Source organism: Bombina bombina, chromosome 1 (genome assembly GCF_027579735.1).
Source record: "Bombina bombina isolate aBomBom1 chromosome 1, aBomBom1.pri, whole genome shotgun sequence".
In the NCBI taxonomy this organism is placed as follows: Eukaryota; Metazoa; Chordata; class Amphibia; order Anura; family Bombinatoridae; genus Bombina; species Bombina bombina.
Genome location: NC_069499.1, coordinates 342,614,198 through 342,891,147, shown reverse-complemented (window position 1 = coordinate 342,891,147; position 276,950 = coordinate 342,614,198). Strand labels below are relative to the sequence as shown.

Below are 276,950 nucleotides of genomic sequence, written 5' to 3'. Positions count from 1 at the left end.
ACCAGATTAGGGGTTAATAGCTATAATGTAGGCGGCGATATCGGGTCGGCAGATTAGGGGTTAATACTTGTAGTTAGATTGCGGCGACGTTGGGGGGGCAGATTAGGGGTTAATAACTATAATGTAAGGGTCGGCGGTGTTAGGGACAGCAGATTAGGGGTTAATAGCTATAATGTAGGCGGCGATATCGGGTCGGCAGATTAGGGGTTAATACTTGTAGTTAGATTGCGGCGACGTTGGGGGGGGCAGATTAGGGGTTAATAACTATAATGTAGGGGTCGGCGGTGATAGGGACAGCAGATTAAGGGTTAATAGCTATAATGTAGGTGGCGGCGATATTCGGTCGGCAAATTAGGGGTTAATAAAATAATGCAGGTGTCAGCGATAGCGGGGGCGGCAGATTAGGGGTTAATAAGTGTTAGATTAGGGGTGTTTAGAGACTCGGGGTACATGTTAGGGTGTTAGGTGCAGACTTAGTGTTTCCCCATAGGAAACAATGGGGCTGCGGTGTTAGTTTTTTTTCAGCCGAAACTCCCATTGTTTCCTATGGGGAAATGCCGAATTTTACAGAGCTAATTCGGATTTATTCGGAGATACGGCAGCTATTTCGGATTCATTCGGTAGATTCGGAAGTATTTTAATTCGGAAATCCGAATCGATCCGAATCTCCGAATTTACCGAATTTCCGAATTAATCCGAAACGAACCGCACATGTCTAATTATAGCCTGCAGCATCCTTCATAATATAGCCCGACCGGCAGGGATGCTGCAGGACATCCAAGTGCCCCCAGTCCCCCAAAGAGAGGAGGAGGAGGGACTCAATGTCAGAGACAAGATCATTAACAATCATTTCAGAAGGAAAATACTATAAGTTATATATGAGCATTGCGAAAATTACAGTTTTAGTTCAATGAAAGTATAATCATGTGAACATGTTAGGATTGTTCAAGAAATTACTATACCCCCACCTAATTTTTAAAGACACCATCAGGTGGTAAGTAAACACAATGTATGGACCCAGATGGGGGTGGGGATACTGATCCATCATAGTTTTCATTATTCATTTTAGATATTGTTAGATTTTAGATAGTCTGCAAGGGATTAATATGACAGATAGCAGATAAAGGGATACTTTGAAGCACATCGAATTGTCAAAGTCATGACTCAGAGGTTGAGTATGCACAATGTATGACTCATTTTCACACATGGGGCAAGATTACATATGCAGCGACGCCGGTTTTTACACAGTTTTGGTATCACATATACGGCATAGCATACAAGTTACGAGCCTATATTTACCCGTTGTCTGCATTTTTTACTCCCATAAAGATAGAACTGGCGTCGCCATTCGGTATCACATATTCAGCGCAAGGACTTGCACGTGCAGAATTGAGAAAACCGACTCCATTTTCATCTTGCCACACATAGTGTCAATAATTGGCGACCGCTCGGGTATTAGAACTTGTCATGTCCATTAAGGTATAAGATCCTGCATGTATGTTTATATACATATCATGAGGCTTTTAGATGTATTGGCCTGTTTCAGTCATCACCAATAACAGAATCATAGCATATTCTGCTTATTGTTCTAATAGTAAGTTATATCTTTTTGGAACGATTACTTCTATTCAAAGAATCCTCACAGATTAAATTTGGTTATAATATTTATTTTATTTTAATATTTATTTGGGTTTAAATATACATATATATATATGTTTATGCAATAGTCACACATTTGTGCAGAATAAAATTCTAGTCATTTTACTTGTAAGCTGCACATGTTGCTTTGATATAGAAATATCTAGTCCCAGACTATAGAAATATTGTATTGTGGCCCCTCAAATTAAAACAATAAGCCAGCATTTATATACTTATATCATGCATGGTCATGTATATACTTCTGGATTAATTAGTATTGAATTGTTAATTTATCCAATGAGCCACAGGAAGCTATGTAAATAAATAGTTAAAATCTTGTGGACATAGCTAAAACAATTACTATTGCATTAATATATACGCCTAAAGTATTGTATATTATGTGATTTGCTGTTTTGAAACTGTTCTAATAAATAATTGTGTCTGTGAGAAATTCAGTATAATTTTGAACAACGCCTATCTCTGTCAAGGAAGAAAACCTAACGGGGATAGGATATTAGGTGATGGAAAGGATTTAAAATCTACCCCACGCTAACAAAATCACGATATAGTTCTTTGTTTAAAAAGTGTTTGATTAGAGTAACCCTTATGACTAGTGAACATAAGGGAGAGGATCTACACTGAAAATTTAAATTTCCCAAATAATATTTTAAAGCATATAAGTATATTAGAAGAACCTGTAAGTGCCGGCCAACTTACTGGGGAGGATATACAAACAAAGAAAAAGGGAATCAATTTTATTTTAAGTTTTTTTTACTCAAGATGGCTACATTATCTGCTTTGGAAAGCTTTGTAGCTACATACATCACAAGCCATAAAAGTAATGATTATGCTTGTAATGTTTATGACAAAGAGAATCCCTGGAAATATGTCCAGGATGTATTTGAAAAAGAGATTAATATCTCACAAAAGTCCAAAAAAGACAAAAGGAAAAGCAGTTGCAAGTATCTTTGCAGCATGCTTGGCAATGAATGCCAAAATAGAAACATTGAAAAATGAACTGCAAAGTTCCAAAAATATAATAAACAAAAAAGAAAATGAATGACAAATTAGAAATTCAAGTGCAATCTCTAACATCCCTCAATTGTGAAATTAACAAATCCAAACAGTAGAGTGATAAAAACTGCTTAAATGCAGAAAAAGAATTAGAGATTTGCAAAGAAAAATTATGTGAAACAGAAAAAGAAAAAGGATCAAATATGTAATGCATAGTCTGTGGTACAAAATTAATTGGAAAATATTAAATTGGGGAATTCTGCTGAAAATTCCAAGTGCTTTAATGTGCTGCAGCAAAGCACTTCAGTTATTTGTGCTAACAATAATGATGATTCCTCCACCTTCACATTTGCATGTTTAACAGACAATAATGATACAGTAAGGAGTGGTGGGGAATGCATTTCATCTAGCCAATTCAGATATGATTTACCTCTTGCCACAAGTAAAGCTAATAGCAAACTCACAGGGGACTGTTCCATTATTATGGATACAGTATATAGTGGCAATGGAGAATTTAAAAACATAAATAAATCCACTGCTGTTGTAATATCTGTGTGTCCTCCTACTGGTGGTCAGAATACACAGTTAGAAAATATAAGTGTGAGAAATCTAACAGCATGCCTGACTAATTTTCAAACCTTTGACACACAATCCCCTAAAACACTCATGGTTGTGGGTAATTCAGTGGAATCTATACATATTCTTAGTGCTAACATGTCAAAATCAGCCACTGTTCTGGGAGCCAAATTCCCAACCAACAATTCTGCAAATTTAAAAAATGCAAATAATCCACCAGAAAAAGGCCTAGAAATGCCAAATCCTCTAGAGCTAAGTGCTTTAAAAAATGATTTACAGAGCAACAAATGGGTAAACATAATGGACACAGTCAATGGTTTTACACTGATGCTGTGTAAACACTATCCACACTGTGAATGTATTTTTCTACATTCTTTGGATAAACAAAATTACACTTGGAGCTTGGATGCATCACATGGTCACCCAGAATTAAAGATCATTCTGACTAAACTGTCTGCCCTAGAAAGTATGTTTCAGGCTTCACAGGAAAACCACTCAGGAAATGAAATGAAACAGCAGCAAAGGCACCGCAAACACTCATCTATGGACATAAAAGAGATAAGAAGTATGCCTTCAACCATGGTGAGTGCATTGATATTGGTGTCATTCCTGATAGTAATATACCATTTGGTCCCAAATATATTTAGCTATCCCCATTTCTTTAAAAAAAAATTGTTTTAAGCAACAATCGTGCCCAAGGGGGGGAGAAGGTCACTTGCTTGAAACAGAGTGTTCCCATTTGGGCACTCTTATTTGCTAAACATTAAGAACAAAATAGTCTGTACATGAATTGAGTATTGTAAAACTTAGGCCATTCAAACACCATTTTATTCTGTGAGACAGATTCAGGACAGACCAACACCCAAGTTAGTTTTAATGTATATATTATATGTAGATTTACATTTTATATTTTTGTTTAACAGGTATTACAAAAAAGGAATGACTGATACCAAAAGCAAAAAGCAGAGCCATGACTGACATCAGATACCAGAGGCACAATTGCATCTAGAGAATCTCCATCTTAAAATAACAGAACTAAAGCTGATTGCTATAATTTAGTTTGTAATAGAACATACCCATATAAAGGTTACTAAAAAGTACCTTTACAATGAGTCAATTAATCCTTGTCCCAGCATTTACTGAAAACTCTCACATATCTATGAAGATTAAACTACTGTTCCTATATGTAAATATATATTTTTACAAAATGTATATGGTACCATAGTATACCCCTGCAGGTTTTCATTTTTCATCATACTATTCCATGTAAAATCACAATAGGTGCTAACAGGACTCAGGTAAACTAAGCAGACTGATATACCCTATAGTTTAATAGTCTAAATTTGCAGATTATTATTTTATCTTTAGAATTTCTAGGTGTTAAGATAAAATAATTAAACAACAGTTTTAAAATTGGTAATTATTTCTTGCTTATTTAATTCAAGAGGGGTATCCTTTTAAATCATCATTGCTACAGTCCTGTTAAATATTATGTTAAGCTATTTACCTGGTATTTCTCAGTAACTGCTGAATATATATGGCAATCATATGTAATGGAAATCAGTCAGTGTTAAAGATGCAATAATTCCCACTTTAGAAAAATAATATATATGTAGATGTAGGGATATTAGTGTAGGTATTAAATAGCCTCTATTGTAGCTATTAACTGCTGTCTATTTAGGTACAGGATATATGTATGATTGTATGTGGTTGATTTATACAGTTTATTTACAGTACCAAATGGTGTTCTGTTCAATCCTAAATTAGGAATGAGGTGAATGTGACTAGGAAATTCTCAGGAGATAAATTTAGGGTTTTTCTACCCTAACATTGGCCACATAGACAATGATACCACAATCAAATATAATCCTCAGTCTTTTGCTGATAAAAATATTTCTCACAAGTTTTCCACTATTATGACATTAGATGCTCATCCATCAGCCTTCAAAATGGTGACAACAAGAAACCCACAGACCAGCTCCAGACCAGAGAGAAGTGTACTGCCAGCAGCGACAACAAGAAATGCAAAGACCAGCTCCATATAAGAGAGTAGTGTACTGCCAGTAGTGACAACAAGAAACCACAGACCAGAGAGAAGTCTACTGCCAGCAACAAGTAATAAGATGACTGCAAAGCCAAAAGTAAGAGAGTGTTTCAAAAGGATGCTGCCTACAAATCAAAGTCCTCACCATCTGCACAAGAGGGAAGCACATTAGCTGGGAAAAGACTTAGAAGAAAAGCCCAGACCAACTGTAGGTGAGAGAAGTTTCCAATATAATTGCTGTATCAACAAGAGCCTCTGTGAAACTACAGAAGTCATTAAGGAGAAAAGCTTTCTGAAAAGTAAAAGGACATTCCCACTTTATGCTTTATTAATTGGGAAAATAAGGGTTACAGAAGTTTATTTGTTGCTGCCAACCCCAACAGTGAGAAAAAGCCTCTGTGACATGGGTGATTACAGACATCATCAAGAAGAAAAGCCTTGCAAAAAGAAAAGGAAGAAAAGAACATTACCATTTTCCAGGTGCCATGGTCAATGACTTATGAGAAGAAGTATTACAGAAGCTCAAGTGTTTTTGCCAAACATGAGAAAGAGGCCTATATGGGTCTGTCGTGTCCAGTTTCCATGCTAAATTATTGCTTCGCCTCACATGAACACATTACCATTGGATTATATATAAAAAATAGATCATTGTTAGTTTTGTAATTTTCTTTTAATAATTTAGATAGCGAAACTCATAAATAATAATGTAGGATGTTAACAGATAAGATACAAGCAATTACTCTCATAATGTGTGGCCAATCCAAAATTTATCATGGCCACATGGGAGTGACTGTTACAGTATGAGCAATTTGCTGAATATGATCAAATTATATATATGTATTTGTGTGTATGTTTGTGTATATATATATATATATATATATATATATATATATATATATATATATATGTATGTGTGTGTGTGATGTAACTACTGGATGTCCAGCTTGCTAAAAGTCTCTCCAGGACATACCTGTTTATGTACAGAGATAGGGCAATAAATTCCTTTAGTTAAAATAGTTTAGTGAAAAAGTCCAGAAGTCAGAAGCCATGTAAGCAGCTGTCCAACCATCAGAAATAGCATACAGAGATAGGTAAAATGAGATACAAATTACTTTAGAAACAAAAATATACATTCAGCTCTTATGAACCAATCACACTATTAGCCAACTCAAAGCATCCACCATTATCCATTTTTGGGTTGTATTAGCTGAAGAGGCCTGTCATTATAGGTATATAAGGTATAGGGAGAAGGGAGAGAAGAGGAGAAGAAAGGAAAGGAATATGAGAGAGGTTACAACCTCTTACTGGGCCTCAGAAGTAATTATATTATGCACTTACTTACTTTATAGCTATAAGGTTGTTTTTATGTCTGTTTGCATTTGATGTAAGAAATTGTATGCAGTTATGTCAATGTGTTTTATGTAATGTATTTAATGTAACTCATATTAATGGTACCATATAAAGAAGCATAGAATATTATATCGTGTGATCTAAGATTTTGGGTGCTGTGACTAATAAAAGTTGTTATATTAGGCTGTCTTTCTCACAAGCAAATTCTTTCATTAATTATTATTATTATTATTATTAATATAAATATTATATTCCAAAATTAATAATTAATCTTCAATAATAGGCAGGAGCAGCAACCCTTGCGCAGCATTAAAAAGCACCGTAACTCCCTGGAAACGCATGCGCAATCACATACATATCAGCCGCAAATCTCAAACAGTTAAACCTTTTCTATGCACTTTATTATTACAAACAGTATCCTCCCTCTGCAAGTGTGTCAAACCAATCACAAACAGCACAACCTCTCTCCTGCAGTCTTAAAACATCTGACAATGCACACCCTCATTAGCCACCATGTTTCCCCTGCTTTTCCTGCAATATCTGAACAGACAGCATCGTGGGGCACAAGGGGTGCTGGAAGGCCTACAAGCCCCTGCTGCTGCTGCACTACCTGCTGTGGAGGCTCTCCCTGCTGTTGAAAGACTTGCTGCAGCTAATCTACTTGATGCTGATGTCCCTGGTCATGGTGCTGCGGCCATCCCTGCTCCTGCTGCTGCTGTCCCTGTACCTGGTGCTGCCCCTGCTGCAGCTGGCCATAGGCCGGCAGGGCCTATAAAAATCCGGCATAATCAGAGGAGAAGAGCAAGGGCACCAAGGATCCACAGGGTTAGGGTCACCCTGTTCAGAATGACAGAGGAGATGGTCATGGAGAAGTATTGCTTGACTTCTGCAAGCCTCATTAACCTATATGAGGTCTTGAAGGATGATATTGACCCTCAAGCGAATAGGAACCGAGCTCTGACTGGTATGCAGAAGCTGTTGTGTGTTGTGCACTTCCTGGCATCCAGCTCATTGCAGTCAACAGAGGGATTTGTGTCTGGCCTAGCACAGTCCACCTTCTCCAGGCCTTAGGGGAGGTTTGGACTGCTCTAGATAACCAGACACAGTGATACATTCATTTCCCCCGTACCCCCCAGGAATGGAGGTTTGGACTGCTCTAGATAACCAGACACAATGATACATTCATTTCCCCCGTACCCCCCAGGAATGGAACAGTCTTAAATAAGGTTTCTATTGACTGGGGGGGTATTCCCAATTTTATATTGACATTTCTTTGTTTATAAATTATCTTAATATATAAGTGATTTGGGTTACATAAGCAGGAATTGGCTCATAACGCCTCTTCGTAAGCCCACCAGCAAGGCATAGAAGCGCTACAATCAGGCGCACAAGCGAACCAGGGCTGTAGTGGAACATATGTTTGGGCTCCTAAAAATGAGATTTAGATGTCTGGATTGGTCTGGAGGAGCCTTTTCGATACAGCCCGAAGAAGGTGGCATAGATCTATATAGCCTGCAGCATCATTTCCCCCGTACCCCCCAGGAATGGAGGTTTGGACTGCTCTAGATAACCAGACACAGTGATACATTCATTTCCCCCGTACCCCCCAGGAATGGAACAGTCTTAAATAAGGCTTCTATTGACTGGGGGGGGGGTATTCCCAATTTTACATTGACATTTCTTTGTTTATAAATTATCTTAATATATATAGGTGATTCGGGTTACATAAGCAGGAATTGGCTCATAACACCTCTTCGTAAGCCCACCAGCAAGGCACAGAAGCGCTACAATCAGGCGCACAAGCGAACCAGGGCTGTAGTGGAACATATGTTTGGGCTCCTAAAAATGAGATTTAGATGTCTGGATTGGTCTGGAGGAGCCCTCCAATACAGCCAGAAGAAGGTGGCATAGACCATTATAGCCTGCAGCATCATTTCCCCCGTACCCCCCAGGAATGGAACAGTCTTAAATAAGGCTTCTATTGACTGGGGGGGGTATTCCCAATTTTACATTGACATTTCTTTGTTTATAAATTATCTTAATATATATAGGTGATTCGGGTTACATAAGCAGGAATTGGCTCATAACGCCTCTTCGTAAGCCCACCAGCAAGGCATAGAAGCGCTACAATCAGGCGCACAAGCGAACCAGGGCTGTAGTGGAATATATGTTTGGGCTCCTAAAAATGAGATTTAGATGTCTGGATTGGTCTGGAGGAGCCCTCCAATACAGCTAGAAGAAGGAGGCATAGATCATTATAGCCTGCAGCATCATTTCCCCCGTACCCCCCAGGAATGGAGGTTTAGACTGCTCTAGATAACCAGACACAGTGATACATTCATTTCCCCCGTACCCCCCAGGAATGGCATTTCTTTAGATATCCTTTGTTGAAGAAATAGCAATGCACATAGATGAGTCAATCACATGAGGCATCTATGTGCAGCCACAAATTAGCAGTTACTGAGTCTATCTAGATATGCTTTTCAGCAAATGAAGCAAATTAGATAGTTTTAAATTAGAAAGTTGATTAAAATTGCATGCTCTTTCTAAATCATGAAAGAAAAATTAGTATATCATGTCTTTTTAGGTTATTTTTTAATTTAAAGGGACATTTTCTTAAAATGGCATGTTCTATCTGAATCAGGAAAATAGAATTTTGTCTAGATTAATCCTATCAAAGTATATTGCTTACAATGTACCAATTTAATGTTCTAGAAAAATCTATCTTTTAAATTAAATTCCTGTTATGTCCCTTTAAGCACATGATGAACCTGTATCAATCAGAATACATGTTACATGACAGGTGATGCAGGGTACGGCTGCAGACCATGGCTGTTGACCCCCTTAGCACACCCCCTTACAGAGCCACAACTCAGGTACCAGGAGGCCCGCATTAGGACAAGATGTGACAGAAAGGAGCTTTGGCCTACTCAAAACCAGATTCAGGTTTCTCGATTTGATGGGTGGAGCTTCACAGTATAACCCCAACAAAGTGTGTTCCATTGTCAATGCATGTTGTATTCTACATAACATTGCTGTGGACACACGTACATTGGAGGACATTGAACCAGAGCAAGATTAGCAGCTGGTTCCTGTACCTGAGGGTGTGGACAGGGGGACACTGAGGGGGAATGACGTGAGGGACTTTGTCGTCTGTGAATACTTCACCTGTAAGTTACTTGTTCATAAGCACAGTAAACCATAACATTCACACGTATTATGTTTGACTGTACCTCACCAACCACTGCATGTGTATAGATCATGTCTTGAAGAATTACATACTGCAGATTTCCATTGCATGTAAGTGGAACTACTACATCCCACCCCCTTCCCTTAACCACCCTAATTACTTAAAATGTCTTAATGTTTAATTCATGTTTAGGTCACAATGATTTTTGGAATATCATTCTGGAGAAGAATGGAAATGGATGTTTCTACCTTATGTTCACACCTTCTGTAAATACATAATTATTATATATACCCATGTGTCAATTTATATTGGATGTGAGAAACATTTATTTACATCTTATAAGTGAATATTACTATATGTACTCTTCATACACAACTATGTGATGTCAGTTATAGTACATAATTAGGTCATAAACATGATAATCTTACCTGTTTTTATTTCTATTTCAACACAGGTCATCTCATGTTTTAACAATATTAGTGTAATAAAACACACCTTACATTGATGTGTATGACAATTACATGGTAAAAAACGAAGGACAATGTTTATGGTGAATTATAATAAAAAAAAATATTTGGCTTTTTGGATGAAGGGGCTGAGGTGCCTGTAGTGGACTGCCTTGTTCTCCTTGTTCCAGCAAATTCTGGTGTTTCTGCTGGTGTGCTGGAGGCAGTGTCCTGCTGCTGTCTAAAGTGCTCAACCAACACACCCAATAGTTGATTTTGTTCTCTCCATCTATTGTCCATCTGCATGTCAGACAGAATTTGCATCATCTGTGACTGGTTTTGAACAGTTGCACTTAACAATGCTGCAATGTCCCTCTGCAGCTCTATGCTACGTCTGTGTACTCTCTCTTGGTCTCTGAAGAACCTCTCTTGTCCTCTTTGTAAGTGCTTTTGATGAGCCTCCTCTGGAGTGTAATGTATTCCTCACCCAGGAAAAAATACAATGCATCCACAGACTGTTGACCAACAGAGATGGCAGTTGTTTGATGGCCACGATGTTGGAGAAGAGGTAATGCTGGGGTATGTTCTTCTAGTGCTTGAGGTGGAGGTGCAGCTGTAGCTTCTGGTGGTGGAGGTGGAGCTGCAGCTTCTGGTGCTTGAGGGGCAGAGGCAGCTGCAGCTTCTGGTGCTTGAGGGGCAGAGGCAGCTGCAGCTTCTGGTGCTTGAGGGGCAGGGGCAGCTGCAGCTTCTGGTGCTTGAGGGGCAGGGGCAGCTGCAGCTTCTGGTGCTTGAGGGGCAGGGGCAGCTGCAGCTTCTGGTGCTTGAGGGGCAGGGGCAGCTGCAGCTTCTGGTGCTTGAGGGGCAGGGGCAGCTGCAGCTTCTGGTGCTTGAGGGGCAGGGGCAGCTGCAGCTTCTGGTGCTTGAGGGGCAGGGGCAGCTTCTGGTGCTTGAGGGGCAGGGGCAGCTTCTGGTGCTTGAGGGGCAGGGGCAGCTTCTGGTGCTTGAGGGGCAGGGGCAGCTTCTGGTGCTTGAGGGGCAGGGGCAGCTTCTGGTGCTTGAGGGGCAGGGGAAGCTTCTGGTGCTTGAGGGGCAGGGGAAGCTTCTGGTGCTTGAGGGGCAGGGGAAGCTTCTGGTGCTTGAGGGGCAGGGGAAGCTTCTGGTGCTTGAGGGGCAGGGGCAGCTTCTGGTGCTTGAGGGGCAGGGGCAGCTTCTGGTGCTTGAGGGGCAGGGGCAGCTTCTGGTGCCTGAGGGGCAGGGGCAGCTTCTGGTGCCTGAGGGGCAGGGGCAGCTTCTGGTGCCTGAGGGGCAGGGGCAGCTTCTGGTGCCTGAGGGGCAGCTTCTGGTGCCTGAGGGGCAGCTTCTGGTGCCTGAGGGGCAGCTTCTGGTGCCTGAGGGGCAGCTTCTGGTGCCTGAGGGGCAGCTTCTGGTTCCTGAGGGGCAGCTTCTGGTTCCTGAGGGGCAGCTTCTGGTTCCTGAGGGGCAGCTTCTGGTTCCTGAGGGGCAGCTTCTGGTTCCTGAGGGGCAGCTTCTGGTGCCTGAGGGGCAGCTGTAGCGTCTGGTGCCTGAGGGGCAGCTGTAGCGTCTGGTGCCTGAGGGGCAGCTGTAGCGTCTGGTGCCTGAGGGGCAGCTGTAGCTTCTGGTGCCTGAGGGGCAGCTGTAGCGTCTGGTGCCTGAGGGGCAGCTGTAGCGTCTGGTGCCTGAGGGGCAGCTGTAGCGTCTGGTGCCTGAGGGGCAGCTGTAGCGTCTGGTGCCTGAGGGGCAGCTGTAGCGTCTGGTGCCTGAGGGGCAGCTGTAGCGTCTGGTGCCTGAGGGGCAGCTGTAGCGTCTGGTGCCTGAGGGGCAGCTGTAGCTTCTGGTGCCTGAGGGGCAGCTGTAGCTTCTGGTGCCTGAGGGGCAGCTGTAGCTTCTGGTGCCTGAGGGGCAGGGGCAGCTGTAGCATCTGGTGCCTGAGGGGCAGGGGCAGCTGTAGCATCTGGTGCCTGAGGGGCAGGGGCAGCTGTAGCATCTGGTGCCTGAGGGGCAGCTGTAGCATCTGGTGCCTGAGGGGCAGCTGTAGCTTCTGGTGCCTGAGGGGCAGCTGTAGCTTCTGGTGCCTGAGGGGCAGGGGCAGCTGTAGCTTCTGGTGCCTGAGGGGCAGGGGCAGCTGTAGCTTCTGGTGCCTGAGGGGCAGGGGCAGCTGTAGCATCTGGTGCCTGAGGGGCAGGGGCAGCTGTAGCATCTGGTGCCTGAGGGGCAGCTGTAGCTTCTGGTGCCTGAGGGGCAGCTGTAGCTTCTGGTGCCTGAGGGGCAGCTGTAGCTTCTGGTGCCTGAGGGGCAGCTGTAGCTTCTGGTGCCTGAGGGGCAGCTGTAGCTTCTGGTGCCTGAGGGGCAGGGGCAGCTGTAGCTTCTGGTGCCTGAGGGGCAGGGGCAGCTGTAGCTTCTGGTGTATTTTCATCTGCAGATGGTGTAGCTCGTCCCAGGGAAGAAGATGGTGGAGCTCGTCCCAGGGAAGAAGATGGTGGAGCTCGTCCCAGGGAAGAAGATGGTGGAGCTCGTCCCAGGGAAGAAGATGGTGGAGCTTGTCCCAGGGAAGAAGATGGTGGAGCTCGTCCCAGGGAAGAAGATGGTGGAGCTCGTCCCAGGGAAGAAGATGGTGGAGCTCGTCCCAGGGAAGAAGACGGTGGAGCTCTCAAAGATGTTTGGTATTCCCACTGATGACCAGTGTGCGACCACTCAGCCTCTTCAATAGGCACATCCTGTAACATTGTCTGTGGGTAATATCCATGACTGACATGAGAATGTGATTGTGATGTGGGGGATGTAAATACATCAACCCTTTGTGTCGGTCTTGGCTCCCCCTCAAAACCTAAAGGGAGGATATTCCTCTGGCCATGAATGTCGGTGGTATCACACCCAGGTCTTCAACTGAAGCCATCCAACCATGCACATGCCTGGGTGCACACTGTTCCTGGGTGCAAATACGTTAACGCATACTCTCCACCTAGACGCCATACATATTTTAATCTTTTAAATGTTTTTTTGCATATATGCAGACACACGATCTGTGGTCTATTATTTTTTAGTGCACTAAAATATATATTTGTATAAACCTTTATACACTCGTCTATACTTTTTAAACGTATATAGGTTTTTTGGCATACAAGTTTTTTGATATACGATTTTTGATATACGTTTTTAATCTTTAATTTTTATTTTACTCTGTACCCCTCTGGAAGTCCAGATAGTTTAACGCATTAACATTTGTGCTTTGTGTTTTACTACACGTATCTGTCATATCTACATATGTAATTTATTGATATTTTATTATCATTAATTAAAGAATTTATATTACTGTAATCTGCTTTATCGAGCTAATCCTTAGTATATATTTGAATTAGAGATTTTAATTCTATATCACCTCCCTCGCTTTGTATACACTCTATTTTCTATTAGATTAGGGTAACATAACTTTAGTATATATTCTAAAACTAGAGATTTTCATTCTATATAACCTCCCTTACTTTGTATACACTCAATCTTCTATTAGATTAGGGTAAAAACCTACCCATAGCTTAGAGCGCCAATACTTTTATATTCCCTTGTTATATATTAGACTTGTCTAATTTTGGAACTAATGTGAGGTAGTTCCTTGTATTTGGCATTAGGGGAGTCCTAGCGCTAGCCCTAACCTCCTTTTGACTGACTACGTTTCCTCATATTTTGGGTGGGCTGCTTAGACTTTACTTGGTAGATATATGATCTACCTTATATACCTTATATCTCTTATATCTCTAATATTGAACCAATATTATACAACTATCATTAACTACTATGGACCTCTTAACCACTAGAGATAACCTTATGATAGAAATTGAGAGAGATACCATTAATGTTGAATCAGGGACTGATAATAGTAGCAATACTAACACTATTGATTTGATGAACGAATTAGAGAAGAAAATGATTAAGGAACTTAAACAAAAAATGGAAATGAAATATCTGGAGAAATATATAATTCTTAATATGATCCCCAGAGGCCTTAGATTAGAGAAAACGTGTATGTTCCAACTAAATGAAACCCTCCAAGATGAGTGGTTTACAGCCCTAGAGAAGGCATCATTCACTCTGATTAATATTATTAAAAAAGCGAGGCGCAGCAGCTTAAAAGAAATAGATAAAAGGATAAATGAGATCAAGGGTATCTTAGAAAACAGAAGGGATCTAGACACTTTTAAAGAGAGACAAGGAGATATTATTTGCACATTGAACAACACAAATATAGAGTTACAAAGGATCAAAAAGAGAAAACTAAAAAGAGACCAAGAGGATTATACAAGTGAGATTGACCAACCGGTAATCATACAACCAAAAATACCAAATATACTACCCACGCCAGTAATTTCTAAACAAAATATTAAAACCCACAATCATACACCCCATAGGAGTAATCGACAGATTGCACCACATAGGTCATATACTAATACAATTAACGAGTCCCGATACAGAGAATTACCTTATAATACACAGGATAACTGGAAAAGGAATGAGGCCAACAGATGGATAGAAAGACTGAATACTCACAAAACTCCCACTAGAAATACTGAGTTTATAAATGATAGACACTTCTATAAATGACAGAGAGGAGAAAATAGGCCCAAACAGACATAACCAACCCAATAGGGAATAATATATTGATAGATATACTACCTATAGAAGACAAGATGATGAGTTTGGAAATAGATTTGAAAATAGATACAAACACGGAGAGAGAGAGACAACTGGGAATATAATAGGGTGGGTAGGGAATGAAGAATTAACACCAACTACAACCAGTATCCATCCTATAGACCACAGAAAAGAGAAAATAAAAATTGGAGAATACCTCTTAGGAATAGATTTATACAATTAGCTGAGGCTAATTCTTATGAATCCAATATGGAGAATAGATCACAGAACCATACTACCAATACATCACATTTTTTAGGGGAAACCCCAACTGCAGAAACTTCAAGAGGGGAGGTTACAGAGAGGGTACTTCTGGCACCCCTAATGAACTTAAGAAAAAGAACACTAGAGGAAAAAGAGGAGGAATGAGCTGAAAACCCCAAAAAATTGAGGGAGAGGAGGGAAAAGAGGCAGTAAGCACCACAAATGTGGTATTCAATATCAGTAAATATCCACTGAAATAAGTAGAAACTAGAGTTTTAAGATTAGGCTCATCTTTTGCCACAACATCAAAACTTAATAAATTTGAGACACGCATAAATGTTCACCAATTTGTAAGGAAACTCATCACTTTGAAAAGATATTTTATGAAGAATCCAATTCAACACAATATGAATTCTGCTGATACCCAAGTAAGTCAAACACACAAATACATACATACATACAGACTTAAGACCAAAGTCCAGATTTTATCCCACACATGAAAAAGGTAAGAACCAAGAGTTATTTGAGAAACTGGTTTTAAAAGATATAGAAAACTTACGAAAGTAAGAGGACACCTATAAATTTGAAAAAAGTAGAGTTTGAAGGACAATGATAATATCATAATAAAACCCACTGACAAAGGAGGAGGTGTCATCATGGACAAATCCTACTACCTCAAAGAAGCTGAGAGACTCCTGGGCGACACCACCACATATAAGGAACTAAAGAAAGACCCTACAAGAGTAGACAGCATTCTGCTCCATACTCTCTTAGACAAAGCACATTCTCTAGGTATCCTGAATAATAAGGAATTCAACTATTTAAGCCCAGATTTTACAAAAATGCCAATATTCTATTTTCTTCAAAAAATTCATAAAAATCTCCAGCAACCACCAGGACGCCCCATAATATCTGGTATTAATTCAGTGACCTCTAACCTCTCACAATACATCAACAGGTATTTACAGAAATACGTCAGAACACTACCCTCCTTTCTCAAATATTCTACCCAAGGTTTACAGATTTTAGAGTATGAAACTCGAGGGAGAAATAATTTTGGCAACATGGGATGTAACATCGCTCTACACAAATATCGACAATGAGTTAGGAATCAGGACAGTGTCTAAATTCCTAGGACAAGACCCTGAAATTAATCCTGAACAGATATTATATATTATTAGATAGTATTAGATTTATATAACAACATCTTCTCATTTAATGGGCGATTGTTTGTTCAGATGAAAGGCACAGCGATGGGCACCAGGTTTGCACCAAGCTATGCTAACCTTTTCATGGGAGACTGGGAGAGTTAGTTCCTTAGATCTTGTAACTTGGCGTAAAACCTAGTGACCTACAGAAGATATATTGATGATATTCTTATAATTTTGAAAGGAAACAAGGGAACTTTATTATAATTCTTTGAAGCCATGAACAGTAATAATAAAGGACTAACATTTACCCATGAAATTAGCAAGGAGAGACTAGCGCTTCTAGACTTAGATATAGAAATTGATTCTAATCATTTTAAAACCAAGACTTTCTTTAAGAAAGTTGATTCTAATAATTTTATCCACGCCAACAGTTGCCATCTTACAAGATGGAAAGAAAATATCCCCAGATAGAGGTAGAGGAAAAATTGCTCTACCTTAGTGGATTACGAGGAGCAAGCAATAATCCTAAGTATGAGATTCTCTGATAGAGGGTATGATAAAAAGATTATATCTCTAGAAATCTAGAGGAAGTAAAAGGAATAGGAAGAGACACATTGTTACAATACAAAAATAAGAATATAAGAAGAGAGCTCTGTGAGACTGAAACTACAGATATGACAGTTCCATTTATAACCAATTATAATGGTGAACACGAAAAAAATTGAAAAAATTATAAACAAACATTGGCATGTGGTGAGAGGAGATCCCATTATTGGAGATAAACTATTAATGAAACCTCGGAAGATATGCTTCATTCTGATCGTTTGCTGTCTTGGAATCATGGCTCACCTGTTCATGATTAAACTTTGGGTAACATGGTCATACAGGGGACTAGTGGGGAAAACCGCTCTCTATGCACGGAACCTTCATAGGTTAGGTGTGGGCTAAATACTAACTTACATTGTCAGCTCCTCATATAATAGGCCTCCATGCGTATGTTATATTAGTTATTGCTTCCTGCTGTTTGAGTATTTATATAAAATTATTATCTGATGTTTTGTTTTGTTTATCGCAAGACTATTGTCCGCTTTAGGAGAGGAGTGGGTTAAAGACCTTAGGTGCCTCTTTTTGGGGAACCGCTGCAGTCACAACTGTCTCATAGCCATCTGCTCAGCCACACTTGCTAAGCTCATGCTAAAGATTTGCAGCCCAAATCTCCACGTATTCTCAATATATTTGAGGTCACCGGTCACAAAGAAATTACCTTGTAGATAAGTACTGGTCATTAACGTTTCTCCTTTATCCTTATGCATTTAGCAACCTGTCAGGGAATGGACATTCCTAATAAAAATAACGCGCCACAACCATGGGAGTCATTTACAGCCCCACCACACAAACTGATGCTGCCCCTCCTCATGTAGCTCTAGATTAAAGTATGTGTAGAACTATGCTCTAACAAACCTAATAGAACGGGGCTTGAGTAATCATATGTCATGCAACCTATATTATATAGCTACCCAGAGCAGTCTCAACCTAAGCAAGCTTCTATATAACACTATAGATTAATTTCAGAGGGTTTTGTCATCTTATGATGCCCACTAGCGGCCTGAGAAATGCCTATATGTACACTGCACCTTGTAACTAGAGCCCCAGTTTTAACTGCTGAGATTAATGGCAATTAACATTTTATTCCATAAGTGTTGTTTACATTTTCAATTGCCATGTCGTTAGGGGTATGGGGAGTCTTGGGTACACAGTCCAGATTTTTTCATTCCCATTAAAATAGTACTTCCCCCTATCCAGCCTACAAGGGTCCTACCATTCATAAGAGGAGACATGTTCACAACTTGCTTCTAAAACCCATCATCTATCCTTATATTAATCACTTTCCCTGACTTCCTTAGCTCCATAGTGACACATAGGGGATTCACTACCTTTAGTATGGGCTTAAAATACCTCCTACCCCAGCCCCAAGTAATTATGTCTTTTTTGGGGGGGAATCCTACCATTACCTTTTGTAGCCGCCTAGGGACAAATATTCTAAAATATAGGGTACAACTACTCACACTACGTTAGCTGATGCTATATACCACCATCTCGTGGTGTTATGGGTAGCTACTTATGTATATCTTGGGGTTTCATGGAGCCCTATTCACTTATAGCCAGCCTACAGTGCCGACCCTGCCATAAGAAGCCCGAATATATGTACATGGAAGAGTTGATGTTTATAATATTGAGTTGAATTTGTTTCACGCTTAGGCACCTACATTAAGTAATATATTTTCTACATTACCCTACATCTATTATATCCTTGTTTGAGTGTCTACACCAAGTAACATACAGTATATATTTACACATAACTCCCCTAGAGACCCAAAAGTTTTCCCAGACTGATACTCTAACTCCGTCCCCCCCTCCCCTATCTCTCATATAGAGCGGCTCTGGCCCGCTGAATTTCCCTCCCCCCAAAATACCACCTTGATCCTAACCCCCCACTTTGCACCAATTTGTCCTGAATAGATAAATCATTTTGTGGCTTCCACAGCAATCTGGGGTCTATTATTATCCTCTTTCAGCTAAAGGTTATAAAATGAGGTCTCATTGTCATATGTTCCAGCTACCCATATCTACCACACTTGAATTTCTTTTTACTTTTAACTTTATATATCATACGTTTTATGATCCACATTTCAGACATACCGCTATAACCCCTTTTAGAAATCATTTTCTTATTATGCTACAATGTATACTAAAAGCCTTCATTTGCCTGTATTCAACATTGATGTGGTAAGGACTCAGTAATTATAATGGTAATATTGACATCTTTATGTTTTGGATCAATTACACTCTCTGGACGGGAATTGTATGGATATTCTTCTCAAGTTTGTTTTGTATCTGGACATATTTTTCTGTTTTGTTGTTGTTGCTTTTTGCCTCAATAAAAAATTATTTAAAAAAAAACAACTAAATTTGTATATAAGAAATTCAATCATCTTAAAAGCATTTTAGCACCAAGCAAATACAAAAAGGATAGTTCCACCTTTATCCAAAAAGACTTACTGGGAAATAAAACTAATGGTTTCTACCCATGTCACTGTTGCAAATCCTGCCACATTTTTGTTCTAAAATTAAAGAATTTGCATCTAGCCAAACAAGAGATAGATTCTTAGATTTCTTCACAGGTGGACACCATTATATTTATCATCTTGTTTCTACCCCACACTCTACGTTGGGAGTCTGCCTCAACCTCAGGAGTACATTTGACTGTATTGGTTTACATTTATAACTTTGAAGAACTGTTTTATGACACTCTGCTATTTCACTTGCACATCATTGTTAGACTTTTGGATTTACATTTATTGCTGTTTTTGCCTTCCTTCTTGGAGCAGTATTTTGTTTTAGATCTACATTTGGAATTTTTTTTTGCAACAACTTTTTGTACACTTTTTTGAGCATTTTGAGCACCATATTGCTCTACACCACACATTCACCTAATTTGTGACAAGTTGTTTTATTTATTTTTGCACACCAGGCACTTTGTATTTTTTCAAACATATATCATACTTGAGATCACGCAGCTCAGTGCACCTAGAGATCAGCACCGCTCCTACCTCTGCAGGTCTGACAATCTATTCGCGACTTTCAGCTTCCAAGTCATCTCCTTGGGGCTTAGCAGAGACTCATGCTGCTACTCCCCAGTGAGTGTCACCATATCTAGTTATTCCAGGATATATTTTCACACTTTTAACTGTGCTATTATTTTATTTTTTTATTATTTTTATCCTGCATCTGGCTATTGCATATATAAGTTTTTATCCAGTTTTACTTGTACACATCATCTGTGTCTAGTTTTTATCTATTTTCAATTTATTTGTATTGTGCATAGATCCATGATTATTGTTTTGTATTATTAAAATGTAATTCTATATAGTCTTAAGTCTGTTTGGTCAGCTCCTTTGCCTCCGTCTGGTAAGGCGCCTGAGGGTACTATTCTCTTCTTCTATGTCACATTACACACACATCTTTAAAAAAGCCCCCTGGGGTGAAACGCGTTGATTGTGGGTACCAGCTTTCATATTTTGGATTATCTCTCTCCTGTCACTGACTATCTAAGAGAGAACACAAACCATTTAATCTCTGATGAACTTTATGCTACTTTTACTCTTTTGAGTCACTGATTATCCTGAACACGTCAACTGCTGAAGACTTTGACTGCTAATATTGACCGAAGTGCGAAACCAGGAACTCGAGGTTGAACAACTGAAGGTTTAACAGCTGATCTTGTATCAGACATGCTGTAAGCCCAGTGACGTCAGACGCCAACAACACATGTAAGAAACAAGAGCGGAAGTGCTCCGCTACTCAGACACGTTGAGCCTGTCTTACAGTTTATACCACAGGAGCATTTAATGAAGATATCCGGACCACACTAAACAGATCATTGACCATAACAACGGATTATTTATCATAGTGACTAGAGTCACTACTTCTGAGAGACGATCCATTCTGCAATTAAATAACGCCTCCCTTTCAACGGAGAGTGAGTGGTGATCAGGTATCTTCTTACTAATTTTTTATATTTTATAAAAATGCTGCTGATTTTTCTTTTTTAATAAAGAGGGCTAAGATATATGAGTATGCCAAGTGTATGTGACAGAAGACAGATGGGCGATAACTAAAAAGATTGACATTTGGAAACATACTGTTTACTTCAAAGAGACAAATGCTATACCTACTTAACAAAGTTGGATACAATGTACATCAATTAAGCTTCCAACCAATCACACACAGATACATCGTTTATAAGGTACTTTGCTGCATGCCATGAACATCTTGATAAAGCCCAGAGGAGGGTGAAACGCGTCACTTGTTTGTGTGGCATTGCAACACCTCATTGTCTACTATATACATCTTTCTTATGAAGTTTTGCTATTTAACCCGGGTTAATAATTTCACAAGTTTTTCTCAACAACTTTGACTTTATTTGTAGTGTGGAAGGAATTAGATACCCCACTACAGTACTGGCCTGTGTGTATGACACTGGGTGCAGGTAAAAGATCCTTTTGTCACTACTGTGGATTGTACTGACAGTTTGCTCTATACGCACTGTCACTCTACTAACAAGAGCCGACGGAGGAGGCGTGACGTCAGACGCCATCCAACACGTGGTTGCAGTTTGGAGCACAGCTCGGTAAAGGAGCTGCAGTGTTTTCAGCATCCCACGTTGGGACCGGACAACATATCTGCCAAAAGGATAAGGGTAAAAGTACCGAACTACACACTTACCAAGTATTAACATTTATGTAAACACCGCCCACGAAAAGGGTATGATTCACAACCCTCACGTAAAACTACATTTAACATCTTGTTTGTGAATTCAATATTGGGAATGTGTACATCCATTCTCCTAGATTTAACTTTTTTAAAAACGCAGCTTTATTTTGGTAATTGTCACATACCGGACATATATTAGCAAGCCATACTCATTGGTATAATACCTGCATAAAACGGACAATATGGCTGACTTTTACATAACGGTCCTCACTATTTGCTATGTATATGCCATCTCTCTGGGTATGCTATTTTTAGATACAATATACTATTCATATTTTGTGCTATAATTGTTACAGGGAGACATCCCTTATAGTATGTATTTTAACTTATATTTTTAATAAATTTCTGTTATATTTTTTATATATTAGTGTTTGATACTTTTGGCCTCTGGCGCCCTCTCTTGCAACAAGTCTAATAGCTTTACCTCGATAATTCTAACTCCTGACACATTTTAGGGATAGTGTCAACTAGAGAGGTGCTTAGTATCTTATTTCCTAGCGCAAATCTCACAGTTTCTCATTATCTCTCTAGATTATCCCTTCTAGGTTGTGCTGCTTGGGACACTTTTATAAACCATTGTTTAATTCATATATAACACTATAATTGTGTATATATATATATATATATATAAAATCTATACCTTATTGACTAATAGGGCTAACATTAACTTACATTAACTTACACTATGGAAGATATTTTCAATTTCAGAGACAAGATTTATTTAGATATGAATAATGAGAATACTCTTGACCTGACTAGCCGAAGTTCCTCTAATAATTTATCAGACCTTATGACTGATTTAGAATCAGCCATGACCAAAGAACTGAAACAAAATATTTAACTAGTGTTCCTTAATAGATATACTAACAAAGGCATTATTCCTAGAGGACTACAGTTTAATAAAAATTGTACCTTTACTCTTAGTGAAAAATTACAGCTAGAATGGACTAACACTTTGAAAACAGCCTCTAATGGACTGATTGAAATCTACAAGAAGTCACGTAAAGAGACTAATAGTTATAGAAAATAATATTACTGATTTAAAAGAGAAACTAAAATGAATGAAAGGTGAGACAGAATTTAAGGAAAAACAAAGGGTAATTATCAATAAATTAGACAATTTGAATAAAGACCTTTTAAGATCTAAATGGGGGAAAATGGAAAGAGACATTAAGGATAGCACAGAACAAGAGACTACTAATGAACAGCAAAAGAATAAAGACATAACAAAACCTCACAGTGTAAATAATGGAAGAACTGACAATCTGTTAAGAAATAGCAATAAGCAATACCTTTTCCAGCACGCTAATCACACATAGGGTAAATTACAATGGCCAAAATAGGAGTTATCACAACTCTAATTCACAGAATTATCACAACTACTACGATCACCACAACCGTTATCCCACATATTAATCGTGCCAAAAAACAGTGATTTGGAATATCCAAGGTATAGAAACAACTATAGATGGAGTCAATATAGACAGGAACAAAGAGATGTGATAACACCCACACAGAATAGATTTTTACCTTTGAGAAATGATTCAATAACTAATGATAGCTTAATCACTGAAGAAAAGTCATTTTTAGACCACAGCCCTCTAAAAGAGGGCACCTCAAAAAATCTACAAAAAAATGGAATTAGAACAGTTGCAAAGACGAAAGAGAGGTTTAGAGGAAAGAGAGGAGGAGGAAACACTAAACAAACCAAAAAGATGGAGATAAATCAGACAAATAGTGGTATCTTTAATCTAAGCAAAATAGAATTAAATAAAGAGCAAGAGAAACTACTAAATTTAGGTTTGTCATATGCTCCCACAGTCAGAATGAACAAATTCAATACCCACATACACATTAAAAAAATTGTTAGGAACTTGACCCTCAAAAGGTTTTTTATGAAAAGCCCCTTAGAAAAACAGGGTATATCACAAAATGTGAAATCTAACTCTTTCCAACACACAAACCTCAAACCCAAATCAAGATTTTATCCAACATATGCCAAAGGCAATTATTTAGATAATTTTGAAAAAATAGTACTAAATGAAGTAAAAAAATGTAATCTCCCAGAATTTAGGAAACAGAATATAAATAAAAAAGAAAGAGAAACACTAAGCAAACTACAAAAAGATTTTCAAATAACCATTAAGCCGGCGGATAAGGGTGGGGGGATAGTGATAATGGACACTGAAAATTATATGGCTGAAGCCTATAGGCTTCTGAAAGATGAAAAAAACCTATAAAATATTACAAATGAAACCTACTGAAAAATTTACCAATATATTAAATAAAATTTTAATTGAAGGAAAAAATAAGGGGGTACTGAACGAGAAAGAATTCAATTATCTAACACCTAAATTTCCCAGAATACCTATTTTTTACTTCCTGCCCAAGGTCCATAAATGTTTTTAAACAATCCACCGGGGAGGCCGATTATATCGGGCATAAATTCCATTTCAGCAAACTTATCCCAATATGTAGATAGATTTTTGCAACCATATGTGTCGAACTTAAAGTCAATACGAAAACAAAAGAAGCGGGTCTCAGGCATTGCAAACCAAATAAGCACATTTATTGCTGGCGTCACAAGGAAAGATTACATTGACATAAAAACAAGCTACATGTAGCAGGGAATGGTGAGACGCGTTTCGGCTCACGCCTTCATCCGTGACCTGACTTAAAGTCACACCTAAATTATTCATCTCAAGTCTTGAACATTCTGAACTCTTTAAAATGGGAGGAAAATATGATAATAGCTACATGTGATGTATCTTCCTTATACACTGTAATAAACCACGAACAAGGGATACAAGCAGTGAAATACTTCTTAGACAAAGATACAAATATGAAGTTTGAGCATAGAGATTTTATTCTTGCTAGTATAAAATATATATTTTCATCACTTCTCACTCCTACATATGGAGAAGGCTTAAGGCTCATTTTGGGCCGATGGCTCTCTGATCTAAGTAGCTCTCTGTTACAAGTAGCAAGAGTTAGCACACTGGACCAATATTCACGATTCTAATCCTATTTCATCTCATCTCTCTACAGGTTTCTTCCTGCTTCTGCCTAACTGACTGCTTTCAAACGCCCCTTTAATCTGTGCTAGACTCCTCTGGTATGTCTTCCTGCTTCTGCCTAACTGACTGCTTTTAAACGCCCCTTTAATCTGTGCTAGACTCCTCTGGTATGTCTTCCTGCTTCTGCCTAACTGACTGCTTTTAAATGCCCCTTTAATCTGTGCTAGACTCCTCTGGTAACCATTTCCTCTGTCTCCATTTTGTCTACCTGTAATCATTTTATCAGATATTGTCTAAAACTTATTCACCCTTTCACCCCCTCTCTAATTTGCAAGTGTGTAATTCCTGCTAGCTAAAACTGCCTGTAACAGCTGCCTAGAATCATTTCATCACTTCTCACTCCTACATATGGAGAAGGCTTAAGGCTCATTTTGGGCCGATGGCTCTCTGATCTAAGTAGCTCTCTGTTACAAGTAGCAAGAGTTAGCACACTGGACCAATATTCACGATTCTAATCCTATTTCATCTCATCTCTCTACAGGTATGTCTTCCTGCTTCTGCCTAACTGACTGCTTTCAAACGCCCCTTTAATCTGTGCTAGACTCCTCTGGTATGTCTTCCTGCTTCTGCCTAACTGACTGCTTTTAAACGCCCCTTTAATCTGTGCTAGACTCCTCTGGTATGTCTTCCTGCTTCTGCCTGACTGCTTTTAAACGCCCCTTTAATCTGTGCTAGACTCCTCTGGTATGTCTTCCTGCTTCTGCCTAACTGACTGCTTTTAAACGCCCCTTTAATCTTTGCTAGACTCCTCTGGTAACCATTTCCTCTGTCTCCATTTTGTCTACCTGTAATCATTTTATCAGATATTGTCTAAAACTTATTCACCCTTTCACCCCACCCCCTCTCTAATTTGAAAGTGTGTAATTCCTGCTAGTTAAAACTGCCTGTAACAGCTGCCTAGAATCATTTCATCACTTCTCACTCCTACATATGGAGAAGGCTTAAGGCTCATTTTGGGCCGATGGCTCTCTGATCTAAGTAGCTCTCTTTTACAAGTAGCAAGAGTTAGCACACTGGACCAATATTCACGATTCTAATCCTATTTCATCTCATCTCTCTACAGGTATGTCTTCCTGCTTCTGCCTAACTGACTGCTTTTAAACGCCCCTTTAATCTGTGCTAGACTCCTCTGGTATGTCTTCCTGCTTCTGCCTGACTGCTTTTAAACGCCCCTTTAATCTGTGCTAGACTCCTCTGGTATGTCTTCCTGCTTCTGCCTAACTGACTGCTTTTAAATGCCCCTTTAATCTGTGCTAGACTCCTCTGGTAACCATTTCCTCTGTCTCCATTTTGTCTACCTGTAATCATTTTATCAGATATTGTCTAAAACTTATTCACCCTTTCACCCCACCCCCTCTCTAATTTGCAAGTGTGTAATTCCTGCTAGCTAAAACTGCCTGTAACAGCTGCCTAGAATCATTTCATCACTTCTCACTCCTACATATGGAGAAGGCTTAAGGCTCATTTTGGGCCGATGGCTCTCTGATCTAAGTAGCTCTCTGTTACAAGTAGCAAGAGTTAGCACACTGGAGTTAGAAACTGCAGACCAACTAACAGGTAAACTTAATAACTATACTAATACACAATGCTTTCTATGCCTTTTCTGCTCTCTCTGTCTTCCCTTCTCCTAAAAATCACTGCATGTCCCTATAACAACAATCCCCACACTATCCATATCTCCCCCTCCCTTCTCTCATCCCCTATGCTGTCCTCTCATGAACTACTTTGTTTCCTTAGAAACTATTCCCCCTCTAACTCTCCTGTATCTAATCATTCCCGCTCCTACAAATCTCACTCTCACCTTCTGTCTCTCTCACTGCTACTACTGCTTGCTGCTGGGGATGTCTCTCCTAACCCTGGCCCTGCAACAATCGCCACACTTTTAGACTCTCGCTCCATCTCCCACTGCAAAAATCCTAGGTCACGCAATACCAACAATCTCATCTCAATTAACACACAGAGCCTAACCCCTCCCTTTTCTTGTGCCCTCTGGAATGCTCGCTCCGTCTGTAACAAGCTTACAATTGTTCACGACCTGTTTGTTTCCAACGCTTTCAACCTCTTAGCTATTACTGAAACCTGGCTATCTTCCTCTGACACTGCTTCCATTGCTGCTCTCACACATGGTGGTCTTCACTTTAGCCACACACCTAGGCCAGGTGAGAGACACGGTGGCGGTGTTGGCATCTTACTCTCCCCCTCCTGCTCCTATCAGTACCCATCCCCATTTCCATCTCTCTCCTTTTCTTCCTTTGAAGTCCACTGCATTCGCCTGTTCTCCCCTCTCTCTCTCAGAGTGGCAGTTATCTATCGCCCCCCTGGACCAACTTCCCAATTCCTTGACAACTTTGCTGCCTGGCTTCCTTACTTTCTCTCCACAAATACACCTGTTCTAATTCTAGGGGACTTCAACATCCCCATTGACAACCCATCTGCCCCTGCTGCCTCTAAACTTCTCTCACTCACTAACTCCTTCGGCCTCTCACAATCCACCCTATTCCCTACCCACCGTGATGGACACTCTATTGATCTGGTATTCTCCTATCTCTGCTCTCTCTCTAATGTTGCATGTCGCCCATTTCCCATCTCAGACCACCATCTGCTCTCCTTTAATCCTAATATAGATACTAAACCTACTTCCCCCTCTCGCCCCGCACCAGCAGAAATCTGCACACTGTGGACGCTCCCCAACTCTCCAATCTCATTCAACAACGCCTCCCCCACACTTCCACGATATCCTGCCCTGACCTTGCTATAACCCACTATAACAATACTCTCTCTGCTGCACTTGACACTCTCGCTCCACCCCAACCTCGCAAAGCCCCACGTCGTCAGCTCCAAACCTGGCACTCCCAACAAACGCATCACCTACAAAAATGCTCCCGCACTGCTGAGCGTGCCTGGAGGAAATCCCGCTCTGAACATGATTTCATGCACTATAAGTTCATTCTCTACTCTTACACCTCTGCCCTTTGCTTAGCTAAGCAAACCTACTTCTCCTCTCTTATATCCACTCACTCCTCAAACCCTAAAAGACTCTTCTCTATTTTCAACTCTCTCCTCTACCCACCTGCACCACCCCCCTCATCTGCATTCAGTGCTCAAGACCTCGCTGACTATTTTCTCAATAAAACACTTGCAATCCGAGGAAACATCCCAACACAAACCTGCAATCTCCCAACTCCGCTCCCAGTCACCCCCTCTGCCACTCTCTGCACCCTCCTCCTAACCACTGAGAGTGAAGTGGCTTCCCTTTTGTCTTCCTCACACCTCACTACCTGCCCACTTGACCCTATTCCTTCACATCTAATCCCTCCTCTGTCTACTACCCTCATTCCGGCTCTTAGTCACATATTTAACCTATCCCTTTCTACCGGCTCATTCCCTGCCTCCTTCAAACATGCGAAGGTCACCCCCATCCTCAAAAAACCCTCCCTCGACCCTAACTCCCCTGCAAACTACCGCCCCATATCACTGCTCCCACTAGCTTCAAAACTCCTTGAAAAACTAGTTTTCAATCGCCTAACCCACTTCCTGTCCTCCAACTCATTGCTCGACCCCCTGCAATCTGGCTTCCGTCCCCAACACTCAACTGAAACTGCCCTCACCAAGGTTACTAACGATCTCCTTTCTGCTAAAAACAAAGGCTACTACTCTATACTCATCTTACTTGACCTATCTGCTGCCTTTGACACTGTTGACCATCCCATTCTCCTACAGTCTCTCAGTTCTCTTGGTCTCTGTGACACTGCCCTCTCCTGGATTCACTCTTATCTCTCTAACAGATCCTTCTCAGTCTCTTTTGCTGGTGACTCCTCCTCTCTATTGCCCCTGTCTATTGGAGTACCTCAAGGCTCTGTCCTGGGTCCTCTACTCTTCTCTATTTACACTTCTTCACTGGGTAAACTTGTCAACAGCTATGGCTTCAGCTATCACCTCTATACTGATGATACCCAGATCTACCTTTCCACCCCTGCACTCTCTCCTTCTGTCAACTCTCACATCAGCGACTGCTTATCTGGCATTTCCTCCTGGATGGCCTCTCACCACCTAAAAATAAATATTTCCAAGACCGAACTACTTCTAATTCCCCCCTCTAGCTCCACTCCAGTCTCTAATTTTTCTATCACTGTTGGCAGCACCACTATCTCCCCATCACCCCAAGTCCGCTGCCTCGGAGTCACGCTTGACTCAAATCTGTCCTTCATTCCCCACATCCAACTGCTCTCTTCATCCTGCCGCAACCACCTACGCAATATCTCCAAAATTCACCCGTTTCTGAGTGCTGAAACTACCAAACAGCTCATCCACTCCCTGGTAATTTCCAGACTTGACTACTGTAACAACTTACTAACTGGCCTCCTTCTCTCCCGCCTCTCTCCCCTCCAATCCGTTCTAAATGCATCTGCCAGACTAATCCACCTCTCTCGACGCTCTGTTTCTGCTACGCCTCTCTGTGAGTCCCTTCACTGGCTCCCCATTCACAACAGAGTTAAATTCAAAATTCTCACCCTGACCTACAAAGCCTCACCAATGCTGCCCCACCCTACCTGTCCTCACTCATCAACAAATATACTCTTGCCCGTCCCCTAAGATCCAACAACGACCTCTATCTCCTCACTAATATCATTCTCACCTCTGCAGTCCCCACCTCCTGTTTCCAATCCTCCTACCCATCTAGATTGTAAGTTCCCACGGGAACAGGGACCTCAATTCCCCCTGTATTTGTCTGTAAAATTTTGTGTCTTATCGTATTGTTTCTCCACTGTACTGTTATCCTTGTACCCATTTGCAGCGCTGCGGAATCTGTTGGTGCTTTATAAATAAAAAATAATAATAACACAATTTTTTTTCCTTTGACAATAAGTTTTTTAGACAAGTGGAAGGAACTGCTATGGATACGAGGTTCGCACAGAGTTACGCCAATCTCTTTATGGGAGTTTGGGAGGAAAATTTCTTTGTAGATGGTTTTTTCGGTGCGAACCTCGTACTCTATAAACGATATATAGATGATCTCTTGATAGTGTGGAGGGGTCCTGAAAAAGATTTAATAGAGCTATTTGAGAAAATGAATATTAACAATTGTGGATTAAAATTTGTTTGCAATTTTAGTAAAGTCAAAGTAAATTTTCTTGATCTTGAAATTATGGTTATTGATAATAAACTAGAAACAAAGACTCACTTCAAAAAAGTTGATTGTAACAACCTAATACATGCTGACAGCTGTCACCTAAGAGCATGGAAGGAGAATATCCCATATGGTCAGAGCCTTCGTATCAAAAAGAATTGCTCCAGGATTGAAGATTTTGAAAATCAAATAATCATATTAGCAGATAAATTTAACACCAGTGGTTATCAAGAAGGAAACATAAATAAAGCAATTGAAAAAGCAAGATTAACCAGTAGGGGAAATTTATTAAAATATAAAACTAAAAGTAGAGAAATTGATGATATAATTAAAGTCCCTTTCATAACGGACTATAATGCTGATCATAATCTCATTAAAAAAATAATAAGAAAACATTGGCATCTATTAAAGGAAGATAATGTAATAGGTGAAAAATTAGCAGAGAAACCAACTTTTATTTTTAAAAAAGCAAAATAAAAACTCAGGTAGATATGGAGGGAGAAAAACCAACCGTGTTTTTTTCCATGTTACACATGCAAAGCCTGTAAACATAGCTCAAAAATAAAGAATCTTAAGAAAAACAATTCTGTTAATAATTTTACTATAAAAGAAATAATAAGATGTACACATAAGAATATAATTTATGCATTAAAATGCTAATGCAATTTATTCTACTTTGGTGAGACTACAAGGTGTCTCAAAGAGAGGATAAGGGAGCATCTGCTAAGCATAGAAGATACATCACTTTGTAAGCACTTTAAGGAGATAAATCACGGCAACACCAGAGAATTATGCTATTGGGGCATTCACAGAATTAAAGGGCACTGGAGAGGAGGTAATAAAAGAAGCGGAATTTATTTATAAATTTGACACTCTATTTCCAAAAGGTCTTTATTCCGAATTGGACCTTTCACCTTTTTTATTTGAATAAATAATACCACAGAGCAACACTAATATTTAGAAATAAGATTATAGAATGAAAAAAATCTTTTTTTTTTTGTAAATATTTTTTTATTGAGGTTTTGTATAATATACATAAAAGATAAAACATAAACCGCCTTTCGAACCTAGAGAATGTTACAAATACAATTGTACAACATATTTCAACACTGATACAAATCACATTAGATAGGCAGATGAAACCTCGATTTTATAATAGATTAGTATAAGTGTCTGACCTATTAGACTCTTAAATTTAAGGCCTGATGGCTTGTAAAAATAGCAACCAACTAAAGGTCAGATAGATATCTCCTTGTGAGCTGCACAAAGAGAAGAGATAAGCGTATGTTATGGGGGGGGGATATTCAGCGGGTAAGCACCGCTATGAGAATGAGTGGGGGGGTTGGAGGGCGGAGCCATAAGAATGAACACATATAGATATATCTATAGTGTGACGTCATAAAAGATATATAATTTAGTGGGGCCTCTGTAAAAAAGTTATCGGAGAATTGGCTATATGAAATACTGTCAGTGAAGGCTATTCTTCTATTAGTATCTTAGTGTGACTAGGGAGCCATAAGGGGATACGTGACTAGGGGATAGTAATATATACATATGTTAATGGCTAATATGATAACAATAGTATATTAAGGAGAATTCAGAACCAATGGGTTTGCAATAGAACTAGTAGGCTTTATGCTGTAATGATATTTCTAATCATGTACCTTAGTATTTTTTTTTTTTTTTTTTAAATAAATTAATAATGACCATAACTATACCCAACTGGGGTTTCAAAAATAGCAATATAGAATTTTCTCTGAATTAAACCTTAATAGGGATAGTTACTTTAGACAATAATACATTTTAATTAGTTCGGGAGACCCACATGCAAGCCATTTGACCAATGTTTCACAGGTTTTCATAAGGCAGAATAATATGATGCTAGTACTAAACAGAGAGCTGAGCTGCTGCATTTGAGTGAGACTGTTAGTATAGGATCCTGAGTTATAACCGCCTTTTATACACATGTTTCATCAAAGCGGCCTAGTTGTCTAAGCTTGGTATAGATATGGAATACCTCTAGTATACTAGTACAAGGGAAGTTGTTGCAAAGTGAAATATCCAGACATTTCCCTCTGTCAAGCAAGCCTATAGTAGACCATAACGTTAACATAGAGTATATAACAATGATTAAAGTAAAGTAATGAACATGTTGTAACACTAAAACATTTACCTTATACAGAAGTTAATAATAATCAGGGATATAGCGTATTCAGGAAGAAATAAACCAGGCCTCCTGCTATAGTAAAATAACTTGCATTGAAAATATTAAAGGGCATGGTGTATATGAGGGCCTATAAACTGGACTTTAGAACCAAGATACCAGGGGCTAGAAAGTATGAGGCAGGCAGAGTGTTCAAAAATAGACCGCTGTAAATGTTCCTATGTCTTCTGCAGATTACCCCACACCACGTCTTGTAGAGATCAATCCACATGTAGTCTCACACCTAGCTACTGAGTAGTGACATGGCTCTTTAAAATTTAGGCAATCTAGGGCTTGTAGATAGTAGCATTTCTTTATAATGTCGTTGCAAACCTATTCTGGGAAGCTACATACAGTAGACATATACTGGGGTCCATAGACAGTAAAATACTCATGTTGCAAACATATCTAAGGGCAAAAGGAAAATACCATAGGCAACAGACCTCAAATAGTCAATGCAAAATGTACAAACATTACTTATAACATTTGAAGCATATAATAAGTAGATAAGAGCGGGTGCTTCCAGGGAGCGAGTGTAAACAGTCAGAGTTCTTGACATAACTATCTGATGCCATAAGTCCTGAAGCTATAGGCCCGAACTGATCTTACTACCGGACACATACGGTAGGAAAAAAAAGATTATAGAAGAAGAGGGATCAGAGTTGAGAGTTAAGCCGTTGGTAGAAGGCATTTGTATAGTCTATTTCAAAAGTTCCTGAAATGTCCGTGAGTCTAATATTTCAGCCCGTATAGTCGTGATAAGGTCCAGCAATGTGTGGGGTTGATAGGGGAGCTAGACGAGGAACTAATTGTGTAAACTTACACGATCCCTCCTGAACAAAGTTAGGCAATCTACCCCACTCCGGTCGGCCTAATATTTACAACAGCACCCCAATGATACCTGTGCAGCCTGGCGATATGATTTTGGGGCCGGAATAGATCGGTCTTAACAGGATCAGCCACCTTCAAGCTCAATGTGGGGTCCATCAATTGCTGTGTAGGCAGTAACTTGGACAGACTCATGATGCCAGCATATTGCCCAGCCGCACCCTGTAACAGCTGACGCCGGGACTCCCGGCCGTAACTTCGCGGGCTCTGGAAATCTCCTGCGTCACTATCTCCCTGACTCTCAGTAGGAGCAATGATGGTGCTAACAGCATATAGGTCCCGGCCAGAAACCTCCGATGTATCCGCTCCACGAAGCGGCCGAAGCACGCCGGCTCTCGGTCCGTAGGAGAGCCTGGGAACAATTGTGTTCTCAGATGAGGCAGGAGTAAGTGAGTGGTTATCTGGAGGGTTGCAGGGATCCCTGTGTGTGCCAAAGCATTCAGCAATATCCTTAGAGAGCTGGGTATAGTGTTCATCCATTGTTTTACTCAGCCTTGAGATCAGCTCAAGCAGGATAGTTTCTGAGTCTTGCATGTCTGGATGAGTTGTAGAACTTTGCCGCGCTTTTTCCGTTGTGGTCTCTTCGATTTCAGGCTATCTATATACACCCCTGTATAGCCCAGAAGTTTAATTAAACAAGGTTAAGGTTAGAATATAAGTTTCCAAGCTTCCTAGCTCATAAATTATACTTTGAAGATGTTCTAGGTACAGAGCTCTAGCTTTCTACGTCCATTCAGTTAGGCATTTGGCTCCGCCCCCCGAAAAAAAATCTTTTAACATTTAAATAACATTATTAACTACACTAGATTGCTTTAAATTATTATCACTTTTTTATTTATTTATAATCTTATTCTGTGCCCTCTCTTTAAATTATAAACTCTATGTATTGTACCCAATCTCAATCTTTCTATTAACTGCCATAACATCGGCAAAATAGTTTATTCAATGAGTTATGGTTTATACGCTTATAAATGAGTAGGTTTGAATACCAGAATATACCCAGTGTTTGTATTAAACGTTATAGGAATATTCAGAAACGAATGGCAAATGTGATAAATTTGGAACATAAATGAAAAATCCTATACCACCTTAATTAAGTTGGATATATCTTATACAAACTAACCTCTCCATAATTATCTATAGGGTTAACATCTATTTTTTATATTTTATAAAAATGCTGCTGATTTTTCTTTTTTAATAAAGAGGGCTAAGATATATGAGTATGCCAAGTGTATGTGACAGAAGACAGATGGGCGATAACTAAAAAGATTGACATTTGGAAACATACTGTTTACTTCAAAGAGACAAATGCTATACCTCCTTAACAAAGTTGGATACAATGTACATCAATTAAGCTTGCAACCAATCACACACAGATACATAGTTTATAAGGTACTTTGCTGCATGCCATGGACATCTTGATAAAGCCCAGAGGAGGGTGAAACGCGTCGCTTGTTTGTGTGGCATTGCAACACCTCATTATCTACTATATGCATCATTCTTATGAAGTTTTGCTATTTAACCCGGGTTACTAATTTCACAAGTTTTTCTCAACAACTTTGACTTTATTTGTAGTGTGGAAGGAATTGGATACCCCACTACAGTACTGGCCTGTGTGTATGACACTGGGTGCAGGTAAAAGATCCTTTTGTCACAACTGTGGATTGTACTGACAGTTTGCTCTATACGCACTGTCACTCTGCTAAACAAGAGCCGACGGACGAGGCGTGACGTCAGATGCCATCCAACATGTGGTTGCAGTTTGGAGCACAGCTCGGTAAAGGAACTGCAGTGTTTTCAGCGTCCCACATTGGGACCTGACAACATATCTGCCAAAAGGAGAAGGGTAAAGTACCGAACTACACACTTACCAAGTATTAACATTTATGTAAACACCGCCCACGGAAAGAGTATGATTCACAACCCTCATGTAAAACTACATTTAACATCTTGTTTGTGAATTCAATATTGGGAATGTGTACATCCATTCTCCTAGGATTAACTTTTTTTAAAACGCAGCTTTATTTTGGTAATTGTCACATACCGGACATATATTAGCAAGCCATACTCATTGGTATAATACCTCCATAAAACGGACAATATTGCTGACTTTTATATAACGGTCATCACTATTTGCTATGTATATGCCATCTCTCTGGGTATGCTATTTTTAGATACTATATACACTATTCATATTTTGTGCCATAATTGTTACAGGGAGATGTCCCTTATAGTATGTATTTTATCTTATATTTTTAATAAATTTGTTATATTTTTTATATATTAGTGTTTGATACTTTTGGCCTCTGCCGCCCTCTCTTGCAACAAGTCTAATAGCTTTACCTCGATAATCTTCTAGGTCTATAAGGCTAGTATACTCCTTAAAGAACTAATAGAATCCTTATTGTTGTGACATACACATCTAAATATTTGAGACTTACATGTCTTCCCCCCAAAGACGTTAACGCATACTCTCCACCTAGACGCCATACATATTTTAATATTTTAGATGTTTTTGCATATATGCAGACACACGATCTGTGGTCTACAATTTTTTAGTGCACTAAAATATATATTTGTATAAACCTTTATACACTCTTCTATACTTTTTTGATATACGTTTTTAATCTTTAATTTTTCTATTTTTGTATCTATTTTTGTATTTTACTCTGTACCCCTATGGACGTCCAGATAGTTTATTTAACGCATTAACATTTGTGCTTTGTGTTTTACTACACGTATCTATGTCATATCTACATTTGTAATTCATTGATATTTTATTATTATCATTTATTAAAGAATTAATATTACTGTAATCTGCTTTATCAAGCTAATACTTAGTATATATTCAAATTAGAGATTTTAATTCTATATCACCCTTCTCGCATTGTATACACTATCTAATCTTCTATTAGATTAGGGTAACTTAACTTTAGTATATATTCTAAAACTAGAGATGTTTATTCTCTATAACCTCCCTTACTTGTATACACTCAATCTTCTATTAGATTAGGGTAAAAACCTACCGCTATCTTAGAGCGCCAATACTTTTATATTCCCTGCGGTTGCATGAAGACTGGTGGTGGTGGTGGTGGTGGCGGCATGGCAGTTTGTATCCTTGTGACAGGAGGTTCTGTGGAGGAGTTAAAGGATGAGAGGGATTAGTACAGTCAGATATATGTCCATGTGGGCATACAATGTACATTGATATATGTCCATGTGGGCATACAATGTACATTGATACATGCTAGGGCCTACACTGATTCACATGTCAAACTATAACATGCATGTGCACATTGCGAGTTGGTCTATAAGTGATTTAAATAGGAGCAGTATACAGGGATGCGTTTCTTGCAATAGTTTTGTGTACATGTCAATGATGAAATGTGTTCTTTAAGTGACACTATGGTCACACAATTTACTTTAGCTTGATCTAGGCACATACCTGCTTTATTGAGCTAAATGTATTGTGATGGCTATAGTGTCCATTTAATGAACACTCTACATGTTGCTTGTGGCCTGCGTTACTCTGAGACATGTTAGTATTGCACTATTCCACCTCACATCCTGAATTGCATTGTGTTATGTGGCAGTAATGTCAAGTATATTTGTAGATGTTTTTGTTATTACTCCAAATACCATGCTCCTCTTCATGTCCATGAAAGCGTGATATTAAAGTATGTTGTATTGCAATTTCATATAATACAGGTGTGTGGGATGTTACTCACCAGCATGATGTGCTGTGGTTGCAACCCCTGAGTCACGAGCCCCTGGAAGTCCACAGACTGCTGTGATACTCAGGGACCTGTGTATCATCTCTTGCCAGGTGTTGTACTCGATTTCCAGGGAAGGCCCACCGCCTGTTCGCTTCTGGTGGACAGCTTCCTGCCCCATCTTCTCTTTGACCCTCCTCTTACAATCATTCAACCTCTTTCAGTCGTCCTCTGCGGGGCCACACTGTTGACGGCATCCTCTACCGTCATCCATGCAGTCCTTTTTTGGCACTGCCTTTGCCCTTCTCATGCCCGAAGAGGTAACTGTAGTTGTCCATGATGGCCTGGACTAGGGCAACATTTTCAGCAAATGAGAAGTTGGGACATCTTCAGCCTCTCATACCCCATGGTCATTTGGCTTCCTCCCTATGATGTCCCTGGCAGTGTGTATTTTCGCACATTCCTGAAGATCACCAGTTTATCCTACTTACGCCAGTCTAGCATCTGACGGCGCATTATATGTGATACCCCGATGTGCGAGATGAAATTACGGGCGGTGCGGGTTTTAGAAGTTACGCTGAAGTCTGCGCCATATATGTAATCTTGCTCCTTGATTGTTATAATAAATAACACAAAAGTTGTCAGCTTTCTATAGGATTCCCTCAAAATGAGGACAATTGGAGAAACCTCAAGAGTGAATTATATAATATAGCTAATATGCCTGTTTTGGGAGCAATAGATTGCACAGATGTTGTTCTTTGGGCTCCAGTAGCAGCGGAGATTCATTACTGAAATCTTAAACACTTTCATTCTTTGAACATGCAGTTCATTAACGATGCACAAATGCGAATTATGAATGTGTTTGTGAATTTTGGGGGCACCAGTCATGAAGCCAAGATCCTCAGGCAGTCATCAGTCTAGTGACAATTTGAAGAAGAGGCGTAAGCCCCTGGGTATTACATTGTCAGTATAAAAATGATACATGCCAATGTTCCACTGTCTCTATTTGTTTTTTTCTAAATTTTTTGAGATTTTTAAGAGACTTCAACGCTTCCCCAGCACAAAGCTCTGAACAAAGACAGACTCGAACTTTTAAATTCCCAAAAAGGTCACTAATACTAACCCCCTAAGATTCATATCGACTTTTTCCAGCCACAGTACACAAATTTCCAGTATATTACAGAAACTCTGGCATGTCTTACATGCAGATGAACAGCTACACACGATAATACCTAGTAAACCATTCTTTACCTATAGAAGAGCTAATAATCTCAATGATAGGTTAACCACTAGCCATTTTGACAGGAATGCCAAAAAAACACCCTTATATAAAAGTGATCAATAGCATGTGGTAACTCTAAAGTATGTCAATATATGGTTAAAAAGAAAACCATCATTGATAGATTTAACAAGACATGGTATATTAATAGTCATATCATATGTAAAAGTACCAATGTGACATATTGTATATCATGCAGCTGCAATATGGTATACAATCTCATCTCCATTAACCCACAGCGCCTATCCCCTCTCTTTTCTTGTGCCCTCTGGAATGCTCGCTCTGTCTGCAACAAACTTACAACTGTTCACGACCTGTTTGTTTCCAATGCTTTTAACCTTTAAGCAATTATTAAAACCTGGCTATCTTCCTCTGACACTGCTTCCATTGCTGCTTTCACTCATGGTGGTCTTCACTTTAGCCATACACCTAGGCCAGGTGAGAGACATGGTGGCAGTGTTGGCATCTTACTCTCCCCCTCCTGCTCCTATCAGTACCTATCTCCATTTCCATCTCTCTCCTTTTCTTCCTTTGAAGTCCACTGCATCCGCCTGTTCTCCCCCTCTCTCTCAGAGTGGCAGTTATCTATCGCCCCCCTGGACCAACCTCCCAATTCCTTGACAACTTTGCTGCCTGGCTTCCTCACTTTCTCTCTACAAATACACCTACCCTAATTCTGGGGGACTTCAACATCCCTATTGACAACCCATCTGCCCCTGCTGCCTCTAAACTTCTCTCACTCACTACCTCCTTTGCCCTCTCACAATCCACCCTATTCCCTACCCACCATGATGGACACTCTATTGATCTGGTATTCTCCTATCTCTGCTCTCTCTCTGATGTTGCCTGTCGACCATTTCCCATCTCTGACCACCATCTGCTCACCTTTAATCCCAATATAGATGCTAAACCTACTTCCCCCTCTCGCCCCCGCACCAGTAGAAATCTGCACACTGTGGACCCTCCCCAACTCTCCAATCTTATTCATATACCCCTCTCCCACAATATCCTGCCCTGACCTTGCTATAACCCACTATAACAATACTCACTCCGCCCCAACTTTGCAAAAGCCCCATGTCGTCAGCTCCAGCCCTGGCACTCCCAACAAACACGCTACCTACAAAAATGCTCGCGCACTGCTGAACGTACCTGGAGGAAATCCCACTCTGAACCTGATTTCCTGCACTATAAGTTCACCCTTTACTCTTACACCTCTGCCCTTCGCTTAGCTAAGCAAACATACTTCTCCTCTCTTATATCCACTCACTCTTCAAACCCTAAAATATTCTTCTCCATTTTCAACTCTCTCCTCTACCCACCTGCACCACCCCCCTTATCTGCATTCAGTGCTCAAGACCTTGCTGACTATTTTTTCAATAAAACACTTGCCATCCAAAGAAACATCCCAACACAAACCTGCAATCTCCCAACTTCACTCCCAGTCACCCCCTCTGCCACTCTCTGCACCCTCCTCCCAACCACTGAGAGCGAAGTGGCTTCCCTTTTGTTTTCCTATCACCTCACTACCTGCCCACTTGACCCTATTCCTTCACATCTAATTCCCCCCCTGTCTCCCACCCTCACTCCGGCTCTTACATATTCAACCTATCCCTTTCTACCGGCTCATTCCCTGCCTCCTTCAAACATGCAAAGGTCACCCCCATCCTCAAAAAACCCTCCCTTGACCCTAACTCCCCAGCAAACTACCACCCCATATCACTGCTCCCGCTAGCTTCAAAATTACTTGAAAAACTAGTGTTCAATCGCCTAACCCAATTCCTGTCCTCCAACTCATTGCTCGACCCCCTGCAATCTGGCTTCCGTCCCCAACACTCAACTGAGACTGCCCTCACCAAGGTTACTAACGATCTCCTTTCTGCTAAAAACAAAGGCTACTACTCTATACTCATCTTACTGGACCTCTCTGCTGCCTTCAACACTGTTGACCAGCCCCTTCTCCTACAGACTCTCAGCTCTCATGGGGTCTGTGACACTGCCCTCTCCTGGATTCACTCTTATCTCTCTAACAGATCCTTCTCCGTCTCTTCTGCTGGTGACTCCTCTCTTTTGCCTCTGTCTGTTGGAGTACCTCAAGGCTCTGTCCTGGGTCCTCTACTCTTCTCTATTTACACTTCTTCACTGGGTAAACTTATCAACAGCTATGGCTTCAGCCATCATCTCTATGCTGACGATACCCAGATCTACCTTTCCACCTCTGCACTCTCTCCTTCTGTCAATTCTCACATCAGCAACTGCTTATCTGGCAAGTATAAACTAATTCTAATTCCCCTCCTCTAACTCTACTCCAGTTTCTAATTTTTCCATCACTGTTGACAGCACCACTATCTCCCCATCACCCCAAGTCCGTTGCCTTGAAGTCACGCTTGACTCAAATCTGTCCTTCATTTCCCACATCCAATTGCTCTCTTCATCCTGCCGTAACCACCTACGCAATGTCTCCAAAAGTTGTCCGTTTCTAAGTGCTGAAACTACTAAACAGCTAATCCACTCCCTGGTAATTTCCCGACTTGACTACTGTAACAACTTACTAACTGGCCTCCCTCTCTCCCCTCCAATTCATCCTTAATGCATCTGCCAGACTAATTCACCTCTCTCGACGCTCTGTTTCTGCTGCACCTCTCTGTGGGTCCCTTCACTGGCTCCCCATTCACAACAGAGTTAAATTCAAAATTCTCACCCTGACCTACAAAGCCCTCACCAATGCTGCCCCACCCTACCTGTCCTCACTTAACAAATACACTCCTGCCCGCCCCCTAAGATCCAACAATGACCTGCTTCTTGCGTCCTCTATCATCACCTCCTCTCATTCTAGACTACAGGACTTCTCTTGTGCGGCACCAACCCTCTGGAACGCACTTCCTTGTGCTGTCAGACTTGCCCCTAACCTCTCCTCCTTTAAACGTTCCCTAAAGACCTTTCTGTTCAGGGAAGCTTATCACCCGACTTATTAACATACTAACTTCACTTAACTAACAGCTGCCCTCTATCTCCTCACTAATATTCTCACCTTTGCAGTCCCCACCTCCTGCTTCTGATCCTACCCATCTAGATTGTAAGTTCCCACAGGAATAGGGCCCTCAATTCCCCCTGTTTTTGTCTGTAAAATTTTGTCTTATCGTATTGTTTCTCCATTGTACTGTTATCCTTGTACCCATGGGCAGCGCTGTGGAATCTGTTGGCGCTTTATAAATAAAGAATAATAATAATAATAATACATAGGTATGACTACTAGGTGCATGGGAACAAGGATGACAGAACACCTTAGTAACATCAGAACTGCACTCAAAGATGTAGAAGAAAGAAAGAAAAAAAAATCACCAGTGTAGCAAGACACCATCTGCAATATTACAATGGTAACACCAGTGTTTTTAAATTCTGGTGCTTGGAATCATATAGACCAGGCATCAGAGGGGGAGACACAGAACAAGTATTACTTAAAGAAGCAAGATGGATTTTCAGATTACAAACCGTCATGGAATTCGGTGAGTCTATCGCAACTCCTCCCCAGGAAAAGCACAGTGACTCTTGTAGTAAAAGTAGAAAAGTCTTTATTGGTAGTAGAACGTAGATAAAAACAGGGATGTGAGATACAACTCACAAATTCAAAATTGGTGTTCCAGTATTGCAAGACACGGCAAACCGTCATGCCTCATGGCATGAACGAAAATAATAACTTCTGGGTTTTTCTTTAAAACTTAAAAATAAACTATGATGTGCATTGACAATGAGCCTTTAATGTTAATATTTTTCTTATGTTATCCGTGAATAAGGTATTCTAGTACCTACATACGGATGTGTGTCATGGATACTATTCTTAGCCTTAATTAACTTAATTGTGATGTAACTATATCTAATATACTAATAATGACTTGCAAGTACCAAGCCATAGATATCAATATTAATATGATCTTTGGATTATAAACGCATTGATAATAGCACACAGCAATAAGTGTAACGAATGGATAGAATTTGTAACACTCAGCATAGCAGCATAAAATTATCTAAATATAAGATACAAAAGTAATACTTTAATAATTCATAAGTGCAATAATAAATGGGAATTTGATATCATCCACATTACAATTTAAAACATAGGATATTTCATAAGAAAGAAATGTATTAATTGTGTTGATATACATTGTAATGTCATATTTTACTTCTTTGTAGGAATGTCACCTAAGATAGCACTCATTTCAGTAACTCTTACTATGAAAGATTAATGAATAATGTGATATAGCATATGCAGTGTTTACGGAATTTTAACATCTGAACCATAAGCAATGCTGTGGCAAGAAACATTGTTAGTGTGTTTTATTAGCTGAGATGATGTTTACACATCACATCATATGCTTAGTATAAAAACTATCATATGTAGAATGGCAGGTTTAAATAAGACAAACTGTCAATCAATACACTGAGGCATTGGGACCATGCAATGACCTCTTGTATTTGTATCTTTAGGAATAGTCTATAAATCTTAAGGTGAGAAATAAATAAATCCTTGCCAATGATTGAATATTTAGATAAGCTTGAATTGTTTTTTCCTCATTTATTAAGAAGAAATAATCCTTTCAAAATTATGATGTGCACCCAGACAGTGGAAAACTAAGGAATTCATGCTTTCAACCATACACCGTAACGCAGACATACATAGTTATAATGCATATACTGTTAGTATTGATTATCCTCGCATGATCCATAATTAATGTATTCCCTGTAGTGATAATGACCCATTGAATATAAGGGTATTTGTCCTAACTTGTGTTACCAGTATTGCACCCATAGTACAGATAACTAATTATATAATAATTAGTGCATGTAAAATTATTTTATTAGCAGTGCGGTTTAGCTTGCAATTCAGCCAATATCTCTAACGGGCCATATTTTCCAATCATCGCATAACAATAACAGTTAAGTTCACGCCCTTAATGTGAGAATCGTTACCGTCTATGTAGGAGGAGTTGGGGGGAGGTGTACGTTCATTGTAGATTGGCTCATGTTAGAGAGACGTATGAGAACCAATACAAGAGCATTTGACCCATAAAACGCCCAGTTCCATATAATAGCAATCGTGCTATAGGTCGGTTTATGGGCGTGTATCAATGTAGTACTCCTATTGGCCAAATATTTGGCAATAATGGGTTTAAAAGCCCGGAGCTCCCAGCACTCTGTCTAATTCGTGTTATGAACAACCACATTAAAAAAGGCCCGTAAAAGCGGCCGAAACAAGTTTGTGTTTTAACACCAATTATTTGGATCACTGCTCTAGCTACCCCTGGCACCTGAAGCCGACGATTCCAGCTATCAGCCAGGAATACGGGGGGGGGGGGGGTAGCTATCATCTTGTTGGACTATAGGTTGTGTACCTATCCCATTTTTTTTTTTAAACTAATAATATTAAAGTTTGGAATTTTAAACTTATATTTACCTCTACATGGAGCTGATTATTTCAGTCCATATACTTAGTAAGAGTGCTATTTAGCCCCCTTGTCCCTTCTTTTCCCCTTCCCTAGTTATGTATAGTTATATCATAAGGGGTAGCACCGAGATTATTTGATAAATCTCTTTAGTTCTAACTATTTACCTTTCACAGTGCCAATATTTCCGCCTTTCTATTGTACCAAGAAAAGAATAGTCCCATAACTGGTAGTTAAATTATCTATTTTAAAAGCACATGCCTGCTTTTAAATGTTATACAGTTAACTTGTTTAAAATTTATTTTAATAGATCAACACAGCTCCAGCAGATAATGACTGTTAAAGTCTTGTATTATTCCAAAGTTAAGGTGGAGATAGATACAGCAATATAATGAATTGTGGGGGGGATTTAGAGCTGTACAATTCAGAAAATTTAAATAAAGGGTTAATGACGAGGCTATGTATTATAAATTTGCAGTTAAATTAATTACAGTACATATTATATTTTGTCTCTCTAACAACTTGTTTTACGTCCTTTTAAGAAATGTGTAGGGGGGGAATTGCTAGATTAAAATAAGTATCTTAATTTCTCAATTTAATTATAATATCTATCATTCTAATTTGGAGAGAATTGTAAAAATAATTATTTCTTTAAAATAGTTCTTATGCTATTGTTAGTTGCAAGATAACATTAAAATATCTTTACATTCAACATTATAGCTGTTTCTTTCCACATTTTGAGAGAGCTAGTTTTTGTATGCCATATTGATGGAGTGTTCACTCCCGTGGAGTCATATAAGAATCTGTACTGATTCATTAAAAAGGTCCGTCAAAGGACAGAGATAAGTGGCCAGTTTACAGAGGCTTTACATACAAGGTCCTCACACAGGTCAAATGTATATTCATATAACAGGGTTGAGTATGCCAAAATGTGGAATAGGTAATAAAGTTAATATCTATTTTTTGGAAACAAATATTTTGTGGAGACTGTCCCTTTAAATGTTTATAACTGCTGACGGTGTCTAGACTAATATATTTAAATGTATTCCTATATTTAGACATGACTGCATCTAAATCTTATTTTCTTCAAACATTACATATGCATATTTACTTTTAGAATAGTGTGTATTACATGCATTCATCAATGATACGAACACTATTATAAATGTAAATATGTTAACTATTTAGTTAATCCCTTGTGATGGCTATTTTATTTTTATTGAAAGGGACATGCAACATAAAGTTCATCTTCAATGATTCAGACAGAACATTTTTTTTAAAAAAATGGTACATTTAGCTTTGATAATCAAAATTGCTTAATTCTCTTGGTATCCTTAGTTGAAAAACCGATCTACATAGGCTTATGAGCAGCAAAGCATTACTTGGAGCTATCTGCCTATTTGTGGGTGACCAACAATGCATAGTTTCAATGGTTAGCAAGATGTCTTCAGATACTTCCCAGTATTACATAGCTGCTCCTTTAAATAAATAAAAAAAAGAATGATTTTTATAAATTAAGTTTATGTGAATATTTAATAGAAATACATGCCCTATTTGATTTATGTGAAATGACAATTATTTGTTAAAATGTCCCTTAAATTGATAAAAGTAACGTATATTTTAAATACAAATAACGCATTTCACCATTAATGAAATATAGTGTGGTAAATATATCTTTCAACACGAGATTCGGATTTCTGAAATGTAAAATAAATATAACTTCACACACTGTCACTTAGCACACAATCGATGTGCATTGTTGGGATTGTAAATAAAATTAAAAAAAGAAGCACTGTCAATACTTGACAATGAGTCACAATTTATTTAAAGGACCAGTCAACACTGCAGGTTCCAATTATAAATGTATTCCTTATAAAAGATTATGTATTTCTAACTTTACCTTAGCCATTCTAATGATGTAATCTCCTAAAACTAACTTTTTTCATTTCTTGCCATTTTCCCTGTCCTAAGTCATGTGGGTACGATCTCCGAATGAAAAATGCATATATGTATATGCATTTTTCATTCACTGCGAAGCCGCAGCCGGAAGTGGTGACGTAATTCGTGACATCACCGGCATCGCGCTTCTTTGGTGGAGCAGTGCACATAAAAGGATGTGCACTGTCCACCGAAGCAGAGCGCCTGCGTGTCAAGAGAATACACAGTGCCGTCCTGCGTGTCAAGAGAGGACACAGTGCCTGCCTGAGTGCTTGTCAATGTGGCAGGTATGTTGGAACGTATTTTGGGGCACTTTTCACTCCATAAAATACATAATTACCTAGCAAATAGGTATATTGAGCAATATTTTATAAGTAAATATTTTAACAGGATTTTAAAGTGTGGTTCACTTTTAATAAAACATCTCCTGGTATATTGTTTATTCTTACAAAACTAAAAGAAGCTGAACGTTTTTATAGTGAAATATAAATAATGAATACATTTACCAGGTTATCTGTTTCTGCTTAATGGAACTATAATAGTTTGGGTCAGTAATTATTTAGAAGTTTTATTTATCAAAAGATATCTAATACCTTTTATTTAATTCAGTAAGATAAATTATAGTGATCAGTATGTTATAGTTGAACAGGTTTTTTGATTACTGAATTTTTAGACTGTTCCATAAAATATCATAATATATTTACTATTAAATAATATGTATTAAAAATAGTTTGTGTATTCTGAGATCATCAAATCATGTGGTAATATATTGTTGCTGGAGAGCAGGGCATGAGTTATGCATCTCAGTTAGAATTTGTCCCTCTGTAGTTGCTGCTTGGTATCTGCTTGTACACAGAATGGGGCTTGCCAGAAATTCCTGGGTATTTGCTCCAGGCTAACCTTATGTCAAGTGTGCACAGCACAGACCACCTCTGTTATTTGAAGCTCTGTCATCTGATGCCTTTCTGTCCATGATTCTTGTTATAGAGTGCAGAGAAATTTACAAAGTGGCTGAAATGTACAAATCCTCACCAATGTGCCAATCTCCAAAAAGTTTACAACCTAAGTAGACTGAATATTTGATTTGTGAAAAGGCTGATGGCAGGAAGAAGCATGGTTGCAGGTGACCCTTTGCCTATTGACAAATCTTGTATAGCAAGGAGAATATATATTAGTATAGTTACTTTCCTATCTCAGGATCTCCTCTCCCACAGACCAGACCCTTTATCTTACTATGCTTAGCGTCTATCTGAAAGGAACCATACCTCTGACCTAAATATGTATAGCTTAGAGGAGAGAAGGGAAAGAGGTGATATGATAGCAACTTTCAAGTACATTAAAGGGTTTAGTAAAACTGAGGCTGTGGGTATTTTACATAAAATGGAAAATTCAAGAACAAGGGGTCATGAGCTCAAGCTAAAAAGGGTAGTAGATTCAGGAGTAATTTGAGGAAGCACTTCTTTACAGAAAGAGTGATTGATTTATGGAATAAACTTCCTCAAGAGGTAGTAGCAACAAACACTGTGGGGGACTTTAAAAATGCATGGGACAAGCATAGGGCTATCCTACGAACTAGATAAGTTTATACTGTTAGGTAAGGTCGGGCAGACTTGCTGGGCCTATGGCTCTTATCTGCCATCAATATCTATGTTTCTATGTTACCTGTAAATATGATTTTAACTACACAGTGGGCTATGTACAATAAAAGCGAGCTAAGCTCATCTGGCCACGTTGAGTGTCCAGTTTGGCATTACTCTGAGATAAAAGAGTGTGTCTAAAGCTCAAAGTGATGACATATTGTAAGGTCAGTCCCATGTAAAGTAATGAGATATGTATCCTTTAAAGGGACATAAAAGTGAAATGTATTTTGGGTCTATGCAACCACAGAAAACTGTTTTAATGCATTTTGCAATAAACATGTATTAAAAAAGAAGTGCTTTATCTTTTTTCTCTGAGATCAGTGCATTGTGTATATGAGTGGTGGTTATCTGAGCACCTAGGCAGCCATTGATTGGTGCATTCTACACAGCACTTGCATATCAATCACTTGCCAAGATCATTTAGCAGCTACGTATTATCACTGAGGGTATGCAAGTGGTGCCTATCTCAGAGATTGCTGTTATGTACTTTTTCAGGACTCACAGTTGGTTGCAGGCTTTATTCTGATAACATACAGTACAGCTTTAAAAATTAATTAAAAATAATTAGTGGTTTTAAAAAGTTATTATTTTTGCCTATATTTTTTAAATAATTAATTTTTTTATGATTACAATAATTATAAATATCTACTTAAAGAGACAGTCTACATCAGAAGTGTTATTGTTTAAAAAGATAGTCCCTTTATTACCCATTCCCTAGTTTTGCACAGCCAACATGGTTATATTAATACATTTTTTACCTCAGTAATTATCTTGTATTTAAGCCTCTGTAGACTGCTCCCTTATCTCAGTGCTTTTGACAGACATGCGGTTTAGCCAAGCAATGCAGACTCCTAAATAACTCCTCAGGAGTGAGCACAATGTTATCTATATGACACACATGACCTAGTACTGTAACTGTGAAAAACTTTCAAAATACTCTGCGCTAAGAGGCGCTTTTCAACAGTTTAGAAATCAGTTTGAGCTTACATAGGTTTAGCGTTTAAAAAATACCACCAAGGGAACAAAGCAAATTTATTGATAAAAGTCAATTGGAAAATTGTTTAAAATTACATTCCCTATGTGAATCATGAAAGTTTAAATTTGACTAGACCATCCCTTTAAGCCAACCTTTAAAGAGATCAATTTAAAGAGAGAACAAACATTTTGAGAATGTATTCATAAATGTTAAATCATGTATCATAAAACAACTTTGCAATAATGTTTGATTATTTTGCCCTATCTGCCCTATATATATATATATATATATATATATATATATATATATATATATATATATACACACACACACTATACACAGTTATCTTTGTAATGTTACTTGATGTTCTTTCACAAGTAACTTTATATTTTTAAAGCTATCACCCTACGGAAAGTTTCATTTCACACAAAATCTAGGATTATACCATTGTTGTATATAATGAATATGTAGATGTGTGTGTATATGTATGTAAACTATTAAATTTATCACTTGCCAAAAGTTTTGAAAGGTGTATAAAGAAACCCCCAAGAATGTCACACCTATTAGTAGTTATAATTTCAAAAGCTATTGCATAGCTGAAAGTTTCATATCACACATATATTGGAAGCTTATTTTATACTATTGTGTGTGTAGATGTGTCTACCTATGTTTGTGTGAATTGATGTGTTATATATGTGTTTGTGTATATGTATGTGTGTATATATATAATATATATATATATATATATATATATATATATATATATATGTGTGTATATATATCATATAAGTATGTGTGTATATATATATATATATATATATATATGTGTGTGTATGTATAAATGAGGCCCCGGTCGAACGCCTGTGAGAGGAGGGGCCAGTGACCTCACTCTAGGCATAGAGGCGTGTCCTTGTGAGCCGTTGCTCACTTTCCCATCAGCGTCGTCAGAAGAGGACCTGTGAAGAAGCGTTCCTGATACTTACCATGGCGGATCTTCAATCAATACTCGGCACAGTCCAGGAGCTGTTGAAGACGAAGGGCGTCGACTGGATCCAAAGGAGGCTGGTTCCTGAAGAGGTCATCGGTTCCGGAGGAGCGGCGACGGCGGGTGGAGGAGCATCTAGGCCTGTTCGCAGGTCCTGCCCGCCTGAGAGACTCAGTCCGTCGGGAACGAAGAGGCAGGATTCCGGAAGCAGGAGAAGAAGAGCTGTGAGGTCGTCAACAGCTGGAGGCAGTTCCGTTCAACTGGCGGTGCAGGCCGGCACCATCGCGAGCAAGTCTGGAGATGGCGGCAAACGTCAGAGCAGGATTGGAGTCGGCAGCGTTCAGGAGGAGTCACGGTTGCCGGTTTCGGAGCCTGGGCCAGGTAATTTTCTTTCCTTTGCAGGTGATTACGGGGTGTCTGGTGGCTTACAGGAGGGTGATGAGGCCGCAATGGGGGCAGTTGAAGAGGATTCGGAAGAAGAGGCCCTCACAATTTTGGCGCCAAATCAGGAGAAGTTAACGGCCGTTGCAGGCCCAGCTGGCTCGATTATCCGGAGGGGTGATACGGCCTCAGGGCCTGGGTTTGTGCAGCCTCAGGAGTTTACGGCCCTCAATGAAGGTGCCAGGGATACGTTGGCAGGGTCTTCAGCGAGAGGGACTTTAGCGGGCTCTAGGGCAGATGTTGGGGTGCTCGAGAGGACTGTGACTGCTACAGCTAGGAGAGCTTTAACTTTTTAAGACCCTAGCAATAAAGGGTCTGGCAAAAAAGCATTAAGAAAAACCAAACACTGATATTTTACCTGGACCTGTTTACACTGTGGCGCAGGATGTTAGTTTAGAAGTAGGGGATGAGGAGGAAAGAGTTTTAGAAAACTATGATGTAGGTAAGGGAGGTAGGCAGGTTATCAGAGGTAAGGGTAGTGTAGTTAATCAGGGCATCAAGGATTTTAGGGGGGCTGCCGTTAGGCAGGGTAATGTGTCTTTTTCTCCAGTTGTTTTTCAGAATAGGTGCAGCGCATCAGGACAGAGTGACATCGCTCATCGGAGTGGACACGAGGATGGCGATTCCTTAAGGATAGAAGAGCAGTATAGTGACTTTGGAGATGAGGAGGAACAGTCTCCATCTTGTTCAGGACCAGTTTCAACGGATCAGGTAGGGGGTATTGAAATGTTAACTCAATTAGGGCATTAGTTCCTGAAAAAGGGGGGGGGGGGGTTAAAAGTAGTTCTGTGGATAGGAGTTTTCCTTTAGTTAAGAGTAGGGAAGATTTAGTTAGGCCTAGCTTTGATAGGGGTCATAGGGATGATAATATATCTGTTAGTGGTAGAAGCATAGCTAATAGGGATTATGCATCCTCTCGGTCACAGGACATTTCAGGCGAGAGGAAAAAAGACAGGAAGGAAGGTCCAGGATCCCAGTAGCACGGCATCGGGTAAGATCCCGGTCGCCAATTAGTGTCAGAAAGAATCAGGATTCAAAAAGGTCTGTCTGGGGTACACTGGACAGTCAGTCAAGGGAGAGAGTGAGATACAGGAGATCTAGATCGCCTGAAAGAAGGAGTCACAAAGAAAGAGTTGGTCCGAGGAATGGAAGCGAATCTATACGCCTGGACGCAAGGAAGGAAGCAGGTACATCAAAGGAGACATCTAAAATTTCATGTGATGCAGGTGTGAGTAGTAGTGTGATTCCTGTGCAGAATGTGAGTGTTTCTGATGATAGGTGTGAAGTGTTATTGAAAGGTTTGAAGGATTTAGTCTCTCAGATGGAAAACAGTTCGCAGTCTAATGTTAGTGTTCCCTCGGGTCCGGTGAGTGCGTGGGGTGCTCAGAATGTAGCATCTGGGGGAAGTCTCTTGGATCAGGCTTGTTCTGTAGCATCTGGTACTCCTTCTGTTGTTAGTCAAGTTAGAATATCTGATCAAAAAATTGAGGCGACCTTGCTTGTGTTCGGTGGGGCCTTTGGGCATTCACCTTTCTAAGGATATTAAAGAGAAGATTTGGAGACGAGAGTTCGTTGAAATTTTTTCTCTTCTTCCTGTGGATCAAAGTTTTGACAGTAAGGATGATCCTAAGAGTGATTCGGGAAAGAAGGAAGAAGATGAGCGTAGAAGAAAATTTAGGAAGATTCCTAAGACTTTGTCTAATTGTATTTTTTGTATTTTGGCTAGTGTGATTGGGGAGAAGAACTCAGAATTGTGTTCTTCCCTTTTCTGTTACCTAGACGAGATAGCTAGTGCTTGTCGTACTTATGGTGGTTTAGCTTGGTGGAAGTATGATGAGCAGTTCCGTCAGTGTTTGGCAGTTCGGCCGGAGATGCTTTGGGATGATAGGGATATGGGCATTTGGTTGGAGCTTATTACTCTGCGCAGCCCTTTCGGGGTTCGGGAGTTGTTTCCAGTGCCTCCTCTTCTGCTTCATCAGCAGTGGCCTTTAGGAAAGGTCTCTGTTTTCAGTTCAATGAAGGAGTTTTTAAATTTGGAGCAGTTTGTAAGTACAAGCATGAATGTTCCTTTTGTGGAGGAATTCATTTCAGCGTCAAGTGTTTCAAGAGCGTTAAATCTTCCTCAAAGGTCGATAGTGTCATTCAAGGCCAAGACTCCGGTGAAGGTAGAAAGGATGGAGCCTTGGATAAGGTTGTACGGTAGGAGAAGGGGTATGGCTTCTGATGCGGAGATTCTGTTCAAAGGTTTCAATGATGGCTTCTTTATCCCATTTGTCGAGGGTATTGAGTCTGTTTTTGCTGGTAATCTTAAGTCTGCTAGGGATTTCCCGGGTGTGGTGTTGGAAAAAATTTAGAAAGAGGTTTCTTTAGGCAGAATGGTGGGCCCCTTTTCTGCTCCTCCTTTTGATAATCTAAGGGTGTCCCCCTTGGGTGTTGTTCCAAAAAAGGTTCCGAATCAATATAGACTTATCCACCATTTGTCTTTTCCGAAAGGTTTTTTGGTTAATGATGGAATTGAACCTGAATTGTCTATGGTAAGATATGCTTCTTTTCATAAGGCTTTGTCTTCAGTCAGAGAAGCGGGTTCTAACGCCTTGTTGGCTAAGGTGGATATTGAATCGGCTTTTAGGTTGTTGCCTGTCCATCCGTCGTGCCATCATTTATTGGGCTGTTTTGTGGATGGTTCTTATTTTGTGGACTTATGTTTGCCTATGGGCTGCTCCATTTCTTGTTCCTTGTTTTAAAAATGTAGCTGTTTTTTGGAATGGGTGGTTAAACAGACTTCTGGGTTGTCATCAGTTATCCATTATTTGGATGATTTCCTTTTTGTGGGCCCTTCTGGGCAGAATTCGTGTCAGGTTCTTATGGATTCTTTTGTTGCTATGGCTGGGGATTTTGGTATCCCAATAGCCTCTGATAAAACAGAAGGGCCTTCTTCTGTGATTAGTTTTCTGGGTATTTGCATTGATACAGTGGTTATGGAATGCAGGCTTCCTGAGGACAAGGTGAAGGATTTGGTATTCTCTATCGATTCAGCTCTCAAGAAAAAGAAGCTTTCTTTGAGGGAAATTCAATCTTTAGTTGGTAAGCTGAATTTTGCTTGTAAGATTATCCCTGTTGGCAGGATTTTCTGCAGGAGATTGTCTTTGTCAACGGTTGGGGTTAAGATTCCCCATTTTAGGATTCGTTTGTCTGCTCAGGTTATGGAAGATTTACGTGTTTGGAAGGCCTTTTTAAAGGACTTCAATAGTAATTCTTTGATTCAGTCTGCGGAAGTGGTGAACAGCGAACTGCATCTATTTACTGATGCTTCTGGTGCGCATGGTTTCGGTGCTTTGTTTGGTAGTAAATGGTGTTCGGGTGCTTGGCCTGGAGTTTGGGCTGCAGCTGGCCTTACCAAAAACCTTGTTTTTCTGGAGTTATTCCCGTTAGTGGTGGCTTTGAAGATTTGGGGTTGTGAGTTTGAATGGGTGAGTATGGGTGTGGTTTTTGCCATCAACCGTTTATCTTCTAGCTCTAAACCGGTGATTGGTTTGATCAGAATGTTTGTTTTCGAATGTCTGAAGCATAATGTGTATTTTAGAGCTGTTCATGTTCCTGGAAAGGAGAATATAGGGGCTGATGCTCTTTCTCATTTTCAGTGGCAGAGGTTTCGAGAAGCAGTTCCCTTGTCCCTTCTTTTCCCCTTCCCTAGTTATGTATAGTTATATCATAAGGGGTAGCACCGAGATTATTTGATAAATCTCTTTAGTTCTAACTATTTACCTTTCACAGTGCCAATATTTCCGCCTTTCTATTGTACCAAGAAAAGAATAGTCCCATAACTGGTAGTTAAATTATCTATTTTAAAAGCACATGCCTGCTTTTAAATGTTATACAGTTAACTTGTTTAAAATTTATTTTAATAGATCAACACAGCTCCAGCAGATAATGACTGTTAAAGTCTTGTATTATTCCAAAGTTAAGGTGGAGATAGATACAGCAATATAATGAATTGTGGGGGGGATTTAGAGCTGTACAATTCAGAAAATTTAAATAAAGGGTTAATGACGAGGCTATGTATTATAAATTTGCAGTTAAATTAATTACAGTACATATTATATTTTGTCTCTCTAACAACTTGTTTTACGTCCTTTTAAGAAATGTGTAGGGGGGGAATTGCTAGATTAAAATAAGTATCTTAATTTCTCAATTTAATTATAATATCTATCATTCTAATTTGGAGAGAATTGTAAAAATAATTATTTCTTTAAAATAGTTCTTATGCTATTGTTAGTTGCAAGATAACATTAAAATATCTTTACATTCAACATTATAGCTGTTTCTTTCCACATTTTGAGAGAGCTAGTTTTTGTATGCCATATTGATGGAGTGTTCACTCCCGTGGAGTCATATAAGAATCTGTACTGATTCATTAAAAAGGTCCGTCAAAGGACAGAGATAAGTGGCCAGTTTACAGAGGCTTTACATACAAGGTCCTCACACAGGTCAAATGTATATTCATATAACAGGGTTGAGTATGCCAAAATGTGGAATAGGTAATAAAGTTAATATCTATTTTTTGGAAACAAATATTTTGTGGAGACTGTCCCTTTAAATGTTTATAACTGCTGACGGTGTCTAGACTAATATATTTAAATGTATTCCTATATTTAGACATGACTGCATCTAAATCTTATTTTCTTCAAACATTACATATGCATATTTACTTTTAGAATAGTGTGTATTACATGCATTCATCAATGATACGAACACTATTATAAATGTAAATATGTTAACTATTTAGTTAATCCCTTGTGATGGCTATTTTATTTTTATTGAAAGGGACATGCAACATAAAGTTCATCTTCAATGATTCAGACAGAACATTTTTTTAAAAAAAATGGTACATTTAGCTTTGATAATCAAAATTGCTTAATTCTCTTGGTATCCTTAGTTGAAAAACCGATCTACATAGGCTTATGAGCAGCAAAGCATTACTTGGAGCTATCTGCCTATTTGTGGGTGACCAACAATGCATAGTTTCAATGGTTAGCAAGATGTCTTCAGATACTTCCCAGTATTACATAGCTGCTCCTTTAAATAAATAAAAAAAAGAATGATTTTTATAAATTAAGTTTATGTGAATATTTAATAGAAATACATGCCCTATTTGATTTATGTGAAATGACAATTATTTGTTAAAATGTCCCTTAAATTGATAAAAGTAACGTATATTTTAAATACAAATAACGCATTTCACCATTAATGAAATATAGTGTGGTAAATATATCTTTCAACACGAGATTCGGATTTCTGAAATGTAAAATAAATATAACTTCACACACTGTCACTTAGCACACAATCGATGTGCATTGTTGGGATTGTAAATAAAATTAAAAAAAGAAGCACTGTCAATACTTGACAATGAGTCACAATTTATTTAAAGGACCAGTCAACACTGCAGGTTCCAATTATAAATGTATTCCTTATAAAAGATTATGTATTTCTAACTTTACCTTAGCCATTCTAATGATGTAATCTCCTAAAACTAACTTTTTTCATTTCTTGCCATTTTCCCTGTCCTAAGTCATGTGGGTACGATCTCCGAATGAAAAATGCATATATGTATATGCATTTTTCATTCACTGCGAAGCCGCAGCCGGAAGGGGTGACGTAATTCGTGACATCACCGGCATCGCGCTTCTTTGGTGGAGCAGTGCACATAAAAGGATGTGCACTGTCCACCGAAGCAGAGCGCCTGCGTGTCAAGAGAATACACAGTGCCGTCCTGCGTGTCAAGAGAGGACACAGTGCCTGCCTGAGTGCTTGTCAATGTGGCAGGTATGTTGGGACGTATTTTGGGGCACTTTTCACTCCATAAAATACATAATTACCTAGCAAATAGGTATATTGAGCAATATTTTATAAGTAAATATTTTAACAGGATTTTAAAGTGTGGTTCACTTTTAATAAAACATCTCCTGGTATATTGTTTATTCTTACAAAACTAAAAGAAGCTGAACGTTTTTATAGTGAAATATAAATAATGAATACATTTACCAGGTTATCTGTTTCTGCTTAATGGAACTATAATAGTTTGGGTCAGTAATTATTTAGAAGTTTTATTTATCAAAAGATATCTAATACCTTTTATTTAATTCAGTAAGATAAATTATAGTGATCAGTATGTTATAGTTGAACAGGTTTTTTGATTACTGAATTTTTAGACTGTTCCATAAAATATCATAATATATTTACTATTAAATAATATGTATTAAAAATAGTTTGTGTATTCTGAGATCATCAAATCATGTGGTAATATATTGTTGCTGGAGAGCAGGGCATGAGTTATGCATCTCAGTTAGAATTTGTCCCTCTGTAGTTGCTGCTTGGTATCTGCTTGTACACAGAATGGGGCTTGCCAGAAATTCCTGGGTATTTGCTCCAGGCTAACCTTATGTCAAGTGTGCACAGCACAGACCACCTCTGTTATTTGAAGCTCTGTCATCTGATGCCTTTCTGTCCATGATTCTTGTTATAGAGTGCAGAGAAATTTACAAAGTGGCTGAAATGTACAAATCCTCACCAATGTGCCAATCTCCAAAAAGTTTACAACCTAAGTAGACTGAATATTTGATTTGTGAAAAGGCTGATGGCAGGAAGAAGCATGGTTGCAGGTGACCCTTTGCCTATTGACAAATCTTGTATAGCAAGGAGAATATATATTAGTATAGTTACTTTCCTATCTCAGGATCTCCTCTCCCACAGACCAGACCCTTTATCTTACTATGCTTAGCGTCTATCTGAAAGGAACCATACCTCTGACCTAAATATGTATAGCTTAGAGGAGAGAAGGGAAAGAGGTGATATGATAGCAACTTTCAAGTACATTAAAGGGTTTAGTAAAACTGAGGCTGTGGGTATTTTACATAAAATGGAAAATTCAAGAACAAGGGGTCATGAGCTCAAGCTAAAAAGGGTAGTAGATTCAGGAGTAATTTGAGGAAGCACTTCTTTACAGAAAGAGTGATTGATTTATGGAATAAACTTCCTCAAGAGGTAGTAGCAACAAACACTGTGGGGGACTTTAAAAATGCATGGGACAAGCATAGGGCTATCCTACGAACTAGATAAGTTTATACTGTTAGGTAAGGTCGGGCAGACTTGCTGGGCCTATGGCTCTTATCTGCCATCAATATCTATGTTTCTATGCTTCTATGTTACCTGTAAATATGATTTTAACTACACAGTGGGCTATGTACAATAAAAGCGAGCTAAGCTCATCTGGCCACGTTGAGTGTCCAGTTTGGCATTACTCTAAAGCTCAAAGTGATGACATATTGTAAGGTCAGTCCCATGTAAAGTAATGAGATATGTATCCTTTAAAGGGACATAAAAGTGAAATGTATTTTGGGTCTATGCAACCACAGAAAACTGTTTTAATGCATTTTGCAATAAACATGTATTAAAAAAGAAGTGCTTTATCTTTTTTCTCTGAGATCAGTGCATTGTGTATATGAGTGGTGGTTATCTGAGCACCTAGGCAGCCATTGATTGGTGCATTCTACACAGCACTTGCATATCAATCACTTGCCAAGATCATTTAGCAGCTACGTATTATCACTGAGGGTATGCAAGTGGTGCCTATCTCAGAGATTGCTGTTATGTACTTTTTCAGGACTCACAGTTGGTTGCAGGCTTTATTCTGATAACATACAGTACAGCTTTAAAAATTAATTAAAAATAATTAGTGGTTTTAAAAAGTTATTATTTTTGCCTATATTTTTTAAATAATTAATTTTTTTATGATTACAATAATTATAAATATCTACTTAAAGAGACAGTCTACATCAGAAGTGTTATTGTTTAAAAAGATAGTCCCTTTATTACCCATTCCCTAGTTTTGCACAGCCAACATGGTTATATTAATACATTTTTTACCTCAGTAATTATCTTGTATTTAAGCCTCTGTAGACTGCTCCCTTATCTCAGTGCTTTTGACAGACATGCGGTTTAGCCAAGCAATGCAGACTCCTAAATAACTCCTCAGGAGTGAGCACAATGTTATCTATATGACACACATGACCTAGTACTGTAACTGTGAAAAACTTTCAAAATACTCTGCGCTAAGAGGCGCTTTTCAACAGTTTAGAAATCAGTTTGAGCTTACATAGGTTTAGCGTTTAAAAAATACCACCAAGGGAACAAAGCAAATTTATTGATAAAAGTCAATTGGAAAATTGTTTAAAATTACATTCCCTATGTGAATCATGAAAGTTTAAATTTGACTAGACCGTCCCTTTAAGCCAACCTTTAAGGAGATCAATTTAAAGAGAGAACAAACATTTTGAGAATGTATTCATAAATGTTAAATCATGTATCATAAAACAACTTTGCAATAATGTTTGATTATTTTGCCCTATCTGCCCTATATATATATATATATATATATATATATATATATATATATATATATATATATATATATATATATATATACACACACACTATACACAGTTATCTTTGTAATGTTACTTGATGTTCTTTCACAAGTAACTTTATATTTTTAAAGCTATCACCCTACGGAAAGTTTCATTTCACACAAAATCTAGGATTATACCATTGTTGTATATAATGAATATGTAGATGTGTGTGTATATGTATGTAAACTATTAAATTTATCACTTGCCAAAAGTTTTGAAAGGTGTATAAAGAAACCCCCAAGAATGTCACACCTATTAGTAGTTATAATTTCAAAAGCTATTGCATAGCTGAAAGTTTCATATCACACATATATTGGAAGCTTATTTTATACTATTGTGTGTGTAGATGTGTCTACCTATGTTTGTGTGAATTGATGTGTTATATATGTGTTTGTGTATATGTATGTGTGTATATATATAATATATATATATATATATATATATATATGTGTGTATATATATCATATAAGTATGTGTGTATATATATATATATATATATATATATATGTGTGTGTATGTATAAATGAGGCCCCGGTCGAACGCCTGTGAGAGGAGGGGCCAGTGACCTCACTCTAGGCATAGAGGCGTGTCCTTGTGAGCCGTTGCTCACTTTCCCATCAGCGTCGTCAGAAGAGGACCTGTGAAGAAGCGTTCCTGATACTTACCATGGCGGATCTTCAATCGATACTCGGCACAGTCCAGGAGCTGTTGAAGACGAAGGGCGTCGACTGGATCCAAAGGAGGCTGGTTCCTGAAGAGGTCATCGGTTCCGGAGGAGCGGCGACGGCGGGTGGAGGAGCATCTAGGCCTGTTCGCAGGTCCTGCCCGCCTGAGAGACTCAGTCCGTCGGGAACGAAGAGGCAGGATTCCGGAAGCAGGAGAAGAAGAGCTGTGAGGTCGTCAACAGCTGGAGGCAGTTCCGTTCAACTGGCGGTGCAGGCCGGCACCATCGCGAGCAAGTCTGGAGATGGCGGCAAACGTCAGAGCAGGATTGGAGTCGGCAGCGTTCAGGAGGAGTCACGGTTGCCGGTTTCGGAGCCTGGGCCAGGTAATTTTCTTTCCTTTGCAGGTGATTACGGGGTGTCTGGTGGCTTACAGGAGGGTGATGAGGCCGCAATGGGGGCAGTTGAAGAGGATTCGGAAGAAGAGGCCCTCACAATTTTGGCGCCAAATCAGGAGAAGTTAACGGCCGTTGCAGGCCCAGCTGGCTCGATTATCCGGAGGGGTGATACGGCCTCAGGGCCTGGGTTTGTGCAGCCTCAGGAGTTTACGGCCCTCAATGAAGGTGCCAGGGATACGTTGGCAGGGTCTTCAGCGAGAGGGACTTTAGCGGGCTCTAGGGCAGATGTTGGGGTGCTCGAGAGGACTGTGACTGCTACAGCTAGGAGAGCTTTAACTTTTCAAGACCCTAGCAATAAAGGGTCTGGCAAAAAAGCATTAAGAAAAACCAAACACTGATATTTTACCTGGACCTGTTTACACTGTGGCGCAGGATGTTAGTTTAGAAGTAGGGGATGAGGAGGAAAGAGTTTTAGAAAACTATGATGTAGGTAAGGGAGGTAGGCAGGTTATCAGAGGTAAGGGTAGTGTAGTTAATCAGGGCATCAAGGATTTTAGGGGGGCTGCCGTTAGGCAGGGTAATGTGTCTTTTTCTCCAGTTGTTTTTCAGAATAGGTGCAGCGCATCAGGACAGAGTGACATCGCTCATCGGAGTGGACACGAGGATGGCGATTCCTTAAGGATAGAAGAGCAGTATAGTGACTTTGGAGATGAGGAGGAACAGTCTCCATCTTGTTCAGGACCAGTTTCAACGGATCAGGTAGGGGGTATTGAAATGTTAACTCAATTAGGGCATTAGTTCCTGAAAAAGGGGGGGGGGGTTAAAAGTAGTTCTGTGGATAGGAGTTTTCCTTTAGTTAAGAGTAGGGAAGATTTAGTTAGGCCTAGCTTTGATAGGGGTCATAGGGATGATAATATATCTGTTAGTGGTAGAAGCATAGCTAATAGGGATTATGCATCCTCTCGGTCACAGGACATTTCAGGCGAGAGGAAAAAAGACAGGAAGGAAGGTCCAGGATCCCAGTAGCACGGCATCGGGTAAGATCCCGGTCGCCAATTAGTGTCAGAAAGAATCAGGATTCAGAAACGTCTGTCTGGGGTACACTGGACAGTCAGTCAAGGGAGAGAGTGAGATACAGGAGATCTAGATCGCCTGAAAGAAGGAGTCACAAAGAAAGAGTTGGTCCGAGGAATGGAAGCGAATCTATACGCCTGGACGCAAGGAAGGAAGCAGGTACATCAAAGGAGACATCTAAAATTTCATGTGATGCAGGTGTGAGTAGTAGTGTGATTCCTGTGCAGAATGTGAGTGTTTCTGATGATAGGTGTGAAGTGTTATTGAAAGGTTTGAAGGATTTAGTCTCTCAGATGGAAAACAGTTCGCAGTCTAATGTTAGTGTTCCCTCGGGTCCGGTGAGTGCGTGGGGTGCTCAGAATGTAGCATCTGGGGGAAGTCTCTTGGATCAGGCTTGTTCTGTAGCATCTGGTACTCCTTCTGTTGTTAGTCAAGTTAGAATATCTGATCAAAAAATTGAGGCGACCTTGCTTGTGTTCGGTGGGGCCTTTGGGCATTCACCTTTCTAAGGATATTAAAGAGAAGATTTGGAGACGAGAGTTCGTTGAAATTTTTTCTCTTCTTCCTGTGGATCAAAGTTTTGACAGTAAGGATGATCCTAAGAGTGATTCGGGAAAGAAGGAAGAAGATGAGCGTAGAAGAAAATTTAGGAAGATTCCTAAGACTTTGTCTAATTGTATTTTTTGTATTTTGGCTAGTGTGATTGGGGAGAAGAACTCAGAATTGTGTTCTTCCCTTTTCTGTTACCTAGACGAGATAGCTAGTGCTTGTCGTACTTATGGTGGTTTAGCTTGGTGGAAGTATGATGAGCAGTTCCGTCAGTGTTTGGCAGTTCGGCCGGAGATGCTTTGGGATGATAGGGATATGGGCATTTGGTTGGAGCTTATTACTCTGCGCAGCCCTTTCGGGGTTCGGGAGTTGTTTCCAGTGCCTCCTCTTCTGCTTCATCAGCAGTGGCCTTTAGGAAAGGTCTCTGTTTTCAGTTCAATGAAGGAGTTTGTAAATTTGGAGCAGTTTGTAAGTACAAGCATGAATGTTCCTTTTGTGGAGGAATTCATTTCAGCGTCAAGTGTTTCAAGAGCGTTAAATCTTCCTCAAAGGTCGATAGTGTCATTCAAGGCCAAGACTCCGGTGAAGGTAGAAAGGATGGAGCCTTGGTTAAGGTTGTACGGTAGGAGAAGGGGTATGGCTTCTGATGCGGAGATTCTGTTCAAAGGTTTCAATGATGGCTTCTTTATCCCATTTGTCGAGGGTATTGAGTCTGTTTTTGCTGGTAATCTTAAGTCTGCTAGGGATTTCCCGGGTGTGGTGTTGGAAAAAATTTAGAAAGAGGTTTCTTTAGGCAGAATGGTGGGCCCCTTTTCTGCTCCTCCTTTTGATAATCTAAGGGTGTCCCCCTTGGGTGTTGTTCCAAAAAAGGTTCCGAATCAATATAGACTTATCCACCATTTGTCTTTTCCGAAAGGTTTTTTGGTTAATGATGGAATTGAACCTGAATTGTCTATGGTAAGATATGCTTCTTTTCATAAGGCTTTGTCTTCAGTCAGAGAAGCGGGTTCTAACGCCTTGTTGGCTAAGGTGGATATTGAATCGGCTTTTAGGTTGTTGCCTGTCCATCCGTCGTGCCATCATTTATTGGGCTGTTTTGTGGATGGTTCTTATTTTGTGGACTTATGTTTGCCTATGGGCTGCTCCATTTCTTGTTCCTTGTTTTAAAAATGTAGCTGTTTTTTGGAATGGGTGGTTAAACAGACTTCTGGGTTGTCATCAGTTATCCATTATTTGGATGATTTCCTTTTTGTGGGCCCTTCTGGGCAGAATTCGTGTCAGGTTCTTATGGATTCTTTTGTTGCTATGGCTGGGGATTTTGGTATCCCAATAGCCTCTGATAAAACAGAAGGGCCTTCTTCTGTGATTAGTTTTCTGGGTATTTGCATTGATACAGTGGTTATGGAATGCAGGCTTCCTGAGGACAAGGTGAAGGATTTGGTATTCTCTATCGATTCAGCTCTCAAGAAAAAGAAGCTTTCTTTGAGGGAAATTCAATCTTTAGTTGGTAAGCTGAATTTTGCTTGTAAGATTATCCCTGTTGGCAGGATTTTCTGCAGGAGATTGTCTTTGTCAACGGTTGGGGTTAAGATTCCCCATTTTAGGATTCGTTTGTCTGCTCAGGTTATGGAAGATTTACGTGTTTGGAAGGCCTTTTTAAAGGACTTCAATAGTAATTCTTTGATTCAGTCTGCGGAAGTGGTGAACAGCGAACTGCATCTATTTACTGATGCTTCTGGTGCGCATGGTTTCGGTGCTTTGTTTGGTAGTAAATGGTGTTCGGGTGCTTGGCCTGGAGTTTGGGCTGCAGCTGGCCTTACCAAAAACCTTGTTTTTCTGGAGTTATTCCCGTTAGTGGTGGCTTTGAAGATTTGGGGTTGTGAGTTTGAATGGGTGAGTATGGGTGTGGTTTTTGCCATCAACCGTTTATCTTCTAGCTCTAAACCGGTGATTGGTTTGATCAGAATGTTTGTTTTCGAATGTCTGAAGCATAATGTGTATTTTAGAGCTGTTCATGTTCCTGGAAAGGAGAATATAGGGGCTGATGCTCTTTCTCATTTTCAGTGGCAGAGGTTTCGAGAAGCAGTTCCGGATGCAGACATGTTGGGTGCTACGTGCCCGGAGGAAATGTGGTACCTGAATTTTCTAGAGTGTTGAATATGGTGAGGGGAGCCTTAGCTCCTAGGACATGGAATGCTTATGTGTCAGTATGGGTCCAGTGGCTCAATAAACTAGTGGGGAAGGATTGGTATGTGGATGAAGTGAGCTTGCTTTTGGATTGGGTTGAGGATTGGAGAGATAAGAGATTTTCTAAGTCAGTGATAAAACGGAACATGGCTGCCTTATCCTTTTTGTTTAAAACTTTAGGTTGGGTGGATTTGTCCAAAAAATTTTGTATCCGTATGGCGGTGAGAGGTTTGTTAAGGAAAAAAAGTGGTTTTGGATAAGAGACGTCCCTTGGTTTTTTCTATATTGGAAAAAATGGTTTTGGTTTTACCTAAGGTTTGTTTTTCCAGTTTTGAGGTGTTATTATTTAAGGTAGCTTTTTTGTTAGCATTTTTTGGAGCTTTTAGAGTGTCAGAGTTGGTTTCCGCGAATCGTTGGAGTCAAGGTGGCTTTGATTTGAATGACGTTGTTTTGAATTCGCAGGAGGTTCTGTTATGGTTAAAGAAATCGAAAACTGATCAAGAGGGTAAGGGTTGTTGGATTATTTTAAAAGAAATTGGAGGGATGTGCTGCCCGGTTACGGCAGTTAGGGAATTTTTACAATTTAGGAGTTGTTTAGTGGGTAGAGCTTTGTTAATTCATGAAGATGGGACCTTTTTATCTCGCTTTCAATTTGAAGCTGTGATGAAGAAAGCGTTAATGGAGATTGGAATTGATAGTAAGGATTTTGGTTGCCATTCTTTTAGAATTGGGGCAGCTACAGAAGCGAGCATTATGGGCTTGAATGAAGGTGTGGTGAAAAGGATTGGAAGGTGGAAATCTGGATGTTTCAGGTTATATGTTAGGCCAGACTTAGTGTGATAGTTTTTTGTTTCAGCAGGTCCCCCGCATTGTTGGATCGTGGGCCACTCCTATATTTACTGGTCGAGAAAAGCGGCTTCATGTAAAGATACAGGGTCTCAGCTTAGTTGCTCATATGAGAAAGTGTTTATTAAATGGTTTGGCATTAGGGGTATGAGGTGGGACCAATTGGTAGGACAAGTTATTAGTTGGGCTAGACTTTTTCATCCTCCAGATATTCTAGTCATTCATGCAGGGGGCAACGACCTTGGTTTTATGGCTCAGAAAATGTTAATAGATATGATTAAGTGGGACATTATTAGACTGAAGGAGTTATTTCCTCGAATCACGATAGTTTGGTCGGATATAGAATGTAGACTTTGCTGGAGATCAGCATGGGATACTAGGAGATTGGATGGTTCTAGAAAGAAAGTCAACAGGACTATATCTAGCTTTGTGGCAAATTTGGGTGGTTGTGCAATTCGTCATGTAGAATTTGAAGGTGAAGCGGGCAGATGTTTCTTTTTAAATGACAGTGTTCACCTTAACGAGATTGGGCTCCATCTGTTTAACTTTAATTTAAGCGAAGGCGTGAAAAAGGCCTTAGCCCTGTGGGTTGGTGCACGATTGTAATTCGTGTAGTGGCGGGATGCTAGCCTAAAAATTTAAATAATTATTGTGGGTACCTCCTCAGATATGGGGAGAGGTTATAGCTGGGGGAGAGGTTATAGCTGGGGGCGTGCCTGGCTGAGAGCCAGTGGAAGGCACGTCTTTTGTTTTAGGGCAAGCACCTTTAAATGAAGTTTGTGTATTTTAATAAAGTTTTTGATCTTCATTTAATTTTTAATTAATGCGGGCTGCGGCCTTTTTCACCCATGGTTCCGTGTCTGTGTGTTATTTCTTATCTATAATCATTTAGCAATGCCTAGATGTGTGGTCAATGAGGCCCCGGTCGAACGCCTGTGAGAGGAGGGGCCAGTGACCTCACTCTAGGCATAGGGGCATGTCCTTGTGAGCCGTTGCTCACTTTCCCATCAGCGTCGTCAGAAGAGGACCTGTGAAGAAGCGTCCCTCCCCCCCCTTTTTATTTGGTAAGTGGTTGTCGCAGCTGTTGAGGGGTGCTAGCCTAAAAATTTAAATAATTATTGTGGGTACCTCCTCAGATATGGGGAGAGGTTAAAGCTGGGGGCGTGCCTGGCTGAGAGCCAGTGGAAGGCACGTCTTTTGTTTTAGGGCAAGCACTTTTTCACCCATGGTTCTGTGTCTGTGTGTTATTTCTTATCTATAATCATTTAGCAATGCCTAGATGTGTGGTCACTATGTGTGTGTGTTTTGTTTATATATATATATATATATATATATATACACATAAACAACAATTTGTTATTATAACAATAATATGTTTATGGAGGTTTATGTATATAATTACATATGAAAAGAAGGGTTTATGTATGTGATATTTTTTTGTTTCTTTGGGCAAACATTACGTAAAGGTCTGAAGATTGCTTTCAATTGAATAAAATAAGCAATTTGAGTTTCATAACATCTCATTCAAGGTATTATTTTAATTTTTTTAAATTGTTTTACTATTTATTATGTTTTCAAATAAAAAAAAAAAAATAAAAAAAAAAAAAAAATATATATATATATATATATATATATATATATATATGTATTTTATTTCTCTCCTTAGAATCATCTATATTCAGATAGGATTTTGTTTCCTGGCCTTGGTCTAAGCAGGTAGTATGTGTTGATTTTACTTATTACCCAATTCTAACCTTTTCTTTTTTTCTACACAGGTTAAATTCCTTTCAATTGATACAAAAAAGCAAAAAAAAAAGTTCAAAGTAAGCATTGTATTTATATAATATTTTTTTTCTTTTTCACACACATTCATATATACTGTATATATAGATAGATAGTGATAAATATAAATATTCATAATTTAAATGTATAAGTAATTTTACACAATGTAATTGTAAGGCCACTACTTCTTTCTCTCTTTCTTGTGATATCAAGTTTTTCTTTTTTTTTTTTCTTTATAGGAGCTTTATGTGTATGCCATAGCAGTTCAAGCCAGTGGAATTCAGTTTTTGAAAGGTATTTACATACTCTCTATTATTTTCTCTCACTCGTTTCATTTTCACACACACACATATATATATATATATTTCCTGTACAAATGACAGCACTCAGGTCTTTTTTCAAAATGAGATCAACAAAAGTCTCTTTTTTAATGGAACGTTAATGGAACGTTTTTTAATGGAACGTTTTCGAGGAGCTTGTCCCCATCATCAGCATCTGATGCTGATGATGGGGACAAGCTCCTCGAAAACGTTCCATTAAAAAAGAGACTTTTGTTGATCTCATTTTGAAAAAAGACCTGAGAGTGCTGTCATTTGTACAGGAAATATTTAAAGCATCATAGCACCCAGGCAGACGACCACTGGAGGGTATATCGTGTGTGGTATGGACGGTAGTATATATATATATATATATATATATATATATATATATATATATATATAAATGTTACATATATATATATATATATATCTATGCATTGTTGATGGATGTGAAACCAGGCAAGTACGATGCAAAAGAACAGATACTACTTTGCATGTTTTCCCTAAATCACCCAAAAATTATTTACCTTGGTTGGCCAATATTAGCATTGTGATGTTGAAGGGCTTGTGGAAAAACTGGCCAATAGCAAATCACGTAAAAATGTGCGCATTTGTTCTTTGCACTTTACTAAAGACTGTTATGAAACGATTGGTCTTCAAATGTTCTTAAAAAAGGATGCTACCCCAACCCTTTTTCTTTTGATAAAGATGTTGCTGTCCCAAGGGGGAAGAGGAAAGGGAAACTTTATGCCTACCAACCAGTTAGAACATTTCAAACACTGCAACAGACAACAACTGTCACCTCTCCAATGTCTACTGACGAGGAAGATTGTGAAGACTTTATTCTGAGAACTTACACCCCTAAAAGTTCATGTGAACATAATTATTCTCAAATAATACCAAATACACCTACATTAAATACACCTACAATACCACCAACTACAGTACAGCCTTTGAGGAAAAAAAAGTCACAGTGTTGGCCCATGGACCGGACCTTATGACTTCTTTTGCGAACAAGTTTCCTCACAGACATGTTTATTTAGTAAACACGAGTTATGCTTGTGTCCAAAACCTGTCAAAGACACTGACTTCTACACCACAGACTTCTCAGACTGTAAAAGCAAAAGCTACTACTTCAATCGTGGCTGAGGAACCTCCTTCTGAATTTTGTAGTTCTTTTCTCAATGATACACCCTCTGTGTTTAATGTTTCAGATGTTAGCAGTATCCAACGCGAGACACTGGATAGTACCTATGTTCCAGATTCTTCTGATTCATCATCTGTATCCATTGAGGAATTAAATACTACTGTATATGAGGGCTCAGAAAAAATTGAAAGAGAGCGCAAGTTTATTGTTTGTGAAAGTTGTCTGGATTCCCTACTGAAAATGCTTACATGTAGCCATGAAGATGGATGTTCCAGTAAAGTGTACGAATTAAGTACATGTTTAACTGGAACTTCAGTGACTGTATATGGTTACTGTGTTAAAGGTCACAGGAGTCTGTTGTGGAGAAGTCAGCCAATGATTAAAAGAGTACCGGCTGGAAATGCACTAGCTAGTGCTTCTCTTTTGTGCTATGGTAATAATTTCTACAAACTGAAAGCGTTTTTCAAATTATTCAATATTCCTTTCATCTCACATCAGACATTCACTATATATCAAAGGAAATACTTATTTCCTGTCATTGACTACTTTTGGAAAAAAGACAGAGAAGAAATATTGCAATCATTGGCTGGAAATGCACTATGTGTCTCTGGAGATGGACAGTGTGACAGTCCAGGATTCAGTGCAAAGTATTGCACTTACACCATGATTGAGGAAACATCAGAGAAGATAGCAGGATTCCACACCGTGCAAGTGTCTGAGACAACTTCCTCAGTGGCCATGGAAAGTATGGCCTTTAAGAAATGTATAACAAACCTTTCAAATGCTGGACATATCATAGCTACAATAGCTACTGACAGACATGTGGGAATAAGGAAAATTCTAAGGGAGGAATACCCCCTTATTAACCACCAGTTTGATATGTGGCATTTTACAAAAAGTATTCGCAAAAAACTTTTTGCTATATCCAAGAAATCTTGCAATTCAGAATTAAAACCATGGGTAGGCACCATCATTACCCATTTCTGGTACATTTGCATGTACTGTCATGGAAATGTGGACTTGCTACGTGAATTGTGGACCTCTATTCTGTACCACGTAAGTAATAAACATACATGGGACCATGGATCTGTAATAAACAGCTGCCTGCATGGTGATCTAAAAGACAGTACAGATCCCAAGTCATGGATAAATGAACGCTCACCTGCACTCTCTGCCCTTTCCAGTTTCGTTCACTATCCAAAAATAATAAAAGACTTGATACATTTAAAAGAATGTTGCCACACTGGAAGCATTGAGGTTTTTCACAACATGGTGTTGAAATATCGGCCAAAGAGAGTTCATTTCCCCATAGATGCCATGGAAGCACAGACTAAACTGGCAATACTGGATCACAACAGCAATGTAGGATGATTACAAGCAACTGTTGTGCACCCCCAAACAAAAAGTCTTAAAAAAGGACAATTGCACTTCAAATCTTTTTTTTCTAAAGCAAGGAAGAAATGGGAGATAAAGAAATTGTATGAAAATACAAAAAGTGACCACTTAAACCCTCTTATCCATGAAGTGATAAATATGGTTGCAGGGGAGGTTACGCATGAGTGGCAATCCAGAAAAATGTTTATGCCTCCAAACATTGCCTCCACTCCACGGCCAAGCACTGCACTTCTAGTACAGGCACATAGGTCTCGAATGAAACCCAAGACTATGCATGCCTAAGTGAAATGATTGCTTGCAATAAGTATTCATTTGGAAACAACTCTCAAATTGCACTTTTGATCTTATTGCTTTTTTAAGTTTAGATTATGTAAATAGTTCCATATTTTTAAATGTGTTCACAATGTTCGATATAAAAATAGTTTTAGTAGTGTTATTTGGCACTTTTTGCTTAACTTTTAATTTTAGATAAATATTATGTGTTATGTTTTAATGTTGCTTTTAAAAAAAATAATGTATATTTAGCTAAAACAAAAACACTCTTGAACGTTGCTCTTACTGATGTTTTGTACGTCCGTCCAGTTTATTGCTTTTGGATTATTACAGTTTTTAAGTGAATGTTTTTAAGTTATTTTTAAATAAAGAAATATAAAATAATTTTTGTCTAGGTTAATATTTACTTCATCCAACAGTATGGTTTCAGATAGCATTGGCGGTGCCAATCGTTGGTGGCGTTTGAGGGTTAGGAGGGTGGGCGTCCCATTGCTGGAGGTGAGGGAACAGGTGGGACCACTACTCTACAGAAAAAATGTATGCTAAGAGCGACAGGGAGGTGGAAGGAGAGGGGAGAGGATGGAGAAGGTGGCACAAGGGGATCCTAGAGTGGAGGGTGGTATAAAGGCCAGGGAAAGGATCTTGGAGGGGGTAATTTTGGCCCGTGTGCACATGCTTCAACACTAGAATAGGTATAATTGTATTATGTATTTGTAGGTGTCCATCAAACACACAAATTAAAGTCAAATGCTTTTAAAAAAAAAATTTTATTCATGTTTATATTTTTTTTCTCTCTTTCTTTCTTTACAGGAGCTATCAACTGAGAGGGTGAATTTTTTTTTTTTTATTGTCGTGTATTATGTAGTTCAATTTTATGTCACTATATTGCACTAATAAACATTTATTGAAAATATTAAATCTCATTTCATTTTTTTTTAATTTCACCTTCCATATAAACCTGTGTCAAAAAAGTGTGTACGAAAAGTAATGAGTGACTAACAAGTGTCATTTTTTTGCATTTTGCAAGCAGTCCCTTTTCGTGTTCATATACATATACACATATACATATACACACATATATATATATATATATACACCCACACACACACGTTTATGTATGTGTGTGTGTGTATATATATATATATATATATATATATATACATATATATATTATAAAAATGGCTCCTACATCTATCAGTTGCACATAAATCCCCAATATACAATTAAATAGAAAGAAAAAGTGAAAAAAATAAAAACATTGAAACAAATTGTAGTAGAAATATAGTTTTTTGAATAAATTACAAACATTCTATTTCTAAAGTACACACGTCCTCAGCAAAACCATAACACTCTACTTTGCGATAACCAACATATATGTCTCTCTCTTGTAACTCATTCACAGGACATACGTTTATTATTTACCCCCTTTGCATGTAAGGCTTTGCCTGGGGAAGGTTTAGCTTTGAAAAGGCAGTAGGGTGCTTGTAAAGGATTTTGCACAGATAAAAATACCTTACATGCAAAGGTGGAAATAACAAATGGAAAATATCTCCATGAAATTGAGTTCTAATTATTTTTTACATACAGATATGCAACATGGTTAGTCTTGAAACAAAACAAAAAATATGAACATTATAAATTATAAATGCAAGACGGGGGGTGCTTTCTAACATCTTTCTAATGGTGCAAAATGACATGCTGGGTAACAAAGGATTGTAATATTCAAAAGAAAAGTACAAATGTATGTAGCAGGGTTAGCCAATAAAAGTCATAAAGGATAGATAGATAGATAGATAGATAGATAGATAAATACATTTCATAGCTTTTTGTATTTTAGATCTATTCTTTTAGGCTAACCCTGTTGCATAGCTGTATGTTTACTATTAGAAGACCGCAATTGCATGCAGAGATTTTGCGTTTATTATTTACCCCCTTTGCATGTAAGAATTTGCCTGGGGAAGGTTTAGCTTTGAAAAGGCAGTAGGGTGCTTGTAAAGGATTTTGCACAGATAAAAATACCTTACATGCAAAGGTGAAAATAACAAATGGAAAAACATAATTTATGCTTACCTGATAAATTTATTTCTCTTGTAGTGTATCCAGTCCACGGATCATCCATTACTTATGGAATATATTCTCCTTCCCAACAGGAAGCTGCAAGAGTCCACCCACAGCAAAGCTGCTATATAGCTCCTCCCCTAACTGCCATATTCAGTCATTCGACCGAAAACATGCAGAGAAAGGAAAAAACATAGGGTGCAGTGGTGACTGTAGTTCAAATGAAAAAATTACCTGCCCTAAAGTGACAGGGCGGGCCGTGGACTGGATACACTACAAGAGAAATAAATTTATCAGGTAAGCATAAATTATGTTTTCTCTTGTTAAGTGTATCCAGTCCACGGATCATCCATTACTTATGGAATACCAATACCAAAGCTAAAGTACACGGATGATGGGAGGGACAAGGCAGGTACTTAAACGGAAGTTACCACTGCCTGTAAAAAACCCTTTCTCCCAAAAATAGCCTCCGAAGAAGCAAGGTATCAAATTTGTTAAATTTGAAAAGTATGAAGCGCAGACCAAGACTCCGTCTTGTAAATCTGTTCAACAGAAGCCACATTTAAAAAAGGCCCAAGTGAAAACCACAGCTCTAGTAGAATGAGCTGTAATCCCTTCAGGAGGCTGCTGTCCAGCAGTCTCATAAGCTAAATGAATTATGCTTTTTAACCAAAAAGACAGAGAGGCTGCTGAAGTCTTTTGACCTCTCCTCTGTCCAGAATAGACAACAAACAAGGTGAACGTTTGATGAAAACTGTAGTAGCTTGTAAGTAAAACTTTAAAGCACAAACCACGTCCAATATTGTGTAATAGACGTTCCTTCTTTGAGGAAGGATTAGGATACAAGCATGGAACAACTATCTCTTGAGTGATGTACTTGTTAGATACCACCTTAGGAAAAAACCCAGGTTGGTACGCAGGACTACCTTATCCGTACGAAGGACCAGATAAGGAGAATCACATTGTAACACAGATAACTTGGAGACTCTACGAGTCGAGGAATTAGCTACCCAAAAGGAGCTTTCCAAGATAAAGATTGATATCTATGGAACAAAAAAGGTTCAAACGGAACTTCTTGAAGAACCTTAAGAATCAGGTTTAAGCTCCATGGCGGAGCAACAGTTTTAAACACAGGCTTGGATCTAACCAAAGCCTGACCAAATGCCTGAACGTCTAGAATACCTGCCAGACGCTTGTGCAAAAAAATAGACAGAGTAAAAATCTGTCCCCTTTTAAGGAATTAGCTGACAACCCTTTTCTCAAAAACATCTTGGAGAAAAGATAATATCCTGGGAATCCAGACTTTACTCCATGAGTAACCCTTGGATTCATAACAATCAGATATTTACACCATATCTATGTTCAATTTTCCTAGAGACAGGCTTTCATGTCTGTATTAAGGTATCAATGACTGACTCGGAGAAGCCATGCTTTGATAACATCAAGCGTTCAGTCTCCAGGCAGTCCATCTCAGATTGATTCTATTTAGATGGTTGAAAGGACCCTGAGGTAGAGGGACCTGTCTCTGAAGCAGAGACCGTGATGGAAAGGATGACATGTCCACCAGATCTGCATACCAGGTCCTGCGTGGCTACGCAGGCGCTGTCAAAAACACCAAAGCCCTCTCCTGCTTGTTCTTGACCTCCGGAGGAAATCCCACTCCCCCGGAAGAAAAGTCTGACGACTTAGAAAATCCACCTCCCAGTTCTCAACACCTGGGATATGGATAGCTGATAGACAAGAGTGAGTCTCTGTCCAGTGAATTATTGTAAGACTTCTAACATCGCTAGGGAACTTCTGTTCCCCCTTGATGGCTGATGTAAGCCACAGTCGTGTATATTGTCCGACTGAGTATGATGTACCTCAGAGTTGCTAACTGAGGCCAAGTCTGAAGAGCATGGAATATCACTCCCAGTTCCAGAATATTTATTAGAAGGAGGGTCTCCTCCTAAGTCCACTATCCCTGAGCCTTCAGGGAGTTCCAGACTGCATCCCAACCTAAAAGGCTGGCATCTATTGTAACAATTGTCCCATCTGACCTGCGGAAGGTCATACCCTTGGACAGATGGACCCGACATAGTCACCAGAGAAGAGAATCTCTGGTCTCTTGGTCCAGGTTTAACAGGGGGACAAATCTGTGTAATCCCCGTTCCTCTGACTGAGCATGCATAGTTGCAGCGGTCTGAAATGTAGACGTGCAAACGGTACTATGTCCCTTGCCGCTACCATTAAGCCGATTTCATTCATGTACTGAGCCACCGAAGGGCGCGGATGGGATGAAAAAAACACGGCAGAAATTTAGAAACTTTGACAACCTGGACTCCGTCAGGTAAATTTTCATTTCTACAGAATCTATCAGAGTCCCTAGGAGGGAAACCCTTGAGATTGGGGATAGAGAACTCTTTCCTTGTTCACTTTCCACCCATGTGATCTCAGAAATGCCAGTACTACGTCCGTATGAGACTGGGCAATTTGGATGTTTGACGCCTGTATCAGGATGTCGTCTAAATAAGGAGCCACTTCTATGCCCCGCGGTCTAAGGACCGCCAAAGCGACCCCAGAACCTCCATAAAGATTCTTGGGGCTGTAGATATCCCAAAGGAAAGAGCTACAAACTGGTAATGCCTGTCTAGAAAGGCAAACCTGAAAAAACGATGGTGATCTTTATGCATCACAATGTGAGGATAAGCATCCTTCAAATCCATTGTAGTCCTCTATTGACTCTCCTGGATCATAGTTAAGATGGTACGAATAGTTTCCATCTTAAATGACGGAATTCTGAGGAATTTGTTTAAGATCTTTAGATCCAAAATAGGTCTGAAGGTTCCCTCTCCTTGGGAACCACAAACAGATTTGAGTAAAAACTCTGTCCCTGTTCCTCTCTTGGAACTGGATGGATCTCGTACACAATGTAAGAATGCCTCCTTCTTTATCTGGTTTGCAGATAATTGTGAAAGGCGAAATCTCCCCTTTTTTTGGGGGGGAATCTTTGAAATCCAGAAGATATCTCTGGGATATAAATTCCAATGCCTAGGGATCCTGGGCATCTCTTGCCCACGCCTGGGCGAAGAATGAAAGTCTGCCCCCTATAGGATCCGTTACCGGATAGGGGTCCGTTCCATCATGCTGCCTTAGAGGCAGCAGCAGGCTCCTTGGCCTGCTTATCTTTGTTCCAGGTCCGATTGTCTCCAGACCGCCTTGGACTGAGCAAAAATTCCCTCGTTTTGCCTTAGAGGAAGAGGATGCCACACCTGCCCTGAAGTTTTTAAAAGGTACGAAAATTAGACTTTTTTTTTTTTTTTTTTTTTTTGTTGCCCTTGATTTAGACCTATCCTGAGGAAGGGCATGACCTTTTCCTCCAGTGATATAAGCAATAATCTCCTTCAAACCAGGCCCGAATAGGGTCTGCCCCTTGAAGGGAAGTTAAGTAGCTTATTTATTAAAGTCACGACAGCTGACCATGATATAAGCCATAGCGCTCTGCGCGCCAGTATAGTAAAAAACAGAATTCTTAGCCGTTAGTCTAGTCAAATGAACAAGGCATCAGAAAACAAAGGAATTGGCTAGCATAAGCTTGTCAAATATATTCATCCAATGGAGTCGCTTAACTGTAAAGCCTCATCAAGAGACTCAACCCAGAACGCCGCAGCAGCAGTGACAGAAGCAATGTATGCAAGGGGCTGCAGGATAAAACCCTGTTGAATAAACATTTTTTATCCATTGGATCTAAAAAGCACAACTGTCCTCGTCAGAGGTAGTGGTACGCTTAGCTAGAGTAGAAACTCTTCTCTCCACCTTAGGAACTGTCTGCCAGAAGTCCTGTGTGGTGGTAACTATTAGAAAACATTCTTCTAAAAAATAGGAGGGAAAGAGAACGGCACACCTGGTCTATCCCATTCCTTATTAAAAAAAAAATTTAGTAAACCTCTTTAGGTATTGGAAAAACATCAGTACACACCGGCACTGCATATTATTTATCCAGTCTACACAATTTCTCTGGCCCTGCGATTGTACACATTCATTCAGAGCAGCCAAAGCCTCCCTGAGCAACAAGTGGAGGTTCTCAAGCATAAATTTTAAATGTAGAAATATCAGAATCAGGTTAAATCATCTTCCCTGAGTCAAAAAAAAAAAATCACCCACAGACTAAGCATATTGTGAGGTAGTATCATACATGGTTCTTAAAGCGTCTGTATGCTCTGTATCTACCCCCAGAGCTAACTGCTTTCCTTTAATTTCAGGTAGTCTGACTAATACTGCTGCCAGAATATTATTCACCACCTTTGCCATGTCTTGTAAAATAAACGCTATGGGCGCCCTTGATGTACTTGGCGCCATTTGCGCGTGAGTCCCTGAAGCGGGAGTCGAAGGGTCTGACACGTGGGGAGAGTTAGTCGGCATAACTTTCCCCTCGACAGAATCCCCTGGTAAAGAAACGCTATGGGTGCCCTTGATGTACTTGGCGCCATTTGAGCGTGAGTCCCTAAAGCGGGAGTCAAAAGGTCTGACACGTGTGGAGAGTTAGTCGGCATAACTACCCCCACGACAGAATCCTCTGGTGATAATGTTTTTAAAGACAAAAAATGATCTTTATTGTTTAACATGAAATCAGTACATCTGGTACACATTCTAAGATGGGGTTCCACCATGGCTTTAAAACATAATGAACACAGAGCTTCCTCTATGTCAGACATGTTAGAACAGACTAATAATGAGACTAGTAAGCTTGGAAAACACTTTAAATCAAGTTAACAAGCAAATATATAAAACGTTACTGTGCCTTTAAGAGAAACAAATTTAGCCAAAATTTGAAATAGCAGTGAAAAAAGGCAGTTAAACTAACAAAATTTTTACAGTGTATGTAACAAGTTAGCAGAGCATTGCACCCACTTGCAAATGGATGATTAACCCCTTAATACAAAAAACAGATTAACAAAACGAAAAATATGTTTTAAACAGTCATAACAGCTCCTACTTTTGAAGCCCTTTTGAGCCCTTCAGAGATGTCCTATAGCATGCAGGGGACTGCTGAGGGAAGCTGAATGTCACTGTTTGTAATTTTAACTGCACCAACTGTAACTTTTATACTATAACAGTGGAAAGCCTCAGGAAACTGTTTCTATGCAAAATTTAAGCCAGCCATGTGGAAAAAACTTAGGCCCCAATAAGTTTTATCACCAAACATATGTTAAAAAACGATTAAACATGCCAGCAAACGTTTTAAAACACATTTTTACAAGAGTATGTATCTCTATTAATAAGCCTGATACCAGTCGCTATCGCTGCATTTAAGGCTTTACTTACATTACTTCGGTATCAGCAGTATTTTCTTAGTCAATTCCATTCCTAGAAAAATATTTTACTGCACATACCTTATCTGCAGGAAAACCTGCACGCCATTCCCCCTCTGAAGTACCTCACTCCTCAGAATGTGTGAGAACAGCAAATGGATCTTAGTTACGTCTGCTAAGATCATAGAAAAACGCAGGCAGATTCTTCTTCCAAATACTGCCTGAGATAAACAGCACACTCCGGTGCCATTTAAAAATAACAAACTTTTGATTGAAGAATAAACTAAGTAGAAAGCACCACAGACTCTCACAACCTCCTATCTATGTTGAGGCTTGCAAGAGAATGACTGAATATGGCAGTTAGGGGAGGAGCTATATAGCAGCTTTGCTGTGGGTGGACTCTTGCAGTTTCCTGTTGGGAAGGAGAATATATTCCATAAGTAATCGATGATCCGTGGACTGGATACACTTAACAAGAGAAATATCTCCATGAAATTGAGTTCTAATTATTTTTTACATACAGATATGCAACATGGTTAGCCTTGAAACAAAACAAAAAAAATATGAACATTATAAATTATAAAAGCAAGTAGGGTGCTTTCTAACATCATCTTTCTAATGGTGCAAAATGACATGCTGGGTAACAAAGGATTGTAATATACAAAAGAAAAGTACAAATGTATGTAGCAGGGTTAGCCAATAAAAGTAATAAAGGATAGATAAATACATACAAGTAGGGTGCTTTCTAACTTCATCTTTCTAAGGGTGCAAAATTACATCATGGGTAACAAAGGATTGTCATATACAAAAGAAAAGTACAAATGTATGTAGCAGGGTTAGCCTTAAAGAGACTAGAGTGTTTTTGTAGGTACGATAAGTAAAAATTCTCGTATTTCAAGATCCAAATTGCCTGCAGAGTATCAGTGAAAGACTTTATGAAAAATAAATGTTAAAAAGAGAAGTAGCAGGGTTAGCCTATAAAGTAAAAATAAATTGCTAATTATAAAAGCAAGTAGGGTGCTTTCTAAGGTATAAAAAATATAAATTCCATTATTGCCTGCAGAGGATCAATGGAAGACAATATAAAATATACATTTATAAATAGATATGTAGCATGGGTAGCCTATAATTTAAAACTAGGGATGATAATTATAAAATAAGTAATTGTAAGTGCAAAATTACACAGACTTACTATAAAATGTGAACATTATAATTTAAAAAATATATGTATATATTTTTTTATAGTGAAAATGTTCATGCAAGGGGAGCAAAATAAATATTTATGCTGCAATTATGTGGGTGCACTAAAATATATTAGACAGAGAAGCACTATAAAGTGGCACCAATCCAACTGACATGAAAGGGAACAGCTCCTTCTCTAAATGCTTTTCAGTAGAGCTGTTCCCTTTCATGCTGTGCCTGCTTGTAATTTATAAAGACAATGGTGCACATCTGAGGGGGGGTCACGTGCACACTCACATGCACACACAATGCGGGGGAAAAATGCAAATAGGCTAATCTTGGATTGGAAGATAAAATTTGTCACTCACAGTGAGCCCATTGTCAAGGTTACCTATGACCTACTTACAGCAAAATCCAAAGGCCACTTCTCTCTGCTTATCCTCCTTGACCTGTCTGCAGCCTTTGACCACCCTCTTCTGCTCCAAACCCTCCAATCCTTCGGCATCTGTGACACAGCTCTCTTGTGGTTCTCTTCCTATCTGACTAACTGTACATTTAGTGTAGCCTTCTCCGGAGCATCCTCTGCCCCGTTACCACTTTCTGTTGGGGTACTTCAAGGCTCTGTCCTTGGTCCCCTTCTCTTTTAAATCTACACGTCGTCACTAGGTTCCTTAATAAAGTCCCATGGGTTTCAATACCATTTGTATGCCGATGACTAGTGATGTCTCGAATTGTTCGCCGGCGAATAGTTCCCGGCGAACATAGCTTGTTCGTGTTCGCAATGGCGGGCGAACATATGAGATGTTCGATCCGCCCCCTATTCGTCATCATTGAGTAAACTTTGACCCTGTATCTCACAGTCTGCAGACACATTCCAGCCAATCAGCAGCAGACCCTCCCTCCCAGACCCTCCCAGCTCCTGGACAGCAGCCATTTTAGATTCATTCGGAAGCTGCTTTCTTAGTGAGAGGAGGGACAGTGTAGTTGATTTAATAGGGAAATTGATAGCTAGGCTAGTGTATTCAGTGTTTAGGGCTAGAACATCAGTCTGTTTTGTTTTTTTTCCTGTGTAATCTAATTGTAGTTGCCTGCCTGCCAGGCCCACTTGCCCAGTGCCACCACTCATATCTGTTGTAACAGTAGTGTACATTTAAAAAAAAAAAAAAAAACTTTTTTGACTGTGAAACATCAGTCTGCTAGTGTAATCTAATTGCAGTTGCCTGCCTGCCAGCGTGTGTGCCAGGCTCACAGCGTATACTGTGCCCACTTGCCCAGTGCCACCACTCATATCTGGTGTAACAGTAGTGTAACTTTAAAAAAAAAACTTTTTTGACTGTGAAACATCAGTCTGCTTGTGTAATCTAATTGCAGTTGCCTGCCTGCCAGGCCCACTTGCCCAGTGCCACCACTCATATCTGGTGTAACAGTAGTGTAAATTTAAAAAAAAAACTTTTTTGACTGTGAAACATCAGTCTGCTTGTGTAATCTAATTGCAGTTGCCTGCCAGCGTGTGTGCCAGGCCCAGTGCCACCACTCATATCTGTTGTAACAGTAGTGTAAATTTAAAAAAAAAACTTTTTTGACTGTGAAACATCAGTCTGCTAGTGTAATCTAATTGCGGTTGCCTGCCTGCCAGCGTGTGTGCCAGGCTCACAGCGTATACTGTGCCCACTTGCCCAGTGCCACCACTCATATCTGTTGTAACAGTAGTGTAAATTTAAAAAAAAAAACTTTTTGGACTGTGAAACATCAGTCTGCTTTTTTGTGTCAGGCTCACAGCGTATACTGTGCCCAGTGGCACCACTCATATCTTGTTTAATAGTAGTGTAAGTGTACATTTAAAAAAAAATGACAGGCAGAGGCAGGCCACCCCACAGGTGCCGTCGTGGTCGTGGTGCTGTGATTCCTTTTGGCCCTAGAATAATGCCCAGTGTTCAGAGGCCACGTACCATGAACTCGAAAAGTTCTGAGGACATAGTTGACTTTTTAACACAGGACACCCAATCTTCTATAGCTTCCGCTCCGAACCTTGACGCACCATCCTCCTCCAGCTTAGCTTCGGGCACCTCTCAAGTTACCACTCGCCCGCCTCCCGCCACCACCAACACTAGCACCACAGCTGCTTCACTTGATCTGTCAGAGGAGTTATTTACACATCATTTGGAAGAAATGAGTGATGCGTAAGCATCATTGACAGAGGATGTAGATAACAGTGATATGTCTCAGTCAGGCAGCATTACAGACATGGACGTACGGTGTGATGATGATGATGTTGTACCCGCTGCTGCTTCCTTTGTTGATTTGTCAGATACAAGTGAAGCGGTTGATGATGACGATGCGTCCGTGGATGCCCGCTAGAAGAGAAGAAGAACGGGGGGAAAATTCAGATGGGGAGACAGAGAGGAGGAGGAGGAGACGAGTTGGAAGCAGGGGGAGGTGGTCGCAAGGCGCTAGTGGCACAGTCAGACAGCATGCATCGCACCCGGGGTCAGCCAGACAGCACACCAATCAACGCATGCTGTTGCCACCACCAGAATGCCGTCATCGCAGAGCTCAGCAGTGTGGCATTTTTTTTGTGTGTCTGCCTCTGACAACAGTGATGCCATTTGCAACCTGTGCCAAAAGAAACTGAGTCGTGGGAAGTCCAACACCCACCTAGGTACAACTGCTTTGCGAAGGCACATTATCGCACATCACAAACGCCTATGGGATCAACACATGAGTAGAAGCAGCACACAAACTCAAAGCCGCCATCCTCCTCCTGGTCCAGCATCTTCAGCCACGTCAACCACTGCTGTCCTCCTTGCCCCCTCTCAACTATCCACCACTCCGTCTCTCTTCCGGAGCATTTCCTGCTCATCTGCCCACAGTCAGGTGTCTGTCAAGGACATGTTTGAGCGTAAGAAGCCAATGTCACAAAGTCACCCCCTTGCCCGGCGTCTGACAGCTGGCTTGTCTGAACTCTTAGCCCGCCATCTTTTACCATACAAGCTGGTGGAGTCTGAGGCATTCCAAAAATTTGTAGCTATTGGGACACCGCAGTGGAAGGTACCCGGCCGAAATTTCTTTTCACAAAAGGCAATCCCCAACCTGTACTCGATTGTGCGAAAGGAAGTAATGGCATGTCTGGCACACAGTGTTGGGGCAAGGGTCCATCTGACCACTGATAGCTGGTCTGCAAGGCATGGTCAGGGCAGGTATATCACCTACACTGCGCATTGGGTAAACCTGATGACGGCTGACAAGCATGGAATGCGTGGCTCTGCAGAGGAGTTGGAGACACCGCCACGACTTGCAGGCAGGCCTGCTGCCACCTCCTCCTCCTACTCCATCCTCTTCCATAACCTCCTCGGCTGAGTCCTCTTCTGCTGCTGCGTCTTGCTCCCCAGCTCCCCAGGTACTATTCCACATCCCGGATACGTCAGTGTCACGCCTTCTTGGGGTTGACTTGCCTGAAAGCAGAGAGTCACACCGGACCAGCACTCCTGTCCGCCCTGAATGCACAGGTGGATCAGTGGCCGACTCTGCACCAACTGGAGATCGGCAAAGTGGTTTCTGACAACGGAAGTAATTTGGTGGCGGCATTGAAATTGGGCAAGTTGACACATGTGCCGTGCATGGCACATGTGTGTAATCTGATTGTACAACACTTTGTGCATAAGTACCCAGGCTTACAGGAGGTCCTGAAGCAGGCCAGGAAGGTGTGTGGCCATTTGAGGCGTTCTTACACGGCCATGGCGCACTTTTCAGATATCCAGCGTCGAAACAACATACCAGTGAGGTGCTTGATTTGCGACAGCCCGACATGTTGGAATTCAACACTCCTAATGTTCGACCGCCTGCTCCAACAAGAAAAAGCCGTTAACGAGTATTTGTATGACCGGGGTGCTAGGACAGCCTCTGCGGAGCTGGGGATTTTTTTGCCACGTTACTGGACGCTCATGCGCAATGCCTGTAGGCTCATGTGTCCTTTTTAAAGAGGTGACAAATCTAGTCAGTCGCACCGAAGGCACCATCAGCTACATCATACCATTTGTTTTCTTCCTGGAGCGTGCCCTGCGAAGAGTGCTGGATCAGGCCGTAGATGAGCGTGAAGAGGAAGAGTTGTGGTCACCATTACCACCAGAAACAGCCTTATCAGCATCGCTTGCTGGACCAGCGGCAACGCTGGAAGAGGATTGTGAGGAAGAGGAGTCAGAGGAGGAATGTGGCTTTGAGGAGGAGGAGGAATACCAACCACAACAGGCATCCCAGGGTGCTCGTTGTCACCTATCTGGTACCCGTGGTGTTGTACGTGGCTGGGGGGAAGAAGATACCTTCAGTGAGATCACTAAGGACGAGGAATGGGACATGAGTAGCTCGGCATCAAACCTTGTGCAAATGGGGTCTTTCATGCTGTTGTGCCTGTTGAGGGACCCTCGTTTAAAAAAGCTGAAGGAGAACGACCTGTACTGGGTGTCCACGCTACTAGACCCCCGGTATAAGCATAAAGTGCCTGAAATGTTACCGAATTACCGCAAGTCGGAAAGGATGCAGCAGTTCCAAAATAAATTAAAAAGTATGGGGCGGAGCTAGCCACTGGAAAGAACAGACGTGTTTGTCTGCAGCTCTCCTTAGCAAACCAACTAACCTGTATAATTTAACAGTTTAAGCAGTTAAAGTTTACCTTTTTTCTGCCCATATTGCTTCCCCCACTGACTCTCAACTCCCTGGACTTGGCTGAAGACATTTGCGGGCTTTTTACACACAGCCCTTAACAACCACCACTGTCGGGCCTGCGGGAGATCCTAAGAGCGCCAGAGGGGGGACCTGCTCTCCGGAGGGTCGGGGCTCTGCTCCGGAGGGCTAATTACCTAACTACCAACTCCAGCAGAAGAGTGAGGGAGAGCGCCTGTCCCTCAACAACCCGACCGGAAAATAGTTTCTGACCCCCAGACACTGAACGCTGCAAGGTACAGCCTGCTCTCAGTGCTTCTGTCCCGCCTCCAGCTTTGCCCTCTAACTTGCTCCGGAGGGTCGGGGATCCGCTCCGGAGCACTTCTCAGCAGTGTGGCCTCTCCTGCATGTCGGACAGCCTATACCTGATTGACTGGCTGAAATTGAAGTGCCGACACACGCGGGAGCGCAGGTAGCCTGATCTGCGGCCTGAGAGCTGGGAGTGTGCAGACCGCCGACGAGACCTTCTTCTGTGAGGTGGCAGGAGAATAGGACGATACAGCAAGTGAGACGCTGGGAGACCAATTCCATCCCTGCAGGTAATCAGTCAGACGCTAAGAGGGGTTCTGGGACAAATTACAATTGACACGCAGCCGGGTCCTCTGCCTGTGGTGGCGCGAAACGCCATTTTCAGCTCCTTCAGCCTCAAACACGCAGCACTGCACTAAGAGCCTAAACTACTTTATGCACATTTCTTTTATCAGCTCTATAAATAACAAGAGCTCCCTACAACGCTACTGCTTGCTGTGCCCTCACACATAGGTGTACCCCCTGTACCTAATTACCCACTCGTTGCTTAGTTGTATATACTTTCTTTAAACAAGTGGACTTTATGCTTGTCCTGCACTTGTTGTGGATGCCTATTAAAACCCCACCAACTCCTGCAATGTAAATAAGGAACACTTGTGAATCTACATGAACTGTGGGGTGAAAAGATAACAAGAAAATAAAGTTTACATAAGCCAATACTTGTGTTAAGTGAGAACAGATCACTTCCCTATCACCTTCATAAACACTCTTGCCTATCATACATTCACAATATAGGGCCATTATCTTGCTGCTACATACGTGGAAACTCTGGGTACTTCTGGTGGGTTACTACAGTCTGTAAAAGAAGTGGTACTGCAGTCTATAGGGGACATTTATCCAAGCACTGACTTACTACTTTATATTCATCACGCCACACCCACGGCCCATGCCGGACCCCGCAAAGACATTAACCCCTTTATGACTGCACCCATTACATCCTTGGCAAGTTCTGCCTTCTCAGAGTGTATTGACCTTTCCAAGCTGCAGCCAACTATACAGATCCTTTGCTATAGGAGGGACCTATAATCTCTGTGCACAAACGGATTACAGTTTATGGAAAGCCCTATACACCTTGCACAAATTGTTGTTTTTTGCCCATACTAACTGCCACTGGTGAACTTCTGTTCGGTTCCTCATAATCCCACTGTCAGTGCCAGTAGGCAGTGGTATCTGTGGAACTGACTCTTCATGATACACTAAGCACGGTCTTTGTGTTATTTAGCGTATATCTCCAGCTGCTGCGTCAGCTCAGGTGTCTCTGTAAACTCACAATACAGAGTGTAGTGTTTATTTCCTAACTTGTGCTTCTCTCTGCAGGTATTTTGGCATATGCTATTTCACTGTACAGTATATAATGTCTGCCGCTTAACCTAAGGGGAGTGCTTCATTGTTTTATTGTTTATCTAACCCCCTATTTATTCTTAGCAGGCTTTCTCTACAATAACGGTTACGGTTATCATCTAGTCCAGTGTATACTTAAGTGTTAACCCCTCAAGACTCCCCCTTTCCGGCCTAGCGAGTCTAGGCTGGTCACTTCCACCTCCCCTTTCCCCTTCCTCCGGGTCGTATCCCTTCTCCCTGAGTCGAGAGGAGGTTTGGTAAGCCCAGGGGTAGCCAGTCAGGTAGTGCCATCCTTAGGGTACTGTGGTTGCTATCCAAAGCGCGCAGACTTGTCATATGCATGTTTTGCCTGCCTGGCCTCTCACCCTTATTTCTACGTACAAGCTTCCCCCTATATTTTGTTCTACTTACCTCCTACCGCGGGATAGTGTATAGTTTAGGCCCCCCCCCCCCCGCAGCACTACCACTCACTCATTTATTTTGTGCCCTGCATTGAATAGGTAATCGCAAACTGTAGAGTCATATTTTGAGGGTCATCTCAGTTCAATTGGATTGGTATTTACCGTATTTCTAGGCTGTTTATCTGACCTCACTACCACTATTTGTCTCTCCCTCACCTCTCCGCTCCCACTCGGCCTGTCCGGGTGGGTCACTTCCAATTCCCCTCCCCCTTCCTTCGGGTCGTATCCCCAACATCCCTGAGGTGAGGGACCAGAGTTGAGTTACTGTATGCAAGTGTATGTTCCTAATAAGTGAATGCTATAATTTATATAGTATTTAGCCCCGCTCTGCAGTATCTAAAGTAATGATTAACTTTTCTTAATGATATGATTTACTAACCCCCTTTCTTTTCAGCAGAAGAATACAGCCCTTTGCAAACATATTCTGAGTTTAATGGGCTTAGGGTGTCTTGCCTTTACATATTCTTTACAATATGCCGCACTTGGGCAGGAAGCCTCTTAATTCAGCATCAAAGTCTAAGAAAACTGTCTACGACCACTTCTCGCAGCAATCTAAGGGCCCAGATATGGAACCCCAAGGAGAGCTAAGTGACCCTGACTCACAAGATGAAGAGTCCCAATCTAGTATCCAATCCGCGTCTGCCTCACAACACTACATTACTGAGAAATCTCTAAAGAAATTGCTAGCCTCACAGACTAAATTCATCACACAGGAAATTCAGCGAAGCTCAGCAGAGCTTAAAAAAGAGATCTCGGAGATTGGGGAGAGAGTAGATGCCTTAGAAAGGAAACAAGATGATGTGGTGGTGGATCAATCTAATCTTTTAGCCTACTCAGAAAGTCTGGCTGACCAAATCACTCAACTGGAACTCAAAGTGGCAGAGGACCGATCCAGGCGCAATAACATCAGATTCCGTGGGATTCCGGAATCGGTAGCGCCATCCGACTTGCAAGACTTCTTGAGGGAACTGTTTCAATCGTTGATTGGTAGCCCCGAGGGCTTGACCACCACCATGGAGCGGGCACACAGGGCACTGCGCTCTAGAAACATGGCTCAAGATAAACCGCGGGACGTAATAGTATGCTTTCACAGTTTTCTTTTTAAGGATAGACTGATGCAGGCTGCCTTCAAGAAACCATCTATGAACGAGAAATTCAAAGATGTTCAGCTCCTTCCTGACCTCTCGGCTTATACCCTACAACAGAGACGTCACTATCAATCTGTCACTATCACTCTACGAAAAAACAACATTAAGTACAGATGGGGATTCCCAACTCGCCTCATCATCACCAAGGACAATCAAACCTTTGTGGCCGCAACTCTGTCCCAGGGCCTAACCCTTCTCACCAACTGGGGTCTTCGACCAGAGCCACCTCCCCAACGGGACCCGCCCTATCCTAAGTTACGGGCTTCCGCTCCAGAGTGGACTGTCAATGACCAAAGAGCCAAGAGAGCAAAAATACCCCAGGCCACAGCCATTTCTTAATTCCTGGGGCTAGCCCTCTTCAGACATCTTATGGGACAAATGTTACTACTAAATTATAGCCACCCGGTGGCTCTCTGTTTCTTAGGTTCACTTGTATGTGTTTGCAACACCTGTTGTTTATGTCTTGTTCAAATTTCTTCTGCTGGTTATTATATTATTGTTCTACTGCAAATTATGTAGTTCATCTTTAATGTTAGTTCATATCTTAATGCTTATTTATCGCAGAGCGGGGCTGTTGTTGTTGATAATGCTCCTAACTTTGTGTAAACTGGTTTAATTTTCCTAATTGCTCCGCCCCCACATAGAAGTCCACTCTAGGACTCCTTGAGGTGGACTATTTCCACCACACTTTTGAGCACTACTCTTAGTGCTCTTTCTTCCCCACCCCTCCCTCCCGTTCTTATCCCCTGTCCTCCCCCCACCCCACAACACAATCTAGTCTCCCCATTGCGCTCTGCATTCCCACCCTTCCCATCGGCTATGTCCACTATTAGGCTTTCGACACATAATGTTAGAGGTCTCAACTCGCCTCATAAACGTAGCCAGTTACTTAGGACGTTGAAATACCATAACCCAGATGTGGTATTCCTTCAGGAGACCCATTGGTTGGACAAGGAGCCTTCCAGGCTCATTTCCAAGGCCTATACCCATATTGAGACTGCTTCTTATACTAAAAAAGCAAGAGGAGTTGCGATATTGTTGCACAAGCGTCTGGCCTATGAAAAAGTTCAAGTTATTAGAGATCCCCAGGCAAGATTTGTTATTCTTATCTGTAAAATAAACCATGTTACCTATACCCTAGTGTCCGTTTATCTCCCGAATGCTAAGCAGCCGCGATATCTTAAACATGTTCTCCATGCCCTTTCTCAAGTCCAACAGGGGAGAGTCCTCATAGCGGGTGACTTTAACATGGTCTGGGACCATCTATTGGACAGAAGACCCAAGTCTACAGACCCAAAACCCTCCACGGCTTCACATCTCTCACACAGATTTCGGCAAATAATGTCTGCCTCGGGCCTGTACGATATATGGAGAGCCCTACACCCTAAAGATCACGACTATACTCATTTTTCTCACCCTCACAAGACTTGATTATATTTTCTCGACAGCCGACTCCCTAGACTTAGTTAAGATGGCCAAGATTTCCCTTTGTGCCTGGTCCGATCATGACCTAGTTCAGGCTGACATTATTTCTACCAACACTACGCGCACTAGACCCAAATGGAGAATGCCCCACCAGATATTAGAGGACATACCTTTTAGAGAGGAACTCCGTAGGGATATCACCCACTTTACTCAAACTAACGACAACCTAACGGTCAGAGATGACATATTATGGGGGGCGGCTAAAGCTACCATTAGAGGTATTATTATCACTAAACAATCGCATCTTAGAAAGCAGGCAGGCCTTTCACTCTCGCAAGCCCATATTAAATTACGACAACTAGAAGCATGCAATAGAAGTTCAGTCACAGCTGAGACCACATCTCAAATTATTGAGATTAAAGACCACATTTCCAGGATTGAACTGCGCAGAACCCAAATTAATCTCACCAAGCTTAAACACCTATTTTACTATAAAGGAAATAAAGCTGATACCCTGTTGGCAAACAAGATTAGGAATAGATTGGGAGCATCCCGGATTCATTCCATACGCTCATCAGGCTCTCTTCTCCAGATCCCGTCTCAGATAGGAGACGCGTTTGCCGAATATTATGCCAAGCTCTATAATATAGCCACTGCCGAGTCTCCTAGGTCTTCCTCTCAGGAGGTTGTGGAGACCTACCTTAAGACCCTGTCGCTTCCCATGCTAGCCCCAGAACAGCGTGACGCCCTAAGTTCACCCTTCTCTCTTCCGGAAGTCTTGAGAGTTATTAAGAACGCGAAGTCTTTTAAGTCCCCTGGCCCAGACGGTTACCCGGCTCATTTCTATAAGGCTTATGCCCAGGAACTTGCCCCGTTGTTACTAAAATTCTATAACTTGGCTAGGGAGGAGGGCCACTTTATGAGTGAATTCCTCGAAGCCAATATTGTTACCATCCTCAAACCCAACAAGGACCCGTCGCTTTGCGCGAGTTACAGGCCTATCTCTTTGATAAACACGGACATCAAGTTCTATTCAAAGATTCTAGCTAATCGTCTCGCTAATTTTCTTCCTTCCCTTATAGATCCGGATCAGGTGGGTTTTGTCCCCCTTCGAGAGGGCCCAGATAACACAAGGCGCCTCCTTAACATACTCACTTATGCCTCACGACTTCGTAGGCCTCTCGCGGTCATTTCGCTTGACGCCGAGAAGGCGTTCGACCGGGTTAGATGGCAATACCTTTGGGCAGTCCTTAAGAGATTTCATTTTCCCCCCGATTTCATAGCGGCCGTTCAGGCCCTCTATTCCACTCCTACTGCATCTGTGAGTGGCTTGGGTTTTCACTCCTCTATTTTCTCCATTACAAATGGCACCAGACAGGGGTGTCCCCTCTCGCCACTCCTGTTTGCCCTCTCAATTGAACCCCTGGCTGAGCAGATTAGAACTGACCTCCAAATTAAAGGTGTCACCCTGTCGGGCACTCTGCACAAAATTGCACTTTTTGCCGACGATGTAACTCTTTTCTTGTCACAGCCTGAGCAGGAAATACCCAGACTCCTCGATATACTCACCACCTTCGGGGCCCATTCTTATTACAGATTAAACTTGTCAAAAACGCAAGTATACACGCAAGGGTTTACAAAGACACAGTTAGCCTCCCTCAAAGAGGCTTATAAATTTAATTGGACTGAACAATCTGTTCTACACTTGGGTGTCAGGATTTCTAGCAGCCTTCCTCAAACTATCAAAGATAACTATCTTCCCCTTTTAACATCGCTCCGTTCCCTCCGGAAGGACTGGAACCTCCAACATGTATCTTGGCTGGGGAGGATCACGGCATTGAAAATGTCTTTCCTCCCCAGGTTGACGTATCTATTCCGCTGCCTGCCTGTTAAAATACCGAGGTATCTGCTTCTTCAATTCCAAAGCGGGTTCACCAAATTCATTTGGATGGATATACCCCCTAGAGTCGCACACAGAGTACTTCAACTCCCTAAATCACTGGGGGGCATAGCTTCTCCGTCAGTGGTACGGTATTATGAGGGCGCAATGCTAACCCATGTTGCCCAATGGGGGGTAAAGCTGTCGGATACCAAATGGAAATCCTTAGAACAGGCCTCGCTGCCCTTTCAAATCACACTGCGGGACCTAATCTGGACCCCGCCACATTGTCGTAGGGAATTAGCCCTAAGCAACCCTATCGTCTCTGAATGCCTTGGCTTTTGGGATAAAATACGGCACCATCCTCGTGTGGCCCCACACCCCTCCCCAGTCGCGTCTATCGCGGGTCTTCTTTCGGGTCTACAAGACTCCCATCCTAATAAATGGGCCCAACTTGGAGTCAATAGTGTATCTGACCTTTGGTCCACGTCCCCTCGAGACTCATTCAAACAACTATCCCAGATCAGTGTCGAGGACCAGGTCCCGTCATATCTGCCCTTTGAATACCAGAGGATCAAGAGTTTCCTATACAGTTGGGGTTTTAAACCCAACCTAGACAGACCACTAACTCTTTGGGAGTCCGTATGGGCAAGGGGAGATAGGTTATGTAAGCCCCTCTCTTTCCATTATATGCTTTTAGGCGGATCGCAGTGCCCAGAATCCCCTAACCACCTGTCCCGATGGGAAACGCTGACGGGGAGACAAGCTACCCCTGAGGAGTGGGAACGAGCTCTCTCCCTGACCCAGAAAGCTATCCATTGCACAACGTTGTACGAAACTTATTTCAAACTCCTTTCTCACTGGTACTATACGCCTACTAGGTTAGCGAAAATATTCCCGCAAGCGTCCCCCAATTGCTGGCGGAACTGTGGCCACAGGGGTAACGCCCTCCATATATGGTGGGAATGCCCCGTGATCCAGCCTCTTTGGCAAAAGTGTTTTTCGGTATTACAGAATATCGGTATTAGGCTCCCCAGGCTGCTTACCTCAGCCCTCCTTCATCTAAATCTACATTCCCTCCCCAAGAATCAAGCATATATTTGCATTTACTTATTCATGACCACTAAATACTCTATTGCATGCTCCTGGAAAAAGGAACGGGCCCCAAGTTGGGCGATGATCTGTAACAATATGGCATACGTTTACACAATGGAAAAAGATATCTTTTACAAGCTAAATAAATCTGACCTTTTTGAATTGATTTGGGCTGATTGGAAGGAGTCTTATAACACAGATTGGAAACCCAACGCAACATCCCAAGACACATAGTCCCCTGACTGCTTCCCCCCTATGACAGTCACCTTCCCAGCTTACTTGCGACCTCATGTGGTTGGCCCCCAATCCCCAATTTTGCCTTCTCCCCTACCACCTTCCCCCCCTCCCACCTACCCACCCCTTCCCCTCCCTCTTTCCTCCCTCTTCGAGAGGCTGTCTACACTCAGCCAATCTAACTCCCCCCCCCTATACTTTTAGACTTGTCAGTCATGAATCAAGGCTCGACAAGTTAGATTTGTATGCATCAATATGTAATAGTTGAAAAAGTTCTTGTATATCCTGGATGCACGCACTATCCTGTTATTCTATGGCAGACTCTGTGCTACTGGTTTGGAGCTGCGTCTCCACGATTTTTGTACACTTCTCTTTTTGACTTTCAATAAAAACTTAAAATGTTAAAAAAAAAAAAAAAAAAAAAAGTATGCTTTACACAGCGTATAAGGGTGATGTCACAGCACAACGGGAATCTAACAGGGGAAGAGGTGAAAGTAATCCTCCGACTCCCACGACCACGCCGGCAAGGACAGGACGCTTTCCAGACGTGTTGTTGATGGAGGACATGCGGACCTTTTTAACTCCTATGCATCGCCACAGCCCTTCGGGGTCCACCCTCAGAGAACGACTCGACCGACAGGTAGCAGACTACCTCGCCTTAACTGCAGATATCGACACTCTGAGGAGCGATGAACCCCTTGACTACTGGGTGTGCAGGCTTGACCTGTGGCCTGAGCTATCCCAATTTGCGATAGAACTTCTGGCCTGCCCCGCTTCAAGTGTCCTGTCAGAAAGGACCTTCAGTGCAGCAGGAGGTATTGTCACTGAGAAGAGAAGTCGCCTAGGTCAAAAAAGTCTAGATTACCTCACCTTTATTAAGATGAATGAGGGATGGATCCCGAAGGGACTGATATTGGGCGATACAGTCGAGTAAAAAAGGCCTGATGACATGAGCTGCCTTGGGCTAAAAATGGTCCACACGCTGCTGTATTTTATCTTCGAATGTCGGATGACTTGCGTGACTTATCCTCCACCAACTAGGGTTCAAGCCGCAATGTTTTAGGGCACTTTCTGCCTGGGAAACAAACATCAATTTTTCTGGCCGCTGCTACAGCAGTGGCTGCAACAATACCTAATTTTTCAGGCATGTGTACATGCCAAATTTTTCTGGCCTCTGGTGCTGCACTGTGGCTTCAAAAACCACACCACTCATATCAGGTGGCACAGTAGATTGCACGAGCAGTGCCCCAAATTTGAAGTAGGAGGACCGACCAAGCATCTTTTTCTATCTCCCGGTTCCTAAAATCCATGCCATATACACGTCCCCTGATAAGAATAGTACTACTTAACACACCACTCATACCTAGTGGCACAGTAGATTGCACGCGCAGTGCCCCAAATTTGAAGCAGGAGGACCGACCAAGCATCTTTTTCCATATCCCAGTTCCTAAAATCCATGCCATATACATGTCCCCTGGCGCCGCAACAGCCTCTGGGAACCTTACCATGAGTCCCAGACCGCACGTCTTGTAATTCTCTGTCTGGGAAATTATCTATCAAATCTATTTATCTATCAAATCTATCTATCGTATCTATCAAATGTATCTATTGCATCTATTGATCAATCTATCTAATCTATGTATCTATCTATCTCGTGGCCTGACTGTTATCTGACAGCCACTTGTGTTTCGGCCATGCCATATACATATCCAAGCCATATACACGTCCCCTGATAGGGGACGTAACAGGGATTAAACTGATCAGAATAGTACTACTTAACACACCACTCATATCTGGTGGCACAGTAGATTGCACGCACAGTGCCCCAAATTTGAAGTAGGAGGACTGACCAAGCATCTTTTTCCATCTCCCGGTTCCTAAAATCCATGCCATATACACGCCCCTGATAGGGGACGTAACAGGGATTACACTGATAGGAATAGTACTACTTAACACACCTTATAACAATGCAGAGAGAGGCAACGCAGAGAGAGAGGAGTCTGAAGAAGAGGAGTCAGAGGAGGAAGGTGGCTTTGAGGAGGTGGAAGACCAAACACAGCAGGCGTCCCAGGGGGATTCTTGTCACCTTTCGGGGACCCTTGGTGTTGTACGTGGCTGGGTGGAGGAAGAGACCTTCAATGACAACAGTGAGGACAAGGAACGGGACATGGCTAGCTTGGTATCCAACCTTGTGCAAATGGGGAGTTTGCAGTTGTGCAAATGGACTGTTTGCGGTTGTTTGCGGTGCAAATGGACTGTTTGCGGGTTGTTTGCGGTGCGTTAAAGGGACAGTCTAGGCCAAAATAAACTTTCATGATTCAGATAGAGCATGTCATTTTAAACAATTTTCCAATTTACTTTTATCACCAATTTTGCTTTGTTCTCTTGGTATTCTTAGTTGAAAGCTTACCCTAGCAGGTTCATATGCTAATTTCTTAGACCTTGAAGCCCACCTCTTTCAGATTGCATTTTAACAGTTTTTAACCACTAGAGGGTGTTAGTTCACGTATTTCATATAGATAACACTGTGCTCGTGCACGAGAAGTTATCTGGGAGCAGGCACTGACTGGCTAGACTGCAAGTCTGTCAAAAGAACTGAAAAAAGGGGCAGTTTGCAGAGGCTTAGATACAAGATAATCACAGAGGTTAAAAGTATATTATTATAAATGTGTTAGTTATGCAAAACTGGGAAATGGGTAATAAAGGGATTATCTATCTTTTAAAACAATAAAAATTCTGGTGTAGACTGTCCCTTTAAACGGGGAGTTTGGTCTGTCACTGTGAAGCGGGCGTAACCCTTACACTACCTGATGGATACAACATCATACCTGATGTTTTAAAGCACGTTATTCCAAACAATTTAGCAATGTTAGGTGATTTATGCCCTTTATGGCTTAAAACCAGACTCTGCATCAACTATGTAATTTTCCATGGGAGTTTTGCCATGGATCCCCCTCCGGCATGCCACAGTCCAGGTGTTAGTCCCCTTGAAACAACTTTTCCATCACTGTTGTGGCCAGAAAGAGTCCCTGTGGGTTTTAAAATTCGCCTGCCTATTTAAGTATATGGCGGTTCACCCGGTTTGCCCGTTCGCGAACAGTTGCGGAAGTTTGTGTCCGCCGTTCGCGAACGCAAATTTTTAGGTTTGCAACATCACTACCGATGACACCCAAATCTACCTCTCTGCACCAGACCTACCTCCTTCCTTACTAACCCATGTCACTAATTGTCTCTCACATCTCATCTTGGATGTCCTCTCACTACCTTAAGCTAAATCTCTCCTAAACTGAACTCCTTGTTTTTCCCCCTTCTTCCAATGTCTCCACCCCCAAAATTTCTATAACTGTTGATAATTCCATCATTACCCCTACCCCGTACGCCCGATGTCTTGGGGTCACACTTGACTCGGATCTTTCCTACACTCCTCACATTCAGTCCTTGGCTAAAGCCTGCCGCTTCCACCTTAAAAACATCGCTAAAATTAGACATTTCCTTACACAAAATACAGTGAAGATTTTAATCCACTCTCTCATCCTTTCCCACCTCGATTACTGCAATTCCATCCTCTCTGGTCTACCTAGCTGCCGCATAGCTCCTTTACAATCCATTATGAATGCCTCTGCCAGGCTCATCTTCCTTACTCGTCGCTCTTCATCTGCTGCACCTCTCTGCCAATCCCTTTACTGGCTTTCTCTTGCCTCTAGGATTAAACATAAAATCCTCACCCTGACATATAAAGCTCTCAACTGCACTGCTCCCCCCTACATCTCAGAACTCGTCTCTAGATACTCTCCCTCCCGTCCCCTTCGATCAGCTCAGGATCTCCTCCTCTCTTGTTACTTCCTCACATTCACATTTACAGGACTTCTTCAGACTGGCCCCCATCATGTGGAATTCCCTGCCTCGCTCAATAAGACTCTCCCCTAGTTTTTACAGCTTCAAGCACTCCCTAAAAACTCTACTATTCAGGGATGCATACAACCAACACTAACCTTCCCTAACGCCATTGCTTTCCCCTTGAACCCCTTAGAATGTAAGCCTATGGGCCCAGCTGTTTACAGATCGCTGCATAAGAGCCGACTACAACAGTGAAACTCTCGGAAGGCCCCCACTTGACCCCTACAAAAGCTATCCTGTACACCGACTATGTTTACAGCGCTGCGGAATCTGTTGGTCAAGCCTCAGAACAATTGGTAAAACAGACAGGAGAAAAGTAGGTTTTATAATAATTTATAATAAATCTAAGTTTTTACTTTCAATGCTCATATACATTATAAACTTAATCATCTATGTGGCTGTATATTTATTTTGGTTTTGGTTTTGTATTTTGTGCTGTGTTGACTGGTCCTTTAATAACAAATACAATTTTAACATTCGGGATTAGAATAAATTATCAACAAATTTAAAAATAAATTGAACAATGTTACACATCTATTGATCAATATTAAACTTGTAAATGTCAAATTCAAACCAACATGTTTAAATAAACATTTACTAATGTTACTGGATAATATTTACTTTAGGAATATTGAATAAAATATATTTCAACAGTCAAATGTAAACAAAATTGCTTAATAGTTAATGGATGCAGCATATTATTTATGCGTCACAAATTATAAAGAAAAGTCTACATGCCAAATGTAGCCATAGCACCCCTAGGAGGTATGTGTATGTAAGTTACAAAGATATGAATCCATGAACCATTAAGTAACGGCCAATAATAGTTCATCACACAAACATGACTTGAGTCAGTATGGCCTCATGCTAACAAAATTACATTATTTTATCCAATCAGATGTACAGATACCATGTCCCATGGTGTATCTCACGTTTACTTCCCCATATAAAACTCTATTGTACGTAGCCATTTTTGTCAGTTCTCCTAACCTTGTTTGGCAACATGGTGCTTACCAGGTTCACCAGAGAGGAAAGTGCAGGACTGGGCTACGCAAAGGAGGAGCATTATCCGCAGCTTCATGGGGCTCAGAGGAAGACGTCTGGGGAAGAAAAAAATGCCGTCTAGATGTCTGTCGCTATCTCAGTTAATGGAGTGACAGACATCCAGAGGACACCCTTGCAAATGAGGAGATTCAGAGATATGAGGTTGCATTTGCGGAATAAAGTCCGCCTCATGAAGGAGTGGACTCGTTACCGTCGGAGAGGTGAGGCTCATGACTCACCCCCCATGGAAACTAGTCCTCAAGCCTCATGAGGACACTTTATGAAACCTCCTCATTTGCAAGCATGCAGTCCTTGACCCCCCTCTCAGCCCCCAGATGATGCTCCAGACCCGGAGGCCAGCACTCCTCACATGGGTGACCTGGGAGCAAGTGGGATAGTGGCTGAACTAGGTAAAGATTAGACTTCATATAAGTGTATACATTTATATTTTCAACATATATCGAATTTACAACAGACGTCAAGTATGATATACATATGAATTTAGATTCATCAAACATCATATGAATAAGTATATTTATTGCGCAATGACTCTTATGCTTCACAGAGATACAACGGAAATACGCATTCGTTAACTCCCTATCCTCCGCCAATTTATCAATTAAATATTGATTACTGAATAACTTGTAAACATTAATTTGCATCATTAAATATTTTTAAACATATCTGAATATCGTAATACACACAATTGTTAATATATTAAAAACATATCTAAAAAATACTCATTACACTACTAGATCCAAATATATTTATATAACAAAAATGAAAGGGAAGGTCTGATTTATTAATCCTTCAGGGCTTTAAATGAGTATAGTATAGAGTATAGGATTATAATTGATACATCTGGTAAATTGTAACAGATTGAGATTATGCAGATGTTAAGACCATATTTACCTCCAGTCAAACAGGGGATACCTTTACAATTAAGTTTAATCTTACATGCAATTCTGTCTTTGTAGTATACTTAATAACCTGCACATTTTGTAACAAACAGTATGTAGGTCGTACTTCAAGTATTCTCAAAGACAGCATCAGAGAACATCTTCATTCAGTGATGAAATACCTAAAACCCCAGTGGCCAAACATTTATCACATGGTGATGATCTGTTGCCTTTTTTCTCGTTCAAGGCCATAGATCATATACCAAAATCAATAACAGGAGGTAATAGACATTCCAGACTAAACAAGTGCGAGACATACTGGATATTTTATTCTCATCCTATATACCAGATTAACATTTTAACCATTTTCAACAAGCTAGGGTTTCTAGCTCTAGAATTTGAGTGGAGTAATATGTAGTTACATAATATGTTTTTTCAACTTTATAGTGTCATCTGATTGTTAACTTCAAGAAATGTATGCATTTATTTTTAATTGTATTAATTTTTCGTTTTTAACTCAATGAATTATCACTAAGATTTAACAAGGTTTCCACATCTCACATGAAGTAAACACATGAATTATTATTTTCTTGTTTAATTCAATGTATCATCATTAGGATGAAGTATGTTTTTCTCATCCATATGAATAATAGATCACTTTTATTTAATATTATGAATAATGCACTTAAAATGCATTTTATACCTTAAACATTTAAAGTGTTTACATTATCATCATTCACACAATGTGTGAAGAATCTTTGTTTCCTATACCAAACCTGTAAAAAATAATTTGTGGCCATCATTACGGCACCTTCATGATATCAAATACGCTTCTGAGAAGAACCTAGTCCTCACACTTAATTTGCATAACACAAATTAAGTGTGCAAGGAGGATAATAGTCTTTAGAATATATGGGTTAGGGGGTGGCAGAGTCTAGCATCAAATCACAGGTATCTCTTATATATTTATATAGTAATGACTTAATGTTTAAATTATCACATGAAATACCTGATGTAGTGCACTGGTTAAGAAAGACATGTAACAACTAGTTAAACTAATTGTAATAGAGGATACAATCCAGTTAAGAAAAGAAAACCAGTACTACAATAGTACAATACTAATTAGCTCTGCTGAAGCAATAGTGTATAAAAGTTAAAAAGTGTTCCATATCATTCATACAATTACAGTAACAGGGCTGTAAAGTTAAAAACACTTAAACTCTGTTGAATGCGCCATCGCAATTCAAGTATTGAGAAAAAAGAATCAAAAATATTCAGCAGTCCACAGTCCAAAGTATTATAAATAGACTAAGCCCTTACAATCCGAGGGCTAATTAATATTACTATTACACTATTGAGGACCAGTGGCTGTGAAATATGCTATTAGATTAATTGTGCATAGTTTTAAACAAGAGCAAGCTAGTTAAAACACAAGCAGGAGAGACTGAGCTGCCCCTGTCGGATCCCTGACGCGCGTTTCACGAACGCTTCCTCAGAGGGGGTGAGGGCCGCTGCAGCTCAGCATTATATATACCGACTATTTGCCCACCTTCTACAGATTATTGGTCTGAATGGTAGGCGTTGTCCGCCTATGAAAGGATGAATCTAATGTCAATCAATGCATTCAGTATCCACACGTTACAGACTAAGCGTAATAAAGTGGGTGTGTAGCACCTGTGAGTCTAAACTTGACCCTCCTACTGCATAATAAAGGGGGGGTGTAGCACCTGTGAGTCTAAACTTGACCCTCCTACTGTGTATCATTGGTCATAATAAGAGGAGGTATTTGCTTATGATTGGGTAAATCCGACGTCAGTCAGGAACCTCCCGGACGACGTATCTCTTAGTGATCGTCATAAAGTGGGTGTATTCCTTCTGATGAGTCATCCTAATTTTGAGCCAATCCGTGGCTCTAGAGTTGTGGAATAACTGGGTGTGTAGTAATAGAGGAAAATCATTGGCAGATCATAGAGCATGTAAACAGACTGGCGATCTTAATGTACAAATTTTAAATGCATCAATATTCTGATTATAAAGTATTCCCTATGTTTTTGTATATTATATATGGATCCGTAAGATGAATGACATTAGATGGATCTTGTGTTTTATAAACCTATTGTATGAGTCACTTACGATGTGTGTCAACATGATAAATTACGATCGTTGTTATAGAGATTTTTCAACAGCAATATATAAGGAGTATTCGCAGTATCATTTATTCTTTAATAGTTGTGATGAAATATATGGATGTCCATATTAACCTTGATTATATATTGCTTGGTGTAATTATGTAGAGGGTTATCATATAATACACAAATATTGTAAAGGATGTATATATATTTTTATTATTTTATTCTGGTAAGATAGATTGGTATCCATAATAAATGATTGCTTGTTATATACAACTTGTATTAAGATTGATGTGCTGAAAATTTAGTGAAAGTGAATTGGTTATAATCCACTTATATACCAAAAAATGTGTAAAAAAGAAAACTTAGGAGGTTAGTGTTGAGAAAAACAATTCAAATTGTGAAGTGCTACATATATGATAGTGGTTGATCTCGATAATAAATATCATGAATTTTAAAAACCTTATTGAGATAATTATGTGAACATATCATTTATCAAGAGATGATGATAAAATGTGTTAACTCAAAGAAAATTATATAGTGGTGCTCTTAATTCTAGCAATGTGTTGGAAGATTCTGTGAATAAGAGGAATATTAAACTAAAGATTTTTAATAAAGTGCCCTTATAAAGTATCACTCGACTAGTGACGTGACAATTTAAGACAAAATAATAATTGCCAGTTTGTTGGGTAGCTTAGTATAAAGATCCACTATGTGTACTGTGTATGAATTCTCAGTTGTATATTAAATTTATATGTTTATAACCCCTATTACACAAGAGGAATAGATTGACTCATTTTACATATATTTATATCTGAAGGTACCTTGTGATATGAAATCTCTTATACTATATATTCATATTCGTAGGTGTCCTGAAATATTAGTTAATCTGTATAGATTATCTTAGTACAAGTCTATATACACCTGCCTATATTGTGAATACTGAAGTATGGTGTAATTTACTACAAATATACAAAGTAATTATTGTAATCATTCATCCCGTTTGGTTTGACTGCATTCAATGAATAGATCCACTTGCATTCCATTTTCAGCAATATTTTTTTTCAATATTGCCTCCTCTTATGCCGAGGGATGGTTTTTGGATTACTGTATATTTTAAATCCTTGGTTGAACTTTTGTGATGTGATAAGAAGTGTTTGGCCACTGAAGTTATTAGGTAGATCTCTTTGTGCATTTTTGATATTGTAGGCATGTTCTAAGATGCGTATTTTGACCTCTCTTGTCGTCATGCCAACATAAATCATTTGGCAGGAACAGTACAGCGCATACACTACTCCTATTGTTGTGCATGAGAAATAAGATGGTAATTTATATACTCTACCACTTCTTTCTGTTATGCTTTTTGTTTTCCACACAAACTTGCATGCTGAGCAAGTGCCACAAGGATACATGCCCAAATTTCTGTCTTGTTTCTTCTTAGATATAACAAAATGACTAGATACTAGCTTGTCTCTTAGGTTATGTGGTCTTTTGAATCCCATGGATACTTTATCTTCAATAATGGTTTTTAGAGTTTCATCATTTTGTAGGATATTCCAGTGATCATTTATGATTTTAGTTATGTGTGTAATCTGAGGATTATATGTAGTTATGAGTCTCGGGCAGGATTCTGCTGGTGTTTTATCTTTAGGTACTAATAATTCCTCTCTGCATATTCTCAGTGCCTTATATTTAGCTCTTTTTACTGACTTTTTACTGTATCCTCACGAGATTAATTAGGGTATTGCTTTTAATGTGCTAGGGGAGTGTGCACTGGATTGGTGTAAGAGAGTATTAGTTGCTGTCTCCTTTCTGTAAATAGTGGTGTTAATCAAACCATCATTATTTTTGAATATCTTTAGATCTAGAAAACAGATCTCCTGTTGACTTGCCGAGTAAGTCAGTTTTATATTGAGTTTGTTCTCATTTAGTTTAGACATGAATAGTTGGAGTTCTGCAAGTGTGCCCTCCCAGATAAATAGAATATCATATATAAATCTTATTCACATAGGTATGTGTTCTGTATATTTTTGTAATTGATCAGAGAATACCCAAAATCGTTCCCAAAAAACAAGAAATAAGTTTGCGTAAGTTGGCGCACACGCGGTGCCCATTGCGGTACCTTGTGTTTGGAGGTAGTATCTGTCATTAAATGTGAAGAAGTTGTATGTCAGGACAAAATGGAGTAAACGGATTATGAAATCATTGTGTGCTGTATTGTCCAGATTATTAGAGGCTATATAGTATTTGATAGCTTCAATGCCGTCACTAAGCCGAATATTTGTATATAGAGATTCTACGACAGCGGTAACTAACCACATATCATCTGTTAGTTGAATATTTTGTATAATTTGTAGAACCTCCATAGTGTCGCGTACATATGACAGAAGAGTGGTTAAATATTCTCTAAGCCTTAAATCAATGAACTTGCTAGCATTTTCCGTGAGATTATCATTACCTGACACAATGGGTCTACCTGGTGGAACTATGGGATCTTTGTGTACTTTCGGTAGAAAGTATAGTGTGGCAATTTTGGGATTATCCTTTGTTAAGTATTTTTTCTCAGAGTTGGAAAGTATATTGTTTTCCCATGCGTCCTTAATCATTTTATTATATGATAAAAGGAAGGAGCTTTGAGGGTTGAATATTAGCTGTTTGTAACATGCATTATTTGACAGTTGTTTAGTAGCTTCGTCTATGTACATTTGGCGGGGCCACAAAACAACATTCCCACCCTTGTCAGATGGTTTGATTAGAATGTCTTGCCATGATTCAATATCTCTCAGTGCTTGAATTTCTGCCCTCTTTAGGTTATTTTTCACATTGTATATAGGTAATTGCTCTATTTTTTGGCATACCATTCTACAGAATACCTGTATCTCAGGTGACAAAGATAGTGGGGGAACATATGTAGATTTGGTTTTAACATTGGATCTCCACACTTGTGAAGTGGATGTCAAATTAGTATTTTGAGTGTCTGTACCATCATCAGATAATTCACATAGCATGTCAGCTGTAACTAAATCATCAGCATTAAGACTATTGGGATTGTAGGCATATATTTTCTTTAGTAAAATTTTTCTTGAGAATAGATGAATATCCTTAATTACCTCAAATTTATTTAAAGAATTAACCAGACAAAAAGATAGTCCTTTGGATAACACTGATTTGTGTGTGGTACTGAGTATATGGTCAGATAGATTAATTATTCTCATTTGATCATCCTTATCTTGCTGAAGGGACTTAATTCCCTTCTCCGTGTGGATTGTCTCGTTGGACCTGAGAATTTCCTTTTGTTCCCCCTGTTCTGTGTGGATTTCTGGTTGGTCTGAGTGACCGGTGGGGTTGTGTTTTGTGGTGTGGTGGACAAAAAAGAAGGATTAGAGGAGGAGGAAGAAGAAATCATTGACTGTACAGAGCTGTAACTCTTAGGTCTAGTACCAGAAACATTAGACGTGGTATTACTTTGTTCATCCCCATGAGAATCTGAATCTATATCAGAGATATCAGTATCACTGTCTGCACTGCTTTCAGGTTGTTGTACTAAGTATCTGTTAGTTCTCTGTCTGAATGAGGTGTTATTGCGCCAACGATAAACTTTTTTATTAGAAAAATCTTCAATGTCTCTTTGGAGCTTTTGCTTTTTAGTAGCTATTATTTCTAGCTCTAATTTGTCTAGTTCTTTTTGATATTTGTCATACTGATATTTGTAATCAATTTTATCATTGAATTGGGATAATTGTGCATTGTATGCCTCAATTTCAGTATCTAGTTTTGCAAGCTCTAGTTTGTCGTGTTTAATTAATATTTGTATTAATTTTAGAGAACATTCAGATAGTGCAGGATAATAGTCTGTTCACCACAAAAGTTTTTACATGGAGTTTATTTTGTACACAATTTTATGAATACAACACATTTGATACAGAATGTACAACAAATATCTCCTCAAGTGTTACATTAATGTATATAAGCTGGTGCGAAATGAACAGTATAGTTATATTCACTTCACAATAAGGCTACCAAACGGCGTACTATTAAAAGACAGCTGTCAAGACCTAATAAATGCCTGCGCGCTGCGCCGACGGCTCGTAGCTCACAGACATAGGATACGTTTAAAACACAATCTAATTGATCCAGTCTTAGCTTGAAATAAGCTTATTTAATTTTGATAATACTAATATTGACAACTAACGAGTTTAATGTAAATATTTAAACACATGATGATGTTGCAATGTCACACAATGATCGCTTACATCATACCTCCGTGCCTCTAGTAAAAAGCCTATTGATTTATTATGGCCATTCATTCAGATAGTTTTAACACATCATTGTAATAGAGTTTATGTCAATGTATTTTATGTAAACATAGTTTTAAAAATTCTCTCAGCTTTTTTTCTTCCTAACAGAAATAACAAATCAGAGGTACTGAGATGACGTTTTTTGAATGTAGAATTTTTGCTGATTGTCGATTTGACCATTGTTGTTTTTTAACCCATGAGTAGAATCCGTAACTCTATCCCTGATGAAGTGCCGCAAGGCACGAAACATGTTGGACATTTGATGTGTGCATTTAGTGGTTCCACTGGCTGTAACATAAGTTGCTTTGCTGACTTTTGCATAAGTCGTTTTATTGTATACAAATAAAAGTTAATTTTTACTCTCTGAAATTCAGCCCATTGGTAGCTGGAACTTTCACTTTGGTGGATTTTTTTGTTTGCTCCAAATATATTTACAATCACGGATGCGCAATGCTCATTGATAAAATAATTACGCATAGACGTGAACATGAGTTTGCTGCTACAGTGGCATTATTCCATACATGTTGGTCAAATGTATACAATATAAAAATACAGTATCATGAATTTTAAGATTAAAACTAAATGAGCTATACTAGGAATATAAATTTAAATAGACAGCTAAATGTCTAACAATTGATGTGAATGCAAGAATACAAAATATGACTCAAAAGGACAGTCGACAAATTATTTCTTTTAAAACATAGATACCTTTATTTAGAAATCCAGTCTTATTTATAAAACAAAATTTATTATAAGATGCATTTTAACTCTGTGATTAGCTTGTATCTAAGCCATTGCAGACTGACCCCTTATTTATTTATTTTGGACAGACTTGCATTTTTTTGGCACACATGAACTTACGCCATCTAGCTGTTAAGTGCAAAATGCATTGAAATAATCTTAGCATTTCAAGGATTTTGATAATAGCATATGAACAGAATTCGTTTTAGCTTTCAACAAAGAATACCAAAAGAACAAACACAATTTGATGTTACAAATGAACTTTAAATTTGTTAACCACTGCATTCCCTATCTAATTTACATTTCAAAAGTATAAGAAAACAACATGTGAGACTACCTAGGATTAAAATAAAATTAATGATAGCAACAAATACAAAGATATTTTAAATTAAATTCTATTTAAGTAAGTAAAATATAGAAATAAATCTAAGGATTTGAATAAAAAAAGATTATATTTGATTCACTGTCCATTTAACACATGGGGTTATTGATTCGACCTTCTAGTTTGATAGTGCGTTGATAAATGAATCAAACAGATTTAAAACATTGAATAAAATCGTAAATATCAATCATTCCTAAACATATATACCATTTTCAGAATTCTTGTGATTAAGTTATGACTTGATGGCAAATCCAAACTAGGAACTCATCTCTGCACATTTATATATACACATTTTAATAAACCATATGAACTCATGCATATTTAAGCATATGTTTTACCTTGTCAAAATAAAATAAATAAGTTGGATTGTTTGTACCAATGATATCAAATCTTAATTGAATATTTTACAGATATGGACGTTGGTGCTGGACCCTCAACATTGGGTTTGTCCCAATCTGGTATGTCTCATACTTCTCTCTTAGCTTACAAATTTGCACATAACATTACTTAATACATTCACATTGAACTATATGAACATGGATACTATAATTAAATGTAGTAAAGTGTAGACAAAAATAAACTTTCATGATTCAGATATAGAATTCCATTGTAAGCAAATTCTGAATTTAATCATATTCTAAGTTATTCTTCATTCTCTTGATATCTTTGAATTAATTACCTGGATAGCGCTTGCCAGTTGGTGGCTACATTTAGACTACAATCAGAAATTGGTTCACAGGTGCTGAAAATAAAATGTGTCAGCTCCTAGTGAAGATTCTTGATATTTATAATTAAGAATGAATAAATCATGATTAGAAAATTATATATTTGATGTAAATTGTATGCTCTATCCGAATTATGAAATGTAAATTTGTAATAGATTATTCCTTTAGAGGGACACTCAAATATTGATTTTGTATTGTTATAAAGATACCAAATATCTTTATTACCCATTACACTGTTTTGCAGAAACAATACTGTGATTAAAAAAAAAAAAATTCCCTCTAGGATTATCTTATATATAAGCATATTCTAACAGCACCATGATGACATTGTTTTAAATATATCTTATGTCTTGCATTGTGATCAATATGTGCTCTGTCAGCAACAACATTACTGTACATAGCACAAAGTTATCTAACTGTAACACACGTATTATCATCCTATAGTTGTCACCATTTGTTATTCAAAGTGTTAATCGGCTGTCTGTATTGATTTTGAACCCGGGAGAAATGTAAATTTTGAAAAAATTTCAATATATGAATATGCTAAAAATATAGTGTAGAATTATTTTTACATTTTAAAATTTGTGAAGGACTTTTTTTTCACTCACCTTAATGAAATAATAAATGTTATTTCTAAATTAGTCGTATAGTCTTTACATTTATATATATTTTATTTAGACAAATATGAATTTGTTTTTGCAGACAAAATGTGTATTTTTAAAGTATATGTACAAATTGTGTTACATAATTTATATTTATTCCATTAATAGTTGAAGTTACTTTGACAATCTCTGAGGGATCCAGCACCATTCCAACCCTGCATCAGCAGGATGATGGCAAGTCCATTTTCTCGTTCATACATCATTAAAGGGATATTTACAAAATATTTGATGATCATGATCGAGCATTCAATTTGAATAAACTTTATAATGTACTCTAATTATATATACTTTTTTTAGTATTTTAATTGTAAAATATTAAAGCTTATGAGTCTACACTTTTGTGCTTAAGAACATGGATAGCACATGGTGATTGTTAACTACATTTAGGCAACAATCATCAAGCGATACACAGGTGATGAGCATAAAATGTTCTGGGTACTATGCTTTTATTTTTCATATGAATAATGAAATTAAATAATTGGGTTCAGTATCCCTTTAATACAACATTAATGTGTGTACTTGAGCACCAGTAACACTTTTTAAATATTAGATTTTTTTTTTTTTCCAAATAATTTTTATTGAAGTCATAAAAAGATACAAAATATGGGGTAAGCCCCAAAACATTTACATATCCATGTTTACATAGTATAGTTAGTAACACAATAAATTCACTTATCTCAAACATTACTATACCATGTGGGCTGTCTCGCAGAAAGACTTCGGTTTTATTATAGAGAATCATTAATGTAAAATAGTCGATAATGGTCCTCTCCCAGCTATGTAAGGAAAAGATTAAGATATCTATTCAACTAAGGGTAGGGCTAGGGAGGAGGTAGCTCTGTAGTTTTATGGGGTAGGGGGATGCAGCGGGCAAGAGCCGCTCAAATTAGAGTAGGGGGGGATGGAGGGGGGGGGTGGAGGACGGAGCCAATTATTATATCAAGATTATAGGCAAAAGTTGCTTAGGGTATTATAGTTTATATGTTTAGTTGAGGGACTATCAATAAGAGAAGTAAAGGTAGCTCTTAAGAAGGTTACGTGGAAGGGGGGGTATTAGTATGTATGGGATATAAGGGAATTCTGAGTGAGCTCCTCTCCTGGGGAAATGTCACCTATAGACGATGTGGGAAAAAGGGGAAGGGATATGACCCGCAGACAACCAGTACCGGCGGGAAAGGGAGGAGAGGGGCTCAGTTATAACAAAAAGTGAGCAGTGTAGGTAATGTCTATGGTAGATATAGTTTCTAACAAGCAAGACATAATATAATGTATCTATAACAACAACACCAACACCTATAACCTCACAGCTGGTAACTCCCAGAATTGCCACAACTAGGCTTAGGGATAGTTAGCATATGTAACACTAACATTTTGCAGTAACATTGGCAGTTTGTAGGGCTATAGGCCAATATGCCCTAGCATGATAAAATTATGTATCAGAGTTCACTATGGTAATAGCAAATAGAGTGGTTTGGAAACATATTAAGTGTATATTAATAGTGGGGCTTTACAAGTGAAGCTCCCTCTGCAATATAATCGCGAATTAGACAGAGCATGCGATGTAAGTATAGAGGTGCGCTTTCTCATTCTATCATCCCACATTGACATGCGATCAAGCAAACCCCAACCCTCTAAGGTATGAGTTTCAAGGAGGAATGGGCTAACGCAGCTCCACAAGGTCGCAAAATCACAAAAGAGTTCTGATAGGAGTGCACTCACCCCCTGAAGTTGAATGTCCCTGAGTGCGATGCTGTCTGCTAGTAGCGGGGGCTCATCCATAGTAGGTACAAGCTTCTGTCTGATGCTCTGACAGGGAGTTTGCTGCGCAATCAAGCGCATAGTTTTCTGACACAATAGGGCTGTCACCTCCTTCAGGTCAGTATCATTGCAAAGTAGAGTAGGGCCCGTACACATACTGTGCGTGTCAACAGAAAGGTCTACCGGAGACTCCGCTGTCCGCCCCACACATAGCAGAGGTCGAGTGCCGTCGGTCGGGTATTCTACACCAACTGACCTGTCTTGCGTCGGGGTCAGCCTTTGCGCCATGATATCTTTTAAACTAGCTGAGATGTCCTCAAAGCCTGCCGACATCTGTAGACTGAGCTTCCGCAGAGCTTCAAATATAGTAGGACCTTCCTCCATACTGGGTGCCATAATTTAAGTAGGCCGCAGAGACCTGGGCGCCTCCTGAATTGCCGCGACTATCTGAAGCAGAATCTGATAGGAAAATGTAGTAAAAAAGTATCCACAGATATCATGAAGGCAGTCCTGCTCCTTCAGAATTAGTTTTAGAAAGAGTTGCGAGAAATTAGTTCTAGTTTTCTAGTTTATTGAGTAAAATTCAGCGGGAGCTTCATGAAACACGTCTATCCTGTTTAGCTGTTGGCTCCGCCCCCCCTAAATATTAGATTTTAACATGTACACAACATATGTTTTACAGATGGGGATGTTATATTTGTGACGGAGGAGAATGTTGTTCCCTTGGTGTCTGATGGTACGTAAAAAATATATATTCTAACATGTATATAACGTGTATTTTAGTGAAATTATATTTTTATATAACCATACAGTCTACACCTTGGTCCTATTAAAATATATTCTCATATTAAGTTTCAAATACACTACTGCCCCCCTTTCTATATTATGCAGCAGTAACATAGAAATTATGAATCTTGGTTTTTTTTATTTAGTTATAAATTGAAATGGATGGCAAGCACAACCCACTGATGATGACAACATGATATCACATGCATATTTCATCCAATCCTAAAATAATCAAATGTTTAATTGTACATACTGTTATTGCTATTCATCTGAGTACCTAAATGCAGAACAGCTCGTGATGTCATCAGTGGTCTGAGATTATCAGCCATTTCCAAGTATACATAGACCATAATCATGTTTAAATTCCTTGTTTTAATTTCATGCTGCATGATCTCTAAAGGGTGCATGAGTATGTTTGCATATTCATCTAAGGTTTGCTTTTAAGATGATTTATGTCTATTTCACGAAGACAAACATTAATATTTCTCAAACATAAAATGTTCCAGTCTGAATGTGTATTAATATTGAGATGACATACATTTAATCCTAATGTAAAATAGCTATTCAAATTACATACTATGGAAACGTAATGTCAGATAGCATTCAATTCTTAATAGTTAATATGAAAAGTACTGTCTCCTGTGTAAATATTTAGAATATGAAATGATTTGATCCATCAAGGTTAAAATGACATTACATTTAACATTACCAAGGCAATAATCTTAATATATTTTCTCATTAGTGATTACCTTGTTTCAAAGCCTATGTCGGGTGCACATTCATTTTTGGTCATATGACACACTTCCATAGTATCTAATTAGTGGACTCTCATAAGTCAACCCACAGGCATGTACATCACATAAGAGACGGACCTCTATGGATTTTCAATATGAATATATTATCCCAAATAAATATTTTATATTGTAAAATAAACATGAACACATTATGGGGACCTTGCAACATATGCTTTTTAAATGTATGGATCAAACGTTCCAAACAATGTACCAGTGAGCAAACAGTTTCAAGGATCAATTTCAAAACAATCTAAATTATACTTGATTCAAATCAATTAAGACATTTAAACATGGCCATTATTGTGACTTTGTATAAATTTTCTATAAATAAATAATTAAATATTTAAAATGATGAATATTTTATGGAAATTTCAAGAATATATTTGTATATATTTTTCTATTTTTATATATATATATATATATATATATATATATATATATATATATATATATATATATATATATATATATATATTTCAGATGGGCCATCCACTTCTGGGCATCACCTGCCACACCTTCCCAACCTGCCCCCCCGCCAGTCCTTCACATCCTCGCCGCTCTTCCCTTCATTCCCTTCCTGCTCCTACCCAACCTAAGCCACTTGCTACTGCCCGTCCTCACTGTCATGCCCAGGCCCTACCTTCCCCTCCTGGGCCTGCCCAACCTTGCCCTGTCCATCCTCCCCGCCAACCCCTTTACCCTGATTATCCTGTTCTCCTTCCCAGCCATAGATGTAAGTATCATTTCAAATCAACATTAGACAATAGACAATAGTTATTTTATTTTAGATCTGAATGGTTTAGCTATGAAGAACATATTGAATGTGTAATTCTTATTCTATTTATTCTATTTTCTTCTAATCATGATTTTTATGTAAATTAGTACAATGTCTCTAATATTTTTTAATTATGTTCTGTCCTTTATATTAATTTCAAATGTATTCTTTTTATTTAGGTTGTGACTCAGCATGGTTGACTCTAGAGTCTCTAGCTAGATTAGAGGGCACCATGCTGAGATGCCATCAGCAGCTGGGAATGATGCAGGATTACCTGGTTCTGCAGCTGCAGCTTAATTACATAAGCCATATAGAGGCAAGGCTGCAAGCTGCAGAACCTCAGGCCGAGGAAAGTGAGTAGGATACCCCAGAAAGTGGAGAGTCCGGAGATGACCCAAGGGAGCAGGAATAACTCCTCTGTCCATTAGTTTAGGATGCCTGTTGTAGTTTTTTTTATTTTTGTTTTAAGTTTTGTGCCTGTTGCACTTTGTTTGCCCTTGTCATATGGCTCCAAAGGGGCTGTGTTGGCCTGTCACCTTGTCATATGGCTCCAAAAGGGCGGTGTTATCATTCTGACTTATTTGTCCTATTATGTTAATTATGTTTTATGATCTTCAGAAATTATATTTATCATAATAAAATCAATATTTTATTTTAAATGTTATATTTATTATTTTTTTATTAATATCATTTCTAATAAAAGTAATTTGTTGTGAATAGTTCTTAAGTGATGCTGACAATTTCTTTATGGATATGCATTTCTAAAGTAAATTCTTATATATTTATTTTTTCATCAACATACATATTATATTTAAACCAGACTATAATCTGGATGTTGACAGCACATATATTCCAATTATCATGATATTTTATTTTAGTAGTAGAACATACAAAATCACTGTGTAATGCACACATATTTTAGATGAATAATCTCTATGATGTTTTAATATATTTAAATTGTCAAACGATATATTGCTATAGGTAACATATAATGTATAAACAATACACATATTTTGGTGATGTAAATAAGTAGCATTATCTATATCTATTAAACCTTGATGCTTCATAAATATTTCCTAATCTTACTATTCTTATTTAATATATATTTAACAATGGATTGTATTTCACATATAACATTTTCAAATTATTATGTGATGTAGCATTACATTATTTGAAAATATGCATTACATAGAACAAATATGCTTACTATTTAACAATATAGCACGATAGTTTTACAATAGAAATACAATGGTTATTGACATGCAAATGGTTTAATACCGTAATTTGATTGGATCACGTTGTTCCGCGATATTGGATGCGGCATGTTGCATAAGACGTCACATGCAAATGGTTAAATTCCGCAATTTGATTGGATCACGTTGTTCTGCGATATTGGATGCGCCATGTTGGCGAATGAGAACACAAGTTTAAAAACATGATTTTAAAAGTTTATAGATTGTGTACATCTTTGACATTGTTGAAACATAAGAAATTGTATAAAATATTTCGATTGATGACTGTCTCGTGGAAAAAACTAATGAAGTCAATCTGTTAATTCCGTATATATTTTGATACAAGTGATAATACATGAATGTTCCGGGATGAATATACTCCATCTTGTTTAATATGTTTGTCAACAATATTTTCTCATAACCAAATAATTTATGTGCTGTGTTTAATTGTATATATTTTGTTTTCCTAAATATGCGCATCTGTATTTGAAGTCGGTTTACACTATGCATTCACCTATATCAAATACATAATGTATATTTTTTTTATTTTGTAACATATAATAAATCGTGCATACTTGTCCAAATTTTTATTATTTTAACAAATGATCAATATAGTGTCAAGTATCGATTCAACATTATTGTTATCCAAATAATATAGCATTGTAAGAATGAAATACAAAAAAAGTCAAACACATAGCTTTCCAAAATGACACTTTATTTTGCGTATTCAATGTTATCAACACATCTAAACCATTATTACAAGCTTGTTCCACAAATCTAATCTTTGGTCTATTTAACAAGAACATATAGATATACTAAAAAAAGACATTAAATGAAGATTTGTATAGGTTAGCATATTTTCTTATTTAACCTATGTTGTTTGCATCAACACAGTGATCTGCCATCATGTATAATTGTAATGGTCATTGGTTTGGATTAGGAGATCACCTTTGGACATCACAAAACCAAATAAATCTAATCAACAGGGACAGCATGTGATGATGTCTCATCACACTTGTAAAACATACTCTGCAAGCAATCTGCCTCCATGGACCTGGTCCCATAGAAGCCTATTGAATACCAAGTGTGCTCCACAAGTGTAAGAAGACATCATCACATAATTATCCTTTAAACATTAACTTTAAATAAAATAAAAAAATATATTAAAATTACTTCCTCCTTCCCTTCTTCCCACAACAGGGAGGCTCTGGAGTGGGCAAAGGCCTCCTCAGTCATGTCTTCATTGGAGATGGTTGGGGAAGAGGGGGAGAAGGAATACTGTGAGGGGTTGGGGATTGAAGAGGAGATGGGGCTGCAGATGGACCAGGTAAAACAGGAGCTGATGGTCCAGGCTCTTGTGGTGTTACCATTTCTGGAGAGTGTCTGCTGGCCACTTATCAGAGGACCTGTAATATGTTATTTTGAACATCTAACATGTTTCTTTGTACTTCTATCAGGGTGTCATGTTTATGTTCATAACCTTACTCTCAACTCCTCTCAAGCAGAGCAAACTACCGCCTAACGACGCCAGCAATCGGATTGCCTGAAAAGCAGCTCCCGACTCAATCACTGACTCCGGTCACCTCTCCAAATACCGGGTAACAAGACAGCATCAAACGAGTAAGTTACCTTCTGGTTTCAACTACTAACCTTGCTGAACGCTCAAAGTTCCGCTCTACTAATTATTGAGTCTTGTCTCATGAGTGCTATAGCCTGTCACATCATACATAGCATGTTACTGTTAGCTAATGGCATTGGCTTGTATTATGTTTGTTGATATTTCTCTCCTTGGCTTTAACCAGCAATTCCAATCAAGTGCAGCTACCAATTCCTACACTTACACTGTTGCTCTTTTCACCTTCCTTACCCACGTCTTATATATTGATATCAGAACTACTGCAAATACATATGCTTATATAACTTAGGGTTAAAGACATGCTCTGGCTGGAGTTATTAATTTAACTCAACTATTCCAGAGGCTGTTATCCAAGCTACCTTATATTATAGGAAGGTCTGCCTAACGACACTGATCTGAACATTAGTTGCCTACCCTAGTTCTCATCATGTGTCTCAGGCAAACTAACCAACAAACAAAACCTTTAATATATGAATCTGCAGTTGAGGTCCAATAATTGAAAACCTCTTCCTTCCAGGTTTTACTAAACTGCTAGTTGCTGACACAGGGTGTTCAATGCATTGTTGAACTGTGTTTGTCTCTCTTGTACCCTCTGGGAGTCCTGTATTTCTTGTATTAAGACCCTCAGACAGTGTGGGGGGATCCTTGTGTTCTCTCTGGGGTGGCGTCTCACCTTCTGCTTCATGCCTGGGTGGAGGAAGAGCCGCATCTTCTTCCTCATGTGAGGATCTCCTTGCCAAAATCTGCTGTGTTTCCTCCTCATTGGCCTCAGATCCTGTATATTTTTAAATAAAAAAAATAAGAGATATTAGCCCAGTTACAAATAAATATGTAAATGTTATAGTTTAAAGTGTATTCATGAGGCTGCCTTAGTAATTCAATTTTATCCAAAAGAAATCAATACAATGTATTTGAAAACCCATCTTTTAGATGGTCAATTATTTTTGTGTGCATCTTAAATATCTTTAAATGCACACATAATCTTGATGCTAGATACTAATGTGATATTTTGATTTAAAGAAAATATTTCTCAAGGTAATTTGGAATGCTTTTTCTGAATAATGTTTAAAAATGCAAAATTGCATTTGTCATGTCCATAATTTATTTGGACTGTAAATGAGTTATGAAGTGGATGAAAAGTGATTATTAAATGTCCTAACCAGAAGATGTGAAGTGCAGGTCCCCGGTATCAATCCCTCCTGGGATCCTGACTATGGGCACCTTGGAGATGTTGGGATACAGCATTTCCTCCCAGCAGCAGTAAGTGAATGTCTAATACACAAATAGATGTGGCGCTAAAGAGCTGGGTATATTAAGGGGTAATAAAGAGCAAGGTGAATTAGATAATTATATATGTACACAAGTTGTAAAAAATGTATATATACATTTTTTATTATTAAAATAAGCTAATAAAATGAGCTAATGCAGTCAAAATACTGGTTAGATAATTATCAGGAAAAAATAATGTGATAATTGTTGGGAATTGACTTAATAAAAAATAAACTGGAATATTAACTATCAAAAGTTTTATCTGATATGAATTTAATAATTAGACACAATAAATATAAATACATATATATATCAGGCAATGCAATAAACCACCAGTGGTTAAAATGACAAGAAAGACAATTAAAAGTAGCGACAGTAAGCCAAGTAAAAGAACAATGATGCGGATACAAAAACATAAAATATAAAATGAGCAATAGCTCAAAAAGTCTAGTCTATGTGATTTTTTCCAATCGCTTTCAGGATGGAACAATTGAACAGGCCAAAGAATTGTCCGTAATGAAAGGCAGTATAGGTAGTAGGTTGATTTCAAAACCAATATTATCTGGTGAAATTGCAGTGTGGATATTATTATTAGAGTTCAGGTCTTTACCTTTAGAATTGCCGACAAAACATCCAGACGGACTTTCTATCTAAGTCCCGACCGGGAACGAGAATCACATCCGTTAGGCATCCGAGTCTTGCTGGCAGCGGTCTTTACCTCCTTGATTGATGGGAGACCTTCGGCGTGTGATGTATTGAAGATCGTCACATGGTCACAATCACCCAATCAGCTGAGGGGTTTCCTCTCTGACAATCCCAGTGCGGGAGTTTCGAAAACACAGAGTGCTCTGGTGAATCAACGGGTGTCTTTAGTGTTGTAGAAATCCAAGTTCACAAAAAACATCTACGCGTTTCAGCCCTTCAAAGGCCTTTATCAAGATGTTTAATCCAGGTCCTATACTGTCTATTTATAGCCTTATCCGTTTCCTGGCATCATTGAATAATTAATTAATCCCAACATCGCTGATAGATTAAAATATATATATATCTCTCTAATGGCTTATAGAAAAATTGTTCATTTAAAAGGATTGTATATATATATATATATATATATATATATATATATATATTATATTATAATAGTGTCATAAATTAACTTCAAATAGTACAAATTTAATAAGCAATCTTAAAACAATTACTGGCTCATACAATGAAAAGATGATAAAATAATAATAATAATAAAAAATATATATTGTTAAGATATATGTAAAACTGTGATGATTATTTGAAAATATTTCAATAACAGATTAACTTATTTATAAGGACAAATGTCTCCTTAGGTAATGGGTCTTAAATATAATTATTCTAATATTTCTTATAATATCAATCAATTAATTCATGTTTGAGAGCAACTATGGAAGGGAGTACAATTGATATATTCTAAAATCAATATGAAGACATATTAAAGGTACATTAAAAACCAGAATAATTTATATTATCTAAAAATAACCAAGTATCATAAATTTATATATTCGTATTAAAAAGACCAATAACATATTTTAAAATAAATACATATCCAAGAGAGCTACCTAAAAATGTAATTAATGTAATCTTAAAATTAATGTGAAGACATATATAAAAGATACATTAAAAACCAAGATAGTTTTAGCTCCCTGAAAGTCACTAAGTGCAATGAATACATAAATGTGTCAAAATTTAAAAGGACAATTATTAATTCTAAAAAGTTTTTTATTTGTGTTCATACAAGTGTGATTTCCATACTTATTTTATAACCAGCTTCTAATGTAAAAATGGATTAAGGTCTAATTCCACATTTAACCCTTCAGGTACTAGTGAGCCAAAGTAATAAATTAATTCAGCCTCTTTATATAAAATCAATTTTTCATAATCCCCACCTCTACTGTCTTTTTTCACTTTTTTTAAACCCCACCACCGGAGATCGTTAACATTACTCCCATGGCATTCTTTAAAATGTTTAGATACAAAGTGGCCTTCAAAGCCATTTTTGATATTGTTAACATGGTCTCTAATTCTATCTCTTAACTTCCTCTGGGTCTGACCTAAATATTGCCTGTTACAAGAACATTGAAGAAGGTAAATGACCCCCTTATGGCTACATCTGATTAAGTCATTGATTGTATGTGTATGGTCCCTTGTGGTAGATTTTATTTCCTTTAATTTAGTGCTATATTTGCATTCCACACAACTATAACATGGAAAGAACCCTATTAATTTGGACCCAGTTAGATCCACATCTGACTTATTGGTGCTTTTTCTATACATTCTTGGAGCTAAATTATTTTTTAGATTTTTTGCTTTAGTATAGATAATATCAGGGTGTCTTTTTACATGGTCTCCTAAAATGTGATCATTTTTTATAAGATGCCAGTGTTTATTTAAAATAGTTTTCATGTATCCATGTTGGGCATTAAATCTAGTGATAAAAGGGATGTTCAATTTTTTTACCTGTTCATTAGGTCTAGGTAGACTTACTTCTCTACCTCTAAGTAATTCCTCTCTATTTTTCAATCTAGCTTTCTCCATTGCCTTCCTAACATTGTTTTCATCATAACCTTTATCTAGGAACCTCTCTTTTAAAATTAAAGATTGGGCTTCAAAGTCTTCAATGTTATTACAATTTTTCATGATCCTAGTGAATTGACTAGTAGGTATATTATCAATCCATTTTGACAAATGACAACTTTCTATGTGGACGTAATTGTTAGTGTCAACATTTTTAAAAAAACGTTTTAGTATGGATCTTTTGTTCTATGATGTTTATTTCAAGGTCAAGAAAATGTATAGTTTTACTATTAATCTCATTTGTAAACTTTAAACCAAGATTATTCTGATTCAAATCTTCCAAAAATAGATTAAAAAATTCATAATCCCCATTCCAAATTATAAAAATATCATCTATAAATCTTTTATAGGATACCAAGTTCGCCCCCCACGGTCCATTGAAGATAAAGGACTCTTCTAAATAGCCCATAAAAATGTTAGCATAACTGGGTGAGAACTTGGTACCCATGGCTGTTCCCTTTTGCTGTAAATAATATTTCCCATCAAAAATGAAATAATTGTTATTCAAAATAAATTCAATACATTCTAGAATGAATTCACTCTGTTCTGTTTTCAAGTTCACATCTTTTTTGAGAAAATGTTTGACCGCCAGCAACCCCAACTTATGTTCAATATTCGTATAAATAATATATTTAACAGATGAGTGGAATCTTTTAAGTAAGCCGGTAATTTAACTACATATTTTTGGAGGAATTAATCGATATACTGAGATAAATTAGAAGTAAGGGAGTTTATTCCGGATATAATTGGACGGCCTGGTGGATTGATGAGGTATTTATGGATCTTAGGTAAAAAATAAAAGGTTGGGGTTCTTGGGAATTTTACTGTCAGAAAGTTGAATTCATTTAGATTAAGTAGTCCTTTTGTTTGTGCCTCATTTAATAATTTATCTAAATTTTGTTTCTGTTTGATTATAGGGTCACTTAGCAATTTTTTGTATGTACATGTATCGTCTAAAATTCTAAAAGCTTCTCCAAGGTAATCTGTAGTATTCATTAAGACTACCCCCTTCCCTTATCCGCCTGCTTTATAATAATATCTCTATTGTTTCTTAAAACCTGTAAGGTTTTATGTTCTTCCTTGGATAAATTAAAATTTAAATATTTACTCTTCCCATCCCATTTTTCCAGATCTTTTTTGATTTTTTTCTCAAATAAAGTAAGATTGTCTCCTTTATCCTTTACCAGATAAAAATTTGATTTATTCTTAAGGCTGGTATGTTGATATTTAGATGAAACATTTTCATTCATCTTATTTCGTGTCTGATTCTCAAGAGGGTTCTTCAAAAAATACCTTTTTAACGTGAGCTTTCTAATATATTGATTGATATTGATCAATGTTTCAAACTTATTTCCTTTCGCAGTAGCTGCAAAGGACATGCCTCTACTTAAAACCTTTTCTTGTATAGTATTTAGTTTATTTTACTCAGATTAAAAATGTCTTCAGTGTCTTATTCTCATTTGTTTCTCTCTTTCCTCTAGACCCTCCTCCTCTTCTTCCTCTCTCTCTTTTTTCCCTTCTGAATTTTGTGATTGTTTTCTGTTCCACCTCTAAAAAAATCCCTAGAGGTCCCGGGTCTATTATTAGACTCAGTATTTCTATATTCAATTTCAGAATTTAATCTTTCCCTTAAGGGGCTAAATCTATTAAACGTATGAATTCTCCAGTTATTTTGTTGGTGATTATTCCTATAGTCATTCTGATTAACTCTCCTCTGTGGATAAGGGTTTCCTGAATATGTGTGATGTGTTCTGTTCCATCTCTGATCTCTATCCTTATTGTAGTAATTATCCCTATTGTGTTGATATTCATTTCTAACATGCTGATAGTTGTAATAGGGACCTAATCTTCTGTTCTCATTAAAATTTGGTTGTCTATTCTGTCCATAGTAACTATTTTGATAGAAATTTCGGTGATAATCACCTTTTTCCTTAGATCTCCCTTCATTATAGTATTCCCTTTCCTTTGGTTTCTTCTGTAATACTCTAAGGTGATTTTTATTTTTATTAGTATTTGGAGTTTTTTCTTTAGGTAATTCAGGATTGGTTGCTTCTAAAGTCTCAATTTCATTCATACCGTCATTGTAAACTATTTCTATGTCTGTTTGAGAGTAATCCTGTTCATCCCTATTCTTTTTCCTCAGTTTTCTCTCTAGAATATCTTTATTTAGTTTTTGTAAATTTTGGATGATATCTCTCTGTTTTTCTTCATATACCCTAGATTTCTTTAAAGGGGCTAGACGTTTTTTGAAATCCTCTACTTTTAAATTACTTTCCTCAAGGGTTATATTTCTTGATTTTATGATAATATTAATTAAGTTAATGGAAGCATTTTCCAATGTTTCATACCATTCCACTAGTAGAGAGTCTTGTAATTCAAAATTACATTCCTTTTTCAAGTGTAGACCTCTTGGTACAATTTTAGATTCAACATACTTCTTCATAAAAGTTAGTTAAATTTTATGTCTTAATTCCTTAGTTAATACTTTCTCAAAATCATTTAAGGTAGTTTCTACATCTTCCCCTATATAGTTATTACTAATAACATTAGTCCCCTCTATCTCTAAAAGTAGGGAATCTCTCAAGCTAAACATATCCATATTGTTGGAAGTGAGTGAAAACAAGTGAAAAAAGGTTTAAATCAGAGTATGCTAAAATACAAAAAACAATATTATAAACCTCTTAAACACTTAAAATATACCAGCACACAACAAAAAATAGAATTGCACTCTGAAAGCAATTCAGAAGAACCAAAGAATAATACACAAATAGATGTGGCGCTAAAGAGCTGGGTATATTAAGGGGTAATAAAGAGCAAAGTGAATTAGATAACTATATATGTACACAAAGTTGTAAAAAATGTATATCTAAAATTTTTTTTATTAAAATAAGCTAATAAAATGAGCTAATGCAGTCAAAATACTGGTTAGATAATTATCAGGAAAAAAATGATCAAGTCTAAAAACTAATGTGATAATTGTTAGGAATTTACTTAATAAAAAATAAACTGGAATATTAACTATCAAAAGTTATATCTGATATGAATTTAATAAATAATTAATATCCACACTGCAATTTCACCAGATAATATTGTTTTTGAAATCAACGTACTACCTATACTGCCTTTCATTACGGACAATTCTTTGGCCTGTTCAATTGTTCCATCCTGAAAGCAATTGGAAAAATCACATAGACTAGACTTTTTGAGCTATTGCTCATTTTATATTTTATGTTTTTGTATCCGCATCATTGTTCTTTTACTTGGCTTACTGTCGCTACTTTTAATTGTCTTTCTTGTCATTTTAACCACCGGTGGTTTATTGCATTGCCTGTTATATATGTATTTATATTTATTGTGTCTAATTATTAAATTCATATCAGATATAACTTTTGATAGTTAATATTCCAGTTTATTTTTTATTAAGTCAATTCCTAACAATTATCACATTAGTTTTTAGACTTGATCAATTTTTTCCTGATAATTATCTAACCAGTATTTTGACTGCATTAGCTCATTTTATTAGCTTATTTTAATTAAAAAAAATTATATATACATTTTTTACAACTTTGTGTACATATATAGTTATCTAATTCACCTTGCTCTTTATTACCCCTTAATATACCCAGCTCTTTAGCGCCACATCTATTTGTGTATTATTCTTTGGTTCTTCTGAATTGCTTTCAGAGTGCAATTCTATTTTTGATGTGTGCTGGTATATTTTAAGTGTTTAAGAGGTTTATAATATTGTTTTTAGTAAGTGAATGTCTGCTCCGGCCCGCCACTGGTCCCGGAAGCCGCTTGCCTCTCCCTCGCCGTCTTTTTCTTTAGCTCGCTTTTACAGTCCCGGTAGCAGTGCTGTATGGATTTCAAGTCTCTCCTGAAGTTCATCAGTGCATTGAGAGCATCCTTGATCTCCTCCCACAACTTTTTCTTCGCTGCAGGAGTGGTCTTCTGTGCCTGCAGTCTCCTAGCCCATTATCAGTGTCTCCTTCTCCTCCATGGTATACCTTACGTCCATCTACCTGGGTCTCTCATGAGATGTGATCCTCTGGTGTTCTACAGACTGTATTACACCCTGTCTGCGCCCCTGCCTTACCCCACTGGGTCCAGCCACCTGTTCCTCTTCAACAAGGTGGCTTGGCCCACTCATCCTGACCTCTTCTCTGTCCTCTCTAATTCCTCTCTCTCTACTCTCCTCCCCGCCATACTTTTTCAGGAAGTGAAAGTGCACAAATGAAAGGGGGTCAAAATAAAGAACTAAACAAAATAGTGCTCAAACTGTGAATGGGTTTTTGAAAAGAAGGGTAAGGGGTAGGAACAAACAGACAAATGTATAAAAATTGAATAAATGAGGGTGTGGAAGCAATAAGTTGGTATAAAATCAACAGAATATAACTATAGAAATTTTTGTGTAAGACTATGATGGAAGGAAAGGTATATGGGGGTGGGTAATAGTTTAAAGTGAATGGGATATGGAGTGAGTATGTGTGTGTATGTAGTGTTACTGCTATGTGTATGTAGGCATTGAATGTGTTTGCGTGTAAATTAATGTAATTATGTGTAATGAATGCCTAAGAAGATGAATGGGGAAAACACAGCAGCACTCGCACACTCACCCAGACAAATTTGTACACAACTACAACTCTCTAACCTCCGAGGTCTAGACCTGTACCTAACTAGCCAAAGCAATACAGTCAACGTATCCATGTTCAGAGCGTGCTTATATACCCTATGTAAATGCTTAATGATCTACCGGTTTTCAGTGTAAACAAGATACAGTTGTGCTGTTGGGAAGATTTTTATGTGTGCAGTGTAGAGTAGTAGTTTGAATTGGCGCATGCTCAGATTGAGTTTCTGAATCCACATATGTTTTCAAGGAATGTGTATAATGTGATGATGTCAGTGATCGTTTGCTTAACAGTATCATAATTTTGTATTGCAAAGTCCCAACAATAATTTTTCATCCTATCGTATTTGTTAACTGTTCTAAATAAGTATTTTTGTGAAAGCTTTGTTTCATTTGTGTAAAAGTGTCATTTCTTATTATTATTTTCTTCCGTGAAGCAGATCCAAACGTATTTGTTAACTCACCATTTTATATAAATATTTGAATGTAGTATTTGTTGTAAATAATTGTGATTGTTGAATGCGAATATTATATGTTGTGTGAGCGATTGTTGTTTGTACATTTGACATGATTAGTAGTTCTGTCCATTTAGTTGTATGGGTAATGTGAAAGATCAATATGTAGTTCTTGCGATATGGAGCGCTAGATGAAAAATGTATTTTTTGTCTCCAATGATCTCTAAGGGAGAATACATTACGCGGTCGTGAATACGCAAGTAAAATAAATGGGGTATTCATGTTAGCGTGAAGCGTAACAATGTTCTTTTAAAACTTGTACTACCTGCGCAAAAAAAAGTGTGCAATAACCATAACACAACACTTGTAATCTTGGTGTATGTTAGGTAAAATGGCGTCTGCAACTCCTCTATGCATTCCAGACTGGACTGATTTATAGGCACCCTGACTACCTAGTCTTCAAGCAGATGGGTAGGAAGATGAAAGGGAATTTTCCATATATCAAGGCTGCTACTTCAAAGCTGATCAGCTCCGATGGTATTCCTTTGAAAGCTGCTTGATAGCTCCGTTCTGTTTATCCTGATTATTTTCAGCCTGCTAGTGCTTGTATTTTGTTTGCTGCAACACAAGCTGACAGCTTCTCCTACTGGTCTGCCCTTATTTTAATCAATGCACTGCTTCTCAATAGCAGTCACATGACTGAAAAAAGGGCGTTATTCTGAAACGGCGCAAATCAAACTGGTGCAAAACGAGGGCCACCTGTACATTATTTTAGCTAATTTAAAAGGCCATGTACAAATGTTCTGTGTTATTTTTTTTATGTACATATAATTAGGATGTCCCAATGGGCTATATTCATATCTGTTTTTATATTATTTGTATGTTTCTTCCAATTATATTTGAAATTTTTTAGCAGTATGTTTTAGCAATATTTTTATTTTTTATTCTTTGAGATATTTATCTGTTTTATTTGTAACAAACTAAATTAACTTTCTACTGGGAATATCCATTTCTTGAAGTCATTGGACATCAGGACACTTATGGGTATGTTATGTTATCTTGTTATACTATAAGGGACCTGAAACCTTTTTGTAAAAGCAATCCCCACAAGGGTGCATTTGGCCACTATCTAAAGAGTTAATTAAGAGAAAAGTCCTCTTCCTCTTAAGAAAGCCCGGCCGTGATCCGGGGGAAATGAATTGAGGTGACTTCCCTATGTGGTTGAGCGGTTTGAACAGAGGTTGAGTCATCTTGTGACTTGGGGGGGGCTGATCAGACATTCCCTTGATGTGGACGCATCTATTTTGTTTTTAATGTAAGTGCGAATATGTTGTTTGCCACTTTGTTATTAATTATTGTATCTGAACTGGAGTTACGCTCTTGTCTTTTCTGTATTTAACTATATCAGGAAAGAAACCAGCTCTACCACCTCGGTAATTCCAGATAACATTAATTTAAGCAATAGAGCACTAACAGATGTTGAAAGATGTATTCTTAAAAAGGACTATAATTTTAACGCACACCACCACCAGACTTTTGGAACACAATGATATACTAAAGAGGATCATACATTTGTTGATGTTACTGAGATATAAAGTGCAACATATTCACTATGCCTAAAGAGAGCTCCCAAGTCTACCTGGTAATTCTAAAGTATAGCATCTTGGCATAATTATATAGGCAACTTATTAACCACATAGTTTGTTTAGTTGCATGACAATTGTTTCATTCTCTGAAAAAAAAATATTTTGTCAGATTTCTACTGTCTAAAAAGTAATGTCTGTCAGGTTCCTAGGTCCTCATTGGGACACACTAAGCAAAGAGCTAAAAGGCAGCTTGTGATTAGCTTGGTCTGTTCTCTGGGTTGTGCTAATGCTCCTGTGGTTTCGGAAATTAAAGGGACACTGAACCTAAATGTTTTCTTTCGTGATTCAGATAGAGCATGCAATTTTAAGCAACTTTCTAATTTACTCCTATTATCAATTTTTCTTTGTCTCCTGCTATCTTTATTTGAAAAAGAAGGCATCTAAGCTATTTTTTAGATCAGAACCCTGGATAGCCCTTGTTTATTGGTCGGTTAAATTAATCCACTAATCGGCAAGAACAACCCAGGTTGTTCACCAAAAATGGGCCGGCATCTAAATTGAAATTCTTGCTTTTCAAATAAAGATACCAAGAGAATGAAGAAAATGTGATAATAGGAGTAAAATTAGAAAGTTGCTTACAATTGCATGCTCTATCTGAATCACAAAAGAAAAAAATGTGGGTTCAGTCTCCCTTTAAGCTTTAGCGGAAGGGTGTGCTAAAGTTTATTCAGCCTCTCCTTCTGTGTTCACTATTTGGTTCGATTATTCCAATTTAAAGTGCTTATGACCCTGATCTGATTTTGAACCCTGTTAATACCCTGTTCTTCTTACCTGTTACCAATTTTGAACTGACATTGTTACTGACCCCTGGAAGTGCTCTTTGAATATTCCTTTTACTTGCTTTCTCATCTGGCTTCTACTGACAACTCTAATACTTTACCTGGTTTTGGCTTTTGACATCCACTTCAGACTTTGAAATTTGAAGTTAAAAGGATTATTTATTTCTTGGGAACCTGTGTCTGATATACATGCTCCTTGTGTTATAGATCTCTTCAATAAAAGACACCCTTCTTGTCCTGGTCCAAGTCAGGTAATGACATGTTAAAAGACCATTAACTGGGGGGAATGTCTAGGGAGCGACCAAATATAACCGCAATAACAAACTTGTGGAGATAATATATACACCATCTATCTCTGGATTACAGCAGTATCCCCTTCTGAGAAGATTAGATCTAGGTGTGTTATATCCTGATGCACTGAATGACACACATTGCTGTGTGTGACCTGCAAGCACTGTTCTGGACGGTCAAGATCTCGACAGCAGCCTGTGACTGGGATCCCATCACCCCACCTCCCTGGATATCTGGGTAGGGCAGTTATAATTTAACTGCTAAACTGAGCTTCACTGTGGATACACCATATATTTTGCTGGCTGAGTTGAGACAACTACTTTTACGCTAGCTGTTCTACCTTCAATCAAAGATTGGATATGTGCAGTAACTTTCTCCTGACAATGGCAGATACTGATGCTCACATTATTAGGCAGTGGAGACCCTCCTTGATGGCTATTTTCCGAAGTTATGTGCTTGGATAGATATAGTTTATACTCAACATTTTTCTTGTTTCAAGTTGAGTATTGAACTGGCCCCAGCTCAGAAATCAATACTAGGAGTCTCCAGCTCTGACTTCCACATGTGCTCTGGTGCTGGACTGGAGGAACATATTGCTGGGTGCAGAAAATGAGAGGCAGTAACATGATTCCCATTGCCTCTATTAGTCACAATGCAAACAGGAGAAGTCTGACACTGAACATACAAGAAGACACCTTTATTGATGGTTAGCCATGATTTACTGAAAGCAGGGTGGCGGACTGAAAAACTCCAGAAAACTGCCAACTTCAGCACAGAGCTCATACTTGAGATTCACAGATAGAGCCTGCTACACTAAGTTCAAGGAATTGAGGTTGTCAAGTATGCTGCTCCCCTCGTGGTTTCCCAATTCTCTACATTGAAGAGTATAGGGGTAGGTTAAAGTAACTGTTGTTTAGAGGGGCTTAGACTACTTCGCTAGTTTTATTCTTATATATATGTGTGTATTAAAAATGTACATGAACAACTAGCATTGAAGGATATACAAACATGGTCAGACATTATTGTGAAGCCATCCGATAAGGGTGGAAATATTGTTCTCTGGCCAAGAGACATGTATGTAATTGAGGCTCTAAAACAATTAGGAGACAAAGAATGCTACAAGCCCCTCTTTGGGGATCCCACTTTGGATTATTTGTCCATGTACAAAAATATTATAGAAACTGCTAAGAAGGATAATATCATTAACAATAAAGAATACAAATATTTGACAATTGCGAAAACGAAAATAGCTACACTGTATCTCCTACCCAAAATCCATAAAAACAGTCTGACACCCCCTGGAAGACCTATTGTCTCTGGCATAGGAAGTCTATGTGAACAAGCTTCTAGATATGTACAGTAGATTTCAGACTAAGGGATATTGTATTATCATTACCCTCCTATGTCAGGGACACCATGGATGTCCTACGGAAAATTGAAGGTATATTTCTGGATGAAAACACCTTACTTGCAACATGTGATGTAGAATCATTATACACCTCAATAGACCATAACTGGGGTTGTTTTGCAGCAGATTATTTTTTTAAAATGGAAGTGACTAGCTGTACTGAGAAAAATAAGTTCATAATACGGCTACTGACGTTTATCCTCAGCCATAACTATTTTGTTTTTAATGACAGATTTTATCTCCAAACTAGAGGCACCGCCATGGGGACAGCTTGTGCCCCAACATACGCAAATTTGTATCTTATGTGGTGGGAACGGGAAACCGATTTTGGAGAGAAGATGGCTAAATATACTGAGAATAGAATACTATGGCTGAGATACATAGATGATGTTCTTATTCTATGGAAGGGTGACACCAACACATTTCAGAAGTTCATAAAAGTTCTTAATTCTAACGATCTCAACTGACTTATGAGATTAATTATGAAAAGGTAACCTTTTTAGACCTAGAAATAACTAGGGACATATTTGGCAAAATAGAAACCAGTCTCTATAGGAAAGAGACAGCAACTAATTATAGCCTCCGATTCGAAAGTGCACATCACAAGCCCACAAAAAGAGCGATTCCCTTTGGGGAATTTTTACACCTAAGACGCAACTGTTCAAATTTGGATAACTTTAAGAGAGAGGCGAAAGATCTGAAAATGAGACTGAAAGAAAGAGGCTTTCCCAACTCAATCCTCAAAAAGGCCTATCACCAATCACTCCATCTGGAAAGATCAGATCTTCTGATACCAAAAAGAAAAGAGAACGACAATAAAATTAGATTTATTGGGACATATAATGAAGCCCACAGGGATATCACCACAATCTTGAACAAACATATAACACACCGATGATGACCTGGCTAAACAAATAGGCAACAAAGTCTCAGTTACATGGAGAAGAGCCCCTACGATAAGGGACACAATTGTGAGGAGCCATTTCATTAAATATGGGAATAGGAGGAAAGACAACCTAAAAGGTACCTTGTATTGCAAATTTTGCACATACGTCAGTACAGTAAAACAGATTGAAGTATTCCCCAAAGGAACAAAATACATGAACGATTTTTACAATTGCCGTACTAAGAACATCGTATACTGTATTGAATGCTGCTGTGGGATGAGATACGTTGGGATGTCCACCAGAGAGCTCAGAACTAATTTAGGTGAGCATCTTGAGAATATTGGAAATGCAAGAAATGATCTTGACAAATGCAAGAAAATTACAACGGTAGCCAAACATTTTCTTATGAAGCATGGAGGTAAAGCAGATCTAAAATGCTGGATATTACAAAAGGTAAAACCAGGTATAAGAGGGGGCAATATAGAAACAATATGGATTTTTTGGCTACAAACTATGGCTCCGAAAGGCCTAAACGAGCAATTAAGCTTTGGACCATTCTTATAGAACCCACTCATGATCAAGTCTACAATGACAGATCTATAGTAATCCATATCCCCTGAAAAAATATATAAATATAAAAAATCCTCTTATTAATTAGCCTCGCAGTATAAGGTGTCCATCATATGGAGTACAACAATGATACTCTGTATAATTTATATATATTGTGCATCAGATTAATATAATACATCAGAAATTATGGTCTTTGAAACGTTAAAGGACCATTACCTTTTAAAGAAATTTCTTAGTTTCTTTTGCCCTACATTAACACATGAACATTTATGTGCTTATATAGTTTGCACATACATGCATCTACATTACCCTTCTTATGTCTTAACTCTATCGCTTGATAATATCGGATTGTATAATATCATACTGACCAACTCTGGGATAATAGAAAACCAGTAAATATAAAAATTATACGGCTATGCATTACTATAAATGCGCTTACTGATATATGTTATAATAACTTATTTTTAGACATTATTAATAGAGATAAATCCTAAGTGTATTCACTTCATACTCGATACGAGTGACAGATAAATGCGTTAATGCACCTCACCATAGATATCTGTCAGTTTTTCCAAGAGGAATATATCATCCATGATTTGGGCAGTATAGTGATGATTCATTCATCTATTAATTTGACTTCGGATATGTGACATTTATATGTATGCCTTTTCTTGGCATTATTTTCTATTCTGGAACTCTAATTATGTTACATTTTAGATAGAAGATCACTAAGTTACGCTAATTCTCATACTGCCTCCGGAAAAAACTTGCAATGAATTGCTACATAGAATAAATGTAAGCCCCAATAATTCTGCATACTACACACCAACTCTGTCAGAAACAGATGTATACATATATGACACGCAAGTACGTGACGCTATAGCTGCATTTTGTTTGGCAATTACCGGATCACACCACCTTTCCGGATTGGCTGGCGACTTCATAAATATGGACGTCAGATGAGGACGCCTCGCGCCTTTGAGAAAGCAGTAGGCGAAATGCACGTCAGGCGTTCACACTGCTTCTCCCATATTTTCATAGAATTAACATTTATTAACTTTAATCTGTTGGCCTTGATTGGCATTGATGTTTACTTCGGGGGGTAATTTAACCTTTCTTTGCTACAATAGGTAGCGGGCCATCATTCTGAGGCACTTTAAATGATTTCTCTTATATAGACATTTGTTTTTACGAACTCGATGGAATAGAATACTAGTTTATCCTTGTAGAAATCACAGTATGTTATTGTATCTCCAGTAATGTAGGTTTACTTAAACACTGAACAGCACATATAAAAGCACCATTGTTCTTATGGAATTATATTGCATGTTTCACTTTTGATACTTAATTTCATTTTATATGAGAGGAGCGTGTGTCAGAGAACCTTTGTATTTCCCTGTGGAACACATTTTTTATACTTTATTTTTCACTCCCTTGATTGTGCTGGATGACACCTTTTTCATCCATTTTAATTAATTCAATTATTCTTCACACTTAGGATAATTAGGGATCAGATCTATTTAGATTTAATAGACTAGCACTGATATGTAGCGATGGTAAAACACATTTTTACCTGATAGACAAGAGTACCATTGATCTGATACAATTTCAATATTATCTTTATGTGTTATATATGTATCTATATGTTGTGTACAAATTTTAAATCATGAACATTAAAAGTTATATTTTATATTTTAGTAGTTAGAGTTGTCCTCTCAGTCCATGTTACACTCCTAATGAGTTTCTTACCTTAAGTGTGCCCCATAATACCTTATTTTCTCTAACCATTATTACTTTGAATAAACTACACTGGATATTAGGCACTGCCTATCTGAGGATACTCAAGTTTATCCCATTTAGGACTACATAAGAAACTTAAAAATCCTCTTTATCTCTCCTCAGGAGAGATATATTTATAAAAATGTACAGAGTCACACACACGTAAATGCAAACAGAATGACAAGCACAGCTCAACAACACATTAACACATGGCAGACAAATACTTCTAAAGAGAGCATTTGATTTTTCAATGATACATTTTTACATTTGCTGCCATGTCCAGTCCTCATTATAGTACACCCACAGGTAACTACTTTCACATGGTAATTTTACAATTTTACGAGGGGCAACACATACTCACAGTAGCTACACATTTGAAGGCAAAAATAGTGGAAAGGGCAGAAAAGGGTAAATATATAGATGTTTTTTAAATAACAAGGGAAGCAGTGACATGGAAGTCTAGAGGGGAGGAGGGGAAAAATTGCAAGTTAAAGCAGAATTTCCCAGAATGTGTAAAAGGGATGCTAAAATGAATGTTTTTTGGTAGCAAACCCAGAGAGAATGAAGGGTATGCTTAGATATTGTAATAATGGCATAATCTATAAAAACTCAGCTTTGGTCAGGAAGGGTTAAATCCTCATTCAGATATACTGGGAAGAGGAGAAAAGTCACTTTGGAATCTACAGAGATCGCATTACCAGGAGTCTAAAGACACTGTGTGCTAATTATGACCAGCTGTGTGAGGATATAGCCATAAGGGCCATTTTGTTCAGAAGGCTATTTGCACTACCTGCAACCTCATGGCATGGGTAACCATATACATGGACAGGATAAGGGGGTTGGATATGAGTGAGATTATTGGGAGGAAAAGCCAATAAAAGACCCAACATAATGTGGTTCTCTTTGTCTATAGGATTCTGCTCTGATAACACCACAAGAGTACTTTCTACTCAGACCTCCATTACATCACACTACTCTCACATAGAATGGATATAACAAAATTTATGCTGACCTGATAAATTTATTTCTTTTGTGGTGTATCCAGTCCACGGATTCATCCATTACTTGTGGGATATTCTCCTTCCCAACAGGAAGCTGCAAGAGGATCACCCACAGCAAAGCTGTCTATATAGCTCCTCCCCTAACTGCCACCTCCCAGTCATTCGACAGAAGACAAGCAAGAGAAAGGAGAAACTATAGGGTGCAGTGGTGACTGTAGTTTAAAAATAAAAAACACCTGCCTTAAAATGACAGGGTGGGCCGTGGACTGGATACACCACAAGATAAATAAATTTATCAGGTAAGCATAAATTTTGTTTTCTCTTGTAAGGTGTATCCAGTCCACGGATTCATCCATTACTTGTGGGATACCAATACAAAAGCTATAGGACACGGATGAAGGGAGGGACAAGGCAGGAGCTTAAACGGAAGGCACCACTGCCTGTAAGACCTTTCTCCCAAAAATAGCCTCCGAAGAAGCAAAAGTATCAAATTTGTAGAATTTAGAAAAAGTATGAAGCGAAGACCAAGTCGCCGCCTTACAAATCTGTTCAACAGAAGCCTCATTTTTAAAAGCCCATGTGGAAGCCACCGCTCTAGTGGAATGAGCTGTAATTCTTTCAGGAGGCTGCTGGCCAGCAGTCTCATAAGCTAAGCGGATAATATCCTGGGAATCCTGACTTTACTCCATGAGTAACCCTTGGATTTTCCTAGTGACAGGCTTTCGAGCCTGAATTAAGGTATCAATGACCGACTCGGAAAAACCACGCTTTGATAAAATCAAGCGTTCAATCTCCAAGCAGTCAGATGCAGAGAAATTAGATTTGGATGTTTGAAGGGACCTTGAAGTAGAAGGTCCTGCCTCAGCGGCAGAGTCCATGGTGGAAAGGATGACATGTCCACCAGATCTGCATACCAAGTCCTGCGTGGCCACGCAGGAGCTATCAAAATCACCAAAGCTCTCTCCTGCTTGATCTTGGCAATCAGACGAGGGAGCAGAGGAAATGGTGGAAACACATAAGCCAGGCTGAAGGACCAGGGCTCTGCTAGAGCATCTATCAGCGCTGCCTGGGGATCCCTTGACCTGGACCCGTAACAAGGAAGTTTGGTGTTCTGACGAGACGCCACGAGATCCAGTTCTGGTTTGCCCCATAGTTGAATCAGCTGGGCAAATACCTCCGGATGGAGCTCCCACTCCCCCGGATGAAAAGTCTGCCGACTTAGAAAATCCGCCTCCCAGTTCTCTACTCCTGGGATATGGATAGATGAGAGATGGCAAGAGTGAACCTCTGCCCATAGAATTATCTTTGAAACCTCCAACATTGCCAGGGGGCTCCTTGTTCCCCCCGATGGTTGATATAGGCTACAGTCGTGATGTTGTCCGACTGAAATCTGATGAACCTGACCGCAGCTAGCTGAGGCCAAGCCTGAAGAGCATTGAATATCGCTCTTAGTTCCAGAATGTTTATCGGAAGGAGTGCCTCCTTCCTGAGTCCACAAGCCCTGAGCCTTCAGGGAGTTCCAGACTGCACCCCATCCCAGAAGGCTGGCATATGTCGTTACTATAGTCCAATCTGGCCTGCGGAAGCTCATCCCCTTGGACAGATGGACCCGAGATAGCCACCAGAGAAGAGAATCCCTGGTTTCTTGATCCAGATTTAGTAGGAGGAGACAAATCTGTGTAATCCCCATTCCACTGACTGAGCATGCAAAGTTGCAGCGGTCTGAGATGTAGGCGGGCAAATGGTACTATGTCCATTGCCGCTACCATTAAACCGATTACTTCCATACACTGAGCCACTGAAGGGCGAGAAGTGGAATAAAGAACAAGGCAAGAGTCTAGAAGTTTTGACAATCTGGCCTTCGTTAGGTAAATCTTCATTTCTACCGAATCTATGAGAGTCCCTAGGAATTAAACTTTTGTTAGAGGTGATAGAGAACTCTTTTCTTCGTTCACCTTCCACCCATGGGACCTCAGAAATGCCAGAACAATGCTATACCCCGCAGCCTTAGGACCGCTAGGAGGGAACCTAGAACCTTTGTAAAGATTCTTGGTGCCGTGGCCAACCCGAAGGGAAGAGCCACAAACTGGTAGTGCCTGTCTAGAAAGGCAAACCTGAGAAAACGATGATGATCTTTGTGTATCGGGATGTGAAAATAAGCATCCTTTAAGTCTACGGTAGTCATATATTGACCCTCCTGGATCATAGGAAGGATGGTTCGAATAGTCTCCATCTTGAAGGATGGGACTCTGAGAAATTTGTTTAAGATCTTGAGATCTAAGATTGGTCTGAATGTTCCCTCTTTTTTGGGAACTACAAACAGATTTGAATAGAAGCCCTGCCCCTGTTCCTCCTGCGGAACTGGGTGGATCACTCCCATAACTAGGAGGTCTTGAACACAATGTAAGAATGCCTCTCTCTTTATCTGGTTTGCAGATAAATGTGAGAGATGAAATCTCCCTTTTGGGGGAGAGGTTTTGAATTCCAGAAGATAACCCTTGGACACAATTTCCAATGCCCAGGGATCCTGGACATCTCTTGCCCAAGCCTGGGCAAAGAGAGAGAGTCTGCCCCTACTCGATCCATTTCCGGATCGGGGGCTGCTCCTTCATGCAGACTTAGAGGCAGCAGCAGGCTTTTTGGCCTGTTTCCCCTTGTTCCAAGCGTGGTTAGGTCTCCAGACCGGATTAGACTGGGCAAAAGATCCCTCTCTTGTTTTGTGTTAGAGGAAGTTGAAGCTGTGCCACTCTTGAAGTTTTGAAAGGGTTGAAAACTAGACTGTTTGGTCCTTAATTTGTTGGACCTATCTTGAGGAAGGGCGTGACCTTTTCCTCCAGTGATGTCAGAAATGATCTCCTTCAGTCCAGGCCCGAATAGGGTCTGTCCTTTGAAGGGAATGTTGAGAAGTTTAGACTTTGAAGTCACGTCAGCTAACCAGGATTTAAGCCATAGCGCCCTACACGCCTGAATAGCAAAACCTGAATTTTTAGCCATTAGCTTGGTTAAATGAACAACGGCGTCAGAAACAAATGAATTGGCGAGCTTAAGAGCCTTAAGCTTGTCAATAATATCATCCAACAGGGTTTCAACCTGTAGAGCCTCCTCTAGAGACTCAAACCAGAAAGCCGCAGCAGCAGTGACTGGGGCAATGCATGCAAGGGGCTGGAGAATAAAACCTTGTTGAATAAAATTTTTCTTAAGGTAACCCTCTAATTTTTTATCCATTGGATCTAGAAAAGCACACCTGTCCTCGACAGGGATAGTGGTACGCTTAGCTAGAGTAGAAACTGCTCCCTCCACCTTAGGGACCGTCTGCCATAAGTCCCGTGTAGCGGCATCTATAGGAAACATCTTTTTAAAAACAGGAGGGGGAGAGAACAGTACACCTGGTCTATCCCATTCCTTAGTAATAATTTCAGAAAACCTCTTAGGGATTGGAAAAACATCAGTGTAAGTAGGTACTGCATAGTATTTATCCAATCTACATAATTTCTCTGGGACTACAATAGTGTCACAGTCATCCAGAGTTGCTAAGACCTCCATGAGCAATACGCGGAGGTGTTCAAGCTTAAATTTAAATGTAGACATATCAGAATAAGGTTGAAGTATCTTCCCTGAATCAGAAAAATCACCCACAGATTGAAGCTCCCCTGCTTCAGCTTCATTACATTGTGAGGGTGTATCAGACATAGCCACTAAAGCATCAGAGAGCTCTGTATTTATTCTAGTCCCAGAGCCGACTCGCTTTCCTTGCAATCCTGGCAGTTTAGATAATACCTCTGTAAGGGTATGATTCATAACTGCCGCCATGTCTTGCAAGGTATACGCAATGGGCGCGCTAGATGTACTTGGCGTCCCCTGAGCGGGATTTATAGGTTCTGACACGTGGGGAGAGTTAGACGGCATAACTTCCTCCTTGTCAATTTCTTCTGGTGATAAATTTTTTAAAGCCAGAATATGGTCTTCATAATCTATAGTAAAATCAGTGCATTTGGTACACATTCTAAGAGGGGGTTCCACAATGGCTTCTAAACATAATGAACAATGAGTTTCCTCTATGTCAGACATGTTTAAACAGACTAGTAATGAGACCAGCAAGCTTGGAAAACACTTTAATAACTGTGAACAAGCAAAAAATAAAAACGGTACTGTGCCTTTAAGAGAAAAAAACAATCACAGAAACTGCAAAACAGTGAAAAAAGCAGTAAATTTTATGAAATTTTTACAGTGTGTATAATAGACTGAAATAGCATTGCACCCACTTGCAAATGGATGATTAACCCCTTAGTTTCAAAACCGGATAAAAAAAAAAACGATATAAACGTTTTTAAACAGTCATAACCAACTGCCAAAGCTCTACTGTGGCTCCTACCTGCCCATACAAAGACTTTGGAAGGCACAAAAACCCTTTAGAGAGGTCCTATATGTTCAGGGGACTCCTTCAGGGAAGCTGGATGTCTCAAGCTGCAAAAACTACAGCGCAATTTAGGCGCGAAAATAGGCCCCTCCCAACCTGTACTCACAGTGAGAGGGCCTTAAAGAACTATCCCTGGGCAAAATCTAGTCAGCCATGTGGAAAAACTGGGCCCCAGAATAAAGTTTTATCACCAATTTGTAATAAACGTTTATATACCTCAAGCAAACGTTATATCTATTCAGTAATGGGAGTAAATAACAAAAATATTACCCTTTACAGCAAGCATGATACCAGTCGTTATTAAATCACTGAAATCAGGTTTACCTTAAATAAATCCGGTATTGTCAGCATTTTCTAGCTTATCTCTCTAGAAAAATTTAAAACTGCACATACCTCAGAGCAGGAGACCCTGCACGCTATTCCCCCAGCTGAAGTTACCCATCTCTTCAGTTATGTGTGAGAACAGCAGTGGATCTTAGTTACAAACCGCTAAGATCATCAAAAACCACAGGCAGACTCTTCTTCAACTTTCTCCCTGAGGCTAAAATAGTACAACTCCGGTACCATTTGAAAATAATAAACTTTTGATTGAAGATAAACTACATTAATGCACCACATCTCTCTAGCTACTTCCCTTGTCGAGAGCTGCAAGAGAATGACTGGGAGGTGGCAGTTAGGGGAGGAGCTATATAGACAGCTCTGCTGTGGGTGATCCTCTTGCAGCTTCCTGTTGGGAAGGAGAATATCCCACAAGTAATGGATGAATCCGTGGACTGGATACACCTTACAAGAGAAATATTAGTGTGAAATTGATGTTACATCAGTACTGTATTTATGTGATAGAATGGGCATATGTAGATTGATGTTTAATTCAGTGCTGTATATTTATAGTTAATCTGCCTATTGTATTAATGTTTATATAGCCTCATTATAATAAAAAGTTGCATTGCGGAAGAAAGACTTGAGTAAATGTCCTTACAAGTAGTTTAAGCTAGAGATGTGTGTTAATATTTTATAGTTATAATAATTCATAAGGGATTTTTAAGAGGAATATTAGCATATCACTAAAAAGGATAGCGAACAGACACTAAAAAATATCGTTTTATTTCATTGGCAAGCCAGCAATAATTTTCTTACCAACTATACTTGTTTTAAAGGTAACAGTACAAAAGATAGTCGCACCACCAGATTGGCTCAATAAATCTGAACTTTTTGGCAAATTCCATAAATCAACAACATTTCGGACAGATGTCCTTAGTCATGACTAAGGACATCTGTCCGAAACGTTGTTGATTTATGGAATTTGGCTCAATAAATCTGTGAACTTTTTTGGCAAATTTCATAAATCAACAACGTGTCGGACAGATGTCCTTAGTCATGACTAAGGACATCTGTCCGAAACGTTGTTGATTTATGGAATTTGGCTCAATAAATCTGTGAACTTTTTGGCAATCTGGTGGTGCGACTATCTTTTGTACTGTTACCTTCATTTGAGGGTATTGTGCAGTGCCCCTTAGTTTGCACACTGTGTAAGTCACAGGTGCTGGATCTTTGAAACTTATACTTTGTTTTAAAGGGGGGAAAAATCCATGTTCTTTTTTATAATACAAGTGTGATTTTTGGATGAAAATTGAACCTAGTTTTTTCTGTTGCTATACTGTTTTTGCGTGAGCGCTTCAGCAATAAGTCCTTGGCCAGGGCTAGATCCAAGAGGCATTTAGGTGAATACCTAGGGATCAGTTGAATCGGACACAGAGAAAATCATATTGCGTAGGACGTGAAACTGATTTGCTGGCAGTCTGAAGACACTTCAAAGGGTGAGTATGAAATTAATTTGCTGGCAGTCTGAAGACACTTCAAAGGGTGAGTATGAAATTAATTGTTAAATATGCAAAATGTAGCACATTTGAGCCTGTTATTGATGAGAATACTAATATAATTAAAAGACTGAAAGATTTATGTTTGCAATGTGAGAATGTAAATAGATTATTGATAAAAAAGAGGTTTTGTTTAACAAAAGAAAAATCTAAGTTACAAAATTGCATGAAACTGTTGTTAGCATTCAAAGACCAATTGAATAGAGCAATCACAGGACATTCCCCAATAACCATAGTAACAGAAAGCAATCTTAACACAGATGATAATTGTCCCACATGTGGTGTAAATGCAGAATATATTAATATCTTAGAGGAAAATGTTGATGCCAGAGGAGAACTTATAGCTTCATTGAGACAGGGGCTTGCAAATGTAACCCCTATTGCAGTGTTAAATCAGGAGAATCCATCTGCTTCTGAAGAGGATGGGTCACATGTTAATGGGGGAGGGTGCCTATGCCACATGTTAATGGGGGGAGGGTGCCTATTTCACACAGTGAGGAAAGATTTGATCACACACAAAATACAGAGAGCACACACATTCCCATACTAACTCCACAGATAACTAAATCAAAAACATTAAGTTCAGAAAACCAAATAGATACTTTATTACTAACACCCAGTTTAAGATCCATGGGAAGAAATGTAACTCAATCACAAAATGTACTCTTCTCTACCACCTCTCCTGGAACACCATCCCTGGTAACAACTACCATTAAAAACCAAGATAGAGATAAAGTAATGAGACAACTGGTAAAGTTAAAACCTCTCTTCCCAGTGTATGATGTAAAAGCAGATGTATTTACTAATGTCAAATTTAGAGTCTGCAATAAAACAATACATGCTTTCTTCTAAAGAAGCATGTATAATGTTAAAGATCTGGCTTCCAGGCAGCATGCAGCATCACCCCATGACTGCACAAAGACATTTACACACAGGGAATCCCCTCAAATTGTTCAGGGACAAAACTTCTCTCCAAGATTTACAAATTTATGTAGATAATTCAAGATTTTGGCAGGATGGTCAATTTAATACTGGTTTTGCTATTTGGGTCCCATCTCAACAATTAGCTCTTAATTTATGCTACCACAATCATTCTCAGCACAGAACAGCAAACACTTCCAAATGGTTATTCAATTTGTAATGGGTTAATATGTTATTCCAATCCCACTGATCCACATGCTAAATTGTTTTTTGTGATCCCAAGTCATTTGCAGGGACCTATAACGCATCAAGCACATTCTCTTCTTGGGCATATTGGCCAAAGTGCATTAGAGTACCATTTAAGGCAAAAATGTAATTGACCAGATTTAGCAGAAACCTGTTTAAAATGTGTACAAGAGTGTTTAATTTGTGCTCAAACCAATCCACGTCCTAAAGGTCAGAGACCCATTCTCCAGAGAATACCAGTAGCAGATGGCCCTTGGAAAGCTCCAAATTGATTTTATAGGCCCACTTCCACTATCAAAGGGGGATCTCAGGTATGCCCTAGTAATTGTAGATATTTTTTCAAAATGGGTTGAGGCTATTCCACTTTGTTGTGATACTGCACAGGCTACTGCCAGAGCACTGTGGGAACATGTTTTCTCAAGATGGGGTTTTCCAACACTCCTTGAATCATACAGGGGTACACATTTTACAGGTCAGGTAATGCAAAATCTTTGTGCCCTACTGGGAATACAGACAAGATTTCATGTACCATATCATCCACAATCCTCTGCTATAGTTGAGCGCATGAATCACACATTAAAAACAAAATTGTCGAAAATGCTTTCCCAGTATGGTAAATCATGGGTCACACATCTTCCAGCAGTTCTAATGGCTATTAGAGCTACACCATCAAATGCTACTAAGTGTTCTCCCTATGAGCTCATGACAGGAAGAAAGATGGCATTAGGCCACCCAGGTGAACCACAATTGTCAACTCCCTTGAGAGAATCTGTGTCTAGAGATCCATATCTATCCCAAATTAAAGAGCAGTTGAGCTCACTTCTACTTTTTGCTGCCTCTAATATGGCCCCCACAGATGATTGTAAATTGCCATCTACACCTCAAACTCTGTTTGAGAAGGGGGATTGATCATGATTAAAAATTCTCCCTGGGATGCAAATTGGGAAGGGCCTTATAGAATTTTGGACAAATTGGGTAATACTGTTATTAAAATAGAAAGATCAACCCCTGGGAAAACCAGAATGCAGCCTGGTTACAAATGGGTCCATGTTGACAAATGTACATTGTATAAAGGGGCAGATGTCCCAGCTGTAGATGTTTCTGCTAAGAAATGATATTCTCGACAGATTTCATTATGTGGAACCTAATAGGAATGATCGCCACCAACCTCTTTGTATTTGTGTGGGTGTTATTGCAAAAACTTCCAATTTGTGACTGTAATGAACTTTCAATCGCCAACCTCACAAGGAGTCGTAGATGGAGCTCTAGCAACATCATCATCAGAAGGACAAGCTTCTGTCGTTCTCAAGACCTTAAAGATTGCGTGGGACAAGTGACTTTTAATGCGGGTGGGAGGGTTGAATATTTACCTGGTTTTTGGAGGGTCAATCAGGGTAATAAAGTGGAATGGGAATGTGGGTGGCTTGGGGAAAATGGACTGTAGGTCTGGTGGGAGAAGGTATTTCTGTGTCCACATTTGCTAATCCTATTCACACTATCAATGGTGATAACTATAATATAACCAAGGTTATATTTGAACAGCAAATTGGAGAAGGGATTAATTGGAGAGTTACAGCTTACAACTTTGGTGGAGGGATTGAAGTATACTTAAGAATAGATAAAAAAAAAAAGGGAAACAACTACTTTTGCACCTTTGATCTATTCTACTTTAATCACTACACCAAAGATGAAGCATTATGACAATACTCCAATGTGTGAGGGGAAAAGAGATGTTTCTAGCAGTCCATTTCAAATAAGTACAATCAAGCCAATTCCAGTATTGAGGGATGCCACATTTTTTAGAATTACTGCCACTATGGAAAAAGCATTAGTTTAATGGGCAGAAGGGACAGGAGAAATATTTTGGATACAGTTTTGGGAGGTGTGGGAACAGGATTAGGGGTAGTAAACTCCATTGCCATATCCAGCTTAACAACAACATTACAGTCTCAGGAGATGTTAAATGCAAAAGGGATTAATACACAACAAATGTTAAACACTCTGGTAGAGACACTGACACAGACAGTTATTTAGGTTCAGGGTCCTGCCATTCCCATACAGAGGAAATACTGATAGGAGTAATTAGTAGGTTAAGGGAAGTATCCTGGGATTTTGTGTGTATTTCCATGCAAACAGAATTATCAACTGACTTTATATTCATAGCACAGGCTATGGAAAATAACCACACACCTTTGGCAGGGTAGGAGCAGTCTGTTAACAGTTTTGCATCAGAACACAAATAATTATGGTTAAACAGTTGGTTAGGTTGCATAGAAAATATATGCAGGGCTACTTCACTTGTGCCCACTAATGGTACCTATGAGAATGTTTATCATTTGTTTTCACTAGGAACACCTGTCACAGAATCTCATATTTTACATCATGAGTTAGAGTTCACAAATTTTATATGTAATGGTTCCCATATGGAACAGGTAGACATGTCTGGCTGCATAAAGTTTCCTTCTAAAGCTTTATGTCTACATAACCAGGCAAGAATAATTTTTGATTCCTGCTGGCATAATCACTCAAATTGCAATGGTTTTGTGGAGAAAGTTAATCCCCAAGATATGAGGAAAGGTGCGTTTTGTTTCTTTGAAGCCTAAAGATGAGGTGCATGTATGGTTTGACAGGTGTAATTAAAAGGAACAAATCACACCAGGGGTTTATTGTATTACTGTGTACACTGTGAGAATAAGTTCACTACAGTTTAACTTCACTGTTCCACAGTTACTCACATATAACGCTACCTTGGGGGCTCCACTCATAACACCATTAGTAGATGATGCACAAAAATGGTTAACCTTATTGCAAAACGATTCTGTGTTACTGGAACATCTTAAACATTTTGGGGAACGTGTTAATGTAAATTTTTACTATCAGGAACTACAAATAATTGAACATACTTTTACAGAGATAAGTTCTACCTGGTGGCAGAAATTAGCAAATTCCTTTTCGAAACAGTCATCATGGGGTTCTGCATTGGGAAATCTGTTCATACATCCATTTATAAATCATATTTCTATATTATGTATAATTATTCAAATTTGTATGTGCTGTTATTTAAAATAATTAACTGCACAAGTATATCACTTATATTATGATATGCGAATGGAAACATCCTTAGTACACTAATATAGCCATTACACATAGGTGGGGTTAGAAATGTTCTAACATCTCTCATATAAAACACCCATTGGAATGTAAGGGTACCGGTAAGCTCCATTTCCAAAAGGGGGGATTGTAATAATGGCATAATCGGTGAGAACTCAGCTTCGGTTAGGAAGGGGTTAAATCCTCATTCAGATATACTGGGATTAGGAGAAAAGTCACTTTGGAATCTACAGAGATCCCATTACCAGGAGTCTTAGGACAATGGCTGCTAATTATGACCAGCTGTGTGAGGATATAGCCATATGGGGCATTTTGTTCAGAAGGCTATTTTCACTATTCCCAACCTCGTGGCATGGGTAACCATATACCTGGACAGGATAAAGGGGTTGGGTATGAGTGACATCATTATTGGGGGAAGGAGGAAAAGCCAATAAAAGACCCAACATACTGTGGTTCTCTCTCTTTGTCTATGGGATTCTGCTCTGATAACACCACAAGAGTACTTTCTACTGAGACCTCCATTACATCACATTACCCTCACATAGAATAGATATTGTGATATTGTATTGTGTGTGATATTGATGTTACATCAGTACTGTATTTATGTGTGATAGAATGGGCATATGTATATTGATGTTTAATTCAGTGCTGTATATTTATAGTTAATCTGCAGATTGTATTAATGTTTATATAGCCTCATTATAATAAAAAGTTACATTGCTGAAGCAAGACTTGTGAGTAAATATCCTAGTAGTAGTAGTTTAAGTTGTATGTTAATATTTTATAGTTGGTATAATTCATAAGGGATTATTAAGAGGAATATTAGCATATCACTAAAAGTATAGCGAACAGACACTAAGAAATAGTTTTATTTAATTTATTTCAGATACCTTCACCTTATAGCAGAATGTTAAACTACTTATGGGGGGTACTCCTGGAAAGATTATAATGCTAAGTTTAGAAGGCGAAATTTTCAACTAGGGGAGAAGGGTAGAAAAGATTTTGGGGTTAAACTAATGGACCTATGCTGAGCCACAACAATTTAGGCCCATGGAGCAGGTGTAGGTGTTTGGAAAAGGAAGCAGAGAAGGATGAAAGGATTGCTGGGCATAAAATTATAAGAGATGCAATAGGGGTATGTATTTCTATGAGTTGCACCCTTAAATTGAACTGAAGTTGGATTGCCAATTGTGGGATACACAGCTACAAGACAAAGAATGGTTACTGTGGACACTATCTACTATCTCTATTTGATGGTATATATTGCTTTTAAAATTATTTTCTATATTCATTTGCTGTTGCCAATGCAGGACTGATTTATTGCCATTGGGTAACTATGAAGGGGTCTGGAATGTCGCAAACTCCAGTCTCTGGCAATTATGAGGACACAGTGAATAAGGAGTCTTTCATGTTCACTAATGAAGATGCTGAATGCATACGAGTCACTGTGGACCCTCGTGAGCTGAGATAACTATAGATGTCTATCACAAACTGCTCAATCTGCAGAAAAGGGGAGTAGAACACCATTTACATTCTGTATATCTATCTAATTACCACAAAACTAGATAAATCCCAAGAGGTTTCAGAATCAGGAATATTCCTACAATTGGCAGGTCTAATCCTGATTTTTTTTAGGAAATGGTATTCCATCCTGAATAAGTGTTCATATGACTTAATTCTGCTGGTGGTTGAGGAAACCAATAGATTTTATAACTTGATTATGAGTGAGATTAAGGAGGTGAAGTTACAAAGCTATCATGTAACTGTTGAAGAAAAGTGAGAATTGGGTTAAGAAATTGGAGACTAAATAATATATTGATCACAGTTGAGACTGGATTATCATAAAAAGAGAATCTATAGATGGTTGTATGGGAAGGAGGATGTACGGTTTCAATCTAGGTGAAGGAGACAATCTAGGGTAAGGAGGAATATGGACATGGTTGACAGCAGTGGGTGAGACTCCTCAGAGGGTGATATATTGGTTAATTCTGAACATACTAGCACAGAGATCACTTTAGGGGGGATTACTGCCAGGTCAGGAACAAAACCTCCTATATCCGTATTCATAGGAAACAGAGGACCCACACTGGACGGGGAGGGTACAAAGAGAAACCCCCCCAGAAAGTAGATATTATTTACAACTTGAGTGACCATGTGCTTAGTGATGAGAGGAGGGTGTTGAAAAGGGGTCTGTCCCTACTCCAAATATAGACAAGTTTCAGGCTAATATTGACATTTTTAAGTTGCAAAGACAATTGAAACAAATACTTTTTTTTTTTTTTTTTTTAAGGACAAGGCACAGACCAAATCCAACACCTTTAAGAAAGCATCTAAATTAGATCCTCCCAACTCTAACCCTTCAATAAGGAGTTTCTGACATATGGTAACCAATTATTGTGAACAGGCTAAGGTTGATTTTCATATTTGCAATTTAACTAAGGGTGAGAAACTAGCCTTACAGGAGCTACAAAATGACACGTCCGTCATAAAACAGACGGCTGATAACGGTGGTTCGATTGTCATACAGAACTACTGATTATAAGCCATTAAGACAATTGAATAATAAGGTGTATGCAAAATTAAGAGGCAATCCTACTTCTAGTTTCAAAAAGATTTTAGATGGGATTCTAAAATCTGGTTTTGAAGCTGGTGCTATTGATGAGAATGACTTTGGCTATATAGTAACTGAATACCCAGTGGTACCAGTGTTGTACCTTCTTCCCAAGGTGCATAAATCCTTGACAAATCCCCCTGCTAGACCTATTGTGTCTGCCAGGGGGTCTTTGTGTTCTCCTGTAGCTGAAATAATTGACTCAAAGTTACAACCAGTGGTAAAATAATTCATTTTCCTTCTTATTAGACTCCTCAACATTAAGGAGATTAAAGTATGTTAAATGTTTGGAAATGGATGATATTTTGGTTACCATGGCTGAAGACAGCCTGTACACAGTTCTTCCTCATATTGAGGGTGTTCATGCTCTCAGATCCATGGTTTGTGCCTCCTCTGCCTATGTTGGTCCGCCCATAGAGTTCCTGTTGGAATTGTTGACTTTATATTTGGGAAAAAACAAATTTTAAGCTTTAACAAGATTTCTTTTTACAAACCGCAGGAATGGCTATGGGTTCCAACATGGCCCCAGCATACGCAAACCTTTATATGCTGTGGTATGAGACATACATCATAAAACCTCACCTGTTACATCATTGTATTACATATTATGTAAGTTACATTGACTATGTCTTTTTGGTGTGGAGAGGCTCTGAGGATGATTTGAATACTTGGATTAGGGACCTGAATGGGTATGACTCACCAATCAGGTTTAAATTTGAATACAGTACGGTCTCAATCCCATTCTTGGATTTAAATATCTCCAAAGTGGATAAGGATGGTGGTTATAAGTTTGGGACCTCGCTGCATTCAAAACCTACTGATAGAAATTAGTTACTGTTGGCTAGAAATTTCTACCCAGGACAACATATAAGTTATCTACTCCCAGTTCACGAGGGTGGCACAGAATAATACTCTAGACAGCACTAGGGCCATCCAGGAGAAGACAATGAAGGACAGGGGCTACAGTTTGAGGGAAATTGAAAAAACTCTGACATACTCTTAGAACACACTCAAACAATGTTACTGAACAGAGATAAACAGGAGGAGAAATCCAAGGATGTTATAAACTTTGTTACTACATTCACACCACTACATAGGACTTTGGAAGGATCTATTAAGAACAATTAGGATATTATACGGACTGACAAGTCTTTGCCTTTTACACGGATGGAGGCCTCTCAGATGGTGTACAAGAAAGCACCCAATCTGAGAGATATCTTGGTTGGTAATGATCCAGTACATTGTTATCAGGAGTCGTGGTTGGATGGAAGGAGGAAGTTGGGATGTTACAAATGTGGTGATTGCACAACTTGCAACAGTATGATTATGGGCCCAATATTCCACCACCCCTACAATGGAAAAAGATACAAGATTAGTCACGGGTTGACATGTACAAGTGACTATGTGGTGTATACTCTGTCTTGTCCGTGTTCTTTGGTGTATGTATGTAAAATTACAACATCCTTCAGAGAGAGAATGGCGAATCACCTCTGTGCTTTTAGGTAGGCTATAAAGTATGAGACCACCGAGCAACCTGTGGCCTGCTATTTTGCACAGGCTGGACATACAGCAGCCAGCTTACAGACCATGCTGATTGATTTTGTACCCCAACTAAGAGGTGATCGACAAAAAACTGCTACAAACAGAGATGCAGTGGATTTATCGACTGGACACTGTAGCACTTTAACCCTTTAGTGACAGGGTGAAAGTGCCTACATCGGAACACCTGCTCCGATGTAGACAAATTGAAGCTACGCGATCGTGCATTCGATCGCAAGATTTCAATTATTGGATCGCATCTGGGGGGCGTCCCTACAACCCTAGGAACGCCCTCCAGACCGCGATCAAGTCCTAGAAGCACAGAAGGCTTCAGGACAGCCGTTTATTATGACGTTCTATTCCGTCATAACGGCTTTAAAGCCCAGTGTAATTATGACGGAATAGAACGGCATAACGGCGTTAAAAGGTTAAAGGACTGAATACAGTATTGGACTGCAGTCTATTTTTATGAATTAGCGGTGGCTGAAATTGTGCTGTCTAACTACAAAATACCAAAAGATGTTCTGCCATACTGCTAGAAACACAAAGCAGTTAGTGGTTATAAATTTCTGCAATACATTTTGAATTTTTATTTTTTTTAGGGTTTCTACATTTTAGTAGATTTATGTTAAGGATATTAAGATTAGTTAAAATTGAGCAATGTATGTTGGGCTTGGGTGATTTAACTTGTACATGCATATTAGGTGTTGATACTAATCATTAGCACATTGCAGTTTTTTCGCTGATGCTATTGGATGTTGACAGCAGAGCCATGTGAACCGCTACCATTGGATATTCTAACTAGCTATGAGGTTAATGATGGGTGTGACTTAGATGATGATAGGGTCACATGAACCGCTTCTACTGGATATTCTAATTAGCCATGCAGTGGCTGCCACTAAAGAATGATGCAGACATGCAAGCCACTAGTATTGGATGGTTTCATTTTATGATCCAGATGGCTGCAATGAGCTTAATGTGCGTGACAGTTGTGGCTACTATGATTGGTGTTGGGTAATGGGAGTTAGTTATGATTGATATAAATTGGGGTGTAGGGAATAGATACAGGATACTGCATTTCCATATGATGTTTGTCTATTGAAAAAGGTGTCAGACGAACACCAAAACGTTTGGTTTATGGCTTTTTAAAATATAATAAAAAGTGATATTTTAGATTGAAGAATCCGGTGAGGGCTGCATTTATTTGACTTTGTCTATAATTAATATATATATATATATATATATATATATATATATATATATATATATATATATATATATATATATACATACACACAGTCGTATGCAAAAGTTTAGGCACCTCTGACAATTTCCATGATTTTCATTTATAAACAATTGGCTGTTTGGAGCAGCAATTTCATTTTGATCTATCAAATAACTGTAATATTTCAGTAGTGAAATGAGGTTTATTGGATTAACATAAAATGTGCAATATGCATCCAAATGAAATTAGACAGATGCATAATTTTGGGCACGCCAACAGAAATATTGCATCAATATTTAGTACAGCCTCCTTTAGCAGCCTCTAGACGCTTCCTATAGCCCGTAATGAGTGTCTGGATTCTAGATGAAGGTATTTTGAACCATTCCTCCTTGCAAAACATCTCCAGTTCAGTTAGGTTTGATGGTTGCCGAGCATGGACAGCCTGCTTCAAATCACCCCACAGATTTTTAATGATATTCAGGTCTGGGGACTGGGATGGCCATTCCAGAACATTGTACTTTTTCCTCTGCATAAATGTTGTTGTCTTGTTGAATAATCCAACCCCGGCGTAACTTTGTGTCTGATTCCTCAACATTATTCTCAAGTATCTGCTGATATTGAGTGGAATCCATGCAACCCTTTAAAGGGACAGTCTAGTATAAATTAAACTTTCATTATTCAGATAGGACTTTTAATTTTAATCAACTTTCCAATTTACTTTTATCATCAAATTTGCTTTTTTCTCTTGGTATTCTTAGTTTAAACTAAACATAGGTAGGCTGATATGCTAATTTCTAAGCCTTTGATGGCTGCCTCTTATCACATGCTTTTTAAATATCTTTTCAACACAAAGAGACAGAAAGTACATGTGGGCCATATAGATAACACTGTGTTCAGGCACAAGGGGTTATTTAAGATTTAGCACATTTCAATGCTAAATGCAAGACAATAGATAATAAACAGTCACAGTCATGTGATCAGGGGGCTGGAAGAAGGTTCCTAGATACAAGGTAATCACAGAGGTAAAAAGTATATTAATATAACTGTGTTGGTTATGCAAAACTGGGGAATGGGTAATAAAGGGATTATCTATCTTTTAAAACAATAACAATTCTATGGTAGATTGTCCCTTTAACAAGATTCCCAGTACCGGCACTGGCCACAGAGGCCCACAGCATGATGGAACATCCACCAAATTTTACGGTGGGTAGCAAGTGTTTGTCTAGGAAAGCTGTGTTCTTTTGCCGCCATGCATAACGCCTCTTGTTATGACCAAATAACTCGATCTTTGTTTCATCAGTCCACAGCACATTCTTCCAAAATGAAGCTGGCTTGTCCAAATGTGCGTTTGCATACCTCATGCGACTCTGTTTGTGGTGTGTGTGCAAAAAAGGCTTCTTCCGCATCACTCTCCCATACAGCTTCTCCTTGTGCAAAGTGCGCTGAAGTGTTGAATGATGCACATTGACACCATCTGCAGCAAGATTATGTTGTAGGTCTTTGAAGGTGGTCTGTGGGCTGTTTTTGACCATTCTCACCATCCTTTGCCTCTCTGATATTTTACTTGGCCTGCCACTTCTGGCCTTAGTAAGAACTGTGCCTGTGGTCTTCCATTTCCTCACTATGTTCCTCACAGTGGACACTGACAGTTTAAATCTCTGTGATAGCTTTTTGTAGCCTTCCCCTAAACCATTAAGTTGAACAATCTTTGTTTTCAGGTCAAGAGTTGTTTTGAGGCCCCCATGTTGCCACTCTTCAGAGGAGAGTCAAAGAGAACAACTTGCAATTGGCCACCTTAAATACCTTTTCTCATGATTAGATGCACCTGTCTATGAAGTTCAAGGCTTAATGGGCTCACCAAACCAATTGTGTGTTCCAATTAATCAGTGCTAGGTAGTTACAGGTATTCAAATCAACAAAATGACAAGGGTCCCCAAATTTATGCACCCATCTAATTTTGTTTGGATGCATATTGCACATTTTCTGTTAATCCAATAAACCTCATTTCACTACTGAAATATTACTGTGTCCTGCAGTTATTTGATAGATCAAAATGAAATTGCTGATCCAAACACCTAATTATTTAGAAAAGAAAATCATGGAAATTGTCAGGGGTGCCTAAACTTTTGCATACAACTATATATGTGTGTGTAATGGCCAAAAATATTGGCACAACTGCATTTCGTTCAGATAATGCACCACTTTGCCCAGAAAATTGTTGCAATTACAAATGTTTAGGCATTCATGTTTTTTTCTTTTGTTTGTATTGGTATGACACAAAAAAGTGGAGAAACAAAAAAGGCAAATCTGAAACATTCCACACAAAACTTCAAAAATTGACTGGACAAAATGATTTGCACCTTCCCAAAATTGTAAGAAATAATTGCATTTCAAGTTTGTGATGCTCCTGTAATTTGTAATTAAAAACTCACCTGTATCAATTAATAGGTGCTGACAATATAGAAATCACACCAGTTAAAATGGTGAAAAAGTGGGTTGTAAAATAGCATCTAGCCATACTCCCATAGGTTAAAATAGGGAGCCAATGCAAGAGACTATGGGTCTACATGGAGGATGCTCACAATCCTTAGGCACATGATAAAAAATGTGAATGACCGGGTTTTCACAACTAGTATATTTAAATCCTTATGATTAAAGATACCCAATGTTATACCTTCCTGTACCAAATATGTCAGTTCTCTTTTAAATAAGTGTGTTGGATTAGTAGACAATTTCAGATAAATGTTATTGTCAGAGAGCTGTCTATAAGCCTCTTGAAAATAAAAATCTTTATCCATGATGACAATGCTATCACCCTTATTCGAATTCTTGATCACAATGTCACAATTGTCTTGTAAAAACTTGATTGCTAAACGTTCTTTATATTTCAGATTAAAGGGTGCAGCATTGTCATCATCAGCTATTTGTAGAGCACCAACAGATTTTGCAGTACTATAAACATAGGCAGTATATAAGGTAACATTTATAGTGATCAAAGGGGAAGATGGCCCTGCTGAGAGTTGCACTTTTGTATACAGCTCTTATGAAGGTGATCTACAAACAGCTTGGCTCAAAGGCTTATATGCAAGAGAGGAACTAGGGTTAAGAAAGTTAGTGTAGGTTGTATGCATCCCTGAACAGTAGAGTCTTTAGGCGGCACTTGAATCTTTCAAAACTAGGGGAGAGTCTTGTGGGGTGAGGCAGAGAGTTCCACAATATGTGCCAGTCTGAAGAAGTCCAGTAAACGGTTATGATGAGGTAAGGAGAAGAGATTAGCAGATGAGGAGCAACCTGTAAGGAAGGTGAGACTGGCAGAGGCATTCATTATTGATTTAAAAGGACCTAGGCAGCAGCTAGGGAGACCAGAGAGGATGGAGTTGCAGTAGTCGAGGCGGGAAAGGATGAGAGAGTGGATTAAAATCCTAGTTGTGTCTTGTGTAAGGAAATGTCTAATTTTAGAGATGTTAAGGTGGAAGGGGCAGGCTTTAGCCAAGGACTGAATGTGAGTTAAGTGTGACCCAAAGACATCAGGCATACAGGGTAGGGATAATGATGAAGTTAAAAAAAAAAGTTATAGAGAAATGAGGTTGGAGATTTAGGAAGAAGGGGGGGAATTAAGGAGAGATTAAGCTTAAAGTAGTGAGAGGACATCCAGGATGAGATATGAGACAGACAATGACATGGGTTAGCAAGGAAGGAGATAAATCTGGGGCAGAGAGGTAGATTTGGGTGTCATCGGCATACAAATGATATTAAAACACGTGGGACCTTAAGGAACCTAATGACGACGTGTAGATTGAGAAGAGAAGGGTACCGATGACAGAGCCTTGCGGTACCCCAACAGAAAGTGGTAACGGGGCAGAGGATGCCCCAGAGAAGGCTACACTAAAGTTATGGTTAAACAGGTAGGAAGAGAACCACAAGAGGGCTGTGTCGCATATGAGAAAAGATTGGAGAGTTTGCAGCAAAAGAGGGTGATCAACAGTATCAAAGGCTGCAGACAGATCAAGGAGGATAAGCAGAGAGAAGTGGCCTTTCTATTTTGCTTTAAGTAGTTCGTTGGTAACATTAATGATTGCGGTCTCTGTAGAGTGATAGGGAGAAATCCAGATTGCAGTGGGTCAAGGAGGGAGTTTAATGTAAGGAAATAGGATAGACGTACATATACCAGTTTTTTTTTAAGAAGCTTTGAGGCAAGAGGGAGTAGGGAAATGGGACGGTTGGATCAAGAGGTTTTTTGAGGATAGGCGTGACCAGTGCATATTTTAGAGATGAGGGAAAGGTTGAAAATGTGTGTGAGTATAGGGGGTAAGGATAGAAGAGAGGGAGCGGGGTCAAGGGGACAGGTAGTGAGGTGAGAGGACAGTATAAGGGCAGAAACTTCTCTCTCAGTAACAGGGGCAAATAAGCTAAATGTATGGCTATGTGGGTTTTGGATGATTGCAAGATTTTTAGGGTATGTGAGACTGGTAGCATGTTGAGAACTGATTTTGTTTGTGATGAAGTCGATTTTGTTATTTTAGTGGCTGGCAAAATCAATAGTATATTAGATTTAATAAGACATGAGATTAATTATTTCCTTAAAATTAAGTTGTGAATTGGACACACAAAATAAGAGTGCACTGTGGAATGAAAAAAAAAAGTTTGTATTTTTTTTTTTTTTTTACTTACAAATTTTTGAGTAGCACCAGGTTTTAAACTAAAAACGGACCTCACCTATAGATTATAAAATAAATTTTATTTCCTGCTTTTCTCCAGCCTACATATGCCCCTAGACTATTTTGAACTGGCAGAATCGGTACACAGAAGGTGACGTCGCTACAGCCCAAGAGGTGTGTGAGGGGCTGACCAATTACAGTCCTCAGAAGTCGGTCAATGCAAGTACACTGTTGGCTGGGTGCCAGCTTGAAAGGAAGTCGAGCAAACTTTGTAGAACATGAATCAGGAGGAAGCAGCACTCCAAAACAGTAGGTTAAAAATCCCAATCTTTATTTGAACATTTAAAAAAATGAAAAACATGTCCAATGCAAGACAGCAGAGCACAGCACAAAAGCAAAAGTTCACAGGAGGGGGGAGCGGAGTCCTAACATGTTTCGTGCTGTTCAGCACTTAATCATAGGATAACTCCCCACCTGTGTGATACACAATTTAACTATCTCTTAGCCAATCAGAATTTTTAAGGCCAAGTCACACCTTCACAATCAAATACTCAGGTGTGAATAGTGCATCACAAACAGTGGTAGAATAATGTAATAGCGTGCAATAACAAATAATAAAATAAATAATTAAGACAATTAAATAAAAACAACATGAAATTTTTTTTGTGAAAGAATGAAAAAAACATATCATTGCAAGTTCCCATTATTGAACTTATAATGTATACATGAAAACGCTATACAAGCGTGCATATTCCAAAACAGGATATTTTGCAAAAGCAATTATTGCATTAAAATATCAATAATGGAAAATTTAGATTACATAATTCTATGCATAGACTCATTCAAAGGGGCCCATTTATCAAGCTCCGTATGGAGCTTAAAGGGCCATGTTTCTGGCGAGCCTTCAGACTCGCCAGAAACACCAGTTATGAAGCAGCGGTCTGAGGAGGCGAACAGAGATCAAGTGAAATCAACCCAATCAAATACGATCGGGTTGATTGACACCCCCTGCTAGCGGCGAATCTGCACAAGAGCTGCTGGTGCAATGTTGAATGCGGAGAGCCTATTGCTCCGCGAATTGCTCTCCGCATTCAGCTATGTCTGTTGGACATGATCCGCTGATCGGATCATGTCAGACAGACATTTCATAAATAGGCCCAAAATTCTTGGCTGTAAACTAGCTGTAAAACAAATTATTTATCAATATATTAATATGTATTTCCTAGAATCTAATGAGTTTAATTTAGGGTTCATTAGTTGCTCAAGCATATTGAAAAAGTCAGCAACTTTAAGTATTTAAAATTTACAACAGTATTGCACAAATATCAACGTAGTTAACCTGCCTCCACCCAAAATAGATTAAAGATGCAGTATACCACAAAATTGTTTTTCTCTTATTAATGTATTTTCAATGACTTGTTATACCAGCTGCAGTGTATATAATGTATGAGAAGTTGAATTTTCAGGTTTGTGTATATAAATTAGCTGGTTTGTGCTTTTAAACCACAACCTATTGAAATGGGTCAAACTTGCAGGTAACATCAGATATCATTATCAGAACTCTCCTCCCGCCTTCTAATTATTAAAACTTTGTTGGAAAATGTTTAACCAATAAGTCCTTATAAGCCAACTCCCATTCCTGCACCAATTGTGGGCAGCAGAAAAAACTCTTGTATTTGTAATACTGTAAGATCAGATATTTTTAACTCGCCATTCACTACTACCACCCTTTATAGCTATGCGCTTCCATAGAGGGTCCTCAGACTCATTTAGAACAGAACAGTGTAGCGCATTATCGTTGGTACTTAAAGTGGTGTATCTTCAGAGTGTTACAATCTTTCCCTTTTTCGCCCTTCCTTTTCCTCGTCTGTTAGGTCACACCAAACACGCAGCTAGCCCAGCCCTAACATAAGCTCAGATGGTACTTGTTTTTTGTACTTGTATGTTTGCATAGTTTTGCAATAAATACTAGGAATCTACTGTGTATACACTCACACCTACATATACACACATATTCAAAAGTTTTGGGTCCCAGGCATTTCCTTGTTTTTGAAACAAAAAAACTTAAATTTTGTTAATGACTATTGTAGTTCTAAACAGCCGATTTTTCATTGACAACTAGAATTCCAAAAGTCTGCAAGGCTGTTGTCTTCTCCAGAATTCTAGTTGATGTTGCTAACTGCTAGGCACCTATTTTTGTTAACTTGTTACTTAATGTAGCATTATTTTTTTTTATTTTTTTTTAAATATTTTTTATTGAGGTTTCAAAAAGCAAATCACAATAAAAGAAGAGAATACAGTATGCACAGGTAGTCATTACAAAGCATGCCAAATACATTACAATGTTGAGTGTATACAAACAATCTAGGAGGGAGACCAAGCATTAGTGACCAACACTAGATTACAGGTGTGATTTGCCAATTTAAACGTGAACCTTCAAATGAACTCCAGAGGCCTCTCCAGGACCTCAAGCATAAGCAAAATAAAACAACTACCGAAGGTTAATATAAAATAAGAGAGACCACTTTTGGGCCTCAAACCAACCTCTTTTTTCATTTTTTATATTGGTTATAGGTAGAGTTATAAGTATTATAAATAGATATTATAATATAATATGTGGGTATGTTGCATTTAGGAGAATATAGTGTAGTAATAAACAATAAGTTTTGGTTCAAAAACTTTATCTCTATTTGTAGGTAGTATTAGGATTGATAGAAGCAAAAACTTTAACTCTATTTGTAGGTAGTATTAGGATTGATAGAAGCAAAAACTTTAACTCTACTTGTGGGTAGTATTAGGATTAATAGAAGTGCGGCATAGGGTAGATAAGCCGCATAGTTAGCACTCCTTAACTAGGAGGTACATTATGGGGTGCGGGGGGCGGAGGTTATGTGTAAACATGACAGGCGGCATGAACAACAAGTGTGCAGGACCAGCCTACACTAGACAAATATCCCAGACTGTAAGGTAAAGCTAACTTTATGAGTCAAAATAAGGCAAAGGAGACTACTTGTAGCAGGGGAATATAACTAAAGCCTGACGGAACAAGTCGGGCTTAACTATGTGAATCAAGGACCTCAGCAGGTGCCAGGCAAGTCCAACATGCAAGAAGTCAGAAATACAGAGGCGTGTCAAATGCCAACTTATTAAGCATAAATATGGTCAATATGTAGATTCCACTTAATTGCCGTGACTGTTTAGTAATTGCAAATATAGTAGTTAGTAAACATAGGGGAGCTTGTAATTATAGAGCAGCAGGCATATGTGGGTAGAGATTAGTGTGGAGCCTAAATCGTAAAGTTGTCGATGTTGTGTTGTGATAGGATAGTAAATGGCTGCAAGCATAATACTTTAAAGTGGTATGACAGTGATAACAGAAAACATTCATTCAACATATGCAAAAACAATAACTCTATAAATAAAACATCATTCGGTGAGCTAATCCACTGGTAACAACAATGTTTCACCTGATAGCCGGTAATACTTATCAAACTGGACAACTAATCAGTTGGATGTAGTAGTGCATAGATTATTAAAGCAAGCAGGGTATTAGTGTAACCATATCTAAACATGGTTTAACGTAGTAAACTCTACTGGCCAGGTATGGGCCCTATACCCGGCCTAAGTCTGCCTTAACATTAGATAAATACCCAATAGCTAGGGGGGAACACATGCATCACCTGCTATGGAGTTTAAATGCAACACACTGCCCTTATCGTTGTGATACTAGTGGACACTGTTTGTGGACCGCAAGGGCAGGATATTTAGCATAATCTTATATACCGCCCAACGGCTGGAGATAGAAATAAGTGTACAATCTGCTCTTAGGTTCTGAGACATTGCTGATGTTCTCATATTAAGGGGGACAAAAAACTGGTGTGGGGCAACAACAAGACAGTATAATATTCATATAAATACATGAGGCTAAACCACACAGGGATCCTGAGCAACAGGCTACTAAATATAATTACATTAAGGCATTGCCCTAAATAGAATGCTCTAAGGATAGAATATATGTAAGCATTAGCAGTCAAACGTTAGCATAGGAGACAAACAAAAGGACATGCATTTCAATTTCGTGTCAGTGCTAAACTATATACATAAAAAAGGTACAAGTCCACGATATAATGCATGGCACCTATATTAAGGAAAGCATGGTGGAGTCCTTCAGAAAAATGAGTGTAATTTTTGTAAACAGACCTGTCTCATGAGCACTAATGCGATGGCCAGATTTGGGCTAAAACACATCTTTATTCCCTGTGGAGGTGTTTCCTCTGCTAGGGGCACCGCAGTAATTGAGACTGTGCAATGTCCATAAAGACAGAGAAAACAAACACTTGGCAGCCATGGGGCTCAGTAAACATTAGGTACTTTAGCCCAGCATAAGAAGCAAAGTAAAAATAAAATAAGTGAAAGAAAACATTGCAAAATGGCTCACAGCTCAGAATTAGAGAGAAAAATCACAAATGGTGCACAGAATGAAGGGAAAAAAAAAAAAAAAAAAATTATATGTATATATAGAGTAAAACACAGCTATATAGCATAGGGAGATATTAAGTGCGCTAATTAGAGTTAAATCAGTTCATTGGAAACTAGTATATCATTTTACTTGTGGTGGTATTGGCTTTACTCCATAAAGAGCAGTAAAAGGAAGTCCCCGGTATGCTAAAATAATATCCCATGCTTAATATAGTGGAAACATTCTGCACTTCAGATGTAGAGGAGTGTTCGGTCCACGAGAGTTTTAAACAAGATCAATAAATGAGCAACATGACAGAGAAGCAACTTGCTTGTGATTTACTCCCAACTAAGCAAGCGTTTCCTCGAGTACCCATAAAAATCCTCTCCAGGCTAACCGATTCCACATTTAAGGCCACAGAGAGCAAATTGTAATTGCATTGCTAGATCCAAGGCTGGTCTCCAATTTACAACCGTAGTCGTTCTCTGAGAAACCCAATTCAGCAGTGACCCACAGCCTGCAGGATAACCCAATCCGAAGTTGCCGACTTTAGGTAGAGGGAGTCTCTGGGTCTCAGAAAAACCCCGGTAGGATAGCTGATTGTCAGGTATCGGGTACAATTCCCCCTCCTCAGTGCGCAGAAAGATGCCTGATTGTTGCGTTGCTCTTGGCCCACATAACTCAGCTCCAGCTTCTAATCTCTTACCGGTATCCAGTAAGTGCATCTCCTCCTTGTATGTTCCACAACGTTGCGTGGCTTGGCTGATAGAAAGGCAGTTTCGGGTTTTCGCTACAGGGATCCTTGTCACAAACGCCTTCAGAAGCTGGAAAGATGCCTCTATATAGCCACAAGCTATTGCCTCCCACTCCTCCACGGCCGCCATGTCCCTCGACAGGGTATTGAAATAGAAGGTAGGATCGCTGTGAAGGAATCGCTAGGCCACGTGGTGATTTCCAAAGAAGTTTAAATGTGTTGTTAGGCTATGCAAACCTATCTAGGCAGATGTCTCATGTAGAGAGCATACAGAGGCAAGCAATAAAACAGTGATAGAATGTCTTAAGGCATAATTTTGTCTTGATTTTCTGAAATAAGAGCCGGAGCTCCTGTGAAGCACAGCCGGTCACATAGGCAGTTGGCTCCGCCCCCAATGTAGCATTATTTAATTTGTTATTGTATAAAATAAACAATATTAAAAATTACTACTCAATAAAGGTGTATCACAATAGCTAAACATATGCAAAGGAGGGGATGGGTTAGTGGGTGTGGGTGGGATCAAATGTGGCGTGTATCATTTTCGGCTTACGACTTGAAAATTTGAGCCCAAAATACATATTGAAGGAATACTCACGGATACAGAATTACAGTTTTTGATAACTGAACATCCCATATGTCCAATCTTATAGACCCTCCCAAAAATCCACAAAGATCTGGTTAACCTCCCCAGGCAGGCCCATAGTATCTGCTATGGGCTCATTGCTTCCACCAATTGCACAATTTATAGATCACTTTCTTCTTGGTAAAAAATATGCAATCTTTCCTCTTGAACTATGTTTATCTCCAAACTGATGGAACATAATGCCCTGCACACAGAGGATATCATGGTTACGATGGATGTATAGAGCCTATACACTGCTATTCCACAAGAAGAGGGACTCTCTGCAGTTGCTGAAGCTCTCAACGCTACACCGTATGTCAGCCAACCATCAGAGGTTCTTATTGAACTACTTTGGATATGCGTTACCAAAAACTACTTTCTCTTTGAATAGAAATTCTATTTACAGATTGCAGGAACAGCAATAGGCCAGATTGTATCCCCAGCATTTGCTAATTTATATATGGCTCAGTATGAATCCAGGGTTATGGATATTTTTAACCATCATGCCATACAAATATACTGTCGCTATATTGATGATTTATTCATCATATGGGGGGTAGCCTCGAGAGTCTTGATGATTAGTTTGGGACCTTAAACAATCTGCCAGGTACTATTTGTTTTAAGCATGTACAGAGCAAAATGTCCATTGACTTTCTGGATGTTAGGGTATTTGTACAAAACGGGAGACTCTGCACCACTGTCTACAGGAAGGATACTGCATGCCTCCAGTTGACATTCATGTTCTTTGATTTCAAACATCCCCAAAGCTCAATTTCAAAGAGTAATACGCAATAACTCAGATGCTAACAAGAGGGAAGTATAATTCACGAACGTGGTTACAACAATAAAACCATAACAGAAGCACTCAATAGGGGCAAAGAATTTGAGAACTGCTAAAGACACTACAGAAGTAAATAGCCTTACTTTTGTCACTCAAAACACTCCAGACAAGAAGAAACTTATTTCTGAACTTAAACAAGAATGGTCCATAATTCGGACAGATCCCCATTTACCACCCTGAGACTGTACAACCACGGGTGGCATATGCACTGGGGTAGAAACTTAAGCTATGATCCTAATTTTCAAAGGGTCGCCAAGCAGCATTACTTTAAAATCTTAAAGGGACACTGTACACATTTTTTTTACTTTCATGATTCAGATAGAGCATGACATTTTAAGCAACTTTCTAATTTAATCCTAGTATCACATTTTCTTCATTCTCTTGGTATCTTTATTTGAAATGCAAGAATTTAAGTTTAGATGCCGGCCCATTTTTGGTGAACAACCTGGGTTGTTCTTGCTGATTGGTGGATAAATTCACCTACCAATAAAAAAGTGCTGTCCAGAGACTGAACCCCAAAAAAAGCTTAGATGCCTTCTTTTTCAAATAAATCTAGCAAGAGAACGAAGAAAATTTAATAATAGGAGTAAATTAGAAAGTTGCTTAAAATTGCATACTCTATCTGAATCATGAAAGAAAAAAATTTGGGTTCAGTGTCCCTTTAAGTTGTGCTACTTGCAACAGTATGCTAGCAGGGACCTCTCCTTCCATCATCCAACCAAAACTAAGGAATATAAAATTAAACTCTTTGCAACATGTGCCACCAAGTATATAATATACCTGCTGAATTGCTTGTGTGGTTTATATTATGTGGACAAGACGATCGATGACACTAGGACTCGTATGGTGAATCATCGATCGGCCATCAGAATTGCAATAAAAAAATGGAAAACTTGAACAACCAGTGGCCAGACATTTTTGCAAGAAAGGACATACGGTCAAGAATCTGATATTTACCATCATAGAAAGGGGAAAGGTATGCGGTAATACTATAGTATTGTGCTGTAATAAATATAGAAACCACAGCTAGTGATATGATAAGCAAAAAGCTTAAAATGTTCAAGCAGATAGTACATTTTGCATAAATACTGTAACTCCAAAATATCACAGTATGTGGAGAAAGGAGTGGACTTACTGCAGGTATCCCATGTACAGGTCTCAGGGTAACGTTTACCAGATAACAGTCGGTATTTTCTGTTGGCTTGGTTTCCAAATCCGGAAGTATCCATTCGCTTCCACTGTATCTGGTCCCACTAGCAAAGCGTCTCCACTACCGTACCACTGATAGGCTCCGCTCTCCGGCAAAATGGTAGAGAAAACAATCGCCACAGGGTCTGTTCTATGACGTGAGTAAAAGCAGCCAATCCGGGGATAGCACTCTCCTGCAGAGTAAAGCATAGGCTGTCATCGGCTGAACTCAAACAGCTGTGATCCGGGAGGATCAGTCTCTGCTTGACTGGCAAAAGGAATTCAGAAATAGGAGGTGGCAGAGACTGAAATAATGGATAAAAGTTCATACTTTATTGAAATGCATGTTAAGAAACGTAGGCACTCTCCATATGCAGAAATGGTCAGGACATCTGACCCACATGAAAGCTTACACGTTTCGACTGGAAGCCTCAGTCATAGCTGGGCGTTAAATGTTAAGCATAACATTTAAAAAGAGAGCCCAAATGTCCCATTGGATAAAAACATGTGTTTTGAAGTGTCACTAGTATAAGTTAACACTTAACTTGACCATTATCCTAGGTTCATTAAATCTGTAAGCATACATTACAAATACTCCTATACCAAATACAGTTTAGAATTATCAAAAGGGTAGTTAGATACAGGGGAAACTCCATATCTTAGATGTAGCAATCTGTTGGTGCTTTATAACAAGAGCAGAATAGGAACTCAGAGTAGTACAAGAAATATATTATATAATAACACATATGAATATATAATATATGAATAACATACATTTTCAATAAAGTATGAACTTTTATCCATTATTTCAGTCTCTGCCGCCTCTTCTATTTTTGGTTTTATTCACCATCATAGACCATGTGCCACCACTACGAAGAGGGGATAACATGGAGAAGATTCTGTTACAGAAGGAAGCCCGCTGGATCTACGAACTTAATACTCTAGCCCCATATGGACTGATATATATATATATATATATATATATCATCTAGTTCAAATAGTCTTAAAGACATATGACTTTGGGAGCCCTTAATCAACCACCAATACTGTGTGGCAAACCCACTCCAAATAAGAACTAAATAGTAACAAATAGGACAAACTAGGTTGCTCAGCAACATAGCTTTTTACTTTATTAACATTGAGAGTTCCTGTACCTACCCTGAAAACTAGCTAAGTGGACGGGTTTTACACCAGTCTGCAATCAGCTTTGAGCCCCAATCTCACTTCTGCCTGCTGTCCACGATGCAGACAGATTTCCCACTGGTACTTCTCCTGCCTAGGGAACACTTAGGGACAGATTTATTAAAGTGCGACGTACAGCGGCATACCCCTGTCTGCCTGGCATCGGGTTCCTGCATTTATTATTGCACACTATGGCTAGTGTACAATGCTAGGGAGATTGAGATAGCCACACAACAGGTGGCAGGGTGGGTTAAGAAGCTTCTTAACTCTCGGCTGCAAGTTCGCTCATATGAGCCTGCAGCCAGAACTTTTGATTAATCTGGCTTTTAGTGTATCTAACAAGCTCGCCATGTAATTGTGTTCTAAGTATTTTTACACTTAAACATATAAAAAAAAATATATAGAACCTGTTAAAAATAATGTTCTGTCTGCAATGTCATTTTGCCATCAACTTATTTAGGTAAGAACAAAAACAAAAAAAAGATTATTCTTACCTAAAAAATTAACTTTAGCAAACATCCACAGAAAAATATGACAAGATTAAAAATGTATATATATATTTATATTCTTTATGGAATTAAAGGTTAAAGAATTACAAAATAAAACATTACAGACTGGCTTTTTTTTTTTCAAATATTCATGCATAAATTATTTTGTACTGCCTGCCAACAACCATGAACACTAAAAAGCGCAAGCTAGTCAGATCTGTGTTTCTGCGCATTGATCATGGTTGATTTGTGAACAGGTGCTCTGTTCATACTTGTAGTTGTCTATCATTTAGCATACAATAGAATGGGGGTGCATGATATCTATATCTGATCCATTCTTCTATAAGGGCATCCAAGCATTGCCTTGCAGACATGCTATGGACGAAACTTCTAAAAAAAAAAAAAAGTTTACAGAAAAATTTATTTCATTTTTAATTGCTCATGCAATCATCTTTACATTGAAATTTAAGCTCTTAAAATGTCCCTTTAATGAAAAGATAAAACAGTGTTTGGAGGTTTTTACTGTATATCTTTTACATATTTGTGAAAAATATGCAAGATTTAGGCTAGTTAAATCTGTAAAATACTTTCATGGGGATTCAGACTAGATCTACAGGATATCAAGACCTAAAAAATAAATTTCACACTGGGGTCCTTTAATCCCTGGTTCTATGTATTTGTTTGCACTGTAGAGTACAAAACCAGCCCACTTTCTGAAGGCTGAACTTTGACAGTAGTTCAGCTACTAGTACACAGCAGTTTACCCCTCCCAGCATAAAGAATTGTTTATCTAGCTCTTCACAGACAGAAGCTGGAGCTTTTAATGACTTTTTTGTCTGGTTCTTTTTCATTATCTAGAAGTAAAGAAGGCAACACATTGCAGTCATGATACCCTCGGCTTGCAGATATTTGTTACCCTCTCTGATTAAGGGAAGGGGATTCTTACTTGAGCAGACCTACAGAGTCACTGCCAGCAAGGGCAGAGCAGTTACAGGGACAGCAGCTAGTACAGTAGACGAGAAGAGGATGAAAACATTTGATGATCTGCCTGGGCCATCTTTGCTTGCCAATTTATATTGGTATTTTTTAAGAGGTTACCTGCTGCATACTCATGAACTACAAGTAAGTTGTAAGACCTTTTAGCATAACAATTAGTTACATCTCAGTCCATGCAAGAACTTTTTGTAGTTAATATTGTAGAATTTTAAAACTGAATACGTAATCTTAAAGTAAAAGTCAATCCTAGCGTTTTACAAACGGTTGGATTGACTAAACAAATAAAGTGGACCTTCGTTCATGAAGTATAAGATACTTTATGTAAAAAGCTCCTTTATATGTTTCAATCAATCATCATTGTTAGCTGCTAAAGCAGCCCACAACAAAAAAAATATTTTTGCTAAGGAGGTGACGTTTTCACCTCTTAGCCAATAGCTGTGCGGTAAATCCGGCTCCCAAGGGCCAGATATGTAGCAGCTAAGAACAGCGATCGATTGAAACAAATAAAGGAGCTTTCGACATGAAGTATCTTTCACTTCATGAATGAAAAGTCCCCTTTATTTGTTTCAATAGTCAATGCTAGCGTTTGTAAAACGCTAGGATTGACTCACTTTAAACCTGACTAAAAAGTTTATGGCAGATTTGTGCAATCTGCAATGCAGAACTAGAAAAAATGCTTATTAAAAGTAATCACTTCTGCACAAATAGGGCTGTGCATAACCTACAGCTGTAACCATAACTGACATTCTGAACATTAAAAGTTTACTCTTGCAGTCAACACAAAGCATTGTTGCCAAATCACTGTTTTATATTGCAAGAATGTATTACAAGCAGTCAAATATTACTTGTGCAGGAGTCCCTGAGGATGGTACAAAGACCTAAAAAATTGTTTTTAGCATTCATTACAAAGACCTTAAAAATTGCTTTTAGCATTCATTTCCTGGGCAGAGCAAAGAACATATAATCAAGGGACTGCCTTGAAATTTATGGCTACTGGACACCTTTGAAAATTATGGATGCCACAAGGATTCCTAGAACCTAAAAACCATAACTGCCTGATGCCTAAGAATAACTGCCCGGTATTCTCACAGCAAAGGTGATTGTGTATTTGCCTGTGCTGAGGTTGAACTATGTGGCTAGGGAGGGCAGGTATTTTATGGGATAAAATGATTTGTGTTCTTGGTTAAAAAGTAAATCTTTCAGAAGTTCCAGAATAAAAAAGTAGCTTCTTTCACATGCAGCCTAGGGCAGTTTATATTTGCTCTTTGGGATATATATATTGTATGCATTGTTTGGCTGTAGATGTAGATAGGGACCCAGATAAGAAGAGACCTTGACCCTTTTAGCCAGATGGGGTAACTAACTCTTCCATTTTTGCTTTTAATCTTAGCTGTGTACTTGCAAGAGTGCCAAAATCTTTGCATGTGGTTTTGATTCGATTTGTATTTTTCCTATGGGCTTTGCACCCAGAGCTTTGCACTTTGCAGTGACATAGGATGTTGACCTCGTCCAGTTTGAGAGTGCAGTCCATTTGCGTATATATATAATATATTTTTAGAGCAACTGTATTTTTCTTTGGGTTTGTCTAAAGGGTTTATTCTATTTATTACATCCTGTATATGCTACAACCAGAGATGTGTACTATGGGGACTTGAGTGCATATACAGGAGGTATGTGTATGAGTGCAATACTTTTGCACATGCCTTGGCAAGTGTATTCTTTGAAGGTTGTGTTAGAATATGTGCTGAATGAGGATATGCAGTCTATGAGACTTATCAACTCACATTTGTTATTTCTGCGTCAGGGCTGTATCTGAGCATGCATGTACTATGGATACAACTTTCAGGGTATTAGAGGCCTCTCTTAGCACTATTTCAACAAGTTTTGGATCTGAGCCTGCTCCGCAGCATGCATGAGCATTACCTTGGACCTGTCTGTAATCAAGCGTTTGTTACATTAATTTGTTGGAAGCACAAGAACATGCTCAGATTAAATTATCAAATTATCCAACAAAGTTTGGATGTTAGTTCTTTTTCTCAATTGGAAACCTGAGACCACAGTAAAATATTAAAGCTCTTATTTCAGACTGCCTTGATGCCAATGCCTATTTCAGTGTACATGTGTGATGGCAATTTACTGCATGTACATTAAATGCAACAAAAGATTAAAAAAACACAGATTCAATGAAACTATATAAAAAGTTTATTCCTGTAAAAAAAAACTATACAATAAGCAATTTAATCACAACCCATTTAATCTCTTTACATTTTATTTACAGCACTTGTATACACCTTTAAAAGGGGGCAGTAAACACCTTGTTTTTATAGTAAACTTTTAGTTATGTGTAATTATACAGCTTTACAATATACTTTCATTATTTTGTTTACTTTTCATGTAATTTAGCTATGAAAAAAAGGATTTTCAAATTCTCAGAACCTGAAATGTACACTGCTGACCTCAAGGCTAACCCTACTACTGTGACTATCCTAATTGTCTACAGACTAAAGATTGGCAATTGAAAAAAATGGCAGTAGAAATGATCTTATTTTGTTTTTAAAACTTTTAGACAGGGCTGATATATTATATAGCAGTATTAGCTAGATAATCCCTTTATTACCCATTCCTCAGTTATGCATAACCAACATTGTTATATTAATACACTTTACACCTCACTGTGATTACCTTGTATAGACTGCTGCCTTATCTCAGTGCTTTGACAGATATGCATTTCAGCCACTCAGTGCTGCGCTGCTTACTTAAATAACTCCATGGGAGTGAGCACAATGTTATCTATATGACACACATGAACTGTGTTTAACTGTGAAAAACAGTCAAATGCGTTGAGATAAGAGGCAGTTCAACAGCTTAGAAATTAGCATATAAGCCTAACTAGGTTTAGCTTTCCACAAAGAAAACCAAGAGAGCAAAGAAAATGTGATAAAAGATTGCATACCCTATCTGAATCAGGAAAGTTTAATTTTGATTGGACTGTCCCTTTAACAAATGGTATAACCTTAGAAGGGACGTTATTACTGATATCTTGTCATATTTTACCAGGAGTCTCCAGGTTTAAAATAGGTTTCCAGGTATGCTCCCTATTTCTCATGGCAACTGCTAGATTAGTACACTTATCGCATTCTTGACTGCCATGCAATGGGGCAATGAGGAATATTAAACAGCGCACCTTTGGTAAAAACAAATATGTTGCTTCAAAGTAGATATAAAAAGAAAAACAACATTGTGTAAAAAGGCAAACAAGTCACTTGTTTTCTTGCAAAATTTGCACTTAGAACATCTCAGTGTAGTTCTGCCCCCAGTGTTTTAAGAGCAGGCGATTTTCAAACTCTACGTTTTTATTCCAATGATAAGCAATTGTTTAGTGCTTTTTTTATTACAACAATGTAACATCCTGACTGCTCTCTCCCTCTACACACAGAGGAATAGAGGACACCACATGCAAGGGAAACAAGAATTAGCAGACACTCGCATGTACAGAAACATTCGGTCTAAAGTTAAAGAATTTGCATGGCCATGGGTCTGTTTTAGTCCACAACTTCAGTTTTAAAAGTTCAGAACTCAACTTATATTAAAGGGACACTTAACCCAATTTTTTTTCTTTTGTGATTCAGATAGAGCATGCAATTTTAAGCAACTTTTTAACTTACTCCTATTATCAAATTGTCTTCATTCTCTTGGTATCTTTATTTGAAATGCAAGAATGAAAGTTTAGATGCCAGCCCATTTTTGGTGAACAACCTGGGTTGTTCTTGCTGATTGGTGGATAAATTCATCCACCAATGAACAAATGCTTTCCAGGGTTCTGAACCAAACAAATAGCTTAGATGCCTTCTATTTCAAATAAAGATAGCAAGAGAACAAAGAAAGAATGATACTAGGAGTAAATCAGAGTAAATTAGAAAGTTGCTTAAAATTGCATGCTCTATCTGAATCATGAAAGGAAAAAAAATGGGTTCAGTCTCCCTTTAAGCATGTTACAGAAGTGTCAGATGCTATGTGAGTAAAATACATCAGTTAGCCTATTTGTTGCCAGCCCAGAGTTGCATAGAAGGAAAATTGGCTGTAGTGCAGGGTTTTTTTCTGTTTGTTTTTTTGTCTCAGGGCATTAATTCTTACATTTTGCTGTGTAACCAAATCACTTAGACTTGAAAGCATCCATTTTTCAGCAGCAGGTGTATATACAAACAGGCAATCTATTTCTTGGTAGATATTGGAGCATGTGTCTGAATTATATATAAACATAGTACCTTTTTCTTCTAGGGTCAGTTTGAGAGCATATGCTAGTAGTTATGTATTCTAAGGGAGTCCATATATGAGCATTTGTGTAATTAGTGCATGTATTACTTCGGATTTATTTACCCCACAGAACATAAAACGGCAGCTTCAGAAATATGCAATTCACATTTGAAGAACTGTTCTAAAGTGCTGCTCCCTTATCTGATAACCATTTAAGGAAAGCTTCCTATTTTCTCTCTGAAGTGCGCATGTGCAGTTTTGTACATACTGTACTAAGGACACTAAAACCTGCTTCTCTCCAGCTCTAGGTGATTTTGACAGCGGCACATACTAATGACACGTGTAGTTGTCACTCACAGGCTGTAAAGACATTTTTTAAATATAATTTTAGTGTAATAAACATACATGTGCCTATTTTCTATTTACTAATATATATATATATACTTTTTTTTTTAAATAGTTGTGTACAGGTAGAAAACCACAGCTTGGGACCGGAAAAGGTTTGGATTTCTGAATACTTTGGATTTTGGAATAGTTTTTAAAATGGAACAGTTTGGAGAGGGGATGGAACAAGTGCAAGTGTAAACATCTTATGTCATTATATATTTTCTATAATACTGCTTATACACGCAACCCAAAAGGTAGTTTTATATCATTTTTAATACTTTGTGCTCTCCCCAAGCCCCTTTCAATAGGTGCATTTTAGCTCATTACATTTTTTCAATGTTTCTGCTCAGATTGTACCTAAATCTGAAATTACGCAACTTGAGCTTTGGATAGTAGAACATTTTATAATATTGGTATTACCCTGCTACTTTATAATGCTACACAGCTGACAACATTTTCTGTGGAGAAGACTGACTTCTGTATACATAGTACCATCAGAAATAATACATTTCACATATTTAATTCTGTAAACTATGATGCTCTGTTTGCACTATAGAAGAAGCAGATTTACAGGTCTACTCATTTAAACGTGAATTAGCCAGGGAATTGCAGAAGGCTGTTTAGTGTTGCTCTTAAATTTATGTAGTAAATGTGCCAAGGTTTGACACATTATGAGCATGCATACAACAGCCAAAATCAAATTCTGCAAGAACTAATGCAGAGTTATCAGTCAAGACACCAAGTTTAAGCGTTATGTAAGATGTGTTCAGTCACATTTAGTTTTCCCGATTATGTTGCTTATCCAAGCAGTTTGTTTAAAGAAAGCTGCAAGAAATTGTTTTTATTTGTTTAGCAATGGGACGCCTGGCACCTGTGTTTGTGATTGCTAAAATTTCATATATTTAATTATGTAAAAAAAAAACTCAGTATTCAGATTTAATTGCAGTGTTGGCACTTTAAGATCAATAAGTTGCTTTTGTGTTGCAATTTGGGCACTCGCCATAATTGTTCTATATTATAAATATTAAATAATGATTTAGTGTATTAAATTCCTAGATTGAATATAATTTAACAACTAAACATACCCTTTCATAATTTCAATCATACCCACACCAAAGCAGGGACACATACCAGCAAAAATAACTAATGTAGTCTATTTTACTATAGTTTGAAACCAAGTAGCTCATAACACAATAGCTTAAACAACCTTTTACAGAGTGCATCACACGTCTTGAAAACAATATAACTACAAACTGATTTTTTGCTTCAGGCACACACACCATGCTATCTAACAAAGCATTTTACAAAATGGAAGACTACATCACACACACACACAAAAAAAAAAAACACACACACACAACCACCTCTTTTTAAAAGTTCCTATTGACTAATTACATGCAAGCAACATCTGTGACATTTCTTCCTTTTCCTGTCACTGACCAATCAAAGTTCTAGAGACATATAACAGACAAACGCCTACAAATCACTGCACTGCTTTCAACCTCCAATGATAGCACTCACTGTAGGTTTCAAAATTTAAGGAGGAATTGCAAGAAATTTCCTAAAATAACCTTGCTAGTATAGTTTTCTCATTAGCAGAGAATAATTGCAACCAAGTTCTAACACTGAGCTATTAGTCTGTATTGGTAAATGTTTTGGTTCAATAAAATAATACTACATATTCTATATTAAGGCTCTTACATGAACTAAGTACATTTATTTCTTTGCAAAGATAAAGTGTTTTTTTCTGCCCATATTTGTTGGTCCATGTCACGTGTGGTATCTGTCCTTGTGCATTTTATTATGGGCTTTTTCCAATGTAGTGTAAAACTAAACAATAATAATCAATATTTGCTTTAACTAACCGCTGCACTGCAAAAGATCTGCATACAAAATACATGTTTTAAAGTTTTTTAAACTGTTTTGTTATCAAAATGTGCATTATATTGCAGTCTTGGGGCACCCGTTCAAAATCATTGTACGTGTTGTTTATATTATTGCCTATGATGTAGCTAATTAAAAACAGATATAAATAAGTTCATGCATATATCAAGCAATCACTGTGAAGCGTGTATGAGGTCAGGGTCCTGAATTACACAGAATGCACTTTAGATTCTCTCTGCAATTGATTTTAATTACAAAAAGTGAGCAAAATAAATAATGAAATTAATGATGCTGGCCAGGTGTCCAGTATTCAACTGGATAGTCTGGTATTTTAGCAGGCTGTCCAGTAAAATCTGGACACTTAAATGTCTAGTTCTTTAAAGTCCCTGTGTCTTATCTAAATGTAAAAGACATTCTATGCCTCAACACATTACAAATACGGAGCAGAAAGAAGTGGTGACAGTGAAAGGGGGTCACACCAATGTTTAAGTGTGTTAGTGGCAGCTAAAGAGGCATAATTATTTGTATGTTACTAGCAGCTAAGGGGTAAAATGGCTGTTCAGATGTGAAAAATAAACATAAAGGATCAAGAGTGAAGACTAAGGTAGAGATTTTGGGGGGCATGTGTGCATCCCGCCCAACCATTGTGCCCAGTCACCAAAAGAATGTCCATTATTGTGTGTTAAAGTACCACTTGGGACTTGCAGATCACAGCTGATCCCGATCAGAAACTGATGCTAATACATACCCCCCAACTGTCTGGATTTTCGCGGGACAGTTCCGATTTTAGGGTTCTGTCCCGCTGTCCCGAGATGATTGACGTCTCTCCCGCATTGCCCCATGCATTTAAAATATATATATACATATATATATATATATATATATATATATATATATATTTTTGTATTATATTGGTCCCATACATGGTCATCATGTGACCACATTCTACCAATACACAGTCAGTGGTTTTTGGTGCATGTGACTGCATGTGCCATGTTGACTCGTATTTGAGTTTAGGCATGAGAAGACACTGACTGTACCGCGCCATGTTGTCTCGAGGATTTACTTGGAATTTCTCACTGTGTCTACTTACTAGTGGAGTGTGGCAGTGTGCTGTGAGTCTCTGAGGATGTAATAGTTCAGACTCAGAGTCGGATCATTAGCATCGCTAGAGATTTATCTCCCCTTTAATCCTAGGCTGTTTATACACAATTTATTGCTTTACAGTTCTAAGATGGGTTTTGCAACATACTCCTAGCCCTATCGCTGCAGTGTGAGGAGTGACCGCAATCAGTCTCCATTATTATGTCAAATAAAGCAGGCATTGCTTCTAATCCTGCATGTTAGAGAGACGGTCTTACTACCCCGAAAGGTGGGTGAAGGGACAAGGGACATTATGATATCAAACTGTTGCTGCTACTAAAAGTAGAAAAAAGTCAGATTACTGTGTGTAGCGGAGGGGGGGCAGCAGCACTGGGGGGGAGCGGTGCAGGGAAGGTGCAGCGGTGGGGGAGTGGGGAGGGAGCCTGCGCAGCAGCAGCCAGGGCATTTTGTCTGCTCGGCTAAATAGTTACATTTTTTGCATATCTTTATACAGGGCTAACGTTTTTGTGGGATTTATATACTGCTCTAGGTACCTTTTTTTTTTTTACACAGAGCACCAGGGGCATGAAACCCAAATTTTTTCTTTCATGATTCAGCTAGAGAATACAAATTTAAACAGCATTCCAATTAGCTTCTATTGTTTAATTTGCTTCCTTCTCTTGTTATCCTTTGCTGAAAGGTTTATCTAGGCAATCTCCGCTAGGGTTTAGCTGCTGATTGGTGGCTGCATATATATACTGATTTTCATTGGCTCACCCATGTTTTCAGTTAGAAACCAGTAGCAGACATCCCAACCTGCAAAAACTCATTTCAGGGAGGTGGCTTCACCGGCTACTGTGCCCACTGCCACTGCGCCCCCCCCCCCCCCCAACCAACAATGTATGAAAAAGTGGTATATGAAAATGTGAAATTAAAATATGTAGTTACACTGTTTCATATTACTATATTATTTTACTGTATTATTCAACTCATGGAGTCATTTTATTTATTCAGTAACTACTTTAAATATGTCTACTGGGAGTTTGACATATCCAAGTTATAGTTTAGTTACCACCTTAAGAAAGACTTTTATACTAAGCATGTACAGCTTTAAAATGTGAATTTAACAGTAGATTTATGGAAAATGTTATTCACAAAGTTTGACATAATTTAATTTTCAACTGTCCGGGTCACACTGTTACATTCATTGCTACTATGTTTCGTGTGATACAAGTTGCTGTGACAGATGTATTAGCAGATGATATATAACCCTATCACAGCCAGAGGGATAGGAATTGCTAAAATCTCATTATATAAAGGGTGCTACAGAACACGAGCACCAAGCACAGTTGTTTCCCCCAATGTCACCAGGTGACCTTCAACTGTCACCGCACCATAAGGCGGCCAGGGGCAGGCTGAAGTGAATCAGGTCGCTGCATGACCAGGGTCTCCCCCTCAGCTGTGCAGTCTCCCACCATCCACGCTGTCCATTATCAAAGAGTGAGAGGAGCATCAGCGCTGTGTGTGTCTACCCGTAGTTAGGTACGAGCTGCGCACATGGGCCCGCCACACAGCCACCGCCGTGAAAGGAAGGAGAGCGCAAAGGCGCCGGATATATTTTCCACCCCCTGCGCTACAGGCCTGTGTTACGGTAATTTCATTCCAGTATGCAAGGGAACTGTAGTGTGCGCTTGCTACAAACTGTCAATGTAGGGTTTCTGACGTATGTTAAACGTTTCTCTGTGTCACCCGTGCATATAAACACAATGGAAACAAATTATATAATTATACCGGCTGAGTTTCCGGGATTTTGCTTATAATTTACGGGTGTCAGAGAGCAGAAATGTCTGCAGTAGTGCATTGCTGCTCCTTCAACAAATGATACTAAGTGAATTAAATAAATAAGATAATAGAAGTAAATTAGAAAGTTGTTTAAAATTGTATTATCTATCTGAATCATGAAATACATTTTTGGGGTTTTCATGTCCCTTTAATACCTGCTAAACCTCGGGAGTATTACGTACAAAAAAAAAAAAAAGTAGCAGCTTTCATTCGTTAGGAATATTCCTTCTGCTGTTAGTGCACACAGTACCGGTTGCAGACAGGGAGAGGATGCTTGGTGTGGTTACCTAGGCAACAGAAAGTTTCCCCCTTGTAACAAAATGCTTATAATTTAAAAAAAAAAAAAACTTCATGAGTGTTATGTTCTGCCACTTGTTAAGCCCACTCCCCAGAGCCCATCCCTGCTCCTGCCCACCACATATCACACTTTTGCTCAGTGGGGGGATGTCACAATTTTTTATTTTGAAATGTTGGGAGGTATGCGCAACAGCCTTATTTGCATATCTTTGCATCATCTCTAGTGATTTTATCCCTATAATGGTCCTTTAAACATGTTATGGGAATTCAAATTTGAGTTTAAAGGGACAGGAAACCGCAAAAAAATTCTTTCATGATTTGGATAGAACATACAATTTTATCCGATCAGGTCCGCAAGACCACACTGAATGCGGAGAGCAATACGCTCTCCACATTTAACATTGCACCAGCAGCTCACAAGAGCTGATGGTGCAACGTCGCCCCCTGCTGACTCGCGGCCAATCGGCCGCCAGCAGGGAGGTGTCAATCAATCCGATCGTACTCGATCGGGTTGAATTGTGGCGATTCCTTTCCGCCTTATCAGAGCAGGCGGACAGGGTTATGGAGCAGCGGTCTTTAGACCGCTGCTTCATAACTGCTGTTTCTGGCGAGTCTGAAGACTCGCCAGAAACACGGGCCCACATGCTCCGTTCGGAGCTTGATTAATGGGCCCCATTGTGTGTATTCTTTTTCAACAAGGGATACCAAGAGAACGAAGCGCATTTGAAAATAGAAGTGAATTTAAAAGTATCTTAAAATGACCTGCTCTATCTGAATCATGCAAGTTTAATTTTGACTTTCCTATCCCTTTAATGTCCCTTTAATATTGCAGTTCTAAGCTCTTTCATTCATTATTTTCTATATTTCGTCTAAATTGCTATATTTCTTTCTATATATTTTCTTTTGGTTTAAATGTTGGTGGTATGTTTATGTGTAACTGTCAATGATGTCATTTTAGTTTATTCATGAATACAGTTCATTTTTATTTATTTATAACATTAAACACATTTTTTGATTTTGATAATAAAATAAATATTTTTTTTTTAATTCGACCTATTTAAATAATTACACTTATTGTCATTTTAGGGACAAATTGTTACTGTCTTCTTGTCTACTGGCATTGTTTTTCTTTGCTTTTTTCTATTTTGCTTCTACAAAATCCAGCCTTTTTCAGTTATATACATTGATGTACTGTATATCCTGTTATTTATAGAGGCCAGAACTCATAAACAAAACATGGCATTTCCTGAACTTTGTTTTCAAATTCCTGCACAAAAGACAGCTTCGATCATTGTGTTTGGCTTTTATTTGTATGCTGGCTCTTATGTAAAAGAGAGTCCAGGATCCTATAGCACCAGGGTAATAAGCAACGTGCACGCTGAAAGACCTCACACCACCAAAGCCTCAAACGGATATCCAGCAGCACCGTAGGTAACTATCAAAACTCTTTATTGCAACCAGTACAAATACAAAATTTCGAACCTAACGGTTCTTAGTCATGTATAAAATCAAACTCATTCAGTGTCTTAAATAGCCAATACACACACCTCCTACTGTGACATCACACAGGTATACATAGTTTCACATGGGTAATTATTTGACACCTCCCCTACCGATTTTAACCCTCTCAGAGCCTGTCAGGCTGAATAGTATATTGCTACAATTTACTTCCTTTCTATAACCTGTTAATAACACCCTTCGTATACTTATTTAGCAAATATTTTGCCTCAAATACTTATCAACCTGCAAGTTGATTTAAATACTAAACATATCAAGACCTTCAATATATTATAATGTAACACATTGTAACCCCTATTTATAGCACTTCTTATCAATAAAGAGTATCACTTAAGATATATATTATCACTAGATTTTGTAAAAATACCTAGATAAGGGCCTCTAAATATATTAGATCCCTAAACCAAATCCACTGGGAATTTAATACCAATACTTCTTGGCATTTATAGAAATATATCTGGGTATCTATAAAAAATACTGATAAGTCCCAGTCTCTATTCATACCTAACGGGCCCTTAGTTTCTAAATGATATATCCAGAATGCCTCTCTTTGTTTAAGTTTTTTCTCCCTATCACCCCCTCTCCTTTGAAAGTGATACTCTTTATTGATAAGAAGTGCTATAAATAGGGGTTACAATGTGTTACATTATAATATATTGAAGGTCTTGATATGTTTAGATATTTAAATCACTTGCAGGTTGATAAGTATTTGAGGCAAAATATTTGCTAAATAAGTATACAAAGGGTGTTATTAACAGGTTATAGAAAGGAAGTCAATTGTAGCAATATACTATTCAGCCTGACAGGCTCTGAGAGGGTTAAAATCGGTAGGGGAGGTGTCAAATAATTACCCATGTGAAACTATGTATACCTGTGTGATGTCACAGTAGGAGGTGTGTGTATTGGCTATTTAAGACACTGAATGTGTTTGATTTTATACATGACTAAGAACCGTTAGGTTCAAATCGTTGTATTTGTACTGGCTGCAATAAAGAGTTTTGATATTTAACTACGGTGCTGCTGTACTCTGTATCTTATGTAAAAGAGACAGCACCACCATATGGGCATAGTTAGGAGGAACATGCTGACAGATACCATCACATAAAAGTAAAAAGGTTAAGCTTTATATCCCAATCTTTAATATTTTGTCACAAGATAATGCAGTGTTCCAGGACAAACAGTTCTAATGCTCTCATGAAAATACAATTATTCCTGCTAAAATATTCATATATACATAGTAACATAGTAACATAGTAGATAAGGTTGAAAAAAGACTGAAGTCCATCGAGTTCAACCTATACAAATCTAAAATACTTACAAAAAGCTCCAGTTAAGCTTAAATAACCCCATTAAAATGTGACCCATTTAATACTAGCAATCATATCCATGAATTTTGTTTATATACAGAAATTTATCCAGACTATTTTTAAATGTATCTATGGTATTGGCATTCACTACCTCCTTTGGTAATGAGTTCCACAATTTTATTGCTCTTACAGTGAAAAAACGTTTCCGTTGCAGGAGATTAAATCTCCTTTCCTCCAACCTTAAATTATGACCTCTTGTCAGAACCAATTTTCTTGGAATAAAAAGAGCTTCTGCCATCTCTGTATATGGGCCTTGAATATATTTATATAAAGTAATCATGTCACCTCTCAAGCGCCTTTTTTCTAAAGAGAACAGACCCAGTTTTGCTAGCCTCTCCTCATAGGTTAATTTCTCCAATCCCCTTATTAGCTTTGTGGCCCTTCTCTGAACTTTTTCTAGTTCTGCAATATCTTTTTTAGCAATCGGTCCCCAGAACTGCACTCCAAACTCAAGGTGAGGTCTTACCAGGGCTTTATATAATGACAGAATTATGCTTTCCTCCCTTGAATCAATGCCTCTTTTAATACATGCTAGTATCTTATTAGCCTTTGAAGCCGCTGCCCTGCATTGTGCACTCATTTTTAGCTTGTTATCTATTACTACTCCCAAATCCCTTTCCTCCTGTGTTTGGCTAAGTCTTGTCCCATTTAAAAAATACATAGCCTGCTTATTTTTACTTCCAAAATGTAGAACCTTACATTTTTCCGTATTAAATCTCATTTTCCATTCACTTGCCCATAGTTCTAATTTTCGCAAATCCCTTTGCAAAGAGAGTTCATCCTGCTCTGACCTAATGACCTTACTTAACTTAGTATCATCTGCAAAAATAGAGATGTCGCTATTTAATCCTTGCTCCAAGTCATTTATAAAAATATTAAAAAGAACAGGGCCCAGTACTGATCCCTGGGGGACGCCACTGATTACCTTTGTCCAATCTGAGTATGATCCATTTACTGCTACTCGTTGCTCCCTATCTTTTATCCAGTTATTTATCCATGAGCTAACATTTTCAGCTATTCCCAGTCCCTTAATTTTGTGCATTAATCTCTCATGTGGCACTGTATCGAATGCCTTTGCAAAATCTAAGTATATCACATCAACTGATTCCCCTTTATCTATATTTTTACTTACTTCCTCGTAGAATCTAATTAGATTAGTTTGACATGATCTATTTCTCCTAAAGCCATGCTGATTAGAACTCATAATCTTGTTTACACGAATATGCTCATCAATATAATCCCTTATAATCCCTTCAAATATCTTCCCCACTATTGATGTCAGACTAACTGGTCTATAGCTTCCTGGATCATCCCTGCTTCCCTTTTTGAAGAGTGGCACCACATCAGCTTTACGCCAATCCTGGGGTACCATGCCTGAGGATAATGAGTCTTGAAAAATTAAGAGTAAAGGTTTGTCTATAACAGTGCTAAGTTCACTTAACACCCTTGGGTGTATTCCATCTGGGCCTGGAGTTTTATTTACCTTAATATTTTTTAGTTTTTTCCTGATATCCTCTAAACAAAACCCAGTTAGTGGTATGGACTGGCATGTTCTATTCTGTTCCAAAGTATCATTCAATGGTTCCTCTCTTGTGTATACTGAAGAAAAAAACTGGTTTAGTACCTCAGCCTTTTCCCTGTCATTATTTATCATGCTACCCTCCACACATTTTAATGTACCTATATTATCCTTCTTAGATTTTTTGCTATTTATGTACTTAAAGAACCTTTTAGGGTTAGACTTAGAATCCTTGGCAATTAATTTTTCATTTTCAATTTTGGCTAATTTGATTGCTTTTTTGCATGCTTTGTTACATTCCTTATAAATATTGTATGCTGAGTCTGTACTATTTTCTTTTAATAATTTAAATGCCCTACGTTTTTTCCTAATTTCTTTTAACACATTTTTATTTAGCCATAACGGCTTATTTTTTTTATTTTTATTTTTATAACCATATGGTATGTATTGATATGTATATTTATTTAACAAATTTTTAAATATTATCCATTTATCCTCTGTATTTTTATTAGAAAATACATTGTCCCAATTTATATTATTTAATGATTTCCTTAAATCGTTGAATTTTGCTTTCTTGAAATTAAAAGTCTTAGTTAAGCCTTTAAAACACTGCATATGAAAAGAGATTTCAAATGTGACCATGTTATGATCACTGTTACCCAAATGTTCTTTAACTTCTATGTTTGATATTATATCTGTATTGTTTGATAGCACTAAATCCAATATAGCTTTACTCCTAGTTGGCTCCTCTATTAATTGTGACAAGAAGTTATCCCTGAGAACATTTAAAAATCTATCCCCCTTAGCTGAATTACTAGTTTCATTGGCCCAGTTTATATCAGGGTAGTTAAAATCTCCCATAATTACAGCACTGTTATTAGCAGCCTTACCTATTTGGATAAGTAGTTGAGTTTCCTCTGGGTCACTAATGTTGGGAGGCTTGTAGCATGTTCCTAGTAATATTTTTTTAGGATTTTTCCCCCCACTCTTTATTTCAACCCACAGGGTCTCTACATTGTCACTTGTATCATAAATATCTTCCCTTATTGTAGGTTTAAGGTCAGGTTTAATATACATGCAGATTCCTCCACCCCTTTTATTATTCCTGTCCCTCCTAAATAATGTATACCCCTCTAAGTTAACTGCCCAGTCATGTGAATCATCCCACCAAGTTTCAGTTATACTGATAACATCATAGTCCTCTTCTGCAACTAAGAGCGTCAGCTCCCCCATTTTACCTGTCATGCTTCTTGCATTTGTTGTCATACATTTAATTTTCATGTGCTTTCTGCTGCTACTTGGTGTACTTTCCTCTATACTTTCTAATGTGACATTTCTTAAGTCATCCCTTCCTTGAGATATTAATGGAGTGACATATTCAGACACTGATCTCTCTGTTCTATTTTGTTCAAATTGACCCTCCCCCCCTTTGCCTAGTTTAAAAAGTTCTCTAAACGTGCTACCATCCTTTCCCCCAACACACCTGCACCCATGTCATTCAGGTGCAATCCATCCTTACTGTACAATTTGTACCCTAGTGAAAAATCAGCCCAGTGTTCTAAAAAGTCAAACCCCTCATTTTTACACCATGTTTTTAGCCATGAATTAACAGACCTTAGCTCCTTCTGCCTTACTGAGTTAACACACGGCACTGGTAATATCTCAGAAAATATTACTTTGGATGTCCTTGCTTTAAGCTTGCTACCTAACTCCCTGAAGTCATTTTTTAGGACTCTCCATCTCCCACTGATTTCTTCATTAGTACCAATATGCACCATGACTGCAGGATCAGACCCGCATCCCTCTAACAATCTATCAATACGCTCCACAATATGCCTAACACGAGCCCCTGGAAGACAGCAAACTGTTCTATGTAAAGGGTCTGGATGACAAATTACCCTATCAACCTTCCTTATAATAGAGTCTCCTACCACCAACATCTGCCTCTGGCCCTGACTTGTATGCCCCTCTTCCATGACTGAAGGACTGCCCACCATAGTATGCTCCTCTTCCACAGCTAAAGGACTGTTCACTATACTAGGCAACACGGCCCTCTCTGACACTGCCACCCCTGAACTGATATCCCCAACATCTTCACTTAATCTTGCAAATCTATTGGGGTGTACCAGCTCAGAACTCAGAAAATAATCTTAAAAACAGGGGCACTTTTAATTCATTAAACTTTACAAAGACGTTTTTTTTTTGTGTTATGGTAAACATAACGCCGATCCTCCGACTGCAACTCCTACTTTCTTTAGCAGATCGATGATGAATCCAGCTTCCTCCAATCGTTGTGTGCCCCCTTTGGCGTCCAGCTGGTGGAGCACGCAATGATTGGAGGAAGCCGTATCGTCATCGATCTGCTAATGAAAGTAGGAGGTGCGGGCGGAGGATCAGCGTTATGTTCACTATAATGCAAAGGTAAGTATTTTAGAAAATAAGTGTCTTTGTAAAGTTTAATTAATGAAAGTGCCCCTATTTTTAGATGCCGTGCAATTATTTATTAAACTATTATTTATTCACTCACAATCCAATTAAAAAATAGATAAAATGGGGTACATATGACATACAATTACATGCAAATAAAAGTTCCAAAACGAAATGTTAGTGGCACTAGAGTAACAAGTTAAAGAAATCCTATAGGGCTTAAACCTGCAACAACATTATGTCCAAAATAGGTATCCAAATATATCCCCTTCAGGAAGCCAAGGCAATTAAATCCAAAGAGTCCCCAGTGAATATGGTACCTAAATGAAATAAAAACTGTAAAGGAAAAATATACAAAAATAGTGCAATATGCAGTAAATAAAAAGTAATTAAATGAAATATATCTCACCAGATAGCCAAATGGCCGACGCATTTCAATCTAATAAAGGTCTTTTCCAAGGCTGTATTGGGATTATCTATCTTTCATTTGGGTTTGGGACGTTTATTTGCATGTAATTATATGTCATATGTACCCCATTTTTATCTATTTTTAAATTTAATTGTGAATTAATAAATAGCTTCTAGCACATCCTGTTTTTGGTTATAATGCTCTCCCCAAAATATTTTTTTTGACAAGTTTGTATTCTATACACCATAAAAATATACTAGTTGACTATTTTAACTTCAAGATTCTGGGGTTAGCGCACGAGTACCAGCTTCTGACTGATGTATATGCAGTTGCATGTCAATCAAATATGTATATGGAGTGTAAATAAAAGCTTTATATGCTCCCAGACTGGTACGATGAGAGTATAAATGGTGTCAATCTCAAAGTTTTTAAAAAAACACTAAGCAGAATTTTTAATTAACTCTTTTGGTAAGTTTTATTAAAGGTCCACTAATTCTGTCATTTTTAAACAAAATTGTAAAACTAGATATAACAGCTTGATTGTTTCCACAAACTTCAACTGTAATTACCAATATAATGGGCATTCAACAAGAGAACATATATTAGCAGAATTAATACCAGATATATGCTTTCCTGTGAAGAGAAAGTGGTTAAAGTGTGTATGTGTCTCTTATTAGAAAAAAGGTCCAAATATTGTGAGTAAATAATTCAAGTGACTATAAAGTTCCTGTAGTAAGGATCCTTTATTGGGTATAAGTAAATTAAGGTGACAAATATTGGTAATAACCAGGGCCTCCTCTGATCATAGTAAGTTCCTGTAATGGTACACTGTCCCTTGGGGTGCAAGGTGCACCTACCTCTTCATAGATGGAGTGGTTAGGCAGTTAGTTCAGCAGGGAGGCATAAGCCTCCTCTAGCGTCCAGTGCTGCTGTCCCAAAGACCGTGAAAACCCGGTGGACCCAGGAATAACCCTGATGCTCTTCCGTGTTTCTCGGTTCACATTGAAGTTGGTAGGTGCCTTGAAGAAGGACCCCAGAGATTCCTCCGTGTCTGTACTGTTGTCAGGTTCTGTGTTTCTACCTGTCTCTGTCAGCTACACCCACTCCTCCTCATTGGCTGAGTCTCTTTTAAAACACCTGCTCACTAATCAACCAATGCTTAGTATTGAAGATTGTTCGCCATACTTTTGGATTACAAAGCCAGCACTCTGCCTTGTGGAAAGGCTTATTAACTTTCTATTTTCTCCTGCATAGGAATTGATTCAAACTGGGATCCTAGCTTTTCAGCTGCACCTTTTCACGGATTCACCAGTCTCTCATAAAGCTGCCAAGTATCTGTGGGGTAATTCTAGCTCAATTGTATACTTCAATCTGTCTGCCTTTTACCTGTCTCACAATACAGTCTAAGTGTGCTTACTTTAAAGTTTCCACCTACCGCTCCAAAACCGCAGCTCCTATCTCCTCTGATACTTGTCTCAGTTGCCTGTCAGTTATTTTTTCAGTGACTCCGCTGAAGCGTGAAGTCACATCCTCCACACTCTGCACGGACGCTTCTCAATCCCAGCAAGACCGGAGCTGCAAACCCAGTCTCACCCGCTTCCAGACTCTGACAAGGTACTCTTTACTATTAGAAGGGTATATCGCTCTCTGATGTCAATATTGTTCTCACTCAACTACCAGTATCTAACTGTTTACGTTTTGCATGAACTTTAATCAATTGCCTTTAAATCTGAACTTTCAAGTATCAGCTGCACCGTTACTACAAGCTTCCTGTTCCCAGCTTTTGCCTTATGCTCATTCACTTTAACTTTAACTGTTTGCAAGCTTATAGTCAGCAAAATCACCTGTCTAAGGGAATTCCTCTCTCCCATAGGGATTCCTATAGTTGGGTGAGACAAATCAAACTTACAATAAAGGTTCTGCAGTTGTGTTCCACTCCATAAATATTAGAACCCTTATATAATACTAAGCCTAACCATGGAACCAGCAGACCTTCGCCAGATTGTATACAATTTAACTCAGAAAGTTGATCAGCTAGCTCAGGGCTTGCATGAACTTCAAATTGAAAACACAGCATTAAAGAATATCATTAAAGACTCAATTGCTGTTAAATCAAGTTTACATGAACCTATAATAGAGCCCCAAATATCCCTACCAGATCTGTTCTCTGGAAATCGCAAAGTTTATAGGCAGTTCAAAAATGCTTGCTGCCTGCTCTTTACTATGAGACCTAGGTCTTACCCCACAGAAAAAATAAAAGTCCTGACAACCATCTCATTCCTCCGGGGTGACCCCCGAAATTGGGCAGACAAGTTCCTTGAGACACAGGATCCAATATTAGCCTCCTTGGAAGATTTTTTCACCGCCATGGATGAGATGTTCCAGGATACCGATGTACAGCTCACAGCTGAAACTTCCTTGAGAAATCTCAGACAGGGAAAAAGGCCAGTGGAGGAGTATGTCACTGACTTTAAACAGTACGCCACGGATTCCCTCTGGACTCCTGTTGCTCTCCGAAACCAATTCCGGTTGGGTCTTTCAGAGCAATTGAAAGATGAGTTTGCCAGAATCGAATTACCACAGACCCTGGAACTCTTCATGAAAATGGCAATACAAATCGATCGACGTCTACGGGAGAGGAAAGCAGAGAAATATGCTACTGACTCCAAGCCAAAGATCACATATGTTAACACCACCTCTCCTTCAAAACCTCAGGTGGAACCTATGGATATTGGGTTCCTTAGAGCTCCTCTTACCCTCCAAGAAAAGACACGTAGAAGGCTTGGCAACCTATGTATGTACTGTGCCAGTCCCTCACACAATGTACAAGATTGCTCAGTACTGTCTAAAACCAAGAAAAGTAAGTCCTATTACTTATTCTCCTCCATTCAGCATCAGGGACAACCTACTTACTGTACTTTATCTCTCTCCCTACAGCTGGAGCAAAACCATGTGACGATTGATGATGCCATTATCGATTCAGGTGCCTCTGGGAATTACTTGGATCAAGTTTTTTGTGAAAAGAACAAAATCCCTCTGGTCCTAAAGAACTCTCCCATACCAATCAAAGTTATTGATGGATCTCTTATGTTCTCTGGTCCAATCACACATGAGACTGTTCCTATACTCATTAATATCTCTGGTCACATCGAATGTATTTGCTTTGATGTTTTACCCTCACCTCATTTTTCTTTGATTTTAGGGTTAAAATGGTTGCAGTTACATAACCCTACTATTAATTGGTTTCCTTTTCAAATAAAATTTAATTCCGATTATTGCACAAAAACATGTTTCCCAGCCTCCTTTCTTCTACATTCTACCTGTCACACTGAAAGTCTACCTGAACATTATTCTGATTTTTGTGATGTATTCAGTAAGACTCAAGCTGAGAATCTGCCACCTCACAGGGCTTACGATTGCCCTATAGATCTACAACCAGGTGCTCGGATCCCCGTTGGTCACCTCTATCCTCTCAGCAACCCGGAATTAGCGTTCCTTAAAGATTACTTGGAAGAAAACCTTCAAAAAGGTTTTATTAGACCTTCCACCTCCCCTGCAGGGGCAGGTTTCTTCTTCGTTCGTAATAAAGACTCCTCACTCAGACCAATCATTGACTACCGTGAACTTAACAAGTGCACAATTAAAAATCGGTATCCCCTACCTCTCATCCCCGAGATGATTGAGAGGCTCTCTAAAGCAACCATCTTCACCAAGCTTGATTTAAGAGGAGCGTATAATCTAGTCAGGATAAAAGAAGGTCATGAGTGGCTGACGGCATTCAGGACCAGGTATGGTCTCTATGAATACCTGGTAATGCCGTTTGGCCTATGCAACGCCCCCGCCACCTTCCAATTCTTCATCAATGATGTTTTCCGAGATTTACTAGACGTATGTTTAGTGATTTATCTTGATGATATACTCATATATTCACAAACTCCTCAGGAACATGTGAAACATGTCCGCCAAGTTCTATCACGACTCAGAGCTCACAAGCTTTATGCCAAGCTAGAAAAATGCAAATTCCATACAAATCAAGTATCTTTCCTGGGTTATGACATCTCTCCCTCTGGTATCAAGATGCAGAAGGAAAAGGTTGAGGCTGTTGTTGATTGGCCACAGCCTAAGAACCGAAAAGATGTACAGCGTTTTCTGGGTTTTTCCAATTACTACAGAAAATTTATCAAGGGTTTTTCTAAGATTGTAAAACCCTTGACAGTCCTTACCGGTTCTTCAACTCCGTTCACCTGGGGAACAGACGCCAATACAGCCTTCCTACACCTTAAATCCAGGTTCACCACGGCTCCAATTCTACAATTCCCTAAACCAGAATATCAATACACTCTTGAGGTTGACTCCTCAGACTTCGCCATCGGAGCAGTGCTTTCTCAACAAAAATCCTTATCGGATCCATTACATCCCATCTCTTTCTTCTCTAAAACTATGAGTCCTGCTGAGAGAAACTATGCTATTGGTGACAAGGAGTTGCTTGCCATTCGACGCTCGCTAGAGCATTGGAGACATCTCTTAGAGGGCACAACCATTCCTATAAACATCTTCACTGATCACAAGAACCTGCAATATCTACATACCAATAAAACCCTCTCAGCTAGACAGGTGCGTTGGAGCCTTTATTTTGATCGTTTCAATTTTAATATCATCTACAGACCAGCTCACAAAAATGCTAAGGCTGATGCATTATCTCGTCTTCCAGAAAAACCAAATGACCTCCCCTTCAGGAAGGACATCATTCCTCCACACTGTTTTGTTGGACTCACTTCCACTTTACTTACTGATCTCAAAAAATACTGCAAAGAACAACCAAGACCTCCTCTACCTAACCTGGAAAAAACTTCTGGAATGTATTATCATGGCAACAAGATCTTCTTGCCTCCAGAGTTAAGGTCTCGCCTCATAAAGACCTGTCATGACTCACCTCTTGCGGGTCATTCGGGACTCCATCGCACTCTGGAACTATTAACTCGTACGTTTTGGTGGCCTGATATGAAATCCACTGTACTGGACTACATAACTACTTGTAGGACCTGCGCCTCCTGTAAACCGGAACGGAAACCCCCATTTGGTCTATTGATGCCATTACCAGTACCTACTAAACCTTGGCATCACATTTCGATGGATTTTATAGTTGACCTACCTCTCTCAAGTAATCAAACTACTATTCTCGTAGTAATTGATCTTTTCACAAAGATGGCCCACTTCGTGCCATTTCACAAACTTCCCACATCTTCTGAAACAGCATCTCTCTTTATCGACCACATTATCAAACTACATGGCATCCCACCTATCCTGACGACCGACAGAGGTACCCAATTTACCTCGAAATTTTGGACCAAACTTTGTGAGTTAACTCAAATTGACCATCGTTATACTACTGCTTTCCACCCTCAAACTAATGGGCAAGCAGAGAGATTGAATCAGTGGCTTGAACATTACCTGAGATGCTACTGTTCCTATCATCAGAGTGACTGGGTCAAGTTCCTCTCCATGGCTGAGTTTGCCTACAATAACTCTATCAACTCATCCATCAAGATGACACCGTTTTTTGCAAATTATGCTTATCACCCAGATTTTACTTTCTCATCTGTTGCTTCACTGGATTCCCCTACACTGGATGATTTGCATACTTCTCTCCAAAATAACTTTGATTTCATACGACAAAACATCCTAGACGCACAAGCTACACAAAAACATTACTACGATCTCAGGAGAAGGAAGCCACCTTGTTATGCAGTAGGTGATCTGGTCTGGCTTTCCACTAAGAACTTGAGGTTACAGATTCCCTCGAAAAAGATGGCCAGTCTTTTCATTGGTCCTTTCCCTATTCAAAGGATCGTGAACGACAATGCTGTCAGGCTTCTACTCCCAAATACTCTTAAGATTCATGCCACTTTCCACGTTTCTCTACTGAAGCCCTATATCCGGACACGTAATGACCAAGTACTACTACCCCCCGTGGCTACTCCTTTATCAGACGATGAATATGAGGTCGAATCAATTCTTGACTCCAGGTTCTCCAAGGGAGTTTTGCAGTATCTCGTCAGGTGGAAGAATTACTCCAGTGATGAGGATACCTGGGAACCTTTTTCCAACCTTAACTCTCCTCGCCTGGTCTCCCTCTTTCACCGACGCCATCCTGATCGCCCAGGTCCTGTCGCTGTGGAACAGCGTCCTTGAGGAGGGGGTACTGTCAGGTTCTGTGTTTCTACCTGTCTCTGTCAGCTACACCCACTCCTCCTCATTGGCTGAGTCTCTTTTAAAACACCTGCTCACTAATCAACCAATGCTTAGTATTGAAGATTGTTCGCCATACTTTTGGATTACAAAGCCAGCACTCTGCCTTGTGGAAAGGCTTATTAACTTTCTATTTTCTCCTGCATAGGAATTGATTCAAACTGGGATCCTAGCTTTTCAGCTGCACCTTTTCACGGATTCACCAGTCTCTCATAAAGCTGCCAAGTATCTGTGGGGTAATTCTAGCTCAATTGTATACTTCAATCTGTCTGCCTTTTACCTGTCTCACAATACAGTCTAAGTGTGCTTACTTTAAAGTTTCCACCTACCGCTCCAAAACCGCAGCTCCTATCTCCTCTGATACTTGTCTCAGTTGCCTGTCAGTTATTTTTTCAGTGACTCCGCTGAAGCGTGACGTCACATCCTCCACACTCTGCACGGACGCTTCTCAATCCCAGCAAGACCGGAGTTGCAGACCCAGTCTCACCCGCTTCCAGACTCTGACAAGGTACTCTTTACTATTAGAAGGGTATATCGCTCTCTGATGTCAATATTGTTCTCACTCAACTACCAGTATCTAACTGTTTACGTTTTGCATGAACTTTAATCAATTGCCTTTAAATCTGAACTTTCAAGTATCAGCTGCACCGTTACTACAAGCTTCCTGTTCCCAGCTTTTGCCTTATGCTCATTCACTTTAACTTTAACTGTTTGCAAGCTTATAGTCAGCTGTGTTGGGGGGCTCCCCTCCTTTTCTACCTTCTGAGCAAAATCACCTGTCTAAGGGAATTCCTCTCTCCCATAGGGATTCCTATAGTTGGGTGAGACAAATCAAACTTACAATAAAGGTTCTGCAGTTGTGTTCCACTCCATAAATATTAGAACCCTTATAACTGTAGAGTCCCACGTGGGAGAGGGTGTGTCGGTACTTGGAGTGTGATACAGGAGTTAGCTGGTCCTCTGACACGGCACATTCAATCGAAGTCACCTTGTGATATAATGCACAGGAAAGCAGGTATGGAAAATAGGATAGAGTGCTCAAGAAATGGCTCCCTTAGCCAAGTAAGTAATCTATGAAACAGTATAAAAAGAATGAGCAGTAGATCCAAAATGCTGAGTAGCTGGTTTATTAAACCGAAAGTAGAAAAACATGCAGACAGTCTGTACAGGCAGCACGCCAAAATCAATAGCATTAAAGGGACAGTCAAGTCCAAAAAAAACTTTCATGATCCAGATAGGGCATGCAATTTTAAACAACTTTCCAATTGACTTTTATCATTAAATTTGCTTTGTTCCCTTGGTGGTATTTTTAAAAAGCTAAGCCTAGCTAGGCTCAAACTGGTTTCTAAACCGTTGAAAACCGCCCCTTAGCTCAGAGCATTTTGAAAGTTTTTTACAGTTAGACAGTACTAGTTCATGTGTTTCATATAGATAACATTGTGCTCACTCCTGTGGAGTTATTTAGGAGTCTGTACTGATTGACTAAACTGTATGTCTGTCAAAAGCACTGAGATAAGGGGGCAGTCTGCAGAGGCTTAGATACAAGGTAATCACAGAGGTAAAAAGTGTATTAATATAACTGTGTTGGTTATGCAATAACAATTCTGGTGTATACTGTCCCTTTAAAGGGACATGAAACCCACATTTTTTCTTTCATGATTTATAAAGAGAATGCAATTTTAAACATCTTTCTAATTTACTTCTATTATCTCATTTGTTTTATTCTCTTAATATTCTTTGCTGAAAAGCATATCTAGATATGCTCAGTAGCTGCTGATTGGTTGCTGCACATGGAAGCCTCGTGTGATTGGCTCACCCATGTGCATTGCTTTTTCTTCAACTAAGAATATCTAAAAAATGAAGCAAAATAAATAATAGACGTAAATTGTAATGTTGTTTAAATTTGTATGTTCTATCTGAATCATGAAAGAAAGATTTTGGGTTTAGTGGCCCTTTAATGTATTAATTTATTTTGTAGACATGTGCAATGCTAAAAAATTTGTTTTATTTCGTTTTCATTAGTTAAATAAATAATTTAGTTTCGGCAAATTAGTTTAGTTAAGTAAAAAAAAAAATGTTGGCAAATTAGTTTGTTTTTTTGGATCCATTCTTTATTCATATACATTATTCTATTATGAAGTTTAGAATAGAATAATGCATATGAATAAAGAATGGATCAGAAAAAAACAAAAGGATCCAAACAAAAATATTCAATTTAACATAACTAATTTGCCGGCAATTGCCAAAACTAGATTATCTAATACCGCCGCAGCCACCCACATCGCCAACACTAAAAAAAGCTATTAACCCCTAAATCGCAGTTCCAAAACATCTCAGACACTAACTAAACCTATTAACCCCAAAACCACTGTTCCCAAACATCGCCAACACTAACTAAACCTATTAACCCCTAAACCGTAGTTCCCCGACATCGCCATCACAAACTAAAACTATTAACCCCTAAACTGCCACCCCCACATTTCAACAACCTAAATTAAACTATATTAACCTCTTAACCTAACACCCCCTAACTTAAACATAATTAAAATCAACCTAAATTAAAGTTACAATTATTAACTAACTACCTATTTAAAAATAAATACAAACTTACCTGTGAAATAAAATTAAAACCTAAGCTAGCTACAATATACCTATTTATTAACTACCTAGTTAAAATAAATAAAACTTACCTGTGAAATAAAAATAAAACCTAAGATTACACTAATAAAACCTAACATTACAAGAATAAAAAACCTAATATTACAAAAAAATTAAAACTACAATTACAAAAAATAAGAAACACTACAATTACAAAAAATAAAAAACCACCATTACAAAAAATAACAAACAAAATTATCCAAAACAATAAGAATTATTCCTATTCTAATACCCCGTTTAATAAAAAAAAACAGCCCAAAAAAAAAAAAAAACTAATCTATAATAAACTACCAAGGGCTTTTTAGGGCATTGCCCTAAAGTTAACAGCTCTTTTGCAAAAAAATAAAAACAAACACCCCCAACATTACAAACCCCCCCCCCCACCAAACCCACAAAAAAAAATTACCCATTACCCTAAAAAGGGCATTTGTATGGGCATTCAGCTCTTTTTCGGCCCATTAAAAATAAAAAATCCAACTCCTTTGTGGAACACCTTAACCGTAATGATAGGGGACTTGTTTTTACCAGCTCTATACACCATAAGACCATGGTGTTTTTAGATCTGGAACTCAGATTCGAGAATGAGAGAGTGACTAGTGTTACTCATTTTAAGACAGTGGATTGCAATAGTTACTTAGACTTCACAAGTCATCACTATTACCCATGAAAATGTAATGTACCATATGGCCAATTTAAAAGGATTCGTCGAAACTGTAGTACTTTGGCTGATTATGAAACCCAAAGCCTTATTCTTAAGGAACGATTTAATGAAAAGCTGTTGTTTTTAGACCTTTTTAATAAATTGTCTATCATATTTTAATCTTACTCTGCTCTCTGTTATTGTGATATTAATATATATCGCTACCATTCATTACGCCATCCTCTGGTGCTTGTATATCCCACCGGTATACCTAACTGACAACGCTGTGGAGAATTCTATCTGCTGACCGGACAAGCCCCTTGTGATGCAAGCAGTGACGGAGTGGCATTCCAGCGTGTCTGTCGGGCGACTCACAACAGTCCCGACCTGCTAGATCTGGCACCTTGGTTTGTGCTGCTCCGATTGTGAGTAGATCGCTATTCAGGGGGGAGGGCGTAATCATGTGCCTCTGGTTGTTGTCCAAACGATACTGCTCTATTGTGGCGCCTCTCTCCTCTTTTTCAAAAATAAAAAATGCCTAATCTAAAAAAAAAAAACACCCAAAAATAAAAAAATCCCATTACAAAAAATAACAAACGAAATTATCCAAAATAATAAAAATTATTCCTATTCTAATACCCCGTTTTTTAAAAAAAACAATAATAAAAAAAAAAAAAACATAATCTATAATAATCTACCAATAGCCCTAAAAAGGGCCTTTTGTAGAGCATTGCCCTAAAGTTAAACAGCTCTTTTGCTAAAAAATTAAAACAAACACCCCTAACCCCCAACCCCCAAACCGACAAAATAAAAAAAATAACTAAAAAAACCTTATCTACCCAATATCTTATCTTACAAAGGGCATTCAGCTCTTTTACTGCCCTTAAACGGGCATTCAGCTCTTTTTCTGCCCATTAAAAGCCTAATCTAAAAAAAAAAACACCACAAAAAAAAACTAACACTAACCCCACAATCAGTACTCACAGTTGCTGAAGTCAGGCAAAAGATCTTCATCCCAGCGGTGAAGCATCTTCAGTCAGACGGCTCCATCTTCATCCATCGCGTGACCTGCATCTTCTTCATACCTGCTGAGGCGGAGCGGTCGATGCGCGGAGGCGGAGGTCCATCGGTCCAACGTGGAGGTCCTCTTCATGCGATCGTCCGCTGCACACTGAGGATTCAATGCAAGGTACCCCTTTTATATTGGGGTACGGTTGCATTTTTGTAATGTTAGGTTTTTTATTCTTGTAAAGTTAGGTTTTTTATTTTTGTAATGTTAGGTTTTTTATTTTGCTAATGTTAGGTTTTAGTGTAAGCTTAGGTTTTATTTTTATTTCACAGGTAAGTTTGTATTTCTTTTAACTAGGTAGTTAGTAAATAGTTATATTGTATCTAGCTTAATAATTGTAACTTAGGGGGTGTTAGGTTTAGGGGTAAATATAGTTTAATTTAGATTGTTGCAATGTGGGGGCCGGCAGTTTATGGGTTAATAGGTTTAGTTAGTTTTGGCAATGTGGGTGTACAGCGATTTAGGGGTTATTAGGTTTAGTTAGTGTCGGCGATGTCGGGGGAACTGCGGTTTAGGGGTTAATTGGTTTAGTTAGTGTCGGCGATGTTTAGGAACTGCGGTTTAGGGGTTAATAGGTTTAGTTCATGTCGGCGATGTTTTGGAACTGCGGTTTAGGGGTTAATAGGTTTAGTTTGTGTCAGCGATGTCGGAACTGCGGTTTAGGGGTTAATAGGTTTAGTTAGTGTAGGCGATGTTTGGGAACGGTGGTTTAGGGGTTAATAGGTTCAGTTAGTGTTGGCAATGTTGGGGAATGGTGGTTTAGGGGTTAATAGGATTATTTAGTGATTTAGTTAGTGTCCGCGATGTCAGGGAACTGCGGTTTAGATTAGAACAATGAAAAATTCCGAACATGAATAAAGAATGGATCCGAAAATTCGGAAACTGATATATTCATTTTTTTGGTATTTTAGTTATGGTGCCGATTCGGAAATTCAGATGCATTCGAATCTCTGAATCGGCCAAAATTTGGGCCAAACGAAACGCACATATCTATTATTTTGTCTAGGTGACAACTGAGACTTTCTGCTTGTGGGCTTCCAGCATTTGCCTTCATATGGTAACGAAGCATGATCTGTTACCATATGAAGGCAGGATGCCAGATCGTTACAGACAGTGACACAGTCTTTATCACTGTCTGTAATGATCTCAATTAGTGTCGGTGGGAGGGTGGGCAGCCCAGCGGCAGAGGGAGGGGCCCTACACTAAAGAAAATAAATTAAAGGGTGAAGGAGAGAAGGGACGCTGCATTATGAAAAAAGGTTGGAATGGGGGTTGCACCCTACATAACAATTACAGGGAGGGGGGACCCCTACACTACAGAAAAATAATTAATTTAAAAAACAGAATTTATGCTTACCTGATAAATTACTTTCTCTTGCGGTGTATCCAGTCCACGGCTTCATCCTTTACTTGTGGGATATTCTCATTCCCTACAGGAAGTGGCAAAGAGAGCACACAGCAGAGCTGTCCATATAGCTCCCCCTCTAGCTCCACCCCCAGTCATTCGACCGAAGGTTAGGAGAAAAAGGAGAAACCATAGGGTGCAGTGGTGACTGTAGTTTAAACAAAAAAATTATGTACCTGACTTAATTGTCAGGGTGGGCCGTGGACTGGATACACCGCAAGTAATTTATCAGGTAAGCATAAATTCTGTTTTCTCTTGCAAGGTGTATCCAGTCCATGGCTTCATCCTTTACTTGTGGGATACCAATACCAAAGCTTTAGGACACGGATGAAGGGAGGGAACAAGACAGGTACCTTAAACGGAAGGCACCACTGCTTGTAAAACCTTTCTCCCAAAAATAGCCCCCGAAGAAGCAAAAGTATCGAATTTGTAAAATTTGGCAAAAGTATGCAGTGAAGACCAAGTCGCTGCCTTACAAATCTGTTCAACAGAAGCCTCATTCTTGAAAGCCCATGTGGAAGCCACAGCTCTGGTAGAATGAGCAGTAATTCGTTCAGGAGGCTGCTGGCCAGCAGTCTCGTAAGCCAACCTGATGATGCTTTTCAGCCAGAATGAAAGAGAGGTAGCAGTCGCTTTATGACCTCTCCTCTTACCAGAATAAATGACAAACAAGGATGATGTTTGTCTGAAGTCTTTAGTTGCTTGTAAATAGATTTTTAAAGCACGAACTACATCAAGATTGTGTAGCAGGCGTTCTTTCTTTGAAGATGGGTTAGGACACAGAGAAGGAACTATTATTTCCTGGTTAATATTCTTGTTAGAAACAACCTTAGGAAGAAAACCAGGTTTGGTACGCAAAACAACCTTATCTGCGTGAAACACCAGGTAAGGTGAATCACACTGTAAAGCAGACAATTCAGAAACTCTTCGAGCAGAAGATATAGCTACCAAAAACAAAACTTTCCACGATAATAACTTAATATCTATGGAATGTAAAGGTTCAAACGGAACCCCTTGAAGAACTGAAAGAACTAGATTAAGACTCCATGGCGGAGCCACAGGTTTATAAACAGGCTTGATTCTGACTAGAGCCTGAGCAAACGCTTGAACGTCTGGCACCTCTGCCAGACGCTTGTGTAAGAGAATAGACAGAGCAGATATCTGTCCCTTTAAGGAACTAGCTGACAATCCTTTCTCCAATCCTTCTTGGAGAAAAGACAATATTCTGGGAATCCTAATCTTACTCCATGAGTAACCCTTGGATTCACACCAACAAAGATATTTTCGCCATATCTTATGGTAGATTTTCCTAGTGACAAGCTTTCTAGCCTGAATCAGAGTATCTATAACTGACTCAGCGAAACCACGCTTAGATAGAATTAAGCGTTCAATCTCCAAGCAGTCAGACGTAGAGAAACTAGATTTGGATGCTTGAATGGACCCTGAATTAGAAGATCCTGCCTCAATGGCAGTGTCCATGGTGGAACAGATGACATGTCCACTAGGTCTGCATACCAAGTCCTGCGTGGCCACGCAGGCGCTATCAGAAACACTGAAGCCTTCTCCTGCTTGATTCTGGCGACCAGACGAGGGAGAAGAGGAAACCGTGGAAAGACATAAGCCAGATTGAAGGACCAAGGCGCTGCTAGAGCATCTATCAATACTTCCTTGGGGTCCCTGGACCTGGATCCGTAGAGAGGAAGTTTGGTGTTCTGACGGGACGCCATCAGATCCAATTCTGGAGTGCCCCATAGCTGAGTCAGCTGAGCAAAAACCTCCGGGTGGAGTTCCCACTCCCCCGGGTGAAAAGTCTGACGACTTAGAAAATCCGCTTCCCAGTTGTCCACCCCTGGGATGTGAATTGCTGAGAGATGGCAGGAGTGATCCTCCGCCCACCTGATTATTTTGGAGACTTCCTTCATCGCTAAGGAACTCTTCGTTCCCCCCTGATGATTGATGTAAGCTACAGTCGTGATGTTGTCCGACTGAAATCTGATGAATTTGGCCGCAGCTAGTTGAGGCCATGCCTGAAGCGCATTGAATATCGCTCTCAGTTCCAAAATGTTTATCAGGAGAAGAGATTCTTCCCGAGACCATAGGCCCTGAGCTTTCAGGGAGTCCCAGACTGCACCCCAGCCTAACAGACTGGCATCGGTCGTTACAATGATCCATTCTGGTCTGCGGAAACATGTTCCCTGAGACAGATGATCCTGAGACAACCACCAGAGAAGAGAGTCTCTGGTCCTCTGGTCCAATTGTATCTGAGGAGACAAGTCTGCGTAATCCCCATTCCACTGTTTGAGCATGCACAGTTGCAGTGGTCTGAGATGTATTCGAGCAAAAGGGACTATGTCCATTGCCGCTACCATTAATCCGATTGCCTCCATGCACTGAGCTATAGATGGCTGAGGAGTGGAATGAGGTACTCGGCAAGTAGCTAAAAGCTTTAACTTTCTGACCTCCGTCAGAAAAATTTTCATTTCTACCGAATCTATTAGTGTTCCCAGGAAGGGAACCCTTGTGAACGGGGACAGAGAACTCTTTTCGATGTTCACCTTCCACCCGTGAGACCTTAGAAAGGCCAGTACAATCTCCGTGTGAGCCTTGGCTCTGGGAAAAGACGACGCCTGAATTAGGATGTCGTCTAGATAAGGCGCTACTGCTATGCCCCGTGGTCTTAGCACCGCCAGAAGGGAACCTAGCACCTTTGTGAAAATTCTGGGAGCAGTGGCCAAACCGAAGGGAAGAGCCACGAACTGGTAATGCTTGTCCAGAAAAGCGAACCTGAGAAACTGGTGATGATCTTTGTGGATAGGAATATGTAGGTACGCATCCTTTAAATCCACGGTAGTCATATATTGACCTTTGATCATTGGTAAGATTGTTCGAATGGTCTCCATCTTGAATGATGGGACTCTGAGGAATTTGTTTAGAATTTTTAGATCCAGGATTGGTCTGAAAGTTCCCTCTTTTTTGGGATCCACAAACAGGTTTGAGTAAAAGCCCGTTCCTTGTTCTGCAATTGGAACTGAACATATCACTCCCATCGTGAGTAGATCTTCTACACAGTGTAAGAACGCCTCTTTCTTTGTCTGGTCTGAAGACAGACAAGAAATGTGAAACCTTCCCTTTGGAGGGGAGTCATTGAATTCTAGAAGATATCCCTGGGTAACAATCTCTACTGCCCAGGGATCGTGAACATCTCTTGCCCAAGCCTGAGCGAAGAGAGAGAGTCTGCCCCCTACCAGATCCGGTCCCGGATCTGGGGCTACCCCTTCATGCTGTCTTGGTAGCAGCTGCAGGCTTTTTGGCCTGTTTACCCTTGTTCCAGCCCTGGTAAGACTTCCAGGTTGCCTTGGGCTGTGAAGCGTTACCCTCTTGCTTTGCAGCTGTGGAGGCTGAAGCCGGACCGCTTCTGAAGTTACGAAAGGAACGAAAGTTAGCTTTGTTTCTAGCCTTAAAGGGCTTGTCCTGAGGAAGAGCATGGCCCTTTCCCCTGGTGATTTCTGAAATAATCTCTTTCAATTCTGGCCCGAAAAGGGTCTTCCCCTTGAAAGGGATATTTAACAATTTAGATTTTGACGACACATCGGCCGACCATGACTTGAGCCAAAGCGCTCTGCGTGCCATAATGGCGAAACCTGAATTTTTTGCCGCTAACTTAGCTAATTGCAAGGCGGCATCCGTGATAAAAGAATTAGCCAACTTTAGAGCCTTAATTCTATCCATAATTTCATCGTATGAGGTCTCCGTCTGGAGCGACTCCTCCAGCGCCTCAAACCAGAAAGCCGCTGCAGTAGTTACAGGAATAATGCAGGCAATAGGTTGGAGAAGGAAACCTTGTTGAACAAAAATTTTCTTAAGTAAACCTTCTAATTTTTTATCCATCGGATCTTTAAAAGCACAACTGTCTTCAATTGGTATGGTTGTGCGCTTAGCAAGATTAGAAACCGCCCCCTCAGCCTTAGGGACCGTCTGCCACGAATCCCGCCTGGGGTCATTTATGGGGAACATTTTCTTAAAAATAGGGGGGGAACAAAAGGGACACCTGGTCTATCCCACTCCCTAGTAACAATATCCGCAACCCTTTTAGGGATCGGAAACGCATCAGTGTATACAGGGACCTCTAGGTACTTGTCCATTTTACACAATTTCTCTGGGACCACCATAGGATCACAATTATCCAGAGTGGCTAATACCTCCCTAAGCAATACGTGGAGGTGTTCCAGTTTAAATTTAAACGCTAATGAATCTGATTCTGCCCGCTGAGAAACCTTTCCTGAGTCAGAAATTTCTCCTTCAGACATCAAATCCCTCACCGCCACTTCAGAGTGTTGTGAGGGTACATCAGATAAACCTCCCAAAGTTCTGTAAATGGTACATGTGATTTATGTATATAGTGGTACTGCTCAGTGATACAGTAATATCATGTGATTGGTACATGTGATTTATGTATACAGTTGTACTGCCTAGTGATACAGTAATATCATGTAAATGGTATATGTGATTTATGTATATAGTGGTACTGCTCAGTGATACAGTAATATCATGTGACTGGTACATGTGCTTTATGTATACAGTGGCACTGCCCAGTGATACAGTAATATCATGTAAATGGTACATGTGATTTATGTATATAGTGGTACTGCCCAGTGATACAGTAATATCATGTAAATGGTGCATGTGATTTATGTATATAGTGGTACTGCCCAGTGATACAGTAATATGTAAATGGTACATGTGATTTATGCATATAGTAGTACTGCCCAGTGATACAGTAAAATCATGTGACTGGTACATATTATTTAACTATACAGTGGTACTGTCCATTGATACAGTAATATTATGTAAATAGTACATGTGATTTATGTATATAGAGGTACTGCTCAGTGATACAGTAATATTATGTAAATGGTACATGTGATTTATGCATATAGTGGTACTGCCCAGTGATACAGTAACAGACATCCCAAGTCTCCCGGAAGCTCCGGGAGTCTCCCGCATTCAAATACCTCCTCCCTGACGCCCGCAAATCAATTGAACTCTGCCGGAAGGCAGCTGTAAGCCTGTGTAACCCAAGTCTTAGTAAGTGGTAATATATTTATTCATGATTTTCTTCAGCTAACAGAGCGTGCATAACGATTTTTTGTGTGATAATTATCTGACAATGAACACAAACAAATCGTTATGGCATGCACGCTCTCTGTTACTAGGCTGAGACAGAGTCCTCTCACTGTGCGTGGCTGCAGTGTGCGATCTACGTTCGTGATTGGCTGCTTCACTGGTCCACTTCCTGTGTTGCTGTGGTAACCACCCGGTACTGTACAGCTAGTTGTGACCCGTCATAGGATTGAAGTAAGTGGGACACATCTCTCTGTCAGATCATTGTCGTGACTTTTTATTGTTATGACTATGTTGTATGTATACAATTCATTTTCATACTGATTCCCTTCCTCCCTCGTCTTTACTTCACATTAGGTATAATTGCTGACCAGCTAGGCTTCCTGCAATGAAATTAACATATATTTAAACTTAATACACTTTGTCAAGTAATCAACATATCCTCCCAAATCCGTCTCTCATACGTTCTTCCCCCCTTTAGCTGTATGTCTGTGTGAGTGTCTGTTTCTTTGTATGCCTGTCACAAACACGTTGTTACACAAACGGTTACCATCATCTTTTTTTTTTTGGTAAGGGAGGTTCCGAGGGGGGGGAGGGGGGTTCCGAGGGGGGGGGAGGGGGGGTCCCTCCCGGAAATGAGTTTTTGCAGGTTGGGATGTCTGCAGTAATATCATGTAAATGGTACATGTGCTTTATGTATACAGTGGCACTGCCCAGTGATACAGTAATATCATGTAAATGGTACATGTGATTTATGTATATAGTGGTACTGCCCAGTGATACAGTAATATCATGTGACTGGTACATGTGATTTATGTATATAGTGGTACTGCCCAGTGATACAGTAATATCATGTAAATGGTACATGTGATTTATGTATATAGTGGTACTGCTCAGTGATACAGTAATATCATGTGACTAGTACATGTGATTTAAGTATACAGTTGTACTGCCTAGTGATACAGTAATATCATGTGACTAGTACATGTGCTTTATGTATATAGTGGTACTGCTCTGTGATACAGTAATATCATGTAAATGGTACATGCGCTTTATGTATACAGTTGTACTGCCTAGTGATACAGTAATATCATGTGACTAGTACATGTGCTTTATGTATATAGTGGTACTGCTCTGTGATACAGTAATATCATGTAAATGGTACATGTGCTTTATGTATACAGTGGTACTGCCCTGTGATACAGTAATATCATGTAAATGGTACATGTGCTTTATGTAGGCTTACCATACGTCCTGTTTTTACCGGAATTGTCCCTGTTTTGAGCCCCTGTCCCAGTGTCCCACCCGTTTTTACATTTTGTCCCGGCCGCCGGTGTTCTACACTCATCCAGCGTTTTGCGCATGCGCTGCCTTTTACAGCTGTCTCACTCTGCTCTCACTCAGTCTCTGCTGCCTGTCGGAATGTGCGACCGTGACGTCACCACAACAGACGGGTCGCAGAATCCGACAGATATTTTGTGTTCCACTGCTCCGCCTCTTCTTCATCCTACGTTTTAGGCGCCAGTTCTAAAAAAGCATCGTGCGGCTGCACACTGTGACTAGACTGTCAGACTGCCTGTGTGTGCAGCGGTAGAAAAAAAAAAAGAACAGTTTTGTTTTTTAATCTGATTCTTGCCGATCTTCTTGAGCCTGGTAAGTAAGGTAACTTGAGGATAATAAGTTAAATAACATAAGTATATCATATGTGTCGTTTTTTACTACTTACTAAGTCTATACCAGTGGCAGTTACTAAGTTAGTAACTGCCACTGGTATAGACTTATTTACTAACAGCTAGGCTATGTGTTGATTGTAATATGTACATTCAAGTCATGTTATATTATTTTATTTATATATTTATATTATGATATATGATAGATATTTGTTGTGTAATTTATATAATAATTGCTGCTGGGGTCACTGATCAATCATCATTAATTATAATTTATGGTGATATTGTGCTGCTGGTCATTAATTATGTTAATATAAAATTGTGCTGCTGGGGTCATCATCATTAAATTAATGATGATGACCCCAGCAGCACAATTATATTAACATAATTAATTATGATGATTAATTAATGATGATAATAATTGCTGCTGGGGTCACTGATCAATCATCATTAATTATAATTTATGGTGATATTGTGCTGCTGGTCATTAATTATGTTAATATAAAATTGTGCTGCTGGGGTCATCATCATTAAATTAATGATGATGACCCCAGCAGCACAATTATATTAACATAATTAATGATGATGATCCCAGCAGCATAATTAAATTAACATAATTAATGAGGATGATGACCCCAGCAGCACAATTAAATTAACATAATAATTAATGATGATGATGACCCCAGCAGCACAATTAAATTAACATAATTAATGATGATGACCTCAGCAACACAATTATATTGCCATAATTAATGTAATTAATTATGTTAATATAATTGTGCTGCTGGGGTCATTAATCATCATTAATTGTGTTAATTTAATTGTGCTGTTGGGATCATCATCATTAATTGTGTTAATATAATTGTGCTGCTGGGGTCATCATAATTAATTGTGTTAATATCATTGTGCTGCTGGGGTCATCATCCTTAATTGTGTTAATTTAATTGTGCTGCTGGGGTCATCATTAATTATGTTTATATAATTGTGCTGCTGGGGTCATCATCATTAATTGTGTTTATATAATTGTGCTGCTGGGGTCATCATCATTAATTATGTTGAAGGGCCAAAATAAACTTTCATGATTCAGATAGGGCATGTAATTTTAAACAATTTTCCAATTTACTTTTATCACCAATTTTGCTTTGTTCTCTTGGTATTCTTAGTTGAAAGCTTAACCTAGGAGGTTCATATGCTAATTTCTTAGACCTTGAAGGCCACCTCTTTTCAGAATGCATTTTAACAGTTTTTTACCACTAGAGGGTGTTAGTTCATGTGTTTCATATAGATAACACTGTGCTCGTGCACGTGAAGTTATCTGGGAGCAGGCACTGATTGGCTAAACTGCAAGTCTATCAAAATAACTGAAATAAAGGGGCAGTTTTCAGAGGCTTATATACAAGATAATCACAGAGGTTAAAAGTGTATTAATATAACTGTGTTGGCTATGCAAAACTGGGGAATGGGTAATAAAGGGATTATCTATCTTTTAAAACAATAAAAAGTCTGGTGTAGACTTTCCCTTTAGTATAATTGTGCTGCTGGGGCCATCATCATTAATTATGTTAATATAATTGTGCTGCTGGGGTCATCATTAATTGTTAATATAATTGTGCTGCTGGGGTCATCATTAATTGTGTTAATATAATTCTGCTGCTGGGGTCATCATTAATTGTGTCAATTGTGCTGCTGGGGTCATCATCATTAATAATGGCAATATAATTGTGCTGCTGGGGTCATCATCATTAATAATGGCAATATAATTATGCTGCTGGGGTCATCATGAATTGTGTTAATTGTGCTGCTGGGGTCATCATCCATTAATTGTGTTAATTGTGTTGCTGGGGTCTTCATCATTTATTATGGTTATATTGTGCTGCTAGGGTCATCATCATTAATTATTTATAAATAAATAATTAAATAATAAAATCATTTTGTTTGAGTAACTCAGCAATGTCAAACAATGGAACAATACTTTTGTGTGGGCTACTGTGCAAGAAGCTATGTATTTTTCAACTGGGGAGTGTAATGTTGCTCAAAGCAGGCTTGTTGAAATAATACTAATAAATAAATAATACTTATCTTATTAACTATTATAACAGTAACAGCACACACTATTTAATGACCCCAGCAGCATACAATTATTTAATTTAAATAATAATGGTTTGCTGCGGGGGTCATTAAAAAATAATGGTTTGCTGCCTTGTTCATTAAATAAGGGTGTGCTGCTGGGGTAATTAAATAAGAGTGTGCTGCTGGGGTCATTAAATAATTAATAACGGTGTGCTGCTGGGGTCATGAAATAATTAATAAGGGTGTGCTTTTAAGGTAACCTTGATTTTGGACATGAATTTAAAGAGGTATGAAATATTTTTTCTTTCATGATTCAGATAGAGCATATCATTTTTACCAACTTTCCAATTTACATCTATAATTAAATTTCCTTAATTTTTTTGTATCCTTTGTGAAGGAGCAGCTATCTGGTAAGTCAATGACAAGAGGCATATTGTGCAGCCACCAATCATCAGATAGCTCCTAGTTGTGTATTGCTACCTCTGAGCCTATCTAGGTATACAAGTAAAATGGAAAGGCATTGATTCCAAAGGCCAGGAAAGCAAAGTTCTGATTTAGTTGAGATGTTCACTAAATGTTTGTGTATTAATTCCTGTTTATTCTTGTTATTATTTCATTATTCTATATTTTCAAAGTGACCCCCTCAGCCACATATATTGGTATAGGAGGGAAGCACCTGGTGCTTTCCCATTTATACTTAACACCTCCCCTTCTGCTCAGCAGGTGAAGGGGTTTATACCGAATGCTTCCACCCAGCTATTGGTGACTAGAAGGGTTTTTGAGAGGTCAGCACTCAGACTCGCCATGTATTTTTACTGAGAGAACCTTGGTAGTAATGATTTAATGAATATATTTATATTTTCTTTTCAGAATAATTTTGACACTTTGGAGTGTAGTGTAGTGTAGTGTTCGCCAGGAGCCACGATCTTGGAGATTTACAGGTAAGACTTTAATGAAGTGGTTGCAAAGGATCTTTCATTTGAACTTTGCTCACCACTTATATTTATATATATATATTTATATTTTCTTTTCAGAATAATTTTGACACTTTGGAGTGTAGTGTAGTGTAGTGTTCGCAGGAGCCACTATCTTGGAGATTTACAGGTAAGACTTTAATGAAGTGGTTGCAAAGGATCTTTCATTTGAACTTTGCTCACCACTTATATTTATATATATATATTTATATTTTCTTTTCAGAATAATTTTGACACTTTGGAGTGTAGTTGTCAGGTAGCAAGGAGGAAAAGTTCTTAAAGAGTGGATCTCAACTGCAGACCCTGTTTTTAGGTAGTAATACAAGGAGATTTTAGGGGTGACTCCTGCTATCTTGTTACAGGAGTAGGATGATAAACCCAAAGGCTGTAGTAGGCAGTATTATATGCCAGATTGATAATGAAAGTCAGTGGTTGCCTTATATAAGCTGCACAGAGAAAGCAAAGTCTATTTAATTCATAAACTGTACTGTTTAAATAGTTAACATGAGTTGTGGCAAGTAAACTTGATTAATCAAACAGTTGTAGTAGCTGAGAGGCAGTCGCAAATCAGTGTAGCAATACAGTCCGGTAGAACAGAGTAGGGAGAAGTGCTCCGTAGCTGCAGCAGCAGCGGATGTGAGGGTGTGAGCGGTCTAACCTATCAGCACGCTGAATCCGCTGACAGGCTGAGAAGACGCTGTGTACACAGAAGCTGCAAACAACAGGAGCGGTAAAGTTAAGTGGACGCTGGAAGCCTGACAAGCGGCTAGGAAAGCTCAATAGGTCAGTGAGACGGTTATAGGTGAGCAGGCTTGAGAGGAAACTGACTTTGTGATGTTAGGAAGGTAACAGATGATATCGCCACAACAAGTAATAAGAGCTTGATCCGGAGGTTTGATAGGAGCAAATAGCTGGATAAGGTATTTGTTTTGCGATGTTTTAGCACAACAGGTCCGGCACAAGAAGTGTTCAATAATTGTAATCCAATAGATTTGAAAGTATAGATTTTAGCCACGAGTAAGAGAGCTGTATCCAGGTAACTTGGTCAGAACTCTAACTAAATTAATTGGCAGGTGGAAGGGGGAGGAGTAGCCTTATATAGAATCTGCTTAAAGGTACAACCTGACTGACAAGTACCTGACAGTAGTGTAGTGTAGTGTTCGCAGGAGCCACGATCTTGGAGATTTACAGGTAAGACTTTAATGAAGTGGTTGCAAAGGATCTTTCATTTGAACTTTGCTCACCACTTATATTTATATATATATATTTATATTTTCTTTTCAGAATAATTTTGACACTTTGGAGTGTAGTGTAGTGTAGTGTTCGCAGGAGCCACGATCTTGGAGCTTTACAGGTAAGACTTTAATGAAGTGGTTGCAAAGGATCTTTCATTTGAACTTTGCTCACCACTTATATTTATATATATATATTTATATTTTCTTTTCAGAATAATTTTGACACTTTGGAGTGTAGTGTAGTGTAGTGTTCGCAGGAGCCACGATCTTGGAGATTTACAGGTAAGACTTTAAGGAAGTGGTTGCAAAGGATCTTTCATTTGAACTTTGCTCACCACTTATATTTATATATATATATTTATATTTTCTTTTCAGAATAATTTTGACACTTTGGAGTGTAGTGTAGTGTAGTGTTCGCAGGAGCCACGATCTTGGAGATTTACAGGTAAGACTTTAATGAAGTGGTTGCAAAGGATCTTTCATTTGAACTTTGCTCACCACTTATATTTATATATATATATTTATATTTTCTTTTCAGAATAATTTTGACACTTTGGAGTGTAGTGTAGTGTAGTGTTCGCAGGAGCCACGATCTTGGAGATTTACAGGTAAGACTTTAAGGAAGTGGTTGCAAAGGATCTTTCATTTGAACTTTGCTCACCACTTATATTTATATATATATATATTTATATTTTCTTTTCAGAATAATTTTGACACTTTGGAGTGTAGTGTAGTGTAGTGTTCGCAGGAGCCACGATCTTGGAGCTTTACAGGTAAGACTTTAATGAAGTGGTTGCAAAGGATCTTTCATTTGAACTTTGCTCACCACTCACTAACCCTTCTTTTCTACAGGAGTGCACCAGATAGTGAGCTGCTGGTCGTAGCCTCAGGCATCCCACAGCTCTACTTAATCCAAGGTGAAACCTACCATAGAGACAAAGAAGCTGAGGTGCTGAGGGGGAACACTTAGGACTTTGCACAGTGGTCACAGCTCATGTGCAAGAGACTGTTGACATTCACAAAATTTTGAACTTTACTTTGGCAAAGATTTTGTAGATTTATTTGTAGATATTTGTAGTTTTAAATTTCTAATTTAATATGCCGAAAAGAGCATGCACATTTACCAAAGAACTAGAACAGGAATACCCTTTTTTAAAAAAGCTTTCTTTGGACAGGGTAAAATGTGATCATTGTCTTGCAGTGTTCTCGGTGTCTCACGGAGGGAGGTCTGATATTAAAAACCATTTGCAAACTCAAAAACACAAGGCGAGTGTTGCCTCAGTTGCTACATCATCACGAGTAGATAGTTTTTTTAAAAGCTCAGAAACAACCGAATTGGAACTTCTCGTTGCCGCTAAAGAAGCTACCTTTGCTTTTCACACAGTTTCCCATGACTTGAGTTTCAAGACATCCGACTGTTCGTCAAAGTTGGTCTCAAAATTCTTTGAGCCAAAATTTCATCTGGCACGAACAAAATGTGAAGCAGTGATTTTGAATGTTATTGCACCAATGGCCAAATCTGAACTTACTGAAGACCTAGCAGTGGCAAATTTTGTCACAATTTCTATGGATGCTTCAAATAGAAAAGATGTAAAAATGATACCTTTCATGATTCGATACTATATACCTGGTCAAGGGGTACAAGTCAAATTTTTAGATATGCAAACTGTTCCTGGTGAGACGGCTGAGATCTTGACTGTTGCCTTATTCTCGGTTATTGACAAATACGGGTTAAACGAAAAAGTTGTTGGATTTTGTGGAGACAATTGTAACACAAATTTTGGCGGTGTAAAACGAAAAGGCAAGAACAATGTTTTTAGCCGATTAAAAGCTAAACTAGCAAGGGACCTTGTTGGCATTGGCTGTGGTGCACACATTGTGCACAACTGTCTCCAAACAGCTGTTGACGTATTACCAATTGACATTGAAGCACTTGTTGTCAAAATTTTTAAATATTTTCACATATACACAGTTCGTGTAACTCATTTAAAGGAATTTTGTGACTTTGTCGGAGTGGAATACAAAAAACTCTTACAACATGGTAATACCAGATTTTTGTCAATGCTGCCAACAGTTGAAAGAATTCTTTACATTTTTGAGGGCTTGAAATCCTACTTTTGTTCTGAAGAACACTGCCCAGAATTGATAAAACAATTCTTTGACAATGAGTGTGCTGAAATATATTTATGGTTTGTACAGGGCAACTTAGCCTTTTCAACAAAGTGATTTTGGTCATGGAGAAGAACAATGCCAGTGCAGCAGATGTCACACTAGAAATGCAAACATTGATTACAAATATCAATGAACGGAAACAGTGTGAATTTATACCTCAAGGAGCAAAGGCTTTGCTGAGAAAACTTGAAGAAAATGGTGGTAACATTGAAAAAGTGAAGGGAGAATTTGAAAGATTTTATGAAAGATGTCTTTCATACCTAGACCTATGGAAGGAAAGCTTTGGACAGGCAGAAGACTTTGTCTGGTTAAATTCTGGAGACATATCTTGGCCAACTGTTGAAGAGTCTGCAGTTACGATAAATAAAAAGATAGGCAAGCAAGCAATAAACATTGATCAATTATTTGATGAGGTGGTTATTGCTAAGAGCTTTTGGGCTTCTAGGGAAGAAATTTGGCCAATACAAAATTTTAATTATGAAGAAAAGTGGAAAGATTTTTTTGTTCATTGCAAAGAAAAAAACATATTGGTACAAAATCTTAATGCTTTAGTAGAATACATTCTTTGTCTTCCTGGTACTTCTGCACCAGTTGAACAAGTGTTTTCTATAATTAATAATGTATGGTCAGAAGACAGGGGTCAAATGTTGGAAGCTACAGTCAGGGGTCTTTTGATGGTTAAAATAAATTTGCCTTTAAGCTGTTTAGAGTTTTATGAAAAAATTAAAAGAAACAAACAATTTCTCAGAAAAGTTGTTTCAAGTGAAAAATATGGAAGTACTAGTGATTGAATAAAATATTACCTGTCAAGAAAAATATGTTGAATCACCACATCTGGGCCTCAAATTCACCAAACAGATATATTTCACTTTGATTTTATTGTTATGGTTTTATTTTTCTGTTAACAAAAGGGAGAGTATATTGCATTGCATTTTCGATTATTAAGTCATTTTATCTATGGGATGCATAGAGACGCATCCTAAGGAGGATTTTGCAAGTTCTTATTGTTGCACTAAGTGTTTTTTTTTATTTACATTACCTCCTGACTAATAAAATGTTATTTTGAAAAAAAGAGTTTAGTTTCTTATTTTTAACTGTCAAATTTATCTTTAACTTAAAAATTAGTTCCGTTCGGCAAATGCCCCGCCCTTGGCCACACCCCTGACCACACCCCCGCTGGCACTGCGCCAGGTGGTCCCAGTTTCACCTCTAAAAATTATGGTAAGCCTAGCTTTATGTATATAGAGGTACTGCTCAGTGATACAGTAATATCATGTAAATTGTACATGTGATTTATGCATATAGTAGTACTGCCCAGTGATACAGTAAAATCATGTGACTGGTACATATTATTTAACTATACAGTGGTACTGTCCATTGATACAGTAATATTATGTAAATAGTACATGTGATTTATGTATATAGTGGTACTGCTCAGTGATACAGTAATATCATGTAAATGGTACATGTGATTTATGTATATAGTGGTACTGCTCAGTGATACAGTAATATCATGTAAATGGAACATGTGATTTAAGTATATAGTGGTACTGCTCAGTGATACAGTAATATTATGTAAATGGTACATGTGATTTATGTATATAGTGGTACTGCTTAGTGATACAGTAATATCATGTAAATGGTACATATGATTTATGTATATAGTGGTACTGCTCAGTGATACAGTAATATCATGTGACTGGTACATGTGATTTATGTATATAGTGGTACTGCTCAGTGATACAGTAATATCATGTGACTGGTACATGTTATTTAAGTATACAGTGGTACTGTCCAGTGATACAGTAATATTATGTAAATAGTACATGTTATTTAAGTATATAGTGGTACTGCTCAGTGATACAGTAATATCATGTAAATGGTACATGTGATTTATGTATATAGTGGTACTGCCCAGTGATACAGTAATATCATGTAAATGGAACATGTGATTTATGTATATAGTGGTACTGCCCAGTGATACAGTAATATCATGTAAATGGTACATGTGATTTATGTATATAGTGGTACTGCCCAGTGATACAGTAATATCATGTAAATGGTACATGTGATTTATGTATATAGTGGTACTGCCCAGTTATACAGTAATATCATGTAAATGGAACATGTGATTTATGTATATAGTGGTACTGCCCAGTGATACAGTAATATCATGTGACTGGTACATGTGATTTAAGTATACAGTGGTACTGTCCAGTGATACAGTAATATTATGTAAATAGTACATGTTATTTAAGTATATAGTTATACTGCCCAGTGATACAGTAATATTATGTAAATAGTACATGTGATTTAAGTATATAGTGGTACTGCTCAGTGATACAGTAATATTATGTAAATGGTACATGTGATTTAAGTATATAGTGGTACTGCTCAGTGATACAGTAATATTATGTAAATGGTACATGTGATTTAAGTATATAGTGGTACTGCTCAGTGATACAGTAATATCATGTGACTGGTACATGTGATTTTAGAATATAGTGGTACTGCTCAGTGATACAGTAATATCATGTGACTGGTACATGTGATTTATGTATATAGTGGTACTGCCCAGTGATACAGTAATATCATGTGACTGGTACATGTGATTTAAGTATATAGTGGTACTGCCCAGTGATACAGTAATATCATGTGACTGGTACATGTGATTTATGTATATAGTGGTACTGCCCAGTGATACAGTAATATTATGTAAATGGTAAATGTTATTTAAGTATATAGTGGTACTGCCCAGTGATACAGTAATATTATGTAAATGGTAAATGTTATTTAAGTATATAGTGGTACTGCCCAGTGATACAGTAATATTATGTAAATGGTAAATGTTATTTAAGTATATAGTGGTACTGCTCAGTGATACAGTAATATTATGTAAATGGTACATGTGATTTATGTATATAGTGGTACTGCTCAGTGATACAGTAATATTATGTAAATGGTACATGTTATTTAAGTATATAGTGGTACTGCTCAGTGATACAGTAATATTATGTAAATGGTACATGTGCTTTATGTATAGAGTGTGAAACAATGGAGGACAGGGTGCACAGCAATGTAATCTTAAAGATCTTATTCAAGCTAACCCTTCCCAAAGTTAAAGCCAACACAATATAGATTACCAAAAAAATGTAGAATAAGGAGCACTAAAAGAAGCAAGAGTACTGGAGGACTGAATAAAATTAGGTTTATTTAAGTCTGATATAAAAACTTACTAAAAAATGCCAAAAGACTGGATCAAATAGACATTAAAAATAAGCATAAACAAATGTAGGGACGTCTCCCTTAAAATCTATATTATCCTCTAATTATATGCTGATAAAAATTGTATATATGATCCGTATATATAAGCTGCAGGTATATGTATTCTTATAGAGAGACTGCAGCGATAGACATACACAGACAAATAAATCTTTAAAATACAATATAGAAATTAAATCACAACATACCTTAATGCAAATGAGCCTTCTAATTTAGGGTAACTCGGATGAAAGCTGTATCTTGAGCAGCTATATATAGGAAAGTCTAGTGATTCTAGTGATGGAATCAGCAATGATATATTTGTATGGGCTATAAAAAGCTTGGTTATAAACAGTCTCAGTTATAGACAAAATGCCTGGTTACGGCACCTGTGTTTGAAGACCAAAGTTCTGAATACTGTCAGATCACCAAAGTAACACTGAAAGTGTTCTGTGTAAGAATCAGTTTGAGGAAAAAAATGCCTTATTGTGAGCTGGGATGATCAGCTGTATACTTAGCCACAATTGCGGCGTCTCTCAGCATCCTGCACCGGCGGTTTCCTTTTTGCACTGACTTGATGAAGCAGTGATGATATTTTAGTTCTGGCTATTTTGGATTTGTAGGATAGTTGTACGCACACAGCGTGAATAAAGCACATGTGTTTAATACAAGAGAACGGCCGTTTACTGCATTATTCTTTCTACCTCCATTGGCCTTATAGACTCCTCAGGTAAAAGAAAATGCCCTTAGTGTTGCAATGTGTTTGATGTGTTTTGCCACTAATGTGGGGCTTTATCAAGACATGATTAGTGTACTTGTTGTCTCCTTTTAAATATTTCTCCTTGGGATTTCATTCGTTCATTTGAGGCTCCCAATTTAAGGTGGAATCTTTCAAATTCCAGCAATATCTTAGAATAAAAAGAAACTGCTCAAGACTCTCAGAATACAATGAGCAAGTACAGGTTTTGGAAAAGAATTCCGGGAAAGGGGATACAACTCAGATATAGTTAAAAGGGCAAAGGAACAGGTAGAAGTGAAGGATAGAAATAGCTTGCTGACCTATAAAAAGGAAGAAAAAAAACGAATCAACAGATAAACTTGAAGAACTTCTAGTGACAGACTACAACTGTGATCACCACCTACCAAAAAAAGAGTATGAAAAAACACTGGCATTTAATACAGACAGATCCCATTATAGGGGATAATATGCCTAACTCCCCAAAAATAGTCTATAGAAAAGCTAGAAATGTGAACAGTATAGTGGCACCGAGTGAGTTTAAAAAAGGAGAGAAGAGATTACTAAGGGAAGGTGACATACAAGGGAATTTACTGAATGTTTTTTTTCCCCCTGTTTTGGATGTAGATCTTGTAGATACAGTAGTAAGTGTAAGGAAATAAAATCAAGACAAAATGAGTTTATACACAAAATTAAAGGGTTAGTTAGATGTCAAGATATAGGGGGGTGATCTACATTATAGAATGCTTGTGTCACAAACAGTATATTGGAGAGACAACTAGGACATTGGAGGAGAGAACGGATACAAGAACATCTGTGCTGTATTGAGAAGGGTAATCTAGACACGCACCTATATAATCATTTTCATGTGAACACACAAGAATAATTTAAGTGATTTCAAATTTTAGAGTATCATGAAAGTTAAACCAGATTGGAGAGGTGGAAACTTCTAACAAAAGCTGCTAAGGAAGGAGGCAGAACTCATTTACAATATGCAGGCTCTGCATCCTTCTGGCTTAAATTCAGAACTAGATGTCTCCCCCTTTCTGGTATTATAAGTCCATATATGAGTATGATTCCATACTAGGATATTCCCAACATATATTAGTTCCATAAGAAGGATGTTTGGGGAAGGTTAAGCAATATAGGGGATATTACAATGTTAGCACAGAAAGCAAAATCATTTTATATGATATATAATGGTAAAATTAGTCTTTTATACATGCAAATTTGTTTAATAACTTATAACTGAAAACGGCTATCAGTATACTTTGAATTGTAAAATAATATGCATAAATACAAGTAGCGAATATAACACTATCAAATATATCGTGGGAATTTGAAAGATTAAAGAAAGATCCCACATTAAATTGGGAGTCTTAAATGAACCAATGAAATCCCAAGGAGGGATATTTAAAAGGAGACACCAAGTACACTAATCATGTCTTGATAAAGCCCCACATTAGGGGCAAAACGCGCCGTTCTCGTGTATTAAACACATGTGCTTTATTCACGCTGTGTGCGTGCAACTATCCTATGAATCCAAAATACCCGTAACTAAAGTATCATCACCGCTTCATCAAGTCAGTGGAAAAAGGAAACCGCCGGAGCAGGACGCTGAGAGATTCCGCGATTGTGGCTTAGTATACAGCTGATAATCCTTGCTCACGGTAAGGTGTTTTTTCCTCAAACTGACTTAACGGGATTCTTACACAGAACACTTTCAGTGTTCAAACTCAAGTGATCTGACAGTATTCAGAACTTTGGTCTTCAAACACAGGTGCCGTAACAACGCATTTTGTCTATAACTGAGACTGTTTAGTATCAAGCTTTTTATAGCCCATACAAGGATATCATTGCAGATTCATCACTAGAATCACTAGACTTTCCTATATATAGCTGCTCAAGATACAGCTTTCATATGAGTTACCCTAAATTAGAAGGCTCATTTGCATTATGTTGTGATTTATTTTCTATATTGCATTTTAAGGATTTGTTTGTGTGTGTATGTCTATCGCTGCAGTCTCTCTATAAGAATACATATACCTGCATCTTATATATACGGATTATATATCCAATTTTTAGCAGCATATAATTAGAGGATAAGAGGAGATTTTAAGGGAGACGTCCCAATATTTGTTTATACTTATTTTTAATGTCTATTTGATCCAGTCTTTTGGCATTTTTTAGAAAGTTTTTATATCAGACTTAAATAAATCAGTCCTCCAGTACTCTTTTGCTTCTTTTAGCACTCCTTATTCTATATTTTTTTGGTAATCGTTATGTATATAGTGGCAGTTTGTGGCAGGTTTAATTAATATATATAAATGCGTTTGTAATTGTGTTAGTATTTCACACATGTACTCTAACAAGTGTCCCACAATCTGATGGCTATGTTATTAGGGCGTGCGCCCGCCCAAGTGTGCATGCACTTTAAACAGCATCCAAGAATCTGATGGGTAGATAGTAATTTGTAATGTGCAGGCATTGTAATGCAATTACATGGAGTGAGTATTTTCGGTCAGTCAGACAGTTATTTTATTGATACACTCATATTAGTGTAGAGTAGATTTTTATTTTTTACTTTTTTTAAATTTTTGATCTACAGTGCGAGCGCTTTTATTATATTGTATTTGTGGATATATATTGTAATGTATCATATTAGTTGGGTGTTTGCATGTAGTGTATTGTTGGAAGATTTGCACCTACTCACTGAAGTTTCTATTCTTTATTTGTACAGTTAGCACACAAGAAAATCTATGGACCAATATGGAAGTCAGTAATGGGACCTTTTAGGACAATATATGTTGCTGACCCTGAAATGCTTCAGGTGGTGCTGAGGCAGGAGGGAAAATATCCCATGAGAAATAAAAATGACATCTGGAAAGAGCACCGGAACCAGCGGAACATAACATATGGACCTTTCACAGAGTAAGAGAAAATCTCACCTAATCCTTTAGCTGCACTGTGTTTAAAAAGACATAAAACTGTCATGATTCAGATAGAGCATACAAGTACAAAAAAAGCAGGTAATTAGTCTCAGCAGTGTGCACGTCTAAATAGCTATATGGCGACAGATTTGGCAGACTGCTTTTTACAATATTATACCTAGTGCAGACACTGCTGCTGTCTAATGCTCAAAAGCAGTCTTGACACATTCACTATACTTACCTAGGTATTCTCTTCAAGAAAAGATTACAATCAGAACTAAGTACATTGCATAATAGAAATACATACGTTTATGCTGTATCTGAATCACGAAAGAAAGTATTTGCGTTTCATGTAACATAGTAGATAAGGTTGAAAAAAAAGACCGAAGTCCATTAAGTTCAACAGTTCAACCTATACAAATCTAATATACTTACAAAAAAGCTCCAGTTGAGCTTAAATTAATCTGATTAAAAGGTGACCCATTTAACACAAGTAATCATATCCCTGTATTCTGTTTCTAGACAGAAATGTATCCAAACCATTTTTTTTTTATTATAATAATTTTTTTAAAATTTATATTCAAAATACAAACAAGGTTATATATGACAATGAATAAAATATGCAAAGAAGTGGGAACATGCAAGTCCCCTATTCCAACAGACACACAGTAAAAATATGTGGACACGCAGGTCCAAATAAAAGACATCAACTTTTACAGAAAGCTTCCATATCATTAAAAAGTGAGTGTTTAACAAAATAAATACTAAAAGGATTGATGCATTACATTGCAGAATTATTATAGTGAAGGGGAGAAGTGGGAATGGGTTGGGGGAGGCGGGGAAGGGATGGGGGAGATGTGGTTGTGGTCAGTAAGATGTCAGGTAATAATCCTGTTTACATTGACAAAAGAAGGGGGGTCCTACAGTACATTAGATGGTGGGTTAGAATCTGTCACGGCAGAGGGGTACCAGAGGGTGTTATGCTTATCTTTCCAGTCCGACAATGCAGGTTCAGATAGGTCTGTTTTGTTAAGCGATTGGAAAATGTCCTTTTCCATAGTGTATAAATATGCCATTGTGTTTAAGATTTCAGGCCATTTTCAGGGAAATTCCTTTTTCCAGGACCTAGCTATGTTAGTTTTGATAGAGGAAAAAAAGGAATATACATAGTAGACTATGGTGTTTAGGAAGAGTATGCAGGCCTACATGTAACAAAGCTATAGCTGGAGTTTTAAGTACTTGAATCTTCATTTTGGAGAGAGCTAGAAAGCACGAGTTCCAAATAGATTTAACTTTTAGGCATTCCCACCATATGTAGTAGTGCACAAAAGAGTATCCCATCTATAAAGATGGGATGCTAATTCAGGTGGCATGGTGCCTTCCAATAGGTTGTAGTGTGTGAACAACAGTTTCCCAAGCCTGTGGCCCCTTTGCCAGATGGACTCCCAAGGAGTAAGGGGTCTAGAGGATTTGGGGGTAAAACCCCAACTCGTAAGGAAGCTCTTAATCCTGGTGAATTCAAAACAGTTAAGGGGGTCATACTGATAGGATTTTCCAATTGGTCAAGGGCAATAAAATTATCTTGGGAGGTGGTAGACCAAAAGTCAGATACTTGTTTAATGCCTAGACCAGCCCCTCTATTAGGGTGAGTTTCCATTAAACCCGTTAACAATCCGGCTATGGAAGTGATGGGTGATGGATGCAGGCCTATTAGTGTGCGGTGATGAATCCTGTCCCATACCGAGAGACACTCCAGAACTACAGAGTTTGTAATTCCGAAGGTTCTGTGACAGTGGGCTGGAGTCCATATTAGGTCTTTAAGGTGAATCTTGTAGGGGAGAGAGGCTTGTTCAATGTCCCTCCATTTGTCAGGAGATTGTGTCACCCCTGATTGGGATATATGTGTAAGCATGGCTCCTTCGTGATATTTTACCATGGATGGGGAGGCCAAGCCTCCTAGGTAAATAGGATGTTGTAAGATTCTGTGAGCTATTCTAGGTGGTTTGCCCTGCCAGATGTACATGGATAATTCACTTTGAAATTGGAGTAAAAGGTACGTGGGCACTCTAAATGGGAGACATCGAAAAATATATGTACGCTTTGGAAGGTTTTTAAGGGATGTGATACGAGATAGAATTGTGGTTCCTTGTGCTTTAAAGTTCTCAATTCCTCTAACAGAGGGATGTAATGTGGTTCCATTTGTGCTTTAAAGTTCTCAATTCCGCTAACAGAGGGATGTAATTATCCTTAATCATCTGTGGTATGCTATTAGATATTTGTGCTTTAAAGTTCTCAATTTCGCTAACAGAGGGATGTAATTATCCTTAATCATCTGTGGTATGCTATTAGATATTCTAACCCCATGTTGTGTGATGTATCTAGTCGTCAAATAGAAATTATACCTATCTTTTAGGTTTTGAATATATTCTTGGGAATACCTCCACCAGTAAATCTCTTTTTTTGCTGTGTTTAATTTATAAAATGACATATTACCAAATTCTTTTAGAATTGCCATAAGTTTGGGAATAGTGTGTGCTGGGTCTGCCGAGAATATGGTAATTTCATCGGCAAATAGTGCAACTTTGTTTTTTGCCAAATAATGTGATTCCTTTCAAATCTGTCTCCACTCGTATCTGCTCAGCAAGGGGTTCGATTTCCAGGGCAAACAAAAGTGGTGATAGGGGGCAGCCCTGTCTAGTACCATTCATAATTGAGAACGGTGAGGATTAGAAACCCAGACCTTTCACCTTCGCTGTCGGTGTAGAGTATAAAGCTTGAATGGCAGATAAAGTTTCTGTGGGGAACTTGAAGGCCTTCAAGGTTTCCCATAGATAAGTCCATCAAACTTGATCAAATGCTTTTTCAGCATCTAAGGAGATGACTGAAAAGGGTTTATTCATTCTTGTAGACTCACAGACAATGTTAATAAGGCACCTAGTGTTATCTGGTCCTTCCCTATTGTGTATGAAACCTACTTGGTCATAGTTAATTAAACCTGGTAGTGTCTTACATATACGGTTTGCAAGAAGTTTAGAGTATATTTTAACATCTGCATTAATCAATGAGATAAGCCTATAGTTTGAACACAGAGTGGGGTCTGTATTTGGTTTAGGGATCGTGACAATATTAGCTTATAAAAACTCTTTTTTAAAGCTACCCTCTATTTTAGCTAATTAAAAAAATCTAAGAAGTAAGGGGGATATTTCCTGTATGTAAGTCTTCTATAACTTCTAGTAGGGAAAAGGGGGTAGTCAGTGAGTCTTGTTGCTCTGCCGTATAACCCGGTAGTTTCAGGGAGTCAAGAAACTGTCGGATGCATTGTGGTGATGTAGGATTAGTATGTTCTGATTTTTCAATGTTATATAGTTTAGAGTAAAAGTCTGCAAAGCTATCACCAATTTGTGCAGGTAATCAAATAATTTTTTTGTCATGTTTAATCTGATGTATACGGGATGTGTTGGTACGGTGACGCAATTTGTTAGCCAACATGGTGTCAGCCTTGTTGCTTTTATGGTAAAAGATTTGTTTTAATTTTGCTAAATTTTGTTGTGTTCTGCGTAGTTCTAGTTGGCTAATATGGGTTTGAATAGCATTAATTTGTGCAGTTGTGGGTTCAGAGATGTTAGAATGATTGAAACCCTCCAAAGCTCTAAGTTTACTATGTGCTTGGGCCAAAGTAATTCCAGCCAGCTTTTTGAAATGGGCCTGTTTGCGGATAAAGAGTCCTCTGATGAATTCAATAATGTCCTTTCTTAATTCTTCCCTAAAAGGGATATCTGATAAAATATTATGAGGTAGGGACCAAGAGTTCCTAAATTTAGGGCTGCCAATAGATTGTAAATCAGTTGTGACTTGATCATGATCTGACCAGGGGCAGATAGAGATGTTGGCACGTGTGACTGAGTCTAGTGTTTCAACTAGGCAGAATATGTGGTCGAGTCTAGAGTATGTTTTGTGAGAATGAGAGTAATAGGTGTAGTCCCTATCTCTAGGGTGAAGAGATCTCCAGAGATCAAAATAGCCAAATTGGGACATAAGGGTTTTAAATTTGACAGATAGAAGTTATGATTGAGAGCTCTTTTCAGTTGGAGTTACAGTTTTACGATCGACTTTACTGTCCCAGGTCATATTGAAGTCCCCCACCAAGATGACTCTACCCTGTCTATTTTTCTCCACTAATTATAGTATTTTTTGAAGACATGTGGCTTAGAATGTATTAGGCAGGTAAATTGAAACCAATGGGAGAGTACATGATCTAGGTTGCATACTAGAATAGTATATCTGGCCTGTGGGTCCCTAATCACTTGAATTTGCTCAAATGCCAATCGTCTATTAATCAAAATAGCTGTCCCTCTGGCCTTTTTAGTGAATGGGGAGTGTACCACAGCTGTGTAGGTGTGGGAGTGAAGTCTATGGGAAGTGTCTGATTGCCAATGAGTTTCCTGGGGGAACACTACATCCGGACTATGATATTTAAGAGAATGAGCTAGTAGGCTCCGTTTGAAGGGGGAATTGAGGCCTTTAGTATTATGGGTCAGGAATCTAATGGAATCCATCTATGAATGGGCTAAATCAAAAATAGGGGGAATTATGGTGTTATGAACCAATGGTGTCCAGTAAAACCAGGAAAGATAAGATACCATCCATTGGGGGTGATTTGGTCTTATATCAGGTACTGTGCCAACCCAACTCCAGTATCAAGAAAACAATGTAACCAGATAATCTTATTAACTAAACTTGTATATTGAAGTAACAGTTTATCAGCAATCAAAAGATGTACATTGTGCATCGCTAAATTGTCAGCCACTGGTCATTATAATAGGTGCACCCAATAGAGGGAGTGTAAAAGGTCAGTTATTTTGAGCTTACATTTAAGGCAGAGGTGTATGAGGCCGTGAAGAGACTTGGTTTGCCAGGTTCTTTTGCCTTTCCGATCTTTGATCTGTAACAGACCATTCGGGTGCAGATGCCCGCAATTTCTGTTGTGGAGAGGATTGAGTCCGTGTTGCTTCAGTTTGGAGACCCCACTGCGTAAGGAGAGAGATACCTTGGGGCAAAGTAGAGATCATGTGGGTCTGATTTTCCTTTGTGACTAACAGTTAAGTTGGGTAGCCCCATCTGTATTTTATGTCAGATCTACGTAGCACTGAGGTGATTGGCTGAAACTGTCTGTGCTGTTGAAGGGTATATGCAGACAAATCAGGCAATAACTTAATATATCCTTAAATTTATCAGAGAGCTTCAGCCTTCTAAAGGCAGCCTGCATCAATTTATCCTTGAAAACGAAGCTATGGAAACAGACCATGTCTCTTGACTTGTCCTGTGAGACTGTCCTCGGTCTTAGTGCTCTGTGAGCTCTTTCCATTGTAGATATCATGCCCTCAATGGGGCCCAATATTTCACTGAAGAGGTCTCTTAGGAAGTTCTGAAGGTCTGTAGGTAAAACATCCTCTGGGACCCCTCAAAACCGAATATTATTTCTAAGGGCCCGATCTTCATCATCAGCTAGCTTAAATTCAAGTTGTGTTAATTGATCAGCTAGGGCTTCTGAGTATGCAAAAAGGTTTCACTGATCTGTAGCCATATCGTCATGCTTCCTTTCAAGAGTGTCTACTCTCTTGCCTATTTCAGATATATCTTTCTGCAGTTCAGCAAAGCTTCTCTGAATCTCCTGTGTGATAGAACGAGTTTGTGTGGCAAGCATTCATTTTTTTCAGGGTTACTTCAGTGATGAAGTGTTGTGATTTAGTGGAGGGATGTGAGCTAAACTGAAAGTCATCTCCTAGTGATTCTGAGTCATTGAGGTCATCATTCGACATCTCTTCTGGTTCTTTATGTGGTTGAGTGAAGTGGTCAAAGACTGTCTTTTTAATGGTCACAGGGGTCCTCAGAAGTCTCCTTGAAGTATGAGGCATTTTCAAGTGAGATACACAAGTGGAGTACATGTAAATTTGCTAAATACAGTTGGAAAAGCTATATTAGAATATATTTAGTTAACTCACAAGAAGATCACCTCTACTGTTGTGTTATCTAGTAGACCGGAGCAGGGCTGAGTGATATCCCCTTGGCGCTACCCCCTCATATTAGTCAATGGGTTGGGCTAAAAACCTGGGCAGATGAGTGATCGCTTTTTGGAAATAGTATAGGGTTAGGTGCCAAGAAAACACAACTCATAATAAGAGGGCACACCCAAATATTACAATACTACAATATTTATATTTGTAATCTAGGTCTTAACCTCACCTCTACTCCCCATCCAAAGCGAAGTTCCTCTAATAGGGGGAACAAAAAACTAGTAAGCACAAATTAATGCAGTCCCACTGGTCAGGCTCAGTTATAGTGGAAGGAGATGGGGTAAGGTCAAGCGTACATTAGTAATTTCAAGAAATTTGTTAGATTGGCATATTATTTAGATACCACAAGTATGAGTGCAAAGCTGTGAACAATACAGTGTGTAAGCCACAATATTGAGGATGGTGAAGGGTCCTAGTGTACCAAAGAGTTGTTAGGAAATATGATATTCAGAGAAAGTTTAATGCAAAAACCAGAGTAAGATCTATTTCCCATCTCAGGGAATAGGAGGATATGACCCAGTGGGAAGGGGAAAAGGAAAGGGGAAGTGACCCATATGGACAAGCCAGGCAGGAAAGGTGGAGGTGAGAGAGGACTCAGACTGGCAAAGAATAGGGTTAAAGACACCTACTATAGAGGCATACAAATCAAAAGAAGCATTAGCAATCTGTATAGTTTAGTAAATACAATATTAGGTTATGCCTATATCACCTCAGCTAGGAGTATGAAATAATATATACAATAAGAATGAAAAGTCTCTTTAAACTTTCAGTTAGCTCTGGAGCCTGTCACATTGAGTTATTTGTATTTCTCTCAAAGTCTGACAAAGACTAGTTATGCAAAGAGCTTTCACTTCTGGGTAAACAGTGGGAAGACCACAAGTAGAAAAAAAAACTGTTGCAGGATGTGGTAGGCCTCCCGTGTTAGGGTAAAGAGAAAATGCTTAGGTAAGCAGGTTCATAGAATAAACTGCAACTTTTTAACATCCCAATGAGGAGACTTTATATATCAATGATATAGATCATTAAAATGTGGGCACTGAAAATGGAGTGGATCTGGCCTCTGGTTTTCTGAAGTCACGCAACTTGATGTGCACTACTTGTGATTTCCAGAAATGTCTAGTTGTGAGCACAGCTCAGCTTATTAGTGAGACTAGCCTTCACTAAGAGTGCTGAGGGTGAATAGATAAAGTAAAAATATGGGTATAAATGAAGCTTCAATATGTATGCTGTGTCATATGTAAAATAAGGGCTCTCCCATTACACAGAGAAAACAAAGAGCTGGATATCGCAAGTGTTTTAACAGCTCCAAACTTGGGCAAAGAAGCAAGATATATCCAACAGCCTAGAAGGTGTTAATCCGGATCCCCTACTCTCTCCAGACTCGAGGAGATGGTGTAGGGTAGTGTCCGGTATCCCTGGTTCTCCTTTGCAGGCTACAAAAACAAGATGGCGGCCATTCGCGCCAAACAGCTCTTCACCCACTTTTTCAGAATCCTCAGATGGGGCAGTTGCCATGTTCCTCAAGATCCTCAAGATCACCTTACCTCCAGGAGCTAATCAGCTTTCCAAGCCGTATCCGACCGTAGGTAACAGTCTCACCAAGCTAGGAAGGCTATAGAGCCTTCCCCCAACGGCTCCAAACCAGCTCCCAGCTCACCACTCATCTCAATACACAGCTTCTTGCTGGAATGTATTCTGTGACTCCGGAGCGGAGCCCCGACCCTTTGGAGTAGTAGCCTTAGATAGATGCAGGTGTTGTAGGTCAGCAAGTTAGCAAGTTGAGGAACTGGTGCACTTCCAGGAGTCAAAACTGCTGTAGAAAATAGCGAATAGGCACCACTTTTAACTAGACGGCTATGTAGAGTATCTGGGTAGTTCCCTTAGTGGTGTAGTAAAATTTCCAAAAAGAAAAGTTAATCAAAGTTGAGCCTTTAATAAATTTATATCTGGAGTTCTGCACTGACACGTCTGCTCAACTCAGCAGTTAGCTCCGCCCCCCCAAACCATTTTAAATGTATCTTAGGTATTGGTATTCACTACCTCCTTTGGTAATGAGTTCCACAATTTTATTGCTCTCACAGTGAAAAAACGTTTCCGTTGCAGGAGATTAAATCTCCTTTCCTCCAGCCTTAAATTGTGACAAACAATTTTCTTGGAATAAATAGAGCTTCTGCCATCTCTGTATATGGGCCTTGAATATATTTATATAAAGTAATTATGTCACCTCTGAAGCACTTTTTTTCTAGAGAAAACAGACCCAGTTTGGCTAACCTCTCCTCATAGCTTAAATTCTCCATTCCCCTTATTAGCTTTGTGGCCCTTCTCTGAACTTTTTCTAGGTCTGCAATGTCTTTTTTTTTTTTTAGATCGGTCCCCAGAACTGCACTCCATACTCAAGGTGAGGTCTTACCAGGGATTTCTATAGTGACAGAATTATGCTTTCTTCCCTTGCATTAATGCCTCTTTTAATACATGCTAGTATATTATTAGTCTTAGAAGTCGCTGCCCTGCATTGTTCACCCATGTTTAGCTTTTTATCTACTACTACTCAAATCCCTTTCCTCCTCTGTTTTGCTAAGTCCTGCTTCCCTTTAAGAAAACTCTAACAGACAAGTTTATTGCTACCACCCCACCAACTTACTAGACCAAAATATATGTTTGGGGTTAGCTACATACATCTCACATGCATAAGGTAATTATTTGGTATTTCAGCAGTGGTGTCTCCAAGAACCTGCAGGTGGCAGGGGGAGATAGGCACGGATGTAACCAGACGTTTGCTCTGCAGATCCTATGATAGCTGCACACCCACATAGGATCTTACAGACCCTCTTTCAGCCACATGCCACATAATATGCCACTGTAAGCCCCATTACACATTATACCCTATTGCTCTGCAGTTCCTCTGCCAGTCACATGCTACATCAGACCCCAGATAAGATTAGACATGTGCATGGCGAAAAAATTCGGTTCGGTTCAGATCGATTCGGATGTTTTCGAATTTCGGTTCGGATCGATTTGAATTCGGAAAAATTTGAATCAATTCGTTTTGGATTCGTTCGGATTCGAATAAATTCAGCTGGATTCGGTTCGGTTCGATTCGGAATTTCGGTATGTGTTAGGTGGGATATGCTATGTATTAGACTAGTATTATGTACTGTATATTAGGTGTAACCCATAGCAGAGTGATATAACCTAATATACTGTACAATACTAGTGTAATCCATGGCCATCCGAATCTACCGAATAAATCCGAACTAATTCGGATTTTTTCGGTAGATTCAGCACTATTTCAATTCGGAAATTCGAATCGATCCGAATCTGCGAATTTAAGAAATTCGGCCGAATTTCCGAATTGATCCGAAACAAATCGCACATGTCTAGATAAGACTCCTGGCTCAATAGTCACTTTGACAGCCATATTTCAACATCACAATATTAACTGCAGCCCCTCTGTCAGCCACACTCCTCAATGAGGGCCTGATATTCAAAACCTTACTGCTCAGGCGAGATATTCTAACTAGAAGTCTTGTCGGTATGGCGAGGCCCTTCAAAAAAATTCAGAAAGATTTTGTGTAATCATGGAGAGCCATGGTGTCGAGGTTTTGAAAATCAGGCCCTAAATCCCCTGGCCTTGTAGCCGTATGTCATGCCAGACATATGCCACATTGTAACCCATTTCCTTTAGGTCCGTCAATAAAACCCCAGACCGTGCAATGACAAGACTACAGTCTTCTTTTGTTTATTTAATATGAAACAAAATGTAATAAACATCTTTTGTTGCACTGTAAGGCAAATTCTTTGTTTTTTAAGGGAACTTAAAACTTTCCTAAGTGCACTCCATTTTGATGAGTCCCCTGTGAAAGATGCTTAATACCTGAAAGCCTGTATAGTAACAATCTTTTTATGTTTTTCTAGTATTTCAAGCTCCCAATTCCTCTAAATATCATGCTTGGTTACATTTCACCTTAAATATTTACATATTTCTATTAATGAATCATAAAAAATATCTTCCATTCCATTAGTACCATCAAAAGTATACTACAAACTTTTGCAATATTTTTGTTTTTCCCCTAAAAATATTATATTAAAAAGTGCCAAGTATCTATGTGTACAGATGTACATCTAAGGTTACACAAGTGTGACCTTTACCCATAGCTATATGAATGATATGGAAATTATAGGTACTTGCTAGGGTTTATATTTCATTTATGGTTCATTTTATACATACTATTGCAAAATAGTTAATTTGTCATTATATGTTTATTATTCTTAGTTGAACTTTTTTTAATGATAAAAAAATATGAGTCAATTACAATACTTCCGATCTGTTTATTTTCCTTTTTTTGGCTCCCGTGATTTTCAAGTTCACAATCCAAGCGATAACATTTCCATAATGAGAAAAGTTTGGATTAGATTCGAGCAGATAGCAGGTAAATCATTCAGACGATTAATGGACAGCAACTGCTTTGGCAATCACAAACGTTTCGACCACAAATTAACGAATATATATCGACAACAAAATAAACAGATCAAGTTCAACTTACAAAGGATGCTGATAAATGATTGATACCCCAAAACACAACACGCATACAATAAATGATAACAATATCAGACAACCTTAGATTGCGCTGCCTATGCTAACAATGCCGATGGCTATTTTTGATGATGTTTAAAGCACCACAAATAATAAACGAAGCTGAATATGTCATTAACATAAATTTAATGAAAAATAAACATATTTGGAATGTATATCGACAACTGCAAAATCAAAATATATAAACAACGAATAAATGAAAGGGCTGTGTGCATTTGGAGTTTGGATGTGGAGAGTTGGCAATGCAGAGAGAGAAGAATGTTAGGAGCCCTCTAATTTTTTTTCCTTGTGTGCAATTACTTTTTTCTGTGTGAGACTTGATACCGCTTGTATGCGGCACTGTGCAAGTACAAAGTAGAGCAAATATTTATCCTTACCTGTAATCTCATGATGCAAGTAAGAGTAAATTTTTACCAGTTATCATGTTATTAGTATATTATCAGCCACCAACAACCATACCAAAATGAACTAACATTTTTGCCAAATTATTTTAACAAAGTACGTTCTATTATTTCTGATCCATAACTTCTGAACAATGGCAACTGTCTCTATCAGTTCTATAGTAGATAGTAAGATATGTTTTACTTGTACACACATAAGTATATATATATATATATATATATATATATATAGTATATACATATATATATAATTATATAGTAAGTTCCAATAGGATATGCACTCCTTAAATCCAACTTAATAGGCAACAACCAGGGTGCTATTTAATTAGAATTGAAACACAGTCTCCATAAGATAACAGCACTCACTGGATTTTGAGAATAAAAAATAACTTTTATTGAAAAAACATAGTTAAAAAGGGGGAAAATCCATGACCTTTCGATGCCTAACTGGCATCTTTATCAAATGTTCCCAGTTCTTAGGTTAGAGGTTTAAGTTTATCATGTTTTGGTACCTTTAACCTAAGAACTTGGAACATTTGATAAAGATGCCAGTTAGGCATCGAAAGGTCATGGATTTTCCTCTTTTTTAACTATGTTTTTTCAATAAAAGTTATTTTTTATTCTCAAAATCCAGTGAGTGATGTTATCTTATGGAGACTATATATATATATATATATATATATATATATATATATATATATATTTATTTCAATTCGGTTAGCAATAGGTAATAATTATGTATTGAACCTTACCATATGCTTAAGTGTGCAATTTTCAAAAGATTTTGCAGTCTCCTTGGTGCAGTAATTCCCTGTTCTTTCTCTTTCTATGTATTATAATTGAAGCAGCAACCAGACTGAAATAGCACTGCAGCCGCAGCACTGACAGTACACAGTCTGCACGTTCTTTCCATCAGGGGCTACAAGACTCTTAACTTCATGCAGCCTCTGTCCACAGTAGTGCCTATAACATGCTGGTGAGTGGAGGCACAGAGAGGAGAAGTGTATTGGTTTGATGTCACAAAATTTAGCTGCCACTATTCTTCGGCTAGCGCAACGATTAGTGCTGAATTAGCAAATTTAACTGGGGAGAGAATTGGTCCTAAACAGCAATGTGTGGGAGTCTAGGAGGTGTCACATGGTCTGATATGCTGCCTGCGCTACAATGAGAGACAAGGTGCGTGGCCATGCCACTGTGTACCTTAGGGGGACACTGGTCAGGAGAGGAGAGAATGCTGAACAAGCAGAATTAGGATGAATTGCCTGGCCAGTCTGTTAGAACTCCTGTTCAGGAGAGTGCATGGGATTGATGCTGGCCATGATGAGAGACTGCATGAGAGGTTGTGGAGAGTTGCTGGTCAGGCTGGAGAGTAGGAGGGAATGGAAGCTCCCAGACAACAGAAGGAAACAGGGCCCCTACAACAATCAGAGCGTTTTACATCTGGGTTTGAGGGATGTGGAAATAATTGAGAGGTATTGCTGTACAACTGTAACACATGTGAAAAGGATATTAAGCATTTGACTGTTTTATGTTAGATATTAAACATATGCATATGAAAGCAACTTTAAATTATGTGTCAATCTTTCATATACCCCACTTGTCATAGATATGACATAGGAAGAGTGTTCCATTTTTTATTCCCATAACAATTACCAAAAAGAACACTACAGACTTCTAAAGCCAATGCAACCATACCCTACTTTTATTTAAATTAAATGATAACCAGGGCAATATATTAACTTATTTATAACAATGATGAGTTTGCCAATCTTTGTAAGTTGCATACAAAAGGTATGATTGACTTCCACACATAAGACAATTGTTTGTTGTTTGCGTCTATAAAATAATTGCAAAAATGCAAATATGAAAATATACAAATCCTTTTAACAATCTCTTAAATTTTAAAACATTTTACATGCACAAAATATGTTAATGGTTCAATGTCCATCCAAAATGATATATCAGATGCTTATGACCACATGCATATGCAGGTTTTCAACAAATATTTTTTTATTAATATATATGAAATTATTTTTATTCTCTTTCAGACATAATTGTAGTTAATATAGTCATATATAAATGTTTATTACAAAAGATCAGAAAATAGGTTATATTTCGATTTTTAACTTCACACAAAAAAAGTGTGTTTAATTAGCAATCAAATAAATGTTTAATTATTGCTAGCATAATATAAGTATTTAAAGGAAATTTTATCTTCACACATCAAAATATGTTTTAAAAATATACAATACATTTTAAAGAAAAAATATTTACTTTAATAGGTCTTTATAACATAAAGTATCCTTCTTTTGTTTTATGTCTGTTTGTGTCTTCTGACTTTGAATTTAAAGCTAGATTACAAGTGGAGCACTAATTATTTCTTACTCTATTATTATTATTATTGGTTATTTGTAGAGCGCCAACAGATTCCGCAGCGCTATTAACAAAGGCGGAGTACAAAAAACAGTTATAGGGATCAAATGGGTAGAGGGCCCTGCCAAGAGTTGCACTGTTGTAGTCAGCTCTTGAGAAGGTGATCAACAAACAGCTGGACTCTTAAGCTTACATGCTAGGGGGGTTCAGGGGATAGCGATGGAGGAGAGGAACTGGTATAAAGTAAGGTTAGCGTAGGTTGTATGCATCCCTGAACAGTAGAGTCTTTAGGGAGCACTTGAAGCTTTTAAAACTAGAAGAGAGTCTTGTGGAGCGAGGCAAAGAGTTCCACAAGATGGGAGCCAGTCTGGAGAAGTCCTGTAAACGGGAGTGTGATGAGGTGACAAGAGAGGAGGAGAGTAGGAGGTCGTGAACAGAGCGAAGGGGACGGGAGGGAGAGTATCTGGAGACAAGATCTGAGATATAGGGGGGAGCAGTGCATTTGAGGGCTTTGTATGTCAGAGTGAGAATTTTGTGTTTGATCCTAGAGGCAAGAGGAAGCCAGTGAAGAGATTGGCAGAGAGGTGCAGCAGATGAAGAGCGACTTGTAAGGAAGATGAGTCTGGCAGAGGCATTTATTAAGGATTGTAAAGGAGCTAGGCGGTAGGTGGGGAGACCAGAGAGGACAGAGTTGCAGTAATCGAGGCAGGAGAGGATGAGAGAGTGGCTTAAAATCTTAGTTGTGTTTTGTGTAAGGAAGTGTCTAATTTTAGAGATGTTTTTAAGGTGGAAGGAGCAGGCTTTAGCCAAAGACTGAATGTGAGGAGTGAAAGAAAGATCTGAGTCAAATGTGACCCTGAGACATCAGGCATGCGGGGTAGGGGTAATGATGGAGTTGTCGACAGTTATAGAGAGATTGGGGGTGGAGAGTTTTGAAAAAGGGGGGAAAATAAGGAGCTCAGTTTTGGAGAGATTTAGCTTGAGGTAGTGAGAGGACATCCAGTTGGAGATGTGAAAAAGACAGAAAGTGACACGGGTTAGCAAGGAAGGAGAAAGGTCTGGTGCAGAGAAGTAGATTTGGGTGTCGTCAGCATACAAATGATATTGTAAACCATGGGACTTTATTAGGGAACCTAGTGATGACGTGTAGATTGAGAAGAGAAGGGGACCGAGGACAGAGCCTTGCGGTACTCCGACAGAAAGTGGTGACGGGGCAGAGGAGGCCCCAGAGAAGGCTACACTAAAGGTACGGTTTGACAGGTAGGAAGAGAGCCACGAGAGGGCTGTGTCACATATGCCGAAGGATTGGAGGGTTTGGAGCAAGAGAGGGTGGTCAACAGTGTCAAAGGCTGTGGACAGATCAAGGAGAATAAGCAGAGAGAAGTGGCCTTTTGATTTTGCTGTAAGTAGGTCGTTGGTAACCTTAACAATTGCTGTTTCTGTGGAGTGATGGGGACGAAATCCAGATTGCAATGGGTCAAGGAGGAAGTTTATTGTAAGGAAATGGGATAGGCGTGCATAAGCTAGTTTTTCGAGAAGCTTTGATGCAAGAGGGAGGAGGGAAATAGGGCGGTAGTTGGATGGGGAGGTAGGATCAAGGGAAGGTTTTTTGAGGATAGGTGTGACCAGTGCATGTTTCAGCGATGAGGGAAATATACCGGTGCTGAAGGAGAGGTTGAAAGTGTGTGTGAGTATAGGGGTAAGGGTGGCAGAGAGGGAGGGGAGTAGCTGTGAGGGGATAGGGTCAAGAGGACAGGTAGTGAGGTGAGAGCGCAGTATAAGTACCGAAACTTCTTCCGAGAAGGGGAGAATGAGCTAAGTTTAAGGTTATGTGGGTTGTGGTTGATTGAGGGCATTTGAGGGGGTGAGAGAATGGAATTATGTTGAGAGCTGATTTCATTTCTGATGGAGTTGATTTTGTTATTGAAGTGGTTGGCAAAGTCTTGAGCTGACAGAGAAGTTGTATTAGGAGGTGGGGGAGGGCGGAGAAGAGTATTGAAAGTGGAGAACAAGCGTTTTGGGTTTGAAGAAAGATTAGAGATAAGAGTAGAGAAGTAGTGTTGCTTATGGAAATTAAGGGCAGAGTAGTAGGAGTTCAAGATAAATTTGTAGTGTTGAAAATCAGCTGAACTCCTAGATTTTCTCCAGTGCCGCTCAGCAGTACGGGAACATCTGCGTAGGTATCGTGTCAGAGAAGTATGCCAGGGCTGAGGATAAGTGTTTGATTTCCGAGCTATGGTAAGAGGGGCGAGATTGTCAAGGACGGATGTAAGGGTGGAATTATAGTGGCAGATTGGTCAGGGCATGAAAAGGAGAAGGATGAGAGGAGAGGTTTGAGGGAATTAGAAAGCTGTTGTTGATCTAATGACGTAATGCTTCTGTGAAGTTTGGTGTGAGGAGCAGAAGGAGGGAAAGTTGTAGGGAGGGATGATATGTTGCAAGTAAGGAGATGGTGGTCAGAAAGAGGAAAGGGGGAGTTTGTGAAGTTTGAGAGGGTGCATCGATAGCTAAAGATCAGGTCAAGGGTGTGACCATCTTTGTGAGTGGGAGAATCAGTCCATTGTGACAAACCAAAAGAGGAAGTGAGTTGCAGAAGTTGTTTTGCAGAGGAGGCAGTGGGATTGTCAAGAGGGATGTTAAAGTCACCAAGAATGAGGGAAGGGGTGTCTGAGGAAAGGAAATAAGGTAGCCATTCAGGCAAGTGATCTAGAAATTGAGTTGAGGAGCCAGGAGGATGGTATATGACTGCGACACGTATAGAAAGAGGAGAGAATAAGAGAATCATGTGGGTTTTTCGAATTAGGAAAATGTGAGGGAAGAGATGGGATGTATTTGTTGAAAGGTGCAACGAGAGGAAAGTAAAATACCTACACCACCTCCTTGTCTATTACCAGACCTAGGAGTGTGGCTGAAGTGGAGACCCCCATGTGACAGAGCAGCAGTGGATGCTGTGTCTAGGGGAGAGAGACAGGTTTCTGTTAGGGCCAGAAGGTTGAGGGAGTGGGAGATAAAGAGGTCATGTATAGAAGTGAGTTTGTTGCAAACAAAGCAAGAGTTCCAAAGTGCACAAGTGAAAGGGGAAGTGGCTTTTGATGCAAGAGGAATGTGAGTAAGGTTGTCAGAGTTTTGTTTTTTGAGTCTGTGGGATGGTATACATGGATGTGCGTGGCTAGGCAGTTGTTGGGGACCAGGATTAGGGGAGATGTCACCAGCAGTTACTAGAAGCAAGAGGGAGAGTGACATAAGATGAGATACAGATTTGCAGTAGTGAGACTGCTTTTGAGACAAGGTGCAGGGGGGAGAGAGAGTGCTTAGGAATAGGTAAAGTTCATGAGTACAAAAGTAATGTGAGTTTAAGAGAGATGGGCTAATGAACAGTGCAGGTGGAGAGGGAGAAGGAGTAATTGAATAATGTAGTTTGTTATAGAGACAAAAGGCAGCAAAAAGTAATAAGAAGATATTAGGCATTTTTACAAAAGAGGGAACCAGTTAAACACATAAGACACAGTATTACAGTAGCAATTGCATTTTAAAACAGTAAGGTATATCAAACATAATATTACAAAAGTACTTGCCTTGTGTCTTGCCCCTTGCCCAATCCTTGTTCAATTCTTGTATAATTCTATTGCTATATTGCTAGTGAATCACTTATAAAATGTTCACTACTCTAGAGCTCTAACTGTGCTAGAGGTAAACCTTTTACGCTCATCAAGTTGTATTACGAGTTGAAAGTAAGTTATCACTCCAGCGCTAACTCGATGTGTGCAAAAAGCCAAACTTACAATATTGCATGCGCGATAACCTATTCCCCCATATCGATAGTCGATAGGGAAAAAATATGGAAAAAACCTAAAACCCTACTCGCGCACTTTCCCGAATTGCCATAAGACCCCTACTCTAACAAACCCCTAAACCTCCACATAGCCCCACTTTACTATCAGAAAGCAATATACACTATTAGCCCATAAACCGCCAGCCCCCACATCACAAAGTAATCTCCATTATTAACCCCTAAACCACCAGCCTCCCACATCGCAAAGTAATCTACACTATTAACCACTGCAAGCCCCCCACATTGCAAAGTGTTTTACACTATTAACCCCTAAACCACCAGCACCCTACATCGCAAAGTAAGCTGCACTTTTAAACCCTGAACTGCCAGCCCCCCAACACAAAGTAACCCACTAAAATCTAAACCCCCTAACATAATACCCCCTAAGTTAACCCAAAATAGACTAACCCTACCTTTACTAAAAAAAAATAAAACTTACTACCTTTTAATTTTTTTAAAAAAAAATTTAAAAAAAATCTAACCTTACCTAACCTAACCTTACCTTTAAAAAAACAAAATAATAACATTACTTAAGATTACCAAAAAAAACCCAAACATTACAATAAAATAAAAATTTATCATAAATATCAAGAGTTCCATCTTCATCCTAACAGTGGTCCATCTTCATCCCGGAGGCAGTCCATCTTCTTATCCTCATTGCGGCGGCAGCTGTGGTCTTCATCCATCTTCTGCTCTTCAACAGAGACTTCCTTTTCATGCGGTCACCAGAATTTTGAATGCGAGGCACCCCTTTTATATAGGGATACCTTTACATTCCTATTGGCTACATTTCATGTTTAAATTAAAATCAGCCAATAGAATGAATTAATTTGCTGATTTGAACAGCCAATAGGAATGCAAGGGACGCTATTTTGAAAAGGCTCACTTGCATTGAAGATTCAGTATACGGCGGCGACCATATGAAGAGGATGCTCTACGCCGGATGTCTTCAGGATGGACCCGCTCCGCCGGGATGAAGATAAAAGACGCCGCCGGGATGAAGATAGAAGATGCCGCCTGGATGGATGAAGACCTCTTGCTTCCTGGATGTCCAGACTTCAGGAACTGTAAGTGGATCTTCGGGGGTTAGTGTTACGATTTTTTAAACTTTTTTTGGGTGGGTTTTTTTTTAGATTAGGGTTAGGGCTATCTTAAAAGAGCTGAATACCCATTTCAGGGCAAGCAAAAGAGCTGAATGCCCATACAAATGCCCTTTTCAGGGCAATAGGTAGCTTAGGTTTTTGTTAGAATTAGGTTTATTATTTTGGGGGGTTGGTTGGGTGGTGGGTTTTACTGTTGGGGGGTCTTTGTGTTTTAGTACAGGTAAAAGAGCTGATTTCTTTGGGGCAATGCCCCACAAAAGGCCCTTTTAAGGGCTGTTGGTAGTTTATTGTAGGCTAGGTTTTTTGTTTTGTTTTTGTGTGGGCTTTTTTATTTTTATAGGGCTATTAGATTAGGTTTAATTCTTTTTTATTTTTGATAATTTTGTTTGTTATTTTTCGTAATTTAGTGTTTGTTATTTTTTGTAATTTAGTATTTTTTGTAATTAGATGCTTTGTAATTGTTATAGTAGTGTTAGGATTTTTAATGTGTATTTTAGTTTTCTTTAATTGGTAGTTAGTTTAATTTTAGTTTAATAGTTACTAGCAAATATAAGAGAGGCGCCTCATGTGTGTATCAGTCACCAAATAGACACATGCCTGAGGAAACAGTGTAACTGCTGAGAAACGCGTTGTATATCTGGGGGTACAGACTGTGTATACCCACCAGCTTTTACCACTGTATTGTTTGAATTTTATATGGTTTTAATAAATCAGTTTTTAAACTACAACAGTGTTCACAAGCCCTAATTGCCAGGTGCACATATGTGTTGGGCCTACTGTTTGGTTCATCACTGTGAGTGTGTTTGAGCTGTCCCTGGACTACGTGCAGCTGTCGTGAGGAGGTGAGCTGACACACCTTTATACTGCCAGCCTGCTTCTACTAGCAATAAGGGTGCTCCATGGAAATGTGAGTACCCTGTGTTTGACATTTTCTATCTGATTTGTCTATTTGGTGACTGATACACACATGAGGCGCCTCTCTTATATTTGCTAGATGCTGTTGTTTTATTCCACTACATTTGTGTAAAGAGGAGTGCAGCCACTGTGATCCTGAAATTGCTACAGGATATAGAGCCATTTTTATAGTTCTTGTTGAATTATAGTTTATTAGTTATATTAGTTTAATTGTTAGTTTAAACTTAGTTTTTTAAGTTTTAATTTCATTTAAGATAGGGAAATTGTAATTTTAATATAAAGTTAGGGGGGCATTAGGTTTAGGGGTTACTTGTTTAAATTAGTTTATTGCGATGTGGGGGGCTTTCGGTTTAGAGGTTAATAGGATTATTATAGTGGCGGTGGTGTTGGGGAACGGCGGAATAGGGGTTAATAACTTTAGAATAGTGGGTCGATGTGGGCAGACAGCAGATTAGGGGTTAATAATATTTAAATAGTGTTTGCGATGCAGGAGGGCGACAGTTTAGGGGTTAATAACTTTATTATAGCGGTGACGATGTCGGGGAGCGGCGGAATAGGGGTTAATAAATTTTATTAGTGGCAGCGATGTCGGGAGCGGCAGATTAGGGGTTAATAACTTTAATATAGTATTTATGATGCGGGAGGGCCTCGGTTTAGGGGTTAATAGGTAGTTTATGGGTGTTAGTGTACTTTTTTACAGTTTAGTGATGAGTTTTATATAACAGGTTTGTTGCGTGAAACTCATAACTAATGCTCTCAGATGGTGGTACGGAACTTATCGTTATAGGGTGTAATGCAAGCTTTTTAGCCTCACCGCAAAACTCGTAATAGCAGTGCTATGGAAGTCCCATGAAAGAAAATGTAATTTTTACGAGTGCGGGACTGACGTTGCATTACCTGCTAAAAGGCTTGCGGTACACTGACAAGACTTGTAATGGCTGCGTTGCTGTTTTAATTTTTTTCAGCGTTAAAAGACAAACGCACAACTCGTAATTATTATTATTATTATTATTATTCTTTATTTATAAAGCGTCAACAGATTCCGCAGCGCTGTTCATAGGTAACAAAGATAAAAGGACAGTACAATATGAGACACCAGACAAAATTTAATAAACAAATACAGGAGGAATTGGGAGCCCTGTTCCCGTGGGAACTTACAATCTAAATGGGTAGGAGGGTGAGAAACAGGAGGTGGGGACTGCAAAGGTGGGAATGATGTTAGTGTGAAGATAGATGAGGGCAACTATTAGGCAAGTGGAATTCATTAGTTACTGATTTGGTTATAGGCTTCCCTGAACAAGAAGGTCTTTAGGGAGCGTTTAAAGGAGGAGAGGTTGGGGGAAAGTCTGACAGCACAAGGAATTGCATTCCAGAGGGTTAGTGCCGCACAAGAGAAGTCCTGTAGTCTAGCATGAGAGGAGGTGATGATAGAAGAGGCAAGGAGTAGATCATTGTTGGATCTTAGGGGGCGGGCTGAAGTATATTTGTTGATGAGTGAGGACAGGTATGGGGTGGCTGCATTGGTAAGGGCTTTGTAGGTCAGAGTGAGAATTTTGAATTTAATTCTGCTGTGAATGGGGAGCCAGTGAAGGGACTCACAGAGGGGTGCGGCAGATACAGAGCGTCGGGAGAGGTGGATTAGCCTAGCAGAGGAATTTAGGATGGATTGAAGGGGGGAGAGGCGGGAGAGAGGAAGGCCAGTTAGTAGGTTGTTACAGTAGTCAAGCCGGGAAATTACTAGGGAATGGATTAGCTGTTTAGTAGTTTCAGCACTCAGAAAAGGACGAATTTTATTTTGGAGATATTGCGTAGGTGGTTGCGACAGGATGAAGAGAGCGATTGGATGTGGGGTATGAAGGACTGATTGGAGTCAAGTGTAACTCCAAGGCAGCGGACTTGGGGTGATGGGGAGATAGTGGTGTCACCGACAGTGATAGTAAAGTTAGAAACTGGATTAGAATTAGTTGGGGGGATTAGAAGAAGCTCAGTCTTGGACATGTTGATTTTTAGGTGGTGAGAGGCCATCCAGGAAGAAATGACAGATAAGCAGTCACTGATGTGGGAAAGGACAGAAGGAGAGAGTGCAGGGGTGGATAGGTAGATCTGAGTATCATCAGCATAGAGGTGATAGTTGAAGCCATAGCTACTAATAAGTTTACCCAGTGAGGAAGTATAAATAGAGTAGAGTAGAGGGCCTAGAACAGAGCCTTGAGGTACTCCAGCAGACAGAGGCAATGGAGAGGATGAGTCACCAGCAAATGAGACAGAAAAGGACCTATTAGAGAGATAAGAGTGGATCCAGGAGAGGGCAATGTCACAGAGCCCAAGGGAGCTGAGAGTCCGTAGGAGGAGGGGATGGTCAACAGTGTCAAAGGCAGCAGACAGGTCAAGTAAGATAAGTATAGAATAGTGGCCATTGTTTTTAGCAGAAAGAAGATCGTTAGTAACCTTGGTGAGGGCAGTCTCAGTTGAGTGTTGGGGACGGAAGCCAGATTGCAGGGGGTCAAGCAATGAGTTGGAGGATAGGAAGAGTGTTAGGCGATCGAAAACTAGTTTTTCCAGGACTTTAGAAGCTAGCGGAAGTAGTGATATGGGGCGGTAGTTTGCAGGAGAATTGGGGTTGAGGGAGGGTTTTTTGAGGATGGGGGTGACCTTTGCATGTTTGAAGGATTATGGAAATGAACCAGTAGTAAGGGATCGGTTGAATATGTGAGTAAGAGCTGGGGTGAGGGTAGAGGACAGAGAAGGTATTTGATGTGAAAGGATAGGGTCAAGGGGGCATGTAGTGAGGTGTGAGGAAGATATTAGGGAACTCACTTCATTCTCAGTGGTTGGGGGGAAGGTACTGAGAGTGTTGAAGGGGGTGACCGGGGGCAGAGATGAAAGGTTGCAGTCTTGTGGTGGGATGTTGCTTCTGATGGTACGTGTTTTGTTGAAAAAGTAGTCTGCCAAGTCTTGAGCACTAAAGTCAGATGAGGGTGGTGGTGCAGGTGGATAGAGGAGAGTGTTGAAAGTGGAGAAGAGACTTTAGGGTTTGAAGAGTGAGAAAATATGAGAGAAGAGAAGTAGTTTTGCTTGGCTAAGTGAAGGGCAGAGGAGTAAGAATAAAGAATGAACTTATAGTGTAGGAAATCGGTTTCAGAGCGGGATTTCCCCCAGGCACGTTCAGCAGCACGGGAGCATTTTTGTAGATAGCGTGTTTGCTGAGAGTTATAAATAACTACCTGTATGTAAGTTATTTATAAGATATTTTGTACTAAAATTATAATTTTATATTAAAACACTAAAGGACAGATTACGAGCATTAATTATGCTATATACAAACTTTTTGCACGTCGGGTTGCGCCCTAGCGATAACCTGACACGCGCAATAAGCCGAATTTAGAATACCACACGCACGATAACCTATTCCCCCATAGAAGTCAATGGAGAAAAAAAGTGGGGGGGAAAACACTCTCGCGCAAACCAAAACACATATTTTCATATTGACTAAACCAACATGAAAATATGAATATTTCACGTATCAATGTTCTACACATAGCAGAATATGTTCTATTTATTCAGAAATGCAGTCACCTGCATTACTCTATTATCCCTCATACTGGTATTTGCTTGATGTCTAAATGCCCCATGTTCTCTTATTTAACACATCCAAGTTCTACAACACTACACTAATACTTAGTTCATGTATATATCGCTACTCATCAGCACTCCCAGCTAGCTTCTTACTCTTAGTTACTTTCCACATCACTATTCGCACTTTATAAAACTATTACTACCACTACTACTAATTATAATAACAATAATAATATTGAGAGACTCATGATTGGTTCTGATAATTTTCTCAACTATGTACATAATTGAAATAAGATAAATTCTTAGTTACTTTCCACATCACTATTCGCACTTTATAAAACTATTACTACCACTACTACTAATTATAATAACAATAATAATATTGAGAGACTCATGATTGGTTCTGATAATTTTCTCAACTATGTACATAATTGAAATAAGATAAATTCTTAGTTACTTTCCACATCACTATTCGCACTTTATAAAACTATTACTACCACTACTACTAATTATAATAACAATAATAATATTGAGAGACTCATGATTGGTTCTGATAATTTTCTCAACTATGTACCTAATTAAAATAAGATAAATTGACTTTGAGCATATAAAATATCATATTGTGATAACTCCAGAAATTTCTCATTTGTCATTTGCAGTTGTTATATACATCTTTTAAATACATCTTATCAACTTTAAGCATGTTCCTCTCTTGCCAGGGAAGGTCACAAATGGCATAAATTGAGAACAGTTTTGAACAAACGTATGTTGAAGCCAACAGAAGCTATGAGCTATGCAGGAGGTATAAATGAGGTTGTGACAGATTTCATGGACCGACTTCAGGACATGCGCAAGGAGAGTTCCTCTGGTGATATGGTCAACGATGTAGCAAATGCATTTTACAGATTTGCTTTTGAAGGTATTTATGTAGCTTCAATATTCATATTTTTGTTTATTAAATAAATCCTGAATAGTCATAATAGAGTTTTATGATAATTAATATTGTCTAATTAATATTGATGCTGGGAAACTGTCTATGTTTGAAAATGACATTCTTTCCCTTAACATAAAACTTAGCTATGAGCAGTATAGTATATCATTCCTTTTAATATTTGTAAATTGTGTTTTGGATCTGGGGAGTAAGGGTGTAATCTAGAGTGATAGTGTCCCAGGACTGGGTTTTTGATAATAAGAGATAGGGTTTGAATATTATTTGGGGGGTTTCAGTATTCTTTGGTGAAGGTTGGGTGGTGCCATGATTCCCACAGATTCAAAATGAAAATGGGAAATCAGGACTTTATTTAATATTGTCCTTTCAATTTTTTGGATGATTTAGTGTTATAGTATATTATCATCTGGCTCTAATATGTGCTTTTGTTCACAGAAACACAAGATGCACACTACTTCCAAATATGGGCTAGATATTTATCGCTCCCACTCGCACGCTAACTCCGCTAGTAGTAAGCTTTTTGTGCACATTGGGTAGCGTGCATATTACAAATTTAAAGTAAAAATATTTTGCACGAGCACTATCCTGCTACACGTTAAAAGTCGAACTTTGAATACTGCAACCTTGTTAACATATTCCCCCATAGACTTTAATAGAGTGCAAAAAATGGGAAAAAAATACTAACACCCTTACTCACGCTAAACCGACACGTGCAAAAAGCCAAACTTCGAATATCGTGACCTTAACGTATTACTTTATAGACTTCAATAGAGAGTGAAAGTGGGAAAAAAAACGAACACTCTTATTCACGCACTAACCAAGTGTGCTAACACGAAATGATACGTTAATATTTTATATTCCAATGTTCTTCGCACAGAAAAATATGTTCTTTTTATTCTTAAATATATATATATATATATATATATATATATATGATGTTTGGTAAAATATATATCTATACCTATATATATATATATTTTTTTATATATATATATATATATATATATATATATACACAGATACAGTATATATAATTAACTATACGTATAGGTAAATACAGATATATATATAGGAATATCTATTTAAAAATACTTAGAACATATTACCCTATGTGAAGATCATTGGAATGTTAAATATTTACAGTAAATACACAGTTAAACACTCTTAAATATGAATATTACATAAATATGTTTTTTCATGTTTTCAACTACTTGACTGCAATGGTCTCCAATGTATTTATATATATATATATATATATATGCCTTTGTATGTATACATATGTATTTATGTGTTTATATTTGTATCTATGTCTGTAAACAAATATATACACACATAAACATATATATATATATTATATAGTGTATATATATATATATATATATATATATATATATACATATTTTATTATAAATTATCACTGCCTGCCTTTTTTTTAGACCTCCTATCTGTGAGCCCTTATAACTTTTTAATGCAATAATTTTTTTAATATCATTTTTATCAGACTGTGTTATTATTAGTGTAAAATTGTATTTTTGATGTGTTTTGTGCAATTATTTTTTTGTCAAGTGTAACAGTTAACCAGAGCTCTGAAGTTGCACTATCCCAACACGTGTTAAATTTAATTACGCACATTTACTTTAATCTCATAATACACACGATACTTCTGCCGCGCACAAATAGCCGCAATAAACCCCTTATCGTTCACGTGCAACAGTTAGCACGCCACTTGTAATCTAGCCTTATGTGGGATAAGGTTAACATTCTGCTTTTACTTATGACACTACTAAAATAGGGAGAAAAAAATAAATTAGTCAATGAGTTGTAGAAAATATACAATAAACCTTTTTCCAATTTTGAAAGTGGAGTTTAGGGCATCACTTGATCCTCTAGAGATTCCAAAACTGTAGCTCTTCCTTGACAAAACAAGACAGCACCCACTAAACTTGACATTTACTTGACTAGGTTACAAAACTGAAAATAGATATTGTATTACATGACAAAAATCACCACGTGAAACAAATCAAAATATTATTTTCATTTAGTATGTAAATACAACCGTGTAGCACCAAGAAAGTCATCTATAGTATGGAACTATTCAATCTGCCACTCAGAATTATAAAAGTGATGCAATCAACTTGTTTAAAAGGGACAGTACAGGGAGTGCAGAATTATTAGGCAAGTTGTATTTTTGAGGATTCATTTTATTATTGAACAACAACCATGTTCTCAATGAACCCAAAAAACTCATTAATATCAAAGCTGAATATTTTTGGAAGTAGTTTTTAGTTTGTTTTTAGTTTTAGCTATTTTAGGGGGATATCTGTGTGTGCAGGTGACTATTACTGTGCATAATTATTAGGCAACTTAACAAAAAACAAATATATACCCATTTCAATTATTTATTTTTACCAGTGAAACCAATATAACATCTCAACATTCACAAATATACATTTCTGACATTCAAAAACAAAACAAAAACAAATCAGTGACCAATATAGCCACCTTTCTTTGCAAGGACACTCAAAAGCCTGCCATCCATGGATTCTGTCAGTGTTTTGATCTGTTCACCATCAACATTGCGTGCAGCAGCAACCACAGCCTCCCAGACACTGTTCAGAGAGGTGTACTGTTTTCCCTCCTTGTAAATCTCACATTTGATGATGGACCACAGGTTCTCAATGGGGTTCAGATCAGGTGAACAAGGAGGCCATGTCATTAGATTTTCTTCTTTTATACCCTTTCTTGCCAGCTACGCTGGGGAGTACTTGGACGCGTGTGATGGAGCATTGTCCTGCATGAAAATCATGTTTTTCTTGAAGGATGCAGACTTCTTCCTGTACCACTGCTTGAAGAAGGTGTCTTCCAGAAACTGGCAGTAGGACTGGGAGTTGAGCTTGACTCCATCCTTAACCCGAAAAGGCCCCACAAGCTCATCTTTGATGATACCAGCCCAAACCAGTACTCCACCTCCACCTTGCTGGCGTCTGAGTCGGACTGGAGCTCTCTGCCCTTTACCAATCCAGCCACGGGCCCATCCATCTGGCCCATCAAGACTCACTCTCATTTCATCAGTCCATAAAACCTTAGAAAAATCAGTCTTGAGATATTTCTTGGCCCAGTCTTGACGTTTCAGCTTGTGTGTCTTGTTCAGTGGTGGTCGTCTTTCAGCCTTTCTTACTTTGGCCATGTCTCTGAGTATTGCACACCTTGTGCTTTTGGGCACTCCAGTGATGTTGCAGCTCTGAAATATGGCCAAACTGGTGGCAAGTGGCATCTTGGCAGCTGCACGCTTGACTTTTCTCAGTTCATGGGCAGTTATTTTGCGCCTTGGTTTTTCCACACGCTTCTTGCGACCCTGTTGACTATTTTGAATGAAACGCTTGATTGTTCGATGATCACGCTTCAGAAGCTTTGCAATTTTAAGAGTGCTGCATCCCTCTGCAAGATATCTCACTATTTTTTACTTTTCTGAGCCTGTCAAGTCCTTCTTTTGACCCATTTTGCCAAAGGAAAGGAAGTTGCCTAATAATTATGCACACCTGATATAGGGTGTTGATGTCATTAGACCACACCCCTTCTCATTACAGAGATGCACATCACCTAATATGCTTAATTGGTAGTAGGCTTTCGAGCCTATACAGCTTGGAGTAAGACAACATGCATAAAGAGGATGATGTGGTCAAAATACTCATTTGCCTAATTATTCTGCACTCCCTGTAAATTCAAAATCAAATTTTAAACAAGTTTACAATTTACTTCTATTATCAAATTTGCTTTCTTCTCTTGGAATTCTTTGTTAAAGAGTAAACCTACGTAAACTCATAGGAGCTCAGGAGCATTGCTCCAAACACTGCTGTCAGATAGCTGACACGTGCACTCTCTTAAGCTCACTTAAGATTATCATTTAACAAAGGATACCAAAATAAACGTTGTACTATAATGAATCCCTTAAAGCTTAAAAAGATTTTGATTGTTTAGAAAGCTAAATAATGCCTTTATTACCCATTCCACAGTTTTGTACAACCAACACAGATATATTAATATAATTGTTAGCTCTGTGATTACTTTGTATCTAAGCTTCTGCAGACTGCCCTTTATTTCAGGGCTGTTTATGACTTGCATTTTAGCCATCAGTGGGGTCTCATTTGTAACTCTACAGGAGTGAGCACAGTGTTATATATAAGGTACAGATAACCTGCTATGTCTTGCTATGAAAAGCTTATAACATTGACTAAGATAAAGATGGCCTGCAGGGGCTTAAAAACAGGTAGAGGTTTAGTTTTAGATGTTAAAAAGTATATTAATATAACAATATTGGTTATACAAAGCTGGGGAATGTGTATTAAATACATTATCTACTGTATGTTTTTAAACAATAACCATTTTGAAGTAGACTGTCCTGTTAATTTTGACTTTACTGTCCCTTTAAGGTCTAGTCTACATAAAGGGATACTAAACCCAAATATTTTCTTTTATGATTCAGACAGAGCATGCAATTTTAAGCAACTTTCTAATTTACTCCTGTTATCACTTTTTCTTCGTTGTCTTTGCTTTCTTTATTTTAAATCAGGAATGTAAGCTTAAGAGCCGGCCCAATTTTTGATTCAGAACCTGGGTAGCACTAGTGCTACCAATCAGCAGGCGCTACCCAGGTGCTGAACCAAAAATGGGCGGCTCCTAAACTTACATTTGTGCTTTTTCAAATAAACATAGGAAGAGAACGAAGAAAAATTGATAATAGGAGTAAATTAGAAAGTTGATTAAAATTGCATGCACTATCTCTATATCATGAAAGAAAAAAATGGGTTTAGAAACCCTTTAAAGCTTGAGAAATATAATACATAATTTTGGTTTGAAGGATTTCATAAATTCTAATTGTGGTAACACTGTCCATAAGTAGAACACATTTTTAACCACAAATATTTGTTTTATTTTCTTGGCCAGGGATCTCCTATATCTTGTTTGAAACTAGAATTGGCAGTTTGGATAAACAGATCCCTCCCGAGACCCAGAAGTTCATTGATTCCATTGGCTATATGTTTAAGAACTCTGTTTATGTTACCTTTCTGCCCAAGTGGACAAGGAGGGTTTTACCCTATTGGGATCGGTATATAGAAGGCTGGGATAATATTTTTTACTATGGTAAGTGTGAGTTGCACTAGTTCAATATGATCAGTTTATCTATCATCTATCTATCTATCTATCTATCTATCTATCTATATATCTACCCAGTGTATATATATATATATATATATATATATATATCCTAATTTAAATCTAATTTAAATTTGTACTTTGGGTTGCATTAAATTAGTTAGCATTGCTTATGCTATTTTATTTTCCTCATTCATGCAGGGCTTTATTCAAAATGACACATATTTGTTAGTGTGTTCATTTTAATTTGCATCATAATTTCCCACTTAAAGGAATAGTACGTCAGATCAATTTTAAAAGTTGTTAAAAGTGTATAATTAAAGGACGTGAAATCATTTATTATTGTAAAAATGGCTGTCAGTTTGACATCTAAAATGCCTTTTAAACGGCCCCCTTTAAAGACATCTTAGACTTTCCCTAAGGTGACTTGTTTTATTCTTATTTACTCCAGTGAGAGCAATGTTCAATTAGGCCATCCTCCTCCGAATTCTCAGAAGCGAACATTGGCTTTCACTGACTGTTAGGTTTCACAGGGGAAGACATTTTGTGCATGCCAGGCTGACAGTGCTTTACTTGAATGCACTCAATGTTAAAGAGACAGAAAGATCAAAAATGAAATGCTTATGGGTGCATTTCAATTTGAAATATAAGTATTTTTGCAATATACTTTCATTAGCAAAAATGCTTCTAGTAAGTTATTAAGCACATATCCTGTTAGGCCCGTACACCAGTATCGTACACCAGTATTCAAACACCACACCTTCTTACAGAGTCAGCAGTGGCTTGTAAAACATAAATTATGTCTTCAGAAGCAATACACACAACCACCAACTCTCTGAGCAGGCGTCGTGCTTGAATACTGACGCACAGGCCCTCAGAATATGTGCACGTGTCACTGAAAAACACTAATAATCTTTACTAGAAGCATTTTTGCTAATTAAAGTATATTGCAAAAATGATTATATTTCAAATTGTAATGCACTCATGCACATTTTTTTTACCTTTCTATCCCTTTAAGGAAGAGGGACAGTGCTGCAGACATGGGGGTTACCAGAGCAGCATTCTATGGGGACACAATAAAAAGTATTGTCAGAGAAAAAGAACTTTAGGCTATTAGGCAATATAACTGATAAATAAGAGGTGTGATACTGTAACTATGGATCTCTAATGTAATAAAAGTAATGTTTATTGTCACTTTATTTCAAGGGATCCTGGGTGTTACCAGAGACATAAAGAATGTGAAATATTTAATCGGACCAAAAATAAAATCATTCATTATGCATATACTGTACAAGTACTTTTTTTCCCCATTGCTTTTTCCTCAATTGCTTACATTGGTGCTGACTAACAAGTAGATGCAAAGATTTGCAGTGTGAATACAAGCGTGTTTGTATTCTCGTTTGCTCTTTGAATGGCATTCCAAGCCAACATGGCTACCCGAAGCATGAAATATTGCAAGTGCATATATTTTCCTGCAACATCTCATGCATTCACCGATGAGCCGCTAATATCAGGATAAACTGCTTGATTTTAAATAGTAGCTTGAATATGTTCAAGCAAATTTTGCCATGAGTTGGCATCTTTTTTTGCCATATTTTATCTATTTCTTTATCAATCTTTCCATTGTTCATGCTCTCAAAATCCAGTTATCTTACTACTGAATGTAAGTTAAAGTATTTCATAATAAAGAAAGCATTATTACATTTTTGGTAAGTTAATTAATTCTTAAAGGGACAGTCTACCTTTTTTTTTTATTGTTTAAAAAGATAGATAACACCTTTACTACTCAATCTCCAGCTTTGCATAACCAACATTGTTATAGATACTTTATAACCTCTAAGTTTGATGTTTCTAAGCCCCAGCACACCGCCCCTTATCTCAGTGCTTTTTAAATTGTGCTTGTTAAATCATTCTCCCATGGATAATGGTAATGGTTATGCAAGAACCAGCACTGATTGGCTAAAATAAAAGATTGTAAAAGCCCTAAGATAAGGGGCAGTCTGCAGTGGCTTAGATACAATTAATCATAGAGGTAAAAAACATATTAATATAACAGTGTTGGTTATGCAAAACTGGGGAATGGTATATAAAGGGATTATCTATCTTTTTAAACAGTAACACATTTCAAGTAGACTGTCCATTTAAGAAAGGTTTACTACTACTTAAAATAAAACAGAAAAAAGAGTAGACTTAATGGTCCAAATGAACCTTATAATATTAAGTTCTCTTTTTCCTAAGCAAGAAACAGATTGCATGTTACCTTGTGCGTGTGATCTTTTATTAGAATACATTTTACTGTTTTTGTTAGTTTCTGCCATGCATATGTTACCACAGCTAGATCATTATTCACCATACAACATATTTATTGTTTTTAATATTTTTTTAGGGAATAAACTCATTGACAAGAAAATGAGTGAGATCCAGTCCAGACTAGAAAAGGGTGAAGAGGTGAAGGGAGAATACCTCACTTATTTGCTGTCCAGTGGAAAGCTGTCTATTGAAGATGTATATGGCAGTGTGACGGAACTTCTTCTAGCTGGTGTAGACACTGTAAGTAACTGCTCCTCTCCTTACTTACAGTCTAACCACACAAGACCTTTTGTTGTATACCAATATTATGGGTACCTTCTTGGTTTTGTTCCTAAAAGAAAATGAAACAAATTTAACTTCTGAAATAAAAACTCCAATGGTTTTTTAAAAAAGTTTTCTATACCAAAAAACACAGCAAACTTTAAGGGATAAGATGGTTTTAAGTTCTGACCACATTTCAAGGAAGCTTAGCTTTTACTTAAAGTGATATGAAACCCCAAAAAATGATTTTGTGATTCAGACAGAGCAGACCATTTAAAAAAAGTTTCTTGTTTACTTCTATTTTAAAATTGGCTTTGTTCCCATGATATTTTGTGTTGAAGAGATACCTAGTTGGCATCACTACATGGTAGGAAATAGTGCTGCCATCTAGTGCTCTTGCAAATGGATAAGATTCTTGCAAAACTTCAGCCATATAGTGCTCCAGAAGTGGGACTGCTCCTAAGCATACGTCCCTGCTTTTCAACAAAAGATACCAAGCGAAGGAAGAACAATTGATAATAGAAGTAAATTAGAAAATGTTTTAGAATTGCATGCTCCATCCAAAACATGAAATAAAAAAATTGGTTTTATATCCCTTTAATAAAACTAGAAGTTTCTTCCCAAGAGGTTATTTAAAGATTGATTTAAATATAGCTCTAGGCCCAGATCAAATGCCTGTTGAATTCAATAAAATGTTGTGAGATGATCTGGTTCCTATATTGATGCAATTGTATAATAGTTTTTATTTGGATAACTAATCTAGGTCAAAAAACTTTACTAGAGCTATAACATAAATTATTAATTTATAAGAAAGGACAAGATTCAGAGGATCACGGGTCATATAACTAATGATCTATAAAGTGGCATAAGAACTTTACTATTCTGCTACAAAAAACTACTACTATTCTATCTAATATATTACAATTTTTTTGTATCATCTGCAAACAGACATACTTTCCCCTGTAGCCCTCTGCTGATATCTCTGACAATTATGTTAAACAAAACAGGCACCAGAACTGACCCCTGAGGAACACCACTAGTAACAGCCCCCCCTGCTGAATGTACTCCATTTACTAAGACACTCTGTTTTCTATCCTTAAAGGGATACTAAACCCACATTTTGTATTTCATGATTCAGATAGAGCATGCAATTTAAAAAAATATTTGGGTTTACTATCACTTTAACCACTTACTCTTTTGGAAACATATTATAATATTATTTGGTTGGTCTATGTGCACACAGCGATAATGTATCAGTATTTAGGGGAGGCATCGGGTTTGTCCTTTCGATATTTTGAGTGTGGGCGGGGTGCACTACCTGTTCTCTCTTTGGAACAAATTTAGAAAGGGGTGTGAACCCGGTGTCCAATGGGAGACAGGGCACATATTTTAAGTTTTACTATGGCTAGGAGTAAGGCGAATTGCCGAAACGCGTAAGCTGATCAGTTATACAGCTCCAGGTACACTCTGTATTTTACCCCAGGGTTTTCTACCCCCATTCACTCTGATGTTGTTATTTGTCCTTAATCTCTATGCTGATTGCAATTGTTTTTTGGCAAGATATAAATAAACAACACTGCATTGCAACCCCCTCTGTGCTCCTCTTTTCTTTTCGTCTGTGTTTCTACTATCACTTTAAGCCAGCATTCTACCCAACTCACAATTTTTGAGTCTAGACCAAGGAGATACAGTTTGTAAATTAGTTTGTTGTGCGGTGTCAAATGCGTTGCTGAAATCTAGATATGCTACATCAAGACAGGGATGTCCCCTTTTCACCCTTATTATTTATTATGGCTCTAAAACTGTTGGCAATAAGGCTCAGGGAGGAAATAGAAGCAATATGTATTGGGAAAGTGGAATGCAAAGTACTTCTAAATGCCAATGACTTATTAATCTTACTTATAAACATGAATAATATACCTAGAGTTTTAGGAATAATGAAATCCTTTAGTTCCTTCCTTGATACAAAATCAATTCCAACAAATCAGAATTAATGAAAATGTATAAAGGTACCTATAAACCAACAATCAAGATATCCTTTAAGATAACTCAACTGGTTAAATCTACCTTTAAATCTGTTTGGAATTCAACTTATTTAAAATGCTTTTGTTGCCAAAAATACGATATACATAAAAAAAAATACCATCTATAATTCCAGAAAGAGATTTAAAGAACTATAATAATCTATTAAAATGCTTCTCTGGGGAAGAAGTGTTTAAGTGATGGAACTGTTGTGACGGTGGAGGTGTGAATGGCAGATTTTGGAGATCATTGTTTAGGGATTTTTTGTTTGTTCTTGTTAAATTTTTAAAAATAAAAATAAATATCCAACATAAGAGAATTGGTTGATGAGAGCAGTATCTTACATAGGATATAGTGCTGTTTGTAAATGCTTTTCAGAATTATTGAATTATTGTTAATCAGTAAAGTTTTTTGTATTATTTAAGAAAATGGGAATATATTTTCAGGGATTTAATATTAAAAAAAAAAGAGAATGGAAAATATTATAGATAATCTTATATTCTGGTACTGAAACCTCCCACTAATTGCTAGATTACATTAACCCCACTAGACTTTGGCTTTTTGCACAAGTATAAAATTTAAAAGTAAAAAGTTTTCTCTTGCTCTCTAAATCAACGCGGGCAAAAAGCCATACTGTGATTATCGCAACCACATTAACGTATTCCACATATACTTCAATGGAGCCAAAAATTGGAGAGAAAAAAACACCCTTACTCGTGCGCAAACCCAATTGCATTTTCTGAAGTGCGCTAACTTAACATGAAAATATGAATATTTTTCATATTCCAATGTCCTTCGCATAGAAGAATATGTTCTATTTATTCTTAAATACATATATATAGAACATATTCCCCTATGTGAAGAATATTAAAATGTGAAATATTTACAGTAAATACATAGTTAAACACTTTATTAAATATGAATATTGCATAAATATGCTTCTACATGTTTTCATCTACTTGACTGCAAAGGGCTCCAATGCACTTATATATGTCTATGTATACATATGTATTTATGTGTTTATATTTGTATATATGTCGGTAAATACATATATACACACATAAATACATATGTACACAAATATGAACATATATATATATATATCTATATACACAGTATATATATATATATATATATATATATATATATATATATATATATATATATATATATATATATATATATATACAGGGAGAGCAGAATTATTAGGCAAATGAGTATTTTGACCACATCATCCTCTTTATGCATGTTGTCTTACTCCAAGCTGTATAGGCTCGAAAGCCTGCTACCAATTAAGCATATTAGGTGATGTGCATCTCTGTAATGAGAAGGGGTGTGGTCTAATGACATCAACACCCTATATCAGGTGTGCATAATTATTAGGCAACTTCCTTTCCTTTGGCAAAATGGGTCAAAAGAAGGACTTGACAGGCTCAGAAAAGTAAAAAATAGTGAGATATCTTGCAGAGGGATGCAGCACTCTTAAAATTGCAAAGCTTCTGAAGCGTGATCATCGAACAATCAAGCGCTTCATTCAAAATAGTCAACAGGGTCGCAAGAAGCTTGTGGAAAAACCAAGCCGCAAAATAACTGCCCATGAACTGAGAAAAGTCAAGCGTGCAGCTGCCAAGATGCCACTTGCCACCAGTTTGGCCATATTTCAGAGCTGCAACATCACTGGAGTGCCCAAAAGCACAAGGTGTGCAATACTCAGAGACATGGCCAAGGTAAGAAAGGCTGAAAGATGACCACCACTGAACAAGACACACAAGCTGAAACGTCAAGACTGGGCCAAGAAATATCTCAAGACTGATTTTTCTAAGGTTTTATGGACTGATGAAATGAGAGTGAGTCTTGATGGGCCAGATGGATGGGCCCATGGCTGGATTGGTAAAGGGCAGAGAGCTCCAGTCCGACTCAGACGCCAGCAAGGTGGAGGTGGAGTACTGGTTTGGGCTGGTATCATCAAAGATGAGTTTGTGGGGCCTTTTCGGGTTGAGGATGGAGTCAAGCTCAATTCCCAGTCCTACTGCCAGTTTCTGGAAGACACCTTCTTCAAGCAGTGGTACAGGAAGAAGTCTGCATCCTTCAAGAAAAACATGATTTTCATGCAGGACAATGCTCCATCACACGCGTCCAAGTACTCCACAGCGTGGCTGGCAAGAAAGGGTATAAAAGAAGAAAATCTAATGACATGGCCTCCTTGTTCACCTGATCTGAACCCCATTGAGAACCTGTGGTCCATCATCAAATGTGAGATTTACAAGGAGGGAAAACAGTACACCTCTCTGAACAGTGTCTGGGAGGCTGTGGTTGCTGACAGAATCCATGACAGAATCCATGGATGGCAGGCTTTTGAGTGTCCTTGCAAAGAAAGGTGGCTATATTGGTCACTGATTTGTTTTTGTTTTGTTTTTGAATGTCAGAAATGTATATTTGTGAATGTTGAGATGTTATATTGGTTTCACTGGTAAAAATAAATAATTGAAATGGGTATATATTTGTTTTTTGTTAAGTTGCCTAATAGTTATGCACAGTAATAGTCACCTGCACACACAGATATCCCCCTAAAATAACTATAACTAAAAACAAACTAAAAACTACTTCCAAAACTATTCAGCTTTGATATTAATGAGTTTTTTAGGTTCATTGAGAACATGGCTGTTGTTCAATAATAAAATTAATCCTCAAAAATACAACTTGCCTAATAATTCTGCACTCCCTGTATATATATATATATATGAGAAAAAGTTTATACAGCTGTTTAGGGGATTAATTAGAGCACCACAGTTAAACAAGTTCACTGGTGCACGGGGGTTCATAATTAATTAAATGTAGAAAAAAAGAAAGGGACAACAGGTGAACCCTAGTCCAGCACTCCCCATATTTCCAAATTCAAAAACCAACCAACATACAGGGTATATGTCTACAAAACGTACCTCACAACAATTTATGGATTCTAAAATAGAAAATATTTATTATGACACGCACCATCCCTTTGAAAAGATATAGATAGAGTGTCAGGGTTTTTTCCCTGATCTATTTGCCATGTGCTGCTGGAAGCCATTTTACTCACCTCTCTTGCTGACTCTGGTGCATACTGTGTGATGCTGCTCATTTCCTGCACTTCCTTTTATGGCCAGACTGGTATACATCATCCGTGTGAGACAGGATGCAGTCTCAGAATTGTGATGTCATCACTTATTATTTAAAGGGCCTCTGTTCAGTATGCTTTGCCCTTGCGTTGTCTCAGACCTGTTTGTGAGAGCTCCTGTGTATTACCTGGCTGTCTGACGTCCCTCCTGGTTCCTGAACCCCGGCTTGTTCCTGACTCTGCTGTTCTCCTTGTTCCTGATTCAAGCTCATCTGACTATTTGCGACTATTTGCTTTGGCTCCTGACTCGGCTCATCTGACTACCAGTTCTGGTTTTGATTCCTGGCTTTTCTATTTGACTTGTGGACTTTTTATTATTTTTTGCTATTAATAAAGGTGTGATTATTTTTGCACTTCTTGTCTCAGTCTGATTCCTGGCACCCTGACATTACGCAAGGGCCATGAATCCTGATGGTGCTAATAATCCACCTTTACCTGCCATAATTTCCAGGATGGATGAACAGGATCACCGCTTGGATCAATTTGCACTAGCCCTGCAAACCCTGCTGACTCTCACTGCACATTTGGACCAAAGTGACCCGCAAGTTATGGCTGCTCCTGTTTCCATGCTGCACCTAGTCCTACCAGGAGCATCTCCGGTTCTGCGCCTCTACCTCAGCAATATTGAGGCGATCCTAATCAGTGCAGAGGGTTTTTAACCAGGTGGGCATTTACTTTGAGATGTTACCTCAGGCGTTTCCCTCTGACAGGGCTAAGGTAGGATTTCTCATCTCGTTACTAAGGGTATTTGATGTTCTGGCTCGCTCCTCCTCTGCTGCTAAACGACTCATGTCCATTCAGCAAGGTACAAGATCTGTTGCTGTGTATGCCATTGAGTTCCGTATGCTTGCCGCAGAGGTAGGTTGGAACAATGAAGCCCTTGTTGTCGCCTTCTTTCATGGGCTCTCTGATGCGATTAAAGACAAAGTTGCTGCCAGAGATTCACAAGGAGATCTCGAGGCATTGGTGTCTTTTTTGATCCTAATTGACATCAGACTAAGTGATAGGCCCTCTTTCAAGGAGCGCTTGCAGAAGCCTCCTGTTCCGTTGTCTCCTACGTGTTCGTTCCCACCCATGCCTCCCTCTCCTCCCATGCCTCCTGGTCCTGAGTCACCAGGTACTGCTGAGCTGATGCAGTTGGGATTCACGCGTCTCTCCGCGGCTGAGAGGGCCTTTAGAAGGAGGGAGGGGCTCTTGTCCTACACGGCCGGGAAACGCTCACACCTAAGGTCCTGTCGGGGGCAGACCTTGGGTGGTTTATCCTCGTCCCCGGAACCGTTAAAGGAGAAACCTTTGGTCACGGTTGTCCTTTCCTGGGTGGACTCCTCCATAGTCACCCAGGCTCTTGTTGACTCTGGTGCTGCGGCCTATTTTATTGACAGTGCTTTTGTATCAAAGCACTCCATTCCTGTTTTGCCTCGGTCCGTTCCACTTGCTATTGAGGCCATTGATGGCAGGCCCCTTCAGCCCGCACTCGTTACTCACGAAACTGCTCTGTTATCCATGGCTGTTGGGGCTCTCCATTTTGAAACCCTCCAGGTGATAAACTCTCCACATTTTCTGGTTATTCTGGGTTATCCCTGGCTCCAAAAGCACAATCCCAGTCTCGACTGGCGCAGGTCTGAAATTTTGTCGTGGTCTCCACAATGTATTTCCACTTGTCTTCGGAAACCAGTTAAAGTCTTGTGCACGTCTTCTGTATCTCAATTGCCAGAGGAGTACCGAGAGTTCCTAGACGTTTTTGATAAGGTGCATGCCGGTACGTTGCCTCCTCACCAGTCTTATGATTGTGCCATAGACCTGCAACCTTGAGCCATTCCTCCTCGGGGTCGGGTTTACCCTCTGTCTTTTGCAGAGAATTGTGCTATGGAGGAGTATGTCGCCGATGCTCTGTCACAGGGGATCAACCACAAATCCTACTCTCCTGCTGGGGCTGGCTTCTTCTTTGTGAAGAAAAAGGGTGGCAAGTTAAGACCATGCATCGATTATAGGGGTCTTAATCGTCTTACCATTAAGAATGCTTACGCTATTCCTTCCGGAACTCTTTGACTACCTCAAGGGAGCTACGGTCTTTACTAAACTTGATTTGAGAGGAGTAAGGAGGGCCATGAATGGAAAACAGCATTTAACACCAGGAGCAGGCATTATGAGTATCTTGTAAAGCCCTTTGGCCTATGTAATGCTCCTGCTGTTTTCCAGGAATTTATTAATGATGTCCTATGAGATATATTGCAACAGTGTGTTGTGGTGTACTTAGACGACATCCTTATACACTCACACTTGAGGCTCATGGTTCTGATGTTACATGGGTTCTTCAGAGACTACGTGAGAATGGCCTGTTTTGTAAACTCGAGAAATGTGAGTTCCATCAGACTCAAGTATCCTTCTTAGGTTATGTTATCTCCGTTGCAGGGTTCTCCATGGATCCTGACAAGTTATCTGCAGTTCTGCAGTGGCCTCGCCCAGTTGGTCTTCGGTCTATTCAATGTTTTTTGGGGTTCGCCAATTACTATAGAAAGTTTATTAAAAACATTTCTTCCTTGGTCAAACCTATCACAGACATGACCTGTAAAGAGAAAGATCCACTCCATTGGTCACCTACTGCCATTAAGGCCTTTGATAGTCTTAAGATTGCCTTTGCTGCCACTCCAGTTCTGGCTCATCCTAATCCTGTCCTGCCTTTCGTTCTTGAGGTTGATGCATCTGAGACTGGAGTAGGTGCCCTCTTGTCTCAACGTCCTATGCCTGACGGTTCCTTGCATCCATGTGGTTTCTTCTCTATGAAATTGTCTCCAGCGGAGTGCAATTATGAAATTGGCGACAGGGAATTATTGACCATAATTTTGGTACTCAAGGAATGGAGGCATCTTCTCGAGGGTACTAGCGTGCCAGTGCTCATTCTTACTGACCACAAGAAGTTAACTTATCTATCTGAAGCAAAACGTTTGTTGCCCCGACAGGCCAGATGGGCGCTATTTTTGTCTCGGTTTAATTATGTGGTCTCCTACCTGCCTTGTAGTAAGAATGTTAGGGCTGATGCCCTCTCTCGACAATTTTCACCTCTGTCCAAGGAGGAGTCTGTACCTACTTGAGTTATACCTCCTGACCATATTTTGGCTACCATACATACTAATTTGACTTCTCCCTTGGGGGAGGAGATCCTGGCTGCACAAACCAATGCTCCTCCTGAAAAACCTAGTGGTAAGTGTTTTGTTCCTGAGAATCTTCGAACTAAACTTTCGCACACTTTCCACTATCCTAAAGCCGCAGGTCACCCAGGCAAGAATGATTTGGTCTGTCACTCGACAATTCTGGTGGCCAGCTCTTCGTTCTGATGTTGCTGCGTATGTTGCCTCCTGCTCAGTTTGTACACAGTCTTAAATTTATTGCTAATGGTGAGCGTCCTTGGACACATCTTTCCATGGACTTCATTGTCGAGCTCCCTGTTTCCAATGGCAATACTGTTATCCTTATGGAGGTTGACTGTTTTACTAAAATGTCACATTGCATTCCCTTGAAGAAGTTAGCTACCGCTCAGGAGCTTGCTTCAATTTTTGCCCGGGAGGTCTTTCGTTTACATGGGTTACCCAAGGAGATAGTGTCGGACTGGGGTAGCCAGTTTGTCTCCAGATTTTGGCATTCCTTTTGTGCTCAAATGGGGATCCAGCTTTCCTTCTCCTCGGCATATCACCCTCAATCCAATGGGGCTGCGGAACGGTCTAATCAAGCTCTGGAACAGTTCCTCTGTTGCTATGTCTCAGATCACCACAATAATTGGTCTGAACTGTTACCTTGGGCAGAGTTTGCTCGTAATAGTGCTATTAATGCTTCCTCCAAGTTATTCCCGTTCATGGCGAATTATGGGTTTCAACCATCCTTGTTGCCCGATACATTCATGTCTCAGGGTATTCCGGCTTTGGAGGAGCATCTCCAGCAACTCTGTTCCATGTGGGTGCAGATTCAGGATTGCCTTCATCGTTCTATGCAGCGCCAAAAGTTCCAGGCTGATCGTAGGCGTCTGCCCGCACCTTCCTACCAGGTTGGTGAGAGAGTTTGCCTGTCCTCCCGCAACTTGAACCTTCGTGTGCCTTCCAATAAACTGGATCCCCGTTATGTTGGTCCTTTTTGAATACTCCGACGGGTCAATCCTGTGGCCTACGCTCTTGACCTTCCTCCTGCAATGCGCATCTCCAATGTTTTTCATGTCTCCCTCTTGAAACCATTAGTTTGTAATTGGTTTACTACTGTGTTGCCTCGTCCCCGCCATATCTTTGTTGACAACCATGAGGAGTATGAGGTAAGCAGTATTATTGACTCTTGTATGTCCAGAGGCTGGGTACAGTATTTGGTTCACTGGAGGGGCTACGGTCCAGAGGAGTGTTCATGGTTTCCCTCCTCTGATGTTCATGCTACCGCCCTCCTCTGTGCCTTCCATGCCCGTTTCCCCAATAAGCCTTTTGTCCTCCCGCAGGGGAGGGGTCGCTGAGGGGAGGGTACTGTCAGGGTTTTTTCCCTGATCAATTTGCCCTGTGCTACCGGCAGCCATTTTACTCACCTCTCTTTCTGACTCTGGTGCATACTGTGTGATGCTGCTCATTTCCTGCACTTCCTTTTATGGCCAGACTGGTATACATCATCCGTGTGAGACAGGATGCAGTCTCAGAATTGTGATGTCATCACTTATTATTTAAAGGGCCTCTGTTCAGTATGCTTTGCCCTTGCGTTGTCTCAGACCTGTTTGTGAGAGCTCCTGTGTATTACCTGGCTGTTTGACGTCCCTCCTGGTTCCTGAACCCTGACCTGTTCCTGACTCTGCTGTTCTCCTTGTTCCTGATTCCGGCTCGTCTGACTATTTGCTTTGGCTCCTGACTCGGCTCGTCTGACTACCAGTTCTGGTTTTTATTCCTGACTTGTTATTTGACTTGTGGACTTTTTATTATTTTTTGCTATTAATAAAGGTGTGATTATTTTTGCACTTCTTTTCTCAGTCTGATTCCTGGCACCCTGACATAGAGGTTTATTACTAACAGGGATCTGTAAGATACCAAAAATAAATGTTACAACATAAATAGCTCCCTAGACTCTAGGTTAGTGGCTACTTAATGTCCATATTCATAGAATCATCTTCATATACATACGTTATATATCAAAGTGGATTCACCATTTTTCTAGAAAAACAAATAGTTGGTTTGTCCGTTGCAGAGTAGTTACTGTAGCAAAAGCCAAGTTTGTTAGTAAGCAAGGCAAATGATGCAGAATAGAAGGCTTTGTCAATTCTTGTTAGTAAGCAACACAAATTGCCGTTCCGTCACAGACATGGAAAAATCTTAAGGGACTCATTTATATACTGTCTTTGGATATTCCCACTCAGCAATAGATTATCCTACCAGAGTGGAAATCGCAAACCCCAGCTCACCAGACGATATTATCAGCTGCATCCGCTGCGGGAGTAACTTTCTACTTCACCGCTCTCCGGATTGATATGTAGCATGTCTTAAGCCCCTGGGTATGTTCCACTCACCGGATAAGCTATGCTGCATACAGGGAATCTTTTCCGATCAGACCAAACAAACACCACTTCCACGGAGCTCCTGTGGGCGTTGTTAGCAAGACGCTACATGTGTTTCAACCATCGAGTGATTCAATTGGGCTTCATCAGACATGTGATCACAAATGTCCACTGACGTGCCTTTTATACCTAGCCAGGTGAAGTATTAACATTTTCATTTTAGTAAAATCAGTGAAATGAAAATGGACACCATGGAGTTAATACTTCACCTGGCTAGGTATAAAGGGCATATACAAATATAAAAACACACATACAGATTTAGACATGTATATGTATGTATTTCTATGTTAAAGCCCTTTACAGACCTTTTTTTCTAACACCTGAGACCTCATACCTTTGAGTCCTTATAACCTTTATTTTTTATTAATAATTTTTATTAGATAGTGTTATTATGATTGTAACTGTAGTTTAAATGTATTTGTGATGTGTTTTGTGCACTTTTTTTGTTTCTCGTAACAGTTTACCAGAGCTCTGAGGTCTCGCTATCCAACACGCGTAAAATTTAATTGTGCTCAAGAGAGTGCGTTCACTATTAACTTGTAGTACCGCGCTACTTCTGATGCATGCAAAGAGCCACGATGAACCACTTTTCGCTTGCACGCAACAGTTAGTGCGCCACTCGTAATCTAGCCCTTAGTGTTGAGTTTTATCTTCTGTATATTGCAATATCTTTTTGTTTTCAATAAAGCTTGGGGGAAAATAAGTTTATTTTTAAGGGGCAGAAAATATTATCCTGTAAAGAATTTGCTTAGAGGATTACTGTCCCAGTGTAATACAAAAAAATATAAAAAAAAGTTTTTATCTTGGTCTCTAAGAAGTGTTCCCACTGTGAAATTCTATGCTTTTGTTTTTAAAGTGTCTGGTGCTCTTTGTCTATGGAAGTTTTCTAAGGTATACTGTGGTACATGTGGATCCATGATTGAACAAAAAAATCCTGAGTAGTGTAATGATGGTTTTCAGAACAGAGAAAAAATCGTATTGAATTATTAGAGGAGTCAATTAATTTATATATGGCAGCCAGAGATCCTTTCTCATTTGCTCTGCCATACCCATGACAGAAGATCATGTAAATGTATTTATGGTTAGACTCAGTAGCTTCTAATCGCCCTATCTGGAGCAGTGACATTCATGTGTTGATCCTGATGGAAGCAAGAAGTGTTGGGAAAAAACTGCTAAAATCCAATAGGTGCATAATAAAGGGAAAGGCTATCCCCCAATGATAAAAACAAGAATTAAAGCCAGAAACACAGTGCACAATTAAAACCTTTACATAAGTCAAATATTTTAAAACATATAATAGATAATTATACTGTTGATAATTACATCTGAAAATGATCATATGCTGTCAAACCCCCACGTAACTTAAAGAATTATTATAGTGATAAAATGACATGACTTAATTCATTGAGCTGATTGGATCATTAGCACTTTACTTTCAGGACCAGCAATGCTCTGTGGCTCCTGAGCAGTCATTTAACTATGTGTTTATCCTTTTACAAGGGTTACACACATAGCATTGCAGCATCAATAGTAATAAAATTACATGCTCTCATTGACCAAATATGTAAGCCCACAATGATATGTAGATTCTATTCTATTATTATCATCCATATTGGTAACACTCGATATGGCAGAGTGATAAACTCTTAAAGTGATAACAAACCCTTACAAATGTCATGTATGTGAAAGCACACTAATTAAACATATTAAAATAGTTTTCGTATGAAAATTATGTATGTGTCTGTATCCAACTTAAAGACTAATGACTTACTGGCTGATAAGCACTGCTTTATTCATGGATAATAACACGCCTCACAAGCATTAAAAAAACAATCATTTCTTCTCAGTACAGAAACATACGCCTAGATTTAGAGGTCTGCGTTAGCCGCCCAAACCAGCGTTAGGGGGTCCTAACGCTGGTTTTTACCGCCCGCTGGTATTTTGAGTCAGTCAGGAAAGGGTCTAACGCTCACTTTCCAGCCGCGACTTTTCCATACCGCAGATCCCCTTACATCAATTGCGTATCCTATCTTTTCAATGGGATCTTTCTAACGCCGGTATTTAGAGTCTTGGCTGAAGTGAGCGTTAGAAATCTAACGACAAGACTCCAGCCGCAGAGAAAAGCCAGGAGTTAAGAGCTTTCTGGGCTAACGCCGGTTCATGAAGCTCTTAACTACTGTGCTCTAAAGTACACTAACACCCATAAACTACCTATGTACCCCTAAACCGAGGCCCCCCACATTGCCGCCACTCTATTAATTTTTTTTTACCCCTAATCTGCCGACCGCACACCGCCGCAACCTACATTATCCCTATGTACCCCTAATCTGCTGCCCCTCACATCGCCGACCCCTACATAATATTTATTACCCCCTAATCTCCCCCCCAACGTCGCCGCTACCTACCTACAATTATTAACCCCTAATCTGCCGACCGGACCTCACCGCTACTCTAATAAATGTATTAACCCCTAAAGCTAAGTCTTACCCTAACACCCCCCTAAGTTAAATTTAATTTAAATCTAACAAAATAAAATAAATCTTATTAAATAAATTATTCCTATTTAAAGCTAAATACTTACCTGTAAAATAAACCCTAATATAGCTACAATATAAATAATAATTATATTGTAGCTATTTTAGGATTTATATTTATTTTACAGGCAACTTTGTATTTATTTTAACCAGGTACAATAGCTATTAAATAGTTAATAACTATTTAATAGTTACCTAGTTAAAATAATTACAAAATTACCTGTAAAATAAATCCTAACCTAAGTTACAATTAAACCTAACACTAAACTATCAATAAATTAATTAAATAAACTATCTACAATTATCTACAATTAAATCAAATAAACTAAATTACAAAAAAAACAAACACTAAATTACAAAAACAAACAAACACTAAATTACAAAAATAAAAAAAGATTACAAGAATTTTAAACTAATTACACCTACTCTAAGCCCACTAAAAAAATATCAAAGCCCCCCAAAATAAAAAAATGCCCTACCCTATTCTAAAATAAAAATTTTACAGCTCTTTTACCTTACCAGCCCTTAAAAGGGCCTTTTGCAGGGCATGCCCCAAAGAAAACAGCTCTTTTGCATTTAAATAAACATACAATACCCCCCTCAACATTAAACCCACCACCCACATACCCCTAATCTAACCCAAACACCCCTTAAAAAACCTAACACTAAGCCCCTGAAGATCTTCCTACCTTATCTTCACCACGCCGGGTATCACCGATCCGTCCAGAAGAGGGTCCGAAGTCTTCATCCTATCTGGCAAGAAGAGGGCATCTGGACCGGTAGACATCTTCATCCAGGCGGCATCTTCTATCTTCATCCATCCGGCGTGGAGCAGGACCATCTTGAAGCAGCCAACGCGGATCCATCCTCTTCTAACGACGTCCTAAGTCCGAATGAAGGTTCCTTTAAGGGACGTCATCCAAGATGGCGTCCCTCGAATTCCGATCCGATCAGCCAATCAGATTGAGCTTGCATTCTATTGGCTGATCGGAACAGCCAATAGAATGCGAGCTCAATCTGATTGGCTGATTGGATCAGCCAATCGGATTGAACTTGAATCTGATTGGCTGATTCAATCAGCCAATCAGATTTTTCCTACCTTAATTCCGATTGGCTGATAGAATCCTATCAGCCAATGGGAATTCGAGGGACGCTATCTTGGATGATGTCCTTTAAAGGAACCTTCATTCGGACTTAGGACGTCGTTAGAAGAGGATGGATCCGCGTCGGCTGCTTCAAGATGGTCCCGCTCCGCGCCGGATGGATGAAGATAGAAGATGCCGCCTGGATGAAGATGTCTACCGGTCCAGATGCCCTCTTCTTGCCGGATAGGATGAAGACTTCGGACCCTCTTCTGGACGGATCGGTGATACCCGGCGTGGTGAAGATAAGGTAGGAAGATCTTCATGGGCTTAGTGTTAGGTTTTTTAAGGGGTGTTTGGGTTAGATTAGGGGTATGTGGGTGGTGGGTTATAATGTTGGGGGGGGTATTGTATGTTTATTTAAATGCAAAAGAGCTGTTTTCTTTGGGGCATGCCCCGCAAAAGGCCCTTTTAAGGGCTGGTAAGGTAAAAGAGCTGTAAAATTTTTATTTTAGAATAGGGTAGGGTATTTTTTTATTTTGGGGGGCTTTGTTATTTTTTTAGGGGGCTTAGAGTAGGTTTAATTAGTTTAAAATTCTTGTAATCTTTTTTTATTTTTTGTAATTTAGTGTTTGTTTTTTTTGTAATTTAATTTAGTTGATTTAATTGTAGATAATTGTAGATAGTTTATTTAATTAATTTATTGATAGTGTAGTGTTAGGTTTAATTGTAACTTAGGTTAGGATTTATTTTACAGGTAATTTTGTAATTATTTTAACTAGGTAACTATTAAATAGTTATTAACTATTTAATAGCTATTGTACCTGGTTAAAATAAATACAAAGTTGCCTGTAAAATAAATATAAATCCTAAAATAGCTACAATATAATTATTATTTATATTGTAGCTATATTAGGGTTTATTTTACAGGTAAGTATTTAGCTTTAAATAGGAATAATTTATTTAATAAGATTTATTTTATTTAGTTAGATTTAAATTAAATTTAACTTAGGGGGTGTTAGAGTTAGGGTAAGACTTAGCTTTAGGGGTTAATACATTTATTAGAGTAGCGGTGAGGTCCAGTTGGCAGATTAGAGGTTAATAATTGTAAGTAGGTAGCGGCGACGTTGGGGGGGCAGATTAGGGGGTAATAAATATTATGTAGGGGTCGGCGATGTTAGGGGCAGCAGATTAGGGGTACATAGGGATAACGTAGGTTGCGGTGGTGTACGGAGCGGCAGATTAGGGGTTAAAAATAATATGCAGGGGTCAGCGATAGCGGGGGCGGCAGATTAGGGGTTAATAAGTGTAAGGTTAGGGGTGTTTAGACTTGGGGTACATGTTAGGGTGTTAGGTGCAGACTTAGGAAGTGTTTAACCATAGGAAACAATGGGGCTGCGTTAGGAGCTGAACGCTGCTTTTTTGCAGGTGTTTGGTTTTTTTCAGCTCAAACTGCCCCATTGTTTCCTATGGGGGAATCGTGCACGAGCACGTTTTTTAAGCTGGCCGCTGGTATTTAGAGTTGAAGTGGCGGTAAATTATGCTCTACGCTCCCTTTTTGGAGCCTAACGCAGCCCTTCTGAGAACTCTAAATACCAGCGTTGTTTAAAAGGTGCGGAGGGAAAAAAAGCATGTGTAGCTAACGCACCCCTTTGGCCGCAAAACTCTAAATCTAGGCGATAATTTTTTACAAAATTAAAAAAAAAAATGTAATACATTTGAAAAATCCCTTTTATTAAGCAACAAAGAATACGACTTTAATGATCCTTTAGGAACGGTGTTGTTGTCTGCCTCTTAAACTGAATGTGCCATCACTTTACATATACTTTGGGAGTTTGTAGTTGACTATCTGACTGATTACTCCTGGCTAGTTACCTCTAATTGGTTACTGTAAAATTGATCATCAATATTTTTTCAAGTTTTCAATTATGATTCATTTCAAAAGTAGATTCTCCAATTATTTTTTTTTTTGTGAACACTCAATATTACATTCCTGAGAAATTCCTAAATATGAAGTACACATACTGGGTAGAAATATACCCTCTCTAGTTTATGAGCCTATGCTTTTCATACTAATGCGAAATACTTAAATAATCCCCTGTACTGTTCATACTTTTCCCTCAGACTTCAAACACATTGACCTGGTCTCTTTATCATCTGGCAAGAAACCCAGAAATCCAGAAGACCTTGTATGATGAGGTGATTGGAGCGGTTCCCATGGATCGTCTTCCAGTTGCTGAGGACATTTCGCGAATGCCGTTCCTGAGGGCTGTAATCAAGGAAACATTACGGTAACTGCTTTCTCATTGTTTTAAAATGTTTCATTTAAAAAAAAATGAAGAAAAAAGTTTTTAGAGCATTTTCTACCATTTTGCATAAATCAAAAACAATAACTAGGATTTAAATAGAGATCCGTGTAATCAAATACTTAGAAAACTCTGACCCACATTATATTTAAAATCTTTTTTTAAATAAAGGAAATCACTGCACAACCAGGTATATCACAGGCTCTATATTAATAAAAAACAATCTGATAAGGATGTTTGAAACATTCCCATTGTTTAAAAATAAAAGTATGCATTTCAGAATTAAATTACCTTTTTTATCAAAAATATATTTGTAATATTTAATTCAATTACTTTTAAAGGCATGATGGGTATTTGGTTTATAATGTCCCTTTAAACAGTGTGGATTTGCAAAAAGGACAAAATAAATAATGTTATGTTTGCAGGATTTTATCAGAAATATCAGACATGTATTCATATGAGTATCAGCAATACAGGATTGTTACATATAATTGCTGTTAATAGTTAACCAGTATGAGATTGTAATATAAAATGTTTAGTTATATGTAGTTAAAAAAAAACTTTAAAGTAATGTTCACCGCCATATTTCAAGTTTTTCTCCTTCTATAAAACAATTATGGACACGTATAAAACAGACAATAAAAGAAACAAGGTTGTGTGGAACATAAGATTATTTAACAGGGTTTCCACACAGCCTTGTTTGCACAGACTCTATTTTATTCCCTAATTTATATCTGTCCCTAATTGTTCTCAGGAGAAGAAAGAGATAAATAGAAAACTAGCTCAAACATGGTAGTGCCCATTACTTTATAGAAACAAAAATGCTTTATAGAAACTAAAGTACTTTATAGAAACTAAACCTTTACACTTATATCTTAAAAACTAAAACAGCTAATATAATTGTAAAAAAAGAAATATACATATTATTCTAAGGCTAATCATTGCTCTGGATACAGCATGATATCTAGCCTGGCCTTTATTTACTGTTTAATATCCCTTTAAAATTCTGTATGAATTAATTTATAGCTATTTACTTTAATGTGACATTGCAAACAAAACAAACAATATAATCACTGCTACTTTGACCATTTCTTACCATATGGCAAATGTATTTAAATTTAGGGCTAGATTACAAGTGGTGCGGTAATTGTTTTTTTCCGCATAAGTGAAAACTCTGCTTGGATTTTCATTTCAGCGCTTGTTGGGTTGTGTTCATATTACAAGTTCCAAAAAAACTATTTTGTGCAAGCGTTAACCCGAATAGCACGAAAAACCTAACGTAAGTTTTTGCGTGTAATCCCCCATGGAGTTTAATGGAGACAAAAAAGATCTTTGAGCCCTTATAACTTTTTTGTGCAATATTTTTAAAATAATTTTAATTAGATGATGTTAATATGATTGTAATTGTACTTTTTTGTTTCGGGAAACAATTAACTACAGCTCTGAGATCGCGGTAAGGATCGCTCCACTTGTAATATCAGCAAAATCAAAATGGCATGCAAAAACACGATTGCGCCTCACTTGTAATCTAACCCTTAGTTTTTAAATGACACCCGTACTTTTCTGTCGCTCTAAAGCTATTTCTTTTGATTTTTTTTCTAAGACATTTTTACTGTTTTTTTCCATTGTAGTCTGTATCCTGTTGTACCAACCAATGCAAGAGTTGTTAATGAGAATGACATAGTTATTGGGGATCATTTTTTCCCCAAATCTGTAAGTATTACTGCATCATTTTATTACTAACAACACAAATGTGAAGTAGATTTAGCCCAATGGTCAATATTGTAGTTAGTATTAAAGGAACATACAGACCAAAAGTTTTCTTTGATGATTCAGATAGAACATACAATTTTAAACAACTTTCCAGTTTACTTCTATTATGAAATTGTCTTTGTTTTCTTAAAATTATTTGTTGAATGCAGGAAGGTAAGTTCAGGAGTGTGCACGTGTCTGCAGGACTATATGGCTGCAGTTTTCTAAAAATGTTATACATTAGCAACAGCACTATTATTATTATTGCCTGTCATACATTGCTCTAGACATGTGCACGCTTACTATCTAGATATCTCTTCAACAAAGAATAACAAGAGTACAAAGACAATTGCATAATAGAAGTAAATTGTATTTTCTTTTAATTATATCTCTATCTGAATCATGAAAGAAAAATTGTGGGTTTCATGTCCCTTTAAGCTTCTTATTCATATATACAGTATTACATGCAGAAGAATGATAAGGTATGGAGGGAATGGATTCAATATAACTAGACCCCAAAATAATTTATAAGCTAGTATATAGTATATCTAGGGTAATCAAACCCAAGTATTCCTGTATTAGCTATTCACTATAAATCTGGTGGGGGGTGCTCTTATCCGGTAAAGTAGTAGATAAACAAAGAAGAAAATGGATAACCAGAGCACTCTTAGTATTTCAATTATAGAACAGTGAGGTAGTATGCAGTGGGTGTAAGGTAAAACTTAACATTTAATTGTATTAGTTAAAAAGGTAGTAATGACTACCTGTGTAGTGCATTAAAAGCTGTATTGTGGTACAGTAGAGCTGGTGAACCTAGGAGAGTATCCTTAAAGACGTAGCTGCAACAATGTAACCAAATATAAAGTCTATAAGCATAGAAGGGAATGGGTCTGCTGCAAAAACACCATAAAATGCTCGCGGATTGCACTAAAACTAATCTACAAAAGAGGACAAGCCTCAACCAATTATGCTAAGCTGGTGCAGTACTGGAGCTGTGTATATGGCAGCAGAAATTCCAATATTCAATAACGGATTGGATACAAAGTAGCGCTAAGTAACGTCTATGAGGTTGCAGAGCTCTCAATTAAGCTTTTAATGCACTACACAGGTAGTCATTACTACCTTTTTAACTAATACAATTAAATGTTAAGTTTTACCTTACACCCACTGCATACTACCTCACTGTTCTATAATTGAAATACTAAGAGTGCTCTGGTTATCCATTTTCTTACATGCAGAAGATGCTGTCTTACACAGGATATAGCTTTATTAAAGTATGTTTAATATAGACAGTTGCAAAAGAACTTACAAAAAGAATGTTTTTTTAAACATGTAAAACTACCATATTGTTAGCAACATCTGGGGGGTTTTATTATTGCAGAACAGTCCACAGACATACACCTTGAAAATTCTGCAGTTATGTTTCTTGTGTCTTCTTTGCTGTGGCAAATTTGGGAGCGATTTAAATTAGCCTCTTTTTAAAATTTCATTGTTTGCCAATTATATTTTGTGAACAATCTCAAATCCTATCCGCTCCGTAAAATTCTTATTGAAGGAATTTGAAACATATAGTTATATATATAACTTTCAAATTAATTTGAAAAAATCTGAGTTTATGAAAGATTTTATTTCAAAACTACAAATAATTATTTTGAACTATGTTTGGGGGAAGATGTATGGATGGATCAGGTCCGACAGACATATGATAAATAGGCCTCTATGTGTCAACCCAGAAATAAAGGAAGCTTGGGGGTGTCAAACCAAGAAATATATTGTCAAGCAATTTTCCTACACAGAATAGTGGATTGGCATAACGAGAACAGTAATAAATTATAGGTTAAATGAGAAAATAAAATGGTAACATGAAAAACGTAAGTGGTTAATGCTGGATCCGCCCCTCAGACAGAGAAAAGGAAATATTAAATTATATCCTATAATTAAAGGAACATGAAACCCACATTTTTTCTTTTATGGTTTAGAAAGAGTGTGCAATTCTAAACAACGTTTTAATTTACTTCTATTATCTAATTTGCTTCATTCTCTTGATATCCTTTGCTGAAAATCATATCTAGATAGGCTCAGTAGCTGCTGGTTGGTGGCTGCACATAGATACCTTATGTGATTGGCTCACCCATGTGCATTGCTATTTCTACAAAAAAAGGATAAAGAATGAAGCAAAATAAATTGCAATGTTGTTTATAATTGTATTCTCTATCTGAAACATGAAAGAAAAAATTGAGGTTTAATGTCCCTTTAAAGAAACTCTTTGGATATGGGATCATAAATAAATATCAGGATATATCCACCATAGCATCACCTTTAGTATTAATAGTAGATAATAAAGCATTTCTAGCTGGACAATTTAAAAGTAACATGTTGGAAAAGGCTGGGTTCAACAACAAAATGGTTTACTCTGTTCTAAATGAACAAAGGAATTAAAAGGAAAAGTTTATGGAATGCTAGCAGACTGGTTTAAGTACTCACAACTCAAACACTATATTTTGATGAATTTACAAAAGACAAATTTAACTAGAAAATTTACAAATCTTGAAAAAATATGTATAGAAAGTTAGAAAATTTTCTTTCTAAAGTATATAATTTGTTATTTGTTTATAAAAATGTTATGCCATTTTATACATAGAGAAATGGGGAAAAGAACTTAATAAGACTGTCATGGGCACCTGGCTGCAAGGGTTAAATCCCTACCCCCCTACTACCTCACCCCTGTTGTTTCTCAACGGTTTTGGGCTCCTCTGAGCAACCACGATCTCTAGGAGTCTTTGTTTGATTGTTTTTGTGTTCCTACTTTGTCTGAGAAGAGCTGGTGTCTAACCAGAAAAACCCTCCTAGGCTGACTGGGCTCCTGGAACTCCCAGTCGGCCGCCTCACAACGGACACCCGCCTAACCCCTCTCCTGGAACTCCGGGTCGGCCACAAAACAGTAGGACACCCACTAACTTTACCCCTGGTCGCTCCAGCGGCCCTTTGCCACAGAGCTCCGTTCTTTTAGGAATTGGTAGCCCCTAGGGAGGACAAGAGGTGGGGAAATTACCGGAGGGAAGCTCCTTTGCGAACACCCCTACCCCCATAACTTCAACGCACTGTATCTCCGGTGGCATCTGGGGACCGAGAGCTTTCAAATGGAAGTGTCGCCGCTCCCCCGGGATCACCCCGAAACCACCACCCCTGGGTCCTGGGATTCTGTGGGACTCCCACAGGAGGGGCGGGAATGGCAAACAAATTGTGGGATTGTCCAGTGTCTTATCAAGATGAGCTTTGTGTATAAAAGGAGTGTGTGTTTTCCAATAAAATCAGTTCTTCTTTGTTCCACCTAAATGCTAGTTGTCTAGTTATTTGGGTGGGGATTGCTGAAATCACTCTCTCTTCGCTACATAGCAGCTGGTTCCAGGTGTTGGAAGATCATTTCAGTGGAGCTACCCAGTCGGGGTAGCAGGGGATCCGTCACAGTGGGGGCAGAGGTGGGATGCTTACATATACCTGGAACATTCAAACCACCACCTGAAGACTTCTGTGGATGGAGCACTATGATCGGCTCCGGAAAGAAGCACTGAAAGCCTTGCTGCATACTAGAGGAATAGCTACCGGCAGCAAGACAAGAGAAGTCATCATAGCCGAGCTGATGGCAGATGACCAGGCTAGGGCCCCAGATATTGAATCGGGTGGTAGCCGAGACAGTGACACCACAGACACCTCCCCCTAGGGGACTACAACCTCAAGTCTGGATGATCAAATCCGATGGAGAATATCCCTCCTGGGAATTAACCCGTCCCCAGAGGCTGTCACTAGGACTATTTCCAAGGCCAGCCAGATTCACTTGCTGGAGCTCCAGAAAGATCTGGAGGGAGCCGTGTTATTCCCACTGAAAACCCAAACCAAGACCCAGGAAGTTACCTTACAAGGCTTTCCGGGCATTTAAGGATGATGGGGCCGAAGAGGTTGACTGCTACCTCCAGTACTTCGAGACCCAGTGCAGGTTGTATGGGATTGCCACAACAGACTGAGTCCCAATCTTGGCCGGCAAGGCAGCAGAAGTTTACCAGACTGTTCCTCTCGAGGAGGAGAAGGACTATGACTGGGTGAAGGAACACATCCTTACCCGGTACGGGCTCACCCCAGAGACCCATCGACAGAAGTTCAGGGATCTACACAGACAAGAAGGGCAGCCGTATACCGAGTAGACCCATCGGAGGCACTGCAGCTCATCCTCCTGGAGCAATTCTACTCTCGCATCCCGGCTGAGATCTGAGACTGGATTAAGGATAGGAAACCAAGGACTGCTGATCGTGGATGACCGGAGCCACACCCGTGCCACCCTGGCTCTAGGCCGGGCCCCAGTACCTACCCAACAACCGCAACCTCGTCCAATCCCTGCTCCCCAGGATGGACGCACGGACTCCCACAAGTGTTCTGAATGCGGACAGGTGGGACACCTCTGACACCACTACCCGCACAAGACAACCGCAGCCTCTCCACACCTGCAGCCAAGGCACCTCCCAACCCCGCAGTGGGCTCAAGCCACAGCCCCAAAATACAAAGTGGCCGCCCACTACACTTATGAAAACCACCCTGACCCTTCTGTCAAATGGGTCAGTGAGGAGATTGGGGTCCAGCAGGAGGTGGGAACAGCATCCGCGGACAATCGCCAGCATCATTGCCAGGAAGCTCTGGTCAATGGACAGGGTGCCGAGGGATTAAGGGACACTGGTGCTACTCTCACCTTGATCCAGCCTCACCTGGCCGCCGAGGGATTAAGGGACACTGGTGCTACTCTCACCTTGATCCAGCCTCACCTGGCCCCCAACTCCAGCCGCTCAGGGAAAACCATTGCTATCCGAGTGGCTGGCAGTGCTGTTGTCCAGGCTCCCATAGCACAAGTCTATTTAAACTGGGGTGCAGGTGCCCGTGCTGTGCAGGTGGGCATTATAAGGAAGTTGCCGGCCGAGGTGCTTTTAGGCAATGACCTCGGCCACCTTGTCTCCGCCTTGGTGGGAGATACTCTCCTGGAAATAGCTACAGTTGTCACCCACCAGCTGACCTGACAGCAAGGCATTTCTCCAGGACTGGGACCACAGGTAAGACCAGTTCCCCCGACTACCTCTCGACCCCATCCCCCATCCTGACCTCCTTCCCGGCCTCTACCAAACCCTGACAAACCATCCCGACTACCCCCTTGCCTCAGCCTCCAACCCCAAACCTACTGCCTGGCCAGCCTATTATTCCCTCTGATCAACTTCCCTGGGCGTCCCCATTGAACTTCGCCCAAGCCATCCTGAGTGACCCGACACTAGCCCCGTACAGAGACCGAGTAGGGTTCGACCCCCAAGTACCCGGTGAGGAGCGCTTTTAGTGGTTGGGATCTACAAGAGACGGAAGGGTCAGGTGCCTAAATGACAGCTAGTTGTACCGGAAAAATTCTGGTCCGACCTGCTATGAATAGGACATGACTTCCTCTAGCTGGGCACTTAGGGAAGTCCCGAACCCATCACCGCCTAGATCAGATCTATTACTGGCCTGGAATCCGAGCAAAAATTAAAGAATATTGTAGAACGTTTGAAGTATGCCAGAAGGTAGGGAAAACCGGCGACCACAAGAAAGCTCCCCTGCACCCTCTCCTCATTATCGACGAACACTTCAGCAGAGTTGCTGTGGACATAGTAGGTCCATTTGCCAAACCCAGTCCCTCCGGAAAGAAATATATTCTCACCGTGGTGGATTATGCAACCTGGTACTCTGAGGCAATCCCTCTGGCCAATATCCAGGCGGAAACAGTGGCAGATGCGCTGCTCCAGATATTCACCAGGGTAGGCTTCCCCCGGGAAGTGATCTCCGATCAGGGAACACAGTTCACTATGGAAATTACTAGACAGCTATGGAAGCTGTGCGGGATTAAACCCCTGCACAGCACGCCATATCACCCCCAAACTAATGGGTTATGCGAGAGGTTTAATGGAACCTTAAAGCAGATGCTGAGGACCATCTCCGCCAACCACAAAGATTGGGAAAGGTTCTTGCCGCACCTCCTCTTTGCCTACAGAGAGGTGCCCCAGGAATCCACAGGGTTTTCCCCTTTTGAGTTAGTTTACGGTAGGCAAGTATGGGGCCCCTTGGACCTTGTTAGACCACACTGGGAAGGGGGCTCCATGGAGGAAGGACACTCCATTGTGGAGTACGTCCTCGGCCTCCGGGATTGACTGATGAATATCACTGACCAAGTTCGGGGGAAGCTCCAGAGTGCTCAGAGTAAGCAGATGCGGTGGTAGGACAGAAATGCTTGTGCCCGCACACTGATAGTGGGAAAGAAGGTGCTTGCCCTAAAGCCTATCTTAAATAGATAAATTACAGGCTGTCCGGCAAGGCCCTTACCGGGTAGTAGAGCAGATTAATGACACCACCTACCTAGTAGCTAAATGCTCAGATGGCAGGATCCAGAGAACCTTCCATGTGAACATGCTGAAGGCATACTCCGGGCGAGCCAAAGATGTGGCCGCGATATGTTCCCCCGGCTGTAGAGGACTCAGAGGGTCTCCCCATGCCGGAGCTTCCCCTCCCTGACAAAACCCCCCAGGCAATAGCTGATATCACCCTAAATGAGAGGTTAGCAGCTGCCCAAGTCCAGCACTTACTAGAAGGCCGGCAAAAGATGTTCTCTAATGTCCCCGGTTAGAGACTCCAGGACAGACCCCCCTGAGGCAGGCAGCTTACAGAGTCCCTGAAGCAGTCAGAGACAGTACGCACCAGGAGCTCCAGGGAATGTTGGACCTCTGTGTTGTTGAACCGTCCAACAGTCCCTGGGCCTTCCCGGTGGTATTGGTACCCAAGAAAGATGGCACTACCCGGTTCTGCATTGACTAACGTAAGCTCAATGACAGAACCACCACCGACACCTACCCCATGCCCCGAGTTGATGACCTCCTGGACAGAATTGCCCATGGTCATTTCCTGACCACTCTTGACCTCTGCAAGGGATACTGGCAGATCCCTCTAGACCCCGAGTCAGCCCCCAAGTCTGCCTATACCACCCCTTTCGGCCTCTACCAGTTCACGGTAATGCCATTTCAGAGGAAGAATGCTCCAGCCACCTTCCAGAGAATGGTGGATCGCCTGCTGGATGGCCTCCACGACTATGCCTGCACATATCTTGACAACATCGCCATCTTTAGTGACACCTGGGAGGACCATTTGGTCCACTTAGGCTTCGTCCTAGATCACCTCAGGGCCACCGGGCTCACTCTGAAGCCCGGCAAATGCACTATAGGGTGCTTGGAGGTCCAGCACCTGGGCCACCGAGTGGGCTGTGGGAAGCAGCGGCCAAAACCGGCCAAAGTTAAGTATTAGCATTACTAGGAACCACCGGTTATTATCGACGATTCATCCCTAATTACAGTACCTTGGCAAAACCCCTGACCGACCTGACCCGTAGAAGGTTGCTACACGGCGATGGAAAAGGAATGCCTGGCCCTGGTATGGGCCCTCAAGAAACTGCAACCGTACCTATATGGAAGCATTTCACTGTCCTCAAAGACCATAACCCTCTGGTGTGACTGAACCGAGTATCGGGACATAATGGACGCTTTTTAAGGTTGAGTTTAGCTCTTCAGCCCTTCAACTTCAACATTCAGTACAGGCCGGGAAAAAGCAATGGGAATTCTGATGGACTTTCCCGGCAGACTGAACTAGAGTGCTCCTCGGACAGCCCCAAGTAGACCCGGGTGGATCTAGCCGGGTCTGCCAAACTGGAAGGGGAGAGTTGTCACGGGCACCGAGCTTCAAGGTTTAAACCCCTACCCCCCATTACCTCACCCCTGTTGTTTCTCATTGGTTTTGGGCTCCTCTGAGCAACTGCGATCTCCAGGAGTCTTTGTTCCTACTTTGTCAAAGAAGAGCTGGTTTCTGACCGGAAAAACCCTCCTAGGCTGGCCAGGCCCCTGGAACTCCCATTAGGCTGCCTCACAACGGACACCCGCCTAACCCCTCTCAGGCTGGCTGGGCTCCTGGAACTCCCGGTCGACCACAGAACAGCAGGACACTTGCTAACTTTACCCCTGGTCACTCCAGCAAACCTTTGCCCCAGAGCTCTTCTCTTTTGGGGATTGGTAGCCCCTAGGGAGGACAAGAGGTGGAGGAATTACCGGAGGGAAGCTTCTTTGGGAACCGGGTGTTTTTGGACACCCTTACCCCCATAACTTCAACGGACTGTATCTCCAAACACGACTGTGGCATCTGGGGACCGAGAGCTTTCAAATGACATCCTGGAAGTACCACCGCTCCAGCAAGATCACCCAGAGACCGCCACCTACCCACCCCTATCTTTACCAGGCTGTAACTCCGGTCCCCAGTAGCGGACAACTTTTTGGACTGTAGCATCTGAGGAGCGAGAGCTTTCAAATGACATCCTGGAAGTGTAGCCGCTCCTCCGGGATCAGCCCGAAACCGCCACCCCTGAGTCTTGCTATTCTGTGGAATTGTGGCTGCTATGGAGGCGCCAGTCCGTCTGGAGGGGCAGGAATGGTGGGAAAATTGTGGGATTGTCCAGTGTCTTATCAAGATGAGCTTTGTGTATAAACGGAGTGTGTGTTTTCCAATAAAATCAGTTCTCTTTGTTCCACCTAAATGCTAGTTGTCTAGTTATTTGGGTGAGGATTGCTGAAATCACTCTCTCTCCGCTACATAGCAGCCGGTTCCAGGTATTGGAAGATCGTTTCGGTGGAGCTAACCAGTCAGGGTAGTAGGGGATCCGTCACAAAGACCATAGAGCCAAAAACATGGTTAAATATATTTGCCAATTTAACAAGATTGCCAGTGTCAGCTAATATAGTGGAGATGAGTTTAAAGATTCTTACAAATGTATCCACTCACAAATGGTCTGTGCTGGCGTAATTTAGGAGAATGTGGCTATATGGAACATAACTGGTGGTCTTATCCTATATAAAGAAATTATTGGATAGACATTATGAATTTCTCTAATATGATAATGAAAGTGAATATAAAATATAGCTTCCATGTGGTAATCTTGAACCAGTCTGCTAGTAATAAAAAGAAAAGACCCAATGCAAGTTTATTGCAAATAATGTTCAACTGCGCCAAAAAAAAGTTATGGAAACTTAAAGATCCTCCAGAATTCTCAACCTGGACTGGAGACATTGATGATAATCTGAGTTCAGAGGAATTCCATTATATGAAAATAGGGAAAATGGCGATTAATAAATCAATATTAAATATTTGGGAAATTAACAAATGTTTACTGAAAAGTGAGGCTTGAATCAAACGGTAGGAGGTGCGCCAATAATATAACATATTGTAGTGTATTATAAAATACTAGTACTAAAGCTTGTGTACATGGGCCATTTTTTGCAGTACAGCGGTCCCACCCCTTGCTCTCTCCCCCCTCTCTTTTGCTCTCTCTCTCCCCCCTCTCTTTTGCTTTCTCTCCCCCCTCTCTTTTGCGCTCTCTCCCCCTCTCCTTTGCACTCTCTCTCCCCTCTTTTGCTCTCTTTCCCCCCCTCTTTGGCTTTCTCCCCCCTTTCTTTTGCTCTCTCTGCCCCCTCTTTTGTTCTCTCCCCCCTCTTTGGCTCTCTCCCCCCCCTCTTTGGTTCTCTATCCCCCCTCTTTGGCTCTCTCCCCTCTTTTGCTCTCCTTCCTCTTTGGCTCTCTTTCCTCTTTTGCTCTCTCCTCTTTGGCTCACTTTCCTCTTTTGCTCTCTCTCTTCCCCACTTTGGCCCTCTCCCCCCTCTATTTGGCTCTCTCCCCCCCCTCTCTTGCTCCCTCTCTGGCTCTGTCTTAAACCCTTTGCCTCTCTGGCCATGCCCCCATCGCGGCACCCCGCCCGGCCACGCCCCATCGCGACGACACCCGCCCAGCCACGCCCCTCACCATGCCTGGTCATGCCCCCATCGCGATGCTCCCATTGGCCACGCCCCCCTGACACTCCGCTTCAGCCTTGCTCTGTGCTGAGTGTCAGGATCCAAACGGCCAGGTATGTTTGTCACATGCAGTCTCTACTGCGCATGACTGCATCTGACAAACATACTTGGCCATTTATTATATAGGATTAAAACATATTGAAAAGCAAGAAATACTGTACTATAATTTATAGATTTTCAGTATTGGTAACAGACATGGCAACAAATCCTTTTTTTAGTAATAAACTCATTGAACTATCTAGATCAATATCATCCTTCTGCTTAGTTATTTGTTTTAAATATACAAGGACACTTACAATGTTTCTAACATAACTATAAAGCTATAAAGTTTCTTAAAGGCCATGAAACCCATAAAATGTCTTTCGTGATTCAGATAGAGCATACAATTTAAAACAACTTTCCAATTTACTTCTTTATCAAATTTACTTAACTAATTTCTTAATTTTCTTGGTATACTTTGCTGAAGGAGCAGCAATGCACTACTGGGAGCAAGATGAACACATCATATGAGCCAATGTGCAGTCACCATTAAGCAGCTAGCTCTCGGTAGTGCACTGCTGCTCCTGAGCCTACCTATGTATGCTTTTCAACAAATGATACCAGGAGTAAAAGCAAAATAAATAATAGATGTAAACTGGAAAGCTGTTTAAAATGATGCTCTATTTAAAATATAAAATAAAAATGGGTCTCATGTATCTTTAAAGTATGCCGAGCAATGATTTTTTTTCTCTTGCAGAGTTTCTTTGTCTTGTGTCACTATGCCATCTCTAAAGATGAGAAGGATTTTCCAGATCCTGAAAAGTTCCTGCCCCATCGTTGGCTGCGTGATGGTGCGATAAAGCACCACCCTTTCAGTGCAATTCCTTTTGGGTATGGGGTTCGAGCTTGTGCAGGGAAAAGGATTGCAGAGCTGGAGATGCACCTGGCATTATCACGGGTATGTTTGCTTAGTTGTATGATTTATCCTGTTTTCATTGTTTATAATAGAGTTTAAAAATCTTTCTCTAAAGCAGGGATGAGGAACCTTGGCCCTCCTGATGTTTCAGAACTACATTACCCATGATGATTAAGCACTCTGAAGTCCAGTTGAGCATCATGGGAAATGTAGTTCTGAAACATCTGGAGGGCTAAGGTTCCCCATCCCTGCTCTAAAGTGACAGCAAATGCTGTCTGTATGGAATTGGGTGGAAAGATCCTAGCCCGTCTTCTCCCTCTTCTACCATTCCAGGGGCTTTGTCCTTTCCTGTCCTCTTGTAGATCTAAAGAACTGGAGAGCACCCAGCATGAGTGAGCAGGCAGTAAAAGTCGGTTTGGCAAGAAGATGGTACTGCTGAGCTGCCTTTGCTTCTCGGGCTGCTGCTTATCACCCTGTCATCCCTACCTATGCCACCAACAGCTAGACTTAGGGTCAATGCTGTTCTCCCCATGCACCACTGAATGCTGGTTCTCACAGGTGACCACCACCTATGGCCTTGTGTTACATTTTATTTAATATGTCTCCATGGCTGCCCAAATAATCCCCCAGATCATTGGTTATATAGTGCAGGGAAGCTTACACAATAAGTGTGTATCACCATGCCCTCCACAGGCAATGATTATTAGTACAGCCCAGGGGATCCCTGGCAGAAAAGGCACCAAGTCTTTGCTTGCTAAGTGTAGTACACTGTTTCTCTGCCCAGAGCAGGGTAAACCCTGGATCCAAGAGCTTGTAACCAGGTAAGAACTGGTGCAGCAGCTGGGCTCTGACTACTGCAGTCTGGATATGCACAAAATGTACCATAGTGGTCAGTGGTGTAGAAGCTGTGAATATCTAGAACATTGTAATGAAAACCTCTAGCACTAAGGGCTGCAGTGTTCGCAACAATACTTGTAGAAGTGTTATACACTGTTGCAAATATTGCTACCATAAGAATGCTAAAGTTGTATTATGCTGCTAAGTTTCTATGAGCCTACCATGGTTTACTCTTCAAAAAAGGATACCAAGAGAACAAAGTAAAAATAAAATACATAAAATAGAAAGTTTTTTTTGTTCTGTTTTTATTTATTTTTTATTTAATGCTCTGTCTAAACTACTAACTGTCTAACCACAAATTGTCCATTAAATTCTGTTTTAAAATGGGCAAGGATTTGGAAAGTTTGACATTTTTTACATTAAACATAGAGATGGTTGCTCTGAATCAATTTTAAACAAAGTCATCTCTTTTTTAATTCGCAGATCATTCGGTTGTTTGAAATAAAGCCAGATCCTAAGGGTGGTGAGGTCAAGTCCATGACTCGTATCATTTTGGCACCAACCAAACAAATCAACCTGCGGTTCCTAGAGAGAAAACACAATCAAGTTTAAAAACCTGCCTTGCAAAAATACAGGAAGATTTATTAAACTTTTATAGACTTTTTTTCTTAAGTTTTTATCTACAGCAAAACTAAAAATAAAAAATGAGAGAACATCCATTAGGTGTTTTGCAGGGAAAACATTGGATAACAACGTTGGATAACATTTAATTTGCTGAAACAGACTTTAAAAAAAAAACTTGCTGCAGAATCACTGGAAGTAGGGGCCTTTATGATACAAATGCATCCAGAAATTGGACATATTTCATGATGAACATGTTATTATTCATTATCTATTAAGAACTGTAGTCCAAATGTATCTTCTGCCTCTTTAATAATATTATAGCACATGTTGTACAAAACAATTTAATTAAAAACTCTGATGAAAGTAAACCTGAACCCAGAATGAAACTGATTTCTATTTCATATATACATATATTATGTACAGAAAAAAATGTACAATATTATGCAGAAAAATAAAGCAATAAACAGAACATTAAAATCTTAAATAATGAAGAAATATTGAAGAAAACACTTAAATATCACATTTTTTTTTTTTTTTTTCAAAGAAGCTTTATTTGAAGACAAGGGTTATACATCAATAAGCAATACAATACAATAGAACTGTGACAGTATTAACATATATTGGTACAAAATGTTTGAGTCTCGACCTTTTCTTATAGTTAAATCTTTGAACAATCGCTAGAGGCTGAGAAATCATAGATAATCTTCTGAACACAGCCACTACCTGTCTCTCAAACTGTATTGTGTTTTATTAGTCCATCATTTCTGAACTTGTCTCTTCATTCAGTGGTAGTGACAGCATGAAAATCCCAGTATTGCAGTCAAGTTATAAATTTACAATATATACATCAAGCATTTATTGATTGGCATAACAGTTTGTACCCAGCGTAAATTTTACACAGAGCTGGGTATATTATAATACCTGATGTTGTCGTCCATACTAGTGTATGGGTGAAAAAGAAGAGGAATAAAGAAAGAAGAAAAGGAGGAGGAAGAAACAGACAAAAAAAAAAAAAAAAAAAAAGGGGGGGGGGGGTTGTTGGAAGGAGGAAAGGGGGAGAAGGTGGGGAGGAGGGGTTGGAAGGGGGGGAGGGGAAGGCAGACAAAGACCGCCAAGGGAGATAAGGCAATGGAAGTCACTCCTACACTCTGGGGAACTACAGTCCCCTACCCTCCCACGTTAGTACCATCATTTCATGTGTAGTTAGTTTACCAGTTTTTAGGAAGTGATAGCGTTCAAGTCTTAGCAGGTCCCCCACTTTTGCCCTCCACTCTTGTGTACTAGGTATCAGCTGACTCTTCCAGTAGGCCGGAATGAGCGCTTTTGCTCCGTTTAGCATCAGAATGAATAGGAGGTATTTGTCTTCCCCCCCTATCTTAGGTAGCTCATGGTAGATTAAATATGATGGTTTTGGGGGGATTATGATATTCAAGATTTTGCTCATTAGTCCCAGCACCTCCTCCCAGAAAGGTTGTATAAGCGGGCATGTCCACCAAACGTGGAGAAGAGATCCCTCTTCTCCACAACCCCTCCAGCACCCCCCTCCTGAATGAGGGTACATTTTGCGTAGTCTTAGAGGTGTTAGATACCACCTGCTTAAGAACTTGTAATGCATCTCTTGCATTCGAGCCGATATCGAGGTCTTTTTGGCTCTCATAAAGATTTTGGACCACTCCTTAGGCGATATCTCTATTCCCAGTTCCGCTTGCCAAGCAGCTGAGTATGTTGGGAGCGTTAATCCCCCTTTTGTTAATAAGATCTTATATATCTGCGAGATGAGGTGTGCCGGTGTGTGTGATAGAGTACACAGTACCTCAAAGAGGGTCTTATTTCTGGACAGTGCTCCTCGTTCCTTATGGGAGTCGAGGTAGTGAGTAATTTGTGCGACTCTGAACCATGACGCGAAGATCGCATGGTCCCATTCCTCCAGTTCTGCCTGTGGTTTAAGTTTACCTTGTTGTAGGATGTTTGAGATTGCTGCCTCTGCCAGGCTGTAAGTGTCCCCACGAATATGTGATTTAGTTTCCATTCCCAAGTCGGGGTTTTCCCTTATTGGGATATTTGGTGATACAGGGGTAGATATATATGCGCCTTCTACCATTAATTTGTCCCATGATTTAAAGGCTTCAGTTATCATAGGGTATCTTAAGGCAGCCTCTGGCCGGTTCCCTGCCGAGATCCAGGCCAGTGCCCCCACATTCCCTCGTTTGAGGATCTCATTATCTACCTGTATCCATCTCTTGCTATTTGTATTCCTACTCCACTCCACAATTCTCTGGAGAGAGATAGCTCTTTGATACTCCCTCAGAAGCGGGACTCCCAGACCTCCTCTATCTCTGGGTAAGTATATTGTTTGCTTTTTGATTCTTGGTCTGATCCCGTTCCAAATATATGTCTCCATGGCTGTTTGAATTTGTTGGATGTATTGGGAGGCCGCCGCCGCTGGGACCGTTTGCATGATGTATAGCACCCTTGGTAAAATGTTCATCTTTACCACCCCTATACGGCCCATCCACGATATCGTTTTTTTTCTTCCAATTTAGCAGGTCCTTACGGATCTCGTCACAGATATTTTTATAATTAAGGTCTACTGTCTCCGAGATGTTGGGTGTGAGGGTGATTCCCAAGTATTTGATGTTATGTGTAGCAACCTTTATTGGGCAATTGGAGCTGAGGTCCGCAAAAGTCTCCGCTGATTCCGAAATGTTGAGAATCTCCGATTTTAGGGGATTGAGGAGGAAGTTCGAAACCTTCCCGTATGCCTCAAACTCTATCAGGGCGGCTCTTAGAGAGTTAGCAGAGTCCGAGATCGTGAGAAGGACGTCGTCGGCATACATAGATAGCTTATGCTCTGTGTTGCCTACAGTAACCCCCCTCACCACCGGGTTGGCTCTGATTTTACTTGCCAGTACTTCAATTGTAAGGGCGAACAGGAGTGGCAAGAGAGGGCACCCCTGTCTCGTTCCATTTTTGATTAGAAATGTATCTGAGAGCATGCCGTTCACTCTCACCCTTGCATTTGGGGAAGAGTATAGGGACATGGCTCTATTTATAAAGTTAGGCCCGAAGCCGAATTTTTGGAGTGTTACCCGGATGAACGACCAATTGACCCGGTCGAACGCTTTCTCTGCGTCAGTAGTGACCAGAGAAAGCGGTGTGTTGTGTATATGGGAATGAGTTATGAGCTGGAGGACTTTGAGGGTGTTGTCTCTTGCCTCCCGGGCTGGAATGAACCCCACTTGTTCAGTGGAGATTAGTTCTGGGAGGTGTCTGTTGAGGCGAGTAGCTAAGACCTTTGCGAGTATCTTTACGTCTGAATTAAGCAAAGATATTGGTCTGTAGTTTTCTGGTCTGTCCAAGGGCTTCCCAGGCTTGGGAAGGACTGTGATGTAGGCCTCCAGCATGGATCCGGGGAGGTCCGGGCAGTCCGCCAGAGAGTTAAACATGTCAGTTAGTTTCGGGACGAGAATGTCCGCATAGTGTTTGTAATATTTGATGCCAAAGCCATCGGGCCCCGGGGCTTTGCCCGAGGGGAGGTCTTTAATGGCTTTTTGCACTTCCGTTACTGTAAACGGGGTTTCCAAGGAGTCTGCGTCCTCGATGGAGAGTTTGGGGAGATCTACTCCCTCGATATTTGATTATGTCTACGTTTTCCTGTTCCCTGACGGGAGGATCTCCTCCCGGCCGGTCTGATTCATGTAGGTTATAGAGAGATTCATAGTAGACCCTGAATACTTCTGCTATGGCTTCTCCATCCATTCTTTCCCCTCCGTCCACGTCCCTTATTAGGCGTACATATGCTTTAAATTTTTTCCTCGCAATTGCTCTGGCCAGGAGCTTTCCAGGTTTGTCACCCTGTTCAAAAAACATCTGTCTCAGGATGAGGGCCTGTTTTTGATACTCTTCCTGCAGAAACTGCAGTAGATTTTTCCTGGCCAGAGTCAACTGAGCCAGTTCAATCTCACTTTGCGGATTCATTTTGTGGAGCCGTTCTGTATTTTCGACTTGAGACAGTAACGCACTATAACGTTCTTTTCTTATTCTTTTGAGCCATGCTCTCCATTTTATCAGCAGGCCTCTTATAGTGCACTTATGTGCTTCCCAGATGGTGGTATCTTTCATCTGGTCATTAGCATTGATAAGAAAGAATTCAGTCAGGGATTTCCGTATGTCAGAGTTGAACACCTGATCGTCCAATAGCGTATCGTCCAACCTCCACACGAAAGGTATGAGCGGGACACTAGGCCACTGTATGGTACAACCTACTGGGGCGTGGTCAGACCAGGTGATTGCGGAGATGTTGCTACTTTTAGTGATTATTAGGCCTGTTGAATCAGTGAATAGGTAATCAATCCTAGAATATTTTCTATGAGGGTGCGAATAGAAAGTATAATTTTTTTCTAGGGGATGATGCGTGCGCCATATGTCATGCACTGCAATCTCAATTAGTGAGGCTGTCATTCGTTTCAATATTTTTTGAGGGGTGCTAGAGAGGCCGTTGGAGGTGTCGAGGGATGGATCAAGGGAAGCGTTAAAGTCCCCTCCCATGTAAAGGACCCCAATCTGTATCTCAAGGATTTTGCGGGTGACTCTTTGTAGAAAGAGATGCTGGGACATGTTGGGGCAGTAAACGTTTGCAAGAGTTATTGGCCTTCCGAACAAAGAGCCAGTGAGTATTATAAATCTGCCCTCTGGGTCGTTATGTACCTGAGACAGTTGGAAGGGCACTCTCTCACTGAAGAGTATTCCTACCCCGTTTTTTTTTTCGGGGCCAGATGCAAAATATGCTGTTGGGAAGTGGCGGTTAAACCATTTTGGTTCTCGTGTAGCTGAGAAATGAGTCTCTTGTAAGAATATTATGTCTCCACCCATGCGTTGCATGTCTTTTAACACTATGGAGCATTTGTTAGGGCTATTGAGCCCCTTTGCGTTTATGGTGATAAGTTCAACCGGGTGGGACCTATGTTTCAGTCGTTGGGAAGTCATACTAACCGCAGAGTTTTTGGGATAGTTAAAAGATAGCAAAATCAAGGGATGCTTGTGTGGGGAATGAGGGGAAGGAAGGGTAGAGGGAGGAGAAAGGAGAGGGGATAGGGAGGGGAAAGAAAAAAAAAAAAAAAGATTAGATAGTGAAAAGAGGGGTCTTGTGAAGAGTAGTAGAAAGGTCGGTTAAATTGAGAATAGGTAGAGAGGGGGGAAGAGGAATGTAGAGGGTGTAGGGAGAAGGGAAAGTAAAAGGGTGTCCTCTCTAGAGAGGATCGAATTTAACAGTTATATACAATGTACACTAAAAGAAAAATACAAAAGAAATTCAAACCTGGTGATCTAGGATAACAGTGATGAACAATAAGTTTTGTTTGATTAGGAAACTGTAACAACTACTTAATTAGTCAGGGGTAGTTGTCCCTGTGTGTATTGCATTTTTTATTATTTGTAAATAATTTCTTTGTAACTCAGGATAATCAGTGATAACTGTGTGAGGTACTTGAACAATTCCCCACAAACTTTAAAGACTTTGAAAACTTTAAAACTGAGACAGTGGGCCTGCGTGATCTATATGTCCTATTTCTCTGTAAGGTACGCATGGCGCTATAAATATGGTGGAGCATGGTTTCTTTGCCCTTGCTGTGGTGCTATATGTGTTGACCCTGAGGTAATAGCTATGACCTGGGCAATAAGAGCACAACTCCTCTTCTGTCTAAGTGCTATATG

The 276,950-nt window shown here is 39.0% G+C and overlaps 1 protein-coding gene across 2 annotated transcripts; it reads left to right on the top strand.

Moving 5' to 3' along the window:
• Positions 1–149,400: 149,400 nt before the first annotated feature.
• LOC128645282 (sterol 26-hydroxylase, mitochondrial) lies at positions 149,401–271,606 on the top strand. 2 transcript variants are annotated; one of them, XM_053698146.1, is made up of 9 exons: positions 149,401–149,582; positions 208,791–208,981; positions 232,568–232,767; positions 237,742–237,939; positions 240,338–240,501; positions 257,008–257,174; positions 258,821–258,902; positions 269,619–269,819; positions 271,098–271,606. In XM_053698146.1, exons 2-9 carry the CDS (start codon positions 208,833–208,835, stop codon positions 271,224–271,226), a joined length of 1,290 nt encoding a protein of 429 aa, XP_053554121.1. In that variant the 5' UTR covers positions 149,401–149,582; positions 208,791–208,832; the 3' UTR covers positions 271,227–271,606. The 2 variants fall into 2 exon arrangements, with proteins under 2 accessions (XP_053554121.1, XP_053554120.1); XM_053698145.1 differs by lacking the exon at positions 149,401–149,582 and adding an exon at positions 159,578–159,929.
• Positions 271,607–276,950: the final 5,344 nt, after the last annotated feature.

What these genes read in the sequence shown, in the direction of transcription:
- LOC128645282 (XM_053698145.1), top strand. Translation starts at nt 159,693, where the DNA reads ATGATACCCTCGGCTTGCAGATATTTGTTACCCTCTCTGATTAAGGGA. An exon ending in ATCATTTTTTCCCCAAATCT is followed by an intron (nt 258,903 to 269,618) that starts GTAAGTATTACT and finishes TTTCTCTTGCAG; the next exon opens with AGTTTCTTTGTCTTGTGTCA. An exon ending in TGCACCTGGCATTATCACGG is followed by an intron (nt 269,820 to 271,097) that starts GTATGTTTGCTT and finishes TTTAATTCGCAG; the next exon opens with ATCATTCGGTTGTTTGAAAT.